This window comes from Anas platyrhynchos, chromosome 2 (genome assembly GCF_047663525.1).
Source record: "Anas platyrhynchos isolate ZD024472 breed Pekin duck chromosome 2, IASCAAS_PekinDuck_T2T, whole genome shotgun sequence".
Taxonomy (NCBI): Eukaryota; Metazoa; Chordata; class Aves; order Anseriformes; family Anatidae; genus Anas; species Anas platyrhynchos.
In genome coordinates this window covers 95442627-95730984 of record NC_092588.1, presented here as the reverse complement: position 1 = coordinate 95730984, position 288358 = coordinate 95442627, and the positions used below count along the sequence as shown (strand labels likewise).

Below are 288358 nucleotides of genomic sequence, written 5' to 3'. Positions count from 1 at the left end.
TGCCCCCAAAGGAAGCCTTGGGTACAACTGAACTCCCCAGGGTAGCCTTTATGCAGCCCCACATGCAACTGGACCCTCCGCGTTCACTCTTTCTATGCAAGACTAAATATTGCCCTAGCCTCAAAGGGAGAAGACCGAAAAAGCGGGCCTCAGAATACGCATTGCGATTCCCCTTGGACCATCCAAAAGTGCCCCCAAAGGAAGGCTTTGGGTACAACTGAACTCCCCAGGGGAGCCTTTACGCAGCCCCACATGCAACTGGACCCTCCGGGTTCGCTGTTTCCGAGGAATACTAAACATAGCCCTAGCCGGCATGGGAGACGACTGAAAACTCGGGCCTCAGAAAACGCCTTACAAGCCCCATTCGCCCATCCAGAAGTGCCCCCAAAGGAAGGCTTTGGGTACAACTGAACTCCCCAAGGGGGGCCTTTATGCAGCCCCACATGCAACTGGACCGTTCGGGTTCACTCTTTCACCGTAAGCCTAAATATAGCCCTAGCCGCAATGGGAGAAGACTGAAAAACCGGGCCTCAGAAAAAGCGTTACAAGCCCCATTCGCCCATCCATAAGTGCCCCCAAAGGAAGGCTTTGGGTACAAGTGAACTCCCCAGGGGAGCCTTTAGGCAGCCCCACATGCAACTGGACCCTCCGCGTTCACTCTTTCACCGCAAGCCTAAATATAGCCCTAGCCTCAAAGGGAGAAGACCGAAAAAGCGGGCCTCAGAATACGCATTGCGATTCCCCTTGGACCATCCAAAAGTGCCCCCAAAGGAAGGCTTTGGGTACAAGTGAACTCCCCAGGGGAGCCTTTAGGCAGCCCCACATGCAACTGGACCCTCCGGGTTCGCTGTTTCCGAGGAACACTAAACATAGCCCTAGCCGGCATGGGAGACGACTGAAAACTCGGGCCCCAGAAAATGCTTTCCGAGCCCTATTCGCCCATCCAAAATTGCCCCCAAAGGAAGGCTTTGGGTATAACTGAACTCCGCAGGAGAGCCTTTACGCAGCCCCACATGCAACTGGACCCTCCGGGTTCCCTGTTTCCAAGCAACATAAATATAGCCCTAGCTGGCATTGGAGAGAACTGAAAACTCGGGCCCCAGAAAACGCTTTCCGAGCCCCTTTCGCCCATCCAGAAGTGCCCCCAAAGGAAGGCTTTGGGTACAAGTGAACTCCCCAGGGGAGCCTTTAGGCAGCCCCACATGCAACTGGACCCTCCGCGTTCACTCTTTCTATGCAAGACTAAATATTGCCCTAGCCTCAAAGGGAGAAGACCGAAAAAGCGGGCCTCAGAATACGCATTGCGATTCCCCTTGGACCATCCAAAAGTGCCCCCAAAGGAAGGCTTTGGGTACAAGTGAACTACCCAGGGGAGCCTTTACGCAGCCCCACATGCAACTGGACCCTCCGGGTTCGCTGTTTCCGAGGAATACTAAACATAGCCTTAGCCGGCATGGGAGACGACTGAAATCTCGGGCCTCAGAAAACGCCTTACAAGCCACATTTGCCCATCCAGAAGTGCCCCCAAAGGAAGGCTTTGGGTACAACTGAACTCCCCAAGGGGGGCCTTTATGCAGCCCCACATGCAACTGGACCCTCCGGGTTCGCTCTTTCACCGCAAGCCTAAATATAGCCCTAGCCGCAATGGGAGAAGACTGAAAAACCGGGCCTCAGAAAAAGCGTTACAAGCCCCATTCGCCCATCCAAAAGTGCCCCCAGAGGAAGTCTTTGGGTACAAGTGAACTCCCCAGGGGAGCCTTTAGGCAGCCCCACATGCAACTGGACCCTCCGCGTTCACTCTTTCACCGCAAGCCTAAATATAACCCTAGCCTCAAAGGGAGAAGACCGAAAAAGCGGGCCTCAGAATACGCATTGCGATTCCCCTTGGACCATCCAAAAGTGCCCCCAAAGGAAGGCTTTGGGTACAAGTGAACTCCCCAGGGGAGCCTTTATGCAGCCCCACATGCAACTGGACCCTCCGGGTTCGCTGTTTCCGAGGAACACTAAACATAGCCCTAGCCGGCATGGGAGACGACTGAAAACTCGGGCCCCAGAAAATGCTTTCCGAGCCCTATTCGCCCATCCAAAATTGCCCCCAAAGGAAGGCTTTGGGTACAACTGAACTCCCCAAGGGGGGCCTTTATGCAGCCCCACATGCAACTGGACCGTTCGGGTTCACTCTTTCACCGTAAGCCTAAATATAGCCCTAGCCGCAATGGGAGAAGACTGAAAAATCGGGCCTCAGAAATCGCATTCCGAGCCCTATTCGCCCATTCAAAAGTGCCCCCAAAGGAAGGCTTTGGGTATAACTGAACTCCCCAGGAGAGCCTTTACGCAGCCCCACATGCAACTGGACCCTCCGGGTTCGCTCTTTCCGAGCAACACTAAATATAGCCCTAGGTGGCATTGGAGAGAACTGAAAACTCGGGCCTCAGAAATCGCATTCCGAGCCCTATTCGCCCATCCAAAAGTGCCCCCAAAGGAAGGCTTTGGGTACAAGTGAACTCCCCAGGGGAGCCTTTATGCAGCCCCACATGCAACTGGACCCTCCGGGTTCACTCTTTCCGAGCAACACTAAATATATCCCTAGCTGGCATTGGAGAGAACTGAAAACTCAGGCCTCAGAAATCGCATTCCGAGCCGAATTCGCCCATCCAAAAGTACCGCCAGAGGAAGGCTTTGGGTACAAGTGAACTCCCCAGGGGAGCCTTTAGGCAACCCCACATGTAACTGGACCTTCCGGGTTCGCTCTTTCCGAGCAACACTAAATATAACCCTAGCCGGCATGGGAGACCACTGAAAAATCGGGCCCCAGAAAACACCTTACAAGACACTTTCGCACATCCAAAAGTGCCCCCAAAGGAAGCCTTGGGTACAACTGAACTCCCCAGGGTAGCCTTTAGGCAGCCCCACATGCAACTGGAGCCTCATTATTCGCTCTTTCACAGCAACCCTAAATATAACCCTGGCCCGCATGGCAGACGACTGAAAAATCGGGCCCCCGAAAATGCGTTACAAGCCCCATTCGCCCATCCAGAAATGCCCACAAAGGAAGGCTTTGGGTACAACTGAACTCCCCAGGGGAGCCTTTACGCAGCCCCACATGCAACTGGACCCTCCGGGTTCACTCTTTCACCGCAACCCTAAATATAGCCCTAGCCGCAAAGGGAGAAGACTGAAAAATCGGGCCTCAGAAATTGCATTCCGAGCCCTATTCGCCCATCCAGAAGTGCCCCCAAAGGAAGGCTTTGGGTACAACTGAACTCCCCAGGAGAGCCTTTACGCAGCCCCACATGCAACTGGACCCTCCGGGTTCGCTGTTTCCAAGCAACATAAATATAGCCCTAGCTGGCATTGGAGAGAACTGAAAACTCGGGCCTCAGAAATCGCATTCCGAGCCCTATTCGCCCATCCAGCAGTTCCCCCAAAGGAAGGCTTTGGGTAGAACTGAACTCCCCAGGAGAGCCTTTACGCAGCCCCACATGCAACTGGACCCTCCGGGTTCGCTCTTTCTGAGCAACACTAAGTATATGCCTAGCCGGCTTGGGATACGACTGAAAACTCGGGCCCCAGAAAACGCTTTCCGAGCCCCTTTCGCCCATCCAAAAGTGCCCCCAAAGGAAGGCTTTGGGTACAAGTGAACTGCCCAGGGGAGCCTTTATGCAGCCCCACATGCAACTGGACCGTTCGGGTTCACTCTTTCACCGCAAGCCTAAATATACCCCTAGCCGCAAAGGGAGAAGACTGAAAAATCGGGCCTCAGAAATCGCATTCCGAGCCCTATTCGCCCATTGAAAAGTGCCCCCAAAGGAAGGCTTTGGGTATAACTGAACTCCCCAGGAGAGCCTTTACGCAGCCCCACATGCAACTGGACCCTCCGGGTTCGCTGTTTCCGAGCAACATAAATATAGTCCTAGCTGGCATTGGAGAGAACTGAAAACTCGGGCCCCAGAAAACCCTTTCCGAGCCCCTTTCGCCCATCCAGAAGTGCACCCAAAGGAAGGCTTTGGGTACAACTGAACTCCCCAGGGGAGCCTTTACGCAGCCCCACATGCAACTGGACCCTCCGGGTTCGCTCTTACCGAGCAACACTAAGTAAAGTCTTAGCCGGCTTGGGATACGACGGAAAACTCGGGCCACAGAAAACGCTTTCCAAGCCCCTTTCGCCCATCCAAAAATGCCCGCAAAGGAAGGCTTTGGGTACAAGTGAACTCCCCAGGGGAGCCTTTATGCAGCCCCACATGCAACTGGACCCTCCGGGTTCGCTGTTTCCGAGCAACACTAAATATAGCCCTAGCTGGCATTGGAGAGAACTGAAAACTCGGGCCTCAGAAATCGCATTCGGAGCCCTATTCGCCCATCCAAAAGTGCCCCCAAAGGAAGGCTTTGGGTACAACTGAACTCCCCAGGGGAGCCTTTATGCAGCCCCACATGCAACTGGACCCTCCGCGTTCACTCTTTCTATGCAAGACTAAATATTGCCCTAGCCTCAAAGGGAGAAGACCGAAAAAGCGGGCCTCAGAATACGCATTGCGATTCCCCTTGGACCATCCAAAAGTGCCCCCAAAGGAAGGCTTTGGGTACAAGTGAACTCCCCAGGGGAGCCTTTACGCAGCCCCACATGCAACTGGACCCTCCGGGTTCGCTGTTTCCGAGGAATACTAAAATAGCCCTAGCCGGCATGGGAGACGACTGAAATCTCGGGCCTCAGAAAACGCCTTACAAGCCCCATTCGCCCATCCAGAAGTGCCCCCAAAGGAAGGCTTTGGGTACAACTGAACTCCCCAAGGGGGGCCTTTATGCAGCCCCACATGCAACTGGACCGTTCGGGTTCACTCTTTCACCGCAAGCCTAAATATAGCCCTAGCCGCAATGGGAGAAGACTGAAAAACCGGGCCTCAGAAAAAGCGTTACAAGCCCCATTCGCCCATCCAAAAGTGCCCCCAGAGGAAGGCTTTGGGTACAAGTGAACTCCCCAGGGGAGCCTTTAGGCAGCCCCACATGCAACTGGACCCTCCGCGTTCACTCTTTCACCGCAAGCCTAAATATAGCCCTAGCCTCAAAGGGAGAAGACCGAAAAAGCGGGCCTCAGAATACGCATTGCGATTCCCCTTGGACCATCCAAAAGTGCCCCCAAAGGAAGGCTTTGGGTACAAGTGAACTCCCCAGGGGAGCCTTTATGCAGCCCCACATGCAACTGGACCCTCCGGGTTCGCTGTTTCCGAGGAACACTAAACATAGCCCTAGCCGGCATGGGAGACGACTGAAAACTCGGGCCCCAGAAAATGCTTTCCGAGCCCTATTCGCCCATCCAAAATTGCCCCCAAAGGAAGGCTTTGGGTACAACTGAACTCCCCAAGGGGGGCCTTTATGCAGCCCCACATGCAACTGGACCGTTCGGGTTCACTCTTTCACCGTAAGCCTAAATATAGCCCTAGCCGCAATGGGAGAAGACTGAAAAACCGGGCCTCAGAAAAAGCGTTACAAGCCCCATTCGCCCATCCAAAAGTGCCCCCAAAGGAAGGCTTTGGGTACAAGTGAACTCCCCAGGGGAGCCTTTAGGCAGCCCCACATGCAACTGGACCCTCCGCGTTCACTCTTTCACCGCAAGCCTAAATATAGCCCTAGCCTCAAAGGGAGAAGACCGAAAAAGCGGGCCTCAGAATACGCATTGCGATTCCCCTTGGACCATCCAAAAGTGCCCCCAAAGGAAGGCTTTGGGTACAAGTGAACTCCCCAGGGGAGCCTTTATGCAGCCCCACATGCAACTGGACCCTCCGGGTTCGCTGTTTCCGAGGAACACTAAACATAGCCCTAGCTGGCATGGGAGACGATTGAAAACTCGGGCCCCAGAAAATGCTTTCCGAGCCCTATTCGCCCATCCAAAATTGCCCCCAAAGGAAGGCTTTGGGTATAACTGAACTCCGCAGGAGAGCCTTTACGCAGCCCCACATGCAACTGGACCCTCCGGGTTCCCTGTTTCCGAGCAACATAAATATAGCCCTAGCTGGCATTGGAGAGAACTGAAAACTCGGGCCCCAGAAAACGCTTTCCGAGCCCCTTTCGCCCATCCAGAAGTGCCCCCAAACGAAGGCTTTGGGTACAAGTGAACTCCGCAGGGGAGCCTTTATGCAGCCCCACATGCAATTGGACCCTCCGCGTTCACTCTTTCACAGCAAGCCTAAATATATTCCTCGGCGCAATGGGAGAAGACTGAAAAAGCGGGCCTCAGAAAACGCATTGCGAGTCTCTTTCGCCCATCCAAAAGTGCCCCCAAAGGAAGGCTTTGGGTACAAGTGAACTCCCCAGGGGAGCCTTTATGCAGCCCCACATGCAACTGGACCCTCCGGGTTCACTCTTTCACCGCAAGCCTAAATATAGCCCTAGCCTCAAAGGGAGAAGACTGAAAAATCGGGACTCAGAAATTGCATTCCGAGCCCTATTCGCCCATCCAGAAGTGCCCCCAAAGGAAGGCTTTGGGTACAACTGAACTCCCCAGGAGAGCCTTTAGGCAGCCCCACATGCAACTGGACCCTCCGGGTTCGCTGTTTCCAAGCAACAATAAACATAGCCCTAGCCGGCATGGGAGGCGACTGAAAACTTGGGCCCCAGAAAATGCTTTCCGAGCCCCTTTCGCCCATCCAGAAGTGCCCCCAAAGGAAGGCTTTGGGTACAACTGAACTCCCCAGGGGAGCGTTTACGCAGCCCCACATGCAACTGGACCCTCCGGGTTCGCTGTTTCCGAGCAACATAAATATAGCCCTAGCTGGCATTGGAGAGAACTGAAAACTCAGGCCTCAGAAATCGCATTCCGAGCCCTATTCGCCCATCCAGAAGTGCCCCCAAAGGAAGGCTTTGGGTACAAGTGAACTCCCCAGGGGAGCCTTTATGCAGCCCCACATGTAACTGGACCTTCCGGGTTCGCTCTTTCCGAGCAACACTAAATATAAACCTAGCCGGCATGGGAGACCACTGAAAAATCGGGCCCCAGAAAACGCCTTACAAGACACTTTCGCACATCCAAAAGTGCCCCCAAAGGAAGCCTTGGGTACAACTGAACTCCCCAGGGTAGCCTTTAGGCAGCCCCACATGCAACTGGACCCTCATTATTCGCTCTTTCACAGCAACCCTAAATATAACCCTGGCCCGCATGGCAGACGACTGAAAAATCGGGCCCCCGAAAATGCGTTACAAGCCCCATTCGCCCATCCAGAAGTGCCCCCAAAGGAAGGCTTTGGGTACAACTGAACTCCCCAGGGGAGCCTTTATGCAGCCCCACATGCAACTGGACCCTCCGGGTTCACTCTTTCACCGCAAGCCTAAATATAGCCCTAGCCGCAAAGGGAGAAGACTGAAAAATCGGGCCTCAGAAATTGCATTCCGAGCCCTATTCGCCCATCCAGAAGTGCCCCCAAAGGAAGGCTTTGAGTACAAGTGAACTCCCCAGGGGAGCCTTTAGGCAGCCCCACATGCAACTGGACCCTCCGGGTTCGCTGTTTCCAAGCAACACTAAACATAGCCCTAGCCGGCATGGGAGGCGACTGAAAACTCGGGCCTCAGAAAACGCCTTACAAGCCCCATTCGCCCATCCAGAAGTGCCCCCAAAGGAAGGCTTTGGGTACAACTGAACTCCCCAGGAGAGCCTTTACGCAGCCCCACATTCAACTGGACCCTCCGGGTTCGCTCTTTCCGAGCAACATAAATATAGCCCTAGCTGGCATTGGAGAGAACTGAAAACTCGGGCCTCAGAAATCGCATTCCGAGCCCTATTCGCCCATCCAGAAGTTCCCCCAAAGGAAGGCTTTGGGTAGAACTGAACTCCCCAGGGTAGCCTTTACGCAGCCCCACATGCAACTGGACCCTCCGGGTTCGCTCTTCCTGAGCAACACTAAGTAAAGGCTTAGCCGGCTTGGGATACGACTGAAAACTCGGGCCCCAGAAAACGATTTCCGACCCCTTTCGCCCATCCAAAAGTGCCCCCAAAGGAAGGCTTTGGGTACAAGTGAACTCCCCAGGGGAGCCTTTATGCAGCCCCACATGTAACTGGACCTTCCGGGTTCACTCTTTCCGAGCAACACTAAATATAATCCTAGCCGGCATGGGAGACCACTGAAAAATCGGGCCCCAGAAAACACCTTACAAGACACTTTCGCACATCCAAAAGTGCCCCCAAAGGAAGCCTTGGGTACAACTGAACTCCCCAGGGGAGCCTTTAGGCAGCCCCACATGCAACTGGACCCTCATTATTCGCCCTTTCACAGCAACCCTAAATATAACCCTGGCCCGCATGGCAGACGACTGAAAAATCGGGCCCCCGAAAATGCGTTACAAGCCCCATTCGCCCATCCAGAAGTGCCCCCAAAGGAAGGCTTTGGGTACAACTGAACTCCCCAGGGGAGCCTTTAGGCAGCCCCACATGCAACTGGACCCTCCGGGTTCGCTCTTTCCGAGCAACACTAAGTATACGCCTAGCCGGCTTGGGAGACGACTGAAAACTTGGGCCCCACAAAACGCAGTCCGCGCCCATTTTGCCCATCCAGAAGTGCCCCCAAAGGAAGGCTTTGGGTACAACTAAACTCCCCAGGGGCGCATTTAGGCAGTCCCACATACAACTGGACCCTCCGCGTTCACTCTTTCTACGCAAGACTAAATATTGCCCTAGCCTCAAAGGGAGAAGACCGAAAAAGCGGGCCTCAGAATACGCATTGCGATTCCCCTTGGACCATCCAAAAGTGCCCCCAAAGGAAGGCTTTGGGTACAAGTGAACTCCCCAGGGGAGCCCTTAGGCAGCCCCACATGCAACTGGACCCTCCGGGTTCGCTGTTTCCGAGGAACACTAAACATAGCCCTAGCCGGCATGGGAGGCGACTGAAAACTCGGGCCCCAGAAAATGCTTTCCGAGCCCCTTTCGCCCATCCAGAAGTGCCCCCAAAGGAAGGCTTTGGGTACAAGTGAACTCCCCAGGGGAGCCTTTAGGCAACCCCACATGTAACTGGACCTTCCGGGTTCGCTCTTTCCGAGCAACACTAAATATAAACCTAGCCGGCATGGGAGACCACTGAAAAATCGGGCCCCAGAAAACGCCTTACAAGACACTTTCGCACATCCAAAAGTGCCCCCAAAGGAAGCCTTGGGTACAACTGAACTCCCCAGGGTAGCCTTTTGGCAGCCCCACATGCAACTGGACCCTCATTATTCTCTCTTTCACAGCAACCCTAAATATAACCTTGACCCGCATGGCAGACGACTGAAAAATCGGGCCCCCGAAAATGCGTTACAAGCCCCATTCGCCGATCCAGAAGTGCCCCCAAAGGAAGGCTTTGGGTACAACTGAACTCCCCAGGGGAGCCTTTAGGCAGCCCCACATGCAACTGGACCCTCCGGGTTCGCTGTTTCCGAGCAACTTAAATATAGCCCTATTTGGCATTGGAGAGAACTGAAAACTCGGGCCTCAGAAATCGCATTCCGAGCCCTATTCGCCCATCCAAAAGTGCCCCCAAAGGAAGGCTTTGGGTAGAACTGAACTCCCCAGGAGAGCCTTTATGCAGCCCCACATGCAATTGGACCCTCCGCGTTCACTCTTTCACAGCAAGCCTAAATATATTCCTCGGCGCAATGGGAGAAGACTGAAAAAGCGGGCCTCAGAAAACGCATTGCGAGTCTCTTTCGCCCATCCAAAACTGCCCCCAAACGAAGGCTTTGGGTACAACTGAACTCCCCAGGGGAGCCTTTACGCAGCCCCACATGTAACTGGACCTTCCGGGTTCGCTCTTTCCGAGCAACACTATATATAACCCTAGCCGGCATGGGACACCACTGAAAAATCGGGCCCCAGAAAACGCCTTACAAGACACTTTCGCCCATCCAAAAGTGCCCCCAAAGGAAGCCTTGGGTACAACTGAACTCCCCAGGGGAGCCTTTAGGCAGCCCCACATGCAACTGGACCCTCATTATTCGCTCTTTCACAGCAACCCTAAATATAACCCTGGCCCGCATGGCAGACGACTGAAAAATCGGGCCCCCGAAAATGCGTTACAAGCCCCATTCGCACATCCAGAAGTGCCCCCAAAGGAAGGCTTTGGGTACAACTGAACTTCCCAGGGGAGCCTTTATGCAGCCCCACATGCAACTGGACCCTCCGGGTTCACTCTTTCACCGCAAGCCTAAATATAGCCCTAGCAGCAAAGGGAGAAGACTGAAAAATCGGGCCTCAGAAATCGCATTCCGAGCCCTATTCGCCCATCCAAAAGTGCCCCCAGAGGAAGGCTTTGGGTACAAGTGAACTCCGCAGGGGAGCCTTTACGCAGCCCCACATGCAACTGGACGCTCCGTGTTCGCTCTTTCCGAGCAACATAAATATAGCCCTAGCTGGCATTGGAGAGAACTGAAAACTCGGGCCTCAGAAATCGCATTCCGAGCCCAATTCGCCCATCCAAAAATGCCCCCAAAGGAAGGCTTTGGGTACAAGTGAACTCCCCAGGGGAGCCTTTACGCAGCCCCACATGCAACTGGACCCTCCGGGTTCGCTCTTTCCGAGCAACACTAAGTATAGGTCTAGCTGGCATGGGAAACGACTGAAAACTCGGGCCCCAGAAAACACTCTCCGAGTTCCTTTCGCCCATCCAAAAGTGCCCCCAGAGGAAGGCTTTGGGTACAAGTGAACTCCCCAGAGGAGCCTTTATGCAGCCCCACATGCAACTGGACCCTCCGGGTTCACTCTTTCACAGCAAGACTAAATGCATCCCTAGCCGCAAAGGGAGAAAGCTGAAAAACCGGGCCTCAGAAAACGCGTTACAAGCCCAATTCGCCCATCCAGAAGTGCCCCCAAAGGAAGGCTTTGGGTACAACTGAACTCCCCAGGAGAGCCTTTACGCAGCCCCACATGCAACTGGACCCTCCGGGTTCGCTGTTTCCGAGCAACACTAAATATAGCCCTAGCTGGCATTGGAGAGAACTGAAAACTCGGGCCTCAGAAATCGCATTCCGAGCCCTATTCGCCCATCCAAAAGTGCCCCCAAAGGAAGGCTTTGGGTACAAGTGAACTCCCCAGGGGAGCCTTTAGGCAGCCCCACATGCAACTGGACCCTCCGGGTTCGCTGTTTCCGAGCAACACTAAGTATACGCCTAGCCGTCTTGGGAGACGACTGAAAACTCGGGCCCCAGAAAACGCTGTCCGAGCCCCATTTGCCCATCCAGAAGTGCCCCCAAAGGAAGGCTTTGGGTACAACTGAACTCCCCAGGGGAGCCTTTACGCAGCCCCACATGCAACTGGACCCTCCGCGTTCACTCTTTAACCGCAAGCCTATATATATCCCACGGCGCAATGGGAGAAGACTGAAAAAGCGGGCCTCAGAAAACGCATTGCGAGTCTCTTTCGACCATCCAAAAGTGCCCCCAAAGGAAGGCTTTGGGTACAACTGAACTCCCCAGGGGAGCCTTTACGCAGCCCCACATGTAACTGGACCTTCCGGGTTCGCTCTTTCCGAGCAACACTATATATAACCCTAGCCGGCATGGGAGACCACTGAAAAATCGGGCCCCAGAAAACGCCTTACAAGACACTTTCGCACATCCAAAAGTGCCCCCAAAGGAAGGCTTTGGGTACAACTGAACTCCCCAGGGGAGCCTTAAGGCAGCCCCATATGCAACTGGACCCTCATTATTCGCTCTTTCACAGAAACCCTAAATATAACCCTGGCCCGCATGGCAGACGACTGAAATATCGGGCCCCAGAAAACGCCTTACAAGCCCCATTCGCCCATCCAAAAGTGCCCCCAAAGGAAGGCTTTGGGTACAACTGAACTCCCCAGGGGAGACTTTAGCAGCCCCACATGCAACTGGACCCTCCGGGTTCGCTCTTTCAAAGCAAGCCCAAATATTACCCTAGCCGCAAAGTGAGAAGACTGAAAACTCGCGCCACAGAAAATGAGTTTCAAGCCCCATATGCCCATCCAAAATTGCCCCCAAAGGAAGGCTTTGGGTACAAGTGAACTCCCCAGGGGAGCCTTTAGGCAGCCCCACATGCAACTGGACCCTCCGGGTTCGCTCTTTCCGAGCAACATAAATATAGCCCTAGCTGGCATTGGAGAGAACTGAAAACTCGTGCCTCAGAAATCGCATTCCGAGCCCAATCGCCCATCCAAAAGTACCCCCAAACGAAGGCTTTGGGTACAAGTGAACTCCCCAGGGGAGCCTTTAGGCAGCCCCACATGCAACTGGACCCTCCGGGTTCGCTGTTTCCGAGCAACACTAAGTATACGCCTAGCCGTCTTGGGAGACGACTGAAAACTCGGGCCCCAGAAAACGCTGTCCGAGCCCCATTTGCCCATCCAGAAGTGCCCCCAAAGGAAGGCTTTGGGTACAACTGAACTCCCCAGGGGAGCCTTTACGCAGCCCCACATGCAACTGGACCCTCCGCGTTCACTCTTTAACCGCAAGCCTATATATATCCCACGGCGCAATGGGAGAAGACTGAAAAAGCGGGCCTCAGAAAACGCATTGCGAGTCTCTTTCGACCATCCAAAAGTGCCCCCAAAGGAAGGCTTTGGGTACAACTGAACTCCCCAGGGGAGCCTTTACGCAGCCCCACATGTAACTGGACCTTCCGGGTTCGCTCTTTCCGAGCAACACTATATATAACCCTAGCCGGCATGGGAGACCACTGAAAAATCGGGCCCCAGAAAACGCCTTACAAGACACTTTCGCACATCCAAAAGTGCCCCCAAAGGAAGGCTTTGGGTACAACTGAACTCCCCAGGGGAGCCTTAAGGCAGCCCCATATGCAACTGGACCCTCATTATTCGCTCTTTCACAGCAACCCTAAATATAACCCTGGCCCGCATGGCAGACGACTGAAAAATCGGGCCCCAGAAAACGCCTTACAAGCCCCATTCGCCCATCCAGAAGTGCCCCCAAAGGAAGGCTTTGGGTACAACTGAACTCCCCAGGGGAGACTTAAGCAGCCCCACATGCAACTGGACCCTCCGTGTTCACTCTTTCAAAGCAAGCCTAAATAAAGCCCTAGCCGCAAAATGGAGAAGACTGAAAACTCGGGCCACAGAAAATGCGTTACAAGCCCCATTCGCCCATCCATAAGTGCCCCCAAAGGAAGGCTTTGGGTACAAGTGAACTGCCCAGGGGAGCCTTTATGCAGCCCCACATGCAACTGGACCCTCCGGGTTTGCTCTTTCCGAGCAACCGTAAGTATAGGCCTAGCTGGCATTGGAGAGAACTGAAAACTGGGGCCTCAGAAATCGCATTCCGAGCCCTATTCGCCCATCCAAAAGTGCCCCCAAAGGAAGGCTTTGGGTACAACTGAACTCCCCAGGGGAGCCTTTAGGCAGCCCCACATGCAATTGGACCCTCTGCGTTCACTCTTTCACAGCAAGCCTAAATATATCCCTCGGCGCAATGGGAGAAGACTGAAAAAGCGGGCCTCAGAAAACGCATTGCGAGTCTCTTTCGCCCATCCAAAAGTGCCCCCAAAGGAAGGCTTTGGGTACAAGTGAACTCCCCAGGGGAGCCTTTATGCAGCCCCTCATGCAACTGGACCCTCCGGGTTCAATCTTTTACCGCAAGCCTAAATATAGCCCTAGCCGCAAAGGGAGAAGACTGAAAAAGCGGGCCTCAGAAATCGCATTCCGAGCCCAATTCGCCCATCCAGAAGTGCCCCCAAAGGAAGGCTTTGGGTACAAGTGAACTCCCCAGGGGAGCCTTTAGGCAGCCCCACATGCAACTGGACCCTCATTATTCGCTTTTTCACAGCAACCCTAAATATAACCCTGACCCGCACGGAAGACGACTGAAAAATCGGGCCCCAGAAAACGCTCTCCGAGCCCCTTTCGCCCATCCAAAAGTGCCCCCAGAGGAAGGCTTTGGGTACAACTGAACTCCCCAGGGGAGCCTTAAGGCAGCCCCATATGCAACTGGACCCTCCGTGTTCACTGTTTACGAGCAACCATAAATATAACCCAAGCCAGCAAGGCAGAAGAATGAAAACTCGGGCCACAGAAATCGCTTTACAAGCCCCATTCGCCCATCCAGAAGTGCCCCCAAAGGAAGGCTTTGGGTACAACTGAACTCCCCAGGAGAGCCTTTACGCAGCCCCACATGCAACTGGACCCTCATTATTCGCCCTTTCACAGCAACCCTAAATATAACCCTGGCCCGCATGGCAGACGACTGAAAAATCGGGCCCCAGAAAATGCGTTACTAGCCCCATTCGCCCATCCAAAAGTGCCCCCAAAGGAAGGCTTTGGGTACAACTGAACTCCCCAGGGGAGACTTAAGCAGCCCCACATGCAACTGGACCCTCCGGGTTCACTCTTTCAAAGCAAGCCTAAATAAAGCCCTAGCCGCAAATGGAGAAGACTGAAAAGTCGGGCCCCAGAAAATGCGTTACAAGCCCCATATGCCCATCCAAAAGTGCCCCCAAAGGAAGGCTTTGGGTACAAGTGAACTGCCCAGGGGAGCCTTTATGCAGCCCCACATGCAACTGGACCCTCCGGGTTCAATCTTTCACCGCAAGCCTAAATATAGCCCTAGCCGCAAAGGGAGAAGACTGAAAAAGCGGGCCTCAGAAATCGCATTCCGAGCCCTATTCGCCGATCCATAAGTGCCCCCAGAGGAAGGCTTTGGGTACAACTGAACTCCCCAGGAGAGCCTTTACGCAGCCCCACATGCAACTGGACCCTCCGGGTTCGCTGTTTCCAAGCAACATAAATATAGCCCTAGCAGGCATTGGAGAGAACTGAAAACTGGGGCCTCAGAAATCGCATTCCGAGCCCTATTCGCCCATCCAAAAGTGCCCCCAAAGGAAGGCTTTGGGTACAAGTGAACTCCCCAGGGGAGCCTTTAGGCAGCCCCACATGTAAGTGGACCATCCGGGTTCGCTTTTTCCGAGCAAAATAAATATAGCCCTAGCTGGCATTGGAGAGAACTGAAAACTCGGGCCTCAGAAATCGCATTCCCAGCCCTATTCGCCCATCCAAAAGTGCCCCCAAAGGAAGGCTTTGGGTAGAACTGAACTCCCCAGGGGAGCCTTTATGCAGACCCACATGCCACTGGACTCTCCGCGTTCACTCTTTCACAGCAAGTCTAAATATAGCCCTAGCCGCAATGGGTGAAGACTGAAAAAGCGGGCCTCAGAAATCGCATTCCGAGCCCTATTCGCCCATACAGAAGTGCCCCCAAAGGAAGGCTTTGGGTACAACTGAACTCCCCAGGAGAGCGTTTACGCAGCTCCACATGCAACTGGACCCTCCGGGTTCGCTGTTTCCGAGCAACATAAATATAGCCCTAGCAGGCATTGGAGAGAACTGAAAACTGGGGCCTCAGAAATCGCATTCCGAGCCCTATTCGCCCATCCAAAAGTGCCCCCAAAGGAAGGCTTTGGGTACAAGTGAACTCCCCAGGGGAGCCTTTATGCAGCCCCACATGCAACTGGACCCTCCGGGTTCACACTTTCACCGCAAGCCTAAATATAGCCCTAGCTGCAATGGGAGAAGACTGAAAACTCGGGCCTCAGAAAATGCGTTACAAGCCCCATTCGCCCATCCAAAAGTGCCCCCAAAGGAAGGCTTTGGGTACAAGTGAACTCCCCAGGGGAGCCTTTAGGCAGCCCCACATGCAACTGGACCCTCCGGGTTCGCTGTTTCCGAGCAACACTAAGTATAACCCTAGCCGGCATGGGAGAAGACTGAAAACTCGGGCCCCAGAAAACGACTTACAAGACACTTTCGCACATCCAAAAGTGCCCCAAAAGGAAGCCTTGGGTAGAACTGAATTCCCCAGGGGAGACTTAAGGCAGCCCCACATGCAACTGGACCCTCATTATTCGCTCTTTCACAGCAACCCTAAATATAACCCTGGCCCGCATGGCAGACGACTGAAAAATCGGGCCCCCGAAAATGCGTTACAAGCCCCATTCGCCCATCCAGAAGTGCCCCCAAAGGAAGGCTTTGGGTACAACTGAACTCCCCAGGGGATACTTAAGCAGCACCACATGCAACTGGACCCTCCGTGTTCACTCTTTCAAAGCAAGCCTAAATAAAGCCCTAGCCGCAAACGGAGAAGACTGAAAACTCGGGCCACAGAAAATGCGTTTCAAGCCCCATTCGCCCATCCAAAAGTGCCCCCAAAGAAAGGCTTTGGGTACAAGTGAACTCCCCAGGTTAGCCTTTAGGCAGCCCCACATGCAACTGGACCCTCCGGGTTCGCTCTTTCCGAGCAACACTAAGTATAGCCCTAGCCGGCATGGGAGACGACTGAAAATTCGGGCCCCAGAAAACGCTTTCCGAGCCCCTTTCGCCCATCCAAAAGTGCCCCCAAAGGAAGGCTTTGGGTACAAGTGAACTCCCCAGGGGAGCCTTTAGGCAGCCCCACATGCAACTGGACCCTCCGGGTTCGCTCTTTCCGAGCAACACTAAGTATAGGCCTAGCCGGCTGGGGAGACTTCTGAAAAATCGGGCCCCAGAAAACGCTTTCCGAGCCCCTTTCGCCCATCCAAAAGTGCCCCCAAAGGAAGGCTTTGGGTACAACTGAACTCCGCAGGGGAGCCTTTACGCAGCCCCACATGCAACTGGACCCTCCGGGTTCGCTGGTTCCGAGCAACATAAATAAAGTCCTAGCTGGCATTGGAGAGAACTGAAAACTCGGGCCTCAGAAATCGCATTCCGAGCCCTATTCGCCCATCCAAAAGTGTCCCCAAAGGAAGGCTTTGGGTACAACTGAACTCCCCAGGGGAGCCTTTAGGCAGCCCCACATGCAATTGGACCCTCCGCGTTCACTCTTTCACAGCAAGCCTAAATATATCCCTCGGCGCAATGGGAGAAGACTGAAAAAGCGGGCCACAGAAAACGCATTTCGAGTCTCTTTCGCCCATCCAAAAGTGCCCCCAAAGGAAGGCTTTGGGTACAAGTGAACTCCCCAGGGGAGCCTTTATGCAGCCCCACATGCAACTGGACCCTCCGGGTTCAATCTTGCACCGCAAGCCTAAATATAGACCTAGCTGCAATGGGAGAAGATTAAAAAACGGGCCTCAGAAATCGCATTCTGAGCCCTATTCGCCCATCCAGAAGTGCCCCCAAAGGAAGGCTTTGGGTACAAATGAACTCCCCAGGAGAGCGTTTACGCAGCCCCACATGCAACTGGACCCTCCGGGTTCGCTCTTTCCGAGCAACTTAAATATAGCCCTAGCCGCAATGGGAGAAGACTGAAAACACGGGCCCCAGAAAATGCGTTACAAGCCCCATTCGCCCATCTAAAAGTGCCCCCAAAGGAAGGCTTTGGGTACAAGTGAACTCCCCAGGGGAGCCTTTAGGCAGCCCCACATGCAACTGGACCCTCCGGGTTCGCTGTTTCCGAGCAACTTAAATATAGCCCTAGCCGCAATGGGAGAAGACTGAAAACACGGGCCCCAGAAAATGCGTTACAAGCCCCATTCGCCCATCCAAAAGTGCCCCCAGAGGAAGGCTTTGGGTACAAGTGAACTCCCCAGGGGAGCCTTTAGGCAGCCCCACATTCAACTGGACCCTCCGGGTTCGCTGTTTCCGAGCAACATAAATATAGCCCTAGCTGGCATTGGAGAGAACTGAAAACTCGGGCCTCAGAAATCGCATTCGGAGCCCTATTCGCCCATCCAAAAGTGCCCCCAAAGGAAGGCTTTGGGTACAAGTGAACTCCCCAGGGGGGCCTTTAGGCAGCCCCACAAGCAACTGGACCTTCCGTGTTCGCTCTTTCCGAGCAACACTAAATATAGCCCTAGCTGGCATTGGAGAGAACTGAAAACTCGGGCCTCAGAAATCGCATTCCGAGCCCTATTCGCCCATCCAAAAGTGCCCCCAAAGGAAGGCTTTGTGTACAACTGAACACCCCAGGGGAGCCTTTAGGCAGCCCCACATGCAACTGGACCCTCCGGGTTCGCTCTTTCTGAGCAACACTAAGTATTGGCCTAGCCGGCTTGGGAGACGACTAAAAACTCGGGCCCCAGAAAACGCTTTCCGAGCCCTATTCGCCCATCGAAAAGTGCCCCCAAAGGAAGGCTTTGGGTACAACTGAACTCCCCAGGACAGCCTTTACGCAGCCCCACATGCAACTGGACCCTCCGGGTTCGCTCTTTCCGAGCAACACTAAATATAGCCCTAGCTGGCATTGGAGAGAACTGAAAACTCGGGCCCCAGAACACGCTTTCCGAGCCCCTTTCGCCCATCCAAATCTGCCCCCAAAGGAAGTCTTTGGGTGCAAGTGAACTCCCCAGGGGAGCCTTTATGCAGCCCCACATGCAATTGGACCCTCCGCGTTCACTCTTTCACTGCAAGCCTAAATATATTCCTCGGCGCAGTGGGAGAAGAGTGAAAAAGCGGGCCTCACAAAACGCATTGCGAGTCTCTTTCGACCATCCAAAAGTGCCCCCAAAGGAAGGCTTTGGGTACAAGTGAACTGCCCAGGGGAGCCTTTACGCAGCCCCACATGTAACTGGACCTTCCGGGTTCGCTCTTTCCGAGCAACTCTAAATATAACCCTAGCCGGCATGGGAGACCACTGAAAAATCGGGCCCAGAAAACGCCTTACAAGACACTTTCGCACATCCAAAAGTGCCCCCAGAGGAAGCCTTGGGTACAACTGAACTCCCCAGGGGAGCCTTTAGGCAGCCCCACATGCAACTGGACCCTCATTATTCGCTCTTTCACAGCAACCCTAAATATAACCCTGGCCAGCATAGCAGACGACTGAAAAATCGGGCCCCCGAAAATGTGTTACAAGCCCCATTCGCCCATCCAGAAGTGCCCCCAAAGGAAGGCTTTGGGTACAAGTGAACTCCCCAGGGGAGCCTTTATGCAGCCCCACATGCAACTGGACCCTCCGGGTTCGCTGTTTCCGAGCAACTTAAATATAGCCCTTGCCGGCAGGGGTGAGAACTGGAAACTCGGGCCCCAGAAAACGCTTTCCGAGCCCTATTCGCCCATCCAAAAGTTACCCAGAGGAAGGATTTGCGTACAACTGAACTCCCCAGGGGAGTCTTTAGGCAGCCCCACATGCAACTGGACCCTCCGGGTTCACTCTTTCACCACAAGCCTAAATATAGCCCTCGGCGCAAAGGGGGAAGACTGAAAAAGCGGGCCTCAGAAAACGCATTGCGAGTCTCTTTCGACCATGCAAAAGTGCCCCGAAAGGAAGGCTTTGGGTACAACTGAACTCCCCAGGGGAGCCTTTATGCAGCCCCACATGCAACTGGACCGTCCCTATTCGCTCTTTCACCGCAAGCCTAAATATAGCCCTAGGCGCAATAGGAGAAGACTGAAAATGCGGGCCTCAGAAAACGCATTGTGATTCCCCTTGGACCATCCAAAAGTGCCCCCAGAGGAAGGCTTTGGGTACAAGTGAACTCCCCAGGGGAGCCATTGCGCAGCCCCACATGCAACTGGACCCTCCGTATTCGCTGTTTCCGAGCAACCATAAATATAACACTAGCCAACATGGCAGAAGACTGAAAACTCGGGCCACAGAAAAAGCGTTTCAAGCCCCATTCGCCCATCCAAAAGTGCCCCCAAACGAAGGCTTTGGGTACAAGTGAACTCCCCAGGGGAGCCTTTATGCAGCCCCACATGCAACTGGACCCTCCGGTTTCACTCTTTCACCGCAAGCCTAAATATAGCCCTAGCTGCAATGGGAGAAGACTGAAAAATCGGGCCTCAGAAAACGCCTTACAAGACCCTTTCGCCCACTCAAAAGTGCCCCCAAAGGAAGGCTTTGGGTACAACTGAACTCCCCAGGGGAGCCTTTACGCAGCCCCACATGCAACTTGACCCTCCGTATTCGCTCTTTCACAGCAACCCTAAATTTAGCCCTGGCCCTCATGGAAGTCGACTGAAAAGTCGGTCCCCAGAAAACGCGTTACAAGCCCCATTCGCCCATCCAAAAGTGCCCCCAGAGGAAGGCTTTGGGTACAACTGAACTCCCCAGGGGAGCCTTTACGCAGCCCCACATGCAACTTGACCCTCCGTATTCGCTGTTTACAAGGAACCCGAAATATAACCCTAGCCAGTATGGCAGAAGACTGAAAACTCAGGCCACAGAAAAATCATTTCGAGCCCTATTCGCCCATCCAGAAGTGCCCCCAAAGGAAGGCTATGGGTACAAGTGAACTCCGCAGGGGAGCCTTTATGCAGCCCCACATGCAACTGGACCCTCCGTATTCGCTGTTTACAAGCAACCCTAAATATAACCCTAGCCAGCATGGCAGAAACTGAAAACTCGGACCCCAGAAAATGCCTTACAAGACCCTTTCGCCCATCCAAAAATGCCCCCAAAGGAAGGCTTTGGGTACAGTTGAACTCCCCAGGGGAGCCTTTATGCAGCCCCACATTAAACTGGACCCTCCGGGTTCACTCTTTCATCACAAGCCTAAATATAACCCTCGGCGCAACGGTGGAAGACTGAAAAAGCGGGACTCAAAAAACGCATTGCGAGTCTCTTTCGACCATGCAAAAGTGCCCCCAAAGGAAGGCTTTGGGTACAAGTGAACTCCCCAGGGGAGCCTTTATGCCGCCCCACATGCAACTGGACCCACCGGGTTCGCTCTTTCCGAGCAACACTAAATATACACCTAGCCGGCATGGGAGACGACTGAAAACTCGGGCCACAGAAAACGCTTTCCGAGCCCCTTTCGCCCATCCAAAAGTGCCCCAGAGGAAGGCATTGAGTACAACTAAACTCCCCAAGGGAGCCTTTACGCAGCCACACATACAACTTGACCCTTTGTGTTCGCTGTTACAAGAAACCCTAAATATATCCCTGGCCCGCATGGAAGTCGACTGAAAAGTCGGGCCCCAGAAAACGCGTTACAAGCCCCATTCGCCCATCCAAAAGTGCCCCCAGAGGAAGGCTTTGGGTACAAGTGAACTCCCCAGGGGAGCCTTTATGCAGCTCCACATGCAACTGGACCCTCTGGGTTCGCTCTTTCCGAGCAACACTAAACATAGCCCTAGCCGGCATGCTAGACGACCGAAAACTCGGGTCCCAGAAAACTCATTCCAAGCCCCATTCGCCCATCCAGAAGAGCCCCCAAAGGAAGACTTTGGGTACAAGTGTATTCCCCAGGGGAGCCTTTAGGCAGCCCCACATGCAACTGGACTCTCCGGGTTCGCTCTTTCACAGCAAGCCTAAATATAGCCCTAGCCGGCATCGGAGATGACTGAAAAATAGGGCCAAAGAAAACGCCTTACAAGACCATTTCGCCCATTTAAAAGTGCCCCCAAAGGAACGCTTACGGTACATCTTAACTCCCCAGGGGAGCCTTTATGCAGCCCCACATGCAACTGTACAGTCCGGGTTCACTCTTTCACCGCAAGCCTAAATATAACCCACGGCGCTATGGGAGAAGACTGAAAAAGCGGGCCTTAGAAAACGCATTGCGAGTCTCTTTCGCCCATTCAAAAGTGCCCCCAAAGGAAGACTTTGGGTACAACTGAACTCCCCAGGGGAGCCTTTACGCAGCCCCACATGCAACTAGACCGTCCGTATTCGCTCTTTCACAGCAACCCTAATATAGCCCTGGCCCGCATTGCAGTCCACTGAAAACTCGGGCATCAGAAAATGCGTTACAAGCCCCATTCGCCCATCCAAATGTGCCCACAAAGGAAGGCTTTGTGAACAACTGAACTCCCTAGGGGAGCCTTTACGCAGCCCCACATGCAACTGAACCCTCCACGTTCACTCTTTCTACGCAAGCCTAAATACAGCCCTACCCGCAAAGGGAGAAGACTGAAAAAGCGGGCCTCAGAATACGCATAGCGAGTCTCTTTTGCCCATCCAAAAGTGCCCCCAAAGGAAGGCTTTGGGTACAAGTGAACTTCCCAGGAGAGCCTTTATGCAGCCCCACATGCAACTGGACCCTCCGGGTTAGCACTTTCCGAGCAACACTAAACATATCCCTAACCGGCATGGGAGACGACTGAAAACTCGGGCCCCAGAAAACGCTTTCCGAGCCCCTTTCGCCCATCCAGAATTGCCCCCAAAGGAAGGCTTTGGGTACAACTGAACTCCCCAGGGGAGACTTTAGCAGCCCCACATGCAACTGGACCCTCCGGGTTCACTCTTTCAAAGCAAGCCTAAATATTACCCTAGCCGCAAAGTGAGAAGACTGAAAACTCGCGCCACAGAAAATGCGTTTCAAGCCCCTTTCGCCCATCCAAAATTGCCCCCAAAGGAAGGCTTTGGGTACAAGTGAACTCCCCAGGGGAGCCTTTATGCAGCCCCACATGCAACTGGACCCTCCGGGTTCGCTCTTTCCGAGCAAGACTTAACATATCTTTAGCCGGCATGGGAGACGACTGAAAACTCGGGCCCCAGAAAACGCGTTACAAGCCCCGTTCGCACATCCAAAAGTGCCCCCAGAGGAAGGCTTTGGGTATAAGTGAACTCCCCAGGGGAGCATTTACGCAGCCTCACATGCAACTGGACCCTCCGGGTTCACTCTTTCACCGCAAGCCTAAATATAGCCCTTGGCGCAATGGGAGAAGACTGAAAAACAGGCCTCAGAATACGCATTGCGATTCCCCTTGGACCATCCAAAAGATGTACCCAAAGCCTTCCTCCGGGGGCACTTTTGGATGGGCCAATGGGGCTTGTAACGCATTTTTTGGGGCCCGAGTTTTCAGTCGACTGCCAGGCGGTCCAGGAATATATTTAGGGTTGCTGTGAAAGACCGAATACGGAGGGTCCAATTGCATGTGGGGCTGCGTTAAGGCTCCCCTAGGGAGTTCAGTTGTATCCAAAGCCTTCCTCTGGGAGCACTTTTGGATGGGCGAAAGGGTCTTGTAACGCGTTGTCTTTGGCCCGATTTTTCAGTCTTCTCCGATGCCAGCTAGGGATTTATTTAGGCTTGCTGTGAAAGAGCGAACCCGGAGGGTCCAGTTGCATGTGGGGCTGCATAAAGGCTCCCCTGGGGAGTCCGCTTGTACCCAAAGCCTTCCTTTGCGGGCACTTTTGGACGGACAAGGGGAATTGCAATGCGTATTCTGAGGTCCGCTTTTTCAGTATTCTCCCATAGCGCTGAGTGTGGAGGAATCGTTAAGTGAGGCAGGACATGTGAATGTTGAGCAGTTGGGAGACAATGGGCTGGTGAAGCACCGTACTCAACTCACATGAGCCTTGGCACGTATGCAGCTGGCTGAGGGCCAATCAGGCTCAAGGACACGATGCCCTTGGGCCATCGGGAAAGTCCCTAAGGTGGGACAGGTAGCCAAAAGAAGGAGGACCAGACGAAAAAGCCCGGGAAGTGTTAACCAATCCTGAGCTTAGTTTCTGCAATATGTATGAGTTGATTATGTTCAAACTAGATAAAAGGCGACTGAGCTATCCATTAAAGTTGAAGTTCACTGATCACTCATATTGAGCGTCTGGGTCTTCCTTCCGTTGGCAACAAATTGGCGCCCGAACAGGGACAAGTCTGAACAGGATTTGGACACTGCTGGCAGTGATCCAGGGCCACGGGATTTGGACACTGCTGGCAGTGATCCAGGGCCACGGTTGGACGGAATAAAGGAGAAGCCGGTCCTGCAACGCAGCCCAGGAGGTGAAAAGGACAAGAATCCCCGCACCCGCGCCGGGAAGGTGAAAAGGACGTGGAGTCCCCCGCACCCGGGAGTGGATCCCGCCGGTCGCGCGTCGCCGAGATCTGCAGCTCGGAAGGTGAAAGGGAGTCCCCGCACCCGGGATGAGCCTATTTAGGGTCCCGCCGGAAAAGCGCCGCCGAGGTCTTTGCAAAGGCTGCAATCGACGTATATAAAGGTATGAAAAGATAAGCGGCGTATTATTTGCTCAAATGCTTTTTAGAAAAGCGGAGCATTTTAGATACAGATTGTAGAAAAAGATTTGCCAGGGTTATTAGTATATGGGCTAGCTAAAGGTTGTTTTACAAGTCCTGATACAGTTTTTGAACAAACAGAGTGACGTAAATTTGGAAATAAATTGTTTGATGATGTTAGGAACGATGTTAAGTTTACTGGGAGATTTGATGAGGCCATGGAGAATAGTGGCTAATGCATTAGCCACACATAAAGATGCACAAACAGTTGCCGCTGCTGCAACAGAGTGGTCAGGACCACCAAGAAGGGTTAGTAATGTTAATCCACAGCAAATAAATATGGAAGGAACAGATTGCCCGTTGCCACCTTCCGTTAGAACTTCTACTATTACACAGGGGGCCTCGGGAATTTCGGGGGTGCCTGTGACAATGTCCTCTGTAGCAGAGGAGGAGCTCTCACTACCAACAGCTCCAACTGCTCCAATAGAAAGTGAGAAAGGAGCAAGTGAAAGGACCAGTGCTAACTCATTTCTATCAAATATAAATCCCTTCACAAAAGGGGCGCAGGGAAGAGAAGGTCTGCAGCCATCGAAGGCCTTTGCTGTTACGCCCCCTGTTGACCTGAACGTGCCTTTTGACCCAGGCCCTATTGGCCTTGGAAAGGAGCGATGGAGGCAAATAGCAAATGAGGCACTGCGTGAAGGGAATTATGAAACGGCAGCACAGTTAACACAAGCTTTTCCGGTAGTATACTCACCAACAGATGCACAGGGTAATGTGACCGTTAATATGACAAATTTATACTGGAAACTATTAACTCAATTACGATCTACAGTAAATGATTCTGGTTTAAAGGGGGAACCTACTCGGCAAATGTTAGATTATATTTGGGGAACTAATATATTGCTCCCCGGGGACATACGTGGTATAATTAAGCTGATCCTAACACAACATCAACAGCTTCTTTTTAATGCGCATTGGCAAAGTGTTTGTCAAGAGGCAGTTTTCAGTCGTCTCCTATGCCGGCTAGGGGTATGTTTATTGTTGCTCGGAAGCAGTGAACCCGGAGGGTCCAGTTGCCTGTGGGGCTGCAAAAAGGCTCCCCTGGGGAGTTCAGTTGTACCCAAAGCCTTCCTCTGGGGGCACTTCTGGATAAGTGAATGGGGCTTGAAACGCTTTTTCTGTGGCCCGAGGTTTCAGTCTTCTGCCATGCTGGAGAGTGTCATATTTAGGGTTGCTCGTAAACAGCGAACACGGAGGGTCCATTTGCATGTGGGGCTGCATAAAGGCTCCCCTGTGGAGTTCAGTTGTACCCAAAGCCTTCCTTTGGGGGCACTTTTGCATGGTCCAAGGGGAATCGCAATGAGTTTTCTGAGGCCCGCTTTTTCAGTCTTCTCCCATTGCGCCGAGGGATATATTTAAGGTTGCTGTGAAAGAGCGAATAAGGACGGTCCAGTTGCATGTGGGGCTGCATAAAGGGTCCTCTGGGGAGTTTAGTTGTACCAAAAGCCTTCCTCTAGAGGCACTTTTGGATGGGTGAATGGGGCTTGTAAGGCGTTTTCTGGGGCCCGAGTTTTCAGTCGTCTGCCATGCGGGACAGGGTAATACTTAGGGTTGCTGTGAAAGAGCGAACCCGGAGGGTCCAGTTGCATGTGGGGCTGCATAAAGGCTCCCCTGCGGAAATTTACTTGTACCCAAAGCCTTCCTTTGGGGGCACTTCTGGATGGGCGAAAGGGTCTTGTAAGTCGTTTTGTTTGGCCAAATTTTTCAGGCATCTCCGATGCCAGCTAGGGCTATATTTAGGGTTGCTGTGAAGGAGCGAAAACGGAGGGTCAAGTTGCATGTGGGGCTGCGTAAAGGCTCCCCGGGGGAGTTCAGTTGTACCCAAAGCCTTCCTTTGGGGGCACTTTTGGTTGGGTGAAAGGGGCTCGGAATGCGTTTTCTGGGGCCCGAGTTTTCAGTCTTCTCCCATTGCGCCAAGGGTTATATTTAGGCTTGCGTAGAAAGAGCGAATACGGAGGGTCCAGTTGCCTGTGGGGCTGCAAAAAGGCTCCCCTGGGGAGTTCAGTTGTACCCAAAGCCTTCCTTTGGGGGCACTTTTGCATGGTCCAAGGGGAATCGATATGAGTTTTCTGAGGTCCGCTTTTTCAGTCTTCTCCCATTGCGCCGAGGGATATATTTAGGGTTGCTGTGAAAGTGCGAACCAGGAGGGTCCAGTTGCATGTGGGGCTGCGTAAAGGCTCCCCTGGGGAGTTCACTTGTACCCAAAGCCTTCCTTTGGGGGCACTTTTGGATGGGCGAAAGTGTTTTGTAAGGCGTTTTCTTTGGACCGATTTTTCAGTCATCTCTGATGCCGGCTACGGCTATATTTAGGGTTGCTGTGAAAGAGCGAATACGGAGGGTCCAGTTGCATGTGGGGCTGCGTAACGGCTCCCCTTGGGAGTTCAGTTGTACCCAAAGCCTTCCTCTGGGGGCACTTTTGGATGGGCGAAAGGGGCTCGGAAAGCATTTTCTGGGGCCCGAGTTTTCAGTCATCTCCCATGCCGGCTAGGTGTATATTTAGTGTTGCTCGGAAAGAGCGAACCCGGTGGGTCCAGTTGTATGTGGGGCTGCATAAAGGCTCCCCTGGGGTGTTCACTTGTACCCAAAGCCTTCCTTTGGGGGCTATTTTGGATGGTCCAAGGAGAAAGAGTGAACCCGGAGGGTCCAGTTGCATGTGGGGCTGCAAAAAGGCTCTCCTGGGGAGTTCAGTTGTACTCAAAGCCTTCCTTTGGGGGCACTTTTGGATGGGCGAATGGGGTTTGTAACCCGTTTTCGGGGGCCCGATTTTTCAGTCGTCTGCCATGCGGGACAGGGTAATACTTAGGGTTGCTATGAAAGAGTGAACCCAAAGGGTCCAGTTGCATGCGGGGCTGCATAAAGGCTCCCCTGGGGAGTTCAGTTGTTCCGAAAGCCTTCCTTTGGGGGCACTTTTGGATGGGCGAATGGGTCTTGTAAGGGGTATTCTTTGGCCCGATTTTTCAGTCATCTCCCATGCCGGCTAGGGCTATATTTAGGGTTGCTTTGAAAGAGCGAATACGGAGGGTCCAGTTGCATGTGGGGCTGCGTAAAGGCTCCCCTGGGGAGTTCCGTTGTACCCAAAGCCTTCCTTTGGGGGCACTTTTGGATGGGCGAAAGGGGCTCGGAAAGCGTTTTCTGGGGCCCGAGTTTTCAGTCGTCTCCTATGCCGGCTGGGGGTATGTTTATTGTTGCTCGGAAGCAGTGAACCCGGAGGGTCCAGTTGCATGTGGGGCTGCATAAAGGCTCCCCTGGGGAGTTCAGATGTACCCAAAGCCTTCCTTTGGGTGCACTTTTCGTTGGGCGAAAGGGGCTCAGAATGAGTTTTCTGAGGCCCGCTTTTTCAGTCTTCTCCCATTGCGCCGAGGGTTATATTTAGGCTTGCGTAGAAAGAGCGAATACGGAGGGTCCAGTTGCCTGTGGGGCTGCAAAAAGGCTCCCCTGGGGAGTTCAGTTGTACCCAAAGCCTTCCTCTGGGGGCACTTCTGGATAAGTGAATGGGGCTTGAAACGCTTTTTCTGTGGCCCGAGGTTTCAGTCTTCTGCCATGCTGGAGAGTGTCATATTTAGGGTTGCTCGTAAACAGCGAACAAGGAGGGTCCATTTGCATGTGGAGCTGCATAAAGGCTCCCCTGTGGAGTTCAGTTGTACCCAAAGCCTTCCTTTGGGGGCACTTTTGCATGGTCCAAGGGGAATCGCAATGAGTTTTCTGAGGCCCGCTTTTTCAGTCTTCTCCCATTGCGCCGAGGGATATATTTAAGGTTGCTGTGAAAGAGCGAATAAGGACGGTCCAGTTGCATGTGGGGCTGCATAAAGGGTCCTCTGGGGAGTTCAGTTGTACCAAAAGCCTTCCTCTGGAGGCACTTTTGGATGGGTGAATGGGGCTTGTAAGGCGTTTTCTGGGGCCCGAGTTTTCAGTCGTCTGCCATGCGGGACAGGGTAATACTTAGGGTTGCTGTGAAAGAGCGAACCCGGAGGGTCCAGTTGCATGTGGGGCTGCATAAAGGCTGCCCTGGGGAGTTCAGTTGTACCCAAAGCCTTCCTTTGGGGGCACATCTGGATGGGCGAAAGGGTCTTGTAAGTCGTTTTGTTTGGCCAAATTTTTCAGGCATCTCCGATGCCACCTAGGGCTATATTTAGGGTTGCTGTGAAGGAGCGAAAACGGAGGGTCAAGTTGCATGTGGGGCTGCGTAAAGGCCCCCCGGCGGGAGTTCAGTTGTACCCAAAGCCTTCCTTTGGGGGCACTTTTGGTTGGGTGAAAGGGGCTCGGAATGCGTTTTCTGGGGCCCGAGTTTTCAGTCGTCTCCCATGCCGGCTAGGTGTATATTTAGTGTTGCTCGGAAAGAGCGAACCCGGTGGGTCCAGTTGCATGTGGGGCTGCATAAAGGCTCCCCTGGGGTGTTCACTTGTACCCAAAGCCTTCCTTTGGGGGCTATTTTGGATGGTCCAAGGAGAAAGAGTGAACCGGGAGGGTCCAGTTGCATGTGGGGCTGCAAAAAGGCTCTCCTGGGGAGTTCAGTTGTACTCAAAGCCTTCCTTTGGGGGCACTTTTGGATGGTCCAAGGGGAATCGCAATGAGTTTTCTGAGGTCCGCTTTTTCAGTCTTCTCCCATTGCGCCAAGGGCTATATTTAGTCTTGCGGTGAAAGAGTGAACCCGGAGGGTACACTTGCCTGTGGGGCTGCAAAAAGGCTCCCCTGGGGAGTTCAGATGTACCCAAAGCCTTCCTTTGGGGGCACTTTTCGTTGGGCGAAAGGGGCTCAGAATGCGTTTTCTGAGGCCCGCTTTTTCAGTCTTCTCCCATTGCGCCGAGGGTTATATTTAGGCTTGCGTAGAAAGAGCGAATACGGAGGGTCCAGTTGCCTGTGGGGCTGCAAAAAGGCTCCCCTGGGGAGTTCAGTTGTACCCAAAGCCTTCCTCTGGGGGCACTTCTGGATGGTCCAAGGGGAATCGCAATGAGTTTTCTGAGGTCCGCTTTTTCAGTCTTCTCCCATTACGCCGAGGGATATATTTAGGGTTGCTGTGAAAGTGCGAAACAGGAGGGTCCAGTTGCATGTGGGGCTGCGTATAGGCTCCCCTGGGGAGTTCACTTGTACCCAAAGCCTTCCTTTGGGGGCACTTTTGGATGGGCGAAAGTGTTTTGTAAGGCGTTTTCTTTGGACCGATTTTTCAGTCATCTCCGATGCCGGCTACGGCTATATTTAGGGTTGCTGTGAAAGAGCGAATACGGAGGGTCCAGTTGCATGTGGGGCTGCATAAAGGCTCCCCTGGGGAGTTCACTTGTACCAAAAGCCTTCCTCTGGGGGCACTTTTGGATGGGCGAAAGGGGCTCGGAAAGCATTTTCTGGGGCCCGAGTTTTCAGTCGTCTCCCATGCCGGCTAGGTGTATATTTAGTGTTGCTCGGAAAGAGCGAACCCGGTGGGTCCAGTTGCATGTGGGGCTGCATAAAGGCTCCCCTGGGGTGTTCACTTGTACCCAAAGCCTTCCTTTGGGGGCTATTTTGGATGGTCCAAGGAGAAAGAGTGAACCGGGAGGGTCCAGTTGCATGTCGGGCTGCAAAAAGGCTCGTCTGGGGAGTTCAGTTGTACTCAAAGCCTTCCTTTGGGGGCACTTTTGGATGGTCCAAGGGGAATCGCAATGAGTTTTCTGAGGTCCGCTTTTTCAGTCTTCTCCCATTGCGCCAAGGGCTATATTTAGTCTTGCGGTGAAAGAGGGAACCCGGAGGGTACACTTGCCTGTGGGGCTGCAAAAAGGCTCCCCTGGGGAGTTCAGATGTACCCAAAGCCTTCCTTTGGGGGCACTTTTCGTTGGGCGAAAGGGGCTCAGAATGCGTTTTCTGAGGCCCGCTTTTTCAGTCTTCTCCCATTGCGCCGAGGGTTATATTTAGGCTTGCGTAGAAAGAGCGAATACGGAGGGTCCAGTTGCCTGTGGGGCTGCAAAAAGGCTCCCCTGGGGAGTTCAGTTGTACCCAAAGCCTTCCTCTGGGGGCACTTCTGGATAAGTGAATGGGGCTTGAAACGCTTTTTCTGTGGCCCGAGGTTTCAGTCTTCTGCCATGCTGGAGAGTGTCATATTTAGGGTTGCTCGTAAACAGCGAACACGGAGGGTCCATTTGCATGTGGGGCTGCATAAAGGCTTCCCTGTGGAGTTCAGTTGTACCCAAAGCCTTCCTTTGGGGGCACTTTTGCATGGTCCAAGGGGAATCGCAATGAGTTTTCTGAGGCCCGCTTTTTCAGTCTTCTCCCATTGCGCCGAGGGATATATTTAGGGTTGCTGAGAAAGAGTGAATAAGGACGGTCCAGTTGCATGTGGGGCTGCATAAAGGCTCCCCTGGGGAGTTCAGTTGTACCAATAGCCTTCCTCTGGAAACACTTTTGGATGGGCGAATGGGGCTTGTAAGGCGTTTTCTGGGCCCGAGTTTTCAGTCGTCTGCCATGCGGGACAGGGTAATACTTAGGGTTGCTGTGAAAGAGCGAACCCGGAGGGCCAGTTGCATGTGGGGCTGCATAAAGGCTGCCCTGGGGAGTTCAGTTGTACCCAAAGCCTTCCTTTGGGGGCACATCTGGATGGGCGAAAGGGTCTTGTAAGTCGTTTTGTTTGGCCAAATTTTTCAGGCATCTCCGATGCCAGCTAGGGCTATATTTAGGGTTGCTGTGAAGGAGCGAAAACGGAGGGTCAAGTTGCATGTGGGGCTGCGTAAAGGCTCCCCGGGGGAGTTCAGTTGTACCGAAAGCCTTCCTTTGGGGGCACTTTTGGTTGGGTGAAAGGGGCTCGGAATGCGTTTTCTGGGGCCCGAGTTTTCAGTCGTCTCCCATGCCGGCTAGGGGTATGTTTATTGTTGCTCGGAAGCAGTGAACCTGGAGGGTCCAGTTGCATGTGGGGCTGCCTAAAGGCTCCCCTGGGGAGTTCAGATGTACCCAAAGCCTTCCTTTGGGGGCACTTTTCGTTGGGCGAAAGGGGCTCAGAATGCGTTTTCTGGGGCCCGTTTTTCAGTCTTCTCCCATTGCGCCAAGGGTTATATTTACGCTTGCGTAGAAGGAGGAATACGGAGGGTCCAGTTGCCTGTGGGGCTGCAAAAAGGCTCCCCTGGGGAGTTCAGTTGTACCCAAAGCCTTCCTTTGGGGGCACTTTTGGATGGGCGAAAGAGTTTTGTAAGGCGTTTTCTTTGGACTGATTTTTCAGTCATCTCCAATGCCGGCTACGGCTATATTTAGGGTTGCTGTGAAAGAGCTAATACGGAGGGTCCAGTTGCATGTGGGGCTGCGTAATGGCTCCCCTTGGGAGTTCAGTTGTACCCAAAGCCTTCCTCTGGGGGAACTTTTGGATGGGCGAAAGGGGCTCGGAAAGCGTTTTCTGGGGCCCGAGTTTTCAGTCGTCTCCCATTCCGGCTAGGTGTATATTTAGTGTTGCTCGGAAAGAGCGAACCCGGTGGGTCCAGTTGCATGTGGGGCTGCCTAAAGGCTCCCCTGGGGAGTTCACTTGTACCCAAAGCCTTCCTTTGGGGGCAATTTGGATGGTCCAAGGAGAAAGAGTGAACCCGGAGGGTCCAGTTGCATGTGAGGCTGCAAAAAGGCTCCCCTGGGGAGTTCAGTTGTACCCAAAATCTTCCTTTGGGGGCACTTTTGGAGAGGCGAATGGGGCTCGGAAAGCGTTTTCTGGGGCCCGAGTTTTCAGTCGTCTGCCATGCGGGCCAAGGATATATTTAGGGTTGCTGTGAAAGAGGAAATACGGAGGTCCAGTTGCATGTGGGGCTGCAAAAAGGCTCCCCTGGGGAGTTCAGTTGTTCCCAAAGTCTTCCTTTGGGGGCTCTTTTGGATGGGCGAATGGGGCTTATAACGCGTTTTCTCGGGCCCGAGTTTTCAGTCGTCTGCCATGCGGGCCAGAGCTATATTTAGTGTTGCTCGCAAACAGCGAACCCGGAAGGTCCAGATTCATGTGGGGCTGCATAAAGGCTCCCTGGGGAGTTCAGTTGTTCCGAAAGCCTTCCTTTGGGGGCACTTTTGGATGGGCGAATGGGGCTTGTAACGCGTATTCTGGGGCCCGAGTTTTCAGTCGTCTGCCATGCGGGCCAGGGATATATTTAGGGTTGCTGTGAAAGAGCGAACCGGGAGGGTCCAGTTGCATGTGGGGCTGCATAAAGGCTCCCCTGGGGATTTCACTTGTTCTCAAAGCCTTCCTCTGGGGGCACTTTTGGATGGGCGAAAGGGGCTCGGAATGAGTTTTCTGGGGCCCAATTCTTCAGTCGTCTCCCATGCCGGCTAGGCATATACTTAGTGTTGCTCGGAAAGAGCGAACCCGGAAGGTTCAGTTGCATGTGGGTCTTCATAAAGGCTCCCCTGGGGAGTTCAGATGTACCCAAAGCCTTCCCTTGGGGGAACTTTCGAATGGTCCAAGGGGAATCGCAATGCGTTTTGTCGGGCACAATTTTTCAGTCGTCTGCCATGCGGACCAGGGTTATATTTAGGGTTGCTATGAAAGAGCAAATACGGAGGGTCCAGTTGCACGTGGGGCTGCCTAAAGGCTCCCCTGGGGAGTTCACTTGTACCCAAAGCCTTCCTTTGGGGGCACTTCTGGATGGGTGAATGGGGCTTGAAACGCTTTTTATGGGGTACGAGTTTTCAGTCTTCTCCCTTTGCAGCTAGGGCTATATTTAGGCTTGCGTAGAAAGAGTGAACGCGGAGGGTCCATTTGCATATGGGGCTGCCTAAAGGCTCCCCTGGGGAGTTCAGTTGTTCCCAAAGCCTTCCTTTGGGGGCACTTCTGGATGTGCGAAAGAGTCTTGTAATGCGTTTTCTTTGGCCTGATTTTTCAATCATCTCCGATGCCGGCTAGGGATATATTTAGGCTTGCTGTGAAAGAGCGAATAAGGAGGGTCCAGTTGCATGTGGGGCGGCATAAAGGCTCCCCTGGGGAGTTAAATTGTACTCAAAGCCTCCGTCTGGGGGCACTTTTGGATGGGCGAAAGGGGCTCGGAATGCGTTTTCTGGGTCTCGAGTTTTCAGTCGACTCCAATGCCGACTAGGTTTATATTTAGTGTTGCTCGGAAACAGTGAACCCGGAAGGTCCAGTTACATGTGGGGCTGCATAAATGCTTCCCTGTGGAGTTCACTTGTACCCAAAGCCTTCCCTTGTGGGCACTTTCGGATGGTCCAAGGGGAATCGCAATGCGTTTTCTGGGGCCTGCTTTTTCAGTCTTCTCCCATTGCGCCGAGGCCTATATTTAGGCTTGCGGTGAAAGAGTGAACCCGGAGGGTCCAGTTGCATGTGGGGCTGCATAAAGGCTCCCCTGGGGAGTTCAGTTGTACCCAAAGCCTTCCTTTGGGGGCACTTTTGGATGGGCGAAAGGAGCCTGTAGCGCGTTTTCTGGGGCCCGAATTTTCAGTCTTTCCGAGCAACACTAAATATAGCCCTAGCCGCAAAGGGAGAAGACTGAAAAATCAGACCCCAGAAAACGCTTTCCGAGCCCCTTTCGCCCATCCAAAAGTGTCCCCAAAGGAAGGCTTTGGGTACAACTGAACTCCCCAGGGGAGCCTTTATGCAGCCCCACATGCAACTGGACCCTCCGGGTTCGCTGTTTCCAAGCAACACTAAACATAGCCCTAGCAGGCATGGGAGACGACTGAAAACTCAAGCCCCAGAAAATGCTTTCCGAGCCCCTTTTGCCCATCCAGAAGTGCCCCCAAAGGAAGGCTTTGGGTACAACTGAAAACCCCAGGACAGCCTTTACGCAGCCCCACATTCAACTGGACCCTCCGGGTTCGCTGTTTCCGAGCAACATAAATATAGCCCTAGCTGGCATTGGAGAGAACTGAAAACTCGGGCCTCAGAAATCGCATTCGGAGCCCTATTCGCCCATCCAAAAGTGCCCCCAAAGGAAGGCTTTGGGTACAAGTGAACTCCCCAGGGGAGCCTTTAGGCAGCCCCACAAGCAACTGGACCTTCCGGGTTCGCTCTTTCCGAGCAACACTAAATATAGCCCTAGCTGGCATTGGAGAGAACTGAAAACTCGGGCCTCAGAAATCGCATTCCGAGCCCTATTCGCCCATCCAAAAGTGCCCCCAAAGGAAGGCTTTGTGTACAACTGAACACCCCAGGGGAGCCTTTAGGCAGCCCCACATGCAACTGGACCCTCCGGGTTCGCTCTTTCTGAGCAACACTAAGTATTGGCCTAGCCGGCTTGGGAGACGACTAAAAACTCGGGCCCCAGAAAACGCTTTCCGAGCCCTATTCGCCCATCGAAAAGTGCCCCCAAAGGAAGGCTTTGGGTACAACTGAACTCCCCAGGACAGCCTTTACGCAGCCCCACATGCAACTGGACCCTCCGGGTTCGCTCTTTCCGAGCAACACTAAATATAGCCCTAGCTGGCATTGGAGAGAACTGAAAACTCGGGCCCCAGAACACGCTTTCCGAGCCCCTTTCGCCCATCCAAATCTGCCCCCAAAGGAAGTCTTTGGGTGCAAGTGAACTCCCCAGGGGAGCCTTTATGCAGCCCCACATGCAATTGGACCCTCCGCGTTCACTCTTTCACTGCAAGCCTAAATATATTCCTCGGCGCAGTGGGAGAAGAGTGAAAAAGCGGGCCTCACAAAACGCATTGCGAGTCTCTTTCGACCATCAAAAAGTGCCCCCAAAGGAAGGCTTTGGGTACAAGTGAACTCCCCAGGGAAGCCTTTACGCAGCCCCACATGTAACTGGACCTTCCGGGTTCGCTCTTTCCGAGCAACTCTAAATATAACCCTAGCCGGCATGGGAGACCACTGAAAAATCGGGCCCAGAAAACGCCTTACAAGACACTTTCGCCCATCCAAAAGTGCCCCCAGAGGAAGCCTTGGGTACAACTGAACTCCCCAGGGGAGCCTTTAGGCAGCCCCACATGCAACTGGACCCTCATTATTCGCTCTTTCACAGCAACCCTAAATATAACCCTGGCCAGCATAGCAGACGACTGAAAAATCGGGCCCCCGAAAATGTGTTACAAGCCCCATTCGCCCATCCAGAAGTGCCCCCAAAGGAAGGCTTTGGGTACAACTGAACTCCCCAGGGGAGCCTTTATGCAGCCCCACATGCAACTGGACCCTCCGGGTTCGCTGTTTCCGAGCAACTTAAATATAGCCCTTGCCGGCAGGGGTGAGAACTGAAAACTCGGGCCCCAGAAAACGCTTTCCGAGCCCTATTCGCCCATCCAAAAGTTACCCAGAGGAAGGATTTGCGTACAACTGAACTCCCCAGGGGAGTCTTTAGGCAGCCCCACATGCAACTGGACCCTCCGGGTTCACTCTTTCACCACAAGCCTAAATATAGCCCTCGGCGCAAAGGGGGAAGACTGAAAAAGCGGGCCTCAGAAAACGCATTGCGAGTCTCTTTCGACCATGCAAAAGTGCCCCGAAAGGAAGGCTTTGGGTACAACTGAACTCCCCAGGGGAGCCTTTATGCAGCCCCACATGCAACTGGACCGTCCCTATTCGCTCTTTCACCGCAAGCCTAAATATAGCCCTAGGCGCAATAGGAGAAGACTGAAAATGCGGGCCTCAGAAAACGCATTGCGATTCCCCTTGGACCATCCAAAAGTGCCCCCAGAGGAAGGCTTTGGGTACAAGTGAACTCCCCAGGGGAGCCATTGCGCAGCCCCACATGCAACTGGACCCTCCGTATTCGCTGTTTCCGAGCAACCATAAATATAACACTAGCCAACATGGCAGAAGACTGAAAACTCGGGCCACAGAAAAAGCGTTTCAAGCCCCATTCGCCCATCCAAAAGTGCCCCCAAACGAAGGCTTTGGGTACAAGTGAACTCCCCAGGGGAGCCTTTATGCAGCCCCACATGCAACTGGACCCTCCGGTTTCACTCTTTCACCGCAAGCCTAAATATAGCCCTAGCTGCAATGGGAGAAGACTGAAAAATCGGGCCTCAGAAAACGCCTTACAAGACCCTTTCGCCCACTCAAAAGTGCCCCCAAAGGAAGGCTTTGGGTACAACTGAACTCCCCAGGGGAGCCTTTACGCAGCCCCACATGCAACTTGACCCTCCGTATTCGCTCTTTCACAGCAACCCTAAATTTAGCCCTGGCCCTCATGGAAGTCGACTGAAAAGTCGGGCCCCAGAAAACGCGTTACAAGCCCCATTCGCCCATCCAAAAGTGCCCCCAGAGGAAGGCTTTGGGTACAACTGAACTCCCCAGGGGAGCCTTTACGCAGCCCCACATGCAACTTGACCCTCCGTATTCGCTGTTTACAAGGAACCCGAAATATAACCCTAGCCAGTATGGCAGAAGACTGAAAACTCAGGCCACAGAAAAATCATTTCGAGCCCTATTCGCCCATCCAGAAGTGCCCCCAAAGGAAGGCTATGGGTACAAGTGAACTCCGCAGGGGAGCCTTTATGCAGCCCCACATGCAACTGGACCCTCCGTATTCGCTGTTTACAAGCAACCCTAAATATAACCCTAGCCAGCATGGCAGAAACTGAAAACTCGGACCCCAGAAAATGCCTTACAAGACCCTTTCGCCCATCCAAAAATGCCCCCAAAGGAAGGCTTTGGGTACAGGTGAACTCCCCAGGGGAGCCTTTATGCAGCCCCACATTAAACTGGACCCTCCGGGTTCACTCTTTCATCACAAGCCTAAATATAACCCTCGGCGCAATGGTGGAAGACTGAAAAAGCGGGACTCAAAAAACGCATTGCGAGTCTCTTTCGACCATGCAAAAGTGCCCCCAAAGGAAGGCTTTGGGTACAAGTGAACTCCCCAGGGGAGCCTTTATGCCGCCCCACATGCAACTGGACCCACCGGGTTCGCTCTTTCCGAGCAACACTAAATATACACCTAGCCGGCATGGGAGACGACTGAAAACTCGGGCCACAGAAAACGCTTTCCGAGCCCCTTTCGCCCATCCAAAAGTGCCCCAGAGGAAGGCTTTGAGTACAACTAAACTCCCCAGGGGAGCCTTTACGCAGCCACACATACAACTTGACCCTTTGTGTTCTCTGTTACAAGAAACCCTAAATATATCCCTGGCCCGCATGGAAGTCGACTGAAAAGTCGGGCCCCAGAAAACGCGTTACAAGCCCCATTCGCCCATCCAAAAGTGCCCCCAGAGGAAGGCTTTGGGTACAAGTGAACTCCCCAGGGGAGCCTTTATGCAGCTCCACATGCAACTGGACCCTCTGGGTTCGCTCTTTCCGAGCAACACTAAACATAGCCCTAGCCGGCATGCTAGACGACCGAAAACTCGGGTCCCAGAAAACTCATTCCAAGCCCCATTCGCCCATCCAGAAGAGCCCCCAAAGGAAGACTTTGGGTACAAGTGTATTCCCCAGGGGAGCCTTTAGGCAGCCCCACATGCAACTGGACTCTCCGGGTTCGCTCTTTCACAGCAAGCCTAAATATAGCCCTAGCCGGCATCGGAGATGACTGAAAAATAGGGCCAAAGAAAACGCCTTACAAGACCATTTCGCCCATTTAAAAGTGCCCCCAAAGGAACGCTTACGGTACATCTTAACTCCCCAGGGGAGCCTTTATGCAGCCCCACATGCAACTGTACAGTCCGGGTTCACTCTTTCACCGCAAGCCTAAATATAACCCACGGCGCTATGGGAGAAGACTGAAAAAGCGGGCCTTAGAAAACGCATTGCGAGTCTCTTTCGCCCATTCAAAAGTGCCCCCAAAGGAAGACTTTGGGTACAACTGAACTCCCCAGGGGAGCCTTTACGCAGCCCCACATGCAACTAGACCGTCCGTATTCGCTCTTTCACAGCAACCCTAATATAGCCCTGTCCCGCATTGCAGTCCACTGAAAACTCGGGCATCAGAAAATGCGTTACAAGCCCCATTCGCCCATCCAAATGTGCCCACAAAGGAAGGCTTTGTGAACAACTGAACTCCCTAGGGGAGCCTTTACGCAGCCCCACATGCAACTGAACCCTCCACGTTCACTCTTTCTACGCAAGCCTAAATACAGCCCTACCCGCAAAGGGAGAAGACTGAAAAAGCGGGCCTCAGAATACGCATAGCGAGTCTCTTTTGCCCATCCAAAAGTGCCCCCAAAGGAAGGCTTTGGGTACAAGTGAACTTCCCAGGAGAGCCTTTATGCAGCCCCACATGCAACTGGACCCTCCGGGTTAGCACTTTCCGAGCAACACTAAACATATCCCTAACCGGCATGGGAGACGACTGAAAACTCGGGCCCCAGAAAACGCTTTCCGAGCCCCTTTCGCCCATCCAGAATTGCCCCCAAAGGAAGGCTTTGGGTACAAGTGAACTCCCCAGGGGAGCCTTTAGGCAGCCCCACATGCAACTGGACCCTCCGGGTTCGCTCTTTCCGAGCAAGACTTAACATATCTTTAGCCGGCATGGGAGACGACTGAAAACTCGGGCCCCAGAAAACGCGTTACAAGCCCCGTTCGCACATCCAAAAGTGCCCCCAGAGGAAGGCTTTGGGTATAAGTGAACTCCCCAGGGGAGCATTTACGCAGCCTCACATGCAACTGGACCCTCCGGGTTCACTCTTTCACCGCAAGCCTAAATATAGCCCTTGGCGCAATGGGAGAAGACTGAAAAACAGGCCTCAGAATACGCATTGCGATTCCCCTTGGACCATCCAAAAGATGTACCCAAAGCCTTCCTCCGGGGGCACTTTTGGATGGGCCAATGGGGCTTGTAACGCATTTTTTGGGGCCCGAGTTTTCAGTCGACTGCCAGGCGGTCCAGGAATATATTTAGGGTTGCTGTGAAAGACCGAATACGGAGGGTCCAATTGCATGTGGGGCTGCGTTAAGGCTCCCCTAGGGAGTTCAGTTGTATCCAAAGCCTTCCTCTGGGAGCACTTTTGGATGGGCGAAAGGGTCTTGTAACGCGTTGTCTTTGGCCCGATTTTTCAGTCTTCTCCGATGCCAGCTAGGGATTTATTTAGGCTTGCTGTGAAAGAGCGAACCCGGAGGGTCAAGTTGCATGTGGGGCTGCATAAAGGCTCCCCTGGGGAGTCCGCTTGTACCCAAAGCCTTCCTTTGCGGGTACTTTTGGACGGACAAGGGGAATTGCAATGCGTATTCTGAGGTCCGCTTTTTCAGTATTCTCCCATAGCGCTGAGTGTGGAGGAATCGTTAAGTGAGGCAGGACATGTGAATGTTGAGCAGTTGGGAGACAATGGGCTGGTGAAGCACCGTACTCAACTCACATGAGCCTTGGCACGTATGCAGCTGGCTGAGGGCCAATCAGGCTCAAGGACACGATGCCCTTGGGCCATCGGGAAAGTCCCTAAGGTGGGACAGGTAGCCAAAAGAAGGAGGACCAGACGAAAAAGCCCGGGAAGTGTTAACCAATCCTGAGCTTAGTTTCTGCAATATGTATGAGTTGATTATGTTCAAACTAGATAAAAGGCGACTGAGCTATCCATTAAAGTTGAAGTTCACTGATCACTCATATTGAGCGTCTGGGTCTTCCTTCCGTTGGCAACAAATTGGCGCCCGAACAGGGACAAGTCTGAACAGGATTTGGACACTGCTGGCAGTGATCCAGGGCCACGGGATTTGGACACTGCTGGCAGTGATCCAGGGCCACGGTTGGACGGAATAAAGGAGAAGCCGGTCCTGCAACGCAGCCCAGGAGGTGAAAAGGACAAGAATCCCCGCACCCGCGCCGGGAAGGTGAAAAGGACGTGGAGTCCCCCGCACCCGGGAGTGGATCCCGCCGGTCGCGCGTCGCCGAGATCTGCAGCTCGGAAGGTGAAAGGGAGTCCCCGCACCCGGGATGAGCCTATTTAGGGTCCCGCCGGAAAAGCGCCGCCGAGGTCTTTGCAAAGGCTGCAATCGACGTATATAAAGGTATGAAAAGATAAGCGGCGTATTATTTGCTCAAATGCTTTTTAGAAAAGCGGAGCATTTTAGATACAGATTGTAGAAAAAGATTTGCCAGGGTTATTAGTATATGGGCTAGCTAAAGGTTGTTTTACAAGTCCTGATACAGTTTTTGAACAAACAGAGTGACGTAAATTTGGAAATAAATTGTTTGATGATGTTAGGAACGATGTTAAGTTTACTGGGAGATTTGATGAGGCCATGGAGAATAGTGGCTAATGCATTAGCCACACATAAAGATGCACAAACAGTTGCCGCTGCTGCAACAGAGTGGTCAGGACCACCAAGAAGGGTTAGTAATGTTAATCCACAGCAAATAAATATGGAAGGAACAGATTGCCCGTTGCCACCTTCCGTTAGAACTTCTACTATTACACAGGGGGCCTCGGGAATTTCGGGGGTGCCTGTGACAATGTCCTCTGTAGCAGAGGAGGAGCTCTCACTACCAACAGCTCCAACTGCTCCAATAGAAAGTGAGAAAGGAGCAAGTGAAAGGACCAGTGCTAACTCATTTCTATCAAATATAAATCCCTTCACAAAAGGGGCGCAGGGAAGAGAAGGTCTGCAGCCATCGAAGGCCTTTGCTGTTACGCCCCCTGTTGACCTGAACGTGCCTTTTGACCCAGGCCCTATTGGCCTTGGAAAGGAGCGATGGAGGCAAATAGCAAATGAGGCACTGCGTGAAGGGAATTATGAAACGGCAGCACAGTTAACACAAGCTTTTCCGGTAGTATACTCACCAACAGATGCACAGGGTAATGTGACCGTTAATATGACAAATTTATACTGGAAACTATTAACTCAATTACGATCTACAGTAAATGATTCTGGTTTAAAGGGGGAACCTACTCGGCAAATGTTAGATTATATTTGGGGAACTAATATATTGCTCCCCGGGGACATACGTGGTATAATTAAGCTGATCCTAACACAACATCAACAGCTTCTTTTTAATGCGCATTGGCAAAGTGTTTGTCAAGAGGCAGTTTTCAGTCGTCTCCTATGCCGGCTAGGGGTATGTTTATTGTTGCTCGGAAGCAGTGAACCCGGAGGGTCCAGTTGCCTGTGGGGCTGCAAAAAGGCTCCCCTGGGGAGTTCAGTTGTACCCAAAGCCTTCCTCTGGGGGCACTTCTGGATAAGTGAATGGGGCTTGAAACGCTTTTTCTGTGGCCCGAGGTTTCAGTCTTCTGCCATGCTGGAGAGTGTCATATTTAGGGTTGCTCGTAAACAGCGAACACGGAGGGTCCATTTGCATGTGGGGCTGCATAAAGGCTTCCCTGTGGAGTTCAGTTGTACCCAAAGCCTTCCTTTGGGGGCACTTTTGCATGGTCCAAGGGGAATCGCAATGAGTTTTCTGAGGCCCGCTTTTTCAGTCTTCTCCCATTGCGCCGAGGGATATATTTAAGGTTGCTGTGAAAGAGCGAATAAGGACGGTCCAGTTGCATGTGGGGCTGCATAAAGGGTCCTCTGGGGAGTTTAGTTGTACCAAAAGCCTTCCTCTAGAGGCACTTTTGGATGGGTGAATGGGGCTTGTAAGGCGTTTTCTGGGGCCCGAGTTTTCAGTCGTCTGCCATGCGGGACAGGGTAATACTTAGGGTTGCTGTGAAAGAGCGAACCCGGAGGGTCCAGTTGCATGTGGGGCTGCATAAAGGCTCCCCTGCGGAAATTTACTTGTACCCAAAGCCTTCCTTTGGGGGCACTTCTGGATGGGCGAAAGGGTCTTGTAAGTCGTTTTGTTTGGCCAAATTTTTCAGGCATCTCCGATGCCAGCTAGGGCTATATTTAGGGTTGCTGTGAAGGAGCGAAAACGGAGGGTCAAGTTGCATGTGGGGCTGCGTAACGGCTCCCCTTGGGAGTTCAGTTGTACCCAAAGCCTTCCTTTGGGGGCACTTTTGGTTGGGTGAAAGGGGCTCGGAATGCGTTTTCTGGGGCCCGAGTTTTCAGTCTTCTCCCATTGCGCCAAGGGTTATATTTAGGCTTGCGTAGAAAGAGCGAATACGGAGGGTCCAGTTGCCTGTGGGGCTGCAAAAAGGCTCCCCTGGGGAGTTCAGTTGTACCCAAAGCCTTCCTTTGGGGGCACTTTTGGATGGTCCAAGGGGAATCGATATGAGTTTTCTGAGGTCCGCTTTTTCAGTCTTCTCCCATTGCGCCGAGGGATATATTTAGGGTTGCTGTGAAAGTGCGAACCAGGAGGGTCCAGTTGCATGTGGGGCTGCGTAAAGGCTCCCCTGGGGAGTTCACTTGTACCCAAAGCCTTCCTTTGGGGGCACTTTTGGATGGGCGAAAGTGTTTTGTAAGGCGTTTTCTTTGGACCGATTTTTCAGTCATCTCTGATGCCGGCTACGGCTATATTTAGGGTTGCTGTGAAAGAGCGAATACGGAGGGTCCAGTTGCATGTGGGGCTGCGTAACGGCTCCCCTTGGGAGTTCAGTTGTACCCAAAGCCTTCCTCTGGGGGCACTTTTGGATGGGTGAAAGGGGCTCGGAAAGCGTTTTCTGGGGCCCGAGTTTTCAGTCGTCTCCTATGCCGGCTAGGGGTATGTTTATTGTTGCTCAGAAGCAGTGAACCCGGAGGGTCCAGTTGCCTGTGGGGCTGCAAAAAGGCTCCCCTGGGGAGTTCAGTTGTACCCAAAGCCTTCCTCTGGGGGCACTTCTGGATAAGTGAATGGGGCTTGAAACGCTTTTTCTGTGGCCCGAGGTTTCAGTCTTCTGCCATGCTGGAGAGTGTCATATTTAGGGTTGCTCGTAAACAGCGAACACGGAGGGTCCATTTGCATGTGGGGCTGCATAAAGGCTCCCCTGTGGAGTTCAGTTGTACCCAAAGCCTTCCTTTGGGGGCACTTTTGCATGGTCCAAGGGGAATCGCAATGAGTTTTCTGAGGCCCGCTTTTTCAGTCTTCTCCCATTGCGCCGAGGGATATATTTAAGGTTGCTGTGAAAGAGCGAATAAGGACGGTCCAGTTGCATGTGGGGCTGCATAAAGGCTCCCCTGGGGAGTTTAGTTGTACCAAAAGCCTTCCTCTAGAGGCACTTTTGGATGGGTGAATGGGGCTTGTAAGGCGTTTTCTGGGGCCCGAGTTTTCAGTCGTCTGCCATGCGGGACAGGGTAATACTTAGGGTTGCTGTGAAAGAGCGAACCCGGAGGGTCCAGTTGCATGTGGGGCTGCATAAAGGCTCCCCTGCGGAAATTTACTTGTACCCAAAGCCTTCCTTTGGGGGCACTTCTGGATGGGCGAAAGGGTCTTGTAAGTCGTTTTGTTTGGCCAAATTTTTCAGGCATCTCCGATGCCAGCTAGGGCTATATTTAGGGTTGCTGTGAAGGAGCGAAAACGGAGGGTCAAGTTGCATGTGGGGCTGCGTAACGGCTCCCCTTGGGAGTTCAGATGTACCCAAAGCCTTCCTTTGGGGGCACTTTTGGTTGGGTGAAAGGGGCTCGGAATGCGTTTTCTGGGGCCCGAGTTTTCAGTCTTCTCCCATTGCGCCAAGGGTTATATTTAGGCTTGCGTAGAAAGAGCGAATACGGAGGGTCCAGTTGCCTGTGGGGCTGCAAAAAGGCTCCCCTGGGGAGTTCAGTTGTACCCAAAGCCTTCCTTTGGGGGCACTTTTGGATGGTCCAAGGGGAATCGATATGAGTTTTCTGAGGTCCGCTTTTTCAGTCTTCTCCCATTGCGCCGAGGGATATATTTAGGGTTGCTGTGAAAGTGCGAACCAGGAGGGTCCAGTTGCATGTGGGGCTGCGTAAAGGCTCCCCTGGGGAGTTCACTTGTACCCAAAGCCTTCCTTTGGGGGCACTTTTGGATGGGCGAAAGTGTTTTGTAAGGCGTTTTCTTTGGACCGATTTTTCAGTCATCTCTGATGCCGGCTACGGCTATATTTAGGGTTGCTGTGAAAGAGCGAATACGGAGGGTCCAGTTGCATGTGGGGCTGCGTAACGGCTCCCCTTGGGAGTTCAGTTGTACCCAAAGCCTTCCTCTGGGGGCACTTTTGGATGGGCGAAAGGGGCTCGGAAAGCGTTTTCTGGGGCCCGAGTTTTCAGTCGTCTCCTATGCCGGCTAGGGGTATGTTTATTGTTGCTCGGAAGCAGTGAACCCGGAGGGTCCAGTTGCATGTGGGGCTGCATAAAGGCTCCCCTGGGGAGTTCAGATGTACCCAAAGCCTTCCTTTGGGTGCACTTTTCGTTGGGCGAAAGGGGCTCAGAATGAGTTTTCTGAGGCCCGCTTTTTCAGTCTTCTCCCATTGCGCCGAGGGTTATATTTAGGCTTGCGTAGAAAGAGCGAATACGGAGGGTCCAGTTGCCTGTGGGGCTGCAAAAAGGCTCCCCTGGGGAGTTCAGTTGTACCCAAAGCCTTCCTCTGGGGGCACTTCTGGATAAGTGAATGGGGCTTGAAACGCTTTTTCTGTGGCCCGAGGTTTCAGTCTTCTGCCATGCTGGAGAGTGTCATATTTAGGGTTGCTCGTAAACAGCGAACAAGGAGGGTCCATTTGCATGTGGGGCTGCATAAAGGCTCCCCTGTGGAGTTCAGTTGTACCCAAAGCCTTCCTTTGGGGGCACTTTTGCATGGTCCAAGGGGAATCGCAATGAGTTTTCTGAGGCCCGCTTTTTCAGTCTTCTCCCATTGCGCCGAGGGATATATTTAAGGTTGCTGTGAAAGAGCGAATAAGGACGGTCCAGTTGCATGTGGGGCTGCATAAAGGGTCCTCTGGGGAGTTTAGTTGTACCAAAAGCCTTCCTCTGGAGGCACTTTTGGATGGGTGAATGGGGCTTGTAAGGCGTTTTCTGGGGCCCGAGTTTTCAGTCGTCTGCCATGCGGGACAGGGTAATACTTAGGGTTGCTGTGAAAGAGCGAACCCGGAGGGTCCAGTTGCATGTGGGGCTGCATAAAGGCTGCCCTGGGGAGTTCAGTTGTACCCAAAGCCTTCCTTTGGGGGCACATCTGGATGGGCGAAAGGGTCTTGTAAGTCGTTTTGTTTGGCCAAATTTTTCAGGCATCTCCGATGCCAGCTAGGGCTATATTTAGGGTTGCTGTGAAGGAGCGAAAACGGAGGGTCAAGTTGCATGTGGGGCTGCGTAAAGGCCCCCCGGCGGGAGTTCAGTTGTACCGAAAGCCTTCCTTTGGGGGCACTTTTGGTTGGGTGAAAGGGGCTCGGAATGCGTTTTCTGGGGCCCGAGTTTTCAGTCGTCTCCCATGCCGGCTAGGGGTATGTATATTGTTGCTCGGAAGCAGTGAACCTGGAGGGTCCAGTTGCATGTTGGGCTGCCTAAAGGCTCCCCTGGGGAGTTCAGATGTACCCAAAGCCTTCCTTTGGGGGCACTTTTCGTTGGGCGAAAGGGGCTCAGAATGCGTTTTCTAGGGCCCGCTTTTTCAGTCTTCTCCCATTGCGCCAAGGGTTATATTTAGGCTTGCGTAGAAAGAGCGAATACGGAGGGTCCAGTTGCCTGTGGGGCTGCAAAAAGGCTCCCCTGGGGAGTTCAGTTGTACCCAAAGCCTTCCTTTGGGGGCACTTTTGGATGGTCCAAGGGGAATCGCAATGAGTTTTCTGAGGTCCGCTTTTTCAGTCTTCTCCCATTACGCCGAGGGATATATTTAGGGTTGCTGTGAAAGTGCGAAACAGGAGGGTCCAGTTGCATGTGGGGCTGCGTATAGGCTCCCCTGGGGAGTTCACTTGTACCCAAAGCCTTCCTTTGGGGGCACTTTTGGATGGGCGAAAGTGTTTTGTAAGGCCTTTTCTTTGGACCGATTTTTCAGTCATCTCCGATGCCGGCTACGGCTATATTTAGGGTTGCTGTGAAAGAGCGAATACGGAGGGTCCAGTTGCATGTGGGGCTGCGTAACGGCTCGCCTTGGGAGTTCAGTTGTACCCAAAGCCTTCCTCTGGGGGCACTTTTGAATGGGCGAAAGGGGCTCGGAAAGCATTTTCTGGGGCCCGAGTTTTCAGTCGTCTCCCATGCCGGCTAGGTGTATATTTAGTGTTGCTCGGAAAGAGCGAACCCGGTGGGTCCAGTTGCATGTGGGGCTGCATAAAGGCTCCCCTGGGGTGTTCACTTGTACCCAAAGCCTTCCTTTGGGGGCTATTTTGGATGGTCCAAGGAGAAAGAGTGAACCGGGAGGGTCCAGTTGCATGTGGGGCTGCAAAAAGGCTCTCCTGGGGAGTTCAGTTGTACTCAAAGCCTTCCTTTGGGGGCACTTTTGGATGGTCCAAGGGGAATCGCAATGAGTTTTCTGAGGTCCGCTTTTTCAGTCTTCTCCCATTGCGCCAAGGGCTATATTTAGTCTTGCGGTGAAAGAGTGAACCCGGAGGGTACACTTGCCTGTGGGGCTGCAAAAAGGCTCCCCTGGGGAGTTCAGATGTACCCAAAGCCTTCCTTTGGGGGCACTTTTCGTTGGGCGAAAGGGGCTCAGAATGCGTTTTCTGAGGCCCGCTTTTTCAGTCTTCTCCCATTGCGCCGAGGGTTATATTTAGGCTTGCGTAGAAAGAGCGAATACGGAGGGTCCAGTTGCCTGTGGGGCTGCAAAAAGGCTCCCCTGGGGAGTTCAGTTGTACCCAAAGCCTTCCTTTGGGGGCACTTTTGGATGGTCCAAGGGGAATCGCAATGAGTTTTCTGAGGTCCGCTTTTTCAGTCTTCTCCCATTACGCCGAGGGATATATTTAGGGTTGCTGTGAAAGTGTGAAACAGGAGGGTCCAGTTGCATGTGGGGCTGCGTATAGGCTCCCCTGGGGAGTTCACTTGTACCCAAAGCCTTCCTTTGGGGGCACTTTTGGATGGGCGAAAGTGTTTTGTAAGGCCTTTTCTTTGGACCGATTTTTCAGTCATCTCCGATGCCGGCTACGGCTATATTTAGGGTTGCTGTGAAAGAGCGAATACGGAGGGTCCAGTTGCATGTGGGGCTGCGTAACGGCTCGCCTTGGGAGTTCAGTTGTACCCAAAGCCTTCCTCTGGGGGCACTTTTGGATGGGCGAAAGGGGCTCGGAAAGCGTTTTCTGGGGCCCGAGTTTTCAGTCGTCTCCCATGCCGGCTAGGTGTATATTTAGTGTTGCTCGGAAAGAGCGAACCCGGTGGGTCCAGTTGCATGTGGGGCTGCATAAAGGCTCCCCTGGGGTGTTCACTTGTACCCAAAGCCTTCCTTTGGGGGCTATTTTGGATGGTCCAAGGAGAAAGAGTGAACCGGGAGGGTCCAGTTGCATGTGGGGCTGCAAAAAGGCTCTCCTGGGGAGTTCAGTTGTACTCAAAGCCTTCCTTTGGGGGCACTTTTGGATGGTCCAAGGGGAATCGCAATGAGTTTTCTGAGGTCCGCTTTTTCAGTCTTCTCCCATTGCGCCAAGGGCTATATTTAGTCTTGCGGTGAAAGAGTGAACCCGGAGGGTACACTTGCCTGTGGGGCTGCAAAAAGGCTCCCCTGGGGAGTTCAGATGTACCCAAAGCCTTCCTTTGGGGGCACTTTTCGTTGGGCGAAAGGGGCTCAGAATGCGTTTTCTGAGGCCCGCTTTTTCAGTCTTCTCCCATTGCGCCGAGGGTTATATTTAGGCTTGCGTAGAAAGAGCGAATACGGAGGGTCCAGTTGCCTGTGGGGCTGCAAAAAGGCTCCCCTGGGGAGTTCAGTTGTACCCAAAGCCTTCCTTTGGGGGCACTTCTGGATAAGTGAATGGGGCTTGAAACGCTTTTTCTGTGGCCCGAGGTTTCAGTCTTCTGCCATGCTGGAGAGTGTCATATGTAGGGTTGCTCGTAAACAGCGAACACGGAGGGTCCATTTGCATGTGGGGCTGCATAAAGGCTCCCCTGTGGAGTTCAGTTGTACCCAAAGCCTTCCTTTGGGGGCACTTTTGGATGGTCCAAGGGGAATCGCAATGAGTTTTCTGAGGCCCGCTTTTTCAGTCTTCTCCCATTGCGCCGAGGGATATATTTAGGGTTGCTGAGAAAGAGTGAATAAGGACGGTCCAGTTGCATGTGGGGCTGCATAAAGGCTCCCCTGGGGAGTTCAGTTGTACCAATAGCCTTCCTCTGGAAACACTTTTGGATGGGCGAATGGGGCTTGTAAGGCGTTTTCTGGGCCCGAGTTTTCAGTCGTCTGCCATGCGGGACAGGGTAATACTTAGGGTTGCTGTGAAAGAGCGAACCCGGAGGGCCAGTTGCATGTGGGGCTGCATAAAGGCTGCCCTGGGGAGTTCAGTTGTACCCAAAGCCTTCCTTTGGGGGCACATCTGGATGGGCGAAAGGGTCTTGTAAGTCGTTTTGTTTGGCCAAATTTTTCAGGCATCTCCGATGCCACCTAGGGCTATATTTAGGGTTGCTGTGAAGGAGCGAAAACGGAGGGTCAAGTTGCATGTGGGGCTGCGTAAAGGCTCCCCGGGGGAGTTCAGTTGTACCCAAAGCCTTCCTTTGGGGGCACTTTTGGTTGGGTGAAAGGGGCTCGGAATGCGTTTTCTGGGGCCCGAGTTTTCAGTCGTCTCCCATGCCGGCTAGGGATATGTTTATTGTTGCTCGGAAGCAGTGAACCTGGAGGGTCCAGTTGCATGTGGGGCTGCCTAAAGGCTCCCCTGGGGAGTTCAGATGTACCCAAAGCCTTCCTTTGGGGGCACTTTTCGTTGGGCGAAAGGGGCTCAGAATGCGTTTTCTGGGGCCCGTTTTTCAGTCTTCTCCCATTGCGCCAAGGGTTATATTTAGGCTTGCGTAGAAGGAGGAATACGGAGGGTCCAGTTGCCTGTGGGGCTGCAAAAAGGCTCCCCTGGGGAGTTCAGTTGTACCCAAAGCCTTCCTTTGGGGGCACTTTTGGATGGGCGAAAGAGTTTTGTAAGGCGTTTTCTTTGGACCGATTTTTCAGTCATCTCCAATGCCGGCTACACCTATATTTAGGGTTGCTGTGAAAGAGCTAATACGGAGGGTCCAGTTGCATGTGGGGCTGCGTAATGGCTCCCCTTGGGAGTTCAGTTGTACCCAAAGCCTTCCTCTGGGGGAACTTTTGGATGGGCGAAAGGGGCTCGGAAAGCGTTTTCTGGGGCCCGAGTTTTCAGTCGTCTCCCATTCCGGCTAGGTGTATATTTAGTGTTGCTCGGAAAGAGCGAACCCGGTGGGTCCAGTTGCATGTGGGGCTGCCTAAATGCTCCCCTGGGGAGTTCACTTGTACCCAAAGCCTTCCTTTGGGGGCAATTTGGATGGTCCAAGGAGAAAGAGTGAACCCGGAGGGTCCAGTTGCATGTGAGGCTGCAAAAAGGCTCCCCTGGGGAGTTCAGTTGTACCCAAAATCTTCCTTTGGGGGCACTTTTGGAGAGGCGAATGGGGCTCGGAAAGCGTTTTCTGGGGCCCGAGTTTTCAGTCGTCTGCCATGCGGGCCAAGGATATATTTAGGGTTGCTGTGAAAGAGGAAATACGGAGGTCCAGTTGCATGTGGGGCTGCAAAAAGGCTCCCCTGGGGAGTTCAGTTGTTCCCAAAGTCTTCCTTTGGGGGCTCTTTTGGATGGGCGAATGGGGCTTATAACGCGTTTTCTCGGGCCCGAGTTTTCAGTCGTCTGCCATGCGGGCCAGAGCTATATTTAGTGTTGCTCGCAAACAGCGAACCCGGAAGGTCCAGATTCATGTGGGGCTGCATAAAGGCTCCCTGGGGAGTTCAGTTGTTCCGAAAGCCTTCCTTTGGGGGCACTTTTGGATGGGCGAATGGGGCTTGTAACGCGTATTCTGGGGCCCGAGTTTTCAGTCGTCTGCCATGCGGGCCAGGGATATATTTAGGGTTGCTGTGAAAGAGCGAACCGGGAGGGTCCAGTTGCATGTGGGGCTGCATAAAGGCTCCCCTGGGGATTTCACTTGTTCTCAAAGCCTTCCTCTGGGGGCACTTTTGGATGGGCGAAAGGGGCTCGGAATGAGTTTTCTGGGGCCCAATTCTTCAGTCGTCTCCCATGCCGGCTAGGCATATACTTAGTGTTGCTCGGAAAGAGCGAACCCGGAAGGTTCAGTTGCATGTGGGTCTTCATAAAGGCTCCCCTGGGGAGTTCAGATGTACCCAAAGCCTTCCCTTGGGGGAACTTTCGAATGGTCCAAGGGGAATCGCAATGCGTTTTGTCGGGCACAATTTTTCAGTCGTCTGCCATGCGGGCCAGGGTTATATTTAGGGTTGCTATGAAAGAGCAAATACGGAGGGTCCAGTTGCATGTGGGGCTGCCTAAAGGCTCCCCTGGGGAGTTCACTTGTACCCAAAGCCTTCCTTTGGGGGCACTTCTGGATGGGTGAATGGGGCTTGAAACGCTTTTTATGGGGTACGAGTTTTCAGTCTTCTCCCTTTGCAGCTAGGGCTATATTTAGGCTTGCGTAGAAAGAGTGAACGCGGAGGGTCCATTTGCATATGGGGCTGCCTAAAGGCTCCCCTGGGGAGTTCAGTTGTTCCCAAAGCCTTCCCTTGTGGGCACTTTCGGATGGTCCAAGGGGAATCGCAATGCGTTTTCTGGGGCCTGCTTTTTCAGTCTTCTCCCTTTGCGCCGAGGCCTATATTTAGGCTTGCGGTGAAAGAGTGAACCCGGAGGGTCCAGTTGCATGTGGGGCTGCATAAAGGCTCCCCTGGGGAGTTCAGTTGTACCCAAAGCCTTCCTTTGGGGGCACTTTTGGATGGGCGAAAGGAGCTTGTAGCGCGTTTTCTGGGGCCCGAGTTTTCAGTCTTTCCGAGCAACACTAAATATAGCCCTAGCCGCAAAGGGAGAAGACTGAAAAATCAGACCCCAGAAAACGCTTTCCGAGCCCCTTTCGCCCATCCAAAAGTGTCCCCAAAGGAAGGCTTTGGGTACAACTGAACTCCCCAGGACAGCCTTTACGCAGCCCCACATGCAACTGGACCCTCCGGGTTTGCTCTTTCTGAGCAACACTAAGTAAAGGCTTAGCCGGCTTGGGATACGACGGAAAACTCGGGCCCCAGAAAACGCTTTCCAAGCCCATTTCGCACATCCAAAAATGCCCCCAAAGGAAGGCTTTGGGTACAAGTGAACTCCCCAGGGGAGCCTTTATGCAGCCCCACATGCAACTGGACCCTCCGGGTTCGCTGTTTCCGAGCAACATAAATATAGACCTAGCTGGCATTGGAGAGAACTGAAAACTCGGGCCTCAGAAATCGCATTCCGAGCCCTATTCGCCCATCCAAAAGTGCCCCCAAAGGAAGGCTTTGGGTAGAACTGAACTCCCCAGGACAGCCTTTACGCAGCCCCACATGCAACTGGACCTTCCGGGTTCACTCTTTCCGAGCAACACTAAATATATCCCTAGCTGGCATTGGAGAGAACTGAAAACTCAGGCCTCAGAAATCGCATTCCGAGCCGAATTCGCCCATCCAAAAGTACCGCCAGAAGAAGGCTTTGGGTACAAGTGAACTCCCCAGGGGAGCCTTTAGGCAACCCCACATGTAACTGGACCTTCCGGGTTCGCTCTTTCCGAGCAACACTAAATATAACCCTAGCCGGCATGGGAGACCACTGAAAAATCGGGCCCCAGAAAACACCTTACAAGACACTTTCGCACATCCAAAAGTGCCCCCAAAGGAAGCCTTGGGTAGAACTGAACTCCCCAGGGTAGCCTTTAGGCAGCCCCACATGCAACTGGACCCTCATTATTCGCTCTTTCACAGCAACCCTAAATATAGCCCTGGCCCGCATGGAAGACGACTGAAAAATCGGGCCCCCGAAAATGCGTTACAAGCCCCATTCGCCCATCCAGAAGTGCCCCCAAAGGAAGGCTTTGGGTACAACTGAACTCCCCAGGGGAGCCTTTAAGCAGCCCCACATGCAACTGGACCCTCCGGGTTCACTCTTTCACCGCAAGCCTAAATATAGCCCTAGCCGCAAAGGGAGAAGACTGAAAAATCGGGCCTCAGAAATTGCATTCCGAGCCCTATTCGCCCATCCAGAAGTGCCCCCAAAGGAAGGCTTTGGGTACAACTGAACTCCCCAGGAGAGCCTTTACGCAGCCCCACATGCAACTGGACCCTCCGGGTTCACTCTTTCACCGCAAGCCTAAATATAGCCCTAGCCTCAAAGGGAGAAGACCGAAAAAGCGGGCCTCAGAATACGCATTGCGATTCCCCTTGGACCATCCAAAAGTGCCCCCAAAGGAAGGCTTTGGGTACAACTGAACTCCCCAGGAGAGCCTTTACGCAGCCCCACATTCAACTGGACCCTCCGGGTTCGCTGTTTCCGAGCAACATAAATATAGCCCTTGCTGGCATTGGAGAGAACTGAAAACTCGGGCCTCAGAAATCGCATTCCGAGCCCTATTCGCCCATCCAGAAGTGCCCCCAAAGGAAGGCTTTGGGTAGAACTGAACTCCCCAGGAGAGCCTTTACGTAGCCCCACATGCAACTGGACCCTCCGGGTTCGCTCTTTCTGAGAAACACTAAGTATAGTCCTAGCCGGCTTGGGATACGACTGAAAACTCGGGCCCCAGAAAATGCTTTCCGAGCCCCTTTCGCCCATCCAAAAGTGCCCCCAAAGGAAGGCTTTGGGTACAACTGAACTCCCCAGGACAGCCTTTATGCAGCCCCACATGCAACTGGACCCTCCGGGTTCACTCTTTCCGAGCAACACTAAATATATCCCTAGCTGGCATTGGAGAGAACTGAAAACTCAGGCCTCAGAAATCGCATTCCGAGCCGAATTCGCCCATCCAAAAGTACCGCCAGAGGAAGGCTTTGGGTACAAGTGAACTCCCCAGGGGAGCCTTTAGGCAACCCCACATGTAACTGGACCTTCCGGGTTCGCTCTTTCCGAGCAACACTAAATATAACCCTAGCCGGCATGGGAGACCACTGAAAAATCGGGCCCCAGAAAACACCTTACAAGACACTTTCGCACATCCAAAAGTGCCCCCAAAGGAAGCCTTGGGTAGAACTGAACTCCCCAGGGTAGCCTTTAGGCAGCCCCACATGCAACTGGACCCTCATTATTCGCTCTTTCACAGCAACCCTAAATATAACCCTGGCCCGCATGGCAGACGACTGAAAAATCGGGCCCCCGAAAATGCATTACAAGCCCCATTCGCCCATCCAGAAGTGCACCCAAAGGAAGGCTTTGGGTACAACTGAACTCCCCAGGAGAGCCTTTATGCAGCCCCACATGCAACTGGACCCTCCGGGTTCACTCTTTCACCGCAAGCCTAAATATAGCCCTAGCCGCAAAGGGAGAAGACTGAAAAATCGGGCCTCAGAAATTGCATTCCGAGCCCTATTCGCCGATCCAGAAGTGCCCCCAAAGGAAGGCTTTGGGTACAACTGAACTCCCCAGGAGAGCCTTTACGCAGCCCCACATGCAACTGGACCCTCCGGGTTCACTCTTTCACCGCAAGCCTAAATATAGCCCTAGCCTCAATGGGAGAAGACTGAAAAAGCGGGCCTCAGAATACGCATTGCGATTCCCCTTGGACCATCCAAAAGTGCCCCCAAAGGAAGGCTTTGGGTACAAGTGAACTCCCCAGGGGAGCCTTTAGGCAGCCCCACATGCAACTGGACCCTCCGGGTTCGCTGTTTCCGAGCAACATAAATATAGCCCTAGCTGGCATTGGAGAGAACTGAAAACTCGGGCCTCAGAAATCGCATTCCGAGCCCTATTCGCCCATCCAGAAGTTCCCCCAAAGGAAGGCTTTGGGTAGAACTGAACTCCCCAGGAGAGCCTTTACGCAGCCCCACATGCAACTGGACCCTCCGGGTTCGCTCTTTCTGAGCAACACTAAGTATAGGCCTAGCCGGCTTGGGATACGACTGAAAACTCGGGCCCCAGAAAACGCTTTCCGAGCCCCTTTCGCCCATCCAAAAGTGCCCCCAGAGGAAGGCTTTGGGTACAAGTGATCTGCCCAGGGGAGCCTTTATGCAGCCCCACATGCAACTGGACCGTTCGGGTTCAGTCTTTCACAGCAAGCCTAAATATATCCCTAGCCGCAAAGGGAGAAGACTGAAAAATCGGGCCTCAGAAATCGCATTCCGAGCCCCTTTCGCCCATCCAAAAGTGCCCCCAAAGGAAGGCTTTGGGTACAACTGAACTCCCCAGGAGAGCCTTTACGCAGCCCCACATGCAACTGGACCCTCCGGGTTCGCTGTTTCCGAGCAACTTAAATATAGCCCTACCTGGCTTTGGAGAGAACTGAAAACTCGGGCCTCAGAAAACGCATTCCGTGCCCTATTCGCCCATCCAAAAGTGCCCCCAAAGGAAGGCTTTGGGTACAAGTGAACTCCCCAGGGGAGCCTTTATGCAGCCCCACATGCAACTGGACCCTCCGGGTTCGCTCTTTCCGAGCAACACTAAATATAGCCCTAGGTGGCATTGGAGAGAACTGAAAACTCAGGCCTCAGAAATCGCATTCCGAGCCCTATTCGCCCATCCAAAAGTGCCCCCAAAGGAAGGCTTTGGGTACAACTGAACTCCCCAGGGGAGCCTTTATGCAGCCCCACATGCAACTGGACCCTCCGGGTTCGCTGTTTCCGAGCAACATAAATATAGACCTAGCTGGCATTGGAGAGAACTGAAAACTCGGGCCTCAGAAATCGCATTCCGAGCCCTATTCGCCCATCCAAAAGTGCCCCCAAAGGAAGGCTTTGGGTACAAGGGAACTCCCCAGGGGAGCCTTTATGCAGCCCCACATGCAACTGGACCTTCCGGGTTCACTCTTTCCGAGCAACACTAAATATATCCCTAGCTGGCATTGGAGAGAACTGAAAACTCAGGCCTCAGAAATCGCATTCCGAGCCGAATTCGCCCATCCAAAAGTACAGCCAGAAGAAGGCTTTGGGTACAAGTGAACTCCCCAGGGGAGCCTTTAGGCAACCCCACATGTAACTGGACCTTCCGGGTTCGCTCTTTCCGAGCAACACTAAATATTACCCTAGCCGGCATGGGAGACCACTGAAAAATCGGACCCCAGAAAACACCTTACAAGACACTTTCGCACATCCAAAAGTGCCCCCAAAGGAAGCCTTGGGTAGAACTGAACTCCCCAGGGTAGCCTTTAGGCAGCCCCACATGCAACTGGACCCTCATTATTCGCTCTTTCACAGCAACCCTAAATATAACCCTGGCCCGCATGGCAGACGACTGAAACATCGGGCCCCCGAAAATGCGTTACAAGCCCCATTCGCCCATCCAGAAGTGCACCCAAAGGAAGGCTTTGGGTACAACTGAACTCCCCAGGGGAGCCTTTATGCAGCCCCACATGCAACTGGACCCTCCGGGTTCACTCTTTCACCGCAAGCCTAAATATAGCCCTAGCCGCAAAGGGAGAAGACTGAAAAATCGGGCCTCAGAAATTGCATTCCGAGCCCTATTCGCCGATCCAGAAGTGCCCCCAAAGGAAGGCTTTGGGTACAACTGAACTCCCCAGGAGAGCCTTTACGCAGCCCCACATGCAACTGGACTCTCCGGGTTCACTCTTTCACCGCAAGCCTAAATATAGCCCTAGCCTCAAAGGGAGAAGACCGAAAAAGCGGGCCTCAGAATACGCATTGCGATTCCCCTTGGACCATCCAGAAGTGCCCCCAAAGGAAGGCTTTGGGTACAAGTGAACTCCCCAGGGGAGCCTTTAGGCAGCCCCACATGCAACTGGACCCTCCGGGTTCGCTGTTTCCAAGCAACACTACACATAGCCCTAGCCGGCATGGGAGGCGACTGAAAACTCGGGCCCCAGAAAATGCTTTCCGAGCCCCTTTCGCCCATCCAGAAGTGCCCCCAAAGGAAGGCTTTGGGTACAACTGAACTCCCCAGGAGAGCCTTTACGCAGTACCACATTCAACTGGACCCTCCGGGTTCGCTCTTTCCGAGCAACATAAATATAGCCCTTGCTGGCATTGGAGAGAACTGAAAACTCGGGCCTCAGAAATCGCATTCCGAGCCCTATTCGCCCATCCAGAAGTGCCCCCAAAGGAAGGCTTTGGGTAGAACTGAACTCCCCAGGAGAGCCTTTACGCAGCCCCACATGCAACTGGACCCTCCGGGTTCGCTCTTTCTGAGCAACACTAAGTATAGGCCTAGCCGGCTTGGGATACGACTGAAAACTCGGGCCCCAGAAAACGCTTTCCGAGCCCCTTTCGCCCATCCAAAAGTGCCCCCAAAGGAAGGCTTTGGGTACAACTGAACTCCCCAGGGTAGCCTTTAGGCAGCCCCACATGCAACTGGACCCTCCGGGTTCGCTGTTTCCGAGCAACTTAAATATAGCCCTACCTGGCTTTGGAGAGAACTGAAAACTCGGGCCTCAGAAAACGCATTCCGTGCCCTATTCGCCCATCCAAAAGTGCCCCCAAAGGAAGGCTTTGGGTACAAGTGAACTCCCCAGGGGAGCCTTTATGCAGCCCCACATGCAACTGGACCCTCCGGGTTCGCTGTTTCCGAGCAACAATATGTATAGCCCTAGCCGGCATGGGAGAAGACTGAAAACTCGGGCCCCAGAAAACGCTTTCCGAGCCCCTTTTGCCCATCAAGAAGTGCCCCCAAAGGAAGGCTTTGGGTACAACTGAACTCCCCAGGGGAGACTTTAGCAGCCCCACATGCAACTGGACCCTCCGGGTTCACTCTTTCAAAGCACGCCTAAATATTTCCCTAGCCGCAAAGTGAGAAGACTGAAAACTCGCGCCACAGAAAATGCGTTTCAAGCCCCATATGCCCATCCAAAATTGCCCCCAAAGGAAGGCTTTGGGTACAAGTGAACTCCCCAGGGGAGCCTTTAGGCAGCCCCACATGCAACTGGACCCTCCGGGTTCGCTCTTTCCGAGCAACATAAATATAGGCCTAGCTGGCATTGGAGAGAACTTAAAACTCGGGCCTCAGAAATCGCATTCCGAGCCCTATTCGCCCATCCAGAAGTGCCCCCAAAGGAAGGCTTTGGGTACAACTGAAATCCCTAGGAGAGCCTTTATGCAGCCCCACATGCAACTGGACGCTCCGGGTTCGCTGTTTCCGAGCAACATAAATATAGCCCTAGCTGGCATTGGAGAGAACTGAAAACTCGGGCCTCAGAAATCGCATTCCGAGCCCAATTTGCCCATCCAGAAGTGCCCCCAAAGGAAGGCTTTGGGTACAAGTGAACTCCCCAGGGGAGCCTTTAGGCAGCCCCACATGCAAGTGGACCCTCATTATTCGCTCTTTCACAGCAACCCTAAATATAACCCTGGCCCGCACGGAAGATGACTGAAAAATCCAGCCTCAGAAAACGCGTTACAAGCCCCATTCGCCAATCCAGAAGTGCCCCCAAAGGAAGGCTTTGGGTACAAGTGAACTCCCCAGGGGAGCCTTTAGGCAGCCCCACATGCAACTGGACCCTCCGGGTTCGCTCTTTCCGAGCAACATAAATATAGCCCTAGCCACAAAGGGAGAAGACTGAAAAATCGGGCCAAGGAAAACGCTCTCCGAGCCCCTTTCGCCCATCCAAAAGTGCCCCCAGAGGAAGGCTTTGAGTACAAGTGAACTCCCCAGGGGAGCCTTTATGCCGCCCCACATGCAACTGGACCCTCCGGGTTCGCTCTTTCCGAGCAACACTAAGTATACGCCTAGCCGGCTTGGGAGACGACTGAAAACTCGGGCCACAGAAAACGCTTTCCGAACCCCATTCGCCCATCCAGAAGTGCCCCAAAGGAAGGCTTTAGGTACAACTGAACTCCCCAGGGGAGACTTTACGCAGCCCCACATGCAACTGGACCCTCCGGGTTCGCTCTTTACGAGCAACATAAATATAGCCCTAGCTGGCATTGGAGAGAACTGAAAACTCGGGCCTCAGAAATCGCATTCCGAGCCCTATTCGCCCATCCAAAAGTGCCCCCAAAGGAAGGCTTTGGGTACAAGTGAACTCCGCAGGGGAGCCTTTACGCAGCCCCACATGCAACTGGACCCTCCGGGTTCGCTGTTTCCGAGCAACATAAATATAGCCCTAGCTGGCATTGGAGAGAACTGAAAACTCGGGCCTCAGAAATCGCATTCCGAGCCCAATTCGCCCATCCAGAAGTGCCCCCAAAGGAAGGCTTTGGGTATAAGTGAACTCCCCAGGGGAGCCTTTAGGCAGCCCCACATGCAAGTGGACCCTCATTATTCGCTCTTTCACAGCAACCCTAAATATAACCTGGCCCGCACGGAAGACGACTGAAAAATCGGGCCTCAGAAAACGCGTTACAAGCCCCATTCGCCAATCCAGAAGTGCCCCCAAAGGAAGGCTTTGGGTACAAGTGAACTCCCCAGGGGAGCCTTTATGCAGCCCCACATGCAACTGGACCGTTCGGGTTCACTCTTTCACCGCAAGCCTAAATATATCCCTAGCCGCAAAGGGAGAAGACTGAAAAATCGGGCCAAGGAAAACGCTCTCCGAGCCCCTTTCGCCCATCCAAAAGTGCCCCCAGAGGAAGGCTTTGAGTACAAGTGAACTCCCCAGGGGAGCCTTTATGCAGCCCCACATGCAACTGGACCCTCCGGGTTCGCTCTTTCCGAGCAACACTAAGTATACGCCTAGCCGGCTTGGGAGACGACTGAAAACTCGGGCCACAGAAAACGCTTTCCGAACCCCATTCGCCCATCCAGAAGTGCCCCCAAAGGAAGGCTTTGGGTACAATTGAACTCCCCAGGGGAGCCTTTACGCAGCCCCACACGCAACTGGACCCTCCGTGTTCGCTCTTTCCGAGCAACACTAAGTATAGGTCTAGCTGGCATGGGAGAAGACTGAAAACTCGGGCCACAGAAAACACTCTCCGAGTCCCTTTCGCCCATCCAAAAGTGCCCCCAAAGGAAGGCTTTGGGTACAAGTGAACTCCCCAGAGGAGCCTTTATGCAGCCCCACATGCAACTGGACCCTCCGCGTTCACTCTTTCACAGCAAGACTAAATACATCCCTAGCCGCAAATGGAGAAGACTGAAAAATCGGGCCAAGGAAAACGCTCTCCGAGCCCCTTTTGCCCATCCAAAAGTGCCCCCAGAGGAAGGCTTTGAGTACAAGTGAACTCCCCAGGGGAGCCTTTATGCAGCCCCACATGCAACTGGACCCTCCGGGTTCGCTCTTTCCGAGCAACACTAAGTATACGCCTAGCCGGCTTGGGAGACGACTGAAAACTCGGGCCTCAGAAAACGCCTTACAAGCCCCATTCGCCCATCCAGAAGTGCCCCCAAAGGAAGGCTTTAGGTACAACTGAACTCCCCAGGGGAGCCTTTACGCAGCCCCACATGCAACTGGACCCTCCGGGTTCGCTCTTTCACCGCAAGACTAAATATATCCCGCGGCGCTATAGGAGAGAACTGATAAAGCGGGCCTCAGAATACGCAATGCGATTCCCCTTGGACCATCAAAAAGTGCCCCCAAAGGAAGGCTTTGGGTACATCTGAACTCCCCAGGAGAGCCTTTATGCAGCCCCACATGCAACTGGACCGTCCGTATTCGCTGTTTCACAGCAACCCTAAATATAGCCCTGGCTTGCCTGGCAGTCGACTGAAAACTCGGGCCCCAGAAAATGCGTTACAAGGCCCATTCGCCCATCCAGAAGTTACCCCAAAGGAAGGCTTTGGGTACAACTGAACTCCCCAGGGGAGCCTTTACGCAGCCCCACATGCAACTGGACCCTCCGCGTTCACTCTTTCTACGCAAGCCTAAATATAGCCCTCGGCGAATGGGAGAAGACTGAAAAAGCCGGCCTCAGAAAACGCAATGCGATTCCCCTTGGACGATCCAAAAGTGCCCCCAAAGGAAGGCTTTGGGTATAGGTGAACTCCCAAGGGGAGCCTTTATGCAGCCCCATATGCAACTGGACCTTACAGGTTCGCTCTTTCCGAGCAACACTAAATATATTCTTAGCCAGCATTGGAGAAGACTGAAAAAGCGGGCCTCAGAAAAAGCATTCCGAGCCCCTTTCGCCCACTCAAAAGTGCCCCCAGAGGAAGGCTTTGAGTACAAGTGAACTCCCCAGGGGAGCCTTTATGCAGCCCCACATGCAACTGGACCCTCCTTATTCGCTCTTTCATCGCAAGCCTAAATTTAGCCCTGGCCCGCATGGAAGTCGACTGAAAAGTCGGGCCCCAGAAAACGCATTACAAGCCCCATTCGCCCATCCAAAAGTGCCCCCAAAAAAAGGCTTTGGGTACAACTGAACTCCCCAGGGGAGCCTTTATACAGCCCCACATGCAACTGGAACCTCCGGTTTCACTCTTTCAGCGCAAGCCTAAATATATCCCTAGCCGCAATGGGAGAAGACTGAAAAAGCGGGCCTCAGAAAACGCATTGCGAGTCTCTTTCGCCCATCCAAAAGGCCCCCAAAGGAAGGCTTTGGGTACAAGTGAACTCCCCAGGAGAGCCTTTATGCAGCCTCACATGCAACTGGACCCTCCGGGTTCGCTGTTTCCGAGCAACACTAAACATAGCCCTAGCCAGCATGGCAGAAGACTGAAATCTCGGGCCACAGAAAAAGCGTTTCAAGCCCCATTCGCCCATCCAAAAGTGCCCCCAAAGGAAGGCTTTGAGTACAAGTGAACTCCCCAGGGGAGCCTTTATGCAGCCCCACATGCAACTGGACCCTCCGGGTTCGCTGTTTCCGAGCAACCCTAAATATATCCCTAGCCAGCATGGCAGTCGACTGAAAACTCCGGCTCCAGAAAATGCCATACAAGGCCCATTCGCCCATCCAAAAGTGCCCCCAAAGGAAAGCTTTGGGTACAAGTGAACTCCCCAGGAGAGCCTTTATGCAGCCCCACATGCAACTGGACCCTCCGGGTGCGCTCTTTCCGAGCAACACTAAACATAGCCCTAGCCGGCATGGGAGACGACTGAAAACTCGGATCCAGAAAACGCATTCCGAGCCCCATTCGCCCATCCAAAAGTGCCCCCAGAGGAAGGCTTTGGGTACAAGTGAACTCCCAAGGGGAGCCTTTACGCAGCCCCACATGCAACTGGACCCTCCGTATTCGCCCCTAGGATCCGGACCTGCACGACGTGTGTGCTAGCCGCAGTAGGACCCGGTCGAACCTCTGTCGGCTCCGCTATTTCGATCGCAGGCAACGTGTGTCGCTCTACGGACTGCGTGGGTCCGGCTTCCCGAGCCCCTAGGCTCCGGACCTGCGCGACGTGTGTGCTAGCCGCACCGGGCTCCGGGTCCCGCCTTGTGCAGCTCGACGAAAGGGAACGCAAGACACGGTTGTCCGGCCACAAGCGCTGTGGCTGCCAGCCTTGCCGCGAAGCAGGAGGCTGTCCTCCGCCGGCTCGGGGGCTGGCAGTCGCGGGGACATGGGGATCTCTCCTCTCCGGAGCAGCAGCCGTCCGTCCCGAACAGCCACGCTCCTATCCTGGGCGACGTGTGTGCTAGCCGCACTGGGGTCCGGGTGGGACCTCGGTCGGCTCCGCTATTTTGATCGCAGGACACGAGTGTCCCTCCACGGGCAGCGTGGGTCCGGCTTCCCGAGCCCTTTGGCTCCATCCTGGGTGTCGTGTTTCCTCGCCGCACCGGGGTCCGGATCCCATTTCGGGCGCCTCGGGGAAGGAGATCCTACGACACGGTTGTCCGGCCACAAGCGCTGTGGCTGCCAGCCGTGTCGACAAGTGGAGGCTGTCGTTCAGCGGCTCGGACTTACGCAGTGCCGGGGACAGGGGATTCAGACAGTCCAGAGCGGCAGGCGTCCGGATGTGGACCCTGGGCTCCGGTCCTGGGCGACGTGTGTGCTAGCTGCACGGGGGTCCGGGTTCTGTCTTGGGCGGCTCGGGGAACGAGATCCCACGACACAGAGGTCCGGCCACGAGCTGCACGCGTAGCAGCCGTGTCGTGAAACAGGAGGCTGTCATCCGCTGGCTCGGGGGCTGGCTGTCCCCGAGAAGAAAGCTTCTGTCCTGTCCGGAGCGCCGGCCGTCCTTCCCGAACAGCCACGCTCCGGTCCTGGGCGATGTGTGTGCTAGCCGCACCGGGGTCCGGGTCCCGCCTTGGGCGGCTGGACGAAAGAGATCGCAAGACGCGGGTGACCGGCCACAAGCGGTGTGGGTGCCAGCCCTGCCGCGAAGCAGGAGGCTGTCCTCCGCCGGCTCGGGGGCTGGCACTCGCGGGGACATAGGGTTCTCTCCTCTCCCGAGCAGCAGCCGTCCGTCCCGAACAGCCACGCTCCGGTCCTGGGCGATGTGTGTGCTAGCCGCACTAGGACCCGGTCGAACCTCTGTCGGCTCCGCTATTTCGATCGCAGGCAACGTGTGTCGCTCTACGGACTGCGTGGGTCCGGCTTCCCGAGCCCCTAGGCTCCGGACCTGCGCGACGTGTGTGCTAGCCGCACCGGGCTCCGGGTCCCGCCTTGTGCAGCTCGACGAAAGGGAACGCAAGACACGGTTGTCCGGCCACAAGCGCTGTGGCTGCCAGCCTTGCCGCGAAGCAGGAGGCTGTCCTCCGCCGGCTCGGGGGCTGGCAGTCGCGGGGACATGGGGATCTCTCCTCTCCGGAGCAGCAGCCGTCCGTCCCGAACAGCCACGCTCCTATCCTGGGCGACGTGTGTGCTAGCCGCACTGGGGTCCGGGTGGGACCTCGGTCGGCTCCGCTAGTTTGATCGCAGGACACGAGTGTCCCTCCACGGGCAGCGTGGGTCCGGCTTCCCGAGCCCTTTGGCTCCATCCTGGGTGTCGTGTTTCCTCGCCGCACCGGGGTGCGGATCCCATTTCGGGCGCCTCGGGGAAGGAGATCCTACGACACGGTGGTCCGGCCACAAGCGCTGTGGCTGCCAGCCGTGTCGACAAGTGGAGGCTGTCGTTCAGCGGCTCGGAGTTACGCAGTGCCGGGGACCGGGGATTCAGACAGTCCAGAGCGGCAGGCGTCCGGATGTGGACCCTGGGCTCCGGTCCTGGGCGACGTGTGTGCTAGCTGCACGGGGGTCCGGGTTCTGTCTTGGGCGGCTCGGGGAACGAGATCCCACGACACAGAGGTCCGGCCACGAGCTGCACGCGTAGCAGCCGTGTCGTGAAACAGGAGGCTGTCATCCGCTGGCTCGGGGGCTGGCTGTCCCCGAGAAGAAAGCTTCTGTCCTGTCCGGAGCGCCGGCCGTCCTTCCCGAACAGCCACGCTCCGGTCCTGGGCGATGTGTGTGCTAGCCGCACCGGGGTCCGGGTCCCGCCTTGGGCGGCTGGACAAAAGTGATCGCAAGACACGGGTGACCGGCCACAAGCGGTGTGGGTGCCAGACTTGCCGCGAAGCAGGAGGCTGTGTTCCGTTCGCTCGGCAACAGTCCGTCCCGGGGCGGCCGCCGTCCTTCCCGAACGCCAAGACTCCGGTCCTGGGAGACGTGTATGCTAGCCGCGCAAGGGTAGGAATCCCGTTTCGGGCGGATTCGGGACAACGATCCCATGACACGGTTATCCGGCCACGAGCGGCATGGGAGCCAGACTTGCCGCGAAGCGTGTAGCTGTCCTCCGCCGGCTCGGGGGCTGGCAGTCGCGGGGACATGGGGATCTCTCCTCTCCGGAGAGGAAGCCGTCTGTCCCGAACAGCCACGCTCCTATCCTGGGCGATGTGTGTGCTAGCCGCACTGGGGTCCGGGTGGGACCTCGGTCGGCTCCGCTATTTTGATCGCAGGATACCAGTGTCCCTCCACGGGCAGCGTGGGTCCGGCTTCCCGAGCCCATTGGCTCCATCCTGGGTGTCGTGTTTCCTCGCCGCACCGGGGTGCGGATCCCATTTCGGGCGCCTCGGGGAAGGAGATCCTACGACACGGTTGTCCGGCCACAAGCGCTGTGGCTGCCAGCCGTGTCGACAAGTGGAGGCTGTCGTTCAGCGGCTCGGACTTACGCAGTGCCGGGGACAGGGGATTCAGACAGTCCAGAGCGGCAGGTGTCCGGATGTGGACCCTGGGCTCCGGTCCTGGGCGACGTGTGTGCTAGCTGCACGGGGGTCCGGGTTCTGTCTTGGGCGGCTCGGGGAACGAGATCCCACGACACAGAGGTCCGGCCACGAGCTGCACGCGTAGCAGCCGTGTCGTGAAACAGGAGGCTGTCATCCGCAGGCTCGGGGGCTGGCTGTCCCCGAGAAGAAAGCTTCTGTCCTGTCCGGAGCGCCGGCCGTCCTTCCCGAACAGCCACGCTCCGGTCCTGGGCGATGTGTGTGCTAGCCGCACTAGGACCCGGTCGAACCTCTGTCGGCTCCGCTATTTCGATCGCAGGCAACGTGTGTCGCTCTACGGACTGCGTGGGTCCGGCTTCCCGAGCCCCTAGGCTCCGGACCTGCGCGACGTGTGTGCTAGCCGCACCAGGCGCCGGGTCCCGCCTTGTGCAGCTCGACGAAAGGGAACGCAAGACACGGTTGTCCGGCCACAAGCGCTGTGGCTGCCAGCCTTGCCGCGAAGCAGGAGGCTGTCCTCCGCCGGCTCGGGGGCTGGCAGTCGCGGGGACATGGGGATCTCTCCTCTCCGGAGCAGCAGCCGTCCGTCCGGAACAGCCACGCTCCTATCCTGGGCGACGTGTGTGCTAGCCGCACTGGGGTCCGGGTGGGACCTCGGTCGGCTCCGCTAGTTTGATCGCAGGACACGAGTGTCCCTCCACGGGCAGCGTGGGTCCGGCTTCCCGAGCCCTTTGGCTCCATCCTGGGTGTCGTGTTTCCTCGCCGCACCGGGGTCCGGATCCCATTTCGGGCGCCTCGGGGAAGGAGATCCTACGACACGGTTGTCCGGCCACAAGCGCTGTGGCTGCCAGCCGTGTCGACAAGTGGAGGCTGTCGTTCAGCGGCTCGGAGTTACGCAGTGCCGGGGACAGGGGATTCAGACAGTCCAGAGCGGCAGGCGTCCGGATGTGGACCCTGGGCTCCGGTCCTGGGCGACGTGTGTGCTAGCTGCACGGGGGTCCGGGTTCTGTCTTGGGCGGCTCGGGGAACGAGATCCCACGACACAGAGGTCCGGCCACGAGCTGCACGCGTAGCAGCCGTGTCGTGAAACAGGAGGCTGTCATCCGCTGGCTCGGGGGCTGGCTGTCCCCGAGAAGAAAGCTTCTGTCCTGTCCGGAGCGCCGGCCGTCCTTCCCGAACAGCCACGCTCCGGTCCTGGGCGATGTGTGTGCTAGCCGCACCGGGGTCCGGGTCCCGCCTTGGGCGGCTGGACAAAAGTGATCGCAAGACACGGGTGACCGGCCACAAGCGGTGTGGGTGCCAGACTTGCCGCGAAGCAGGAGGCTGTGTTCCGTTCGCTCGGCAACTGTCCGTCCCGGAGCGGCCGCCGTCCTTCCCGAACGCCAAGACTCCGGTCCTGGGAGACGTGTATGCTAGCCGCGCAAGGGTAGGAATCCCGTTTCGGGCGGATTCGGGACAACGATCCCATGACACGGTTATCCGGCCACGAGCGGCATGGGAGCCAGACTTGCCGCGAAGCGTGTAGCTGTCCTCCGCCGGCTCGGGGGCTGGCAGTCGCGGGGACATGGGGATCTCTCCTCTCCGGAGAGGAAGCCGTCTGTCCCGAACAGCCACGCTCCTATCCTGGGCGACGTGTGTGCTAGCCGCACTGGGGTCCGGGTGGGACCTCGGTCGGCTCCGCTATTTTGATCGCAGGACACGAGTGTCCCTCCACGGGCAGCGTGGGTCCGGCTTCCCGAGCCCTTTGGCTCCATCCTGGGTGTCGTGTTTCCTCGCCGCACCGGGGTCCGGATCCCATTTCGGGCGCCTCGGGGAAGGAGATCCTACGACACGGTTGTCCGGCCACAAGCGCTGTGGCTGCCAGCCGTGTCGACAAGTGGAGGCTGTCGTTCAGCGGCTCGGAGTTACGCAGTGCCGGGGACCGGGGATTCAGACAGTCCAGAGCGGCAGGTGTCCGGATGTGGACCCTGGGCTCCGGTCCTGGGCGACGTGTGTGCTAGCTGCACGGGGGTCCGGGTTCTGTCTTGGGCGGCTCGGGGAACGAGATCCCACGACACAGAGGTCCGGCCACGAGCTGCACGCGTAGCAGCCGTGTTGTGAAACAGGAGGCTGTCATCCGCTGGCTCGGGGGCTGGCTGTCCCCGAGAAGAAAGCTTCTGTCCTGTCCGGAGCGCCGGCCGTCCTTCCCGAACAGCCACGCTCCGGTCCTGGGCGATGTGTGTGCTAGCCGCACCGGGGTCCGGGTCCCGCCTTGGGCGGCTGGACAAAAGTGATCGCAAGACACGGGTGACCGGCCACAAGCGGTGTGGGTGCCAGACTTGCCGCGAAGCAGGAGGCTGTGTTCCGTTCGCTCGGCAACTGTCCGTCCCGGAGCGGCCGCCGTCCTTCCCGAACGCCAAGACTCCGGTCCTGGGAGACGTGTATGCTAGCCGCGCAAGGGTAGGAATCCCGTTTCGGGCGGATTCGGGACAACGATCCCATGACACGGTTATCCGGCCACGAGCGGCATGGGAGCCAGACTTGCCGCGAAGCGTGTAGCTGTCCTCCGCCGGCTCGGGGGCTGGCAGTCGCGGGGACATGGGGATCTCTCCTCTCCGGAGAGGAAGCCGTCTGTCCCGAACAGCCACGCTCCTATCCTGGGCGACGTGTGTGCTAGCCGCACTGGGGTCCGGGTGGGACCTCGGTCGGCTCCGCTATTTTGATCGCAGGATACCAGTGTCCCTCCACGGGCAGCGTGGGTCCGGCTTCCCGAGCCCTTTGGCTCCATCCTGGGTGTCGTGTTTCCTCGCCGCACCGGGGTCCGGATCCCATTTCGGGAGCCTCGGGGAAGGAGATCCTACGACACGGTTGTCCGGCCACAAGCGCTGTGGCTGCCAGCCGTGTCGACAAGTGGAGGCTGTCGTTCAGCGGCTCGGACTTACGCAGTGCCGGGGACCGGGGATTCAGACAGTCCAGAGCGGCAGGCGTCCGGATGTGGACCCTGGGCTCCGGTCCTGGGCGACGTGTGTGCTAGCTGCACGGGGGTCCGGGTTCTGTCTTGGGCGGCTCGGGGAACGAGATCCCACGACACAGAGGTCCGGCCACGAGCTGCACGCGTAGCAGCCGTGTCGTGAAACAGGAGGCTGTCAACCGCTGGCTCGGGGGCTGGCTGTCCCCGAGAAGAAAGCTTCTGTCCTGTCCGGAGCGGCGGCCGTCCTTCCCGAACAGCCACGCTCCGGTCCTGGGCGATGTGTGTGCTAGCCGCACTAGGACCCGGTCGAACCTCTGTCGGCTCCGCTATTTCGATCGCAGGCAACGTGTGTCGCTCTACGGACTGCGTGGGTCCGGCTTCCCGAGCCCCTAGGCTCCGGACCTGCGCGACGTGTGTGCTAGCCGCACCGGGCTCCGGGTCCCGCCTTGTGCAGCTTGACGAAAGGGAACGCAAGACACGGGTGACCGGCCACAAGCGCTGTGGCTGCCAGCCTTGCCGCGAAGCAGGAGGCTGTCCTCCGCCGGCTCGGGGGCTGGCAGTCGCGGGGACATGGGGATCTCTCCTCTCCGGAGCAGCAGCCGTCCGTACCGAACAGCCACGCTCCTATCCTGGGCGACGTGTGTGCTAGCCGCACTGGGGTCCGGGTGGGACCTCGGTCGGCTCCGCTAGTTTGATCGCAGGACACGAGTGTCCCTCCACGGGCAGCGTGGGTCCGGCTTCCCGAGCCCTTTGGCTCCATCCTGGGTGTCGTGTTTCCTCGCCGCACCGGGGTCCGGATCCCATTTCGGGCGCCTCGGGGAAGGAGATCCTACGACACGGTTGTCCGGCCACAAGCGCTGTGGCTGCCAGCCGTGTCGACAAGTGGAGGCTGTCGTTCAGCGGCTCGGAGTTACGCAGTGCCGGGGACAGGGGATTCAGACAGTCCAGAGCGGCAGGCGTCCGGATGTGGACCCTGGGCTCCGGTCCTGGGCGACGTGTGTGCTAGCTGCACGGGGGTCCGGGTTCTGTCTTGGGCGGCTCGGGGAACGAGATCCCACGACACAGAGGTCCGGCCACGAGCTGCACGCGTAGCAGCCGTGTTGTGAAACAGGAGGCTGTCATCCGCTGGCTCGGGGGCTGGCTGTCCCCGAGAAGAAAGCTTCTGTCCTGTCCGGAGCGCCGGCCGTCCTTCCCGAACAGCCACGCTCCGGTCCTGGGCGATGTGTGTGCTAGCCGCACCGGGGTCCGGGTCCCGCCTTGGGCGGCTGGACAAAAGTGATCGCAAGACACGGGTGACCGGCCACAAGCGGTGTGGGTGCCAGACTTGCCGCGAAGCAGGAGGCTGTGTTCCGTTCGCTCGGCAACTGTCCGTCCCGGAGCGGCCGCCGTCCTTCCCGAACGCCAAGACTCCGGTCCTGGGAGACGTGTATGCTAGCCGCGCAAGGGTAGGAATCCCGTTTCGGGCGGATTCGGGACAACGATCCCATGACACGGTTATCCGGCCACGAGCGGCATGGGAGCCAGACTTGCCGCGAAGCGTGTAGCTGTCCTCCGCCGGCTCGGGGGCTGGTAGTCGCGGGGACATGGGGATCTCTCCTCTCCGGAGAGGAAGCCGTCTGTCCCGAACAGCCACGCTCCTATCCTGGGCGACGTGTGTGCTAGCCGCACTGGGGTCCGGGTGGGACCTCGGTCGGCTCCGCTATTTTGATCGCAGGACACGAGTGTCCCTCCACGGGCAGCGTGGGTCCGGCTTCCCGAGCCCTTTGGCTCCATCCTGGGTGTCGTGTTTCCTCGCCGCACCGGGGTCCGGATCCCATTTCGGGCGCCTCGGGGAAGGAGATCCTACGACACGGTTGTCCGGCCACAAGCGCTGTGGCTGCCAGCCGTGTCGACAAGTGGAGGCTGTCGTTCAGCGGCTCGGAGTTACGCAGTGCCGGGGACCGGGGATTCAGACAGTCCAGAGCGGCAGGTGTCCGGATGTGGACCCTGGGCTCCGGTCCTGGGCGACGTGTGTGCTAGCTGCACGGGGGTCCGGGTTCTGTCTTGGGCGGCTCGGGGAACGAGATCCCACGACACAGAGGTCCGGCCACGAGCTGCACGCGTAGCAGCCGTGTTGTGAAACAGGAGGCTGTCATCCGCTGGCTCGGGGGCTGGCTGTCCCCGAGAAGAAAGCTTCTGTCCTGTCCGGAGCGCCGGCCGTCCTTCCCGAACAGCCACGCTCCGGTCCTGGGCGATGTGTGTGCTAGCCGCACCGGGGTCCGGGTCCCGCCTTGGGCGGCTGGACAAAAGTGATCGCAAGACACGGGTGACCGGCCACAAGCGGTGTGGGTGCCAGACTTGCCGCGAAGCAGGAGGCTGTGTTCCGTTCGCTCGGCAACTGTCCGTCCCGGAGCGGCCGCCGTCCTTCCCGAACGCCAAGACTCCGGTCCTGGGAGACGTGTATGCTAGCCGCGCAAGGGTAGGAATCCCGTTTCGGGCGGATTCGGGACAACGATCCCATGACACGGTTATCCGGCCACGAGCGGCATGGGAGCCAGACTTGCCGCGAAGCGTGTAGCTGTCCTCCGCCGGCTCGGGGGCTGGCAGTCGCGGGGACATGGGGATCTCTCCTCTCCGGAGAGGAAGCCGTCTGTCCCGAACAGCCACGCTCCTATCCTGGGCGACGTGTGTGCTAGCCGCACTGGGGTCCGGGTGGGACCTCGGTCGGCTCCGCTATTTTGATCGCAGGATACCAGTGTCCCTCCACGGGCAGCGTGGGTCCGGCTTCCCGAGCCCTTTGGCTCCATCCTGGGTGTCGTGTTTCCTCGCCGCACCGGGGTCCGGATCCCATTTCGGGAGCCTCGGGGAAGGAGATCCTACGACACGGTTGTCCGGCCACAAGCGCTGTGGCTGCCAGCCGTGTCGACAAGTGGAGGCTGTCGTTCAGCGGCTCGGAGTTACGCAGTGCCGGGGACCGGGGATTCAGACAGTCCAGAGCGGCAGGCGTCCGGATGTGGACCCTGGGCTCCGGTCCTGGGCGACGTGTGTGCTAGCTGCACGGGGGTCCGGGTTCTGTCTTGGGCGGCTCGGGGAACGAGATCCCACGACACAGAGGTCCGGCCACGAGCTGCACGCGTAGCAGCCGTGTCGTGAAACAGGAGGCTGTCAACCGCTGGCTCGGGGGCTGGCTGTCCCCGAGAAGAAAGCTTCTGTCCTGTCCGGAGCGGCGGCCGTCCTTCCCGAACAGCCACGCTCCGGTCCTGGGCGATGTGTGTGCTAGCCGCACTAGGACCCGGTCGAACCTCTGTCGGCTCCGCTATTTCGATCGCAGGCAACGTGTGTCGCTCTACGGACTGCGTGGGTCCGGCTTCCCGAGCCCCTAGGCTCCGGACCTGCGCGACGTGTGTGCTAGCCGCACCGGGCTCCGGGTCCCGCCTTGTGCAGCTTGACGAAAGGGAACGCAAGACACGGTTGTCCGGCCACAAGCGCTGTGGCTGCCAGCCTTGCCGCGAAGCAGGAGGCTGTCCTCCGCCGGCTCGGGGGCTGGCAGTCGCGGGGACATGGGGATCTCTCCTCTCCGGAGCAGCAGCCGTCCGTCCGGAACAGCCACGCTCCTATCCTGGGCGACGTGTGTACTAGCCGCACTGGGGTCCGGGTGGGACCTCGGTCGGCTCCGCTAGTTTGATCGCAGGACACGAGTGTCCCTCCACGGGCAGCGTGGGTCCGGCTTCCCGAGCCCTTTGGCTCCATCCTGGGTGTCGTGTTTCCTCGCCGCACCGGGGTCCGGATCCCATTTCGGGCGCCTCGGGGAAGGAGATCCTACGACACGGTTGTCCGGCCACAAGCGCTGTGGCTGCCAGCCGTGTCGACAAGTGGAGGCTGTCGTTCAGCGGCTCGGAGTTACGCAGTGCCGGGGACAGGGGATTCAGACAGTCCAGAGCGGCAGGCGTCCGGATGTGGACCCTGGGCTCCGGTCCTGGGCGACGTGTGTGCTAGCTGCACGGGGGTCCGGGTTCTGTCTTGGGCGGCTCGGGGAACGAGATCCCACGACACAGAGGTCCGGCCACGAGCTGCACGCGTAGCAGCCGTGTCGTGAAACAGGAGGCTGTCATCCGCTGGCTCGGGGGCTGGCTGTCCCCGAGAAGAAAGCTTCTGTCCTGTCCGGAGCGCCGGCCGTCCTTCCCGAACAGCCACGCTCCGGTCCTGGGCGATGTGTGTGCTAGCCGCACCGGGGTCCGGGTCCCGCCTTGGGCGGCTGGACAAAAGTGATCGCAAGACACGGGTGACCGGCCACAAGCGGTGTGGGTGCCAGACTTGCCGCGAAGCAGGAGGCTGTGTTCCGTTCGCTCGGCAACTGTCCGTCCCGGAGCGGCCGCCGTCCTTCCCGAACGCCAAGACTCCGGTCCTGGGAGACGTGTATGCTAGCCGCGCAAGGGTAGGAATCCCGTTTCGGGCGGATTCGGGACAACGATCCCATGACACGGTTATCCGGCCACGAGCGGCATGGGAGCCAGACTTGCCGCGAAGCGTGTAGCTGTCCTCCGCCGGCTCGGGGGCTGGCAGTCGCGGGGACATGGGGATCTCTCCTCTCCGGAGAGGAAGCCGTCTGTCCCGAACAGCCACGCTCCTATCCTGGGCGACGTGTGTGCTAGCCGCACTGGGGTCCGGGTGGGACCTCGGTCGGCTCCGCTATTTTGATCGCAGGACACGAGTGTCCCTCCACGGGCAGCGTGGGTCCGGCTTCCCGAGCCCTTTGGCTCCATCCTGGGTGTCGTGTTTCCTCGCCGCACCGGGGTGCGGATCCCATTTCGGGCGCCTCGGGGAAGGAGATCCTACGACACGGTTGTCCGGCCACAAGCGCTGTGGCTGCCAGCCGTGTCGACAAGTGGAGGCTGTCGTTCAGCGGCTCGGAGTTACGCAGTGCCGGGGACCGGGGATTCAGACAGTCCAGAGCGGCAGGTGTCCGGATGTGGACCCTGGGCTCCGGTCCTGGGCGACGTGTGTGCTAGCTGCACGGGGGTCCGGGTTCTGTCTTGGGCGGCTCGGGGAACGAGATCCCACGACACAGAGGTCCGGCCACGAGCTGCACGCGTAGCAGCCGTGTTGTGAAACAGGAGGCTGTCATCCGCTGGCTCGGGGGCTGGCTGTCCCCGAGAAGAAAGCTTCTGTCCTGTCCGGAGCGCCGGCCGTCCTTCCCGAACAGCCACGCTCCGGTCCTGGGCGATGTGTGTGCTAGCCGCACCGGGGTCCGGGTCCCGCCTTGGGCGGCTGGACAAAAGTGATCGCAAGACACGGGTGACCGGCCACAAGCGGTGTGGGTGCCAGACTTGCCGCGAAGCAGGAGGCTGTGTTCCGTTCGCTCGGCAACTGTCCGTCCCGGAGCGGCCGCCGTCCTTCCCGAACGCCAAGACTCCGGTCCTGGGAGACGTGTATGCTAGCCGCGCAAGGGTAGGAATCCCGTTTCGGGCGGATTCGGGACAACGATCCCATGACACGGTTATCCGGCCACGAGCGGCATGGGAGCCAGACTTGCCGCGAAGCGTGTAGCTGTCCTCCGCCGGCTCGGGGGCTGGCAGTCGCGGGGACATGGGGATCTCTCCTCTCCGGAGAGGAAGCCGTCTGTCCCGAACAGCCACGCTCCTATCCTGGGCGACGTGTGTGCTAGCCGCACTGGGGTCCGGGTGGGACCTCGGTCGGCTCCGCTATTTTGATCGCAGGATACCAGTGTCCCTCCACGGGCAGCGTGGGTCCGGCTTCCCGAGCCCTTTGGCTCCATCCTGGGTGTCGTGTTTCCTCGCCGCACCGGGGTCCGGATCCCATTTCGGGAGCCTCGGGGAAGGAGATCCTACGACACGGTTGTCCGGCCACAAGCGCTGTGGCTGCCAGCCGTGTCGACAAGTGGAGGCTGTCGTTCAGCGGCTCGGACTTACGCAGTGCCGGGGACCGGGGATTCAGACAGTCCAGAGCGGCAGGCGTCCGGATGTGGACCCTGGGCTCCGGTCCTGGGCGACGTGTGTGCTAGCTGCACGGGGGTCCGGGTTCTGTCTTGGGCGGCTCGGGGAACGAGATCCCACGACACAGAGGTCCGGCCACGAGCTGCACGCGTAGCAGCCGTGTCGTGAAACAGGAGGCTGTCAACCGCTGGCTCGGGGGCTGGCTGTCCCCGAGAAGAAAGCTTCTGTCCTGTCCGGAGCGGCGGCCGTCCTTCCCGAACAGCCACGCTCCGGTCCTGGGCGATGTGTGTGCTAGCCGCACTAGGACCCGGTCGAACCTCTGTCGGCTCCGCTATTTCGATCGCAGGCAACGTGTGTCGCTCTACGGACTGCGTGGGTCCGGCTTCCCGAGCCCCTAGGCTCCGGACCTGCGCGACGTGTGTGCTAGCCGCACCGGGCTCCGGGTCCCGCCTTGTGCAGCTTGACGAAAGGGAACGCAAGACACGGTTGTCCGGCCACAAGCGCTGTGGCTGCCAGCCTTGCCGCGAAGCAGGAGGCTGTCCTCCGCCGGCTCGGGGGCTGGCAGTCGCGGGGACATGGGGATCTCTCCTCTCCGGAGCAGCAGCCGTCCGTCCGGAACAGCCACGCTCCTATCCTGGGCGACGTGTGTACTAGCCGCACTGGGGTCCGGGTGGGACCTCGGTCGGCTCCGCTAGTTTGATCGCAGGACACGAGTGTCCCTCCACGGGCAGCGTGGGTCCGGCTTCCCGAGCCCTTTGGCTCCATCCTGGGTGTCGTGTTTCCTCGCCGCACCGGGGTCCGGATCCCATTTCGGGCGCCTCGGGGAAGGAGATCCTACGACACGGTTGTCCGGCCACAAGCGCTGTGGCTGCCAGCCGTGTCGACAAGTGGAGGCTGTCGTTCAGCGGCTCGGACTTACGCAGTGCCGGGGACCGGGGATTCAGACAGTCCAGAGCGGCAGGCGTCCGGATGTGGACCCTGGGCTCCGGTCCTGGGCGACGTGTGTGCTAGCTGCACGGGGGTCCGGGTTCTGTCTTGGGCGGCTCGGGGAACGAGATCCCACGACACAGAGGTCCGGCCACGAGCTGCACGCGTAGCAGCCGTGTCGTGAAACAGGAGGCTGTCATCCGCTGGCTCGGGGGCTGGCTGTCCCCGAGAAGAAAGCTTCTGTCCTGTCCGGAGCGCCGGCCGTCCTTCCCGAACAGCCACGCTCCGGTCCTGGGCGATGTGTGTGCTAGCCGCACCGGGGTCCGGGTCCCGCCTTGGGCGGCTGGACAAAAGTGATCGCAAGACACGGGTGACCGGCCACAAGCGGTGTGGGTGCCAGACTTGCCGCGAAGCAGGAGGCTGTGTTCCGTTCGCTCGGCAACTGTCCGTCCCGGAGCGGCCGCCGTCCTTCCCGAACGCCAAGACTCCGGTCCTGGGAGACGTGTATGCTAGCCGCGCAAGGGTAGGAATCCCGTTTCGGGCGGATTCGGGACAACGATCCCATGACACGGTTATCCGGCCACGAGCGGCATGGGAGCCAGACTTGCCGCGAAGCGTGTAGCTGTCCTCCGCCGGCTCGGGGGCTGGCAGTCGCGGGGACATGGGGATCTCTCCTCTCCGGAGAGGAAGCCGTCTGTCCCGAACAGCCACGCTCCTATCCTGGGCGACGTGTGTGCTAGCCGCACTGGGGTCCGGGTGGGACCTCGGTCGGCTCCGCTATTTTGATCGCAGGATACCAGTGTCCCTCCACGGGCAGCGTGGGTCCGGCTTCCCGAGCCCTTTGGCTCCATCCTGGGTGTCGTGTTTCCTCGCCGCACCGGGGTCCGGATCCCATTTCGGGCGCCTCGGGGAAGGAGATCCTACGACACGGTTGTCCGGCCACAAGCGCTGTGGCTGCCAGCCGTGTCGACAAGTGGAGGCTGTCGTTCAGCGGCTCGGACTTACGCAGTGCCGGGGACCGGGGATTCAGACAGTCCAGAGCGGCAGGCGTCCGGATGTGGACCCTGGGCTCCGGTCCTGGGCGACGTGTGTGCTAGCTGCACGGGGGTCCGGGTTCTGTCTTGGGCGGCTCGGGGAACGAGATCCCACGACACAGAGGTCCGGCCACGAGCTGCACGCGTAGCAGCCGTGTCGTGAAACAGGAGGCTGTCAACCGCTGGCTCGGGGGCTGGCTGTCCCCGAGAAGAAAGCTTCTGTCCTGTCCGGAGCGGCGGCCGTCCTTCCCGAACAGCCACGCTCCGGTCCTGGGCGATGTGTGTGCTAGCCGCACTAGGACCCGGTCGAACCTCTGTCGGCTCCGCTATTTCGATCGCAGGCAACGTGTGTTGCTCTACGGACTGCGTGGGTCCGGCTTCCCGAGCCCCTAGGCTCCGGACCTGCGCGACGTGTGTGCTAGCCGCACCGGGCTCCGGGTCCCGCCTTGTGCAGCTTGACGAAAGGGAACGCAAGACACGGTTGTCCGGCCACAAGCGCTGTGGCTGCCAGCCTTGCCGCGAAGCAGGAGGCTGTCCTCCGCCGGCTCGGGGGCTGGCAGTCGCGGGGACATGGGGATCTCTCCTCTCCGGAGCAGCAGCCGTCCGTCCGGAACAGCCACGCTCCTATCCTGGGCGACGTGTGTACTAGCCGCACTGGGGTCCGGGTGGGACCTCGGTCGGCTCCGCTAGTTTGATCGCAGGACACGAGTGTCCCTCCACGGGCAGCGTGGGTCCGGCTTCCCGAGCCCTTTGGCTCCATCCTGGGTGTCGTGTTTCCTCGCCGCACCGGGGTCCGGATCCCATTTCGGGCGCCTCGGGGAAGGAGATCCTACGACACGGTTGTCCGGCCACAAGCGCTGTGGCTGCCAGCCGTGTCGACAAGTGGAGGCTGTCGTTCAGCGGCTCGGACTTACGCAGTGCCGGGGACAGGGGATTCAGACAGTCCAGAGCGGCAGGCGTCCGGATGTGGACCCTGGGCTCCGGTCCTGGGCGACGTGTGTGCTAGCTGCACGGGGGTCCGGGTTCTGTCTTGGGCGGCTCGGGGAACGAGATCCCACGACACAGAGGTCCGGCCACGAGCTGCACGCGTAGCAGCCGTGTCGTGAAACAGGAGGCTGTCATCCGCTGGCTCGGGGGCTGGCTGTCCCCGAGAAGAAAGCTTCTGTCCTGTCCGGAGCGCCGGCCGTCCTTCCCGAACAGCCACGCTCCGGTCCTGGGCGATGTGTGTGCTAGCCGCACCGGGGTCCGGGTCCCGCCTTGGGCGGCTGGACAAAAGTGATCGCAAGACACGGGTGACCGGCCACAAGCGGTGTGGGTGCCAGACTTGCCGCGAAGCAGGAGGCTGTGTTCCGTTCGCTCGGCAACTGTCCGTCCCGGAGCGGCCGCCGTCCTTCCCGAACGCCAAGACTCCGGTCCTGGGAGACGTGTATGCTAGCCGCGCAAGGGTAGGAATCCCGTTTCGGGCGGATTCGGGACAATGATCCCATGACACGGTTATCCGGCCACGAGCGGCATGGGAGCCAGACTTGCCGCGAAGCGTGTAGCTGTCCTCCGCCGGCTCGGGGGCTGGCAGTCGCGGGGACATGGGGATCTCTCCTCTCCGGAGAGGAAGCCGTCTGTCCCGAACAGCCACGCTCCTATCCTGGGCGACGTGTGTGCTAGCCGCACTGGGGTCCGGGTGGGACCTCGGTCGGCTCCGCTAGTTTGATCGCAGGATACCAGTGTCCCTCCACGGGCAGCGTGGGTCCGGCTTCCCGAGCCCATTGGCTCCATCCTGGGTGTCGTGTTTCCTCGCCGCACCGGGGTGCGGATCCCATTTCGGGCGCCTCGGGGAAGGAGATCCTACGACACGGTTGTCCGGCCACAAGCGCTGTGGCTGCCAGCCGTGTCGACAAGTGGAGGCTGTCGTTCAGCGGCTCGGACTTACGCAGTGCCGGGGACCGGGGATTCAGACAGTCCAGAGCGGCAGGCGTCCGGATGTGGACCCTGGGCTCCGGTCCTGGGCGACGTGTGTGCTAGCTGCACGGGGGTCCGGGTTCTGTCTTGGGCGGCTCGGGGAACGAGATCCCACGACACAGAGGTCCGGCCACGAGCTGCACGCGTAGCAGCCGTGTCGTGAAACAGGAGGCTGTCATCCGCTGGCTCGGGGGCTGGCTGTCCCCGAGAAGAAAGCTTCTGTCCTGTCCGGAGCGCCGGCCGTCCTTCCCGAACAGCCACGCTCCGGTCCTGGGCGATGTGTGTGCTAGCCGCACTAGGACCCGGTCGAACCTCTGTCGGCTCCGCTATTTCGATCGCAGGCAACGTGTGTCGCTCTACGGACTGCGTGGGTCCGGCTTCCCGAGCCCCTAGGCTCCGGACCTGCGCGACGTGTGTGCTAGCCGCACCGGGCTCCGGGTCCCGCCTTGTGCAGCTCGACGAAAGGGAACGCAAGACACGGTTGTCCGGCCACAAGCGCTGTGGCTGCCAGCCTTGCCGCGAAGCAGGAGGCTGTCCTCCGCCGGCTCGGGGGCTGGCAGTCGCGGGGACATGGGGATCTCTCCTCTCCGGAGCAGCAGCCGTCCGTCCCGAACAGCCACGCTCCTATCCTGGGCGACGTGTGTGCTAGCCGCACTGGGGTCCGGGTGGGACCTCGGTCGGCTCCGCTAGTTTGATCGCAGGACACGAGTGTCCCTCCACGGGCAGCGTGGGTCCGGCTTCCCGAGCCCTTTGGCTCCATCCTGGGTGTCGTGTTTCCTCGCCGCACCGGGGTCCGGATCCCATTTCGGGCGCCTCGGGGAAGGAGATCCTACGACACGGTTGTCCGGCCACAAGCGCTGTGGCTGCCAGCCGTGTCGACAAGTGGAGGCTGTCGTTCAGCGGCTCGGACTTACGCAGTGCCGGGGACAGGGGATTCAGACAGTCCAGAGCGGCAGGCGTCCGGATGTGGACCCTGGGCTCCGGTCCTGGGCGACGTGTGTGCTAGCTGCACGGGGGTCCGGGTTCTGTCTTGGGCGGCTCGGGGAACGAGATCCCACGACACAGAGGTCCGGCCACGAGCTGCACGCGTAGCAGCCGTGTCGTGAAACAGGAGGCTGTCATCCGCTGGCTCGGGGGCTGGCTGTCCCCGAGAAGAAAGCTTCTGTCCTGTCCGGAGCGCCGGCCGTCCTTCCCGAACAGCCACGCTCCGGTCCTGGGCGATGTGTGTGCTAGCCGCACTAGGACCCGGTCGAACCTCTGTCGGCTCCGCTATTTCGATCGCAGGCAACGTGTGTCGCTCTACGGACTGCGTGGGTCCGGCTTCCCGAGCCCCTAGGCTCCGGACCTGCGCGACGTGTGTGCTAGCCGCACCGGGCTCCGGGTCCCGCCTTGTGCAGCTCGACGAAAGGGAACGCAAGACACGGTTGTCCGGCCACAAGCGCTGTGGCTGCCAGCCTTGCCGCGAAGCAGGAGGCTGTCCTCCGCCGGCTCGGGGGCTGGCAGTCGCGGGGACATGGGGATCTCTCCTCTCCGGAGCAGCAGCCGTCCGTCCCGAACAGCCACGCTCCTATCCTGGGCGACGTGTGTGCTAGCCGCACTGGGGTCCGGGTGGGACCTCGGTCGGCTCCGCTATTTTGATCGCAGGACACGAGTGTCCCTCCACGGGCAGCGTGGGTCCGGCTTCCCGAGCCCTTTGGCTCCATCCTGGGTGTCGTGTTTCCTCGCCGCACCGGGGTCCGGATCCCATTTCGGGCGCCTCGGGGAAGGAGATCCTACGACACGGTTGTCCGGCCACAAGCGCTGTGGCTGCCAGCCGTGTCGACAAGTGGAGGCTGTCGTTCAGCGGCTCGGAGTTACGCAGTGCCGGGGACAGGGGATTCAGACAGTCCAGAGCGGCAGGCGTCCGGATGTGGACCCTGGGCTCCGGTCCTGGGCGACGTGTGTGCTAGCTGCACGGGGGTCCGGGTTCTGTCTTGGGCGGCTCGGGGAACGAGATCCCACGACACAGAGGTCCGGCCACGAGCTGCACGCGTAGCAGCCGTGTCGTGAAACAGGAGGCTGTCATCCGCTGGCTCGGGGGCAGGCTGTCCCCGAGAAGAAAGCTTCTGTCCTGTCCGGAGCGCCGGCCGTCCTTCCCGAACAGCCACGCTCCGGTCCTGGGCGATGTGTGTGCTAGCCGCACTAGGACCCGGTCGAACCTCTGTCGGCTCCGCTATTTCGATCGCAGGCAACGTGTGTCGCTCTACGGACTGCGTGGGTCCGGCTTCTCGAGCCCCTAGGCTCCGGACCTGCGCGACGTGTGTGCTAGCCGCACCGGGCTCCGGGTCCCGCCTTGAGCAGCTCGACGAAAGGGAACGCAAGACACGGTTGTCCGGCCACAAGCGCTGTGGCTGCCAGCCGTGTCGAGGTGTGCATCGCCCATCCTGGGCGATGTGTGTGCTAGCCGCACCGGGGTCCGGGTCCCGCCTTGGGCGGCTGGACGAAAGAGATCGCAAGACACGGGTGACCGGCCACAAGCGCTGTGGCTGCCAGCCCTGCCGCGAAGCAGGAGGCTGTCCTCCGCCGGCTCGGGGGCTGGCAGTCGCGGGGACATGGGGTTCTCTCCTTTCCGGAGCAGCAGCCGTCCGTCCCGAACACCCACGCTCCGGTCCTGGGCGATGTTTGTGCTAGCCGCACTAGGACCCGGTCGAACCTCTGTCGGCTCCGCTATTTCGATCGCAGGAAACGTGTGTCCGTCTACGGGCTGCGTGGGTCCGGCTTCCCGAGCCCCTAGGCTCCGGACCTGCGCGACGTGTGTGCTAGCCGCACCGGGCTCCGGGTCCCGTCTCGGGCGGACTGGGGACAACGATCCCAAGACACGGTTGTCCGGCCACAAGCGCTGTGGCTGCCAGCCGTGTCGACAAGTGGAGGCTGTCGTTCAGCGGCTCGGAGTTACGCAGTGCCGGGGACCGGGGATTCAGACAGTCCAGAGCGGCAGGCGTCCGGATGTGGACCCTGGGCTCCGGTCCTGGGCGATGTGTGTGCTAGCCGCGCCGGGGTCCGGGTCCCGCCTTGGGCGGCTGGACAAAAGTGATCGCAAGACACGGGTGACCGGCCACAAGCGGTGTGGGTGCCAGACTTGCCGCGAAGCAGGAGGCTGTGTTCCGTTCGCTCGGCAACTGTCCGTCCCGGAGCGGCCGCCGTCCTTACCGAACGCCAAGACTCCGGTCCTGGGAGACGTGTATGCTAGCCGCGCAAGGGTAGGAATCCCGTTTCGGGCGGATTCGGGACAACGATCCCATGACACGGTTATCCGGCCACGAGCGGCATGGGAGCCAGACTTGCCGCGAAGCGTGTAGCTGTCCTCCGCCGGCTCGGGGGCTGGCAGTCGCGGGGACATGGGGTTCGCTCCTCTCCGGAGCAGCAGCCGTCCGTCCCGAACAGCCACGCTCCTATCCTGGGCGACGTGTGTGCTAGCCGCACTGGGGTCCGGGTGGGACCTCGGTCGGCTCCGCTATTTTGATCGCAGGACACGAGTGTCCCTCCACGGGCAGCGTGGGTCCGGCTTCCCGAGCCCTTTGGCTCCATCCTGGGTGTCGTGTTTCCTCGCCGCACCGGGGTGCGGATCCCATTTCGGGCGCCTCGGGGAAGGAGATCCTACGACACGGTTGTCCGGCCACAAGCGCTGTGGCTGCCAGCCGTGTCGACAAGTGGAGGCTGTCGTTCAGCGGCTCGGAGTTACGCAGTGCCGGGGACCGGGGATTCAGACAGTCCAGAGCGGCAGGCGTCCGGATGTGGACCCTGGTCTCCGGTCCTGGGCGATGGGTGTGCTAGCCGCGCCGGGGTCCGGGTCCCGCCTTGGGCGGCTGGACGAAAGTGATCGCAAGACACGGGTGACCGGCCACAAGCGTTGTGGGTGCCAGCCCTGCCGCGAAGCAGGAGGCTGTCCTCCGCCGGCTCGGGGGCTGGCAGTCGCGGGGACATGGGGTTCTCTCCTTTCCGGAGCAGCAGCCGTCCGTCCCGAACAGCCACGCTCCTATCCTGGGCGACGTGTGTGCTAGCCGCACTGGGGTCCGGGTGGGACCTCTGTCGGCTCCGCTATTTCGATCGCAGGAAACGTGTGTCCGTCTACGGGCTGCGTGGGTCCGGCTTCCCGAGCCCCTAGGCTCCGGACCTGCGCGACGTGTGTGCTAGCCGCACCGGGGTCCGGGTCCCGTCTCGGGCGGACTGGGGACAACGATCCCAAGACACGGTTGTCCGGCCACAAGCGCTGTGGCTGCCAGCCGTGTCGACAAGTGGAGGCTGTCGTTCAGCGGCTCGGAGTTACGCAGTGCCGGGGACCGGGGATTCAGACAGTCCAGAGCGGCAGGCGTCCGGATGTGGACCCTGGGCTCCGGTCCTGGGCGATGTGTGTGCTAGCCGCGCCGGGGTCCGGGTCCCGCCTTGGGCGGCTGGACAAAAGTGATCGCAAGACACGGGTGACCGGCCACAAGCGGTGTGGGTGCCAGACTTGCCGCGAAGCAGGAGGCTGTGTTCCGTTCGCTCGGCAACTGTCCGTCCCGGAGCGGCCGCCGTCCTTCCCGAACGCCAAGACTCCGGTCCTGGGAGACGTGTATGCTAGCCGCGCAAGGGTAGGAATCCCGTTTCGGGCGGATTCGGGACAACGATCCCATGACACGGTTATCCGGCCACGAGCGGCATGGGAGCCAGACTTGCCGCGAAGCGTGTAGCTGTCCTCCGCCGGCTCGGGGGCTGGCAGTCGCGGGGACATGGGGTTCGCTCCTCTCCGGAGCAGCAGCCGTCCGTCCCGAACAGCCACGCTCCTATCCTGGGCGACGTGTGTGCTAGCCGCACTGGGGTCCGGGTGGGACCTCGGTCGGCTCCGCTATTTTGATCGCAGGACACGAGTGTCCCTCCACGGGCAGCGTGGGTCCGGCTTCCCGAGCCCTTTGGCTCCATCCTGGGTGTCGTGTTTCCTCGACGCACCGGGGTGCGGATCCCATTTCAGGCGCCTCGGGGAAGGAGATCCTACGACACGGTTGTCCGGCCACAAGCGCTGTGGCTGCCAGCCGTGTCGACAAGTGGAGGCTGTCGTTCAGCGGCTCGGAGTTACGCAGTGCCGGGGACCGGGGATTCAGACAGTCCAGAGCGGCAGGCGTCCGGATGTGGACCCTGGGCTCCGGTCCTGGGCGATGTGTGTGCTAGCCGCGCCGGGGTCCGGGTCCCGCCTTGGGCGGCTGGACGAAAGTGATCACAAGACACGGGTGACCGGCCACAAGCGTTGTGGGTGCCAGCCCTGCCGCGAAGCAGGAGGCTGTCCTCCGCCGGCTCGGGGGCTGGCAGTCGCGGGGACATGGGGTTCTCTCCTTTCCGGAGCAGCAGCCGTCCGTCCCGAACACCCACGCTCCGGTCCTGGGCGATGTTTGTGCTAGCCGCACTAGGACCCGGTCGAACCTCTGTCGGCTCCGCTATTTCGATCGCAGGAAACGTGTGTCCGTCTACGGGCTGCGTGGGTCCGGCTTCCCGAGCCCCTAGGCTCCGGACCTGCGCGACGTGTGTGCTAGCCGCACCGGGGTCCGGGTCCCGTCTCGGGCGGACTGGGGACAACGATCCCAAGACACGGTTGTCCGGCCACAAGCGCTGTGGCTGCCAGCCGTGTCGACAAGTGGAGGCTGTCGTTCAGCGGCTCGGACTTACGCAGTGCCGGGGACCGGGGATTCAGACAGTCCAGAGCGGCAGGCGTCCGGATGTGGACCCTGGGCTCTGGTCCTGGGCCACGTGTGTGCTAACTGCACGGGGGTCCGGGTTCTGTCTTGGGCGGCTCGGGGAACGAGATCCCACGACACAGAGGTCCGGCCACGAGCTGCATGCTTAGCAGCCGTGTCGTGAAACAGGAGGCTGTCATCGGCTGGCTCGGGGGCTGGCTGTCCCCGAGACGAAAGCTTCTGTCCTGTCCGGAGCGGCGGCCGTCCTTCCCGAACAACCACGCTCCGGTCCTGGGCGATGTGTGTGCTAGCCGCGCCGGGGTCCGGGTCCCGCCTTGGGCGGCTGGACGAAAGTGATCGCAAGACACGGGTGACCGGCCACAAGCGTTGTGGGTGCCCGCCCTGCCGCGAAGCAGGAGGCTGTCCTCCGCCGGCTCGGGGGCTGGCAGTCGCGGGGACATGGGGTTCTCTCCTTTCCGGAGCAGCAGCCGTCCGTCCCGAACACCCACGCTCCGGTCCTGGGCGATGTTTGTGCTAGCCGCACTAGGACCCGGTCGAACCTCTGTCGGCTCCGCTATTTCGATCGCAGGAAACGTGTGTCCGTCTACGGGCTGCGTGGGTCCGGCTTCCCGAGCCCCTAGGCTCCGGACCTGCGCGACGTGTGTGCTAGCCGCACCGGGGTCCGGGTCCCGTCTCGGGCGGACTGGGGACAACGATCCCAAGACACGGTTTTCCGGCCACAAGCGCTGTGGCTGCCAGCCGTGTCGACAAGTGGAGGCTGTCGTTCAGCGGCTCGGAGTTACGCAGTGCCGGGGACCGGGGATTCAGACAGTCCAGAGCGGCAGGCGTCCGGATGTGGACCCTGGGCTCCGGTCCTGGGCGATGTGTGTGCTAGCCGCGCCGGGGTCCGGGTCCCGCCTTGGGCGGCTGGACAAAAGTGATCGCAAGACACGGGTGACCGGCCACAAGCGGTGTGGGTGCCAGACTTGCCGCGAAGCAGGAGGCTGTGTTCCGTTCGCTCGGCAACTGTCCGTCCCGGAGCGGCCGCCGTCCTTCCCGAACGCCAAGACTCCGGTCCTGGGAGACGTGTATGCTAGCCGCGCAAGGGTAGGAATCCCGTTTCGGGCGGATTCGGGACAACGATCCCATGACACGGTTATCCGGCCACGAGCGGCATGGGAGCCAGACTTGCCGCGAAGCGTGTAGCTGTCCTCCCCCGGCTCGCTGGTTGGCAGTCGCGGGGACATGGGGTTCGCTCCTCTCCGGAGCAGCAGCCGTCCGTCCCGAACAGCCACGCTCCTATCCTGGGCGACGTGTGTGCTAGCCGCACTGGGGTCCGGGTGGGACCTCGGTCGGCTCCGCTATTTTGATCGCAGGACACGAGTGTCCCTCCACGGGCAGCGTGGGTCCGGCTTCCCGAGCCCTTTGGCTCCATCCTGGGTGTCGTGTTTCCTCGCCGCACCGGGGTGCGGATCCCATTTCGGGCGCCTCGGGGAAGGAGATCCTACGACACGGTTGTCCGGCCACAAGCGCTGTGGCTGCCAGCCGTGTCGACAAGTGGAGGCTGTCGTTCAGCGGCTCGGAGTTACGCAGTGCCGGGGACCGGGGATTCAGACAGTCCAGAGCGGCAGGCGTCCGGATGTGGACCCTGGTCTCCGGTCCTGGGCGATGGGTGTGCTAGCCGCGCCGGGGTCCGGGTCCCGCCTTGGGCGGCTGGACGAAAGTGATCGCAAGACACGGGTGACCGGCCACAAGCGTTGTGGGTGCCAGCCCTGCCGCGAAGCAGGAGGCTGTCCTCCGCCGGCTCGGGGGCTGGCAGTCGCGGGGACATGGGGTTCTCTCCTTTCCGGAGCAGCAGCCGTCCGTCCCGAACACCCACGCTCCGGTCCTGGGCGATGTTTGTGCTAGCCGCACTAGGACCCGGTCGAACCTCTGTCGGCTCCGCTATTTCGATCGCAGGAAACGTGTGTCCGTCTACGGGCTGCGTGGGTCCGGCTTCCCGAGCCCCTAGGCTCCGGACCTGCGCGACGTGTGTGCTAGCCGCACCGGGGTCCGGGTCCCGTCTCGGGCGGACTGGGGACAACGATCCCAAGACACGGTTGTCCGGCCACAAGCGCTGTGGCTGCCAGCCGTGTCGAGAAGTGGAGGCTGTCGTTCAGCGGCTCGGACTTACGCAGTGCCGGGGACCGGGGATTCAGACAGTCCAGAGCGGCAGGCGTCCGGATGTGGACCCTGGGCTCCGGTCCTGGGCGACGTGTGTGCTAACTGCACGGGGGTCCGGGTTCTGTCTTGGGCGGCTCGGGGAACGAGATCCCACGACACAGAGGTCCGGCCACGAGCTGCACGCGTAGCAGCCGTGTCGTGAAACAGGAGGCTGTCATCCGCTGGCTCGGGGGCTGGCTGTCCCCGAGAAGAAAGCTTCTGTCCTGTCCGGAGCGCCGGCCGTCCTTCCCGAACAGCCACGCTCCGGTCCTGGGCGATGTGTGTGCTAGCCGCACCGGGGTCCGGGTCCCGCCTTGGGCGGCTGGACAAAAGTGATCGCAAGACACGGGTGACCGGCCACAAGCGGTGTGGGTGCCAGACTTGCCGCGAAGCAGGAGGCTGTGTTCCGTTCGCTCGGCAACTGTCCGTCCCGGAGCGGCCGCCGTCCTTCCCGAACGCCAAGACTCCGGTCCTGGGAGACGTGTATGCTAGCCGCGCAAGGGTAGGAATCCCGTTTCGGGCGGATTCGGGACAACGATCCCATGACACGGTTATCCGGCCACGAGCGGCATGGGAGCCAGACTTGCCGCGAAGCGTGTAGCTGTCCTCCGCCGGCTCGGGGGCTGGCAGTCGCGGGGACATGGGGATATCTCCTCTCCGGAGAGGAAGCCGTCTGTCCCGAATAGCCACGCTCCTATCCTGGGCGACGTGTGTGCTAGCCGCACAGGGGTCCGGGTGGGACCTCGGTCGGCTCCGCTATTTTGATCGCAGGATACCAGTGTCCCTCCACGGGCAGCGTGGGTCCGGCTTCCCGAGCCCTTTGGCTCCATCCTGGGTGTCGTGTTTCCTCGCCGCACCGGGGTGCGGATCCCATTTCGGGCGCCTCGGGGAAGGAGATCCTACGACACGGTTGTCCGGCCACAAGCGCTGTGGCTGCCAGCCTTGCCGCGAAGCAGGAGGCTGTCCTCCGCCGGTTCGGGGGCTGGCAGTCGCGGGGACATGGGGATCTCTCCTCTCCAGAGCAGCAGCCGTCCGTCCCGAACAGCCACGCTCCTATCCTGGGCGACGTGTGTGCTAGCCGCACTGGGGTCCGGGTGGGACCTCGGTCGGCTCCGCTATTTTGATCGCAGGACACGAGTGTCCCTCCACGGGCAGCGTGGGTCCGGCTTCCCGAGCCCTTTGGCTCCATCCTGGGTGTCGTGTTTCCTCGCCGCACCGGGGTCCGGATCCCATTTCGGGCGCCTCGGGGAAGGAGATCCTACGACACGGTTGTCCGGCCACAAGCGCTGTGGCTGCCAGCCGTGTCGACAAGTGGAGGCTGTCGTTCAGCGGCTCGGAGTTACGCAGTGCCGGGGACCGGGGATTCAGACAGTCCAGAGCGGCAGGCGTCCGGATGTGGACCCTGGGCTCTGGTCCTGGGCCACGTGTGTGCTAACTGCACGGGGGTCCGGGTTCTGTCTTGGGCGGCTCGGGGAACGAGATCCCACGACACAGAGGTCCGGCCACGAGCTGCATGCTTAGCAGCCGTGTCGTGAAACAGGAGGCTGTCATCGGCTGGCTCGGGGGCTGGCTGTCCCCGAGACGAAAGCTTCTGTCCTGTCCGGAGCGGCGGCCGTCCTTCCCGAACAACCACGCTCCGGTCCTGGGCGATGTGTGTGCTAGCCGCGCCGGGGTCCGGGTCCCGCCTTGGGCGGCTGGACGAAAGAGATCGCAAGACACGGGTGACCGGCCACAAGCGTTGTGGGTGCCAGCCCTGCCGCGAAGCAGGAGGCTGTCCTCCGCCGGCTCGGGGGCTGGCAGTCGCGGGGACATGGGGTTCTCTCCTTTCCGGAGCAGCAGCCGTCCGTCCCGAACACCCACGCTCCGGTCCTGGGCGATGTTTGTGCTAGCCGCACTAGGACCCGGTCGAACCTCTGTCGGCTCCGCTATTTCGATCGCAGGAAACGTGTGTCCGTCTACGGGCTGCGTGGGTCCGGCTTCCCGAGCCCCTAGGCTCCGGACCTGCGCGACGTGTGTGCTAGCCGCACCGGGCTCCGGGTCCCGTCTCGGGCGGACTGGGGACAACGATCCCAAGACACGGTTGTCCGGCCACAAGCGCTGTGGCTGCCAGCCGTGTCGACAAGTGGAGGCTGTCGTTCAGCGGCTCGGAGTTACGCAGTGCCGGGGACCGGGGATTCAGACAGTCCAGAGCGGCAGGCGTCCGGATGTGGACCCTGGGCTCCGGTCCTGGGCGATGTGTGTGCTAGCCGCGCCGGGGTCCGGGTCCCGCCTTGGGCGGCTGGACAAAAGTGATCGCAAGACACGGGTGACCGGCCACAAGCGGTGTGGGTGCCAGACTTGCCGCGAAGCAGGAGGCTGTGTTCCGTTCGCTCGGCAACTGTCCGTCCCGGAGCGGCCGCCGTCCTTCCCGAACGCCAAGACTCCGGTCCTGGGAGACGTGTATGCTAGCCGCGCAAGGGTAGGAATCCCGTTTCGGGCGGATTCGGGACAACGATCCCATGACACGGTTATCCGGCCACGAGCGGCATGGGAGCCAGACTTGCCGCGAAGCGTGTAGCTGTCCTCCGCCGGCTCGGGGGCTGGCAGTCGCGGGGACATGGGGTTCGCTCCTCTCCGGAGCAGCAGCCGTCCGTCCCGAACAGCCACGCTCCTATCCTGGGCGACGTGTGTGCTAGCCGCACTGGGGTCCGGGTGGGACCTCGGTCGGCTCCGCTATTTTGATCGCAGGACACGAGTGTCCCTCCACGGGCAGCGTGGGTCCGGCTTCCCGAGCCCTTTGGCTCCATCCTGGGTGTCGTGTTTCCTCGCCGCACCGGGGTGCGGATCCCATTTCGGGCGCCTCGGGGAAGGAGATCCTACGACACGGTTGTCCGGCCACAAGCGCTGTGGCTGCCAGCCGTGTCGACAAGTGGAGGCTGTCGTTCAGCGGCTCGGAGTTACGCAGTGCCGGGGACCGGGGATTCAGACAGTCCAGAGCGGCAGGCGTCCGGATGTGGACCCTGGGCTCCGGTCCTGGGCGATGTGTGTGCTAGCCGCGCCGGGGTCCGGGTCCCGCCTTGGGCGGCTGGACGAAAGTGATCGCAAGACACGGGTGACCGGCCACAAGCGTTGTGGGTGCCAGCCCTGCCGCGAAGCAGGAGGCTGTCCTCCGCCGGCTCGGGGGCTGGCAGTCGCGGGGACATGGGGTTCTCTCCTTTCCGGAGCAGCAGCCGTCCGTCCCGAACACCCACGCTCCGGTCCTGGGCGATGTTTGTGCTAGCCGCACTAGGACCCGGTCGAACCTCTGTCGGCTCCGCTATTTCGATCGCAGGAAACGTGTGTCCGTCTACGGGCTGCGTGGGTCCGGCTTCCCGAGCCCCTAGGCTCCGGACCTGCGCGACGTGTGTGCTAGCCGCACCGGGGTCCGGGTCCCGTCTCGGGCGGACTGGGGACAACGATCCCAAGACACGGTTGTCCGGCCACAAGCGCTGTGGCTGCCAGCCGTGTCGACAAGTGGAGGCTGTCGTTCAGCGGCTCGGAGTTACGCAGTGCCGGGGACCGGGGATTCAGACAGTCCAGAGCGGCAGGCGTCCGGATGTGGACCCTGGGCTCCGGTCCTGGGCGATGTGTGTGCTAGCCGCGCCGGGGTCCGGGTCCCGCCTTGGGCGGCTGGACAAAAGTGATCGCAAGACACGGGTGACCGGCCACAAGCGGTGTGGGTGCCAGACTTGCCGCGAAGCAGGAGGCTGTGTTCCGTTCGCTCGGCAACTGTCCGTCCCGGAGCGGCCGCCGTCCTTCCCGAACGCCAAGACTCCGGTCCTGGGAGACGTGTATGCTAGCCGCGCAAGGGTAGGAATCCCGTTTCGGGCGGATTCGGGACAACGATCCCATGACACGGTTATCCGGCCACGAGCGGCATGGGAGCCAGACTTGCCGCGAAGCGTGTAGCTGTCCTCCGCCGGCTCGGGGGCTGGCAGTCGCGGGGACATGGGGTTCGCTCCTCTCCGGAGCAGCAGCCGTCCGTCCCGAACAGCCACGCTCCTATCCTGGGCGACGTGTGTGCTAGCCGCACTGGGGTCCGGGTGGGACCTCGGTCGGCTCCGCTATTTTGATCGCAGGACACGAGTGTCCCTCCACGGGCAGCGTGGGTCCGGCTTCCCGAGCCCTTTGGCTCCATCCTGGGTGTCGTGTTTCCTCGCCGCACCGGGGTGCGGATCCCATTTCGGGCGCCTCGGGGAAGGAGATCCTACGACACGGTTGTCCGGCCACAAGCGCTGTGGCTGCCAGCCGTGTCGACAAGTGGAGGCTGTCGTTCAGCGGCTCGGAGTTACGCAGTGCCGGGGACCGGGGATTCAGACAGTCCAGAGCGGCAGGCGTCCGGATGTGGACCCTGGGCTCCGGTCCTGGGCGATGTGTGTGCTAGCCGCGCCGGGGTCCGGGTCCCGCCTTGGGCGGCTGGACGAAAGTGATCGCAAGACACGGGTGACCGGCCACAAGCGTTGTGGGTGCCAGCCCTGCCGCGAAGCAGGAGGCTGTCCTCCGCCGGCTCGGGGGCTGGCAGTCGCGGGGACATGGGGTTCTCTCCTTTCCGGAGCAGCAGCCGTCCGTCCCGAACACCCACGCTCCGGTCCTGGGCGATGTTTGTGCTAGCCGCACTAGGACCCGGTCGAACCTCTGTCGGCTCCGCTATTTCGATCGCAGGAAACGTGTGTCCGTCTACGGGCTGCGTGGGTCCGGCTTCCCGAGCCCCTAGGCTCCGGACCTGCGCGACGTGTGTGCTAGCCGCGCCGGTGTCCGGGTCCCGTCTCGGGCGGACTGGGGACAACGATCCCATGACACGGCTGTCCGGCCAGGAGTGCCGTGGGAGCCAGACTTGCCGCGAAGCCTGAGGCTGTCATCTGCCGGCTCGTGGGCTGGCAGTGAAAGAGCGAATAAGGAGACTCCATTGGCATGTGGGGCTGCGTGAAGGCTCCCCTGGGGAGTTCACTTGTACCCAAAGCCTTCCTTTGGGGGCACTTTTGGATGGGCAAAAGGGGCTCGGAATACGTTTTCTGGGGCCAGCTGTTTTAATCTTCTCCCTTTGCGGCTAGTGCTATATTTAGTGTTGCTCGGAAAGAGCGAACCCGGAGGGTCCAGTTGCATGTGGGTCTTCAAAAAGGCTCCCCTGGGGAGTTCAGTTGTTTCCAAAGCCTTCCTTTTGGGGGCACTTTTGGATGGGCGAAAGGGGCTTGTAACGCGTTTTCTGGGGCCAGCTTTTTCAATCGTCTCCCTTTGCGGCTAGGGCTATATTTAGGCTTGCGTAGAAAGAGTGAACCCAGAGGGTCCAGTTGCATGTGGGTCTGCAAAAAGACTCCCCTGGGGAGTTCAGTTGTACCCAAAGCCTTCCTTTGGGGGCACTTTTGGATGGGCGAAAGGGGCTTGTAACCCGTTTTCTGGGGCCCGATTTTTCAGTCGTCTTCAATGCGGGCCAGGGCTATATTTAGGGTTGCTGTGAAAGAGTGAATACGGAGTGTTATAAATGGCTCAGGATTCAAATTAGGATTAAGTAAAAAAAATAGGATTTATTAAAAGAATATAAAGGAATAGAGGTAAGCAAACAGCGCTGGGTGCACCGGGAGTCTTCGCTCCACCAGGACGCACACCAGTTACATCAAGCAGCTTATTTTTATGCACCTAGACTAATACATATTCATTACTAGTTCTAAAAAATATAGATTATTATAATTAGCTTCCGGGGTCCAGTTCCTCCTACTAGAGCATGCGCATCAGTCTCCTCTGGGGGTCTCTAGGGGTCTTTCATGCTGAAGGCTCGTAGTCTTCCTCCTCACCCTTTGTACTTACTCGGCACTATTCCAAGTTTATGGAACACTCTCTGTACACTCTCCACAGGTCTTGTCTCCCAACCGTCCTTCAGCTTCTTTTTTCTTCCTCTTAATCTCTTGGCCCCCCTGGCCAGATACCAAGGATCCACATAGTATCTCATAACAGTCACTAGTTGTTATCAGTTGTTCTGAAACTCCCAGACATCAAACACAAACAGCTTTCTTATTTGACGCTTCACGAGTAATTAAAACATTCTTCTCCAGCCATTCACAGACACATCTATAGCAGTGTTAAGTTAATCTCGAAGAAGACAGGAAAAAAGGCTGTAACTGTTAGAACTAGAAGTCAGGAATAACAAAAGCAAACAGGTTCATAAATTTAAGGAGTGTTTTCTGAAGACGTGATAAATTGACTAGAATGAGGGGGAGACTGGGACACACTGCATCTGTGGTTCAAGAATTAAATTGCCAGTGCAGGGCCCAGAGGCAGACAGGATTCAAACAGAATTGTTCTTTATGGACACAAATTTATGGACACGAATTGGAATTGTTAAAACATTCCTCACAATGGGAGAATGGGGCGTCCTAATGTTTGGGTTAGGGGTTTGAGTGTCGTACTTTTTTGGGTTGGGGCTTTGGATGTTAAGCACACTAATTTTAGAGTTTGGGTGTTGTGTGTCTTAATGTTTTCAGTTTGTGTTTTGAGCGTCCTAAAGTTTTGCATTTCGGTTTGGGTTTTGAGCATCCTAAGTGTTTGGGTTAGGGCTTTTAGGCATAGATCTTCAGGGGTTTCGTGTGGTAAATGGTTTGGCTTAGGCCTGTAGGGGTTTGGAGGTTTTTTAGTGGCTTGAAGCTTTTTTGTAAGGGCGGTAAGGGCTAGGGTTGCAGTGAGTGCTGGTAAATGTAATTCTCGAACACTCGGCCTGTGATTGGCCATGCCGGCTGTCTGGGGAATGCTGGCAGGTGTAGTTTTCCGGCACCGGGCTTCTGGGAGGCCATGTTTGGTGCCCAAAGTATGCCGGGAGATGTAGTTCTTGGGTTTTGGGCTTCTTCTTGGGTTTTTGAGTTCTTTGGGTTTTGCCCCCGTGCCGCCCGAGACCAGACCACAGATTGCGGGACCGCTGGTCCCCAAACTTCCCGGCAGCAGCACCACGGTTCAAGGCACAGATTTCCGCGCATTATGTGGCCCGATCCTCTGCCATTCCATCGCCGTCCACGAGCCGACCGAGGTCAACAACGGACCCAAGGGTGTATAGCATTTGTTTTTCCGAAACCGGAGCCCAGGGGCTGGGGACCGTCGGCTCCCGCGACTCCGGATGGAGGCACACGGTGTTCGGGATGGCTGGCCGCCACTCCTCACAGGAACGAACCCCGGTCTCCGGGACGGCCGGTCCCCGAGCCAGCAGACGCCAGTCTCCCTCTTCACGGCACGGCCGGCCCCCATGCCGATCGAGGCTGGTCCCCCGGGATAGGGGGTAGCGTGTCTCCGTGACGCCCGAGGCAAGCCCGCATATTGCTGGACTGCCGGTTCCCGAACCGTCCCGATAGCACCATCCCGATTCAGGGCACAGCCAGCCCCGCGCCTTACATGGCAAAATCCAACTGCTTCCATCACATCAGGGACACAGACGTTGGACCTGACAGCACTTACAGTCCAGATTCTTTGCGCCAGTGCAACAGTGTAAAAGAGTGGCAAGTGAACTAGGAAACTATTATTTTTTTCCTCACCCATTTGTTTAAAGCATTGACTAACAAAACCTTTCAAACACACCTCCTCAGTTTTCAAATTCTCCTCATACTTTTGATTATAATCTCCTTTATCTTTTAAAAAACACAGCTCAAACTAGAAGAAAATATTAATTCACACTCTTAATGCTCTGAGTGAAGTTAACACCTAGACATATTTTTCTTATTTTTTATCTCCATCTTCTTATTTTCTTATTTTTTATCTCCATCTGCATGACTTTGGAAGTGATTGATAATTTTCATGCGGCTCCATTTTTACAGAGGACGTAGCCCTTCGGGCAGAGTAAGCAGAAATGCTTTTGAGACCATGACTTTTCCCCATACAGTCAAATGTCCAATAAACTTTTTAGCTGAGAAAAATGATAAGCAACTTCAAAGATGTGCATATGGAATTTCAGACGCTTTCAACTAGTTAAATTTCCACTTAAAAACAAAAATTCCAGGCTAACTGGCTAGCTGGATAAAAGGACCATCCTTAAAGGTAATATACAAACAAGTAATACTAAATAAATAAATAAATACATACATCATCCAGGTAGAAGACAAAGTGGAAGATAAACAATTGTTTACATCTCAATGTGGTTTTGGCAATTACCAATCGGTACCATCTACTTAAAGGCACTGTGAAAAGCTGTAATACTTTGACAGGAATAATGGGATAATACTAGTACTGTATCTTGAAAAAGATAAATGAAATGTTGTTATGAGACAGAAGAATTGTCACAAGTGAGAGAGAAATTACTGTGGAGACTTAATACCAGCACTCATATTTTCTTGAATCCAGGAATGCACCACACTGAGGTCTGTGAATATTCCTGGTGATTCTCTTTCATAATATTTCTTCTTCTCATTACCTATCCAACCACGAGCACATCCCATCCCTCAGAAGATCATACCAGCGAGAATCCAGGCACCATGCTTACGTCAGCACAAAAGAGGGCCCCCTGAGTCTCCCTGTGTAAGAACCCCCAAAACCCACAGCTTACAGAAGTGCACGCATACCAACCACTGAGCAAGCCTTTAAGAGTTTATTGAGTTGCCTTTTTTATTATATTAATAAACCTGCCACAAAACAAAAAAATCATTTCAAAAAAAAAAAAAAGGCAAAAAAAGAAAAAAAGACATAGTAGTCAGGATTAAGAAGAGAGGGAGAGATTAATTCACTGCGAAGCACATAACTGCTTTTTTTTTATTTATTTTACACAACAAACAACAATCAATTTTATCCCACTTCCTTCCAAGGCAAAACTTTCTAACTTCCTCCATACTATGTTAGCAGCATTCACTAATCAATGTTTATCCAGTTTACTAAAGTTAGAAAGCTCTATGCATTACTGCACTGGGGTACACTGAAATTGCTGTCAGATCATGCAATTCACACAATAATTAAAATAGAATAATGTAATTAATTGCATTCCTCCATACAGAACTTTTCCAAGAATTCACACGTCAAAAGAAATACACTCCAAGTATCACAATGAGCAAATAAGTACAAATATGTTTAAGACTGGAAGAATGATGAACATTATATAAATAATGTTCATCATCGGAACCTTCCAGAATGGTTGCTCAGTTCTTCTGGTCTAGGGGTGGTTGGGGCTGGTAGGAGGGAATGCAGTCTGCTGTTCAGTCAAGGTCAGTGGACCACTGACACAACTAGACTGAAAAATGTAAATGCATAAATAAATTTCAGACATGATTCTATTCTGACTAGAAAAGTTGTTTCATGTTATGCCATCCATCCAAGAAGAAAGGTGGAAAATAACAGTAACGTGAAGTTTAAAAGAAGAGATAAGGAGTGAAGGATGTAGGATGAAGATCATAACATAAGCAGCAAATGCTGGTTAGTAATTAACCTCTTAGAAGATCACTAGAAAAGAGATATTTAAATAGGAAATTTGTTTTGTTTTGAAAACACTGGCTTGTGCTTTTAAGGGTCACCGATTATCTGAACTGTTTGCAAGGTCACTGCTTGAAAACTGGAAAACTTGTTCGATAAAATTAACAATTCTGTATTTTGAAAATACGGTTTAAATATTAAACTTCATAAATGTTATGATTCATGTATTACATTTATGAATCCAGTGGTTCTTAACCGAAAAGAGAACCAGATGTTTTAATGAAGATTTAATAGGAAATAAATGTATTTCAACTTTCCAAACTAATTTTTCAGCAATTTTAGCCTACTGTAATTCCAATTACTTGATTCAAATCATGCTTCAGTCTGATGTAACAAAAAAATCAATTTTAACTTTCATTATTCCATTATTGCCTAACATTTTTCCAAAGTAATTCAGATACATATAAAAGACACCGCATATAACCAGCACAAAAACAGTCACTTCATTTTTAATGAGCATAAAAACAAACCACGCACAAACCTGCACACATGAATGTTTAACTTTTCGTTCACTATTTTTTCAGACAAAACCTTCATCTTACTTCAGAGAGCAATGTATTGAAAAGCTGAAGGAGTTCCCTTCTTGAAATCATCCATTCCTAGATTCATAATGTTTAATAATTCATCTACTCACAAACATTTTCTCCTCTGCCTCCACAAATTATGTCTCATCTCAGAGCAGAACTATATGTATGTTACTCTGCCTTACTATTATACCTTCAGCTGGGGTTTACATAGCTGGGATTCGTGTATTTTTAGACCAGCAGAGATAATTCAATAAATTTGTTTGACCTCCTGCATACTACAAACCACAGAGTTTCATCTCAACATTCCCACATCAATCCTGCAGCTCCTAGTTCAGCTATTTTATGGTTTATGATTATGCTTGGCAAACATTGCTGAAAAGATCTACAAACTGAAATTTTGCTAAATAATGCTCTTAATGCTATCAACTCATTTTCCAGAAAGATTCATATCCATTTTTAGGAAGCTAGATTTTTACTGAAAATTAAGAAAATAAATATTTATAAAAAATGGCCAGAGATAAGTGTTCAGGAAGGACCACCCTGACCATTCTGAATCTTTTAACAAAAACAGTGCTGATGATGGATTGCTACTCTACAAAGGACAAACTGTTAAAAACACACAACGCAAATTCTTCACAAGTGATAAGTATGTTCCCATTGTGCTTGTAGGTTCACAGTTGCTTTAAACCAATCCAAGTTCAGGCTGCTACCAAAAAGACAGCTGTGCCAATCTCCAAAAAAAGCCCCTGTTGCTACTATTCCCCTTGTGCTAGCCCCAGTTCAGGTCAGGCTATGAGGAGAGCTGAACATTCTTCTTCTCCTTTTTTTTTTTTTTTTTTTTTTTTTAAATGTAGCTGGATTTGATTTCATAGCTGGATTAGCTTCTTGATTAAAGCTGTTACTCAAAAATTGAATGCTTGTGCCAACGCAAAGGAGGAGAAATGAATGCATACATTAAACAGATCAGTTCATTCTTTTTGATTGCAACCTCCATAATTAAGAATACCTAAACCAACCATGAAACTGAAGCCAGACTGGACTTTAGACATGATATTGTCCTAAAACCAGACTTAGTGTTTTCAGTTCTATTCTAAGCTTTGCCACAACATCCTATCTGGTTCTGGTTAGCAAATACATCTGAGTTGAACATTTTGTGATATTTAACTCTCAACTACCACACTCTGGGAATTAGAAAGTTCTTTTTCTTAGAGCACGAAGATCCCTGAAAGGACAAAGCATCCTAATACATTTTTAGCAGCATAACAAAAGTTAAAGGGCACGGTCACCCTATATCTCCATAGCTTCAACAGGATAGTTGCTACCACCCCTGCACAGCTTACACCCACTCCTCATCCTCCCAAATATTAGTCAGCCCAATATAACAAATTCCCTTAGATACAGATTACTTTCTAAGACTTTGTTTTCATCATTTCCTCCTCTGTTACCACTGTGCTCCCAATACAGCTTTAAGCACAACTGAAAGGGCCAGTGTTCTTCCCTCACAGAGAGACATTCAGTTATTGTTTCTAATTAACTAAGGCAAGGACTCAGAGGGAGCAGTAAAACAAGAAAGGTTGGCTCTTGACAGTGTTTTTACTTTATCTTGCTGTACCTTTCTAAATTCTTAAGTTGACTCGTCAAGGCACAAAACAAAGCACACAATAGCAAGAATGTTCAGAAGAGTACTTGGTAGAATAAAAACCCACAGAAGTGACCCACAACTTTATTTCCCCAGAACATTTAGTCTTTATTTCAAACTTCTGGATATGCATCAAAATCTATTTGAGTTTCCTGTGCAAAGAAAAAGTGCAACTTCAAAAGAAATTGCATTAAGGTCTTTTTCATTATGCAAAGCAAAGTGGAATAATTGCTACGCTAGCTGAATGTGACTGAAAGCCAAAAGAAACAACACCTGCTAGCATTTTCCCACTTTTCACAGTAGCTCTGTTATTCCTGCTCCCAGAACTCAGCAGTATATGAGTATCATAGATGTACATGTATGCTCAGTTGTATCTGTAATGGATAATGCCGTGAAATACTTTTTCCCTCTGTAACTAAGCCTTCTAACTGGTGATGATTTTATCCTTCAGAGTAAACAAGATCAAAACCAATCAAGATGAATGATGTCAACAAATGCAAAAAACACTGCAGACTATAAAAAGCATGACATGTTAAGAAAGAGGCCAAGTCCCCCTTCCTCTCCCTGAATACTACTGACTTAGCTGCACCTCTAAAATTCATATTGCTACCTAATTTGTGCTGTTTAATAGCAGGAGCCAAATTCTGGATGGTTCACCGTGACTGATTTGCCTTTCTGTGTTTTCTGTATTTTCAAAGCCATTCAGCATTTTCCACTGGAATGGGGAAAGAGGACCCATAACATCCAGTAACAGATATAACTTGAAAAGTCAGCTTGCAGCAAAAGCACTTCAGAGCTTATGAAATGAGGGAATATCTGTGCTTGCAACAGTTAATTTTTGCCCTTTAAAGAATTTTTGCCATATACATATATGTGCAAAATCATTCAGATTCTGTGTGAGGAAGAAGTATATCAAAGACCAACTAATCACTGAAGAAGAACAAGTTTCATCTCACATCGATTACTTGCAGCTAAGCTTATAACAAATTAGCCAGTGAGTTAATTACTGGCAATGTGGATGATAATGCAAATTGAATGTTTGCTTTGCAGACACTGTGGTACTTCCCCACATGATCAAAAGGGCAGAGAATGGCTCTGCAGAGTTTAGGCTCTGTACTCACAATCTCTCTAGCTTCTAGAGCCCTAGAAGATTCTCAGAAGGACTGAAAGAAGGGTTTGTTTGTTTGGCAAAGATCAGCTAAAGGTCAGAACTCACTTGTTCTCTTAGAGGTCTTGAGGAGGACACAACATACTGGAGAGGAGCTAGATGAACTCGAGTCATAAACTTGAATCACTGAAGTGTTGTTTTACCAGTGGTATTTCCATGATAGACCAAGGAAGAGGATCCTTAGATTCCAGCTCTGCTCTTCAAAGGGAAATGGGTGACTACTACTATTGATGCAAGTCACGAGTGAAGGGATAACACAAAACAGCTCATGGGACATTATCTCAGAGACACCCTTAGAACAGAAGAGAAAGACACGAGATGGACTTCTGCTTGCCCTTCTCAAATGGTCAGGATATACTTGTTGTCTACACAGCATGCTCTGCCATACTTTCCTTAGTTTCTGGATGTGCTGTCTTTCACTTGGTTTGTAGAAAGCTTCAAATGCTTGTGAGTGGAGGGACTGTACCTGCTGTGGGTGCCCAGAGATAAACCATTTTGTTCTTTCAGATACTGAGAGATGGGACAGCCCCAGAGTAAGAGGACAGCCCTCCAAGGAGAGATCCTCAACACGCAGTTCTCAGTCCTTTTTGCTGCTGACAGCCACAGTGGAAGGTTTCTGTGTGATTTATTCAGTGACTGCAATTTAGATTGACCAAAATTACTGAGAGCACCCTCAGAGCACTTCTCTCTCTTGCAAAGCACTGCATTGCTTTCCTTTTACCTCAGGGGACTTTGGAGAGCTTGTGGCTTGCTCTCTTGATTGAGGGTCCCCCCAATTCTGTCAGTCACTCAAGGATTTCCCTAAGAAAGTTTAGCAAGTTTTTCACTCATTATTTTCACCACTTCAGGAAGAGAAAAGCTAATCATTCAACAGTTCAAGGAAACAATAAGGACGCCAAGTTTTAAGATTTCTTTCTCGATGCCAAATCTAAGCAATTTATAACAGATAGTAAATTTGCATGAGAAAAGCCGAAGAAACGAGAGCACAGAGTACAGGTTTCATCCCATTCAACAGGATCAGTAATTTGTTCATAAGAAGTTATGGCTTGACATATCTCTGTTTTGTTCAAAGGGTTTTATCATGAATAAATTTGAGTACAGCTCTAGTGAAAACACAGCCGTACGTCAGTGTGGTGGTTCACAGCGCCGGGGCAGAATTTAAAATTGAAATGTGTATCTTGCACTGTAAATTCAATACAGACTATAAACTCTTTCAGGTTAGAGCCTGGCACCACATATCCCTGATCATGTTACAGACCAGGACTGCACAGCAGACATTATAAAAAAAAGGTAAAATTATAAAAAGAAATTGTTTGTAACAAAATGCCTCTGTAACACAAGGAAGACTAAAAATAGCCTGAAAATGTTGCAACATAGCAATGGACTATGACAAATTGCTTATGTTTGTGATCATTTATGATTGTACAATGATTCACACAATTTTATCATGGGGCAAGAGATGGTTGCTTTTTTCAGTATTTCCCCTTGCAAGAGTTTTAAGAGGGAAGATCTTCTGTGCATGGGTCTCTGGGAAGGGAATGCTGTAAGGAAATCATTTTAGGCAGGATGATGGAGATGCTGCGGGAGGTACCCTTTTCCAGATTTCTTTACTTAGAAGGCAGGATCTAGCTGACTTCTTTCCTATAAACATCCTGCTGGCTCTTCACCAGGCCAATCGAAACATGGCTTGAATCATTTATACTCTGAAAGGACTGAAAAAAAAGTTTATTTTGGCAAAGTTATCCCTATGAGCAAGTGCAACAATCTGAGTGATTTGTCTACTTACGTTCTGTGATTCTGTGATCTTTCCTTGGATAAAGTCCAGCCTTCAACCTAGAGCATAACTGATTAATTGGTAAAGGACAAATGAAGAAAGAGAAAGGGAACAAAATTTGGCTTAGCTTAAGTATTTGGTCAGAGTATCTCAAAATGCTTTGTAAGAAAAGATCAATACTACCCTTTTTTAGCTAAGGACAGACTGCCATATGTACTAAGGAAATCAGTGCTGGTCAGAAGTACCCTAGTTGCTTAGCTCCCAGACGTATAGCATCCCCTCAGGAATGTATTGTCACTAATGAAATACATAGTCCAAGAACAGTGGACGCTCCTCAGTAAACATAAAACAAATGTAGGAACGCTAAAGCATTAGTTTCACACAACTGTACTACCATATGCTGAGCTAACATGCTAGCTTTTACTGTTTTTTGTTTTCCTCCTCCGCAGGCATCTAGAACTTATACTTGGCACCCTCTCACATCCAGAAGAGCAAAGCCTGAAATTCAATGAACCTGAGCTCACAAGGCCTTGTACCACAGTTACTACGAGCACAAAGGGCACAGGGCATCTCCCCCCTCAGCAGGCATGTCAACTACAAGAGATAAATGATTGACACTGAAGAAACAGGCCCTTCACTCCCACCAGCTGTCTCAGTCTGCAGTTTTGCACACATACAGCAGAGGGAGTCCTAGAAGGAGAACATCTCTCATTAAATTGCACATCTCTTATTAAATGACATGACACATCATCCAAAATAAAGCCAACAAATAACTTGATTTTCAGAGAACATAGTGAACACACATTCTAATGTCTGATTTTAACAATTGGGAAAAAGAGTTCCTGCATTACAGTGCTAAGAAATATGCTCAAAATACATGACTGTCCCATCTCAGTCAAACAGCAATTAGATAAATTCTTGCATATTTTTTTCAGAAACATACTAAATATAAATGTGTAGCACATTAGAGTGTATATCCTGCCAGTGTGATGTCTGTACTTCACATCACATCGACATGAGGACACAAAAGGACCACAGTTCATGATCCCATTAAGTCTAACATATAAAGTCTAAAACTCCGGCCCTGGTCTTGGAGGGGCTTCTATTGTCCGCGGCGGGGTGGCCTCTTCTTGGGTGGTGCAGAGGCCTGGGAGGAGTTGGTCTTCCTCTTGGGGGCTCGCCGGGGACCCCCAGGTGGGCAGCCCCTGCCCCGCCTGGCGGTGGAGGGCCCTGCTGTGGCTCCTCTTCAGGTGCTGCCTGCTCCATGGGGAGCGCAGCTGGCGGGGAGTGAGGGCGGCTGGCATTCCCTCGAAGGGCATCTCTTGATGTGCCGGGCACCTCATCCCTGCTGGAGCTGGCAGGATGGAGAGAGGGCACAGGTGCAGGAGTCACTCCGTCGGGGCCGGATGGGCCGGCTTCTGGCCCGGGGCTGGCCTGCCTAGCTCGGCTGCAGGGGGAACGTTGAGGCCCAGCAGGCGGTGGGCCTCCCTGCTGCACCGCTGCACGGCGACGTCCAGGAGGTGACGCACAAACGGCGCGGCGTTCTCGCCGAGGTCGTCCTCCACCAGCTGGAGCAGCATCTCTTCCTCCAGTCCGACCAGGCGCAGGGTCTCCCTGACGGTGTTCTCAAAGTGGAGCGCCGCCGAACGCCGTGTCTGGCAGATGCGCCGCAGCTCCCGGCGCACCCAGGAGAGCAGGGGCCGGAGCAGAGCAGGGTGCTCCCGGAAGAGGTGGCCCCAGGTGTCCGCGGGGAGGCCGCCCACCAGAGGGCTGGGTGCCACCCATGCAGCCCACGGCCACGCTGCCTGGGCCTCAGAGGAGCTGACGGCGTCGATGGATGCCGCTGCCGACGGGCTGATGACCAGCTCCTCAAACTTGTCATCAGCCTGCACCGAGTGCACGATCGCCGTCAGCCTCCGCTTGCACTCGGGCTTGGTGACAGCCCACCGCTGGATGCACGGCAAGCAACATTGGTGGCAGCGCGGCACGGTGAACGCGGGGCTGCCCCAGGTGTCCAGGCATATGGGGCAGCGAGTGTCCAGTGCCGCGGCCATGCTTGCCACCAGCTGCGGTGGGCTGTGGGGAGCAGCAGGTGACGATGCGCTCCCTGGTCCAGACGCTGCAGCAGCGGGTGTCGCTCTGGAAGAGGAAGAGAGGGGCCACTGTCATTCTCTGGCCTGGGAGGGTCCCTCAAGGAGGATCCCTCCGCGGGCAGATAGAGGAGTCCCTGTGCTGCCTACCTCTGCTGCTGCAGCTGCTCCTCCTGGATGTCCCAGCTGCCTGGTGGGACCAGGGCTGGGAGAAAAGCAAAGGTGGCTCTGAGAGCTACACGAAGCAGCTGTGAGACCGCGACCCAGCACCAAGGCACGCCTAAGACCGCACTCCAGTCCTCGCACAACCGCTCGGCTGGAGGGGAGGCACAGGCCACGGGGCTGAGCTGCCGTGCCCACATTTAAGCAGTGAGGGCCACGCAGTCACAAAGCGTCACCTGGAGGCAGCCCAGCGCATCAGCGGGATGTCACAGACAGTTGCCGGGCACATCGCCGCCCACCAGCTGGGGACATCACCACCGGGTTGTCCCAGTCCATCGCTGTGCCATCACAGTAGACCTCCTCACCTGCAGCACGTTCTCCAGCCCCAGCACACCTTTCTGGGGTTTCCACAGTGCCACTGCCTGCTCCATCCACCGCGTCTTGTGGGCTTGGCACTGGTGTTTCCTATCAGCCCCTGAGAGCTTGGCCGTGTCTTCCTAGGGCCCCTTTGCCACAGGCACGCACAGCAAGAGGGTTTCTGCCAAAAAACCCCACGCTTCCCTCGGAGGCCGCAGGACAACGCCGTACAGGCTCTCCCCATCTCCAGCACTGCTGGCCAGCCCTCCGGGATTACTAGGTCCCACCCAAAGGAGGTCACAAGGAGTCCCTGGCTGGCTCTCGGGGATCTTCTCCTCCTTGCAGGGCAAGAAGAACGATCGAAAGGTGTTAGAGAGCATCCAAAGGAGTGCAACAAAGATGCTAAAGGGTCTAGAGGGGAACGTATGAGGAGCGGCTGAAGTCACTTGGATTGTTTCAGCCCGGAGAAGAGGAGAGCGAGGGGACACCTCACGGTGGTCTACAGCTTCCTCATGAGGGAGAGCAGAGAGGCAGGCGCTGATCTCTTCTCTCTGGTAGCCAGCAACAGGATCCAAAGGATTGGCTTGTAGCTGGGACAGGGGAGGTTCAGGCTGGACATCAGGAAAAGGTTCTTCACCAAGACGGTGGTCGGGCACTGGAACAGGCTCCCCAGGGAAGTAAGTGGCCAAGGCACCAAGCCTGCTAGTGCCTGCTGAAGAAGTGTTTGGACAACACTCTTGGACAGACAACATGGTCTGATACTCTTGTTTTGGGGTGGTCCTTGGAGGGAGTGAAGCAGTGCTTGCTGGTGTTCAGAGGGAACCTCCTATGTTCCTGCTGGTGCCCGCTGCCTCTTGTGCTGGCACTGGGTACCACTGGAGAGAGCCTGGCTCTGTCCCCTCTGCAGCCTCCCTGCAGGTGCTGACAGACATTGATGGCCTCCTCCTGAGCTTCTCCAGCTCCCTCAGCCTCTCCTCGCAGCAGAGCTGCTCCAGTCCCTCCCGCGTCTTGGTGGCCTTCCACCGGTCTCACTGCAGTGTGCCCAGGTCTGTCTCGGACTGGGGAGCCCAGCACGGTCCCAGCGCTGCAGCTGCGGCCTCGCCAGAGCTGAGCAGAGCAGATCACCTCTCTGGAGCTGCCGGCGACACCGTGCCCAATGCAGCCCAGGCCAGCATTTGCCTGCTGTGCAGCCAGGTCTCGTTACAGCTCCCGGTCAAGTTGGTGTGCGGCAGGACTCCTGGGGCCTTTCCTGGTGCTGGGCTTGCTCCTCCCCAGGTGCAGCACTCTGCTCTGCTCCTCGGTGAAGCCCACCAGGTTCCTACCAGCCCATTTCTCCGGCCTGGCCTGGTCCCTCTGGGGGGTGTTCCTCTGGTGACTCAGCCACTGCCCAGGTTTTGGGTCATCCCCGCATTGATTGAGGCTGCACTCCCCCATCACCCAGACCGTTCATGAAGCTGTTAAATGGAACTGGAGCCAGCACTGACCCTGGAGCATTCTGCTCGTTGATGGCCTCCAAGTGGACTCCATGTCGCTGACCTCCAGCCCACAAGCCCGGTCGATCAGCTCACTTCTCAGCCCGCTCCCTGCCTGCCCGTGGGGATGGGCTGCAGGTGGCACCAGGCCAGGGAGAGGCACTGGTACCCGCAGTGGGACAGGGACTGGGATGGGCACAGGACAGGGTCCTTTCCAGGCGCGTGCCCCCAGCCCGTCCCAGTGCTGGGCTTGTTCCTCCCCAGGTGCAGCAATTTGCCCTTCCCGTCGTTGAGCAACTTGGGGTTCGTGCCTGGGCAGGACACAGCCCCAGATGCCCACGAGAGCAGCAGCACCAGGCCGTGACTGCACAGGAGCCATCTGGGTGCCACCATGGCTGGACCACAGCAGCAGTGCAGGCTGGCAGGAGAGCAGAGCCCCAGCCGCGGGCTCAGAGGCTGCGGTGAGGAGGAGGCCAGGCTGGGGTGATGGAATCGGGGAGTGGGCTGGGCTGGAGACCCCAGGCTGGAAACCCCTTCCTGGGAGTGGCTGTGGAGACGCAGGCTGGAGCGGGGCAGTGGGTGCTGTCAGGGCAGCAACGCAACAGGGCAAAGAGTGGGCACGGCGTGGGGAAAGGGAGGAGAAAACAGCAGGGGTGGGGATGGCAATGACCCAGTGACCACTCTGCTGTTTGCGCCACTGACAGGTTTCCTGTGATTTTTTTTTTTTTTTTTCTGTGTGGTGGAATCGAACCCTGATGACCTTCGGGTCCTTTGGGGCCGGCGTGTGTCCGGCCCTGGTCTTGGAGGGGCTTCTATTGTCCGCGGCGGGGTGGCCTCTTCTTGGGTGGTGCAGAGGCCTGGGAGGAGTTGGTCTTCCTCTTGGGGGCTCGCCGGGGACCCCCAGGTGGGCAGCCCCTGCCCCGCCTGGCGGTGGAGGGCCCTGCTGTGGCTCCTCTTCAGGTGCTGCCTGCTCCATGGGGAGCGCAGCTGGCGGGGAGTGAGGGCGGCTGGCATTCCCTCGAAGGGCATCTCTTGATGTGCCGGGCACCTCATCCCTGCTGGAGCTGGCAGGATGGAGAGAGGGCACAGGTGCAGGAGTCACTCTGTCGGGGCCGGATGGGCCGGCTTCTGGCCCGGGGCTGGCCTGCCTAGCTCGGCTGCAGGGGGAACGTTGAGGCCCAGCAGGCGGTGGGCCTCCCTGCTGCACCGCTGCACGGCGACGTCCAGGAGGTGACGCACAAACGGCGCGGCGTTCTCGCCGAGGTCGTCCTCCACCAGCTGGAGCAGCATCTCTTCCTCCAGTCCGACCAGGCGCAGGGTCTCCCTGACGGCGTTCTCAAAGTGGAGCGCCGCCGAACGCCGTGTCTGGCAGATGACTATCTAAATTAATATAAAATAAATAGAAAACATACTTCTTTATGCTCTTGTCAAAATCTGACACCCATTTGGATATACTGATACTGTTTTTATGCTTTGTTTGAGCTTTACCACAAATTTCCTATGGCTGTAACGGGAAATAGTACCATGTAATCACCATGGTTTTCATTGTTCAGTTACATTAAGTAGCTGGTTATAGTGTCTTTTATACCCTGCTTCATAGCCACATGCTAACATTCACTGTTAAATTTGGTCCCTGAGTCAGATCCACAGTTCATGTCTTATCATTGTAGACTTATGTTTCCTCTTGCTGTTCTGTACTTTGCCAGCTCTGTGCTTGCTGGCAGTTAGTGTATGCATACCAAAATAAATGTTGGAGAATGGGCGCTTTTTATTTAAAAAAATATATATATATTCGTCTTAGGAAATCGTCATTTTTTATGTGGCAAGGACTCTGTGTGGATCCTGCATGTCACTGCACCCTCTGTAAAGAAATCCCTACTTACAGTTAAAAAGGAGTATTTTAGAAACATATGTCCTCCAGAATTGGGTGTGAAAACAGGACAGGACATAGTCAGCTGGAGGACGGCTGCTGGTCAGGTCAGGCATCCCCAAGAGGTTTTTGGTGGAAAGTGCCTCCTATGAAGCAGTACTGTTGGGACATTCCTTGGTGCTGTTCTGGTGGCTTTGGAATTGCTTCTCATTCTCCTTTCCTTGCTTCCATGTTGCTTGCAATGAATGCAGCCCTGCACTGTCGCACTGGAACCTTGTTCACCAGCCAAGATAAGAGCTAGAGGAGCTGGGAAAAGAGAGCACTGTTCACTTCTAGGGTTACATATTACAGTTTTTTTTCTTAAGTTAATAATAATTAATCAGTTACTGTAATGTCTTTATTTTTCAGGCTTTTTATTTTTGCTTTGCTTTTCTATAGAATTTTACCGGTCTGTTTCAAGCCCTTTTTTTTCTATTTATGCCAAGACACAGTACAAAATCCTGGCCTTACTATTCGTATTGCTGACTTCAGGGGAAGTGGAGCTGCCTATTTTAATTAAAACAAGTTATTCTGTGGTCTGGGGAAACAATTATTTCTGGAGACCATCAATTTCACAGCTTTTATCTACCACTTGCTTAAAATTTAATGATGACTCTGCTTAAAATTTAATGATGACTCTGCTGTCCGTCTTCCCACCCATCTTTCAACATCCTCCTCTCCCAGTGAGTCATTTCAGAAAATCCCACTGCAATTTTCTGGTGAACTGAGATATGTCTACCTGAGGGAGCAGCTTCCTGGGCTACTGCTGTCTGTCAGGCAAGCATAGTACACAAAGTTGACTGTACACCTAGATTTGCATCTGGTGTCTAAAAAGAAAAATAACAATTTGCTACACTATATTTGGAGATGAGAGAGGACAAGAAGAAGTTGATGCTGAGAAACAACGATTGTTTTGCAAGTGAACAACTAAACACATCCTACACATAGCCTGAAGATGTTAGTCCTGGGCCTAAAAGCAGAATCCAGGGAACACAACTTTTTCTTTGTATGTACATTCTTGTAAAAGCAAACTTCGGTAAAATAGAATGGGATTTTTTTTTCAAGATCCAGCCAACTTCCAATTATATTTTATTTTTACATTTACCTTGTTAGTAGAAGTCCTTCAGACAGGTGAAAAAATATTCATCCTCTGTAGCCTAAGAAGGATTTGTGCCAACCTGCCACTCCTGGTTAGAAAATTTCTTGAAAGTATGGAGATACATGTACTCTCCTGGCACTACAGCTCTGCAGGAGCTTCACCATCCATGGGAACATTCAGGTTCTTTAAAGTTCTTCAAGGCTTTAGGCATACCCAGAAGGAAAAAACTTGTCTCTCTCTTCAAGAATGCTCAAATGCCCTTCCACTTACCCTCTTCTGTGACGGAAACTTAGCAATTGCTTCTTGATAGCACACAAATAAACACAAAATAATATAATTTTTCTAGAGCTGACAGCTGTGCATCTCTACTTTTGACTCCTTCACCACTCAGTCACACGATTGGTTTCCTGTTGTTGAGGCTATAGCAATTGAGAGACTGTATTAAGCCTCAGCCTGCTCTACAGTCTTTGTCAGACTGTGTCTCAGATAAGATGTCTCAGACTCCTACTGCCTAACCCATGACTTGGAGCCCTAGCCCTCCTTCTGGACAGCAGCCCAGCATCTGTATTACCAGGAGCACCACTGTTGCATACTGCACAGGCTGATGATGGAGTCATCTTCTTGTCTAGACATCCTTTGTGGGTACCCGCAGAAAGCTGTCTGAAAACACCAGCCCTCTAACTATGAGCCCCCAGCAAGGTGGTATGGTATGTTCTGATTTCTTCACTTTTTCCACATCACTACCTAAATTATTTTAATGAATTTGGGGGTTCTGACCACCAATGATGCCCACCAAGTTTTATCTCTAGTTGAGATATTTTCATTTGGGACTGTGGTCCTTTAATAGACACATGCTGCATCTACATGTATATTATTTGCAACACCAACTTGCCATTCTTATGTTATTAACATGTTATTAACACTTTTTTAAGCCTTTCTAATCAAACACAATCTAGTTGTCATTCATACGCTAGAAATGATTCCAAAGGTTGTCTTAACTAGGGATAGCTCAGCTACAGCAACTATGGAGAATACTGTAGTTTTATTTAACTGGAGACTAAAGCTCTGTCAAATTTCAGAGGTAGATTGCCATCATGAGACAATCATGGATGGCGTAACACACATTTGAGAATCTGCCAAAACTTAAAAAAACCTATCTGATAAATGCAGTCATTGCCTTGGAAAAGTGTCCTTAGTCTTCAGCCAAAATATGCAAATATTTGCATGACTGTCACTTACATTTTATTATTATAAGCACATCTATCCAGAAAAGAGCAGCTGAATGAAAGGTCTGGTGTGCTTTATCTCTCATACAACCAACTCAGCATGAGGAGATGTCCTTAACTGGGCCACAATGGAAGACATCTGCATTGAGAGTGTTTTACGTAGTGTCAGCATGTTGGCTAGCTAATAACTAACTTGTAATAACTATCCTCTTCTTCCCACAGGATGTGCAGCTTCCTAATTTTTGTGGGGTAAATGATCAGCTATCTGAGGATGGGTATTTCTGTGGATTGGATTCTGTTTTGCTGAAGTATGCCCATGTGAAGAAAAACTCAGTCCTTTCCCAGGCTTGAGATTTACATTGAACAGGAAAGACAATGTTCACTCTTCCGAGGCTAATGACCAAGTGAATTTTCCTTCCCTCGGGCTGTTATTTACCCAAGACTATCAGACTTTCGTCACACTCAGTCCTAGCACTTCTTTGCATGCCTCTTTAGGGGAATCAATGTTCATATCACTTCAAACATAGCTTTATAGGGGGAATGCATATTTCAAATATTATCTGTATATAGTGACCACAATATATTGTGAATGTAGAATATGTTGTGAATATTGTGAATTAATACACCCTAAAGTAAACAACAGAAAGAACACATGGAAAAGATTTTTAAAGTCTTTGTAAGAAATCCCAAGTAATTTCCAGAAATTATGTCAAAGTTAGCGTAACAATAATTGCACCCAGTTGTTCCTTCTAGAAAGACTTGATATTGTATGTATAGGTCTTGTATTGCATTTCAACAGCTTTTAAAGTCACATTCAGAGTTTGGAAAGTGAAGCTATTGGAAACTTGGCTTTTCTCTCCTAGCTGAGGGCCAACCAAAACACTGGATATGTCTTGTCAGATGTAAATGATAGGATACTATGTTGTGATTTGTGTATTTTAGAGACCAAATCACTGTTTGTAGAGGTTTTATGTTGACATGGGAATCATGCGCCACTTCATCAGTAATTTCATTCTCAAACCAGTGTAATTATAATAAAACCAAGCCACAACTGAAGCATCAGCTTTCTATCCTGTCCCATCACTTGTGAATGAAATGTGAAAAGTTCAGGCTTACCGTAACTCTGCACCAGTGCTCAATACACAGGATTTCGTTCAGTAAAAATAAATATTTTCAAGTCCTTACTGCTTCTCTTTTTAGGTTGCAAGCAAAACAGTCTAAAAACATACCGCCATAATTCTATCAACACATGGCCCGCTTAGCTTAGTCTGCTTTGATAGTGGATACCACTAATACACTAATAGAAGACAATTTTCTGACTTGACCATTTCTTCTAAAGCTTCCTCTCCTCATTTTTATTCTTTTTTTTTTTTTTTCTTTTTGTATGGCACCTATCTGATGAAAAATGTTAAGTTGAATTCCTCTTCATTAAGGTACCTATTAAATAGAACATTTTCTTAAAGATTTCCATTTACTCATACTATCATTTTCTCTTTCTCTTTTTATTTTTTATTTATTTTTTTTCTATCTGTATATCTGGCAACCTTGCAATCCTTAAACAGTCACCCAGATGAATTTGTTAACTTTGTGAAATTAGGGTACAGATAGCAGATTTTGCTATGATGCTGTGATGCTTTAATTTTTAATATCAGAGTGATCCCAAGAATAAACTCTGGGAGATCTACACGCAAGTCAGAGAGCAGTAAGGTATGCATGAACTAACTGACTTTGAGGAATTGGTTTAGTATCCCACTGTTGTAGTAGCAACAGCCTTTGGAGACTCATCCTCTTCTCTGTTCTTTCACCTGCACTCTCACGGTCACTGTTCTCGTCTTCCACATGCGTTACCTCATGCCTGAGGCAGTCTGGTTCCCCTTCAGAAAGCAACAGCATTGCTGTGGTCATGCTGAGTGAGCTGCTCTCAGTGACTTTCAGAATTAGATAACATAATTCAAAATGCAAGGGAACTAGTTCACACTTCACCACAGGTTCAAGAAACTAAACTACTTCTCTAATTAGCCCAAATGTATTATAAGTTCTGTCTTGAAAAACTGGAAAAGGTCTTGGTTACACTTATGGCCTAGATTACAAGGACATTAAGCCCTGTTTTAGTGTTTGTTACTGTTTGCCTCATTTGACGTCTCTTTCTAAAAGCAAACACTAGCTTTAAAGAGAGTAGAACTGCCCTCATTCTTTGTACAATGCAAAATTAATAATAATAATGATTCTAGGCTTAGATCCCAAAGGCTGGGAGGAAAACCAACCCTGGTCCTTCTTCACAGAAGCTCGGGCAGCTAATACTTTTAAAATAAACATTTGTTTAAGAAAGACTTTTTCCCTTGGAAGGTGAGATCTTCCCTTTGAAGGCTGTACCCTAGTGCTTGGGACTCAACCTCATGCTTCCTACTGCAGCCATGGGAGCGCTTTGCCACCTTCTGAATGGTACCACGTGCGTACAGACGTGTATGAAAGCATTTACCAACAGAGGTGTATGTATGTCTCCGCACCTCTCTAGTCACAGATGAGCTCAGCTGTTACAGCACTGCTTTCCTCATCATGATGGTATGGAAATCAATTTCTGCTTTCCATACTTGAAATGAGTCATCTCACGTTCCTGAGCAGATGTTTCTGCAAGACATTTCCCCAGGACATTTTCCTTTTCCTTGACTTGCTTCTGGCTCTGCCACCCAGGAACACAAGCCCAACAAGGTGGGTCATTTCCCAAGGGTATTCCTGCATCTTGCCTAGGCTAGAACAGAGTTCCTCTTTCTTGATAACTCTGGGGTTTGAGGATGCTGGGTGAAGGGAGGGCAGGAGAAGAGAAACATTGCATAAGATAATGGAAATGTAAGAGTTACAGGTAGTAACTGGACTGTAGACTATTTCAGACCACCTTTGAAAACTGCTTTGGACAACATGAACCGTTATGTTTGTCTTCTGAAAAAAGTGTCTTACACATTTCTGGCATGCTTGCCTTGCTCTTTTAGCTCTGAAAATGCCACAGGGCGTGAACCACAAAGGAAATCTGATTCTAGGCCTCCTTTACTCTGATCTCTGTTAAAGTAGATACATGCTGCACCTGATGTAATGTTTTATGGTGGTTTTGTTTTGTTTTGTCTCAAAAACTGAGATAGTATATTGGTATTTTAATAAGTATAAAGTACCTGTATAGTATCGATACTATTACCACAATAGCATTAGAAAGTGTCATACTACATCATGGATTTTTTATTCGCTGTAGGTGAAAGGACTGAGAACAGGGCTTGCAGAAAGTGGAGGCCCACAAGAACTGAACAAAAAGTGAGAGAAGGCAACAGGTCTTTCACTCTGAAGAGACAATGTAAACACAGAAAATCAGGATTTGCACTTTATCAATAATTCAAATGAAATATCCTAAATCACTGCCTGAGCTGTCTCTAAATACTCAGCAGTTAAGAATACAAAAATAAAAAATATTATAGAATCATAGAATGGTTTGGGTTGGAAGGGACTTTAAAGACCATATAATTCCAACCCCCTTGCCATGGACAGGGACATCTCCTACTAGACTAGATTGCCCAAAGCCCCATCTAGCCTTGTCCTTTAACACCTTCAAGGATGGAGCATCCACAGCTTCTCTGGGCAACCTGTTCTACTGCCTCACCACCTCCATAGTAAAGAATTCCCTCCTCACATCTAATCTAAATCTACCCTCTTTTAATTTAAAGCCATTACTCCTTGTCCTATCGCTACACTCCCTAACAAAGAATCCCTCCCCACCATTTCTGTAGGCCCCCTTTAGGTACTGGAATGCCACTATGAGGTCTCCCTGGAGCCTTCTCTTCTCCAGGCTGAACGATCCCTGCTCCCTAAGTCTGTCTTCATAGGAAAGGTGCTCCATCCCCTTGATCATCTTTGTGGCCCTCCTTTGGACTCGTTCCAATACATCCATGTTCTTCTTGTGCTGAACGCAGCACTCCAGGTGGGGTCTCAGGAAGGCAGAGAAGAGAGGGAGAATCACCTCTCTCCACCTGCTGGCCATGCTTCTTTTGATGTAGCCCAGGACACAGTTCAACTTTCTGGGCTGCAAGCACATGTTGCCAGCTCATGTTGAGCTTCTCATCAACAAATACTCGCAGATCCTTCTCTTCAGGCCGCTCTCAATCCATTCTTTGTCCAGCCTGTCTTTGACTTGGGATTGCCTCGGCCCAGGTGCAGGACCTTGCACTTGGCCTTGTTGAACCTCATGAGGTTTGCGTAGGCCCACCTTTCAAGCCTGTCCAGGTCCCTCTGGATGGGTTCCCTTCCCTCCAGCGAGTTGAACTCACCACAAGGTGTGGTGCTCACGTGTTAATTTTGTCTGCACCTTTAGGCTCAACAAGCTTTTAAGTCCTGTGTCCCTGAAGAAGCTCCTAGGAGTGTTTACTGCCAACACAGTGATTAACAAAACAGAGGTGAAGATGGTTTCCAGAACTTCCCAAGGTCTGAAATTAGCATTGGATTAATGCCCTTCACATCCCTTCCCTGGCCAATGCATCTCCAGAATCCTGAAGGCTTTGTGGTAACATGGTCCCAGAGCCAAGTGTGCTGGCAGACAGCACCTGCTGCCACATGAAGTCAGATATCAGGTTCTGGCAGTCACTGCTCACTGTGGGAAAGGCTCACGCTGCAAATGTCATTGTGCAGAAGCAGGTGCCAGATTTGAGCTGAATAATCCCCCATTAACTGCACGCATGGTTCTCTCCCTTGTGAGCAATCAAAGAAGGAGAACGAGACAATATTTCCCAGCAAGGAAACAACAACACAACTGTGAACTCACTTGGGAAATACGTTATAATTGCAGCGCAGCCCTACTTGCAGCAAGAGGAAAGAAGTCAGCAGAGGCAGGAGGAAGGGATCTTTTCCATCATCTCTCACTCTGGGAGCCACGCACCCACCAGGTCTCCCCTGGTCCCCTCGTGTGCAGCAAGACGCAATGCTGCCCGGGTAGGAAGGTTACAAGGAAAAGTTTGATGAGGTATTCCTGAGCACACAAGCCTTGTGCAAATGAAGTCACAACCCTGGCATCAACACCATTAGTTAATAAGATACAAACACAAATTCAAAGCCTGTCCCTTCAGTGGACACAGTGGTGACGATTCAAGAATTTTTCCTGTGTGCTGGAAATGCTATTCTCTGTGTTACCTAAGTTATTTGCCAGTCAAAACATATCTCAAAAATCAAATTCAGCTCCCATGGAGTCAGTGACGGATGTTGCAGCCCACAGCTGCTTGCACCACTCTGCTCTCAGCATGACAGGGGATTTCCCACCATAACAAAGGATGGCCATAGGCTTGCTTATCACAGACTGGGAAAAAAAAGAAAAGATATTTTTTTTCCCCATTTTCTGCCCCACTGCAGGGCAGAGTTTAACACAGCATTAGAATGGCAGCCACTTCCCATTTTTAATCATCTCGACACAGCACACTGATTTGCAATGTGCTACATATTGTATAATAATATAATTAGCTTTATATGTAAATATAATGAGCTTTTACATGAGGTTTCTCAAACCGTCAACACTTTATGCTTACAGTCACTTCAAACTAAGTAGTTTCTCTTAGGAACTTTGTTGATCAGCTTTAATAATACTTAGTAAAAACACGAGTTGCTGCTATCAAGATTTTTCTAAGCTTTTGAAATATTTCATTTGAAATATTTCATTTTCCAAAGCTAAGGTTATATTTCTGAAGATGATAAGATTGATTACCTCTTCTTTAACTGGTATTTATATACTGTCTTATGTATAACTGGTATTTATATACTGGCATTTATATACTGTCTCTATAAATGGTTTTCTCTTGCCAGAACAAGATTATGCAAAATATATCACTATAAAAATCTGAAAGACGTTTAAGTTTGCAGTATATTTTGTCACAAATCACTGCTGAATGCAACTCAGCATAAAAGAGAAATAAATTTGCTCTCTGCTCTTATGTATGAAGAATCTTTCATGTGCATTAAAAAGAAAAAAAAAAAAAAGATAACGCCCTCAACAGCTGCTGCGTTAGTTGCTTTATCCAAGCAACCTACACGGGTAGGACTTTGCATGACATGCGGCATGTTTCAGGCGTGCTACTCGCTGCCTAACCGCGTTTCTCCCGAGGCAGAGCCGATGAGTGCGAGAGAGGAGTCGCCTCCATCCACCAGCCAGGAGCCGCGGGTTGCAGAGCGCCGGCTGTCCAGGAGAGGGGGACGGCTGCACGCCCCAAAGAGCTCCTGGCCGGCGGGGGAAAAGGAGAAGGGAGCAGGGGACCCATCCATCCACTAGCCCTGGTCTCTGTTCTGCACTTGCCAGAAACCAGCAAAAAAAGTTGCGTGGTGGGGCTGGGAGGTTTGCTACTGCAACAGACTTGGCTGTACCACCACACGGTTAGAGGCCACCAAGCTCCATCTTACAAGACCCTCCCTGTGCACCCCAAGCACTGCTCCGGTAGGCTTTATGTCCACCTCTAGCCAAAAGTGGCTTTGCAGGCGACCTGCCAGCATCAGTCCTGAGCAGTAACCTTAGAAACAGAATCTCAGCTTGGAGTGTCTTGTCTCTCTGCATCCCATCGGAAATGAATCTGACACCTTGCACGAGGCCTATATGTGCTGTTTTAGAAAATAAGCCCAAACCATGCAGGAATTTCACATGAAGCTGCTGTTGTGAGGATGGTGAAAGAGATAGAAAGGAGTATATGACATCCTTCAGCAGGAGTGAGTTAAAAGAATAGAATATACAAGCTTCCTTAAATTTGGTCAGAGACAATTAAAAAGTGGATTCTGGAGTTTATTCTGCTGTTTTCCAGTGTTGTTTTGTACAGAAGGACTGCAGATATTTTAAAATCTGATATCTGCTTCTGTGACCATATGCTTTAGAATGGAGAAAAAAGAAAAATAAAATACAAGATTTAGTGATTTGAATTTTCCAGGTTTGCTTGTCACCTGCTTAATTCTGCTTCTCTCCTTTGTTTATTTGCATGATTTAGTACTTCTTTTCCAATTACCCAGAATCACCCCCCAAACATTTTCTTCAGAAAAATGTTTGTCACTCAGAGAGGAACAACATGTTTCACATTAGTGTTGTTCCCACTAGAATTTCTTAGAGCAAAATGGAGAGGAGAAAAAGGGAGGAAACAAGGGCAAGAGGGCCCTACTCACTCTGTTCAAGAACTAAAAAATGTACTGCAGCTACTTCAGCACTCCTTTCAAATGGTGTGAACAGCTTTTGCCAAAACACCATTTTCAAGTAACCCCCTTGCTGAAACAACACCAGCATTTTCAGCCTATCTAGAACTGACAGCACTCCGAGTATCAATCATTTCCTTAGTAGAGTTTTGAATTTTTACATTCAGAAAATGTTATCCAACATAATTCGGGGCCAAAATACTTTGATGCACATATGCAAACTACGCAGGAAATGGTTACTATCTTGTTAGTACCACATTGTTAACATTACATTGTTAACCATGTCAGATTAAAAACAGGGGGGCATTGACTGTCTATGGAGGTGATGGCAGTCATACTGATAATACCATATCTGTAAATTTGTTTATTGAAGGTTGCAAGTGTACTTAACTCTGTTGGTCTGCTGTCTCAGGGTTTGGATGATTAGCATGATAAATTTTTGGGTAATGTCTAGTTTGGTGAAACACCTGTCTTGTTTACAGGACAGTTTCTGTACCGTAATCTGGTTGTATTTCCTCTTTTAGCAGAATAAAATATACGAAAGGGTCATACTTAAAACCTCAGGCCTAGGATTAATATTTCTAGTTTTTAGTTTTTCTCATTTCTAGTTCTCATTTTTTCATGTAAACGTTTTAGTTTCACCAAGTCTGGTCACAAGAATGAGAAATATTACGCCTTTCTTTTTAAACATCATGCAACTGCCAAAGCTTTATTTGGTCCTACGCACAAGTGTGCATATTCATAAGAATAACATTACTAGATATATTTCTATGTATAAATGAATTTGTTTAAGTGTAATCAATGGACAGTTAAATCCAGAAACACATAAAACCAGGTAAAAGAGAACAAGCAGGTTCAGAATATTGCAGTCTATGCACCAAAGCACAGCTGAAAATGGGGTAATGATTGAAGTGTACATGGATTGTATAAAGAAGCTTTTAGATAAAGATAGCAAGATAGTTTTGGGTACAGATGAAGGTTTAAAGCTTATTTCTGCTTATCATGAGTTTCTAGGAAAAGAAATTGTAAGAACTTAAATGCTTGAAACTGCTCATTTTTAGTCTTGCTAAAAGCTTCCAGTTAGCAACTCTAACTGTGGGTGAAGAACTTTTAATAGGGCAGGGAAATTTGATATGAAGGATAAAGGGAACAATCTGAAAAATCACATACAGAAACGGGGTCTCTGTAGATGCAATGGGGAGGAGTCGGGGGGGGGGGGAGGAGAATAGAAAATAATAATATATTTGTTACAAAGATAAGGAAGAAGGAGTAGAAAAGACAAAGAGTTTGCAGAGAGAGAGAAAATGAGTGTGCATGGCCAAAAATGACAAACTGGCTGTGAAATTGCCCCTTAGCATTCTGCCCGCTCAAAGCACTTTCCAAAAGCTAACAGAAATTCAAAGTGGTCTTTTGTCTGAAAGTAAAGAACAAGCATTTCTTTCTTCCTCCTAAGTGAATAAGCTCTTATCTTTAAGATGGGATTTGTCTCATTTTGATGATGGACCAGAGAAGATAGATCAGAGAAGAGCATTGCTGTCACAGAGCTGACTAGCAAACTGCTGTGCATTTTGGTCAAATAAAGCTCCCATTAACATCAGAGTGGGGTTTGGGGGTTGTTTGCTTTCCAGGGAAAGAGATGTTCTCTTTAGAGCCAAGGGCTGCAAAGTTTGATTAATGAGCATATTAGAAATTTGGGGACTGTTATCATTTGAGACAACAAATATGTGCAACAAACACATCTAATTTCATGGTGTGCCAAAAGGTGCCTGCCAAAGTGGCATCAGACTTTTAAATGAGGCACTGTTATGAAATATGCTGAACAGTATTGCTTAGCTAGTGCATTGAATATTAAGCAACAATTATTGCTTGCACAAATCATATAGCATCATTTTAAACACAGATTTAGAAAAGAATGTGTTTTATATAAATGTCTGACAAATGGTTGGACTTTGGCTCTCAGTTTTGCTTAGTTACTTTTCTTGCCACAGGGTGAGTTTACATTTCCTACACTGGGAATTCATTCACTTAAATTGAACAACATCACAGAAGAAAGCATTAACATCATCTATAATATTGAAGTGTGATAGGTATGTTATCTTAATTCAGGTTATATAACAATCCTAACTCTACATTCTCTACTAGTACTAATCTTTTAGCCTAGAGATTTTTTTCTTTCTGCCATATTGCAGAAGTATTTGATTGCCTCCCAAACACGTAATAAATTTAGACTGCTATCTGATCACCAGGTGCAACTTATTTCACTTTTCTTGAAGGAGTAATAGACATTAGGAGGTTGCCAGCAAGAGAAACAGAGGTGTTCACTCAGAGTTAGCCAGGGATGTCTTTGGTCGTGGGTTTGCAGCTTTAGGTTTGAGAATCAGTTATGCACAGGAAAATAAGCCTTTCACCACGTCCTTAAATGCCTTTAAGCAGATAAATTCCTTTAAATGCAAATGAGATTTGGGGGTGTAGTGACTTTGCACATCTTTGTGTTTCTCTTTAGAAGCTACATTGAATTACAGGATTATTTGTGGACATTCTGTTACAGAAACTGACCAACACATTCTGGCTGTTTACCACAGCATGAAAGAGCATGAAGGAACACTGAAGGACCTTACATCAGAGAGTGGCTCATCTGACATCTATCTGCTTGATGCAATGAGGCACCTTAGAGATGAGATAACCACTGCAGTGCCCATCCTTCATGTTAGAACATCAGCTGGTGTGAGAACAATTAACTGATGCCCCAAAGCCAACATTGACAGCAAAGGGCAGTGTCATGCCTTATGTGTGGAACCTTGCCTTTAGACCTGATGATTGCCCAGGGTGAAGTATCACACCGAAATGTTGCAGGTTCATCACTGGCCTGGGAAGCTCTACAGCACAGCACCTGATAAAGCCTTCTTACTCCCTTCCCAGTCTTCCCTCCACTGTTACTGCAGACTGATGGATCCTCTTTCTAAGGGGCAGTATTAAGGACAGCCCAGGTTTATTTGCCTCTGTTTTGTGTCCTTCCTGCCCTACTCTTCATACAGCCTAAGGCTGAGGAATCCTGCTTGTATGTGAGAGATCTTTAGAAAGCAATTTACAATCAGTGTCTTTAATTAGATCTCACCTACTTTCTGTCAAGTATCCATAGCACTTCTGAATACAAAATCTGAATTCCTTCATCCCTCAGAGAAGTACTGTCTTCCCACAGAAAGAATATAAAATTGACAATAAATATGTAAAGAATAACATACAAATATTAACCTGTCCTGGTTGCTGGCTACTTATTCTTACAAGGAAACTATTACTGCCATAAAATTTTTACTGGGGAAGCAAACCTAAGGACTGAAAATTAGAACGTAAATAGAAGCATAGGGAAACTAAAGGAGGAAGGTTTCAGGATGTAAATGATGAGTCCTGACTTCGTGCTTCTCTCTCGATTTTTATTGCTCCAGAAGATTGCAGACACTCCTTCCTTAATGCCCAGTAATAAGCAAACATGAACACAATCCAAGGTGACAATTTAAGTGGAATGTTGTCTGAGAAATAGGTACAACCTGATTTACGCCTCTGGAAGGAGGGGCAGGCACTTCGTTATCTGCATACATGCATGCCTCTATTAGCAAAGTACTATTAAGAAACTGCATAATTCTTTACATGATCTAATGTTGTCTGTCCCTCCCTGCACTGAGATCCCCCAAAGGCTAGGAAAATACCTCTGCACAACCTGGAAAAAACTAGCCATTAGCCTATACTCAGCTCATTTGCTCCAAATCTACACTGCTATATGTCCTCTCTCTGGACAGCACTGCAATCACGAGATTGATCAGTTATACCTATTCATAAATAAAGACTTTCAAAGCCAACTTCTACATAATTTATTCTTTCAAAGTTTACCAGAGTGGTTACTGAATGTAAAACCATAAATCTCTCAAGTTCTTATCCAGGAGCAGAAGTTGATTATAAGCTCCCCAAATGTAGGTGTCATTTAGCACACTGTGATCTGAAATGAAGGCGCACAGGAATAATACTGTGTGAGATGCAAAAGAAGATATTTTTTTCTCAGAATGTCAGCAGATCTGAAAACATAGCCTTGGTATATTGTGTTAAGCACTTTAATAACTCAGTATTTTTAGAAAAGCTTAGTAAAGCCTTCTCAAAAACAAACAAACAAACAACAATCAAACAAAAAAACACTTTATTGGATTTCCTTGAATAATTTGAAAAGTGATGTGTTTGAATCCATACAGTAGGAACTGAAAGAGTTCTTCACTCATCTGGACCCCCTCTGTGGACCCTGAAGAGCAGGAAAAGCAAAACAAATACTGTTTTCTCCCAGCCAAGATTCTCTAAGGAAGTATTGTGACAAAGCTAGCAGAAGAGAGGAGATAGGCCACCCAGAAGGAGGCAGAGACACCAACATTAATCTCACAGGTCTTCAGACATTGACTTGTTACCTTAATACAGAGATTCCCCCCACCATCTTCTGATCAAAGATACCCTTTTCCCCTCCCTTCCTGCCTTCTATACTTGCCTCATGCCTTTCTCTGAAAGCCAACCACCACCCCAGCTCTCCACCTCTTTATAATTTAATCTCTCCCAGATATCACTAGTACTCTAGAAGAGCTTTCAACATGACTAGGGAGAGCATGTCAACAAGAAACTTGAGGACAGAGACAAGTTGTACTACATGCTATGAATAGCTTAAAGAAACTTGATTAATTTTGGTGAGACTTTACATTACTTTTACTTTTTTTTTTTCCCTTTTTTTTTTTCTTTCTGTTTTTCTCATTCTACATCTATCATAACTACAAAATAGAATAACCAGTCTGTGGCTATAATCTGGTGTCCTCCTATATAGTCCTTTCCTTGCTGCCAGAATGCCTTTTGACCATTACCTGAGTAGATGACTGGTTCTGTGAACATAGGCCTGAGTCTCATCTGGTTATAATTATTACATTTATTTATTTTATACCAATTTATTCCCTTAGAAAATTTGGTCAGGTGTGTGTAGGAATATTGTGAGTTCTTCTTCACTTGTAATGTTAATGGTTACACACAGCCTACACAGGCTTTAGCTAGCTGAAGGCTATGTTGTATTTATTTGGCATAGTTATATTTTCAAGATGTAGAACTGGGCTTTCTTCTAGTTTGATAACCGCTCATGAGGCCCGATTAACAGTGTCTTTCACATGTTTTCATAAATTATGCTACTGATCTGTTCAGCTAAATGTCAACCACACTTTATTCAAATGTGCTTTTATTTCAGTGTATGCAATGACAGAGGGCTGCTGGTTTTGCTTTTGTAACGTGTTAAACAACTTGCATCAAAATGCTTTGGAGAACTGTAATTCAAATACAGGCTGCTACTGAGATTCAGAAGCCTTTTTCTTTGCATTTGCATTACAAGTAATGATAATTCATAAATGCAACTACCTGCCTGAAAGCCTGAAGTGATCATCAATACAATAACTGAAATAAAAACTACAGGAAGATAATCAAAGTAAACTCACATAAAAGAAACATAAAAGTGCACAACTTGTTTACAGACTTTGATTAAGAAAAAACAAAGAACACCACAAAGTTCATGTAAAATTCTCCTCCAAGCTAAATTAATTCCTCTCCATTTTTGTCAGTGATAAGCACTAGTGAACAGGCTGTTTTGTTGCAAGCTCCAAGTTTGTGCAACATGGGCGAAGTGGTTCACCTCAACCTCATCCACCATAAGTTTTTTTATTATTTTTATTTTTTATTGTAAGTGCTTAGGGTACTTGCTTTCAACTCTGTTCCAACTCTGGGTTGAACACTGCAGCCCTCACACTGCTGCAGGTGCTGCATATGGATCACCCTGAAGATGTGTGGTGCCTTGCTGAGCCAGGGAGAGGTGAGCAGGGTGACGACCATGAGGAAAGCCTATTTTTCCCTTTTTGGCAAATGGATAGTTGCAGATATGTACAGCACATCAGATTTTCACTCTACATTTCTTTTCAGAAATTTTATTGCAGACAAACCCTACATTTATATGCATTTGACAAGCTTTGGGCTTCAAGAAGGATGGAAACTATGTCACCCCAAATGAGGAGATAGTTTTCTTAACTGCCTTGTGGGTTGAGTTTCTGTCATTTCCACAAGAACTCCAGTCCTGCTTTTTTTTTTTTTTTGCTTTTTTTTTTTTCTTTTCCCTCATCTGTGTAGATACAAGGACTCTGCTATAACAAGACATATACATATAGCATGATACATAAAACATGAGCTTAAGCAGAATTGCAGAATTTAGGCCAATGACAGATAATCTGCTTTACTGTGTGTTTTGATTGTTTCATTAACATTTAGGGGTGTTCACCTGTAAATAAAGCTATCTCTGAAATGCACAAGCTGAAGCAAGATCATAGGCAATTTGTTATCTTGAACTATAGTACATCTTCTAATAAAAACGTGGGTAAGATAGTGTCTCAATGCAGTTTTTGACTCTTACCTGTATCATTGTATGTTGACACCTAATTGCCTAAAGACTGCAGAGATACATGACTCTTAGGCGATGAGGAATTAGCACGGAAATCCTGCTATAAATGCATAGTCTGTAACATGGAATCAGCATGAGTAGTAGTTATTACAGGGTGACTATCAGCTCCTGCAGTGAGGTGTCTGAAATTCTCCTAAGGCCAGCGTGAGTTTTGTATTGTTATTTCCAACACAACTGGGCAACAGGCAATGTTGTCTATGGAGGAAAACCTCACTTGGAATACTGCATAAGAGATGAAATCAAAGCGGTACTGTGAGAAACACTCCGTAGCCAATAACTTAGGCTCAGGCGAGGATCTCAGTGAAGTAGTAATTTATTCGCGATTGCAATGGCGGGCGCCCCACAAGCAGGAGAGAGCGCATCTACTAGTTCCAAAACACAGTTTATATACCTTTTGATGGCAGGACCCTCCCCTGTTTCCCCACTGAGTGGGTAATCCAGGTTCACAAGCTATCTGATGCTTCACAAACAATGCATAGTCTTCAGTTGCCGGCCTGTTAAATTTCAAATTTCTTTTGACATTTTTACTGCTTGAAGTGGTAATGTTTCTTCACTTATCTGACTTGACTTGACACCGTGACTTTCACCTAATTGTCCTAAGGAGACTGGTTGTCTGCATTTTACTAGGTCGCCTGCTAAACTTTCTTATCACTGTAAGCATATCTCAGTACCACATTCCCTCCTTCTAAACAATGTAACTCTGCAAAAACAACATTTCTATTCCCACAATTCCCCCCTTTTATTTTTTTTTATAAACTGTTGATTTTTGCAAAACCTTTCTCTAAGGTGTAATTTGATAGACTTCTTCTTCTTTGCTTTCTTTGCTTTCCATCTCCTCATTATCTCCTTATCTGAGTAAGGCGGTAGCTCCATGGTCATTTGTTTCAATAGTGCGATTTCAGTTAACCACTGTACTGGTCCTCTTACACAGAGGATAATGCAGCAACCAATAGCTGTCAAAACTCCTACAACTACGATCAATGTTGCAAATATGCCTTTTTTTTTTTTTTTTTTTTTCTGCCAATTCACTGGCAAGGGTGGTAAGCCCTTGCAATGCTCTTGTTACTGAGCCATCTGGGACACTATTGTTGGGTATAAGAGTGCAACAATGGTTGCTCAGTATTACACACACAAACACACCTCCTTCCTCTGCGAGCATCACATCTAATGCTATCCTGTTTTCCCAAGCCATTTTGCTGATGGCATCTAGTTGTTCATCAATTCCTCTCATCAGATCCTTGGTATAATTGATGAATCTCTGCTTATTATAATAGAAATAATTAATCCAATCCGCATTTTTATTGATTGTTACCCACCAGAACAGTGACTCAAACCCTGCAGCAATTTGATTTCTGGCTTTATGTTCATCTGCAACTCCTCTAGGTACCCCAATAGAATCTATGTATACTCTATCATCAAATGATATTCCTAAGCCTCTTTTACTTCCTCTGGGTATTTGTGATGTTTCTCTTTCAAATGCCAGGGTGAAGGGTATAGCTAATTGAACAAGTGCACAAGTGCCTTCCCAATTAGATGGTAGGGTGGACCGTAAGATCTTCCCTCCACCGTACCACCAGAGATCTGCCCTGGGGATCTCTAGTCTTGAGCAGTTTCCCATCAAGTCCTTGGTAGCACAAGGCAAATTCTCCCAGATGCCAGGTAGCACTCACACCCTGCCGTGAGAGGCAAGCTGTATGGTTACCTATAGCTGTAGAGAATGCAGGGGGAACAGTGATACTGTTATCATGCAAGGAACAGCAAAGAGAGACTTACAGGCCTCATTTCCCCAGGCAGTCTTTTCTTGGTACAATGCAATCATACATCGCACCCCTTGGGAGTCTTTGGTCCACCACCATGGGAAGGGCACTATCTGGGCAATCAGTCATCCCGAGGCACAAGCATAGCAGTAGCTACGGTTGAGACTCTGGACAGTATATTTGACCCATTCTATCCAGGCATTCACATCCCCATACCCTGTTTGAATCTCAAATGTTTGAACTGCCACATTTCAGAGGGCCTCCTGTTTTCTCTCCTGTTTTCTCCTGGAGTTTCTCCCTTTCTCTGATGGCAATAGAGGATTGTTTCCATACAGCTATTCTCAATCTGGCTGTTGGGTCTCTCCCAGTTATTTGTTCTCTCTGCTCAATTGTCGTTGGGCATTTAAATCTCCACAAGCTAACACCTCACAAACATCAAACGTGACAGATTGTGGTATATAACCCTCTGTCACAGTCACCCATATTTTGATGGGGTATCCCGTTTTTGCTATTATCTGGTCATGCCTTTTCCAAGTTGCCAATTGACCGAGGCCTTCTCTGAGGCCTAGAATCACTAAAAACAAAATTAGTAATCTATTTTTCCCTGTCATTATTTTTAAACCTTAGGTTTCCAAATAATTATCGATACAAAAAAAAAAAATAAGATGTACACTACTACTATAACAACCCCCCCTTGGGAGCACTGCAATTCGCTATAGGTCTGTTCTTTCTCTCAATCACAAGTCACAGACGTTAGTTACCTGTGAAAATAAAAGGTTAGTTTACAATTGTAAGCTCTTATCCTGCTCAGAGTCCACTATGAGATTTTTCTCTTCAATTTCAACTTCCAACAAGTCTTTTGTAGGAACAGCATCCCAGGTACTAGCGTCGACGGATGCCTTCACTCGACTATAGTGAGTCCAACCTTTTTCTGCAGTTCTTACGGCTGTTTCAGTGCTTAGTAATTGTCCTTCCCATTCAGGCCAGAGTTGACTCTTTCCAGGTCCAAATCAGGACCCGGTTTCCTGGGTGATGGTGGTGAATGGGAAATTCCAAAGGTGGGGTTTGAGCCAACAACCCACAGGTCCTGAGAAATGACAAAGAAGAGGACAACCCCAGAATACAGTTCTTAAGAAAACTCTCTTGTTTTGAATTGTGGTATCTCATCCCTTCTGCCCAGATAGGGCAATCTGAACAGCATCTCATATGGTAAAATTCCTATATCATTTTTTTGGTGCTGTTTAAACCTGTAGGAGTAAGCATTTTACCCAAGGAAGTTGGGTTTCTAACACTAGTTTAGTTAATTGCTTCTTTAATGTCTGATTCATTCGTTCCACCTTCCCAGAAGAGGAGGGGTGCCAGGGGCTGTGAAAATACCACTCAATCTCTAAGGCCTGCTTTAACCCTTGCAGTAAAGCTTCTAGTCACATGGTCAGTTAGGACAAACAAGTAACTCAGTAAAGTCTACCTGTATACTTTGGAAAGGTCAAACCCCTGGCTCCCGTCCTCTTCTAGATGGATTACAGAAGACCTTTTTATTTACCTTTTGACATATGGTACATCCTCTACATATGTGCTTCCCTAAAGTGTATATTCCTACACAGAGATACTTTCTTATCACATATTGCTTGCACCTCCCAATGACTCTTCTGATGTAAAACAGTTAATATTTGCCTCATTATCACTTTATTCAGCATTTCTCTCCCATCAGGGAGTATCGATTTTCCTTCAGACTTCATGGCTCCTGATTCCTTAAAAAAAATCTTTCTTTTAAAACTTTTTAGTTCTTTCTTAATTTTCAACAATTCCCTGAATCCTCTCTGCATTTATTCTGTTTTCCTTCAGACATTAGATGCCGTAAATACCTGACTTCTCTTTCTCCATATTGTAATTTATTTTTCAATACTCCCAAGCCCTGCTTTCCCAGAAAGTTGAATAGCTTGTTAGTAGCTTTCTTCACAACTCTTTTCTCCTGTCCTGACAATAGAAAACGATCCACATATTTGTTAACATTAATACCTCCTTGGGAGGTTGTAATTGCTCCAAAATCTTTTTTTTTTTTTTTTTTTTAGAACTTACCCAAATAGATAGGTGGCCCTGTAAACCCCTGAGGTAAAATTGTCCATCTATATTGTTGCTTCCACCCCCATTTCAGGGTCTTTCCAGTCAGAGGTGAATATACATGTTTGTTTGCTCTCAGGGCCTGAGAGCACTCCATTAATAACACTGTTATTCCAGTCTAACAATTTACTATTTGAATGCCCAATTTAATCATCAAATCCCTTCTCAACAAGTTAGTCCCTGCCTTGGGTACATACAATAATTACCCAGTGATCATTTTATCCCCTGGTCTCAGCTTGGTGTCCCCCAAAAGTGGCACTGTTATCCCAGCCCCTTCTGCCCCCATCACTTTTTAGGGTTTCATTAGTTAATTTAATCCCTGATACTTTACAAGTCAGTAATGACCTAGCTGTTCCCCAGTGTATTGGGTTTGATGGCAAGGTTCGGGGGGTGTGAGAGGTGTGGGGGTGGGAAACTGCAGTGGCAGCCCCCATGAGAAAAACCCAGAAGCCTCCCCGTGGCAGGTAAGGGACAATTTCATCCGGCCCCTAAGGGGCCCACTGCTGCCCAGAGCCAAGCCATGAGCAATACAGTCCGTGCCTCTGTGAGAGCACATCCACGAAAACAAACAAACAAAGAAACAAACAAAAACCTGCTGCTCAACAGCAGTTGGGAGAGCGAGAAACCCCCCCGCAGACACCTAAGTCAGTGCAGAAGGAGGGAGAGGAGGCGCTCCAGGCGCTGGAGCCGAAGCCCCCCTGTGGCCGCTGGAGAGGCCCCTGGTGGAGCAGGCTGTTCCCCCCTCCCCGATGCTTGGGAAACTGACCAAACACCACAGCAAATATGCAAATATACCAAAACTTCTAGACTGTTACTTAGATAATGCCTACATCACCTTTCCCTGCTCATTCAATTTCAAACAGCTCTGTTAAATACTACATGCCACTCCTTTAACACCTTCAGCAACACTTTTAACACTTCCTTTATCTTTCTCCAGCCTGTACTTTTCTAATACCAGCACCAAAGGCTCAGTCAGGGTCCAACTTAATTCCATACCTTTTCCCTCCAAGATAAACAACATATCAATATAGCATATTTCATCCCATTTTCCTTCTTTCCTCCTTCTTCCACTCTGGATATTCCTATTCGAAGTGGCCAGCCTGGCCACACTTAAAACATCTTATCAAAGCCTGTCCCTGCTAGGACTCAGGCCACAACACAGGCAGCCTTCTTTGCCTGCCATTCCTTCATCTCTCTTCCTCTCCTTTCCATCCTGGCCCTAACTCCCCCTGAAGATTTTCTTCCTCTTTCTCCGACCCTCTGCCTCACTACCCGCTGCACTGTCAATACCATTAGTTTCACTCTTTTTTTTTTTTTTTTTTCCTTCTTATCTCCCCTCTGGACACACACCTCCAGGGCCTCCCACAGGAGGGTCCCCCAGTGACTGTTCACTACATCCCCCCACCTTCTGAAGCATTTTCTGCGTATTTTGCCAGGCTTTAATCACACAATGAACTTTCAAGAGCGCTTGGGATACTGGGTTCTCAGGTCTCATCCCCAAGTACTTTCTCATTCTGCCCCAAGTCTCTCATATGATTTCTGTGTTGCACACTATTATTATTCCAGCCAGGATTGGCAAGTGGGTATTTCTGCCCTGCCGGTATTACCCCTGGTCCTGGAGGATGAGCTCTTTCCCATTCTTGTATAGCAGCTCTCCTCCTGATCATTCCCATTTCTTTCCCTGTAAACAACATACTTACAGACATAATTCCCTCCCCCAAGAGTATAAATCAGGTCGTAGGAACTGGTCTAATTGTTCAACTAGGCTGTTGGGGTCCTCAAATAAAGACTTCCTCTCCTTAAAAGTCCTAACCTCTCTGCTGGTAAGGAGGAGGGGGTAGTTCACCTAAGAGGATACACTGTTAGTGTTAGTACTGTTAGTATCAGGGAAGGCAAAATTCTCAATATCTCTTCTACCTTGTTCTAATTCTTGCCAGAGCCTAGAGTATGATCCTTCTTTAGGGACAGTGTTAATTACAGTCCCTGTCTCCCTTCCTGGAGTGACTGCTGCTGCCACCAGTTCAATATTAAGTTTATAGGGAGCATAACTTGGCTCCTTCTCTAAAAAAAGGAATCTTCTTGTTTACACATAAATTTAAAGCCTGAATTTTCATCAGACCCGTATTTTGGCCAAAATACTTCTGTTTCCTTAATTGGTTCTTTTGTCCAGACTGATACACAATATTTAACCTTTTTAAAATTATTTTTCTTTTACAATCCCTCTAATTTTTGGGATTATGTTTCCAATTTCTTATCATTCTTCAGGAAGAACTATTAGTAGGCACTCCCCCAGGGATATCTCCCTGTCCCCTGGAACTCATATTTTCCCATTTTTCCTAACCCTCGCCAGTATGTGCTACAGAAATTTCCCTTCTGCAGTGTACCACACACCAACGTACTGAAAGATGGGGGTGTACCGCCAAGCACTTCCCCGTGCCAGCGTTACCGCACACCTGAGTTTACCAGATTCCCTGGTGTAGTGCCAGCACTTCCCCGTGCAAGGGCTTACCATACACCAGATACCCGACCCCCAAGGCAATACTTAATATTTCTTACCTTGGTCTGTGCACAGAGTTACCGGATCAATTCTTAAAAACCCGGAGTGCCTATCTTCTTCCTTTCCCCACTACTTCACGGATCCTGCCTCTTTAACCAGTCTCGGGCCCTCTGTCAGCTTTCCGCAGAACCGCCACCGTCGATGCACAGGACCGCTGAAATCAGCGGGGCATGCCTTCCTGCTGCTGCGGCGGTGGGGCCCCCCAGTAGGTGACTGGATCCCGGACGAGCCCCCAAATTGTGAGAAACACTCTGTAGCCAATAACTTAGGCTCAGGCGAGGATCTCAGTGAAGTAGTAATTTATTCGCGATTGCAATGGCGGGCGCCCCACAAGCAGGAGAGAGCGCATCTACTAGTTCCAAAACACAGTTTATATACCTTTTGATGGCAGGACCCTCCCCTGTTTCCCCACTGAGTGGGTAATCCAGGTTCACAAGCTATCTGATGCTTCACAAACAATGCATAGTCTTCAGTTGCCGGCCTGTTAAATTTCAAATTTCTTTTGACATTTTTACTGCTTGAAGTGGTAATGTTTCTTCACTTATCTGACTTGACTTGACACCGTGACTTTCACCTAATTGTCCTAAGGAGACTGGTTGTCTGCATTTTACTAGGTCGCCTGCTAAACTTTCTTATCACTGTAAGCATATCTCAGTACCACATTCCCTCCTTCTAAACAATGTAACTCTGCAAAAACAACATTTCTATTCCCACAGTACTGATGAGGAAAAAGGCTGCTTGGAGGGTGGAAGCTGCCTTGAGCAGTGACACAAGCAACACCACTACAAACACCTTTTTTTTTGTTGTAGAGGAGTTCTCTTGTGTTGAGGATACGCATTGGGGAACTGATAGGATGGGAGGGGGTGGCCTCAGGTTATGCCAGGGGGGTCGGGTGGGAAGAGAGGAGACATTCCTGCTCAGAAAGCAGTCAGGTGTTGGAAGGGGTTGCCCAGGGAGGTGGTGGCATCACCGTCCCTGGTGATGCACACGTGAGGGTGTGCAAGGAAACGTTGGACGCGGTGCTTATGTACATGGTCAGTGGGTGACAGTGGTGGGAGGGGTACGGTTGGACCGAGTGATCTTGGAGGTTCTCTCCCAATCTCCACGAAGCCACGGCTCCCACAGAACAAGATGGCGCCCCCCGGCCTCCCCTCAGACGCTCCCCTCCGAGGGGGCGGGGCTCCAGACGGCCCAGCCCCGCCCCCGCCCCCGCCCCTGACCCCGCCCCCTGGCGCTAACCCAACCCCCCGCGCCCTACCCCCGCCCCTCCCGGCCGGGCCGGGCCTGCGGCGCTGGGTGCCTGCGGCCGGGGCCCTGCGCGCGGGGTAGGAGCAGCAGGGCGCCGGGGGGCGGGGGGGCAGCACGCGCGGCGGTCTTTGGTGCCAACGGCCACGGTAACGGCTGGGCGGGGGGGGGAAGATGAAGGAGGAGAGGGAAAAGGTGGTGGTGGTGGTGGTACTGGTGGTGCAGCAGCAGCAGCAGCAGCAGCAGCAGCAGGGCGGGGTTTTCTTCCTGTATTATATATGTAATTTTTTATATTTACAATTTTTTTCCCTCTTCCCGGGGGCCAGGAGGGACTAAGAGGGGTCACAGGGCGTTGTGGTTGCAGTTTTACGTAGGCCAGATGCAGGGTGCATTCTCTGTTTTGCTCACCTGTTATTTTTCTTGGTGAGGGTTCAGCGCCAGACACTTTGGATAAAACCAGTGGCCCGTCTTAAGAATCTCTGTAATAACTCACGTGTGTTTCTGTCCATCTGTTTGTTTATTTCAGGGGGGATGTGCTGTATAGACTTGGTGTTTGGAGAAAGAAATGCTCAACCTTTCTAATGATACTGAAATTTGGGGCTTTCTTCACTCTTGGATGCATTAGGCTTTCTTTTTGGTGCATTTAGACGAGAATGCGTTCTAATTTTCTTGAATTCTCAAAGAATTGTTTAGCCACAACCATTTCCAAACTAACTCTGCAGTTATTCTAGGCTTCGATATGCTTGAAAGAATGTATTTAGATTTCCCCATTTGAAACTTCATTGGGTCATCATAGCTAAACGTATGTTTTAATAGCATCATTTACTGAAATATTTTATAGGCCCAAATAATTACTACAATATTTTATAGGCCCTCTTGAGGCTGGCTCCCCAAATTTCTCATAAGCAAGATTAATGGATTTCATCCAAAAATCAAGTCAACAAGTTAAATGCTATCAGTGCTTTTGCAGAAGGGTCTGGTGAAGTAATGATAAATGACACTTGTGGCAGCAGCAGACTGTGATTTCAGATGGTTAGCCAGCACCATCCAACAGCTTAATGCTTAAAGGATTGCAGGTGTGTTGCTTGTCAAATATTCTCTGATCTTACTATCAGATAAAAATCTGTTTTTTAATTTGAAATTCTTAGTGATCATGTTAAAAGGCAATTTTTTTGTCCCACCTCTCCACCTCGCTGGGTTAAATTCAGCTAGGTATGAGATTAGAAATAAAGGTTGGAAAAAAAGATCTGAGTAGATAACCAAGTATCTTATAATTACATTGTGCTTCACATATTAAGATTAGCTATTCAGTCATCATCCAAAGTCCTGAAATCATGTCACCTCAGATAGCAGGAGTTAAATTCTGTCTAGCACTGAGAGAAAAACTAGACAAATTATGCAGAAGTTTGCTGGGAGAAATATTCTATGCTGAAGGCTCAGGTGTAGATCTCTGCTAGAGTTTGCTGCAGCTTGGACTAGGTAATATTTTCTTCCAGTGTCTTATAAGGAGAAAAGTTGAGGTAACATAAAATGTGATGCTTTCTTTTGCTTTGAAATGTGTTCATGACCTATAAAATCAGAGTTAAAACTGAAAAATCTTACAAAAGTTTTTGTATTTTAACACGGTTATTAGGTTCTTAAAATACTGTGTTTCTTAAGAGCTCTGAGGAATTTCCAGGGATCAAATTCACATTGAGAAAACTTACGCACCATTTTGTTGAATAGCTCTTGAGAGTGTGAAGGAATCCTGGCGGTTTCTCACTGGTATATAAAATGCCTGAGCTTTTCTTGTTCCAGTAGTACCTAGATTGCAGCCTTGGGGCATATGTTTGTTGTTCAGTTAGGACACTTACTAATATTTGCTTGTTTTCTCTATGTGGTAAACCAGTATTATGTTTGATACCTCAGTAAGATGTTTGGCCTCTCTAAAGATTTGTGTTTTATATTTATAGAGAAATGCTGACAGGATAAATTATATGTGGTATTGATAACTCAGAAGTAGGTTTATTCGGCCTACAGTTGTTATAAGACTGGTAAACTGGACGTATTATAAACTCTTGTTGCTTATTATTTAATGCTTAATGTGGTAAAGTGTGCAGTGAAATCTTTATTTTTGAGAGCTGATGTTGGGTGGGCTACAACATCAGCTTCAGAGAGCAGGATAATGTTGAGAAGAAGAGTTAAGATGTGGTGGAGGTTAATTGTCTTTGCTCTATCCTTGTACTACTTTCCTTTTTTGGTCAGTTTTCCCTCCTTCCTCCCTCCCTCCTTTTCCAAGAAATCAGATGCTTTTTTTAATTTTTTTTTTTGAGTTTTCTGTTGCCAACAGCTATTGTATGTTACCGGCATATGGTATGTATATAGTACCTTTTGTATGTTTTATATATATGTAATTAATATAACTGTGAGCTGATTGCATTTAACATACAGTGAAATAGTTTCATGTCTTTGGTAAAAACTAGTCCAAAGCATCTAAACCAAGAAAGAGGTGATTTTTTTCTTTAAAAGAAAGCAACAATTTAGCTTTGCTAATTAGTTAATTAAATAAATGAATGTATTGGTTTCAAACAGAATACATCAACAATTCTGTAACTGAAGTGCTTTTTCATTGTATGTTCTGAGGACTTAACTCTAACAGGGATAAAATGCATGCAGGTCAGGCCTGTAGTTTGAAGTGGTTAAATGTCAAGTGAAGGTGAGATCTGAGCCACAACTTCAGTGTATGTTACAGTGCAGCTTCCCTACATGTCAGATTTTTCTATTTTTCTTAAAATAGAATAGAGTTGCCAATTCAAAGACACACTCTTGATTAAACAAATAAACAGATTTGCTTTGGTTTAACTCTGAGGAACTGTTCCTTCATGTGACATTTCCCATGTCTTGTTTGAGCACGCTCGTGTAAAGGCACAAAGCTGTTCTTGGTCATTTTAGATGTAAAATGCTTGGGATGTACTGTTAGGAAGGATCCTGGAGGTTAAAATGGCAATGGGGATAAAAGCAAAGCATCACCAATACCAAATTTACAGGCTGTTTGCAATTTTTTCAGCTCTTGTAGGGCAAGAAGTGAAGTGGTAGTGCAGGACAGCGCTTACTAGCAGGGGAAAAATTAGCCCATGCTTGGAGCACTTTGATTTGACTTTCTGTATCAGTTAGAATTGCTCCTGGGACAGGGGAAGATGACTTTGCTGTTTCCTCAGATGTCCTAATGACCCCATATTTTGACTTACTTTTTTTTGTCCCCATTTCTCCTTTTAGCTTGTAAACTGTCCTGCACTCTTCCACACTTTGTCCAGTGTTCTGAGAAAAATACTGCTCAGTATGACTGTGGGATGTGTGTGGCTGCACTGTTAGTTTTGTTAGGTCACCATTAGAGCATAAGAAATTGGGAAGCATTTTTCAACCAAAACAACCATCGCTCTTCTTGTTTTGTCTTTTGTCTGACATCTAATTATCTGCTTGGTAATGTATCTTTCCAAACCTTGGCAATAAGTTATTTCAAGGTTCATCAGTATGAAACCAGATATGCATTATAAGTACAAGAATAATTTGTATGCTGTACAGGCTGCACTCAAATAGTTTGTGCTTATTCATTTTGTACGTTGAATGAGAAACTTCCTTATGACTTGGGTAGGTAAGAGCTTCTACCTCAGGGTCACGCAGAACCACTCTAGTTCTTAATGCTCAGACACAGCCGAGCCCTTCTTAAGGAGTTTTCCTGTATGCTGAAAAGTACTGTCCTCCACCTCCTACTCGAAGACGTCCCGGTTTCTAAATGTATTGTATATTTGTAACTTGTGATTCCTGCTGTATTGCTTCATTGGGCATGCAGGGTAATGCCAAAAAGTTATATGCAGTATCTTGTACTTATATTTGGGAATTTTGTGAGCATGCAGCATTGAGCATGGGCATTGGAATTTTTCTGTCTTATGTTGATTAAAGTGTTTGGCCTAGGTAGAATAGGTAGAACACAACAGTATCTAAAAGCTTTTGTTATTTTTTTTCCTTCACTAAGGAACTGGATAGGATAGAGGATAGATTGCAAGATAAAGTACATCTGTAAGTGTAAGTACACAAAATCTCTGACGGAGTAGGAGAACACTGCAGTAGTTGCTGTGGAGCTGATTTACCCTATCCTACAGAGAAGGGAGGTGTGCTTTCCTATAGATAGAATACTGTCCTTGGGCTGAACAGTTCCTAGAATTGGCATCTGTGGTCCTATCTTTTTAGCATTAGACTCGATGTGGTTTTTGATATGTTTATGTTGGTCAGTACTAATTGTTTTCACTTTTTAGAGCCTGAGTTTCTTGGTGCACTGTGCAGCCATGCATTTTAAGTATTGCTTCACCTTCAATACAACCCACTTAATATCGATTTGAAGCAACTGTTTTTAATTCTGTAAATGATGGTTCTGCCTTTGGACCTTTTGATGATATCATATGACCTGCATGCTAACTAGAATGTCACATGTCAATGAAAATTGTGTATGTTTTTTATTTCAGTCTCCTTTCCAAATGTTAACCACTGTTTTTTTAGCTTATATTTGGTTATTTTGTAGTTCTGTATTACTAAGTGGGTTTTAGTTTTGAATAGACATGTCCAGTATTAGGGTGTACCTACTTTCATAGCTTAACAACTTCTGCCTCCATCCCTATTTTAAAACCAGAGCTTGTAAAAACAAGTGTGTATTTCTGTGAACTTTATTCTTTAAATGGAATAAGAAATCTGTGGAGAAAGGAAGAAAAAGTCTTAATTCTCAAATGCACTGTGAAGTAATTAATGGCAAAACAGATGTGATTTTTCATGCTGACCCAGATTAAGTTTTTTTTTCATCTGTCTCACAGTTCAGATGATGTGTCTTGGATTTATCATGTCAAGAAGTAAGCAGTCTTATAAACTACATGATAAATCACTTGGGCAACTTCTCATCACCCTAAAGGCTACTACTGTATTAAGGGCAGATACCTTCAGGTTGTCATTCAAACCCTTTGGAAATAAGCATCTTTGGGAATCAGAGTTATGCCAGTAAGGTTACCCAACAAGTGTTAGCTAATTTTCTGAAACTGAAAGTCCAGAAAAGGCTGGAATCACCATAAAATATCTGCTATTTAATTTTTGCTGTGTCAAATCTGTTTTTTTTTTTTTTTTTTTTTTTTTTTTTTTCCTCTTTATGGCGTCCTTTTATGCTTGGATTTTGTCTAACTAATACATGCAGCTACACATGAGGCTTAAAGCAGTGGCTGATAGAGCTGAACTCATTTCAGGAGCCAAAACAAGGGGCAACATCAACAAACTATGCCTCGGGAGGCTTGGGATGAACATAGGAAAACCTTTGGAAAATTGAAATATCTCCTGATGCGGATTCATCTTGCAAATTTGGAGTTTAGCTAAACAAGAACAGATATTATAAAGCCCTGGAATTTCAATTCCACAAGACTTCTCTAGAGAGTTGGTGTGGTACTGGTAAATGTTACCCAGAGAAACATAAAAGTTTTCAAGTCTCAGTAAAACAGAGCCTCAACTGACCAAATGTTGATGGTAGTCCAATGCTAGTCCTGCTAGAGGTCCCTTGCAACCAACATTTCTGTGATTCTGTGGCTACACAAGTGTTGTTTTTTTTTCCATTCTCTCCATTTTCTGTAGCTATGTGTCTGCTTCATGTCAGCCAGACTTTATACAAATCTGTCTTTTTATTCTGCTTATGTGATTCAACTCAATGTGAAGGAGGTAATATACTGCTGTTGACCAGTCTAATGAAGTCTTGTGGTATTGAAATACTATCTGCTCTTGTTTAGCTAAACTCCAGATTTCCTGAAGGGAATCACATCTGGAAATATTTCCATTTTCCAAATTTTGTGCTTCAAAGATCAGGATGTAATATCTATTAACTGAATCAATTTTAAAATTAAGTTGGTGTATTTCACTAAAGGTCTATGCTAATTATTTTTTAAATATGTTTTCATGCCTAGTAAGAAATACTTACCAGGGACATTACTTCAGGCTGAGACATTTTCAAAGATACTGAATCCTTAAGATGCTTCTAGGGCAGTGATGTGTTACAGATAAAAATAGAATGAGTGCAGCTTGAAAAGGTTCCAAGTGCTCATTCAGAAAAGGGGAAATGGCTACCAGGAGGTCCCTAGCAATGTGTCTGCTATAAGCCCACTTCACAAAAATGAGTTCTTTCACTTAAATACAAAATAGAGGGAGAACCTGTCAACAGGATGGGTTTGGTTTGTTTCTATCAGAGAATGGTGTAAAAAAGTGTCTGGGTAAACTTTGGAAGCAATCTCTGTCTCTTTGGGATTTTTTAATTTAATTTTTAGTTGGCATTACCTGTTCTTCAGAGCAGTTAGCTTTATCTGGGGTAGCTCTTAACTGGGTTGATGTTGGAGCTGTCAGAAGACAGCTTCAGAGATTTCTGCTGATACTCCTGGAGGATAAAACAGATTTATCCTTATATTCCTCGTTTATTAGCCTTTGTATATTATGGGAATGCATTCTTTACAATTAATTGCTTATTCTGTCTGAGATGTTGGCTAAAGTAACATTTCTCCATGTGCAGAAAAAGAATAATGTTGGAGATGTTTGTGATGGTAGGAGAGCAAATAGGGATGACAGTTAAGTCTCAGGCCCTGAGGTCCCTTATTCCTTCTGGAGAATTTATTTAGAGAACTCAAGCCTGGCACAGTTTGTTGTGCTGAATCATTGAATCCTAGAGTGCCCCAGTGGGAATGTTCATTATCTGTGGTGGATGCTGCCTGCGTGGGGCCTAGGGTTGGACCTTTGGAAAGATCCCCAGGGTCTGGTTCCTTTGGAAAGCTGCCAGCTCGGGATGTGCTGGCTTCAAGACCATTTACTGCAGGTAATAGGTTGGCTGTTGGCTGACACTTCATCATTGTTTGAGGTTACACAAATGTGTGTTACAATTACCCAAGATTGTCTTGAGGTGTCACTTAAAGATAAATGCTTTAGTGTTACGATTATAATGCTGGTTACTGTATTGCTCTGGTATTGCAAGGAATTTTGTTTTTGATGTCACAAACTGTTCTTAGAGACAAACAGGGACTGTAAGTAACATGAGGTTTGATAAGGAGATGGAGAGGTAAAGAACTGGTATGTTTTTTTCTTATTGGTATATGAGAAAACTTGTTGGCAAATAAGTACTTCTTGTTTGTTTGTTTATGAATGAGTATTACTACTGTTGCAGTCTCAGCTTTCTCATCAAGAAAGGGAAAAACTTTAATTTACTAATGAAAGCCCTGTATTTTTTGTGCTACTTTGGCATCCTGACCATTGTGTTGGCGATGTCATCTTGTTTTACTTATTGAAAAGAAATAATTTTCAGTTTTTTTTAACCTTCACAGGAAAGCTATTAAAGATGGGAATTCTTGGGAGTGTTCACTGTTGTCAGAGACATAGATAGAAAATACTATAGTTTTTTATAGGTTTCAATGGCAGTCATAACACATTACTTGATGTGCATAGTTTCTTTTATGCTAACGTAGTTTTTTCCTGTAGTTTCTCTGATATTTTTAGCTAGTATTTCTTTTCCTAAAATCACTTACACATGATACTTTCACTTTCAGTTCTGATGAGCTGCTAATTGCCTTTTGAGTGAGCTATTTTCTATTTTTTTTTTGCTTTCAATTCTGGTTATCTCAGTTAAGTTTTGCTATGTGTTTTTTTTTTTTTTTTTTTACTTGTAAAGAAAAAAGGTAACAAATTACGTTGTAGCTTATGAATAATAAATTAGTATAGTAATCATAAAAATAAATTAAAACAAGGATGGTAGAATGGAAGAATAAGGATAGTATAGTGGTAAAAAAAAAAAGAAGTACTATCCTGATCTTCCATCTCTAATATGCATGCAAAACTAGCAGATGTATAATATGTGCCATCTGCTTATATTAAAGGGAAAATAATGGTATTAATTGTAAATGTAGCCTTAAAATCAAGGGGTAGTTCTCATCATGTGTTATGAAAATGTTCATTAGACTTGAGGGCAGTGAAGGAGTACAGTTCTTAGCAGTTAACCTGGCTTATTTTAACAAAAACCTTTACTTTTCACTCATACTAGTTAATACTATTAATCAAGTAAAATATTCAGTTCTCCAGGATAAATTTGGGTGTTTAGTTATCTGTTTGGAAGCTTAAGTTACAGCCATAACTGTGAAGTGTTTAAAAAAAAAAAAAATTTAAATCTTGGCTACTTTTCAGGAAAAAATAAAAGTGTTTAACTTTTAATGGGTCTGTATAAAAAATTGACTTAGCTAAGTTTTTACTTTAGCAGTAGGAGTTGGGTGAATGTAAATGTATTGGTTAAGAAGCCAAAAACAAACAAAAACCTTTTTACTTCTTATAGAGTCAGAAGGCATGAGGAGAAAGTGTATCACAAATTTACTAATGTGGATTCTTATCTCAGAAAAAAATATTTCCCTATGAAAAGTTTCAACCTTTCAGTAAACTTACAATAAGAGGATTGTGAGTCTAGTGTCACGGAGGAAATTCATGGCAATGAGTATTGTTTCTGTTCAAGGGAAGAGACGACAGAACAGATGGCAGAGCTTTTTGCAGAGTTTTTACTTGGTTTCAAAATCTTGTTCCTTTCTGTAAAGGAGCAAAACGAACCCTTGGGTACAGAGCACGGGCTTTACTGGAGGCTGTTATGAGAGAACCTGGTTTCCTCTTGCCTTTGCTATGTTCCTATACTGAAATGTTTCCTTGTATAGAGTGGCTAAATGAAATGTTTTGTTTTAGTAGGCAGATGTTTTAGAAAATAAGTGGCTATTATCAAGCTAACTGATATATGTGACTTGTAGAAGGTTTAGTGGCTGGTATTTGAAGCAGAGGTATAGAAGTAATTGCAAATCATTTTCTGGCTGAAAATGTTCATCAGTACAGTAGAGCTGGGGAGAAGCGGGTTCATCCATGATTCTTACTGTGAAAGAATTCCACGTTTGTGTTCTTAACCTAAAGCTTCCTAGTGCTTTCAGTACTTCATTGTAAGTGTTTTGCACAGAAATGTGTTGCAAGTTTGTTTAACTTCCAAGTTTGTTCACTTGCTAAAGTGTTTATAATTTCTAATTTGGGGGTGACTTAGAGGGGAGGGAGCTGTGTTCCAGAGCTGAGGCTGGTACTGACTGGGGAGAGTCATTGCAGTAACTCATACAAAAAGATGGACAAACAGGAGGGGGAGTTAAGGACAGTGAAGATGCACTGTGCTAAATCTGCTTGGAACCATCCCTTCAACCATCCCTCTTGTATCTGTCTTTTCCTCAGCAGTGATGTGTTTGCACTGGAGACTCCCTTTCCCACCTTTCCTTTTCCTACATCTGTGTATCCTTTGGTTTGTCTAGTGCTGTGTTACAAATCACGTATGCTTTTCCTCTTGTGCCATGCCTGTTTTCTTGCCTAGTGGAGTTGAAACGCTGTTGTTACTTGGGATAGAAGAGTGGGAAGCGTTTGTTTCCATTTTGTGGTTTACTGAAAGACAGCCCACACAGGAAGAGACAAATTTGTGTTCTTGAATTTCAAGAAGTTACTACTCCAGAGTTACAGATGCTTGACTGATATGATTTGTATTGTGGGATGTATAGCTTAATCTTCTGAGTGTTTGCATAAAATTAACATTTCTATGCATTTCCTTGAAACTTGTAACCTTCATCAGCTCCTTCTAGGAGCTTCATTTGGGGGGGGGGAGTTTCTAATCGAGCATATCAGTCTGTTCCAGTTTTATAAGAAATTGAACCTGAGAATCTTTTTTTTCAAAAGTCTTATAGTCAGTAGAGGCATTGCAGATGAATTAATCTGTAGAACAGATAGCTGTATACTTGCTTTGTAGAATATTTACTACAGTATTCAGGGGTTTTAATGGATTTTTAACCTTTTGGTAATGCTAGTTTGGGATGTGCTGATAGCATGTCCAATGAGGATTCCTCCCTCTCCCATGAGGAAAGGCTGAGGACACTTGGTTGTGTAGCCTGGAGAAGAGGAGGCCAGGAGGCAACCTCCTAACCTCCTTGCTCTTTTCTCATTGCTTCCCAAGGAGGGGAAGTGCAGAGGGAGGACAAGCGCCTGTCTCTTGTCCTTGTCACCAATGCCAGGGCATGTGGGAATGGCGCAAAGCTGTGTGGAACTTCCTTAAGCTGGGTTACTTTTGAGTGTTTAAGTCAGAAATCTTAAAGATGTACATCATGATTTCTATTTATGCCTGTTTGATGTCAATACAGCAGCACAGAGAATGGAGTCTTCTACATCTAGACAGTGCTCTCTTATTCCCACCTGTCTATATGAAAGTTTATTTCTCTTGTTTCACAAATCTTAGCGAATGAAGAGGGCATAGGTGTATCTTTTTTCTTTTTGAAACATTTTTTAGAATCTACTTACCAAATGTTCCTAGATGTCAGTTTATGGTGAAACAAAAAACTGACTGGGTAAGCAAAAATTGTGTAGTGAATTTTGGTGCTTTAGTGACTAATTAGATATCTTTGTTTACTTAGAAATTCTTCCTATATGGATCATCCTTCAAGTGATGGTGAGCCTGGAAGAAGACTACTTTAAGCAAACCCAGGATGAATAGGGTGCCAAATGATGCAGAAAATGCTCACAGCAGCAGCGTGGAATCCTGTCCATCCTTGCGAGATGTCCACTCTATCAACCCGGCACAGCTGATGGCAAGGATTGAGTCCTACGATGGACGAGAGAAGAAAGGCATATCAGATGTCAGAAGGACTTTCTGTTTGTTCGTTACATTTGATCTCTTATTCATAACCTTGCTGTGGATAATAGAATTAAATGTGAGTTGTCTTTTCAGTACCCCTAGACTTCAGGAGTGGTTAACAAGCTTTCTATCCCAACTGTATGCTATTCGTATCATTGAAACTAAGGCAGTTTCTCATTTTCAGTGTTTTGTGGACTTGATCATAAACTACTTTTATCATTAGAATATATCGTTTTTATTCATATAATTAAACCTTTGGATGTTCCTCTAGTCTATGAACAGTGCTGAGGAAACCACTGGAAGTCCAGTGAACTTCGCAGGCAGCAAGAAAACAGAAGTATTACTATAGTTGTTTGAATGTGGCAAATAGGGTGAATTTTATCAGTATTAAGAGTGTTCATTCTCCTGAGTAGTTCAGTGACTGAAGTGTTAAAAAGACTTAAATGGCAAAAACCTTTCTTATGTAGTGCTATATTTTCTGAGAAATCTAGTATAAGTATGTTGTTTGTGGTAGGATACATTGAAACAATATAAACTGCTGCAGTTGCTACCTTTTAACTGCAGCATTTGTAATTTGAAAGACAAACTAGTTCTTAGGAAATTTCTGGAAAGAAGTAGGGTAGAAGGTTTGTTAGTGTTTGATCACTAACAGTTTTGGAGTTGAGTTTTAAGCTATAACCTAAAAATTCATTTATGAAAGGGCACAAATGAAAAAATAGGAGGAATCCCTTTTCTAGATAATAAAGTTCTCGAGTTAACATTTGTCATCATTTGGTTACAAATAAATAACCTTAGTCTGACATTATGAAGTTTTAGGAATCATCTGTTCAAATAGTTTGATATACTGAAAAATCTATTTCCTGATTTAATTTGAGAAAGCAAACTTTGCCTGCCTGAATGCTGTAATTTTGTGACTTTGACTTCTGTTATCTCCTTAGGTGGAAAGCCTGTTGTATCTGGTGCATTATTTCAGCTGGCTCAAAAGAAAACCTAGAATTCCGATACTTCATTTTGGCTAGTTTTAGGCTAGTTTCTTAACAGCACGTTTGACTAAGAGGAGCAGAATCTGGTTTTGTAATTCTTGTTGGGGATTTAGAACACAAATTTTCGTATTATTGCTCTCAGTATATTTAAGACTATAGAAAATGCCATAAACTCCTGGTATTTTGAATGCTGCAGCATAAAGGATCTCAAGATCTTAGCAGTTCTTCATGAAAAGCCTTGCTTTAGGGGAAATTTATGAACCCTAAGCCTTGTAGTGTCAAATGTCATCGAGAATGAAAAATGACGTTTTGCTTTCATAAATTATAATATTCAGAGCTATCTACAATCTTGACACACAGTTTGTTGTGCTGTGTTTTTTTAAACTGAGTTTTGTTTGTTGGGAAGCTAAATAGCATTGTGTTAGGATTGTCCTTCACTGGTACATAACTAATAGGACTTCAGAATTGCTGCCAGAGTGCCTGTATGTATGGTTTTCCTATTGTCCCTGTTATCCAATGCGCTTAAGCAAAACCTTTTTTTTTTTATGCACTTCAGGGAGTAGCTTCCTTGGTAGTTTGAGCAAACCCTGCATCAAGACTGTCATGGTTCTCTGTTCATCCTTGTGCTCATGCAACCATACGTTGAACAGTTTGCTGAATTGTCTCAGAACTCAGTCATCAGCTGGTGCTGATGTATTGTGTTCTTTTATTCTGTGGTGTATTTTGTTTTATGTTATAGGAGGAGAGGGCTGAGACAGCATGTCTGTGACTGGAGAGAATAGGGACTGCCTAGTCTTTTCTTTTAAATTGACCTCAAGTGCCATGCAACAGTGTTCTGTGTGTTACTTTGCATGTATCTTTCCTTCCATTTCCTCCTAAGTGCTTTCCAAAGGCTTATGAGTCTACAGACAGCTTCCATCACTCTAGAAATCACTCTAGAATCTTCCTTATTTATGGTGGAAATAAATGACCATACCAGCTGCAGCTGAGTAAACAATGGGAAGCTATATTTAAAAAGCTGTCTGCTAGTTATAGAGGAGAGGGGGAGAAAGAGGAAAAAAAAAAGGAATAAATTTGGAGTTGGCTTGTATAGTCACAGCAAAAAAAAAAAAAAAATCTAAAATATCCAGCAATGTAGTTGGGAAAAGAATGTGCAAGTATCTACACTGTTCTGATTTGAGATGGTGAGCATATATTGGGATGCTTTAGTGTACCTCCTTTCTTTGAAAAGATAACAGAAGTCAAACTTAAGATTAAAGCTTTTTGTTGATGTTATTTTCCACTGTTTTATGTAACTATTTCATGCAGTCCTTAATTATCTAATTTAATATTAAAATCAAACAGCCTTTGGAATCTGATATGAACGCTATGATTCTTCACTCTCAACTAAGACACTCTTGTTTTCTGAGCCAATGCATCCTAAATTATTCTCTTAGTAACCCATTTTGGACAGGAAAGTGATGAGTGCTTCCATGTGAAATGAACATGGTGGCTAAGGAAGATGTAATTATGAATCTCCTCAAGCAAATGAAAGAATTAAGACTGGATCTTAAACCATTCTCTGACAAATAAGTAATGATCACAGCTTCTGTGTTCTTTACATTGTATTTCTTTGGTTTTGCTCAGTTCTCTGGAAACAAATAGCATATATGCTGTGAAGGAAAAGGTCTGGAGTGTTAATTCAGTTGTTTGAATTCAAGTGCTAAAGCATCAGAGATTTTTAGTATTTCCTATTTGCTAGCATGTTACTAATGAGCTAATTTCTGGGTGCCTTTCTGATCAGCTGTTTAGATTCTTCTGAGACATAAAATGCTTAGTAAATCTGTGTAGGAGAAGTTATATTTAATTTCTTTTTCCCTCAGCAACTTATTTGCTTTTATTATAGGACAGTCTGAAACATAGCTTTTGTAGGTCAGGTTATTAACAGTGATAATCCTAAATGTTTTGATTTTGTAAAGCATTCTCATTGTATTTCATGATTATAATCTTTAAAATTATATTTTCAGCATACTATCTCCTCTGTTTAATTTCACGATTGTTTGTACATCCATCAGAAACTATTAATTTACACTTCACATTTGTGTGTTTTCTGGCTTCAGTATCTTCTGTTCTAAAGCTGTGTGTGGTGTTGTTCCCTTGTAGGTGAAGGGAGGTATTGAAACTACATTAGAGAAAGAAGTTCTACAATATGACTACTCTTCTTCATATTTTGATATATTTGTAAGTATCCTTAAAAAAGGGGGGGGGAGGGGGGAGAGAAAAGCAAATTAGAGTTTTCCCAGTTTCTTCCTTACCCAGTTGTTCCCAAGTTTGAGTCCTGTGAAAGGGTCGATCTCTTCTTGATAATTAAAACCAGAAAGGCTTGTGCCAAATTTCACCTGTGTTGGGGTTTCTTGGTTCTTCTTTGGCAGCAAGTTTTCATGGAGCGTGTTGATAAAGGTACTTTGGCATGCTTCTGCTTTGGGGAGGAGGGGGAAGTGAAAAACTAAGTCACGTGAGACTAATCTAATATCACAGAATCACAGAATTAGGTTGGAAGAGACCTCAAGATCGAGTCCAACCTCTAACCTAACACAAACAGTCCCCACTAAACCATATCCCTAAGGTCTACATCTAAATGTCTTTTAAAGACTTCCAGGGATGGTGACAGTAGACAGTAGTCCTTCAGCTGTAAAATAATTTTGTTTAAACTGACATTTTTGTCCTTTCACATAAATAAGTCTGAAGTGAAGAGGGAGACTGTTACCAGGTTGGCCTGTATAGGTCAGGTTTCTTTCAGACTTCTCTGTTTTAGCTCAAGGTTTTAACGTTGTACTAAAAACAGGTGACATGAAGTATGGTGTTCTCCTTTCCTATGTATAAGTTTCTTAGGTGCATGGAAAAAGCTCTTCTGCCTCAGTAAGTTTTTCTCTCTTTCAGCAAGGTTGTAGTTCTGTAGCTGCAAAGTGTTTTGCACTGCATAGACCAAGTTACTGATCTCTAAGTGAAAGTTATCTCTTTACGCTTCTTGTAAAGTGCCCCATTCCCTTTGCGTGATTAACTCTACCAGATCTTGTTTCCCTGGTAGAGATAAATTGTTTTAGTTACTTAATACTGATTACTATATCTAGAATATCTCTTTGAAACTGTTTTCTGATGCAGAAGCAAGTTTTTTACCGTTTGCCATGTCAAATGTAATGAGATACTGGATACAAAAATGTCATAAGCTAGCAAACTATACTGCCTCTCTTTTTCTCTCATCATTATTTTGCTGGCTGCTTTCCATGATGTTTACCTTACTGTAGAAATGAAAAAAAAAAACAAAATTATCTGTAAATCTCGATTCTCTGAAGATTATTTTGTCCTGTAGTTGAACCAAGGGTTAAAAACTTCAAGGAGAAATAACAGATTTCTGTTGCCTGGGAAAGGACTGGGTCATTGAATTCTGCAAAATGAGTTGTGGATTTATACAGGATTTCTTCTGTTTCTGCTACAAATGTCTGAAACATATTTGCATAATGTTAAATGTATTCATTGTAACTCTGGCACTATCTGTCCCTGACCTCTCTTCATTTTTTAGTGTTTGTTTTCACATTTTTAAAATTGGATGCAATCTAATATTAAAGAATAAACAGGGAAACTGAAGGTTAGGGTCAGTAATCTCATCTGTCTGCTATTGATTTCATTTTTTTCTGGCTGAGAAATTGCATAATTTATCTTCACCTTAAAAATATTTGTAGCTGCTTGTTTCTGCAGGCATCTCCATAAAGAATAATTGATCATTGCAATATTGATATTTCAGTAAATATCTAAACATTAAGTAAGCAGAAAATTGTTTTTTTTTTGTTTTTTTTTTTAAATCCCATCTTCCCGTTGCATTTTTTAAATCTTTACAGTTCTTAATGATACTATTGGCACAGCAGTGCACTGGTAAGATTAGTGAGAGGTGCAGTGACGTTCAAGGTATTTGCTGGATTAACTGCATCCAGATTTAACTGTTTAGATTCCAGTCAGGTAAAATAATCATAAACATGTTTTGTGTAGCTTTCTTATGTTTCTAACTTATATTTGTAGAATTGCACATGCTTTTATATTTGAATCTATGGAGGCATGTGAGTAGCATCAGCTGTGTGCTTTAAAAATGGGAAATGATATTCTTTTTCTGTTTTAATAAGCAAAGCCACCTCCAAATTTGTTTCTCAATAGCAGAACTTGGATTGCCCTGTTATAATTTATTTTGTGAGCAGTTGTGTTTTCAGTCAGCTGAGAATCTTGTGGTTCTTCTGTGTTCCTGAATTAACCAACTTTTTTTTTTTCCTTTCTCTATAGCTACTGGCAGTCTTTCGATTTAAGGTGTTAATACTTGCATATGCAATGTGCAGACTGCGCCATTGGTGGGCGATAGCTGTGAGTAGTAGCCAAGCATAATGGAGTTTTAACTAAAATGGATCAAACACATTTTTAGATGCCTCTTAATGTTTGTATGTTAAGAAACATCTTGATTCTGTATATAAAAATTCATTTTACAGTAACAGACTAAAACTTCTGGAAGATTTTAAGCCTAAAGACAAGAATTTAATAGTATAATGAGTGTGTTCCTTATTAGATATCATGTTAACACAAATTGAAAATTAACTGAATCCAACATGAAAGGCTGGTCATAACCATTTGATATGTCTGACTTACTGCTTGAGCTATGTTTGAACCAGAAGTATTGAACTGTATTTCAAAAAGAACTGACATTTATGGTACCAGAAATCCAGCAATCTCGGACTTTTTTCCATTACACTGTAGTAGGTCCATGTGGAATGTATTCATGTATAACCTTCTTCAAGTGAGTAGCATGCAGTTTCTTTAGTAATCTGAGATTGTCATGATATTTTTGAAATTGTGGTATTAGCATGATACAAATAACAGTTACTGGTGCTCTGATTGTGATTTTTTTTTTTTAATTAAGCGCATGTATCCAAAAATCCTTTGTCCGTAGTTGTGTAGCTTTAGAGTATTTCTTCCAATTATATCCTCCAACGTGATACAGTTGGTTGTGAGGTGATGAGGGCAAAAATGACATGGTGGTAAACAATGAATATAGCTATTGCTTCAGTGAAGGTTTTGAAGAAGATGGTAGTCTTTAAAATTCTGCTCGTGCTTACCAGACCCTGGTTAGGTTCTGCTATTATTTAAAGAATCACTGCACTCAAACACATTAATAGAGTTCAAAAGCTTGTCACCTGCTATTTTTCAATCATGTCAGGGAATATCAAGTCTTCAAAGTGATTTCATTTTTTCATAATATCAGAATGTGAATTAAAATATTAGTTCAAGCTCCCTCACGCAAATATATATTTGAAATGGATCTTTTGATTTGGATGGTTGTGGAAAAAACCATTTGGAGCAATTGCTATTCACTTTTCCCCAAATAGTTGGATTTACTGTTTTTTATTTTTTTTTAAGGGAGTTGATGAATAAAATACTGTTTTTTCATTATAGAGTAAGGTCACAATTTATACAATGCATCATCTGTGTAGCATCTAAACTGCCTGTCTGCTATCTAGAAGTCAGAAACGTATTTGGAGCTGTCTGTATTAAAAAATCCATATTAATGAGGCTATTTTAATAAAACTTAAAAAACATATCAAGTATAATATAATTAATTTATAATCTTGCTGTTAGTAAATTATTTAAAGCTGCAACTGATACAATGGCAGAAATGAGAAGTAAATCCAATTACTAATCTTAACTTTTCTTACCCTGTCTCTTTCAGTTTACAACAGCAGTGACCAGTGCCTTTTTATTAGCAAAAGTAATTATTTCACAGGTATATATTCTAATCAAATGTTTGCTTTACTTTGCTAGTTTTTGAAAGCAAATTTCTTCAGGTAAATTTCTATAATGCTGCTTGGTTTTGTTTCCTTCAAGCTGTTCTCACAGGGTGCTTTTGGCTATGTGCTGCCCATCATATCCTTCATACTTGCCTGGATTGAAACCTGGTTCTTAGACTTTAAAGTGTTACCACAAGAAGCTGAAGAAGAAAACAGTAAGCTTTTGTTATTTCTCCATCAGTTACTGAAGTTGGCAGCATTTAGTTCCATATTGTCTGGCAGAAGAATGCTTCTTTCAGTTTCTCAAAAAAATTGAAGAGCTGTGGAAAAATTAAATCATATGGCATATTTTTTCCTTTTCTGTAAAGGAAAATATGTCCTCAAAGAAGTATGGGTTTTATTAACTTAAGGAGGCAAAGTTACAAGGGACAGATCAGTTAGTTGACAAACACTTCAAGAGCATATCTAATTCTGTATGTTTAAGACATGAAAATTTAATTGGCTTGGGCTTGTAAAATTTTGCTTTCTGAGTAATGCATAGAATAGTTGGCCCCTCTTCTGCAGAGGGTAGGCACAATAATTAACTCTGTGTCACTGACTCTTCCTTTGAGGTGGAAAAGGGAAAGCAAAGTATTATGGAGAGTCTGCTTCATGCACAGAATGAGACCAGAGCAAGTATGAATTCAAGATGAGGCAGCAGATCATCTGACACTGAATGTATTCAAATAAATGGAGGAAACCCACTGGTTTAGTTAAAAGAGAATGTTTCTTGGTTGGTGCAGAAAAGAAAGCATAGATTTCTGCCTCAAATGCTTTGTTAGTTTCAGCAGCAGGCAAGTAATTGTATAGCAAACCTCTTACTTGTACATCGCTATCCGAAATACAGTCTGTAATGCCACTGAAAGGATGTTAATCTATTAGGTAAAATCAAAACCTTTACACGGGTCTGGATGCTGTCATTCCTTAGTTCACTGAAATGCAGTCTTTCTACTTCAGTCTTTTTCTTCCTCTTTTCTACAACTCCGAGGTAGAAATTGGTTGAATTGAGTACATTCAGTTTTGCCTAGAGAAAGGGAAACTTAGGATATTGTTTATTTGTGTTTTTTAATTTTTTTGAGGAGGTGAGGAAATACAGCTACATTACACTGAAATAAGAAATCTAACCACCTCAGAGTGCATGTTTTGCATGTTTTATACTAAATATTCATAGACAAAGAAAATGACTCATGTAAATACTTGATATTCATAATCCTGTGGGAAATCAGTGATATTTTCTTTCTTCATTCTTACTAAGCTTCAAACAGATGGTATTTACTTAGACATGTGTTGTATTTGAACTCTGTTTTTAAAAAAAAGAAAGGGTTTCACTGGAAAATTCAGGTTTTAGGGAATTAAGTCAGACGTGATGAGCAGCATAGGCAGATTGTGGTGGATGATGGTATTTATGTAGGGCCTTACTTGCTCTTAAGTTGGTCTGAGGCAGGTAAGGAAGCAAGATTTTAAGTTTCTGCTTTTTAACCAGGTACTTTTCTCAACTGTCTTTGGGGATGGAAGTTGAAATTTTGCCATCTTTCATGTTTGTTTTTAAAAAAGAAAAAAAGAAAACAGCAAACCTAATGCTAGTGTTCACAATTTGGAGATATTATGTCTGTGCCTTTGAAGGAAAAAAAATAATAAACAAACAAAAAAACCCACACCTGTCTTTCCATTGATAAAGATTTCCAGTTCTAAAAATTACCTTCTGAGCAGGGTTTAAAGATAAAACCCTCCCAGAGTGTCTTCCATTGTCTTGTGACTTGTTAAGTATGGAGACTGTTCTCCCTCTTTTGGACAGAATGGAAATATAAGTAAAAGAAGTATCTACTTTGGAGACTTCCAACTGGTTAGTAAGATAAATTTATATGTAAAAATAGTTGATTGACTAAAAATAAATCTTTCCAACATAATTGCTTGCCACCTCAGATAACTCTCAGTTAAACATCAAACTTCTTTGTTTTTCTCCAATCAGTCTTTACATGACTGAGAGTAAACAATAGAAGTTCAATAGCTTTATGTTGGTCTAAAACGCCATCTTTGCCCCGTTACTTATCAGAAGACCTGCTGATGGCAGTAAGGATGAGATGAATTCCATTCTTTCCCGATCCCTTTTTTGTCCTGTATTATACGCACTAGAATAGCCCTGGGATCTATTGTGTTTTCCTGATTAGGGGCGAAATCGAGCCAAAGGATTTGGAGTTACTAGGTGTGTTGAGACAAATAAATGGAACCAAGCTGTAAATGACGAACTTTATTTGGTTATGCATAGCAGCTCACTGAGCATTAAAAAATGTATTTCAGAATTTTACTTAGCCAGTGAATATTGATGAATTTAAATTTACATAATGCATCCTAATGCACACAGTGGAAAGAAGGATTCCTTAACTTGTGTACAGTACCCATGTTTTGCTGTAGTGTGTTTCTTTAGATGCATAAAGGTACAGAAGGCATGTTAAACGAACAGTTTTCATTTTTCTCAGCAATTTATAGAAATACATGTAACTTATTAGGAGTGGTAATAGAATACATCAGTCTTTAAGGTGCTTGATCTTGATCAAGACTTGATCGTTAAGATGCTATCTAATAACATGGATTTTTTTCTTCCTTTTAGGGTTTTTGATAGCGCAGGATGCCTCTGAACGAGCAGCTCTTCTTCACCCAGGAGTCCTCTCTGATGGGCAGTTCTATTCTCCTCCTGAATCTGTAGCAGGTAGTTATGTCTGTATAATGAATGGTTGTTCTTACTGGCATTAAACTTCTGCATATTCCCTCCTCCCCCCACCCCTCTTTTGGAGTGTAAGGTGGTGGGGGATGAAGGGGGAAACAATTTTCCTTTTTAAATGGAAAGTGTACTTTACAATCCTAAAACATAAGCTTCTTAGTAATTCAGTTTAGTAATGACCTATCAGATGAATTACAATGTAGGTAGTTGGTGGGTCTTCTGACATGCCCCAGAGTCATTACAAAAAAGATATTCTGAAATAAAATGGCACAGCAACTGAATGGAGGTGAGCATAAAATAAATTGAAATACTTCAAGATTTAAGAATGTGCTTGCAGGCATTTCAAGGAAATGAGTAGTTCCTTTGAATTAAGTGGACCCAGAATGAACCCCACGATTCCATGTCAGTCTTTTTACCTTAAAATGTAAATTTGTTTTGGTAAAGCTCTGCTGTGCTATGCAATATATTTAAAATACAAATATCCAATAATAGCTACAGAGACTTCTGCCAGTCTTGCATGATAGAGATACAAATGTTGGCGATACCGCGCAGTTTAGTGGCAGCCTCTATAGCTGCTGAATGTCTTGGTGTTATCAGGGTCTTAGAGCTCCATCTAGGGATGAGAAAGCATTAAGACAACATTGAGTATAACGCTGTGCTGTACCAGCATACTATGTAAATCAAGAACCATTTCAGTGATTCCACATAAACGTGCAATCTCTTCCACATGGAAATTGTTAAATCCTTATTCAGTAGCACGATCACAGGGAGTAAAATGGCTTGAAAATAGTAACTAATGATTGAAACGTAAAATGTATTTTAGTTAAAGCTGTGAGTATATCCTCAGGATTATTGGTGGAAGCATTATACTAGCTCAGCCTGAGAGCTTTTTGACAATAGAATATACAGTGTGAGAGGAAGTAAAAGTGGAGTTAACATATTTTCCTTGGCAATTTGGTTGGGTCAGTGTTGCATGTGCAACCAGCTATTACGCATCAGGCTGCATGTGGTGACTACAGGCATAGGACTATGCCTTTGCTTTCAGCTTATCTAATGCCCACTTGGTCACCTGGGTTTCAGTAACAGCTCACGTGCTGCCTTAACTGCCAAGTGAAATTGTGTTGGTTTAAATACCCTTTACGGGCACAAGAAACAAAGGAAATAGTCAAATGAATACATTTGAACTAAAATACAGATTTTGGTAGTCAGAAAGTATTCTGAAACAGATAGAGATGTACAGTAAAAATAAACCAAAAGTATTTTCTTCAAAATTCTATGGTGTTTTTTTATATAAGACAAACTTTTGATTTTTTAAGAACAATTTTTAGACAATTTACTCTGCGTATTGGTTGGAAAAGTATGTAGAGGTAAACTATTCCTCATGATCATGCAGGCTAAATAAACCCTTCCACTTGCGCGGTGATACATCTAAAAACAGATCTTTGCTGTCAGGAGGTGACGTTTACAACAGGCTCTGTTAAGAGTTTGCAGTGTATGCTTCCTTTGAAGGTATACATCTTCAAGCACCCTTTTCTATCCACTTGGTTGTATGGGTTGACCCTTCATCTTCAATGTAACACTTCGTTGCCAAGTAATCATTCCAGGTGTAGCATGTGGAAAGTCAGCCTGAAAACAGCTACTCCTTTGAACTGCTCAAGACATGCATGTTCAATGCAAAGAGTGAGAATTCCCTCTACCGTCCTAGATGGCGCTGACTGCCACCTCAGGTGTGGACAGAGACATCTGCAGTCTGGACTGTAGCTTAAACTGCAGCTCAGCACTGCTCACTGCACTTGCTTAGTACTTTCTTGCTCTCCCTGAAATGACTGATCTGTCTAATCACTGTCCAGCAAAGCCCTGCCACCTGCAGGGGCCATCTTTGTGCATGTGGTGTTGTGGTCAGCTAAATTTTCTTTCTGGGGCCCTCTAGCACTTTGTCACAGCAAAGAGCTGGGATCATGAAGGGGAGAGAAGACAAATGGTAAAGGAGTGAGCTTAGAGTGAGACATTTTCTTGCAAGAACACTAGTTACAGAAATTATTAATTTTGTAAAGCAGAGTATTTTGGTGTTTCAAACATGTTTTCCAGAGCTGTCTTTTGAAGGGCAGGAAACATCAAGTGAGAAAAATCTGCTTCCCAGTGAGCTCCTATTTAGGAGTTGATTGTCCTGATTGTGTTGTAGAGAAAACTTGAAGCACATGCTAATCGAATCCCTTGACAAGGATAGGTATTTCAGGAATGATCCCACTGCTGGTTTTGGGGTTCAGTAACTGGAGGGGAGGAAGCCTTCAAGGTGAAACATCTGAAAACAAAATAAGCAATCTAAAATTAAATATTTTGGAGAAATAGTTACTTTGAATTACCTTTTGATGAGCCATTACTGGTAGTTCTCTCAAATAACATTCCTTTCTTCCTGTTCAGGATCTGATGAAGACTCTGAAGAAAAACAAGACAGTGAAAAACCAGTTGTATAGCAAATATGGAAAAGCAGGTAAGTTCCTCTGCATAGAACCAGAATAATCTTGAAGATATTTATTTCTTCTTAGCTCCTTCCCAAATAATTTGAATGGTGAGCTAATTCTTAGGAGTTTATCTTTGAGGCTCTTCTGCCTTTGACTTCTGAGTTGGGTTAAGCCCCAGTCCCAGAGGGCCAAGGTACCTGTTCCAACATACAGTGAAAAAGGGATGAAAGGTTTTGTGGAATGAAAATCCTCCAACGTTTCTTCTCTTGCTTCCTGGAAGGAAAGTGATGGACTGGAAGTGTAAAAGGTCCTTGTTTGGAAGAAATGAGAGGAATTTCTTTGGAGATGAGAATGCAGGAGGTGTAGGAAGTGTTTAGGTCTAGGACAGATACATGAATCTGGAAGATCGCACGGACAGAACGACTTGATATTTCTCTTCCGCAGTCTGTTTAAAAATACAAGTGGGTTGCGTAATACCAGCTGTGTCTTCAGATTTGTGCAGTGCACTTTGGTTAAATGAGAAATGACTTCTCTATTTTAGAAATTAATTTTATTTCAGAATTATTTTCCTGTATGCTTTCATTTTGCCACAAATGGCAATGCTCAAGCTAAAGATATTTAATATTCTTGAGCAGCTGAAGCTTCTGATTTGGAATTGTCTAGTGCCCTTTTGGAGTAGCAGGCAGCTTCTTCTTTTGAGCCTCCCTGTCTTCAGTAACTGTTGTCTTGACTCATCTTAATCTTGATTTGTATCATCTGTTACAGAAAGAAAATTCCTGAGAAAAGTTGATGGGATTTGGAAGCTGTGGCAGCAGTCTGTAGTTGGCTAGCTGGTGGAGCTGCTGAAGGAGAATTTATTCCTTAGAAAGCAAAGGGAATGGTTCCCATGTACTGTAATACCTCACAAAGATGTACCTTGTGACATATGTATATTAGATTGCCTCCTGGGTGGTATGAAAATATTTGTCCATGATGTATTATTCAGTGATTCCTGAAGTAGATCTTCTAATAACTAGATAATTTACTGGAAAGTGTTGTCTTTGTGTACCTAATCAAGAGACTGGTAATATAATGAAGTAAAACTTCTCTATGGTGGAAGTATATTTAACAGTTGGGACTCACTAGGTAAAATTATTTTATGTTTTTGAGAATTTGTCATTAGTCTTATGTTTACTTTTTTTTTTAAACTCTGTGCATTTTCTTTTTAATGGTATGTTCACTTTCTAAAATAAAAATGTGAAACACAGGTAATGCACTGATGTTTTGTTGCTTTATCAGCAGATAAATCAGCATATACCACTCCTTTGTTTCTTGAGGGCTAATGGGGATTCTGGGTTGCCTAGTTTTTGTACAGAATGTGTTCATAGCTGCCTGTAGGGATGTAGCCTTAGTGCTTAGCAGAACAGCATTTCTTTGACAGTTGCGTATGTGGTATCAAAACGACGCAGGGAGCTTTCTGAAATAATTTAGTTCCTGCTCCTGTCTGGTGGTGGTTGTTATGCCAGTTCAGGGAGGGAGGTGGGTTGAGCCTTTGTGAACTGTAGAAAAGGGAAGCTTTAATCAATTGTTACATATAGGTGTGTAGGAATGTGTTTGTTTTTTTTTCAGATACAAATTTTAAGTGTTAATCAATCAAATTTTTTGTTGATCAAAAAAAATGTTGGTTAACACCTAATTTCTCCCAAAAGGGGATTATAAGTTTTGTCACTTTCTTTGTAAAGCCATTAGTTCTTATGATACTATAAGCATGCAGATAGCGATCTGCACAGCAAATAGCAGGTACCACAGTGTTCCTCGCATGTTTACCACAGATGAACGCACTTCACTGCTCTGTAATACTTTGGTAGCTACCTTTAAACACATTATTTGAGAATATCTTCACACCTATCTTATTTCACTTTAGGTTGCTACCAAGCTTTAACAATTAAAAACATTACCTTTTTTTTTCCCCAAATAACGGTTCTGCGACTGTGTATGACTAAAAAATGATGTATCCCATCTTCCTTCACATGGGAGATCATTATGCCTTGAAGGCATTAGGTAGTTAAATTAGCTTCAGTGTGCTGTTTCTCAAATTCTCCAATGTGACTGTTGAATTAGTCCCAAATTTTTTAATTCTCTTGGCTGCATGATTTCAGAATGTTCAAGATCTGTTTGAAAGGACACAGGTAGTAACTCATTAGAAGAAACAAGCAGAAGTTGTCACTTGAAAGTGTTGGAATGTTCCTAATCAAATATTAATCTCAATAAGAATGCAGCTGGGCTAGCTGGCAGTTCCAACATTATAAATAACCTAGATGTGACTTTAATAACTTCCTCAATTGCAGTATGTCATTTTATACCAGCTGTCCCCAGAAAATGCTACTTGCTTTTATTTGTAGCACAAATGAAATTATTCAGGGACAGTATGATACTGGCTGTCAGGGTAGATTTCTCAAAAGTTGACATTTTTGCTGATGTGAGCTGTGCTCAGAAAAGCAATGAGCTAATAAGCAGAATACAGAGTTGTGTGATGTATTTTAACTAACCTAATGAAGAAGTGTTTTCAGGTTAGTTTTTAACTAACCTGAAGAAGTGTTTTTGTATGATTGTTGTTTTTCTGCAAGTTGATCTGAGCAATAAACAGCAAGCAAGAAAGATCACGCTGACCTTTTCTAATTTGAAAAGGTGAATCTGAACTGTTGTAAAGGCAGCAAATGTGGCTGTGTGCTGTTTGTAATTTATTTAATTTTTTGGGGGGAAGGCCTGAAAACAAAGTTTGGACTGGGTGTTGTTTCAAGAGGCAGTTGTCAACAAAGAATCTAAAAGGAAGAAAATAAGAACCCCAACAAACTATTAACAGAATTGGTACTGTTATTTGGTTGTCAATTTCTACTCCATAACAGGCTTTGGAATGTTTTGCATTATTGCAAGCAGCACTGCAAAATACATCCTGCATTTTTCTCCTGTTTAGAAGACAAGGTGGCTTTAGGTAATATAGTTTTGTAAAGCTCTGAACTATAGAAAAAGAGCAGTTTCAACCATAATGCAGTTTAGATGTTAGGGAGCTCGTGGATTTAGGGGAAAAAATTGCTCTTCCTCTTTGAGAAATGCTACTGGAAGTAACAAATCCTCCTACTTTAAACTCAAGATCACTTAACTTGATTCATCTTGATTATATTCTATTGCTGGACTGTTTAATATTGACACTCAAACCATAAGTGAGGATTTAACTGAAACATTTTAGTGAAAATATTTCTTTATTCTTTGATAAGTTGAAGGAAAATGTTTGCTATCATTTGTATGATATTAAACACCTTCCTCAGCTGAGATTTTATCTGTTAAATAAAATAAAACATGTACAAGTCTATACAAATAACTACTTGTTCAGCATCTCTCAAAAACTTTATACAGGTCAGGCAAGTTAGCAAGCTGCAAGATGTTGCCATCATCTGTGAAGTGTTTAGGAGGTAAAAGGTAAGTCCTAAAAGCTTTGTAAACAACGTGTTCCACAGTCCATTTCCATGGTGGTGAAACAGAATCAGACTCCTCATTCTGAAATACAGAAAAAGTAGAAACAAGCTGAAGCTTTTACTGAAGGAGAGCATTTCAACTTTATCAGACTACAGAGACTAAAATTCCACTAGTGTTAAATTCCACTAGTGTTAAAGTTAACTGTACAGCATGAACTCTTAGTTCTGAAAAGTCTATTTGAGTCATGCCACTTGCAGAATGAGCTAGCTGAACTGAATGATGAAGCAGGTACTTAAAATAGTCTGCTTATGTTTATATGAATCCCTCTATAGAAAACTATTGCAGCTGAACAAGATAAAAAGACATCCTAAACTCTGAGGCCAAGGCCTGCTGCAATATTAAGTACAGTGCACAGCCTGCCTGCTGTTAAAAGGTTCTGACAGGAGACGTAGTTCAGAAAACCTCAAGCCCCACTCTTTCATTCAGATTCTTGCTGCACTGCTACTTGATTTACTTTGTTGAAAGGAGAGTTGGCATTACAAGTCTATAGTTAAGGGAATTCATGTCTTAACTCTGTTCGTTTAAGTAGTTACATACTACAGTACCTGGGAGAGGGTCAGAGTGGCTTCCTCTATTAAATACTGCTTTCTAATGGAGTAAAACAGAGAGAGTTCTTTACTCAGGCTTTCAAAGCACTCCTTTTCCTCATCCCAGTTTACCTGTTTCAAGAAAGAGAAATTATTTAATAGAGCCTGAATAAGCAGCCAGAGACCTAACAAAAATTCCTAAGGTGGAAAAGTCATAATATTTTGACCATTTTTGTGCTGCTAAGGTGGAGGCACTGAACAAAAAGGGGTAGAACTGGAGGCATTCAATTAACAGATACAAATACAGAGGTGCAGTACAATTAATCAATAACCATAGCAAAAGTGTCTGGAGTATGTAACAGTGCAGTTAATCAACTCTAGGCTCTCCTTTGCAGCTTCTGATAAGGACTTTGATTCATTCCAGTGTTTCTTAAGTGGAAAAAGTCATTTGTGAATGAATTGTTGAATATTTACCTCTGTGGCCAGACGAAGGATAAACATAGGTAGTCCTTCCAAAAGGGGAATATAGTTATCTATCAGAAGTGGCAAGCCAATCAGATTTCCTTCCTGCAAGGCAATATTGCTGCTTCAGTAAGAAAAATAACTGTTCTTTCTTGCAGTTAATGAACCCAAACTGTTACATGTTGGAGGACTGCTGAGCCTTAACAGCAGCTGAAGTTAAAAAGTTTTAAAGCCTAGGTTCTGCCTAAGTTATAGGCAGAAGGTCAGTGGTGGCATTTAACTTACACTGCCTGAATTTAGACCTTTTACCACAGGGAGACTTCAACTCAGCTTTCTCTTCAACCTCTAATCCCTGACTACACCAGTCCCATTTCTGAGAACTCATATGAGGTGCCTGAGTTGTGGCACCTGCTGAAGCTGTTCCGTTTTGTATGGAATAGGAGTACCCAAAACAAGAACCATGAAGAGCAAATGTGATCCTGTAGATTGGAGCTAGTTAAGCCACACACCTTGCTGGACAGGAGACATACAGACTACTTAGTGAGGAGATGACTCATTTGATAACTAATTAATTAAGCTTTGCATAGTCCCCCTCTAAAAGCAGCGTAAGTCCTGAGCCTTTTTTTAAATGAAAGGGGTAAACCACCTAAACCTTAGTGGAGTTGTCTTTCAGCAAGTACAGCAAGCAAACTGTTGTGGTTATCAGTTACCAAACAGTAGCACCATGTAGAACAAAGAGCAATAGTAGCAGTCATATACCTTGTCAATTTCAAGAGAGAAATAGTCTTTCAGCATTTCAGCCTTCTTTTTCAGAAACTCAACTATGTACTCAGCAAGACCTTCTTTTGGGCCATCTTCTTCTGTCCAGCCACTCTCAGGGTCCTCTAAAGCAAGCATTGCAAGCTCATATAAAGGAGCTGCCTCCTAAAAATGGAGGAAGCAGAAGTGTTGTTAGTGATTCCACCAGGAAAGGCTGTAGCTTTTTCCTTCACAAAAAATCTAACTTTATTATACAGCTTATGGGATGCAGAGCAGACAGTTCTGCTAATCAAGCAATTAAGCTGATTTCTGCTACAAGTCTCTGCAGCCCACAATCTTGCCAAGTGTTGATATTTACAGGATAAGCACTAGCATTCTACACTTTCTAATAAAGGTAGATTGAGTATTCTAATTTTGTCCAAATGTAACAAGCAATAGCAAAAAGCCCAGTCAATAGTCAGAAGCAACACTAGCAACAAGCCCCCAGGATCACAAGATACAGCTGTAGCTACAGAATGACTCAAGGTGTTTGCTATTTTGTATTACTGTGACAGCAATGGAGCATCACTCTTACAGGGTGCAAAATTGAACCTATAAACATATACATTACCTGAAAGGGCAGCCTCACTTTAGATAAGCATTTTTTATATAAAATAATATAAAATTATACTTACAGAGAGCCTTAAGACTCCAAAGTTTGCAAAGTCATAAATAAGTATCTGGTAGAAGAGTTCTTGGCTAAATTGAAGTTTAAAAAAAAATTAGTTACACAGACATGATCGAGCATCTCCAAGGTACCATAATTAAACGGGGAAAAGTAAAGGTCATCTTTGAAACAATAAATGACCATATCCTTTCATGTTAATAAAGATCTTACTTTTAACTCAACAGTTTAAGATTCATACCCCCCTCTCTAGATGTTTATAATTGTTTCTTAGTTTCTGACATCACCAACACTGATGCAGAGCTGTTATGTAAGCATGCGGCTGCTATCAGTTTGTTCCCAGATCCCTTATATTTCATGGTCTTTAATCCTTTGCTGTGCTGCAAGAAATACACAGGAACTTGGAAATTGATACAAGTCCATCTTTAATTTTGTAACAAGTAGGAGAATATCCTTGTGTCTGGCCCAGTAAGATCTCAGGTGAAAAGCTTTATGTTATGATCACATCCTGCAGCTTCTCTTAACCCAAGTGATCAAGTCACTGACTTGTCTCAAGCCTCTGCTCACTCATCTTTCCACTGTAGGTAACGAGTAGTTGCTGTAGACAAGCATAAAGCAAGTAAAATTTCTTTCCCTTACTCCAGTCTGTGAGCACAGAGTGCAGTGGCTGGCATTTAAGAGCTTCTCCAGCTTTTCACAGGCAGTCCAGACTTGTTTCTACTGTTTTGAACAGGCTGCTTAATCATGAGCCTCATGGCTTTCTGGATAGGCCATAAGAAAAAAATATTTTCTATCATTTCCTTCTTCCTTCTAATTAGCTTGGTAACAGGTAATCACTTGAACTGCAAGCAAGTGTGAGAGGTTCTTTACCTGAGTTTTGTTGTATTGAGAAGATACAGTTTTGTCTGATATTGCACCAGAGCCCACTGAGGGCTGACACAGCCAACAAATGAGTGATCACGTAGCATTTCCTGAAGACCTGAAACAAGGGGAAAAAGTAAAAAGGAGGTTAATGTTCTGTGTGCAACTCTGCCCTAATTTAGTCAGTTGAGTGATTTGTGACTAAAGTCTGCCTACTGTTCAGCTACTACTGCACTACAGTTCCTAATATACACATACTACCAATTCTAATTTATTTTAAAATCTTAAATCATTCCTTTGTATATGCATATATTCATAATATATTAAAGCACTCATGAGACAGTTTATAAAAATTCACATTTCTAGTTTAACTGTTAAGAAAAATCTCTCAATTTGATTTGAATAACCTGACTTTCTGAAGTTGTTTCCAGCCACAGGAGACTAGAATAGGAGCACAGACTTCTCTTAAAGAAAACTGTATAAGCAAGAGAAATTTGCAATAAAATCTCACAGAGATTATCAGACTAGGTTTGGGCAATGCAGTAGATTAGGCCCATAGTCAGTGTCATCTTCCCTCCATAAGTTTCCAGCCTCTTCTCTCTTATTTGAAAAAAGAAGAGTGCAGAGTCTGGATTCCTTGTTCATTTTACGCACTCTACCAAAAATGTCACTACAGCCCTTCATTATAGGAGCTCTGCACTGCCATCACACCATGTACAAAGCATTACACTAAGCAAATTGCATTGCAATGTTGTATTCTGCTGGAAAAGGTGACAAGAAGAGCATTTCTTACTCTGGTCTCTTGTGTTTCTCACATACATGAAGATGAGAACCTCAAGCAGCTGCACAAGTTGTGCTGTGTACTTCAGGGGATTTTTGAATATTTCATGGCACAGGAATAGCTACGTGATTTCAGTATTTAAACTGCAACAGCCTAATAGGGAATTACCAGCCTACTGCAGAACTTACTCTATAGCACGGGTACTACTTACTAGAAACCTTGATCTTTAAAAAAAAGAAAAACTTCTAAAGATTTTTAATCAGTTATTTATTTCAGAAGTCTGTTAGTCTAGCCATTTTAGCTGTGGAGCTTCTCCCCAGATTCACAATTCAGTGACAAAAAACCACAAGGTTCCTAACATCTAGACCAACTGAATAATACTGGAATATGACTCAATATGACTCTTAAAGCAACTGAAAGAGCAAAGAAACAACCCTAGGAAGAACTGCAAACATTTCACCTTTTCACCAAAAGAAGAGTATTTCACCAGCCTTTTTTTGAACTCCTCCCATAAGTGGGACAGATCCAAATAAAAATGACTAGCAAAAGCAGTAAATAAGAAAATATGACCATCAGGCCCGTCCCATAAAGTTTTCCTTGTGAATATTTCATAATCACACAATTAATCAAAATTTTTAATAACTATAAACAAGTATTTTTTTGAAAATTACAAAATACCATAGCTTTTCAAGCTGTGCCATAACTAATACCAAAAAAGTCACAAGTTAGAGTTTACAAACTATTTAGAATGAAGCATTTGCCTACTAGCAAGGTATGCTAGTTTTTAATAAGTCTTCCCAGTACGTCTCCTGCTTTTAGTAGCAGACTGTTCGGAGTTTGACACTTGACATTTAACAATTTTGTTTGTCAAAAGCTCAGTTAAAAACATGCCCATCAGCTCACTGTGTTGCTAACTATCTTCCCCTCAGTAGTCCAAGCAGGCATACTTAGTTGGTGAAATAAGCCAAAGAATCAAAGCCACCTGCTTACTTTCATGTGCTCGGCTGCTAATTTCCTCCTGAAGAGTCAACACACTGGTCAAATTGATAATCCTTCTTTTAGGGGTGCAGGCAGCAGTCATCTCCTTTCTGGAAACATCTTTTTCCATCTCTATGTCAGTGTCTTCCCGTGGTCTCTTTCTGCAATACAGAAACAAAAAGGAATTATATTCTATCCTCCTGTCACTGAAGCAAAACACAAACAGATGGTCTGCTGCATTCACACATTGTACATTACAAAAAAGGAAATGCAGGAAGTTTCCCAAAGCTTCCACAGTTTTTTGTTTTTTTTTTTTTTTTTGTGTGTTTTTTTTTTTTTTTTTTACTTCCTATGCATAATTTGTTAGAAAAAGATGATTCATAAAGAATTTAAGACTTCAGTATTGGTCACACTGGATGTCTGTTAACCAACAAGCCAATGGGCCCTAAAGGACACATTATAAATGTTGACATTTCTAATGATGTCCCCCCCCCACTTCTCTGGCCTCTCATAACAGCTCCCTGCAGGGGCTGTAGAAGATGACAGTGCTTCTATCTTCACCAGGGTAGTGTCTGCATAATTCAGTGATGTGGTTTCTACCTTTCAGTCATACCACAAAGTGGTGTCCTCCAAACTGAGGAGGACCACTATGATCTTCCTCAAGTAAAGTCAAGGTCATCATTATTTTTATAGGTTCCTGCCTTCCAGCATGCACAGAAATCCAGTTAGAAAATTTATCACGAGCTACATAAGTTACAGTTCACAGGTTAAGTTGGATTTCTCATTGAAATAGCATGAGGAGTTCTCTAGGTAAAGAGAGAATTTCTAGGAAAAGGTTTCTTTCTTGGAAAAAAAAAAAATGTCCTAAGGTATCAGAAAACCCTCGCAAAACCATGAAATAACCAGGTAGGACTGCAAGACCTCAGGAAAGATGAGACTTACCGAGGAAGTGCTTTCTCAGGAAACAAGTGTCTACTCTTACTCAGCTCTTCAGGCATTGCCACGTCCTGCTGAACCTCAGCCGCTTCAAGGACATCAGCTATTTCAAGATCACTGGCATCTTCCATTTCAGCATCCTGCAGCCTGGCAGGACCCACTGGAGGCGCTGCATTAACCCCCACAGTCACTTCAGCAGGGCCTGTGCTTAGGGGGTTGTTCATGTGCTGAAGGAAAGCATCCAGTTTCTGCTCTCGGGAATCAGTGCGGACCATCTGGTGTGCATAGATTTTATCACTGCTTCCTTTTGTGGCTGCAGAAGGGTTTGCTGCTGATTTTACCACCTCACTGGAAGAACACTCAGCCCCTGGAAGCAATGTCTTCATTCAAACATGGGGAAGGAGACATCAACAATAGGTAAGTAAAAGCAGAGACCAACCATGCTCCTCACAGTGCCTTACTGCTCAAAGGTAACTTCCAAACCCCACAGACACCATGTCAGTTGCTTAAACAGGCCACCAGCTTTGCAGCGGTTTTCTGCATAATACGAGTGTCACCATCTTGGCAAGTACTGAAATCATTAGTTTGTATTTGAGACAAGTTTTAAAAACATTTAAAAATCACAAGGAAAACTTTTTAGAAGGTTACAGTTAGCATACTATATGTAAAAAGCAATTAGGAAAGATTTTTCCCGCTATTTTTCTGGTTAGGTTAAATCCAAAATGTCATCCAATACACAGAATAAACAATTTCCTCACACATCTTTCTCATAAAAAAGGGCAGAATAAGAAATTTAGTGCATGTGAAGGGTAATATACTTGTAAAAATCAAGAAGATTGAACAGATACTTGACAGAAAGTTATTTTAAATATTTCCATGCCCTTCTCCAGTAAGTTTACTGCCTCATTGTTAACACTGGTATATTAAAGAAGATCCATCCCTGGAACAGAGCAAAGATCTCACGCTACCAGTGTAACAGTGATGACTATCCACCACTGCCTAGCTTGTACTCCTGAAGAAGGTAAACAGATCCACTACTGTTAAAAGAGCGCAGAGCTGTAGTTACTTGAAACATGTATTCTCACCTGAGTGAAGTACATCCTTGAGGAATTAGAGCCCAGTAACTTGCTCTCTATGTGTTGCTGCACACGCTCTAGAATGCTGTCTTCATGAAGGAAGTGGACCTCATGTTTTGTAGGATGCACATTCACATCTACATTCTTGGGAGCTATTTCCAGGCTGGAAGATTTTAAAGGTAGTTAACCTAAAATTTTCCATGGATGGCAGAGAGCACACATTGGTTCAGTATAGAGACTGTCAGACTTGGGGCAAATTACTACATGCAAAGAAGCTAATAATAGTCCCCAAACCTACTAAAGTTACACTACAGTCAAATCTGGTATATTAAAAGAATAATTACTCTGAAGAACCCTATTCTGAACTCAAAGTCAGCTTGCACAGGCAAACTTAAATCGACGTCTCCACTGCACTACTAAAAACCGTTTCTGGAAATAGCTTTACTCACAGTGTCTCATGAGTTACTTGTTGATGCCCTGTCATTATCAATGACCCCAAACACTGCAATGCAAGAACTTTATTCCTAGAAAGCACCAGATATCATTAAGTTTCACTGGTGAATGACAAGATTTAGTTGACTAGCTCTTAAATCTTTCATACTCTCCAATTTTTAAAAGAGCAGTCTGGTTTTAGCTTTGTTTTTGTAAGTAATTACTTCCAGTAAGCAGCATGTAATTCACTTTTTTGTTACACTAACATACCAAGAAGAACAGTATCTATTAACAAGAGAGATACAAATATAATTCCTAGCAAGAAAAAAGTATGAATGGCATTTGGAAAATTACCTAAGTGGTCTTAAATGCACTGCTGTATTCCTAGTATAACTCATTTTCCTAAGCAAAGAGCATAATGTCAAAGGACTTAAGCTTAGTTAAGTTCACTGCTTATGAAAATTAAAGCCTGTCTTTAATTGTTTGTGCTGACTTTTTTTGGTAACATTGAAGATGCATGGTGAATTACCTCCTATCTAGCAATAACCTACCTCAGTACAATACTTAGCACTACCATCGGGAACACAAATGACCTAAACCTACTCACCCTAGCTCCATCCTGTAAGATAGTAGCAAAAGGCTACTTTTTCCCCATTACTTTACCTTAAGTACAGGAATGGATGCATACTTTTTGGCAGGTAAGCAGCATACACAGTCTCTATGGCTTTCCGCAAAGCTGTTGACTCTACCAGTCGATCTGAAAGAGAACAAAATGCTGTTTTCCAAAAATGCTAGTGAATAACTAAACCTTCAGAGCAATATCTTTATGCTTTGTATCTTTAAAAGGCACACATTTTATCCCTCTTTTTCCCTAGACCTCTCCAAGAGAAATACAGGTTTAGGCAGTATCATCTTAGTATTTGCTTTGTAATTAGAAGTATTTTTCACAAATACGAAAATAACCAGACTACCCTTTCAGTATTTCATACAGTCAAGGTTCACTGCATCCTGCGCTCATGTTGCTACAGAAGGAAGAGACCACTCTGTGTTAATGCGCAAGACACCCTCATTACCTTGGTATTTCACAGCCTTCAATATAGACCCAGTCTTACCTGCTCTCCAGTACTTACAGAGCAAAACCGGACCCACATTACACATAGAAAAACACCTTAAAATCTACAGTTAACTGTAATATTTATTCTTCAACATTTTCAAGAATTTTTATACTCAAAAGATTTTTGCAATTCTTCAGAAAATTTTGTTCTGATTAATACATAAGAAGCAATATGATTGTAAAACTTTTTTTAACTTACGGTTTATGAAGAGTAAAAATACAGATTTCTTCACAGAATAATTTGCATTTGTGATGTAGCCTTTCATTTTAAAGGCCAGATTTGCATCTTCACAGCCCACTTCTATCAATTCCCTATTGACAGTTTGACAGAAACACACACAAAGTTTCTCCTGTTAATGGAAGTTTCAAAGGGTACTCACAAGTAGCAGCACACTGTCCTATGCTCTACTTATGCCACAGTTACAGCAAGCTACAGTATGATTTGAGGGCTCCAACATTCTTTGCTGAGACACGAAATTATTTAACCACAAAAAAATAATGAAGTGCCAACTGCATTTTCTTTCTTTCTTTTATTGGTTTCTTTCTGCACCCTCGTATCTCTCCCTAAGAGAATGTAAAACAGTAATCCAGTTTGATTGGAGCCTGTAAAACTACCTAGACTACCTTTTTAATACCTATCACAATATCATAGCCATGTATTGACACTGCATTAACAATTTTCATAACAGATTTTATACTTTTCATGGTACGTTAGTTCGGGAAATCCAATTACATTTCAGTAGCTTCTAGCAGCATATTGTGCAAGCTGCTGAAGCTCATGTTAAGAAAGGCTTATGGGCTTTTTATTTCCCATTCAGACACCCTGTATACACAAGTGCCAATTTAATGCATGTAAACGCAATCTGAAATTGGGTAAAATAGGTTTCACTTGAAAAAGTAAGATCAAAACATGTTGAAATTGGCAACTTATTCAGGACTGTACAAAGAAAAAACTGTATCAAACAAGCATTTGTAAGTAGACAAAAAATGCATGGCAGAGAAATACTGTCTATCTTACTACTAAGCAGCCTCTCTAATGTGCTGTGTTTCCATGTATTACAAGTTAAATTCCTTAAATGTGAATTGTGATTTTAGTAACCAAATCAAACTGACACCTCGGTATTCATGGGAAGACCTCAGAGAAACTCATTCTACATGTCTGCACAATGAGTTCTTCTCAGCTGAAGATTTAATAAAGAGAATTTTTCCCAAAGTGGCAGATAAATTTTGAATAGATGCCCAGTTTTGTTTCCAACTTCTCTGACTGCTTTACTTAGCATCAACTGATACAGCTTTTGTCAAAACGTTAAACCTTAAGATTTTAGAAAAAAATGAGAAGACAAATGTATCAAAGAGACTGCAGTATGAAGAGATAAGATTTTCATGGTGTAGCAAGAAGATAGGAACTCGTAAATAACACAAGTACAGTTTGCTTTTTTAGATTAGCACACAAAATTACAACTAGGTTGTTCCCTTTCAGCACACTGAAGGAGTAACTTTACAGCTTCCCTATTTCCTTTGATATACTTAAAAAAAAAAAAAAAGTCACTGTCCGCAGTACAAAGGAGAGCTTTTTATTACTGCAGTCACACTTCCTTGTAATTCACTTTGAAGGCAGAAGTTTGCACAGCCTGTGTTCTTTACAAGAGAAGGCGGGAGGAGATTTGCTAGAAAGTCAAAACAGAACTCAACACCAACATACCTGCTAACAGCATTTCCAAAGATGGACCTAATGTTGTCCACTGTTGAGGCATTTGTTAAAGTTCTAACATCCGACACGGTATCACCTTGCTAATAGATCAGAAATAAGTATCAATCAGTTCACAGTTCTGTTTGAATAGAATAGCAATAACAATTCTAACAAAAAGGTACAATGTAATTATCATGTTTTCTATTATTTCCTTATTAATGTTCAGAAAAGTAACATGTTAAATGGCACAGGATCGCAGGATTTGTTAGCCTCAGACCTATACAGGCTAATACTCCATCTTTGAAAGTGAAGAATGTATGCAGCTCTGTACAAAAGTTCTGTTGCTTTAAAAAACTTGACCAGGTGTATATATGGTGAAGGTAAGGACTTTTTTTCACATACCTTTTTAACTGAAAAGCTGATACCTGAGTTATGGATGGCGTACCTGAAAAACAGGTAAGCATAAGACTGTGGTATGTGAAAAAGAATAAAATGTCACTACATGAATGCTGAAAAGCAGCTAGTAACATGGGCAAACAAAGTATTTCCTGCTATACAGTAATGTGATTTGAGCCAAAATAAGCTTTTGTAGACTTAACAGCTATAAAAACTGTTCTGTTTAACCCACCTGTGGTCACTTAAAAAAAAAACAAACATGATAAACTTAAATTATTTCTCAAAAAAAAAGTTGAAAAACAACCCAGACCTAATCCAGCTTTTATTGACTGTCTTGCTTAGTTCAGTTTCATTACATAGGTTTAACTAGAAGAACAGCAAAGCTCACTCAATATAGCAGAATTAACTCTAAATTCATACAGAGAAAGATCTGAGAAGTGGCTGGCCCATCTGGCCTCCCCTACCTGGAAAGTTCAGCTGCATATGAGTCCAAGTTTTGATACACTACAGCTGCATAACCTTGGCTTAAGCTTCTAGAGAAATCATTAAGTCATGAGAAAGAACCTTGCAAGATGAAAACGGTAAAAACGCAGAGGTTAGATTGCTGTAACCAGGACAGCTAGTAACTTCAGATCAGCCAATTCCAGAGTACTGGCACCTGATGCTTTACCTCCTGGCTGAAGTCTTCCTGGGCAGTAAAGATACTCTAAGTAGCTCATTCAGGGAGCACACTAGCACTTTTGCTACTCCTTACCATCTTTTGTCTTTCTCACTGGAAATGCAAAGCATTTTTTTTTTTTTTGTTAAATTGACTAAATTCTACTTGCAAAGCTTCTACATATGGCAAAAGATGCAAAAAAAAAAAAAAATGGGGACCTAGTAAGGGAATGTTATATCTAGTAGCATTTTTTTTGTTGTTGTTTTCTGTTAAAAAAAAAAAAGTGAAATTGCCATTCAGCCTTTTCTTTTTCAGCCAAACCTCAATACTCTTACATGTTTTTTACATTGATTCTTTTCATCCCAAGTTCATTGAGAGTTCACTCGTTTCAGTCTATCATCAATTGTTTGCTGGGATTCTTGGTAATAAGAGGCATGGAGTGAATATACTATTTTTCCTGTTTTTTTCTTTATCAAAGTGGACTGTTAACTGTTATCCAACACCATACGCTTAAAAAAAAGTGGAAAAACAACAACAAAAAATACCATACATGCATATACCAATACCTCTGAAAACAAGCAAGCAAAACAGTGCTCTCCACATCACTAGAAACTGGAGTTTCTTATTTCAGTTTACCTGCCAACAACTTCTAGTATTTTTGCATACTCTTCACTTGGATTTTTTAAAGCTTTCCTCCGTGTATTTATATTGTAAAAGAGATCTTCAACCTACAGAGAAGATTATCACAATTAAAAAACATTGAAGAAGTCTCCTCTCACTATATAATTAAGATAATTTTCGAATATATACTACAAAATTTTCTAAGAACATTTAAGTTTTTGAAGAATCCGCATTTGATTTTTTTCCTTACCTGCTTAGGTTTACCTAACAAGTTTAAACTCTAGAGAAATACATAGCTTTATATATTTTAGTACATTCGTTTTTTGTTTTGTTTTTAAAAAAAAACACCACCACCTGTACAAGTATTCACTTTTCAGTGAAAATTATATTCCTTCCATTGCTGACAACAATGGATTCCCTAATTAAATTGTTATCATGAACCACAAATAAACTTTAAAACAGCTGTTGCAATCAGGGCTATTAATGTTATTAAAACAACAACTTAAGTTGTTAATTTTCACTATTTATTGAAACAGCATGCAAGTTATTTTTCTTTTCTGTAGTGAGAAAAGCAGAATTTTGAAGTTTACTCTATGTTATCCTGTATAAAAACACAAACGTAAATCTACAGCTGATTCACACGCAAAGCCTGGAGGGCGCGTATTCCCACTGCAAGGCAAGCACACACCTGCAGACCCTTTGGCCGGGCTGGCTTCTACCTCCCACCCTAAACCTTGCAACACACATTGCTCTTTCTATTTTGAGCTCCCTGCTTTTCTTTATCACAGCCTTCTGTCTCATCCTGATCACATGCTAACATCTGCAGTCACATCATCTCACCACAAGACCAACTGAGGATCTGCCTGCCTGTCTCTCCCCAACTTTCCACTTTTGTGCAATATGCCCCACTTCTTCCCTTGCAATGCAACACATACCAGTAAGTGGTACAAACAAAGACCAGGGAACAGCAGGATAACATACAAAAAAACCTTACCATGATCTGTGTCCCTTGGTTTCCAGCACAGGGTTTTGGAGGGGCTTTAATTTTTCCATCACTGTAAGAAGCTCTAGGCAGAAAATAAAAATAAGTTGTCAGACAGTTGCCAGGATTGGGTGGAAGACAACAGAAACCAATCACCACACTTCTCCCAGAAAGAACTTGGATTGCTGTGAATTGGCTGCAGCTTCTTCCTTTCTGCTAGCAGAAAACTGGCTGTATTGACCTCAGGGCCCATCAAGGCCGCAGGAGAGTGGGAGTAACAGCAGAGAATGTGTAGTAGATAACAGAATAAGTACTTTGAGATTGTACTACTCAAGCTGTTCCTGTAATTGTAGGATTATTATATTGTAATAGTAGGATAATTGCAGCTTTCTTTAATAACTAGACCTGCATTAATAATAATTCTTCCACTAGACTTCACACTTCAGTTATACTAATAATAAATTACTGACTTTATACATAAGATGTGTTTCCTTTTGGGCCAATAACAGGATTTTGACCATAAAAGATTTCTGATCCATTTAGCTCTTTCTGAAATTCTGCATCTGCGTGACTTCCTAAGGACACATTTCTTTTGACCTCTTACATACCCTACATAATTAATAAAAGAAAGACCATCATCATACAGTCTTTTGAAAAAAAAGTCAAGATGTAAACTTTTTTCCTTCTTTTTCATAAAAATAGCTGAGACACTAATAAGCTTATTTTTGCTTATGTTTAGAGCTCAAGTCTTCAGGAGGATATTCAAAACCCTTTTTGGATAGCATCATGAAACAAAATGTTTCTGTGTTCAGAGACCTATGAAATTTGCAAGACTTGCAGGCTGTGTACATACATTTTATCCTGAAATGTGAAAGATAAAAGTTAACCCTACACTGCCTGCTGAAGTAGAATTCCTTTTAAAACTTCCCCCATGCACGTTTAAATTATATTGTTTAGGTAAAGCCTACCCTTACAGTCTGCAATAAAAATCATTCAAACTGTGTTTTCTTATATTCTGGGCCCTGTTTGGAACTGTCCTAGAAACAAAGCATTCAGTGTCCCCATTCCCACCAATAAGAGCACTGAAAAGAACATGAAACACATCTGTTTGTTATTATCTACAGCAGAAGTTACCTGGATCATAACTAGCATACCTGTATGCACACTTTGCATCAGCTGTTTTAGTTGTTACCGTAACATGGGCAACATGACTGATGCTAGCCAATGCCTAGAGAAAGAAAAAGCATCTTTGTAAACCTTGCTCTAGATGTCACTGATAGCTGAAGAAGCATACAAGCTCCAAAGAGCACCACAAAATTCTCATATACCATCTGCAAATAATTAATAAAAGCCCCTGTAAAAAAGTCACTGGGGTCAGTAAAGCCTTTATGACTTTCAGTACCTATAAAACCAGACTTTATCCAGAACTTTCTTTTGGCCTTAAGTACTGCATTTAGCAAAAAGTCTGTCATCATTGATTTACCATCCAGTCAAAACTTCCATTGCCTTTCACCTATACGTTCCTGAAGCAACGCTTGAAAAGACAGGTATTGTTTTACTTAAATAACCTCTTACTCCAGAAAGCAAAAAAGAATATATACCTCTCACTAGGAATCCATATATTCTTAAAAGACACATAAATATATTTTGAACTACATTCAGAAGGCAGATTCTCAGAAATCAGCATAGTTTTGTGAATGAGCAATTATGTGAATTCTGCACTACAGAAAGGCATCAATAAACAATTTCAAAACCTTGCTGAAGAGCTTACCTCACCCCTGAAACCGTATGTAGAAATACTAGACAAGTCTTCAAATTTTTGTAGTTTACTCGTAGTAAATCTCTCACATACAACGTTGAGATCTTCTTTCTATATAACAGGGATAAGAAAATAATAACAGCTATATTCTGTTCCCACTCTTTTCAAGATCAGAAACATTTATAGATCTACGTAAGTGTTAAGAGGTTATACAAGACATCAGCACAGAGCTGTTGGTACTCACTCTGATACCACAGCCGTTATCTTGGACTTGGATGAGCTTCAGACCACCTTCTTTAACTACTACCTGGATATTCGTAGATTTAGCATCCAAGCTGTGGAAAGCGAGAAAGCACAGTATAGAACAGCCATTCTAGAGAATAAATAGCTATCGAAAGTGGAATTTTAAATTGTTTTTATATAACTGATGTTTCTACTCTAGTTTTCAGACACATTGGAACTTCTGTTCCAAAGATGCGCTTGCCGCCTTCTTCCTTTTTCTTCTAGCAGCCATATGAACGATTCTAACCCACTATTCACAGCTCAGACACGGTTTCAGAAAGCCCAGAGAGCCAGGAGGGTGTCCAGCCCCGGAACGACCCCTTCTCCCACCGCTCAGCTGCTGCCCTCCACACGCCCGGCTCCTTCGACTAGCCTCAGCGCCCGGGCTGCAGCCCGAACCCGGAGAGTCCGCCCCTTCTGAGACACCGCAAGCGCCTCACCAGTTCTCTATCATCTCCTTGATGGCATTCGCCGGCCTCTGGATGACCTCGCCGGCCGCGATGCGGTTCACCACAGCTTCATCCAGCCGCCGGATCACGCCGGCCATCGCCGCCGCGACAGGAGCGGAGCCCGGCCCGCCACGAGAGGGGGAGGCAAGAAAATGGCGGCCGCCTCAGGGGCTTGGGACGTTGGAGGGAAACAGTCGCCCCCACGCCCGTTTGCGCCAATAGGCGGCGCGCCCCACAATTGGGTGAGGCAAGTGTCCATCACTCGGCCGCCCTCCCGCCCCGCGCGGCGATTGGCGGAGGGCTGGGGGACGGCCTCGTGGTGGCGGGGAGGGGAGGTCCGTCCTCACCTGTCTTCCTGTCTGGGATCATCGTTAATTGTAACGTGCTAACAGCGATCTGTAAAACAGTTTTCACTTTACAGAAAGAAAAAAATAAAAAATAAAAAAACATCCAGAGGAGTAAACTGAGACCAGTCCCCCCCTGCTCCTGACACCTGGCAATATGGTTGGCATAACCAACGCCATTTCATCACAGAATCATCTAGGTTGGAAGAGACCTCAAGATCACACAGTCCAACCTCTGACCTAACACTAACCAGTCCTCCACTAAACCATATCCCTAAGCTCTACATCTAAATGTCTTTTAAAGACCTCCAGGGATGGTGACTCCACCACTTCCCTGGGCAGCCCATTCCAATGCCTAACAACCCTCTCAGTAAAGAAGTTCTTCCTAACATCCAACCTAAACCTCCTCTGGTGCAACTCTAGCCCATTCCCCCTCGTCCTGTCATCAGGCATGTGGGAGAATAGCCCAACCTCCACCTCGCTTCGCTACAGCCTCCTCTAAGGTACCTGTAGAGAGCAATAAGGTCACCCCTGAGCCTCCTTTTCTCCAGACTGAACAATCCCAGCTCCTTCAGCCGCTCCTCATAGGACTTGTTCTCCAGACCCCTCACCAGCTTCATCGCCCTTTTCTAGACTCGCTCAAGCACCTCGATGTCCTTCTTGTAGCGAGGGGCCCAAAACAGAACACAGTAGTCGAGGTGCGGCCTCATCAGAGCCGAGTACAGGGGGACAATCACTTCCCTAGCCCTGCTGGCCACACTGTTTCTTATACAAGCCAGGATGCTGTTGGCCTTCTTGGCCACCTGAGCACACTGCTGGCTCATATTCAGCCAACTATCAACCAATACTCCCAAGTCCTTCTCTGCCAGGCAGCTTTCTAATCACTCATCTCCCAGCCTGTAGCTCTGCTTGGGGTTGTTGTGCCCCAGGTGCAGGACCCGGCACTTAGCCTCGTTGAACTTCATACAGTTAAATTCATGAAGCATGCAGCTGCTATCTGCCGGCAGGCTGATCACAAGTCACCCCTTCCACCTCTCTGCATGATTTTTGGAAGCACATGTGCCCACCAGCACTGTGAAAGCCCTGGGCATGGAGTCTCTAAGATATGGTGACACCCGTTACAAAGCAAGGGAGCAAAGCAGCATTTGAGATACCACCCGTCAAACCCAGCAGCTATCAGTGGAACTTAGGTCAGAATTGCTGCTGGGCAGCAAAACCTGTGACCCCCATGGCCAGGGGCACTGCCAACATCATCTTGTTTCCTCTGAGGATTGAGTAACTCATGTAATTTTATATGTATTCTGAATTTAGATCATGATTATTAAGAATTTGACCCAAGTGGCAGAGTGTCTAGGTGATCAAAAATCTTACGTAATAAAAAAGCCATGGTGATTGCTAAAAAATCTATCTAATAATGTAGGTCTAATTATAACCGCAACTAAGTGGCGTCCACATTCTACTCAGTATCCCTAAAGAACCTGCTTTAATTCTTTTAGTCCCCATAGCACAGGTGATGGTACACCATCACAGGTGTCACTTCAAACAAGGGGTTTTACAAGGTACCACATGCCTTGGCCAAAGGCATGAAGAAGACACAGTTCCTGCAAGAAACATGTGAAGCATGAAGCAAAGCCATTTTTTCTGGGTGTTGAGGGTTAAGAGTGTGAAACATGGAGTGGCTGTCTCTTGCTGTAAGGTGTCTTGCCTTGCAAGGAGGCCGGTAGTCCTGGGAATGGGATGGAAATATCTGGAGAGAGTCAACAGACTCCAAGATTGAATTTGAGCCAGATTCAGAAAGCAGGGAGGTGGTAGAAGCCCAGCCCCTCGCAGAAATTCAGGAGCAGCAGCAGCTGGCAGGCAGAGGGGTGCATATCACACGCATCTGTATTCCAAAAGAATACAAGGAAACAGATGTGGAATGATATTGTGTGTCGGTGTCCCACAATCAGATGGGAACACAACATCAGAACTGTTTCGCCAATGGCAAAAGTTAGCACCTATAAAATAAAATAAAATAAAATAAAATAAAATAAAATAAAATAAAATAAAATAAAATAAAATTCCCCTCCACCCGATCTCAAGGCAAGGCACTACCTGGCAAGTGCCAAAACAGCAGAAAGGAAGGTCTGGTGGTTCCTCCCAAATTATCTACACTGTAGTCTCTTACCACAAGGAGGACCAACACCTCTGTGTTCCTTCAACTATAAAGTGTCAGTCTGGAGGGATTTTACCTGTGTTAGCTCTGGTGGATAATACTGGAGCTGAAGTTACTGTATTACATAGAGATTTTAATGGTAAAGAAGCCGCACCACAGAGCACAGAAATTCCCGCCCTCCTCCCCTCAGCCCCCAAGCTAAGGTTACTTTAACAGAAGGAAATACCACCCCATTTACCACAATTGTGTTAATTACAACAGTTGAAGAATATATTTTGGGTATTGATGTGTTAGCAGGATGAATTGTTGAAACAGTAAACGGTCACTTTTGCTTCGGGACATCGCAAGCGGGATTTACTATTCACTCTGTAACTGCTTTGTGTGAATTCCCAAAGTGGGATCCAGTTGTGCTGCCCGCACCTGCCAAGATAGCGACTATAAAAGTTCAGGCACTTTGACAAGTAGAAATTGTTAAAGAAACCGTGAATGCTTTTAGCAGAATTTAGATTGTAGAGAGCTGACCAAAGTCACACCCCCACTTGTAGTTATAGTACCAGACATGGTTACTCTCAGAAAAAATTACCAAAAATTCACAGCCCTGGAAGATGATGCTCTGGTTCCAGGAATTAGGTTATAGCAAACAGGTGTACAGGCATCTAGTCACTGGGTCTTGAATAGCATATGGATTACATTGGCCCCCAACCATCAAGGAACACACTTTAGTGGACACAATGTCCTAGACGGGGCTCAATGGCTAGATGGAGATTGGATATTCCAATTTACCTACCATCCCCAAGCTGATGGGTTGATTGAAAGAATGAATGGGATGCTGAGGTGCGGCATGGGTCAGGTTGGAGGATGGAAGCAGTTACCTCTGCATGGACCATAAGGCCAACGTTGTCATCCAGGGCAGTGCCTGACAGCAACTGTTGTGGAGAGACCTGCCTGTTTTTGGTGGTACAAACTGGAGTTTCAAGTTGAGCCACAGCTCTCCTTGGTCTCTCAGAAACCAGAAAGCAACAGGCAGTCCCTGGGCAGCATTCTCCTTACTGGCCCCATTGAGCGGCATCTCTACAGGACAGAGATTTCCCTTGCAGTAGGACACTCATCGATACTGGGAGCCCGGGAGGGAACAACAATACTAGCATTGCTCGAGTTTGCTGCTTGCCACATGTCTGTGTGCAAGCCCTAGCTTAGTTTCTTTCTTTCCATAGACAGGACCTTTCCTGAGTTTTCCAAGTTTTCCTTCTTTCCAGAGACAGGACCACAGGTGCTGTGGTTTTCTAGCTTCCCAGTGCAAATTCTAGCCCAATTAGCATTCCCTTCTTTCTGGAGACAGGGCCACAGGTGCACAGCAAAGGAGATGATACACTTCCAAAACTACTTCTGCTTTCAAACAGCATTATCGAATTGCAGTGCGGTAAGAATTTCAAAGCCCTCAACTTTGCCCAGGTTAGGAATGGTGCAGCATGTGCGAGCCTTGTTCTCACCAGGCTTGGGCTCAATGTGCATTCTGCTGGTTTTGCGGACAGCCCAGCTGGGCCACCCCACAAGGAAAGAACACACTGCTGTGTACAAGGGACCCCTGAGTTGTGTTTCGCCAGCTAGCCCAAAACGGCGAAGGCAAGTTCTTCTGTGCTGAGCTGCTCCTGAGGCACATGGCTCAGCAGAATCAGGTGTTTGGCAATAATTGGTCATTTTAGTTCACCTAGTTTATCTCCCACTAAAGCATGTGAGTAACGGAGGACCAGCAGTGGGGTAGGCTAGTCCCACAATTCCGTGTTTCCTTTTTGATGAGTGTGGTTTTTAATGTGTTTTAGCTTTAAAGAGCAAAGGGTTACTATGGGTCAGCCTGGAATCTTCCTTCAGCTCTTTTCCTCATTCTTGCTTTCATCCCTTATCTCCTTTGATTTTGCTTGTTTGAGGCTACCAGTCTTCTTGTTTTCTTCAGCTCAAGAAGGAACTCAGATATGCATCCAAAGACGCTCCTAGACAACCAGGGAGCACAGCAGGTCAGGAAAACAACCTTTTGCACTTCAGATGGCTCTCACCTCCAGGACACATCAAGAGGCACTTGGAGGGCCATAGTACAAGGGAGAAGTTACTCACGGATCATTTTGTTATCTCAGTGTCTTTAGAACTGCAAAAGTAAACAATGATTGAAAACAGGCACATTTCTGACTAGAAACTTTGCTTCTATCAAGCACTTAAATTGTCTGTTCTACTAGAACAAATAAAACACTTATGGTCTCTTTTGGTTTTGTTTTCCTGAAAAGGAGATTTTATTTTCACAGCAGTGTGTACATACAACATTTCTCAAAATACACAGATCTGAAAACAAGAGACTACATACACATCATTGATCAGTTTGCTGTGGCTTACTAATAGCTATAAGTTTTTTTTTCCAGTAAGTGGCGATACTGCATCATAGACTTCCTATGAATTGGACTGTTTGGTATAATTATGCAGTATAGTGTAGCTCATTAAAAAAAAAAAAAAGATGTACAATTTACTATTACTGTCACCTGAAGATTTTGAAGTATACATATATTTCCTGAAGTATTTTAAATAGAAAAAACACTATTTAAAGCAAGCATGGCAAATCATGAACCTCCGGGAAATACTTCAAAATACCTAACAACATCCTAATTTGACTGTTTTTAAACACATCTCTGAATTAAGTTTCCTGAACTAATCCCAACAGAAGCAACATAGCAGCATCTTTGTAAGTGAGGAAGCCAACTTCTCCCTTTTATTTAGAAGCAGAGCAGAGACTAAGAACAATAAAAGTTGCTTACATTTCGGTTATGTTTAAAAGTAAAATAGCATTACCATTTCTTGCTTCACCACAGATTAACAGGTGTCAGAATATGCTATATATAAATATCCTAATCCATGCAGCATTTATTAATCCACTACAGAAATATTCTCAACATAAATCTGTTGAAAATATAATTTAAATATAATGTTTTAGTAAAAAAAAAAAAAACAAAAAAAAAAACAGAACACCTCACCAGAAGATTCAGTTTGCTGATTGTTTGCAATGTACTAGAGCTCTTAATGAAGCCGCTCCAATTACATCAAATAATGTCGCACATTTTGCCCCCTGCCCCAAGAATCACAAAACAAAAACAAAACAAACAAACAAACAAACAAACGAAGAAAACAGGTTAAGAATAAATGGTGATCACTTCACGCCCACTGCCTCGGACTAGGAGAACTCTGTCCAGACCTTCTGTCAGTACTTCCAAAAACTCCATGTCTGAAGTATTGTTAAGTCAAAAGATCACAGAAAAGAAGCAAAACAGCTACTAATGACCCAAGATATCTGATGTACAATTAAAAAACAAGTTCATCAGGAAGCTTTCCTGTGTATCTCCCTTTATTGCCCAATTACGCTTGGGCACTTCCACCTGCTTACTCAGGAAGAAGAAGTGAAGACTATTTCTGGGGATTTCTACAAGAAAATGTGTTTTTCTGCCCTACTGACCTACAGAAAAGAGAAAATAGAAAGTTAAAAGAAAACTCAGCATTGAGGAATGTCTTGCATCAATTCAACTGACAAAATTTCTGTGGTTGACAGTGGTAGCACTATCAACACTTGATTTTTTTCTGTGAAATCGAAAGTAGAGAGTGGTACAACCAAAAAAATCAAACTTCCAATTTCAGAAGCTATAGAAGCAATATAGCAGAGGATACAGTTTTCATCCCCTTTTCTGTTTTTAGGAGGTCCAGGCATATTCAGGAGAACTAGTTGAGCATGTTGTGATTTATTAAGCACCACTCCATTGAGCTTCACAGCGGTGTGCATTCTTCTTACATTTGACTGATTCCTGTACACAAACAAATCTTTTTAGGTATTGCCACAATACTTACATATCTGTGCTTATAAATTAAAATGTACACATCTTATGCATTTGAATTTATAAGCATAATCTGTATGCATGTATAACAAGCTATTTTCTTGGACTTCACTTGTACATATTCAATATAAATTTGAGAAAATGAAATGCCTATGTTTTAAAGATTCTTTTTCTTCAAAAATAAAACCTAAAATTGCCTGAATATCATAATTAAGTGAATTGCCAAAATGCACAACTCTTTCAGTTGTCAGGTATCATTTACAAAGATGAATCAAAAGCTTAATTTCAGTGGAAATGAAATTTAGTCAAATAGACTTTCTCCTGTGGCAGGCACAGAGGCCTGTTTGCTGAAGTTGTGCCCAGATGGAGGCCTCCTGCAGCAGGTAGCGAAACTGCTGTCGGAAGTGAGAATCTGACTGCACAACATCAGGGAACCTGAGGAGTTGGGTGGTTCCATGTGCAGTCTGCATCAGAGCCACAATCAGAAACTGCCCCTGCAGGAATACACAGGAGGAAACAATGCTCAAAACAGAAAAATGAAGCTTGTTATGGTAAGGACCATCAGAAGGAAGAGACTTCCCCCACTGCCTGATATGCCCTTGCAGAACCAGTTTACTGCTCTGGGGACTACAGAGGAAGGACCTGTCATGTCAGGGTAGACACTGGTGTGGACTGAGCCAGTTCAGTCTATTCCCAACATAACGACCAGTCTAACCAAGAAAGAACAATGGGTGATAGTCATAGGCAACCCTCTTCTGCAGGGAATGGAAACACCCATTTGCCAACCTGACTTAACCTCAAGAGAGGTTTGTTGCATATGAGAGACTCATGCTGGGGATGTCACCAAGAGACTACCGAGCCTTGTACAGCCCACAGACTATCCACTGCTTTTATTTCATGTGGGTATCAGTGACTCTGTCGAGAGCAGTCCAAGGTGTATTATGAAAGATTACAGAGCCCTTGGAGCAGCTGTAGAGGTTCTTGGAGCACAGGTGGTTGTCTCTTCAATCCTTCTGCTGAGAGGAAAAGGTTTTGAAAGCAGCTGGTGCTACAGACGGGGATTTGTCTGTTTAGACCATGGGACTCTTTGAGAAACCTGGTCTAGGGATCACTGGGGACTGATGGGGCCCATCTGTCAGAGAAAGCAAAAAGTATCTTTGGTTACAGGCTTGTCAAGCTGGTGAAGAGAGCTTTAAGGTTGCTGGGAGAGAGGAACATTAGTCCTCTTCTATTGGTCAGCATCAGCAATGAACATTCAGAGATGGGAAACGGAACAGGTGTCAGTGGGAGAGCACCTGAAGGGGAGCACAAAGGAATTCCAATCACTTCATCCAATAAAACAGTTTCATCAGCCCAGTTTAAGTGCTTCTATTTCCCATGCTGCGTTTACTTACACAAGGTAAACTTGAATTTTTCTTAAGTCTCAGGACTTTCATGTCTGGAGTGCTGTGATAGATGGTTACAGACTCTACAGGAGAGATATGTAGAGAAAGAGAGGAGGTAGGGTAGCCGTTTGCAGTAGGGAATGCTTTGACTGCATGGAGCTGAGTGATGGTGATGAAAGGGTTCAGTGTCTCTGGGTAAGAGCCAGGGAAAGGCCAATAAGGCTGATGTTATGGTGGGAGTCCATTACAGCGCACCCAATCAGGATGAAGAGGTAGATCAAAAATTCTATAAGCAACTAGAAGTCTCACAATCACTAGATCTTGCTCTAATGGAGATCTTCCCCAAAGTCTGCTGAAAATACAATACAGCAAAAGGGAGACAGTCTAAGATATTGCTGAAGTGTGTGGAGGATAAATCCCTGACAGAGGTGGTGAGGAAGTGAACTAGGGAAGGTGTCCCACTTGAGCTGCTGTTTGCAATCACAAAGGACTTTTGTGTGAGGTAGTGGTTGGAGGCCATCTTAGGCAAGCAGTCACAAAACAATAGAGCTTTTGATCCTTGGTGAAGTAAAGGAAGTGATTATCAAAACTTCTGCCCTGGATCTCCAGAGGGCAAACTCTGGCCTATTTTGATATCTGGTTGACAGAGTCCCTTATGGAGACAATTCTGAAAGGCAAAGGACCCAGGAAGACCTTCTTCAATAACAAAGTCTTAAAAGCACAGGAGCAGGCTGTCCCAATGCACCAGAAGTCAAGCCAGTGGTGGAGAAGATCAGTTTGGTTGGACAGGGAGCTTCTTCACTCAGGAAGAAAAAGAGAGTTCATGAGATCTGTAAGAAGGAGCAGGCAACTCAAAACTGCTGTCAAGATGTGCAGGCAGAAAATTAGAAGGGCCTAAGCCTAACTAGAACTCAAATGGGCTAGTGCAGTAAAAGAAAAATGTTTTTATAAATACATCGGCAGGAAAAAGGGAACTAAGGAGAAACTCCATCCTTTGTTGGATGTGAGGGGAAACATAGTGATGGAAGATGGAAGATAAAGCTGAGGTACTCAATGGTCTTTTTGCCTCAGTCTTTACTTAGTAAGACCTATTGTTCTCAGTGTACTCAGCCCCCTGAGTTGGAAGATGGTGACAGGGAGTGACTTGAAGCCCCTATAATCCAATGAGAAGCTGTACATGACCTCCCCCATGTTTTAAATGCTCATAAGTCTACAGGGCTGGACAGGATCCATCAAAGAGTACTGAAGAAGCAAGAAGACGTCCTCACCAAGCCGCTTTCAATAATTTACCAGCACTTCTGGCTAACCAGGAAGGTCCCAGATGACTTGAGATTAGCCAATGTAACTGTAATTCACAACAAGGACAGGAAGGAGAATCCAGGGAATTACAGACCTGTCAGTCTGACCTCAGTACCAGGAAGGTTATGTCATCCTGAATGTCATCACACATTCTGTGATCAGATCCAGCCAGCAGGTCCTGCTGCCTGACTAACTTGATCTCCTTCCGACAAGACGACCTGCTTATTACATGAGGGAAAGGCTGTGGATGCTGTCTACATGGATTTTAGTGAAGCATGTGACACTTGCCCACAATATCCTCCTGGAAAATCCAGCTGCTTATGGCTTGGACAAGTATATGGCTCAATGACTGAAGAACTGTCTGGATGTCAGGCTCAGAGTCACAGTGAATGGAGTTCAATTCACCTGACAGCTGGTCACCAGCTGTGTTCCCCAGGGCTCAGTACTGGGGCCAGTTTTGTTTAACATTTTGCTAAAAAAGATCTGGATGAGATCAAGTGGACCTTCAGTATGTTTGTTGACAGTACCAAGTAAGGCGGGACTGTTAATCTGCTTGAGAGTAGGAAGGCTCTGCAGGAGGATCTAGATAGGGTAGATCGACAGACAGAGTCTAATTGCATAATATTCAGCAAGGTTAAATGCCAGGTACTGCACTTAGGTCGTAATAATCCCTTTCTACAGTACAGGGTTGGGGAAGAGTAGCTGGAAAGTTGCCCAGTTGAAAAGGACTTAAAAGTGCTGCAACAACTAGCTGAACATTATCTGACAGTGTGCCCAAGTGGTCAACGAGGCCAATTGGCATCCTGCCCTGTATCAGAAACAGTGTGACCAGAAGGACTAGCGAAGTGGCTGTCCCTTTGTATGCGGCACAGATGAGACTGCACTTTGAATGCTGTGCTCATTTGCTCTCACCACAAGAGAAATATTGAGTTGCTCACGTGTGCAGAGATGAACAACGAAACTGGTGAAGGGACTAGAAGACATGGCTTAAGAGGAGTGGCTGTGGGAACTGGGATTGTTTAGGCTAGAGGACAAGAGGTTGAGGGAAGACATCATCACTCTTTAAAACCACCTGAAAGTAGGTTGTCAGTCTCTTCTCAGGCGGCAGTGACAGGGTGTAAGGAAACTGTCTCAAATTGAACCAGGGGAGGTTTAGATTGGATTTTAGGAAGAATTTCTTCACAGAGAGGATGGTCAAGTGTTGGAATGAACTGAGCCTAGGGAAGTGGTGGTTTTTCCATCCCTGGAGGTATTTAAGAGACGTGTGGATCTGGCACTAAGAAAGATGGTTTATCAATGGAACTCAGTAGGCCAGGCTGACAGTTTCACTTGATGATATCAAAAGTCTTTGCCAATGTAAATGATACTTTGATTCTACTCTATGATTTTTATATGCTAGTGCCATACCCAATTTATTATCTGAACTCACTATAGTTCTGTATGTGGATTGTGGAAGTGAGGCAGAACTGGCATTTCATGGACTGTGAAAGTTCTTTGTGATATAAATACTTGGACAAAAAGAATGGAACTTATCACACTGGGGGCTATTTTTCCAGACCAAATTTATATTCACTTTTTTTTTATTTTTTAATTTTAATCTTGTGGAGAAGAGTACTGTCAGATTTTGCATTCTTCTAGAAACTAAAGTACTTGCTGTGACTTACCTTGAAGGGAAAGTTGATGATATTTAGAAGAAAACATTAACAGATAATGAAGAAAACTATTTTTCAGTGATAAATGCTAAAACACAACATAAAAAACGATGAACAAAACAACATGCAAACTGCAAATCATGATTTAGGAACACGCAGACAGTATACACCACCACAAGAACTACGGAACGCAACCAAAATTGCTTAAGTGAAATGAAATTTAGAGACTTACAGATTTCCCCATTCTCTACATGGAAGGGAAGCAAACGTATAAAAAATTATTTTTATGCTATCAGGTACACGTTAATTCAATAATAGCAATGCATTGTGCTGGCACACCAAGTTCAAACCATAATTTCCACCCCAATCTTATACAGTAGTTTTTAAATAATACTACCTGAAGTCTACACCTTGTACAATTCTAAAGAAACAGGAAATCTTTCCAACATTTAAAAGAAAAAAAAAAAAAGTCTAAGAATTAGAGCACCTGTTTTTTTGTTCTGAGCTCCAGAAAGTGAGCAAGATGTTTGGAATTTGCAGAAGGCAAATTCTTTCGACAAAGCCTAGAGCAAATCCACAAAACAGTTTAGGATTTTAAGAAAGTACACCTAGAATTAGTGCCTAAATCTGTCTCTAAGTCCTAGATTTAGATTAGATGTCTCTAAGTCCTATGTTTTCTCTAGACATTAAATTTCCCTTGTGTCCTGGTTTCAGTTAGCACAGAATTAATTTTCTTCCTAGTAGCTGGTGGAATGCTGTGTTTTGGCTTAGGATGAGAAGAGTGCTGATAACACCCCGATGCTTTAATTGTTGCAGAGCAGTGCTTATACTAAGCCAAGGACATCTCAGCCTTTTGCTCTGTCCTGCCAACGGGCAGGCTGGGGGTGCAGTAAGAGCTGGGAGGGGACAGACCCAGGACAGGTGACCCAAACTAGCCAAAGGGGTATTCCATACCATCTGACGTCATGCTAAACAATATATAGGGGTGGCTAGCTGGGGGGAAGGGGCCGGACTGCTCGGGGTTAGGCTGGGCATCGGTCAGCGAGTGGTGAGCAATTGCATTGTGCATCACTTGTTTGTACATACTATTATTACTTTCCTATTATCACCATTGTATTATTATTGTTATTATTTTTATTATTATTTTGTTATTATTATTTTCCTGTCTTATTAAACTGTCTTTATCTCAACTCACGGGCTTCACTTTCCATTTCTCTCCCCCGTCCCAGAGAGGGAGGGGGGAGGGTGAGCGAACGGCTGCGTGGTGTTTAGCTGCCAGCCGGGTTAAACCACGACACCTTGCCATTAACATTTTTGATTTGAGCATGGGCAAAGAATAGACCAGACCATGCTTAGAATTCCTTTCCTTACAGAACTCAGAAAAGATGTGTGTATGCACTTGAATCACAAAACAAGAAGGAAGCAAATAAGCTGATATCCTTCTTTCATCAGTTTCGTGGGTCTACTACCTCAGGCCTGACAGTAGCTCTTACTGAGTAAGTGACTTATATTTTAACAGACATTTAGAGATAAAGCATAATTTCACCAGGAAATACTGAATATATCAAGACATACGTATAAAACAATATAGAACTTGTGCTTATATACTCATTTTAGAGGAAGAAGACCTAACAATTTTTTTCAAAAAAATCATGTAAATCTCTTTCAAGATTTTTAGTTTATCTGATTCTTTATACTTCTACCACCCCAGCAAAAAACAGTAAATTTAAGGGAAATGATATCCAGATGAAGAGAGGAAAATGAAAGTTACCATTAAGCATTAAACATCTGTGCTTTTTAGTACAATCCATAAGCTGAAAGTCTTAAAGTCTGTCATACTTGAGATTCATGCACAACATTATGAATATTTTTATATGTATATTAACAATGTCCATTACAGACATTCCACCCAGCCTGTCTCACAAAGATGGCATTTAAGTGAAGTGCATGGAAAGACCGTGTTTGTACTCAACTTTAAATAAACATGAATCTCTTAAATACAAACAAACAAACAAAACTATACAGCAGCAACAAACCAAACCAACCAACCAAAGTCCACCGAACAAACAAGAAAACCCTATACCCAAAACACAGAATCGAATAAAATCTCCAACTATCACACATGTACTTACGGCTTCATGTTGAAAATATCTTTGAAACCAGACACATTTGTGTCTTTGTTTTTATGCTTTTCAGCTACAAACTTTTCTTTGGTCCAGGTCATTTGCACTTTTTCTGGCACAGAAGCAGCCACACTTGCTTTGACAGCTGGAGTTGAGTGCGAGGCTGTGTTTCTGTCATGGATCAGTTGAGCCTGGAGACAGACAGGCAGACAGATAGACACACACACAAAAGAAACCAAACCAAAATTCAGCCAAATGATCATTTGTAGATTATAGATTATTAATACCTTGAAATTGAATTTTGCTGAAGTATAGCAAAAGAAAAATCAGAAAAAGACCCCTTATTTTGTGAACAAATATCAGAAAGTGTTTTGACATTGTCATGAAATGAAACTGCTTGTAAAAATCTAGTTATTTGTTTATATTTGTAGGACTACTTTTGGGCTGGGACATGATTCTTGTAGTGAACTAAAGTGAGTTAGAATCCAACCTGAGTTTAATCTTTATTAATACCAGGTTCTTAAGACAGTGAACAACATGTAGGACAGTGTATTCATTCTTCCTCAGGTTTCTATCAGATAAATTGCTATTTTTAATTTGCTCTGACAATGTTGTAAGCACTGCACTTGAAAGATTTTATGTGCCTTTATCTGAATTAGCAGCATGACCATTACACTTCTAAAACCACAACAGTGGATTTTAGAGTTTCCATGGTTGAAGTGAAGGCCAGCTATGTTCCATTTTGATGGAAGGAGCATAGATTATTTCTGCACACAAATGCATTTTACATAACAAAAGCCAATCACAGTCTTACCATGGAAGAGCCTTGTCTTCTGTTCTAATAGCAGTAACTCAGTAAATCAAACCATTAAGAATATAATGTTATTCCCTCATGTATAAACGCTTCTGAGATCTCCATTTCCCACTCCCCTTTGTCTTCTTGAGGAAAAAAAATAGAATATTTAATTCTTGTTTACTTTCCATCATAATACATTGTCCATAGGCTTTTGTATTTCCATCAAAAGTATCCCAAGTACAGTACCTTAGACTCTTATGATTGTAAATAAATAGGTATTGGTGGAAGGATGATTGTTTTTGTGGTTTTTGTTTGCTTGCTTCCTTGTTTTTAAAGTTTTAACAGTTAGGAACCACCTTCAGATACTTGTTAAATTGTGAATTGGATCCCCTATTCCATTCAAGAACCTCGATTATTCATGCTAGTGAGGGGCATTGCCCCTCTATACATGTGGTGATTCAGAAGAATTGATTTCACAGAATCACAGAATCACAGAATTTCTAGGTTGGAAGAGACCTCAAGATCATCGAGTCCAACCTCTAACCTAACACTAACAGTCCCCACTAAACCATATCCCTAAGCTCTACATCTAAACGTCTTTTGAAGACTTCCAGGGATGGTGACTCCACCACCTCCCTGGGCAGCCTGTTCCAATGCCTCACAACCCTTTCGGTAAAGAAGTTCTTCCTAACATCTAACCTAAAACTCCCCTGGCGCAACTTTAGCCCATTCCCCCTCGTCCTGTCACCAGGCACGTAGGAGAACAGGCCAACCCCATTTCATTTAGTCACAATCAGAGACATTAATAAAATTGAAGCAGATAAGAAAACCGCATTCATTCTCAGAACACTGATTCCCCCCAGTGGTTCACAGACTGTAGCTGTAGCTGTTTTAACTGCCTAAGTGCTCCTGTGTTTTTCCTAAATTATTTCTCCCATCCCTAGCCTAACCTTGAGGATTCTCAAATCCTGGAGCTCATTTTTCTGGTTCACATCTCTCTGTATGATGGTGTTCATATCTCCCCCAAAAAAGTAAATAATGAGTCAAGAGTATAAATCAGAAGTTACTGTGAATACAGTAGCTATTATGAATACGGAAGAAGTTAACAAAATACATGCAGCTACTATACCTGCTATACTGCAGTGTCCAATAAACTAAAACTTCAAACTAACGAATGTAAGATGAATTAATTTCAGTTATGCTTTAGGGGAAGCTAGTTCTCAATTTTTAGAAAGACAGTGAGGCCAAAACAAATTCTGAACCTATAGTATATTTTGATAAAAATGCAGAGACAAAAAGGTACATTTTTGTTATTGCTACTTTGATAACAAATTAAATCCATGTAATAAAAGGCATGATTCCATACTTCAAGAAAAAAGGGAAACACAAAGGAATACTGCACTTCTACAAACTAGGCTATGCATCTTTACAGATAAGCAACACTTCAAGTGCACACTAACAGCACTGATAACACCAGTCAACTTCCTTTCAAGCTCAGTAAGCAGAAAAATAGTAATGACTTACAAAAGCCCTATCTATAGTTTTTGAGAAGCTTCAGCACTTCAGTAAGGGAACTAAAAAGGAAAAGCAATGCTTTGAAAGCATGAAACGTTCTTATTAATCAAACATCCACTATAAAAATGTATAAGAGAGAGAAGGCAAATAAATATTGTTGCTTCTAACTCTTAAGAAAACCAATTGCTCCCAGATAATACATGCAATTTTTTAATCGAAACTGTGACAAAATAGGATGCAATTCATGTCACAAACATCATCTAGAGAAAAAAAAAACATAGCATGATTAAGACTATACTAAAATTAAAATTTATGAAATGCTGTTTTGGTAACAATCAAGATGTTCGTTTCTAGTTCAGTTTGCAATAGTGGCACTAAGTGTTGCAATGGGAAAGACCTATACAGCCAGTACTATGTCCAGCTACCTCCTCCTCTCCATAGTCATTAGTCATCAGTGCCTGTACATCTTGGCCAATGGACTGTAGACTAGAGTAGCTTTTTCTTCTGATTGAGCCTCGAGACTCATCAGTGATGCTCTGAATCTGGGACAAAAAGGTTACCAATGACAAAAATAGTCTAAAGAAAAAGAACAGACAATTGTATTATTCAAAATAAAAAATGTCCTCATTTAAACAGATGAGATATGGTCTCATCGGTTATTATACACTTGGTTTGTTTTCACAGATGTGGCACTTGTTTATATATGTATATATTGTGGAGGTCTGTACCTAACTGCTAACTGTTTCAAAAAAAGTCTCTTTACAGAGATTTGTTAAATCATGAATTGAAACATTATGGGAACCTCAAATACTCACGTGTTCATGAGGGTCATGTCCCTTCCTATGTGTGTTGGCTCATATGAATTGATTTCATGCAGTCATAATCGCAAGTATGGACAACTGTAGATTAATTCCCCAGGGATTTACAAACTATAGCTGTGCTCCTCATCTACATGTGTCCACATTTCTGTCAATCTTACAATCTATACAAGAGTACTTATGTGGAACAACCCAACACCAAGTAGTGTTGGGATGAACGACTGCCATATCAAAACTTGAACAAAATTGCTGCCTGCCCCAACAGTTAGAACTAACCAGAGGAAAAAGCCAACTACAATCAAGCAGATCAGCAAGGAAGTGAATCTATCTCTACATTTCTTTTCCATATCACAGAATCACAGAATGTTAGGGATTGGAAGGGATCTTGAAAGATCATCTAGTCCAATCCCCTGAAATTTGCAGCATTATTGACAAAGTCAAGTAAATAAGCATTTAGCAGATGCATCTAAATCTGCAGAAAAAAGAAGAATCTAATGTCTCCTGTGCACCATTTCTGCAAGAAAACCCAGCCATCACATGGTTAAGATCAAGCAAATTTCACTTAAAAAAAAGTGAGAGAAGAAGGGAGGACAATTCCTTAGGTATATGAGCAGGCTTATGAAGGAAAAATGAAAAGAACAATGTACAAAAACAAATTATCTCGATGAAGGTTTGAAGAAGTACAAGCACAGAAGAGGTTTTTTTGTTTTGTTTTGCTTTTTACTAAAAAGATTTTAGGTAGATTCAGACCAAAAGGAAACTGCTATGACACAGATGAAAAAGAAATTAAAATGTACAGCTGCACATTTTTATAGCAATACAGTGTAACTTCAGGAAATCCTACAAAAATGAAAAGGATAACTAAGGACAAAAACAAAGGAACTACACAGGCATGAAAGATTAATGTCAAAAAAGCTTAGGTGTAAAATGAGTTACAATTCTCGTTAGACAAAATACACCAAGACAAATATTCTAGTTATTTCATGAATGAGCAGTTAAACACTGTAGAGATCTCTCATTTGGCATGGGAGGGAAATCACTGCAAATGATAGAACAGCCAAATTAATAACTTTTACAGCACTAAAATGTGTTGGTAATAATAGGATAGTTAACAGAATAAATGAGTGGAGAGAAACACTAACCAAAAGTGAAAAAGATCATTTTAAATAAATTTACAAATATTCAGGAAAACATAGCTGCATAAAATTTGTTATTACAATGTACAAAATACCATGGAGGACTAACAAGAGTAGGGGAGCAGCAAATAGCATCCTCATGTGGAAGAAAATACGGGCTCAGAGGATTACAAGCTAGTCAGCCTAATTTTGTCTTTTGGTGCCACAAAAAACACAAAATATAAAAAGAAAAAAAAATACACACACAGACAAAAACCCACAAAAACAAACAAAGCTACCAGGAAAACTACATGTATACTTATTCAAATACATAGGGATTTTTTTTTCCTCAGATTATTTTATTCAAGTAAGTGAAACCTGCTGCAGAGAAAGTAACACACAGTACAGTTATAAAAGTTTTTGACAAGTCAGAAACTGATAAGAAATCACAATTAAGAAACACGATTTTCAGATTTTTGAAAGAGTATCTTACCAAGCTGAAATTCCTACCTCTCTTTCCCTTTCATTCTTTGATAGTTGCATCTGTTTTAGCATCTGGGATCGCTGTTCCATCATAAGTGTCTTTTCATATGTAAATGCAGAAATGTCATTTTCAAACTGCAAAAATGATTGGCATTAGAAACATCAGAAGAGGAGTACCACTCAAAAAATGACCAACATTTAGACACTTGTACCCCATTTATTATTGCATTCATTGAGCCCTAGATTCATTTATGGCATTAGAGAAATCCCAAACGTATATCTTATTGACAATTTCTGCTGTTTGAAGATGAAGTGTTAAGAATAAAGACAATCTCCTACTATAAACTGCCATACTATATCAACAGCAATGTAATATTAGCTAAATTTTAGGTACTTGGGACAGACTTTCCATTGTTCTGTTCCAACAAGGCTGCAAAAGTGAGGAAAGGTCAAAGGCATTTGTTCAAACTGTCTGCATTGCTAACCCCTGAGCATGTGAGGGTTATTATTATCTAAAGACACTCCGTGTCTTTAGAAACAGTCTAGAGTCACAACATAACACATTACCCTTTCTCCAGTGAGAACTGTTCACTATAAAAGCACTTATGAAGAAACTCTAGTATATATTCTCACATGAGCTCAAAGCTAAAATAAACTCATACAACCCCAACCACTTATCTGTGCTGCCACTGGTATTTAAACTATCTCAACATTTGGGAGATTCTCAGGCTTAAATATGGCCCACATAAGAAATGAATAAACTGTGCTTCCTATGCTGACTTCGGCTTTCAATGCAACCAAGGCCTTTCTTATGGTATGCTGTCCATCTTCTTTCACCTGTGTATGGCACAGCATTTTTTTTTCTAAGTTATTTATGCTAATTTAAGTGATTCTTAAAACAGTCTAAATCTGCTTTATGTCATGACAAATATTGAGAGGTCAGCTATTTCAAAAGATTCTAAGAATACAAGATCTTGAAAGGAACAACCCATTCCTATGCTCCTTCGTACCACTTCAGAATGAGTGGAGAAGAGATTTCTGGTCTTAGGTCTGAAAGTGAAATTATGCTTTTCCTTAGTTGCCAGATGGGTATGTACAGTTTTATCCCTTTCTTTTTAGCAGTTTACACTGGTGTTTAAAAAAGAACAAAATACAAAATTTACTTTGTCTGAATTTGAATCATGAATTTGTAGCTACATTGTCTTGCTGTTCAGTGCCAAAGAGACTGACAATGCCAAAAACAACAGACAGTTTCATGGGGGGCTGAAGATTCCTTATTCCAGAGACATATTTTTACAACAGTTAGAGAGATGGACATATTAGTCATTTCTCATGCTGGATGCCAGGGATTATTAGACTAAGCACAGTTGGTCTTTTTTACCAGTGATCACTCCCTAAAAATCTTTTCAGTGTTGTATTTATGTTAACACGTTAGTTTCAAAAAGACTAAATCCAGTTTCCTAAGTTTAGTCTCAATTTCAGTGAAAAAAAAATGCAGTAACATACCATTTCAACAACTTCCACTTCAGCATTCAGGCGAAGATGGTACAAGAACATCTGAAGATCCTTCTTCATTTGAATGCTATTATCATCCATTTGAGCAACAGTGAAGATACGCATTTTACATTTTCTCCAAACCTATCCAAAAATGCATTATTTATAAGTATTCGTAATACAGTGATTGCTATCTCCAAGTATAATTCTTTCACAGCGAACAGTATTTCATTAGAAACATTTAGAACTATTTATTACAAAATGAAATCCCAGCCATTGTCCTTGCCTTGTGCTGTCGAAGGAGAAAAGGCAGTAACATCAGCATACCACCATCATGAACAATCCACCACACATCTATGTTTCCTTCAGTAAAACGTTCTTGATTTGTTGGAAACAAATCGATGTTCTTTGCCACCAATAAAGCCTGCTGAGCTGCTGTTGTTTCTCGTACAGTGTCTGCAAGGGAAAATAAGACATTTGATCAAGAACTTCTAGCTTTCGTTCCCAATGTTTTATATGTATTTTTTTTTTTATTGTCGTTGTTGATGTTTGTTTTAAATTTAAGAGCTTAAATCCTCTCAGATTCTGCCTTGGTGAAAGAGGACATTCTGGGTTTAGTGAATAATCTGCCTAAGAGGACAAGAGAAGCCATGGTTGAAGAGACTGAGTATTGAGAGTACCCACTCCACATGAAGTTAGAAGTGGGGAAATACCAAGTGTCCACTGGATATTCAGCCTCACATTTTTCCCCACACAGCAAATACAACAGCTATATAGTTGTATTACAACTACAGTAAGAGTCAATAAACACATACCAACAAAATTTTTCCAAGAGAAATGATTTTCTGTCCGCTTCCATGACTGTGGCCATGCCATCAAGACTGTATTGTGTTTCATTCCTCCTAGACCAGCTGACTGAATCAAATGTGATATTCCATCTCTGAAACTAGGAGATACCACAATCTGGCAAAATCCTTTAGTCTTTTCTACTCCCATTAAGGCCTTAACATTCTGTGTGAAAGGAAGATTACACATGAAGTACAGTCAACAACACTGATAATAAATACTATAAGGAATAACAGTACTACATAAGAGAAAAACATTAGACACAATGTACAACCAACATCAAGGAGCCACTCCAATTCCCCAATAGTGATTTCCAACCTAAATATGATTTCATGGTGCTACAATTCTATGGTAACTAAATCCCAAAATAACCCCTGAAAAGACACCAGAGGTTTTTCATTTGTTTAGTTATTCAGCCTTTTACTTCCAAAGAAGAATCAACATGATATGAGTAAAATCGCATTAAGTAAAGATAATAAAAGCTACTCCAAGTGAAGTCAAAACTTTATTCACTGAGAAAACACTGTCTCTATGGAATGGCAAGTCCTTCTTTTGGAATTGGAAGGGTATGGAAAATGGGATGACAAAGATTTTAGAACTCATTAAGAAAGAGGCACATTCTCTATTTATCTGCTCCAAACATGGTAAAACACACAGTCAGAATCACTGGCTGCGTAATGATAAAATAAGCAGACTAGATTCAGTTCCCACACTCCTCAATTTCAATATGGCTCCCCTTTATTTAAACATCAGCATAAAGTCACATAACCTAATAATTTAAAAGTAGCATCCCACATGGCATCAAGGTTTTCCAGACAACACCAAGTTGGGGGAAGTGTCAATCCGCCAGAGGGTAGGAATGCCCTGCAGAGGGACATGGACAGGATGGGTCCATGGGCAGAGGCCAATGGGATGAGGTTCAACATGGCTAAGTGCTGGGTCCTGCACTTTGGCCACAACAAACCCATGCAGCACTACAGGCAGAGTGGCTGGAAAGCTGTGCGGAGGAAAAGGATCTGGGGGTGTTGGTCAATGCTCACCTGAACACAAGCCAGCCGTGTGCCCAGGTGGCCAAGAAAGACAACAGCATGCTGGCTTGTATCAGGAACAGCTTAGCCAGCAGGAACAGGAAGGTGATCGTCCCCCTGTACTCTGCTCTGGTGAGGCCGCACCTCGAGTACTGTGTTCAGTTTGGGGCCTTTCAGTACAAGGACATGGAGGCCCTGGAGCATGTCCAGAGAAGGGCTATGAAGCTGGTGAAGGGTCTGGAACACAAGTCCTATGAGGAGTGGCTGAGGGAACTGGGGTTGTTTAGTCTGGAGAAGAGGAGGCTCAGGGGAGACCTCATTGCTCTCTACAACTACCTGAAAGGAAGCTGTGGGGAGCTGGGGGTCAGCCTCTTCTCACAGGTAGCTAGTGATAGGACTAGAGGGAATGGCCTCAAGTTGCCCCAGGGGAGGTTTAGGTTGGAAATTAGGAGACATTTCTTCTCAGAACAAGCAGTCAGGCATTGGAACACGTTGCCTAGGGAGGTGGTGGAGTCACCATCCCTGGCGGTGTTTAAGGAAAGGTTGGACCTGGTGCTTAGGGAGGGACATAGTTTAGTGGGTGACATTGGTACTAAAGGGGTGTTTGGACCAGATGATCCTGGAGGTGTTTTCCAACCTTAATGATTCAATGATTCTAAGGTTGACAAGGGAACATCAGATTTGGCATTTCCTATGTTTTGATAGCATGACTTTGAAAATCCTATCATCACCAATCACCTACGTGGGAGATAAACATTGTTTCTAATAAAAGCACCAATGCACCAAAATAAGTATTGACGGAAAGCACCAAAATATATATATATATATATTTTGTAATTTTTTGTTTGTTTTAGAAGAAAATTGTTTGGAATTTCAGAGGAATAGATGGTTTTGGACTCACAAAATAACCTTCAATAGCACATACAATAGCATTAATGCATTCCTGTTTTCTTCCGGATGAAGCAGCTTCTAACCGTGGACAGAGTCACTAGGTTTGCTCTTTGGCTTCATAGTTGTGTCAGAAACAAAGAAGGCTGAGGACTGAAGAACTGTAAATTATTCTCTGCATTTGGCCAGACAGTTTCAGAGGAGGTTTCTGGACAGTTCATGCTGCCCACAGTGTCCTTCAAAATGTTATCCCTACCTTGGTAGCATCTTGTTTCTACTTTCCTCTCAACAGAAGAGAATCCTCTGAATTCCTGCCCACTTTTTATTCCTTATAGTTGCAAGGTCATATCTCTGTCTCACTGTACATAAGTTCTCACTAGGTGCTCTTGTCTGCTGTTCCTTAAGCACATCTCCATCTCCCTCCTCATGATAACTGGAGGCCAGACAAAGAACTGTTGCATAAAAAGTAACACAATTCTCTGCTCTTAGGTTCTGTTACTGACCACACAACGACTTCCAATCAAAAAGTACTGTTGTAAGAGAAGCTCTATAAAACACCAGTAAGGAGACATTTGATTACAAAATGATTGCTACTAGCTTAGTGTGGTTTCACATAAGAAATTCTGTTCAGTATACCAGTATAGAAAAAAAAAAAAAAAAGTCTTCTGAGAACTTGGTATCAAAACTGACAAGTCCGTGTGTACAAACAATATCTGCAAGGGTGTGTGTGTGTATATATATATATATATATATATATATATATATATATATATATATATATCATTTTCAAGAGAAAAAGAAGAAATTTTAATTTTCCACAAATCTTCTAGAAAATGTATTTTCTAGCTGATGTTTTCCAAAACCACTGAGCCATTCAGACACTGTTTTAAAATTTGTCTTCATTTATGTTTTAAAAGCAACAGTATCCTTGATCTTGACAGTAGAGGGTCTGACTTGAGAACATAGAGATTAGGTCTCCCGTAAATTAATTCCCAGATCCATCTCTCAGAAATTCTTATCTATGCTAGAGGTGTCAGGTCCAAATAATTTAGTGGTTTAGGAGTCTTTACACAGATTTCAAGACGCCTTGGATCAAAACAGTAGACAGTTCAACTGTTGCTCATTTCAGTAATACTGCAGATATTACCCATTTTTGAAAGAGATAAAAGACTACATGGGGTTTTCTAAAAATATTTTGTTTCTCTGTAAAGTTAGTAGTAACACAGCTTTAGAACTCTATAAGCAACTGTGTATCTATACTACCACCATATACCAATACTGGAGCTACTGCAGTATACAAAGAAGTACACAGTTTGTTTAAGATGAAACAAAAATGTAAAATTGCTTTGCTTTGAAAATCAAATTTTTATGAACAGATATTCAGAACAAATAAGTCTATTAACTTGCATTTTTCATTCAGGGGACAGATTTAAAATTTAGAGTTCAGATATTTTCAAGTGCTTCCCACAAAAACATCTCCGTGTAAATCCAAATAGGTAGCACAGTCAAATACAGGTTGTCAGAAAACAAACAAACAAACAACAACAACAACAAAAATTCAAATTAAATTAAATTGCATTTGTAAATACAGTTAGATGTCATCATAAACTATATGACAACTTGCTATTTTTTTCCACCTCATCCCACCATCATTGGGCATATGGGGCAAATAGTAAAGAGAAAAAGAATGATGTTGCTTTATATTTAAGCAACCAACTAAGGTGCAGAAAAAGGTTGTTCCTAACTTTAGCTCTTCTAAGTATTTCTAGGACAATGTAGAAAGCAGTATAAGGTATACATCTAGAGGATGAAATTACGCCAAAATTGTGCTGACAGTCAGAACATTTTTTAAAACATTTTTTACAGCAGTTTCATTCAAAATATCAGATTCAACATTTAAATACTAATACAAGAGTTTGTAATACATCTTTTACATACCTCTTCAGCTTTCTGAGTTTCTGTACATTTATCCAAATAGGTTCCTTGAAGCACAGATCCCACAATAGTCAGCCCTTTACCAGCCTTCAACTGGGAGGTGAAAGAAAGCAATCTTGGATGTTTCACCAACTGTTCACAATCCAAATTTAACAAGACCAAAAGTTGAGGTCTGCCAAAAAAAATTACATAAGAGGACACACATACACATACATAAAAAGCAGGGAAGAACCGGAAAAATAGAATTAATAAGCAATAAAATGCAGATTCAATGGCAGACATTCAAACATTAAGCACAGAAATCATAATTAGCAGTAGCTACACCATTTCAGGTACATGTGCCACCATCCTCAACACCTTACCCTAAGAGAATAGGTTTACTAAGAAAATTGTTGAAACAGAACTATCACCCTTTGGAGGTTATATAGTCCAACCTGCAGCTTGAAGCAGTTAAATGTTGAATTGCACACCAGATTGTTTAGGCTTCAGTCCAGTTAGATCTTGAAAACCTCCAGGGACAGAAATTCTACCACCTCTGGGCAACACCTACCAATGCTTAACTGTCATAATTTTTATTTTTTTTCCTTTCCGTTTTAGCATTTTCTCTCATTCTCCCATCATATATTGCTGTAAAGAGTCTGTCTTTTCAACAGTCTCCTCTTAGGGACCGGATGTTTACTAGGTAGTTATACTAGCTTTTAGGTTCCCCTTAAGCCTTCTCCAAGCTGAATAAACCTCGCTCCCTCAGCCTTTCCCCACAGGAGACATGCTCCAGTGCCCCAGGCATCCTGGTGGTCCTCTGCTGAATGCACTGCTGCTTACTGATGTCTGTCTGGTAGTGGGGTGCCTAAAACTGAATTAAATACTCCGAAGATATTCTAATGAATGTTGTGTAAAGAGGAATATTTACTTCCCCTCAATAGGCTAGCTATGCTCCTGTTGCTGCAGTCCAGCAATGCCAAGGCCTACTGCTGGCTTACTATCCACTCAGAACAACAGGTTCTTTTCACTATCCTTATCCGCTACCATTGTACTGTGCTAGTTGTGGGGGGAGGACTGGGAGGGACCGTGGGTGGATGGCAACACTAGTCTGTCCCATGGAGTAGACTTTGCCTTTGTCCATGATGTTCATGTTGACTCATACCTCTACCTCTTTAGGTCCTTCCTAGAGAGTCATACTCTTGACTGCATTGACAGCACGAGTTTGGTTTCATCTGCATACTTAATGAGGTTGTACTCTGCTTCATTCAATACTCAATTTGCTTACTGTCCCCAAACAAAAGTTCTATAATTTTCCCGTCATTACTAAAAATTCAAAAGAACTACAAGAGAACTGGAGTGTATTTCCCTCCTCAGCACCAGCATAGCTTAAGATGGAACAAGAAGGTCTAGTTCTACAATTATGTTGACACAATAGCAGGATAAGTCATCTGTAGCTGGCTGCAGACATTTAACATTTACATTAAGTTATTTTAGTTGACATTTAAGTTAACGTTTACACTAACGTTTACAATAGATGTCAAGCTCATACACAATATAAAGGCTAGGAACAAGCAATGGCTCATGGATTCTTTAGTAACTGCTTGGGTTCTTCAGCCCCATAAGAAAAGGTAAAATAATGCAAATAATGCTGTCACACAGAAGAGCAGCAGAACATTGGTTGTACGTGTACCCAGGGATACAATCACATCTGTGATAAGTGGCAGTTTCTTTTTTGTATCTTTCACTGATCTCTGAGTTATTTTAATTTGCACTGCGTATATCAGAAGTGACAACATGTGAAAATACTTTTGTTTTGAAATATTTTTTTGTGTTGGCTTTGAAAAATTGATAGTTTACCAAGTAAAAGGAATAGACTATAAAAACAGTAATGGACACTTATCCCCATTTCAAACAAAGTACTCCAAAATGTGAGATTTTAATAAGATTTAAGCACTTTCAAAGACGTTGCTATTAAATTACATCTACCTTAATGTAACATAAGTATAAAAAACAAAAACAAAAACAAAAGCATATGTCCACAAATAAGGACTCCTCTGTGTATTTTTAAATAGAAATCTTACAGAGTTGCAGCACGTTTCTTTCGTTAGAGACAGTGGGACCAAAGCAAACTGTTCCTTTGAATCTGAAAATCTTGATAAAAAAACATTAAAACCCTTCTGCATTTTAGAAAACCACGTCATGGATTTCAGTTCAAATTTACACATTTCCCTACCAAGCTGATTACATGCTGACCACAAAAAACAATAGTAAATAGTAATACTGACCACAGTAAAACAATAGAATTGCAAAGCCATCATTTCCATGACCAAGTAAAAACTTTATTTTAAAGATGAATATCACTTTGGCCATTAGCTTTACCAGTAGTATTCCCAATCAATCTACATATTTCTAGAATGATGTGAACTTAGATGGCATAGACTTTTACCTCCAGTTCTTGGTGTGAGGAGGACCATCTTCAACACGAAGCAAAGCATAGCGAGCTGCATTCAAAGACAGTCCGCGTATTCCATCACCCCACTCTTTTTCTGCTCTTTGTGTTGCAGAAGACATTTAATTAAACAGGATGCAGTTTATTTACACAAATTAAGTACATTTTCTCAAGTGAGGGATAAAGAACATAAACAATCAAACTTGCCTTTTTTTTTTTACATGAATGCTTGAAAAAGACTTATCTCACAGACTTAAATCATGAATGAAGACTAACCAATAATCAATAATGAAGCAGTCTCAGGTTCTTTCAAGAGTTCTATTTATTAAGTATTTATTACTATTTATTGTGCTCTCTTTTATACTTCAAGATTTTTGTTTTAATCATGAGAACCTGTTAAATTGCTTGTAAGTGGTAGAACAAAAAAACAAAATTTCATTTCCTATGTATTAGGGTTACACCTCCACCCTACCCTCCTAAAGCTGTCTCTACTTTCTTTTCTTCCCAGCTTCTCACAGATGAACATGAAGCTTTATGCTTCTTCCCAGGGAGAGAGATTTGTCCGGACAGAAGTTTTTAGACTGTTTCAGAATGGGTTCTTGCTCACTCCTCAGACCAAATCTGCCTTTGCTTTTGTAGTGGGAGTGACTGAGTTTCTGCAAAAAAAGAATCTTTCTACAAGGTAGATGCAAGAGCTTATGGTCCAATGTTTGGAGAATCTGTATATGAATTTGGATATATACACACATATACATATATATACATCCAAAATATTTTATGTATGTATATACATACATATACGCACAAGCAGAATTCCTTTCATCTGATCTGACTTATTGGCTAAAACAAGCAAAAGAATTTCCTTGTAATGAAACCAATAGCAAGAGCTGTTATAATCCAGGAAGACTATATCCAAGAAAGCGTCTATCCTGGAAATGGAGGCATTAAAAGATGGAGAATCCGCAACATGGAACAATCTATATCTGTTGATCTACTGAACACTTGTGCTTAACTACTCATCAGAATAACTAGACTCATTTCAATTTTCTGGTCTTGCTCTTTTTTTTTTTTTTTTTTTTTTTTTTTTGAGATAGAATTGCATTGGATCTTTCCTTAGAAATGGAAAATGCACACACCAAAATCATAAATACAGAAATAAATACAAATAAATACAGAAATAAATACTAGAAGAGATTATTTAATGAACTGAGTATGCTCTTCAACTCTCTGTAGAGCATTTCTTACAGGTGTGGCTCTTAAAGTATATTGCAAATTAAATTCTAGCCTTCAGAAAATGGATCAGTGGGCACTCTGGATTTGTGCAATTGATTCTAAAAAGTGCTAAGTTTACATAAAAGAGTAGAGGTTTATGGCTTTGGCACAAGATAATATAATATTTTTGTAGTAGTTCCTGTTTGGTGTAAAAAGACAATATACCTGAAGTATCAAATATGACACCATATTTTTTGTTCAAATGAAAACTTCCTAGCCATATTAGTTCTTATTTTGATTAGTTATGCCTGCTGAGGACTTTGGAACAGAGCTTCCAGAGAAATTAGAACCGGCAAACTTGTAACCCTTAACAGAGATGGCTCTCACCTTGTTTCAGGGAACACTTCCTTCTGTTGCTTCAGTTGTATCTACTTTGTATAAAAAAGCTTTTTGCTGAATGTTAAATACATTAAATATAGAATACATAAGATATATGGTCTTACCCTCTATATTCTATGTATTTGTATATACATCCTGCAATTAACATGGCAACCAAAGCATAGTACCAGGAGCAAATGAACATCAAGGCAAGACATAAACTCATCCCCAGGAACGAAAGAGTCCTAGAAGAAACCATTTTTTCAATTATTAAATAGACATGCATATGTTCTACAAAGTAAATTTCTTACTTAAGTCAACTCCCAGAACGACCTCTCTATACCTTCAAAAAATTTCATAGCTAAATATATAAAATACATTGTCATAGCTTTAGTTTATAAAAATTACATTCTGAAGCCTATGTGAAATAAATGTAATTGAAGAACTAGATATAATAGAGTTACCAGTACTGCCAGTTCTGTAATTCTACCATTATTTCTAAGTAGGATCTGTTTCAAAACGTGCCATTGCTTACTGTTGATTTGAAGTTAAGCTTTAAGATTTCTCAAACAATACTGAAGAACATTATGCTAATTTCAGAAAAAAATAATTTAAATTAAATTTTACTAATGAATTGTATGTTCTACTTACAATGTGGCATGTCTCAGGTAAGGACACACACACATAGGAGAACAGATTACTGAAAACAATCTTTCAAAGGCTTTAAAGAGACTGAGCTGAAAAAGTCACAGAAACATTTCCAGATTAAAGTTTATATGCCTGTTTTGTACCTAATATCACACAGACAGATGTAGGTCACCTCAGAACAGGACCGTTTTGTGTCTATATTTAGTCAGATAATACACCATGAATTTCTTCACACCTGCCTTTCAACTCAGAGCTAGCTTTTACTAGATTGACAAAGAACATATAAAGAGACAACTTTTGTTTGGCTCATTTAGTTTACTTTTTTATTACCATGCAAGTATTGAGTACAAACACATCTGTTCAAAGAAATGCTTTCTAGCTGTTCTATCAGCCTAAATGTAGCCTGTCTACAAAAGCAACAGATGGTCTTTCATGCTTAATTTCACCTAAGAGTCTGCTTTTACACAAAAAAATTTTCCCAACCCAATTCTGACCAAGCATTTTGACACTCAGTTTGCCTGGCAGAAGCGATTATATAGACACACAGTGAGTCAATTGGCTCACTGGTTTCTCTGAGGGAGGGCACAGGTTGTAGAAGTGTTGTCGAATTATTACAAACTTTGCAGCTGCCATGTCAAAACTCTTTGCTTTTTATTCCTTACCATGGACCATCCTCCTCTTGCTACCCTTTATCTTATTCATCTGCTTTAGCTTTTTTTCTTTGGACCTCCTACTATTTCTTCCATAACCACATTATTTGGGAGAAGAGGGGCTTTGAAAGACAAAACAAAACAAACAAACAACCTCAACAAGACACAACACCCACATTTTCTTCTTGATGTTGCAAACAATATTTGCAATGATAAACTCCAGATACAGGCACTGAAATATTTGGAGGTTTAAGTGCCAAACTAATAAGTACCTACTGAGCATATTCGAAAAGATGTGTCAGGGATTTAATTGTGGCATTTCATTTCCACTCTAGCTTCTAAAGGAGAAAAAATAAACAACTCTTACATCCTAGAATCAGTCAAGTTTATCTCCTGAAGGATCTACTTTTTAAAGAATTTTGGCAGTAAAATTTCTCAGTAAAATTTCTCAATCAAATCACTGTGAATAAAAAATTATATGCATTTTTAACATCAACTCAAAATCAAAGAAAATCTTATTCTGAACTTGTTCTAAGTCACTTAAGAAAAATACTTTGTGTTCAACCTCACTGACTGTCAAGTATCCACTTTTCTTCAGTTTCTGAAGCAATGGCTAAAGCATAACATTATTAAAAAATACTGATTGGTTACATAGCAAACTGATACATATTATTCTTTTTTTCTGTACAAGTTTTTTTTTTTTTTGTATATGCGGATTATTTCTCTTTTTGCATAACAAAAATGAAAGTCAGCACTCCTGAAGATTTTCACCATTTCTTTATCTATATGTGAAAGATGATACTCCATTACATCTTCATTCTTGCATACTAACTTATTGAAGTCAGAAAGGATATTTTGCTTAATTACAGCAATGCAATTAACAAATCAAGGCTGTATAAGCAGTTTTAATTCTTCTGAATGAAAGAATATCTCCTACCAATGGTAATACTTGAAACGAGGTCTCCAGTTGGGAGTCCGTAAAAGCGTCTGAACTGCACAAGCCAGATTTACAAACATATAGCACATCAGGAAAAACCTGTTAAGGTAAAACAAACAAACAAAACTATTTTCCAACAAGAATGAACTAGACAGACTTGTGTTAAAAGGCTAAGTCTAAACACAGTCCAAAGAAAGTGCAGAAACTTCTCTACTGTGTTCACAATAGCCACACAAGATGTAGATTAAATTAATGCTTTGTCTGTGTTTTGGTGGGGTAGAGTTAATATTCTTCCTAGTAGCTGTTATGGTGCTATGTTTTGAATTTAGGATGAGAATAATGTTGACAGCACACCCATGTTTTAGCTGCTGTAGAGCAGTGTTTACAGTAAGTCAAGGACTTTTCAGCTTTTTATAGTGCTCTGCCAGCAAGGAAGCTGCAGGTGCACAAGAGGCTGGGAGGGGACAGAACAAAGACAGCTGACCCAAACTGGCCAAAGGGATATTCCATACAATTGACATCATGCTGAACAATGAAACTGGGAGAATTGGCTAACTGGGGGGGAAAGAAGCACTGTTGCTTGGGCACTGGCTGGGCATTAGTCATTGGGTGCTGAGCAACTGCACTGTGCATCACATGCTTTGTTTGTTCTTCCCACCCGACCCTCCACCCCCCATTAAACTGTCCTATCTCCTGCTGTATATCTTATATCTTAGCTCTTGTGTTTTTCAATTTACTTTCTCATCCCACTGGGTGGGACAGGGAGGAAATGGCTGTGTGGTGTTCAGCTGCCTGCTGGGTTAAACACCAACATGCTGGTAGAATGTCATGTCTCAAAACGTGATGTTAGATTAATTTTCAGTCTCAAACAAAGATTTCACAGAAAACACAGCTAACATCTGGCAATAATGGTGTATTGGTTTTGGCTGGGATAGGGTGATGGTTGGACCAGATGATCTTGGAGGTCTTTTCCAACCCTCATGACTCTGTGATTCAGTATTAATTTTTTTTCATATTAATTTGTATGGTGTTATGTTTTGGATTTGTAACCAAAACAGCACTTATAACACACTGACGTTTTAGCTATCACTGAGCAGTGCTTGTACAGCATCAAGTCCTTCCCTGTTTCTCACACTGCCCTGCCAGCAAGTAAGCTGGATGTGTGCAAAAATTTCGGAGGGACGCATCTGGGATAGTGGTCCCCAGAGGATCAAAGGGATATTTCATTCCATATGAAGTCATGCTTAGCAATAAAAGCTGAGGGAAAGGAGGAGGAAGGGGAGGTTGTCTAGAGTTACAGCATTTGTATTCTCAAGTAACTGTTATGAGTGACAAAGCCTTGACTTTTCTCAAAATGGCTAAATCTTTGCTTACTGATAGGAAGCAGTGAATTCCTTATTTTGCTTTGCTTGCCCATGCAGCTTTTGCTTTAGCTATTAAGCTGTTTTTATTTCAACACATTATTTTTCTCACTTTTACCCTTCTGATTCTCTTCCCTCATCTCACTGTGAGGGGAGTGCACAAGTGGCTGTGCAGTGCTTAGCTGCCTACTGAGGTCAACCCAAAACACATGGAATAAACTTCCAAGACAATGTCAGTAAAATAAATTTCAGTTCATACCCTAAAACGCAAAACTGTTTAAATAGGGAGAATTTTTATTTAACTTCTTTTTTAACATGTTTGTTTGTTTTTTAAGTTAAATGCTTTTGCTAGCATTCAGGAACTCTGGTCAAGAAAAGTTTCTTGTGCCTTGAAATTAATTCTAACCAAAACATTTTTTTAATTTCAGATTACCTCAAGGATCAAATAGAAATGTAACTTGTTGGAAGACAAAGTCTAGAATGCATTATTTCAAGGAGAAGAAAAAAAAAAAAAAAAAAAAAAACACATTATCTAGTTAATTTAAAAGTAAAGTACTATTTAACTTAAAAGAACATGAAATAACAAATTCATACTTACATTGAAAGAATTGGTGCTACACTGTCCAAAGAGGCTATCAGAATTCCTATTTCACAAATACCAGCAGTGAGGAGCAGAGCCCACGTTGGTTCTCCGTTTGCTTTTCCATGACCAAATACCTAGTTCAATTCAAGTATACAGTAAAACTGGGGAAAGGTGTGTTTTATACTGTTGTGAAACATATTGCAGATTGTGATCTAACTAACTTGAACCTAAAACAGTAATTAGTTACAAAGGAAAACAAGAAAATCTATACCATAAAACAAAACAAAAATGTATGCTTTCCAATGTTGCAATCTTTACTAAAATAAATAACGACTACATTACATTAAAGTGCTACTGCAGCTGCTGTTGAAATAAACTTAACTAACTTGAAATCTGAATGCATCAGAGAGTAATGCTTAGTCTATAAAAAGCTAACAGTTGAAAGCATTATTTTCTGTAATATACAAAATAGACATCAAGTCTGTATTTACAAACATAAATATTGATCCTTATTATTGATTATTCCTAGGACTTAGGAAAGCCCAGGATTCTGCACAAAGCCCTACGAAAAATCATCTAGCACATGGTAATTTCCTTTGTTGTGAGAGCCATCCAGCTATACTGGATAATAGATGGTGAAATGCCTCACCTAAAGTTAGAGCTACCTTCAGTCTCCTCCATACTCCCCCCTGCAATTATAAGCATTAAAGCCTCACTCTCATTTTCCATAACTGCTTCCTTTCCAAATGTGTAGGTGCTTCACCTCATTCCTTCTTCATCCTGACTTCTCCTCTTTCCTTAGCTTCCTCCCATTGATCAGTCTACGTTCCTTTATATTATGAAATGTCATTTTTTCTGCTCATGTTTTAAAAGAAGTTTTTTTGCTTCTTTCTTAAACATCATGGTCTTGCTCCTGTATTCATCTCCTCTCATTTCTCTTACTGTCCATGAAAAGGCTGTATGACTCCAAAACTGTAAGTGCCTTCCAAGTCTAAAATCTCTCTTCAAACATTTTTTTTAATTTGTATTTTAAAAAATGCATGACATATGGAGTCATAGAATGGAATTAGATTCTTACATCTTTCTTGACTTCAGCCTACAAAAATGAATAAAAATGAGAACTGTATCTCTATGACATTATAAGTTAAGTATCATGCATCTCAATCATAAAATTTAATTAACTTATTTCAAATTACAAATTGTCAGCACAATCTGGACTCAAAAAAAGTTTAGTTGCATCTTAGCTTTTTCATTTCCATTAATAAAAATATTTTTAATTTTGACTCTCTAACACTTATATGTGAGGACAAAAAGAATTCAATTGCACAGAAAAAGACACGTTCAAACTTTGGCCTGAAAAAACAATGTATTACTGCACAAGAGTACAAATGAGCTCCAAAACGTTTCCTCACAGTTCTGGAGGAATAACAAAAATAATGCCTCATATTTTGTTAACAAAAGATAAACCACATTTGAAATATAAAGAAAAAATATTATCTCACTTGGATAAATGGTACAATGCCATCTCTTGCAATGGCCTGCAACAGACGGGGTGCACCAGTGAGACTCTGTAGACCAGCACCGCATGTTGAAAAGAATGAACCGATCACAATAACCCATGGAGAAGGCCAGGCCAGTGTACCAACCACTAGATTTCCATTAACTGCTTCTCCAAACCTTAGGGAAGCGAAGAACAAAACAAAACAGTGAACAAATACACACATAAACCATAAAACTCTACAAGAATTTATTCTGTAGCTTCTAAACTCATAGCTTAATCTTCGTCGGACAACATCATTTTTCAGCAATAAACACCACATCACATCATGCACTATAGGATTTCCCAAACAACCAATTTATCGTGCTGAATTTAAAAAAAAAAAAAAAAAAGATTGATTTTAGGTACTGCCTTTTAAGCAGACAAGTGACAACTATCAGATATCTTGGCAAACTTTAAAGAATTAACAACAGAAAAAGTATTTACATATGCATCCTTTAGATCCTTGTGAATACCAGGAACTAGATTTCAGAAGTCTGCATTATACATGTGTGTGATATAGGTGTACCGCAGGGCATAAAGAGATTTGTTAAAATAACGTATTAGCCTTTCTAATATATAGCATGACACTGACATATGGACAACGAAATACAGAGGAACTGTTTACATTGTCATGCTAACTAATGCAAGTTCAATGAACAACTATGACAAACAAGGCTGGGAGGGCATAGAAATAAAAGAAAGAAGTGCTTTCATAACACAGCACTGAGTATCCAATCCAAACATAATTGACTTTATGTTCATTTATGGACTTCTTAGATAAAGCATGAAAAAGTACTCTTTCCTCCCCCCATGGTAGTATATAATTTCTTTATATTTTCATTTTCTAAAAAACACCAGAGAAAATAAAAGGGTACAGGCTAAGAAAAATTATATGCTTCATCTCTTTTTGGACTGGCTATTGACAACGCCAAGGTAAATCAGATTAATATAACAAGCCAGTGTTCAAGTTCTTGCGTATGCTTAAGCTTGAATGCTAATACTAGAATAGAAGTACTATCTTCATTACAGGAGAAGACAGAGGAAAAAAACACTACTTATGTAGGAGGAAAATCAAACAAAAAACAAAAACACACTATGCTTCTCTGATGACATATATCTGCTTCTTAATGCTGGCATTGGAGTTTGGCTTCCATTAAAGCAAAGAGTAGGTACAACTTGAAAAGATTAAAGACAAACACTAGAAATGTACAAGCTTTTTTTTTTTTTCCCCATGGCAGATATTATGGCAATCCATGATGAAAACAAAACAAAAAACAGACAAATCCCCCTATGTTTTACTATTATGTTAACTTATTGTATTAGCTTTGATTGGAATCCAGATTTTAACTTACACTTTTCCTTCTAGACTAAAAGAAATAAATAGTCTAAGCATTATCTCTTTCAGCATCAAAATGATATCCCAATGCCCCTGTTTTGTCAACCAAAGCAAATCTGTGCATTGGCCAGTATAAAAAGAGACTCAAACAGGAAGGGAAAAGTCTGCTAGCACATTCCCCACAGCATCTTCTTCAACTCAATCTCTCACCAGAGAAATTTATCAAGACCTGGAGGTGCTCATCTCTATTAATTTCATGCCATTCATGCTTCAAAAAGTGAACTTCAGAAAATAACACGGATGACAACTAATCTGCATAAGAATCATGCAGCCAGTAGAAACTATAGGCCTGATGGTGCATTGCAGTCTTTCTGATGAACTCTGCTTGTCATGCAACTGTCAAAAATTTTTCTGCCTGCATTCTTCAGGAACGTATTACCTCTCACTAAGTAATATCATTCTGGAGTAAGGGGAATGATATTACTTAGTGAGAGGTAATACGTTCCTGAAGAACTTACTCCACCTCAATAAAAATACTAACTATGCTTTTTCTCTCAAGACCATTTTATTAGGAACAGTTCCACTTCACAAACATTTATCTCAGATTCTTCTTCTACTTTTTTGCAGTGATACAGTCCATTAACATTTCCAGTTTTTGCAGCCATCTCAGCTCAAGAGATAGTCTTTCCCTACAGTTTTACCTAAGTGTAAGAAAAATATTCCACATGGATGTTTCCCAGAAGAGCCATTAGTGAAAATAAGTCTGATTAACATAACCCGTTTTCATACGTGCTCCTGATAAAAGTACAAGTTGAATGCAACTTACTTATCTCTTAATATCACACCTTCTATACAAGCACCAAACAGCACTATGCAAGAGAGATCTGTTATTGAGACTGAAGGAAGATTATACTGTAAATGAAATAATTATAGAGAGAAAATGATTTCCTACCCAGGGATGAAATTAAAATGTCTATGACAAACTTTTTTTTTTATTATTCTCCCATACTACAACTTTTTAGTTTATGTTCCCTACAACTGCATTTGATCCACAATTGATTTGGAAAATATTTTAAGCAAGCAGTTCATGCATCATGCAACAAGATATTTTCTCATACAAAGATATTTGTGTCTTCTAGTTATTGAACAACTAACAATTTGTTTTGCTGTTAGTTTGCCTTAAGACTTTCAGTAGTTATGCTGGGTATAATGACAAAGCAATCTGCCAACTGAAATATGCTAAAATGTCTATGTCACTTAACTGAAACCATAAATTGTAACTTGGAGCTTAAAACGTTAGTAGAAGATAGGAGATACATACATACACATACATATATGTATACATCTACATACACATACACACAATATATATATTTGTGTGTGAATAGATATTTAAAATTTCAGTTTAGATTTCATTATTTTTATATTCAGGCAACTCAAATGAATTTTTATTGAAATTCTATAATGTACCATACCTATAGAAAGTCCACTAGAAAAAAAAAAAAAAACACAGTACAAAGGATACAAATAAAAGAAGTAGTTGAAATAGCTAAAATAGTTCCAGTAGGAATAGATTTCTGAGCATCCTTAAGATCGCCAGATCTGTTTGAACCTGCCATAATACCTGGAGAAAAAAAAAAAAGGTCACAAAAACATGGAATATTAATTTCATTTAAATAACCAATACCTGCCTGACCTGGACAGGATGGGTTGATGGGCAGATGCCAATGGGATGAGGTTCAACATGACTAAATGCTGGGTCCTGCACTCTGGCCACAACAAACCCATGCAGCACTACAGGCAGAGTGGCTGGAAAGCTGTGCGGAGGAAAAGGATCTGGAGGTGTTGGTCAATGCTTGCCTGAACACGAGCCAGCTGTGTGCCCAGGGTACAACAGAAGGACAACAGCATGCTGGCTTGTATCAGGAACAGCGTAGCCAGCAGGAACAGGAAGGTGATCATCCCCCTGTACTCTGCCCTGGTGAGGCTGCACCCCAAGTGCTGTGTTCAGTTTTGGACCCCTCACTACAAGAAGGACATGGAGGCCCTGGAACATGTCCAGAGAAGGGCTACAAAGCTGGTGAAGGGTCTGGAGCACAGGTCTTAAGAGGAGTGGCTAAGGGAACTGGGGGTGTTCAGTCTGGAGAAGAGGAGGCTCAGGGGAGACCTTATCGATCCCTACAGCTACCTGAAAGGAAGCTGTGGGGAGCTGGGGGTTGGCCTCTTCTCACAGGTAACTTAGTGATAGGACTAGAGGGAATGGCCTCAAGTTGCACCAGGGGAGGTTTAGGTTGGAAATTAGAAGACCTGCACTTCATTCAGAAATTTGTGTTACCACCCATCATGAAATTCCAGAAAGCTCAGAAAAAAGTCAATCATTTTTAGAATGGGGAAATATACAAGAGTAGCAAAATGTAGGGGATGGATGTTTTAAACTAATAAGGGTTTAGAAATTTGAACCAGCATGACCAAATGTAATAACTTTCTACTAAACAGACTACACATTAACATATGTAAGCAAATCAATTAATAATAAAAACAGAAACAAAAGGAAAGGAGCAGGCATGAAGTACAGAGGAATGGTCAGGGGATCACAAGCATACATTAGTGTTTGAACCTAAATACAGAACAAAAATCACTTTCCAAAACACTGTAAAAGAGTGGAAAAAAATCATGCACTATTTCTGCCATCATTCCTAGAATTGCCCTGATCACTGTTAGAGGCAAAAATCAGATGCTAAGGTCAAGAATCCAGTGCAAAAGCACCGACAAACACTACACAGTGAAATCATAAGCACAGGCTGGCATACAGTAAGATTTTGATCTTACTTTTTTAAGATTAAAGAGACAAGGGTGAAGAAGAGGGATGGGAAACAGGAAAGAACCTGAAGTATAGAAATAAGAACAGTAAGAGGACAAGCATATGAAGGGACATCTCCATTTGGTATTCTTCTAGCAAATAATGTTGCAACTTTGCATCAGAATTCTGTTCTCTTAGTTGATATTAAGTTGCTTGAGCTAGGATTTTTCAATAAAAATTATTTAGTTATTTCAGTCAAACAAGACCTGAGGGAAATGATATAAAACTAACCTAACTTTTAATCTTGATAAACAAAAAAGTCTCTGCTAGTTACAGTTGAAAAAAAAAATTGGAAGTTTAAACAAAGCTCATGCAGTTCATGGCTTGAATACCTGAAACACCTTAATACCCAACTGTTCTCTCTCATGCATATGAAGATAAACACATTATGAAGGTAAGAAATTTTCAACTCAGCTGCAGCTTACTCTGAATAAACATTTAGTAACACATGGAGCTTTCTTTTTATTTCCAGGTATAGAAATAAAAAAGTATATTTATTTTTTATTTCCAGGTACATAAACAGCACTTGAACTGATCCATTAAGTTCTATAAACTCCTAAAATAACCAGTAGCCAGCTATGTCTTTCCAGCACCAGAAAATCTGCTACTTAAAACTTGGACAGAGACTAGGAATATCGTGTCAGCAATAAACATTCACACAAAAATATTTTTTCAACTATGAAAACACGTCTTTACTCAAGGAAAATAGGTATATCTACCTGTTACAGACGGAAAATAAATCCCTACAAGCATTGTGAAGTAGGTCATGATGTCTGTAAAAACATAAGGGCGTCCACCAATTTTTACGTCTTCTGATCCAGAAACTGATGGCTGATTTTTTTTCTCAACTATTGATCCTTTTTCTGAATAGGCACTCCACAAATTATCTACAAGGGGAAAAACAATAGCAATTGTCAACTCTGTTTCATAATATGAAATACTGAGAATGAAATACTGTTATAAATTAGATGGCTTTTCTTACTCAAAAGTCATGATGCTTCCCAAAACTTCCTTATGAAATGAAGAACGCAGAATCAATAACATCAATATCCATTGTAACTTGTAGACATTTCCACTGTATGCCAGCAGTGGTGTATGGGATGTGCCATACAAGATTTTCTCTTCCATTAAAGAAAGATTTAGTTATAGAATTAAATTCTAATACTCTTCTAGAACATACACTTACATTGCACAAAAATATGGGTGTATTATCAATTATAGTAGTCAAAAAAAAAAGAAAAGTATAGCAGTGAAAAAAGAAATATTTGCAGATTCAGGCAATCTTAGCATACATTTCCATTTCTTGTTCTTAATTTTTGAGGAACAGGTAAAAAAATGCTTCTTGGCAGCATCTTGAGTTGAGACCTGCTATACAGTATAGTCTGGACAATAGTTCAAGACTTGGCTGCTCATGATTAAGGTATTCCAAATGGTCACTAACCAGACCCCAGAAGACAACAGACGATCAAAGGTGGTTTACTTTGTTGTTGTTTTTTTAAACAAAACCAAAACAATCCCCACTGCAACCCACCCCCTTAAAAATAAAAAATAAACAAGAACCACAGCTTTTGAGAGCTTACATTAGTAGAAATTCTAGTTATGCCACTTAAAATGATGGTAAGGACACCTAAACCTGACTCTTACTTTAAAATAAGATAGCGTTTCCTATCATATGCTAGGAGACAAAACAGATACTCTCTCTCCCTGTTAAAGAGAGATTGTATACAAAGGATTTTCCACCATGGAAATAAATACTTCCTATAGACTGCCAGGACAATAGATCTGGTGGCCAATTTTCAGTCATCCAGTGCAACTTTCAGGAGCTGAGCATAGCACTCTGAGCCTCCACAATAGCAACATGTTACTTTGAGCACAATACGAAGATTCAGAGTCAGAGTCAGAGGTAATCTCCTAAGTGGCCAAAGATAGAGTGGCTGTATGCAGATTTGGCAAATATTACAGAATCATGGAATTTCTAGGTTGGAAGAGACCTCCAAGATCATCGAGTCCAACCTCTGACCTAACGCTAACAGTCCCCACTAAACCATATCCCTAAGCTCTACATCTAAACTTCTTTTAAAGATTTCCAAGGATGGTGATCCACCATTTCCCTGGGCAGCCTGTTCCAACGTCTAACAACACTTTTGGTAAAAAAGTTCTTCCTAAGATCCAACCTAAAACTCCCCTGGTGCAACTTAAGCCCATTCCCCCTCGTCCTGTCACCAGGCACGTGGAAGAATAGACCAACCCCTCACTACAGCCTCCTCTAAGGTACCTGTAGAGAGCAATAAGGTTTCCACTGAGCCTCCTTTTCTCCAGGCTGAACAGCCCAGCTCCCTCAGCCGCTCCTCGTAGGACTTGTTCTCCAGGCCCCTCACCAGCTTTGTTGCCCTTCTCTGGACTCGCTCAAGCACCTCGATGTCCTTCTTGTAGCAAGGGGCCCAAAACTGAACACAGCATCACAGAATCACAGAATTTCTAGGTTGGAAGAGACCTCAAGATCATCGAGTCCAACCTCTGACCTAACGCTAACAGTCCCCACTAAACCATATCCCTAAGCTCTACATCTAAACGTCTTTTAAAGACTTCCAGGGATGGTGACTCCACCACTTCCCTGGGCAGCCTGTTCCAGTGTCTAACAACCCTTTCGGTAAAGAAGTTCTTCCTAACATCTAACCTAAAACTCCCCTGGCGCAACTCTAGCCCATTCCCCCTCGTCCTGTCACCAGGCACATGGGAGAATAGGCCAACCCCCACCTCGCTACAGCCTCCTCTAAGGTATCTGTAGAGAGCAATAAGGTCGCCCCTGAGCCTCCTCTTCTCCAGGCTGAACAAGCCTAGCTCCTTCAGCCACTCCTCGTAGGACTTGTTCTCCAGGCCCCTCACCAGCTTCGTCACCCTTCTCTGGACCCGCTCAAGCACCTCGATGTCCTTCTTGTAGCGAGGGGCCCAAAACTGAACACAGTACTCGAGGTGCGGCCTCACCAGAGCCGAGTACAGGGGGACGATCACCTCGCTAGCCCTGCTGGCCACACTGTTTCTTATACAAGCCAGGATGCTGTTGGCCTTCTTGGCCACCTGAGCACACTGCTGGCTCATATTCAGCTGACTGTCCACCATCACTCCCAGGTCCTTCTCTGCCAGGCAGCTCTCCAACCACTCATCTCCCAGTCTGTAGCTCTGCTTGGGGTTATTGCGCCCCAGGTGCAGGACCCGGCACTTGGCCTTGTTGAACTTCAGTCCATCAGTCCCGCCTATCCAGGTCCTCCTGCAGAGCCTTCCTACCCTCGAGCAGATCAACACACGCACCTAACTTGGTGTCATCTGCGAACTTACTGAGGGTGCACTCAATGCCCTCATCCAGATCATTGATGAAGATATTAAAGAGGACCGGCCCTAGCACCGAGCCCTGGGGAATGCCACTAGTGACTGGCCTCCAACTGAATTTGACTCCATTCACCACGACTCTTTGGGCCCGGCTATCCAGCCAATTTCTAACCCAATGAATCGTGCGCCAGTCCAAGCCACGAGCATCCAGTTTCTTGAGGAGAATGCTGTGGGAAACGGTGTCAAAAGCCTTGCTGGTAGACCAAGATAGACCACATCCACAGCCTTTCTCATCCACCAAGCGTGTCACTTTGTCATAGAAGGAGATCAGGTTTGTCAAGCAGGACCTGCCTTTCATAGACCCATGCTGACTGGACCTGATCGCCTGCTTGTCCTGCAAGTGCTGTGTGATGACTCTCAAGATAATCTGCTCCATGAGCTTCCCTGGCACTGAGGTCAAACTGACAGGCCTGTAGTTCCCCAGGTCTGCCCTCCGGCCCTTCTTGTAGATGGGCGTCGTGTTTGCTAGCCGCCAGTCAACTGGGACCTCCCCCGATAGCCAGGACTGCTGATAAATGATGGTAAGCGGCTTGGCCAGCTCCTCTGCCAGTTCTCTCAGTACCCTTGGGTGGATCCCATCTGGCCCCATCGACTTGTGCACATCCAAGTGCCGTATCAGGTCATCAACCAGATAGTGAGGGCCACATCCCGCTCCCCATCCCCTTCCACCAGCTCAGGGTACTGGGTATCCAGAGAACAACCGGTATTGCCGCTAAAGACTGAGGCAAAGAAGGCATTGAGCACCTCCGCCTTTTCCTCATCTCTTGTAACTAAGTTTCCCCCCGCATCCAGTAAAGGATGGAGATTCTCCTTAGTCCTCCTTTTTGTGTTGATGTATTTATAAAAACGTTTTTTGTTCTCTTTAATGGCAGTAGCCAGATTGAGCTCCAGATGAGCTTTGGCCTTTCTAATTTTGTCCCTGCACTGCCTCGCAACATCCTTACAGTCCTCCCTAGCGGCCTGCCCACTTTTCCAAAGATCATAAACCCTCTTTTTTCTCCTAAGCTCAAGCCACAATTCTCTGTTCAGCCAGGCCGGTCTTCTTCCCCACCAGCTCGTCTTTGGGCATGTGGGGACAGACCGCTCCTGCGCCATTAAGATTTCCCTCTTGAAGAGCGCCCAGCCTTCCTGGACTCCTCTGCCCTTCAGAACCGCCTCCCAAGGGACTCTACTAACCAGTGTCCTCAGCAGGTCAAAGTCAGCCCTCCAGAAGTCCAATACAGCGGTTTTACTGGTCCCCTTCCTGGCCTCGCCAAGAATAGAGAACTCCACCATTTCGTGGTCACTCTCCCCAAGACAGGTCCCAACAACCACATCCTCCACCAGTCCTTCTCTGTTTGTGAAGAGAAGGTCTAGCGGGGCGCCACCCCTGGTAGGCTCACTAACCAGCTGCGTCAGGAAGCTATCTTCCACGCTCTCCAGAAACCTCATAGGTTTCTCGAGAAACCTCGTAGGTTTCTGGAGAAAACCATTAGAACCATTAGAAAACTATTAGAACTATATTAGAATCATAAACAGAAGCATGCATGAGAGAACAATGAAAGAGTAGAATAAAGGTTAAAAAGAAAGGTAAATATGAATTGCTACAGTACAGCTATGTGTTCTTTCATTCAAATGAAGAAGAACAAATTGATGTAAAGATGAAGACTGAAGCCACAAAAGCAAAAGTTAAGGAAAACAAGAGAATTGTAAAATTCAGGAATTTCATCAAGTACTCGAACAGTGACATAAAATGAGACAAGATCTCTAAATTAATATCTACTCCCTCTGAAGTGTATAAAGGAAGTCCAGAAATCACTTTGTCATTGCCAATCAAAAGCACTAAACACTTAGATGACTCAACAGCAAGTTTCCTTTGTTCAGTGTGACACAGACATGACACTAGCCTGACCAGTCCAACAAACAGATTTGTATTTGTGGATGTGGACATGAGAGCACAAACAGGAAAAAAAAGCTTAGAGATTTTTAATGTATAAATCATTTTCTCCTTTCGTGAGATGTCTCACTGAGCTTTGTTACATTAAGTTCCTATACTCACTGTCCCCAAATTGATAAACCAAGTGGATTTGAAATTCTGGGTGAAGAAAAAGGGTTACTTTCTGAAAGATGTAAACTTACTGTATACAGATGTCCTGTAAATTGTGGGAGGACTTAGCACACACTTCCTGAGACATCCATCTACGATATCTGAGTATTCCCAGCTACAGCCATAGACACATGGGTATTATTGTCTTTGAATTTGGGTAATTATTCATTCACACTGCCTTTTTTTTTTTTTTCTCGAGTTTTAGGAACGGGGGAAGTAACAGCTTTTTAGAAAGAAAATTATATATTATGCAGGAAAGTCACCAGTGAATTTCCACAAGAAATCATACCACAATGTAACCCGTGCTTTGCAATGTACTGGACTAGAAAAATGAGTTAGTTGCAAGATGAGAAAGCTTACCAGTAACACTCAGTTATTCAAGGTGGTGGAAGCAAAAGCCAACTGCGAAGAACTACAGAAAAACCATACCACACTCAATGACAGAGCAGAAATAGGTGAGTTTCATCAACAGGTTAGCAATGAACATTGTTAAGTGTTTCTCTAACATTGAGCTTTCAGCAGACTCTGAATGGTTGTTAGAAGACTCGGCATTATATGACACTGGAAATATGAAATACACTTTTATATGGCAGTGCTGGTTCAAAAAAAAAAAGTAAACTACAAATGGATGAACAGAAGGAAGGAAAGAAAGAAGGCAGAAAAGAAGGATGGAAGGGAAGAAGGAAAGAAAGAAAGAAGGAAAGAGAAACAGACTGCTACAAAAGAGAAACAGTAGTTTGAAGTCCAAATTGTAGCAGAAGTTAGAACACAGGACTGTATCCTGAGCATGCAGGGGGAAGGTAAAGCAGCATCAGAAGAAATACTTCTTTAAATATTCAGGGGAAAAAAATGTATGTGGTAAATTATAAAATGCGCAGAATAATAAATCTCAAGTAACATTTCTTGTAACAGTCAAAAAAAGATTTACATTTTTGATTCTGAAGAAGTTGAATGATTTTATATACAAATACATTTACATACAAATGTCTCTTTTCCAAGTGTTATATTGAAAGCTAAAAAGACTTTTTTTTTAAAAAAAAACACAGAACTGACTTGCCATACAATGTTAGACAAACAGCAGACTTCAATTCTCAATTTAGCACTTGTAAATTGGAAAAAGTTCTTCCTCAGAAGAGTTTGAAATAACTATATCTGGTGTTAAAAAAAGAGTTAAACATTTCATTATTTTTTTTTTTAATGTAATAAACACTTTACTATTTTTTTGGATAGAACAACAGTTTTTGAAATATAAAACCTCAGTGATCCCAAATCAAAGCATTTGATACTAAGGTTCCAACACCAAATGGAAACGTTAAAGGAAGCAACACTCCAGGAAGCAGTCTTTCATGGAAACAGATTAGAGCAAAAGACTAGTGACAGGTAAGACCCCTACATTACTAAAAAGCTACAGGCGAAATCAGTATTCACTAAAAATTCAGTGCTTTCTGACTTACCAATTAAAACTCCACTCATTATTCCCGGAATCCCTTGAATTTCTGTAACATTATTGAGACTAAAGTAGTCATCACACGTAGCATTATGTAAAGAGCTATTGCAGAAGAGGCGCCACAAGGTTGTTGTCTTTGTTTCATTATTGCTTTCAGTAAATTTGGCACAGACATCAAAGCTGCGTTTTGACAATGTACGGTTTCCAAGAAGACAGATGCTACCAAAAACAAACAAACAAAAAAACCCACAGTGATCCTTCAGCATAGTGTTGTGCAATAAAATACATTTGTCCATAAAATTGCCTCAGAAACCCATTATTTACAATACCCGTCTAATGGGCTACACAACTTCTACTAAAGCAGTATATAGTCTCTGCATGTAAACCCATCATCAATAATCTTTAAAACACGAAGCAAACATTTCAACTTTAAGGCAGCTATTTTACTTTCTGATTTTTTCTTTGGAGAACAGAATCAATTTAAGCAGTTTTGCCACTAAACAGCAGGAGTGAACAAATCATGATCTCTATAAGAAACAAGAGAAATTTAGCAATTGGATTTTAAGAAAATGACAAGCCTGACAAAGAAAAACTAGAAGAAAGATTAAGCAAGTGACATGCATTTTCCAGCAAATAAATATTTTATGTTAAAAGTTAGTAAATGAGACAGGATGATCAATCAGCAAGATCTAAGGACTCTGAACTCCTACTTCAAATGCAAGTATCATACATGTTCTTCACAGAAAGCAATTAAAGAATTCAGAAAACTCAGAATGGTTTGCAAGAAGCAAATTCCTAACAAAGAACATCAAACATCTAGGAACAACCTGTTGATAAGTCTTTGTTAAGCTACACGAAAAAATGTTCTGGAAATATCTCCTCCATGCTTGTTTAATAAAGTGATACATAAAAATACAGAGAAATTGTCAGAACAGCCAGGAATCAGGTTAGGAAAGCTGAAGCCCTATTAGAATTAAATTTGCACAGGGACATCAAGGGCAACAAGAACGGAATACCAGAGATAAAAGGAAGATTAGGGAAAATGTGGGCCATCTCCAGAAGGAAATAGAAGAACTGGTTACCCTGAATACAGAGAAGGCTGAGGCATTCAACAGCTTTTTTGCCTCCGTCTTCACCAGCAAGAGCTCTAGCCATATAGCCCAAGTCCCAGAAGGCAAAGACAGGCACTGGGAGAATGAAGAACCACCCACTGTTGCAGAAGATCAGGCTCAAGACCATCTAAGGAACCTGAAGGTGCACAAGTCCATGGGACTTAATGTGATGCATCCAAGGGAACTGGTGGATGAAGCTGCTAAGCCACTGCCATCATATTCGAGAAGTTGTGGCACTCTGGTGAAGTTCCTGGTGACCGGAAGACAGGAAACAGCCCCCATTTCAAAAAACAGATAAAAGAAAGATCTGAGGAACTACAGGACAGTCAGTCTCACTTCTGTGCCTGCCAAGACCATGGGGGCAGATCCTCCTGGAAACTATGCTAAGGCACGAGGAAAACAAGGAGGTGACTGATGACAGCCAACATGGCTTCACTAAGGGCAGATCACGCCTTACAAATTTGGTGGCCTTCTATGACAGGGTTACAGCACCGGTGGATAAGGGAAGAGCAACTGATACCATCTAGCTGGACTCATGCAAAACATTTGACGCTGTCTGCCATGATATTCTTGTATCCGAACTGGAGAGACATGCATTTGACAGACAGACCACTCATTGATTAAGGAATTGGCTGGATGGTTGCACTCAACTAGCCAGTGAATAGCTCAATGTCCAAGTGGAGATAGTAACCAGTGGTGTTTCTCAGGGGTCGGTATTGGGACTGGCTCTTTTCAACAACTTTGTCCCTGACATGGACAGTGCGATTGAGTGCACCATCAGCAGATCACCAAGTTGTGTGGTGCGGTCACCATGCTGGAGGGAAGCAATGCCATCCAGAGGGACAAGTTTGACAGATGGGCCCATGGGAACATCAGAAGTTCATCAAGGCTGAGTGTAAGAGCCTGCATCTGGGTCAGGGTAATCCCCAGCACAAATGCAAGCTGGGTAGAGAATGGATTGAGAACAGCTCTGAGGGAGAAGGACCTGGGGGTGTTGGCTGATGAGAAGACAATGTGCACTTGCAGGTCAGAAATCTCACCTGCATCAAAAAGCCTGGGCTGCATCAAAATACGCATGGCCAGCAGATTGAGGGAAGTGATTCTCCTCTTCTCTGCTCTTGTGAGACCCTACTTGAGTACTGCATTCAGCTCTGGGGCCCCCAGTATAAGGACATGGATGTATTAGATCAAGTTGAGAGGAGGGCAACAAGCATGATCAAAGGGCTAGAACACCTCTTCTATGAGGACAGGCTGATGGAGTTGGGGTTGTCAGAATGCTCTGGGGAGGTCTTCCAGTACCTAAAAGGGGCCTAGAAGAAAGCAGGAAATTGTACCAAGGATTAATAGGAAAAAAAAAATAATGGTTTTAAACTAAAACAGTGTAGATTTAGATTAGATATTAGGAATAAATTATTTACTCAGGGAGTACAACAGGTTATCCAGAAAAGTTGTGGATGCCCCATCCCTGGAAATGTTGAAGGCCAGGTTGGATGGGGCTTGGAGCAACCTGGTCTAGTGGAAGGTGTCCCTGCTTGTGGCAGAGGGCTTGGAACTAGATGATTTTTAGGGTCCCTTCCAAACCAAACTATTCTATGATTTTATAACATCTGTAAAGATGGAAAAAGGAGCATCAAGTGAAGCATTCACGTCAGTCAGATAAGCAAAATTACACAGGTAGTACACATTGAGTATTTTTGAAGGAGCTCGGGAAGCTGGTAACAAACAGTAAAAACATTACATTTGCCATTAGAACAAGCAAAAAGCATATTGACAGAAAATATTTACTTAGTGTAACATCTTGTTTCTGATAGCAGTCAAGAGTAGATGCCTTGTGAAGGGTACAAGAACAAGGGAAGCTTACAGGACACTAGTACAGCTTCAAGGTATGGCATCACTTGGAAGTCAAGCAGATTTCATAGAGAACCTGCTGCTAAAAAGGATGATCTTGCCATTTTCCTCTTTTTGCTTGCTATGGTGTTTGATGAACTATTTATCCTATGGAAACTTCCTCCAGTTTGATTTAGCTGGAAGATCATGATGTAAATTAATGACATATACTATTTCAGCATCTGCACAATGGCTAAACCTAACAGAGACGAAGTGAGGTGATGGATAGCTAAGTGAAAGAGGAATCTGGTAAGCTAGCTGTCCAAATGTTAACAAGAGAAGCTAGACTTATTTTTTTTTTCCAGACCAACGCTAACTTGCTGCATGATGGTGAGTTTGGTGACCTGCTCACCATGAGATCAGCTTTAACATAATATGAAACCATGCTTGAATTTCTTATTTTAAGGCAGACTCACCAAAATGTGAACAATTGCATTTATAGGAAGATATAAACTTTTTTTTTTTTTTTTAACAGTAATATATCACAGTAGCAGTTCCGAGAAAAACAGGAACAGGTTTTACCTGTTACAAAGACCTGTTCCCAGCTCTTTTCAATGCTACGTATCTATATGATCCCTCTTTTACCTATACGGAGGAATAAAAGATTTAAATACTTTCCTACTGGAAGTTCCAGTTTCTTAGAAATCCATGTTCACTTCAGAAAAGTGTCAATTTTGAACATACCTTTATTTTTCAGTAGAAAAGTTAGTATAATTTTACAGTACAAAAATACTGCTTTAACATTCAGTTTATGAAGCAACCATCAACACCTCAGAGTACTACAGAATCCAGAACAATCACATAGCACAGGATCAGTTCTACATAATAGATGGCAAGTCACTACAGTAGTTCCCAGGCTCTTCCACTAATTTCTTAAGTGGTACTATTGTTTACCCTCCATGCAGGAACAGATGCACAAAAATGTAACTTGCATACTGATAACTGGACACCAGAAAAAATTCTTAGCAAGCTGGCGACGTACAAAAAGATGTTGAGGAGCAATATGCCATGTGTGACAACAAAGCTAGATTTTAGTAACAAAAAGGTAGAAAAGTCTTCATATAAAGCAAATTAATTTAACACTGTAAACCTTCTATTTTGAATAGGGTAAAATGGAAGCTTTGAAAATTTCATCATCGTGACAAAGTTTGAAAGTATGTTACCTATGGTTCATAGTTACCTTTCTTTGAAGGTTTTACTTTATCCTATAGATTTAAGTTTTTCATTGATTAGATAAAACAGCTATATTTACTGTCAGCAAGACCACCTTCATGTTTAAGTGTGAATGGAATAATGGCCAGTAATATTAAGTACCAAAGAACCTTTTCCAGAGTATCAAGTCTGGTGAACAAAGATTCAAATATATAGTTCAGACAAGCAAACATATAAGTGCCTAATAAACATAATAATAATAATAATAATAAGATTATGAACATAAACATAAGAAACCTACGACTGAGGTCAATTGACATATACATATGTTTTAAATAATAACCTATACTACTTAATAACGTCACTTACGGAAAGTCAGGTGGGTCAAAAGCAGTCTTAATAACTCCAGCATATATGGCAATGATGGATAAAATCACACAGGCAAGGAAGACCAGTGCAAGCTTGTTAACATACTTGACTCCCACAAAAACTACTACAGCCATCAGAATGATAATACATGTTCCATAAACTCTCATGTTATTCAGCATAGCCTCTGTTTCTTCACCACCATCTTCTGCTTTAAATATAGCAGCACTTGGAGAAATGTAAGTCTGTAGGAAATATGGCAAATTATCATATATATTTTATTACTTCACAAACAAGTTCTATCAGATGACAAAAGTGTTTATCAAAGAGCAGAAACAAATATCTCACTTGATCTGGTATAATGAAATTGCAAAAAATTATTTTCAAGATTTTTACTGGTACAGAGACATTGTAGCAGACTCAATTTTAATATACAATGAGTTTTTAACTATATGCCCCTCCTCTTTTCTAACCCTATCTATTATGTAGATTACTTTGAAGAGCTGCATGCACTCAAAGTGACATTATCAGCAAACTGTAAAGTTGAATAATCAGTGATCTATGTAAGGGAAAAAGCAATGAGAGTAAGGGTGACAGAAGAGGATAAAACAGAGTGTATATGCTGAGAAAGAGGCACTGCTTTTGATCCAGCTTTTCTGCTAAGAACTTCTGCCTCTCATAAATTTGTGTCTCTGCCAGACAAGAAAACACGAAAAGGAATGGAGGAGGAGGAGCAGCATAACAAACATGTTTCAATACAATGGGTATGGATTCCATACAGAACCCATACTGTAGCCTAGCCTGACGGCTTTTCTTTCTCTTCTAATACCTTTACTTTGGATTTTTTTTTCTAAGTCTTACCACAATTAGCACAGTTTTCTTGCAGCTATATATGTGTACAGCACAGACACAGTTTGTGCGACCATTTTTATTTAGAATGCGTTAAGAAAAGGTGGCAACAAATATTGTATCTGGTACCTTTACTAAAAGGTCAGTTACTGAACTGTTTTGTTCCTAATTAAATGGGAAATAACTATCATCAGTCTTTAACATGTTTATGCATTGCTGATCAAAGTTTGTTGAACTTCTTCAAATAATCACAAGTATAGTAAGAATACTAACATACCAGATATATAGTATCAAAGCATTCAAAAACAAACTAGAATACAGTTTAGGCTTTATTATAACTTATTTATGATTACTGAATAATGTCTAAATACAGTAATCTCCCACAGTAGCCTGAATACAGCCTTACAAGACTTAATAGTACTTACCAATAAAATTTCAATGGTACCAAGAATGTACATCGCTCCTGCAAAGGTCGTACCCAAGTAGAAACAAAGTCCCACTGCTCCACCAAACTCTGGTCCTAAAGATCTTGAAATCATGTAGTAAGAACCTCCAGCTGTGAATTTAACCAAAAAGTTTCCAACCTTTCAGATTAGTGATGGCAATAGAGAACAAAAAAAAAAAGAGTAATTCAATCAACCTAGATACATATTTGGGAAAACTGCATGAACCTCCATTGAAGTATCCATACCAAACCTGTATTTAAAAACAAAAAAAAAAGCTAAAACTGGCAAATGCAGATGCTCATACTTTTTTCCTTTATTACACAAACAATTCAACATATATCAAATAGCAGCAATGGAAGTCTTACTGCATTTTACTATTTTCTTCACTGATCCCTATTGATACTCGGTTGTCATGATGATAGCTCTGGTGCTGGCTCAGCCCACAGTGCAGTGGTTGATCACAACAGTCAGAGCTGTATAACCACCAGCACAACCAAGAAAAGGCAACAGGTAATATCTTCCGAGGAATCTTCTGAGAGGTACAGAGGCACCCATTTAATGACCTGACACACGCTTAAGACATTTGTTGCCTACCAGGGGGTCACATTAGAGATGTTGTTGAGAGATTGCCAACCCTTGTGTAGCCTGCAGACTACTATCCTCTGCTGTCATTCAATGTAGGCATCAGTGACACTGTCAAGAGCATCCAGAGTGTTTCACGAAGGACTACAGAATCCTTGGAGCACCTGTAAGAGTCTCTGGAACAAAGGTGGCTTTCTCTTCAACCCTACCTGTCAAATGTAAAAAACTTACCACAGTTGCAGGACTGATGTTGTGGTCTAAAAGGCCAAATTTTGGTCATGTGACCCTTGGGACCCTTGGAAACACCTGATCTACTGGAGACTGGTGGGGTCCAACTGTTGGAGAGTTTCAAAAATATATCAGTATAAAGTATATTTAAAGCTTATCAGTGATAAAAGGAAGACTAGGGAAAATGTGGGCCATCTCCAGAAGGAAATAGAAGAACTGGTTACCCTGAATACAGAGAAGGCTGAGGCATTCAACAGCTTTTTTGCCTCCGTCTTCACCAGCAAGAGCTCTAGCCATATAGCCCAAGTCCCAGAAGGCAAAGACAGGCACTGGGAGAATGAAGAACCACCCACTGTTGCAGAAGATCAGGCTCAAGACCATCTAAGGAACCTGAAGGTGCACAAGTCCATGGGACTTAATGTGATGCATCCAAGGGTCCTGAGGGAACTGGTGGATGAAGCTGCTAAGCCACTGCCATCATATTCGAGAAGTTGTGGCACTCTGGTGAAGTTCCTGGTGACCGGAAGACAGGAAACAGCCCCCATTTCAAAAAACAGATAAAAGAAAGATCTGAGGAACTACAGGACAGTCAGTCTCACTTCTGTGCCTGCCAAGACCATGGGGGCAGATCCTCCTGGAAACTATGCTAAGGCACGAGGAAAACAAGGAGGTGACTGATGACAGCCAACATGGCTTCACTAAGGGCAGATCACGCCTTACAAATTTGGTGGCCTTCTATGACAGGGTTACAGCACCGGTGGATAAGGGAAGAGCAACTGATACCATCTAGCTGGACTCATGCAAAACATTTGACGCTGTCTGCCATGATATTCTTGTATCCGAACTGGAGAGACATGCATTTGACAGACAGACCACTCATTGATTATGGAATTGGCTGGATGGTTGCACTCAAAAGAGTTGCAGTCAATAGTTCTACGTCCAGGTTGGGACCAGTGATGATGGTGGTGGCAGCAAGGGGTTGGCAACAGGGATTTAATAGATGTATGCTGCTGTTGCACCAGGTGGCCAGGCACCTGTACAGCAAGGATAAAGGTGGTATTCTGCAGCATCTGGATAGGACTGTCTTGAGCGGCTGCAGCGATCATCTTGAGGTCCCAGGGAGAAGGATATCTACAACAAGGTTTATGATGCTGACTGTTACAACAGCTTTCTTCTGGAGCTGCAAAAATATCTTCCAAAGTAATTCCATATCTGGTCACCACCTACTGCACCAAATGATACGTATCTAAAACCAGAAGTTATGATGTATAAGTTTTACAAGCCTTGCATAATGGATGTAAAAATAGGGCAGAAAAATTATGATTTATATGCTTCAGCTGAGAAGATACAGCAGCAGGTCTGCAAGTACTCACTGATGGAAGAGCTTGGATTTTTGGTAGTGGACATGAGGGTTTACCACATCTGACAGCTATGAGACAGAAAATCAGCACTATGGAATGAGCTTGGCAAACGAAACAGTAAAGGATGGCATTTCAAAGTTTTTCTACAATTGGTATTGCTTGAAAAAGATGTGATCACTGCCAGCATTCAGAAGATCGACAAAATTTTGAGGTGATTTGAGGACCAGAAACAACTCAACTTGTTTTGCTCGTTACCAGTTGTTTACAAAGTTTCATGTCAGGCAACAACCATGCACTTCAGTAATGACACCTTGGCAGAAAAAAGGGGAGTGCCCAAAGGACTGTTATCAGGTGGAGACATACTTTAGTATAATAATATTCATAAGTAATTAATTCTACATAGAATTGAAAAATTGAGGTCTCTGTAAGGAAGGGCTTTTCCAAATTTTATGCACTTCATAAAAAGGCGTACTCTAAGAGGCAACACAGTCAGATCTCAATAAAAGTAGAAAACGTGGAGCAGGACAATTTATGGAAAAGCAGCACTTGCACAAACACAGGAGCACCTGAACTGAAGTGTTATACCCCAACTGGAAAAAGTTCTGTCCCATGCCAGCAGAGATCAAGGAAAGTACAAATATAGAAGTCCAAACAATAGATTTTGCTCACATGTCTCCTAGCAACAAAAAGGATGAGGGCTACATTTTTGATGTGTAAAATTTGATTACTGTACTTCAAAAATTTTTGGATAACTAAATTATTTGTTATGGTTTTTACTGAGGGCCAAAGATAACCAAGAGCAACAACATGATAAATTTCTGCACTTGTAATGCTGCATAGCTGGGTTTGTATTGTTCTACTATATTTTATTTGTCTTTGTACTTTTGGTAGAAGAGTTTAACTTTTTATAGTCTCACTCAGGAAAATAACTGGTTGTTAATTGGCGAGTACAAAAGGGTGAAGATCCCTGAGATAAGCAGGACAGGTAAATTAGTAGGATGAAGTGTATATGGTTGGCTTAAATCCAAGGAGTACTGTTGTACAATAAGCAGGGGTTGTGTTACTACCCATAACAACTTTAGATTAGAGAACATTTGCTCACTTAGCCTTGATACTGGGCCATATCTCCATTAAGAGGTTTTTAGAAAAGAGACTGAAAACTGTGAAGTACAGGACTGATGTCTTCAGTACGCTGCCTTCTTGCATTTACTGTATTTGAATAACTGGAGTTAACCTTACTTTGAGAGAAATCTCATTTAGATTCAGACATCTAACCTGGGAACCAGCATATCAAGAAGTGCTTCTCCATATAATGGGGTGATGTCATTGTTCTTCTAACACATTGGTGTGGGTGCTTCCCCTCTTGGTGGTTGTCCATAGCCAGATGTTCATTGCAGACAAGCTGCAATGTAATTTGTATTGAGATGCTACAAAAATGCTAGACTAAAATGTGGTAACAGGTTTTAACTGTACAACTGCTACAGAAACTATTTGCTTCTGAGAAAGAGTGAAAAAAAAACTTAGATGTTCTAGGAACTAATTCAGTATAGGAGATTAAGTCAATCTGTTAATGGAGTTTATAATGTTGCGACTAAGGGAAATGTTTCACTCCTTTGTTCTGAAGGCCATTCTCCAAAAAAAACAATGCTTTTAAAAGCAAGCTAACTGAATGGGGAGACAAAGAATTTTGAGTAAGCATACTGAGATTTCCTCAAGCTGCTTACAACTGGAATTTCTGCAAGAAGCATTTCAGATTTCCACTGTCATGGAGCACCAACTGGCAGCAAAGAGCAACACAGATGAAGGACCCTTTGCCGCAAAGATGTAGTTCAATCCAGCAGCAACCAGACACACCTCCAAGGATTCAGGGTCTGTGAACCTGGGATAAAGCTTTTTTTTTTTTTTTTTAATTAACACACTGGCAAGGTATATGATTTGAAAATTGTCACAGGCAAAATAAAGATTTTCATACGGAATACTTGAGATTGGGATGATGGTGTTGCTCCTCTGTATGTTGTATATGTGGCTTTCTTAATGTACATATATGTTGTGACTTTTGTATAGCTGACTAGAGTGAGATATATAAAGTAAGCTTTTAATGCTTTAAGCAAGCCCTATAAATAAAACTTTTCAGAATGGATTTGTTCATTAGAAATATACATCTTCTAAGTATAGACTTAATGTGACATTGTGGCCTTCCTCCTTTCTCTGTGTGATGTTAGAATCACAGAATCATTTAGGTTGGAAGAGACCTCCAAGATCACCTAGTCCAACCCCTGACCTAACACTAACAGTCCTCCACTAAACCATATCCCTAAGCTCTACATCTAAACGTCTTTTAAAGACCTCCAGGGATGGTGACTCCACCATGGGCAGCTCATTCCAACACCTCACAACCCTCTCAGTAAAGAAGTTCTTCCTAACATCCAACCTAAACCTCCCCTGGTGCAACTCTAGCCCATTCCCCCTCATCCTGTCACCAGGCACGTGGGAGAACAGACTAATCCCCATCTCGCTACAGCCTCCTCTAAGGTACCTGTAAAGAGCAATAAGGTCGCCCCTGAGCCTCCTTTTCTCTAGGCTGAACAAACCCAGCTCCCTCAGCCGCTCCTCGTAGGACTTGTTCTCCAGACCCCTCACCAGCTTTGTCGCCCTTCTCTGGACATGCTCAAGCACCTCGATGTCTTTCTCATAGTGAGGGCTCCAAAACTGAACACAGTAGTCGAGGTGCGGCCTCATCAGAGCTGAGTACAGGGGGACAATCACTTCCCTAGCCCTGCTGGCCACACTGCTTCTTATACAAGCCAGGATGCTGTTGGCCTTCTTGGCCACCTGAGCACACTGCTGGCTCATATTCAGCTGACTATCAACCAATACTCCCAGGTCCTTCTCTGCCAGGCAGCTTTCCAACCACTCATCTCCCAGCCTGTAGCTCTGCTTGGGGTTGTTGTGCCTGTAGTGTCTGTTTTCCCCTTAGAGACAGGTGGAACCCATCTGCAGTTGTCAGGCTGGGTGCTGAGTAAAATGCCCTGTGGTCAAAATAAAAAACACATTTCTGTGTCAGCGCCAGCCTCTGAGCCATGTGTTTAACAGGTGGGCTTTCCATATCCTCTCTGTACCCCTCCCTGCCACCGTAGGGATAAACGAAAACACCACCTGTACTCCCCCTCCATCCACTAACGGTCCCAGTCCCCTAAAGTCCCGTTTGATAGTCTTCAGGCTTCTCTCTTCAATGTCATCACTGCCAGCCTGGACTATTAAAAGAGGATAATAGTCAGAGGGGTGAACCAGGTTGGGAAGCTTTCTGGCAATGTCCCTAAGCCTGGCCCCAGGGCGGCAGCAGACTTCCCTACGGGTAGGGTCAGGCCGAAAAAATAGGTCCCTCTGTTCCCCTGAGAAGGGAGTTGCCTGAAATGATCACCCTTCCTTCTTTCTTAGTGGAAACAGTCTTGAGCCATGGAATTGACTTCCTCGCCCCAGGCATCCTCCTGGGTGGACTTTTGACCACATCCTCACCCACCGGTCTCAAGCTCCAGGCCATCAAACCTGTTGTGTATGGGTACCTGGGAAGGAGAGGCTGGTAGGAAGGGGGTTGCCTGTGATGTCGAGCAGGGACCTGTTTCCATTCCTCTTCTCCTAGGTCCCCTCCCTCTGCTCAACAGGGACAGGGCAAAGAGTCCACCACCATTTGGGGTGTCTCACCCTGGTGCCTTTCCTTCCGGCCCTGCAGGGAGTCGCTCCACAAGTCTATCTCCCGCTCACACTCCCTGATATCTCTCAATCTCTTGACCTCCTCCTTGAGCTCTCCCACCAGGCTCACCAGGCCATCCACTTGCTCGCACCTCACACACACGGTGTCTCTGCCGCCCTCAGATGGCAGCAACAGGCTCAGGTACTCCCTGCATCCAAAGACCTGAACTGCCACATTTTTGAGCGGGCACTCCATCTGGGTCACCACAGACCTTCTGGAAAGAGCTTTCTGCCTAGTGCAGACCATGGCAGTTTAGCTATAGGTAGAGAGCTGGTAGATGAGCTGTTCTTCTGAGCGGGGAGGGATGCTCCGCCCCACCTGAGCGAACTGCTGTGCCACACCCTGACTGATCCGCCATGCCCTTTTTGCCCATCCTGGTCACCGTGCTCCTTAGGGGCTGCCTTTGTACATCAGGGGAGCATGCGCTGCTGGCTCTGCTCACACTTCATCAGCCTCCCTCATGAGGGCTGCCGGGTCCTGGCAGATCCCTCGGCTGCCTCAAGTGGCCTCGATGCCAAAAAAAAGCCCTGCCCACCTCAATCCCCCTCTCCGCTGCAGAACGTGTCTGCCCCAGAGCCAATTGCCTCGGAGAGAGAGGCAGACGTGTTCTGCACACCATCTGTATATACATCTTTGCAAGTTCTCAATTTAGCATCTGTTTCCTATGTCAACAGAAAAACAGTATTTGTTCAAGAAGTGTTTGAAATAAAAGCTGAAATTTTAATTAAAAAGTTTACCTACTAGTCAAACTGAGGTGCAAAAACGAATTGCACAGGCAGTAGAAGCAGGTACATGTGGCTTGAGAAGATGCTGTCCAGATGTGCAGAGATGGGATCAGGAAACCCAAGGCACAAACGGGGCTTGGCAAGGGACACAAATTAAAACGAGAAGGGATTCTATAGGTGTGATGGTCAGAAAAGAAAGGCCATGAAGAATGTACCACTTCTTGACAAATGAGAAGGGAGACCTAGTAACAACAAATACGGAGAAGGCTGAGACAAAGAAGCTGTTGAGTACCTCAGTCCTCACTGCCAGTCAGGCTTCCCACATCTCTTGAATCCTGACTCTCTAGACAATGGCTATGTGAGCAAAGTCCCTCCCACCACAAGCAAAGTGCAGATTCAAGGCTACCTGATAAAACTGAACAGGTTTAAGTCCATGGGGTCCAATGACATGCCTCCCAGGATCCTGAGGGAATTGGCTGATATAGTTGTCAGGACACTCTCCAACTTATTTGAAAAGTCCTGGCAGTCAGGCAAAGTCCCTGGTGATTGGAAAAAAAGAATCATTGCTCCCATTTTTATAAAGGTTCAAAAAGAGGACCTGTGGAATTACAGACCAGTAAGCCCCACCTCTGTGCCTGGCAAGATCATGGTGCAGATCCTGCTGGAAGCAGCATCGAGGCACATCCAAGACAAGGAGGTGATCTGAGACAGACAGCCTGGCTTCACCAAGGGCAAATTGTGCCTGACCAGTCTGGTGCCTTTTACGAGGGAGTGACTGCTTCAGCTGACAAGGGAAGACCAACCAATGTCATCTACCTGGACTTACATAAGGCCTTCAACACATGACATCCTGATCTCCAAATTGGAAAGAGATGGATTTGAAGGGTAGACCATTCAGTGGATAAGGAATTGCCTCGATGGACACACACACACAGTGGTGGTCAACGGCTCTATTTCCAGGTGGAGGCTGGTGATGAATGCTGTCCCTCAGGGGTCTGTCTTGGGACTGGTACTGTTTAGTATCCTTATCAATGACACAGACAGTGGGATCAAGTACACCCTCAGCAAGTTTGCAGATGACACAAAGCTGAGCCACAGTTGATACAACAGGAGGAAGGAATGCCATCCAAATGGACCTCACAAGCTTGAGAATTGGGCCCATGTGAAACTAATGGGGTTCAACAAGTCCAAGTGCAAGGTGCTGCACCTGGGTTGGGGCAATCCCAGACAGGAGTACAGACTGGGTGAAGAGCAGCCTTGCAGAGAGAGACTTCGGGGTTCTGGCGGACAAAATGCTTGGCATGAGCCAGCAATGTGCACTTGCAGCCCAGAAGGCCAACTGCATCCTGGGCTGCATCTAAAGAGGAGTGGCCAGCAGCTTGAGGGGAGGGGGGGGGGTGATTGTTCCCCTCTACTCTGTCCTTCTGAGGCCCCACTTGGAGTACTTAAACCAGGTCTAGGGCCCACAGCCCAAGAAAGTTGTATATCTGTTACAGTGGGTCCAGATGAGGGCTACAAAGTTGATCAGAAGTTTGGAGTACCTCCCCTACAAAGAAAGGATTGAGGTGGGGATGTTCAGCCTGGAGAAGAGAAGACTCCAGGGAGACCTTGTTGCAGCCTTTCAATAGGTAAATGGAGCTTATAAAAAAGGTTACGTGAGCTTTTTACTCAGGCAGATAATGATAGAACAAGGAGGAATAATTTTAAACTAAAAGAGGAGAGATTTACATATTAAGGAGAAATTCTTCACTAAGAGGGTGGTGAAGCAGTGGAACAGGTTGCCCAGAGAAGCTGTGGATGCTCCATCCCTGGAAGTGCCAGGTTAGATGGGGCTTTGAGCAACCTGGTCTAGCGGGAGGTGTCCCTGCCCATGTCAGGAGGGTTGGAAGTAGATGATCTTTAAGGTCCCTTCTGACCCAAGCCATTCTACAATTCTATTTTATGATTGTGTTCTTCGTGGATCAGTACTGGGACTGGTACCATTTAACATTTTTGTCAGTGACACAGACAGTAGGATTGTGTGCACCCTCAGCAAATTTGCAGATGACACCAAGCTGTGTGGTGTGGTCGCCATGCTGAAAGGAAGAGGTGCCATCCAGATGGACCTAGCTTTGACAGGTGGCCCAAGACCAAGTGCAAGAACCTGCACCTGAGTCAGGGCAATCCCACACATAAATACAGGCTAGGTGGAGAATGAATTGAGAGCAGCTCTGAGGAGAAGGATTTGTGGTGTTGGTTAAGCTGGCTTTGTGTACTTACAGCCCAGAAAGCCAACCCTATGGCTACACTACATGAAGAAAAATATGACCAGCCAGTTGAGGGAGCTGATTTGTCCTCTCTGCTCTACAATTCTATGATTCTTGTAAGACCCTACCTAGAGTACTGAGTTCAGCTCCGGGGCCCCAACATAGGAAGGACATGGACCTGTGCAGCCCTTCTGCTGTGAAATCAGGCTGAGGGAGTTGGGGTTGTTTAGAATGTTCTCCAGTCTGACAGGTCTGGGGAGAACTTACAGCAGCCTTCAAGTACTTAAAAGGGGCCTACAAGAAGATGGGAAAAGACTTTATCAGGGATTGTAATGATAGGACAAGGAGTAATGGTTTTAAACTAAAAGAGGGTAGATTCACATTAGATATTAGGAATTCTTCATTATGAGGGTGGTGAGGCAGTGACACAGGTTATCCAGAGAAATTGTGGATGCCCCATCCCTGGAATTAAGGCCACATTGGATAGGGCTTTGAGCAACCTGGTCTTGTGGGAGGTGTCCCTGCCCACTGAAAGTAATAAGGAAAAAACATTTGCAAAGCAACATATTGATTTGCAATATTAAACAATTCTTTACCTGCGAGATCTCTCTTAAAAACAACCAACCAACCAAAAAAAACCCTCAAGCTTCAAAGAATTAGGAAAAAAATGGTAAAAGTTGACAGGACACTTTAAAAAAGGTTTACGCAACTAGGCTTTTGAAATTGAGTGCTAACATACCTCATCCCTGCTTCCTTCCGTTAGCCCCCGTTTCCATTCTTTCCCTAAAGAAGGAGTGTACCTATAGAGATAACTATATCTTTGGCTGGTTAAAGACCAACAAGATATTAGAAGTGGAGGCCTAGATCTATTAACCTTAGAAAACTTTGTAAAAGGTCTCTCCTCTGATATAGATGTCATCCTAGCATCAAGTTTTTGGTGAACACTCAGACAAGCTTAGGAAAAAGTTACAAACAACCCTGTATTTTAATCAAATTTCTCCTTATGAGGAGAAATTAATTCTCGTACATCAGAATCCAATGAGCAGTTTTGCTAAAAATGCATACATTTAGGGAAGCAAGACTGGTATCCCAAAAAATATAGAAAAAAGAAAATGCTCAATGGGAATAGCAGTACTTCTTCATGGCAGATAACATTTTAAAACAAACATAAGATGGAGAATTTATTCATTTTAAAAAGCAGATTCTTTGTTTACAGTTTTCAAACATTTCCATCCATAATGTTTTTAAAGCAAGATTCCTTACCACCTAAGATTTTGTATTCTAAAACATTTACCAATGAAGTAAGATTACTGGAAGTCTGGTACAACCACTGGAGAATAACATTGGAAGTTCATAAGTTAGTTTACCAATGAATGCTCAATAAAACCAGAAGGGATAGTGTGGCAACTATCTAATCAACCCTACAATACACTTCAGACTATCCTTGAATGAAGCAGGATACTTTATTCCAGAGTTAGAGCTCTTCCAAAGGGAAGAAAAGAGAAAGCTGAATATTAACGATGCTTACCAAGAACAAACCTTTCTCCTCCTCCCCCCAGAAGTGAATAATACATTAATTTTTGTGGAGGAATGGTTAAGTGAAGTAGGACATGTGGATGTTGAGCAGTTAGGAGGCAATGGGCTAGTGAAGTACCGTACTCAACTCATATGAGTCTGGGCATGCACGCAGCTGGCTGAGAGCCAATCAGGCTCAAGGACACGATGCCCTTGTGTGATTGGGAAAGTCCCTAAGGCGGGACGGTAGCTAAAAGAAGGAGGAACTAACTGAAAAGACTGGGAAGTGTTAGCCAATCCTGAGCTTAGTTTTTGCAATATGTATGAGTTGATTATGTTCGAACTAGATAAAAGGCGACTGAGCTATCCATTAAAGTTGAAGTTCACTGTTCACTCATATTGAGCGTCTGTGTCTTCCTTCCGTCGACAACAAATTTTTAGTTACATATGCACTGATACAGATATTAAGATAGATGCATTGCTAATAAAATTTTTGCTTTTTGATTTACAAACCAACAAAATCACTAAAACTGAAGAGAAAAAAAAACAGATGAAAACAAGTCTAGTGTAAGAACTATGAACACTCAGAAATGAAACAATCTTTTCAATAAACATTAGAAATACATGGGAAAGGGCAGAAGTTTTACTTACCTGGAAGGTGATTAGGATAACTACATTATAAAATATAAGTCCTTTAAAAAACTTACTGCATTTATATTTTACATACTATAGTGCATCTGAGAAATACAATTATTCTAGATTCTGCACAAATTGGAGTGTTTAATTTTGCCCAATAATTTATTCATCAGTTCTGGAACCCCTCACTAAACCAGAGAATCTCTGCAAGTGAGGATTAATTTATTTAAAATATGTACATAAAGCTTAAAACATAACTTTTGTTAGGTATACTGTTTAGAGTTCATAATGTTAATTGAAAATACCAGTATTCAGACATGTTGATAACTGAGAAGGATTAGAAGAGTTATAAAAGCTAACTTTGTGTCTAAATGTCTTTTTCATAATTGAAGAGGAACAAGCTTGTCTATTAAATTTATCCTGAAAAGGCTGAAGGTGACGACCATAACCCAGAATGCCTAGAAAAAGATTTCTGCCTGTAGACTGGCTGTTAGGCTGCTGTGCTTGCAGAAAACAATATAAGTAGTTCCAACATATAGAAAATTAATCATTTAGAGAAGTAATCAAGCAATGTAGGCAACTTCAGGCCAAAAAAGAGAGAAGCCTTATTTTTAAGGAGATCTGCTTTACCTTTATACAAGTCTCCTTTAGCTCAAATCATATCTTGTATTTTATTCAAACAATCTAATAATTGATGACAAAAATTCCATCTCGCCTTAAGTCATATAAATCATTACAAGAAAATAAATACTTGATGCAAAGCTCCAAACATTACTTCTCATTCCAGCTTTGACTACTCCTCCGACCATTCATTATTTAAGATAAAACTGTTGATTACCTGGAACGACACCGTTTGTTGCTATTGCACTCATTGAAATTGCAGTTAGCATAGTCTGTGGATAATGAAATAGAGAAAAAAAAATAACTTGAAAGTTTTTGAAAGACAAGACAAAATGATTTAAGTGTAATTAAGAATGTATTTATTTTTTTAATAAAACGTTACAACAACCAAAAGCAGTCATACCTTTAGTTAGGGATTTCCATGTAAATTGAATACTAAATTAACTACATCTTCCAGTAGAAGATTTAGATGCTTCAGACAGACTTCAAATATACTGGAAGAGTACAGCCACTGAATATACTTAAAATAAGAGATGTTTTCATTCCAATTAAATATAATTAAATTAAAATTCAATATTATTAACCAACTGGTCAAGGATCATTGCTACAACAATGTAATCTACTAGTGGCTTTACATCCCACAAAATGAATTTATGAACATGATACTAGTAGTTTATGTTTCAGTTGTTCTTAAGTAGTGAAAAATGAAACCATTCAGGACTCAATCTATATCATTAAACATTTGCTAAAGGCCGATTCAATAAAAATTCCTAAAATACCTCTAGCTAAAACTGAATGTGCTTGGCTCAAAGAAAACCCCATACAGGCTGAAATGGCATGACATTCAGTGCATATATTTAAATATAATAGAAAATAGTGTCATCTCAACTCATTCCATATCTCTCAATTGCACTGATATTTAAATCTCACAGAGATATTTAACTTCTATGGGGAAATCTTGCTCTGCTTACTTATGCAAAAGAAGGCAGCAGCATTCTGGTAACAGAATAAGTAAACCAATAATAAAGAAAAAAGGTTATCTTACACAAGCACAACACATGAACACGATGATGAAAGACTCGAGAACTCCAGCTGTTCCAACAATCCATGTCAAACGTAGGAACAGAATGACTCCTAAGATGTTTTGCAAGCAGGGCAGGTACACACCAATAAAAGTGCCCATTCGTGGAACCTGGAAACAGAGACCATAAATCCCTTTGCACTAAATAAAGTCCATAAGTACTTTCTCCTTCAAACACTTAACACAAGTGCTCCATGAACAAACACCAAATGAGATTGAGTGGTAGCTTCAGAATTTCCAGCTTCACAAACATTCACAGACTACTTGTTCAGAAAGATTCCTGAAAAAACAGAATTATTTGTGATAGCAAAACCTGCTTTTCCTCCAGAATTAGGATGAAATCTTCATAAGGGCAGATCTCCCTCTATCTCTTGATTACCAAACTTCACACAACTTCTTCCAAAATACCAGTTACAGGCTACTGGTGAGAGAATTTACTGGCATTATCAAGATACTGAATATACTCAGTAAAAAGTTGATCACTAATTGGCCTGCATCTAGCCCACAAAATTTTAGCTGTTCATTTTTTGTAAGTTGAAAACACAAAAAAAAAAAAAAAGGAGAGAAAGGAGAGAAGATGATACAACAAAACCAGAAGAAATACAGACCTAACTACACTTTATTTTTGCAAAAGCGTTTAAGAACTGCTGTTACATACACACTTCATGAAAGTCAGGCCTTTTCTGTTGAAGCACTCAACTTTGAAACAGTACACAGTAGGTCTCCAGGTAAAGAAGTTACTCTTAAATCAAATCTCAGGCTGTGGTAAAAGCAGTCAATTTAGATTAGCAAGCAAGCATTGCAGTAAGTTTCCAAGTACTTAAAAGGACACAATGTCACTCAGACTATAACCAATGCAATTAAAAAAAGTTAATGTCTTTGTGCAAAATCAGTATTACTATCTCAATTATCATGGAATGATAGAATAGCTAATGTTGAAAGAGACCTCCAAAGGTCATCTGATCGAATGTCACCTAAGACAGGTTGCCTGGGACCACTTAGAGACAGCTTTTCAAGATCTGCCAAGAGGGACACCCCACAACCACTCTGGGAGACCTGTGCCAGTGCTCTACCACCTGCACAGTAAAGAAGTGCTTCTTGACGTTAAGATAAAACCTCTTGTGTTCTAGTTTGTGACCACCACTGCTTCTTTTCCTGGCACTGAACATCACTGAAAATAGCATGGCTCTATCTTCATTGAGTCCTCCCTTCAGGTTTTTATATATGTTGATGAGATCCCTCCTAAGCTTCCTCTTCTCCAAGCTGAACACTTCCAACTCTCACTGTCCCTCCTCATGGGAGAGGTGCTTCAATCCCCTATCATGCTGTTCTTACTACTTAACTATCATGTAATTTCAAATACTAAAGTGGGAAAAAAAATAAAAAACACCACTCGTACAAATCACACTTTCAAGCCACTATTTGGTGGAATACAAGTAAGTACACTGTTCATTTGGCCAGTCACTTCCAGATGGACTAATATTGTGCTGCATTAACAAAAACTCTGCAGCAGTGGGCTGGAGGACCGGGATCACACTGAGAACAGTGTGAATTACCAGTATTGGTTCTCATGTATCAAACTACACAGCTTTAACTGTTCAGATATGTAACCTTGTTCTGCAAAATGTATATATCACCTTTCCTCAAAACAAAGTTGCCATTGAGCCACTTAGCTCAACTTTCCCAAGTTATTCTTTCCCCCTCTTTTAGGCATTGATGCTTCAGGGATATTTGTTGGGGGTGGGGGGAGTAGTCATGATGGAGTCATGCAGTCAACAGCTCTTGTTCTTACGGGGGACTTCAACTTTCCAGACATATGCTGGAAATACAATACAGCCCTGAGGAAGCAGTCCAGGAGGCTACCGGAGTGTGTGGCAGACAGCTTCCTGAATCAGCTGGTCAGTGAGCCTACTGGGGGGTGTCCCGCTAGACCTGCTGTTCACAGAGAAGGACTGGTGGGAGATGTGGTAGCTGGGAGCTGTCTTCGGCAGAGTGACCACGCACTGGTAGTCTATTCTTGGTCAAGTTGGGAGATGAGGGGGAACATTTGTCAATAAAACTTCTACCTTGGACTTCCAGAGGGCAGACTTTGAATTGTTCAGGACACTGGTAGGGAGGGTCCCTCGGGAGTCAGTCCTGATGGGCAAAGGTGTCCAGGAAGGATGGATGGTCCTCAAGAAGGAAGTCTTCAAGGTACAAGAGCAGGCTGCTCCCTCTGTGCCGAGCTGACGAGCTGACAGGAAAGATGACTGGCTTGGCTGAGCAGGGAACTTTTACTGAGTGTCTGGGAGAAAAACAGAGTTTGTGTCCAGTGGAAGAAGGGACAGGCAGCTCAGGGAGACTAGAAGAAAGTTGCCAGCATATGCAGAGAGAAAAATCAGGAAGGCTAAAGCTCAGCACAAGCTCAGCCTGGCCATTATGGTTAAGGATAACAACAAATGTTTTTATAAATATATTAATGGCAAGAGGAGGGCCAAGAGAGAATCTCCATCCTTTACAGGATGCATGGGGGGGGAACATGACTGGTGAGGATAAGCAAAGGGCTGAGGTTCTTAATGCCTTCTTTACATCTGCCTTTATTAGTCAGACCAGTCAGGGTACTCAGCGTCCTGAACTGGAAGCTTGGGACAGGGAGCAGAAGAAACCCCCTGCAGTTCAGGTGCAAACAGACCTGTTGCTCCACTGGGACTGTCACAAGTCCATGGGGCCAGATGGGATCCACCTGAGGGTGCTGAGGAAGTTGGCAGATGTGATTGCTGGGCTACTTTTCATCATCTATCGGTGGTCGTGGTCATCTAGAGAGATGCCAGATGACTGGAGAATTGCTAATGTGACACCCATCTTTAAGAAGGGTCATAAGGAGGACCTGGGGAACTACAGGCCTATCAGCCTGACCGCAGTGCCAGGAAAGGCGGTGGAACAGGTCATCTTGAATGCACACAGCATGTGCAGGACAACCAAGGGATCAGGCCCAGTCAGCATGGGTTCGTGAAAGGCAAGTCCTGCCCGACCAACCTCATTTGCCTCTATGACCGGGTGACCTGCCTGGTGTATGAGGGAAAGGCTGTTGATGTAGTCTGCCTGACTTCAGCAAGGCCTTTGACATGGTCTCCCACAGTATTCTCCTGGAGAAGCTGGCAGCCCATGGCCTGGATTGGTACACTCTTTACTGGGTTAAAAACTGGTTGGACAGCTGGGCCCAGGGAGTAGTAGTGAATGGAGTGAAATCCAGCTGGTGACCAGTCACAGGTGGTGTTCCCCAGGGGTCAATGTTGGGGCCCACCCTCTTCAATATCTTTATTGATGATTTGGTTGAGGGAATTGAGTGCACCCTCAGTAAGTTTGCAGACGACACCAAGTTGGGGAGGAAGTGTCAATTCACTGGAGGGTAGGGAGGCCCTGCTAGAGGGACTTGGACAGGATGGGTCGATGGGCAGAGGCCAATGGGATGAGGTTCAACATGGCTGAGTGCCGGGTCCTGCACTTTGGCCACAACTACCCCATGCAGCACTACAGGCTTGGGGCAGAGTGGCTGGAAAGCTGTGCAGAGGAAAAGGATCCGGGGGTGTTGGTCAACGCTCGCCTGAACAAGCCAACCATGTGCCCAGGTGTCCAAGAAAGACAACAGCATGCTGGCTTGTATCAGGAACAGCATAGCCAGCAGGAACAGGAAGGTGATCGTCCCCCCTGTACTCTGCTCTGGTGAGGCCGCACCTTGAGTACTGTGTTCAGCTTTGGGCCCCTCACTAGAAGGAAAACATCAAGGTCCTGGAGCATGCCCAGACAAGGGCTACGAAGCTGGTGAAGGGTCTGGAATGCAAGTCCTGTGAAGAACAGCTGAGGGAACTTGGGTTGTTTAGTCTGGAGAAGAGGAGGCTCAGGGGAGGCATTAGTGCTCTTTACAACTACCTGAAAGGAAGCTGTGGGGAGCTGGGGGTCGGCCTCTTCTTGCAGATAACTAGAGACAGGACTAGAGGGAATGGCCTCAAGTTGCACCAGGGGAGGTTTAGTTTGGAAATTAGTAGACATTTCTCCACAGAAAGAGTAGTCTGGTATTGGAATGGGTTGTCCAGGGAGGTGGGGAGTCACCGTCCCTGGGAGTATTCAAGGAAAGATTGGATGTGTTGCTTTGGAACATGGTTTAGTGGGTGACATTGGTACTAAGGGGATGGTTGGACCAGATGATCTTCGAGGTCTTTTCCAACTTAATGATTCTATAATTATATGATTCTATTCATTCTTATCCACTTTTACTTCTTCCTCCATAGCTCTGAATAAAAAACAAAGACAAAAAAAAAAACAACTCACTAGCAGTCCCCCCCAGTCATACTGAAATACAAGTAACTCAGTACTCTCCTTTTGCCGAGGTGATCGGCTCCGGGGCAGACGTGTTCTGCAGCGGAGCAGGGGATCGGGCCAGGCAGGGCTAATTTTTCCGGCATCGAGCCTACTTGAGGGAGCCGCCAGGACCCGGCAGCCCTCGTGAGGGAGGCTGATGAGGCGAAGGCGGAGCCAGCAGCGCCCCCTCCCCAGCCGTTCAAAAGCAGCCCCTAGGGAGCGCAGCGAACAGGACAGGCAAACAGGGCGTGGCGCGTTAGAAGGGAGTGGCGCGGCAGTTCGCGCAGGCAGGGCGCGCAGGAAGGGCAGAGCGCTCCCCCCGCCCATACGAACACCTCCTTAACGACAGCCGTTAGCTAGGTGATAATGGTCTCCACCAGGCACGGCGCGCTCTCCAGGAAGTCGGTACACACCCAGACCGACTACCCGTTAAAAAATGCAGCAGTTCAGGTCACCGGATGCAAGGAGTGTCAGAGCCTGTTGCTGCCATCGGCGGGAGGCAGAGAAACTGCATGCAGAGAAACTGCATGCGTGAGGTGCGAGCAGGTGGATGACCTGGTCCGCATGGTGGCGGAGCTCAAGGAGGAGGTGGAGAGGGTGAGGGATATCAGGGAGTGCGAGCGGGAGATAGACGTGTGGAGTAACTCCCTGCAGGGCCTCAAGGAGAGGTACCGGGGTGAGACACCCCAAATGGAGGTGGACCCCCTGCCCTGTTGCTGTCGGGCAGAGGGAGGGGATCTGGGAGTTGAGGAGGAATGGAAACAGGTCCCTGCTGGACATTGCAGGCAATGCCCTCCCCTTCTGGCCCCACCTTCCCAGGTGCCCTTACGCAACAGGTTTGAGGCCCTGGAGCTTGACAGACCAGTAGCTGAGGAAGAGGTAGCAAGTGTTCCCAGGAGGATGCCTAGGGCGAGGAGGTCGACTCCACGCCTCAAGACTGCCTCCATCAAGGAGGGTGATTGTTGTGGGAGACTCTATTCTTAGGGGAACAGAGGGCCCTATTTGTCAGCCTGACCCTACCCATAGTGAAGTCTGCTGCCGCCCTGGGGCCAGGGTCAGGGACGTTGCCAGGAAGCTTCCCAACCTGGTTTGCCCCTCTGATTATTATCTTCTTTTGATAGTCCAGGCAGGCAGTGACAACATTGAAGAGAGAAGCCTGAAGGCTATCAAAAGAGACTTTAGGGGGCTGAGACAGTTAGTGGATGGAGCGGGAGTGCAGGTGGTGTTTTCATCCATCCCTCTGGTGGCAGGGAGGGGTACAGAGAGGACACGGAAAGCCCACCTGTTAAACACGTGGCTCAGGGGCTGGTGCCAACGCAGAGATCTTGGGTTTTTCGACCATAGGGCACTTTACTCAGCACCTGGCCCGATGGCTGCAGACGGGTCCCTATCTTTTAGGGGAAAAAGGATTCTGGGCCAGGAGCTGGCATGGCTCATTGAGAGGGCTTTAAACTAGGTAAGAAGGGGGATGGGGCTGAAGCAAGGATTGTTAGAGCTGTGCCAGGGGGAACAATGGCAAGGCCGGAGGATAAGGTAATGGCCCAGCTGAAGTGCATCTACACCAATGCACGCAGCATGGGTAACAAACAGGAGGAGCTGGAAGCCATCGTGCAGCAGGCAGGCTACGACTTGGTTGCCATCACGGAGACGTGGTGGGACCAGTCTCATGACTGGAGTGCTGCAATGCCTGGCTATAAGCTCTTCAGAAGGGACAGGCAGCACAGAAGGGATGGTGGTGTGGCTCTCTATATTAGAGAGTCTTCCGATGTTGTAGAACTTGAGGCTGGGAATGACAAGGCCGAGTCCCTTTGGGTTAGGATCGGCTGGGACAAGAAGGCTAGTGTCCTGGTTGGGAACTGCTATAGACCGCCGAACCAGGATGAGGACACGGATGAGTTCTACAGGCAGCTGACAGAAGTTGTGAAATCTTCAGTGCTTGTACTCGTGGGTGACTTCAACTTCCCTGACATATCCTGGAAGCACAACACAGGCCAGAGAAAGCAGTCTAGGAGGTTTCTGGAGAGCGTGGAAGATAGCTTCCTGACGCAGCTGGTTAGCGAGCCTACCAGGGGTGGCGCCCCGCTAGACCTTCTCTTCACAAACAGAGAAGGACTGGTGGAGGATGTGGTTGTTGGGACCTGTCTTGGGCAGAGTGACCACGAAACGGTGGAGTTCACTATTTTTGGCGAGGCCAGGAAGGGGACCAGTAAAACCGTTGTATTGGACTTTCAGAGGGCTGACTTTGAGCTGCTAAGGACACTAGTTGGTGGAGTCCCTTGGGAGACGGTTCTGAAGGGCAGAGGAGTCCAGGAAGGCTGGGCGCTCTTCAAGAGGGAAATCTTAATGGCGCAGGAGCGGTCTGTCCCCACGTGCCCAAAGACGAGCTGGTGGGGAAGAAGACCGGCCTGGCTGAATAGAGAATTGTGGCTTGAGCTTAGGAGAAAAAAGAGGGTTTATGATCTTTGGAAAAGTGGGCAGGCCACTAGGGAGGACTGTAAGGATGTTGCGAGGCAGTGCAGGGACAAAATTAGAAAGGCCAAAGCTCATCTGGAGCTCAATCTGGCTACTGCCATTAAAGAGAACAAAAAACATTTTTATAAATACATCAACACAAAAAGGAGGACTAAGGAGAATCTCCATCCTTTACTGGATGCGGGGGGAAACTTAGTTACAAGAGATGAGGAAAAGGCGGAGGTGCTCAATGCCTTCTTTGCCTCAGTCTTTAGCGGCAATACCGGTTGTTCTCTGGATACCCAGTACCCTGAGCTGGTGGAAGGGGATGGGGAGCAGGATGTGGCCCTCACTATCCACGAAGAACTGGTTGGTGACCTGCTACGGCACTTGGATGTGCGCAAATCGATGGGGCCAGATGGGATCCACCCGAGGATACTGAGAGAACTGGTGGAGGAGCTGGCCAAGCCCCTATCCATCATTTATCAGCAGTCCTGGCTATCGGGGGAGGTCCCAGTTGACTGGCGGCTAGCAAACACGACGCCCATCTACAAGAAGGGCCGGAGGGCAGACCTGGGGAACTACAGGCCTGTCAGTTTGACCTCAGTGCCAGGGAGGCTCATGGAGCAGATTATCTTGAGTGTCATCACGCGGCACTTACAGGGCAACCAGGTGATCAGGTCAAGTCAGTATGGGTTTATGAAAGGCAGGTCCTGCTTGACGAACCTGATCTCCTTCTATGACAAAGTGACACGCTTGGTGGATGAGAAAGGCTGTGGATGTGGTCTACCTTGGTCTACCAGCAAGGCTTTTGACACCGTTTCCCACAGCATTCTCCTCAAGAAACTGGATGCTCGTGGCTTGGACTGGCACATGCTTGGTTGGGTTAGAAACTGGCTGGATAGCCGGGCCCAAAGAGTCGTGGTGAATGGAGTCAAATCCAGTTGGAGGCCAGTCACTAGTGGCGTTCCCCAGGGCTCAGTGCTGGGGCTGGTCCTCTTTAATATCTTCATCAATGATCTGGATGAGGGCATTGAGTGCACCCTCAGTAAGTTTGCAGATGACACCAAGCTATGCACATGTGTCGATCTGCTCGAGGGTAGGAAAGCTCTGCAGGAGGATCTGGATAGGCTGCACCGATGGGCTGAGGTCAACTGCATGAAGTTCAACAAGGCCAAGTGCCAGGTCCTCCACCTGGGGCGCAATAACCCCAAGCAGAGCTACAGGCTGGGAGATGAGTGGTTGGAGAGCTGCCTGGCAGAGAAGGACCTGGGAGTGATGGTGGACAGTCAGCTGAATATGAGCCAGCAGTGTGCTCAGGTGGCCAAGAAGGCCAACAGCATCCTGGCTTGCATAAGAAACAGTGTGGCCAGCAGGGCTAGCGAGGTGATCGTCCCCCTGTACTCGGCTCTGATGAGGCCGCACCTCGAGTACTGTGTTCAGTTTTGGAGCCCTCACTACAAGAAGGACACTGAGGTGCTTGAGCAAGTCCAGAGAAGGGCGACGAAGCCAGTGAGGGGTCTGGAGAACAAGTCCTACGAGGAGTGGCTGAAGGAGCTGGGCTTGTTCAGCCTGGAGAAAAGGAGGCTCAGGGGCGACCTTATTGCTCTTTACAGATACCTTAAAGGAGGCTGCAGTGAGGTGGGGTTTGGCCTGTTCTCCCATGTGCCTGGTGACAGGACGAGGGGGAATGGGCTAAAGTTGTGCCAGGGGAGTTTTAGGTTAGATGTTAGGAAGAACTTCTTTACCGAAAGGGTTGTTAGACGCTGGAACAGGCTGCCCAGGGAAGTGGTGGAGTCACCATCCCTGGAAGTCTTTAAAAGACGTTTAGATGTAGAGCTTAGGGATATGGTTTAGTGGGGACTGTTAGCGTTAGGTCAGAGGTTGGACTTGATGATCTTGAGGTCTCTTCCAACCTAGAAATTCTGTGTGATTCTTTTTCCTATACCTAGTTTTCATTCTGTGGTTCATTCTCCAAGCCCTGCTAATTCCACCTCATCATTCCTGCTTGAATAGAAGTTTGTGATTTGTCAGGCTGCATGTTTTTTATCCAGGCTTTCTCCTTCTGAACTGCTTCCAACCTTTCACAGAGGGATCAATCTAACTTTTTATTGCAGATTGACTAGGTTGCATATACTGCTTTCCTAGAGGTCTAGATAGGAATTTTGGGCATCCAGACAACCCTCAGAGATTTTAGCTGTCACTTTCAAGCAAATATGTTTAGAAATGTGTTAAAGAGAGCCTTTCCCTCCTCTGAACACAGATAATATAGAGCTACTCAAAAAACAAAACTGCTACCATATTAACAGAATTAAAAAGTGACTTTTTCCAAGTGTTCCTTCAATTTCAACCTGAGATAAAAAATAAATACATCATTAAACCAACAAAAAGGTGAAAAAATTCACATTGCATCCCCACCAAAGGTAGATAAAAATACTTATGTTCATGTAAGGATGGAAGGAAGAAGAAAAGAAGGGAAGAGGAAACAGGAATGCTTGCAGTGCTTGCTTTGAGTCCTAGTTTTACACATTTCATCTGGGACTTTTACAGCAAGTTCTTGCTAAAATATGATGCCAAGAACAACAAATTAAGGTGAGTCCTATTGTGAACAATTCAGTTTTAAGTACAGTATTATAAGTGTCCTATTTTCAGGCATCCTTTGTTGTTGTTTTTTTAAACATCGAAAAATATTCATGATAATCTAGCCACAAAAAGAGAAGTTTAAATACCTTGACTTCTTTTCGCTTGGTGTCTTCATCTGCTTCATGTTCCACCACACCTTGCGTCAGATTCGTATAGTTTGCTAGTTTATTAAGAAGAGATGACACCATGGGATTGCTATCCATTTCCTCCTGTAGGAATTTTAAGACAACTGTATTCATTAAAAAGTTTAAGTCACGATTTTATGACGCTACTTCAAACAAACTCAGCGGGCTAGCCCTGACTGACTCAAATCCAGAATCTAGCATGACAAAAGACTAGTCATCTGTCAATCAAAAGAAAGTTCTAAATCTTTTTAGAAGTTCAACGCTACAAGGCTATATTGCTTTTTTTAAAAAAAAATAAATAAGCAAACAATCTTACAATATGCAGCTTGTAAAGCTAGAATACAAGGGAAATCTAGAGAACAGCCATTATTCTAAAAATTATAGGGGACAATATTTATGGGATTGCACTAGCAGCATCAAGTTATTAGACACTAGCTGGATGTTAGAAAAAACACCTGAATAATTGCCTCTGATAATTCTCTCAAGCACCAAATATCTTCAGATTTGAGGACCTCTCAGGAACCACAATTCTTAAGGATCATTCCCAAACCTACAGTTGTAGGCTTTCAGATTTTTTTTTTTTTTTTTTTATCTCAAAACATGCATACTACTTCCAAAGCATGCATTTGTTGAAAATACAGGCACATATATTCTTATGACACGTAATTAAACATACGTAACGTTACTTGACACAGCAGTCAGCCCATCTTTCTTCAGCCAAATATCTGCTACAAAACCAAAGCATGCTAAAAATAAAAATCCCAAAGAAGCACATATAATAAAACTATTCCAGGAAAACAGAACTAGGAAATTCAATCAAACATGCAAGATCAAACACTACAAGGTAGATGAGATTAGGATGGCAAACAGTAAGATATAAAAACTAAGGCATCTTTGCCTGAAGGCATTAAGTCATGATAATCACAGTCAACATACATTAACTTTTTTGTACTTTTGTATGAAAAAACAAGTCAACTGAAAACATGAGGCTAGGAAACATACAACAAAACACATGCTATGAAAAGATTGAACACTACATCAGCAATGGTGATGAAGTCACTAGAATGTTTTCAAGAAGACACTATAACAGCATGATCCATGATCTGAGATATGCAAAAGATAGTTTTCTTTATACCATCAGCTGAGGATTTAACATCAGGCAGTATTGAAAATAACTGATGCAAGCATATATTCAAAGTCGATTAGGGACAATGAAGAAAAAAGCAGCAAGTACAGAGATTTTATCAACACTGAGGAATACAGCGGCTTATTTGAACAGATAATTTGGGATATTAATGAGTTAAGAGTCTGAAGGAGAGAAATTCAGTGACTAAACTTGATCGTGGTTTCTGTCAAAAAACTATTTAAAAATTCTGTAAGTGACAAATAGACATTTAATGACTAACAACACTGATATCTAGCACAATCTTCTCTAAGATTTAGTGAAAAGTAGTAAAATCAAGCATTCTGGTTATACAGAAGAAGGGAACTGAAACATGTCTTCTGTGCAAAGATATTTAGAAGAAAGAAGGGAGGAGCATAAGAGGAAGACAAGAATGGTGGCTTGAATGCAACAGCAAGATGAGCAAGCAACGTAACAAAGACCTTGTTTATCAAAGCACCAAAGCAAGACCAGTAGATGCTACTGAAGTAAAACTTAAGCTAAACTTACTGAAAGTACCATTTCAACGTGAAAACAGCACTTAAGTGTACCATATCAATATACTTTTTTTGCCCTGTAAATGATTGTAATTACTCAGTGAATTAAACAGGCATTAAGCTTGCATTAAAAATCAGATGTTTATATTAGAAAGCATAAATACCTATGGTATGCTATACATTGTAACTGGACAATATATTTAAGTCATGGCCTATTGCAGCTTATAGCTTCGCTTCCTTAAAAAGTCTGTTTTTCCCCAGATCAACATAATATATTTCCCGATTCTTTTAATACTTGATAATGCTTTGTTAAAACTACTAGATTAAAACCTTCAGCAGTTATCAACAACTAATTCATAGACAACCAATTTTAAATGCAAGAAGGCTCATCTCTCCTCTTCATAGCAATGCATACCAACATTTACCAGTTTTGCATATATAAGCTAGAATATAGAAAAAAATGAGTTTTTTTTTTTTATTACAGCATTCCAACCTGTTGAAATGTAATGTTTTTCCCACTAAATTTCCCACAGATTTTCCCCCACTATGCTAAATTTCAGAAAAAAGGGAGAGGGTTTTCCTTGTTTTCTATCTTACTACCACAACCTGAATTGAAGGTAACATATTTTCTTTTGTAATATTTTATAAAAAAAAAAAAAACTTACCTCAAAGAGAGCCATATTCTTTCCTTCATACTTATTTCCTCTGTCCATCTCCGCGTTATTAATAAATGGACTACTTTCCCTGGCAATCCCATCCCCTGCTGTAAAAGAAAACAACACAACAAGGTTTTAGCATAAAAGTGATGTTGAGAAGATACCATTTTAAGAATATTCCAGAAAACAAATGGAACTAGAGTCAAATTGCTGCTTCAAAAAGAGGACAATGACAAATTATCTATCTTGACAAGGAATCATCATTCTGAAAAATCTACAGATCACTTGATGTAGCTATATTGTTTTAAAAAGAAATAATTAGTTTTTGTTGCTGTTGTTTTTGTTTGCCCCCTTCCACTCCCCCCCCTTTTTTTTTCTTTTGAAGTCTTAGATTTCCAAAAATGAAAGGGTTCCCAAGGGTTAGTTCAAGAAGGTCTGAGTCAGTTGCAGAGACTGTGTCCACACCTAAGGAAATAAAATTTAAAACTTAATTTAATAGAGTAACCTTCGTAGAGTATTTTGTCTTTTAAACTTCTACATATTATCACCTCTCTAGTTTACTTAAAATCTCTCTTTAATAGAACTTGACATAAACCTTTGGGGGATGTAGGGGTATATTAAGCTAGCCTAACTTTTCCATACTTTATTGACTCCAATTAAAAAAAAAAAAAAGAAAAGAAAAACACTTCTGTAGTGTTGAGGCAGGAATTTATGCAAAAAGCTACAAAATAATTCTTTTTAGAAAAGCTGCAAAAGTTGTGGGGATCTAGGATTCTTGGGCTCTATATCTATGATTCTTCAATGAGACGCCATACTTATTCATTTCCTTACTGAAATATCAGTCTCACAAAGCTGTAGATCCCCTGACCTGCTCTAAAACACCTTCTTAAAAAAAAAAAAAAAAAAAAAAAAAAAAAAAAAAAAAACCTACAGCATCACTTCCCCTAGTTTCCAGTCCATACAATACAAGAGGAGTTACGTGCTTGTAACTGTCACAACACTGGAATTCAGAAATAGCCTCAAGTCCTTTGCTTGTGCTTTTTGGCCTTATATTTTGTTACAGCAACAACACTTACACAGTCTTTTCACCACATAATTAAAAAAAAAAAAAGCTGGAGAACAAACTGTTCTTTTCTGTGTATTCTCCACTCCATCCTTCCAGCACACTTTTTTTTCCCCACACAAAGTCCCAGAACAATGTTATTACTGAGACACCAGAAGGCAGTCTCAGCACTTCAAGTACTATCCCAGTTGTAATAAGAGAAAAATAGATCTCAGTCCTTCAAGCAGATGAGACAGAATATCCTTCAGGAATGTTGTCAACCAGTCTTCATAGCTCCCTTAGATTTACAGTATCACAATACTTACTAGTATCAAGAGAGATGCAAAAGATAGCTGTTATCCATTAGGCCTCTAGAATTTATTCTATGGTCCAGAGAAGATTCATCCACAATCTACTGTTCTTATCTAGGATTCTACCATGATGTCCAGCTTTTGTTTTTCTGTTTCTCTACTTAAGCTTGTATCATCTATCCCACTGCTTCAAGTCCTACAACCTAAATATTTCCCACTCCACTGACCAGCTACCAAGCTTGTGTGTAGGTTTGTTGTTTGGCTGTTGTTGTTGGGGAGGGGAGAATGAGGGGAGAAGCTTGTTTTGTGTAGTGTGCATTTTGTTGGTTTTTGTTTGCTTGCTTTTTACAGAGCATGGTAGAATGTGCCAGTTTAGTACATGATTATCAGAGAAATTGGCATTTATCAGCTCTGTTGGACTCCTAGAGAACAGTTCAGTTAGTATTGCTATAGCCAATAAAAAGCAACCGTTCCCACTCAGATACATGCTGATTTCTTACATCTTCACACTAAGGCATACAAGTACTAAAACTTCTTAGTTTCTTAACAGAATTACTGGAGCATTATTTTCTTTCAGCTGCATTCCTTGAAATGACTAATGTTATTTATGCTTAAGTTTTTTAAAAAAATATTTCTTCTACAGCCAATTCCCAAATTAAATAAACCTCTTCCATTGAATGAGATTTCTTAATATTTTTCTTGCTAAGCACTTCCATTAACTTTTCTTGTTCGGTAAGAGATGGTATCTGTACTTACTAGCTAAATATTAATACTTCCAAACCCTTTAGGAAGGAATAGTCTTCCAAAAAAAAAAAAAAAAACTGGGGAATTTCAAGTATTTTTTTATCTTCATGCAGTGTGTAAAGTCAGAGTTGCTACTCAGCAGCAATATTATTAGACTATACAAAGTATCAAAAGGGCAAGCTAATAATGTGAATCAGTATTCATAATTCTGTTACTAAGGAATATAGTTTTGTCTTACCAGTTCTGGAGATAAAATGAACACCTCAGCACTGCATTTTGAGTATTTAAAATTGTAGGTAAGTGAATAGTAAAGTCCTCTGTTATATGCTTGGGTTTCTTGGATTTGTTCCAGTAGGAAAGAGCTCATCATAGAGATCATCATCTCTAACAAACAAGTCCTGTCAAATGCACCTAGCAGACTTCAAATGTAAAAACAAAAACCTAGGGTTCATGCTCTTCATATTTTATTTTTTTTTTTAAACATTTCCAGCTGACACTGCAACTCTTTTAAAGCTTTCCAATATTACTCTTTGATATAGTCTGTCACCGCCAGGCTTTATAGAAATCTCGCAGTGTTTTTTTTTTTTTTTTTTTTTTTTTTTTTTTTTAATACCCTGTACTCTCTTTTCATGTTTTGCCAATATTTATTTCATCATTTTCATTCTACTTGACATGGTCTTATTTGATCAGCATTATCTGTTTCAACAGTTTTCGTTGTTGGCTTTTTTTTTTTTTTGACAAAAGACTAACTGCAAAACTTTAACTGCAAAAAAAAAAAAGAGTAACTGCAAAAGTTTTTTTGACAAGTAGTCTCTTATTTCCAGTTTATTCACTATTCCTACGTTTATGAACAGCTTTTTACATGCTTTTCCCTTTGAAATTGCCTCAAACTCCCCTCTGGTGTGTGGAGGCAAGTTTTATATACAATAAAAATGATCGCTTCCAAAGTCTTAGATATTTGTCTAATGCGCGTATCTTCTGGAATCCAGTTAAAGCTTACGCAGTGTGACTAGTACCTCTTGACACTTCCAGTTAAAGCACTCAAAAATCTGCATTTAGCATTGTTTGATTTGTGAATGGAATTCAAATATGATGGTTTCCAGGCATCATCTTAAACCTGGACCAGACTAGCAGTTCATGTGAGGCAGTAATTAATCTTGGAACACCACTGGTATTAGAAGATCCATAAGAAAAGTAAAATAAAAAAAAAAAAAACAAAAAACAAAAAACATTTATCTGTTTCATATGGTTTGACATGTTTCCTGGTTTTTATGACACACCAAAAAATACTGTTGATGTGACACTCTATTCCACCTTACATAAGGTGTGCAACGCCTAAGCTTTAGAAATAACATACCCTCTGCTTCCCCCACCTCAGTTATATACTTTCTAAAAATTATCATCATTAATTTACTATGACAAGTTCACATACCATAGCACAGCTCCATGCTTTCTGATGGACCGGTAGGTAAACAAACTAAAGCCACAACTAATGTACCTTTACTGGAAGTCTACATGGTATTTGTTTGTTTATTTATGGGACATGCAAAGGCTATTCCTCCTAATTTTTACATCCACCTGTAGTGGGTTTACGTGGCAAGGGTTTGGTAACAGGGGGGCCATAGGGGCGGCTTCCGTGAGAAGAATCTAGAAGCTGCCCCCATGTTAGTTAAGGGCCCCACTGCTGACCAGAGCTGAGCCAATAATCACAGAATTTCTAGGTTGGAAGAGACCTCAAGATCATCGAGTCCAACCTCTAACCTAACACTAACAGTCCCCACTAAACCATATCCCTAAGCTCTTCATCTAAACGTCTTTTGAAGACTTCCAGGGATGGTGACTCCACCACCTCCCTGGGCAGCCCGTTCCAGTGCCTCACAACCCTTTCAGTAAAGAAATTCTTCCTAACATCTAACCTAAAACTCCCCTGGCGCAACTTTAGCCCATTCCCCCTCGTCCTGTCACCAGGCACATGGGAGAACAGGCCAACCCCCACCTCTCTACAGCCTCCTTTAATGTACTTATACATAGCAATAAGGTCACCCCTGAGCCTCCTCTTCTCTAGGCTGAACAAGCCCAGCTCCTTCAGCCGCTCCTCATAGGACTTGCTCTCCAGGCCCCTCACCAGCTTCGTCGCCCTTCTTTGGACCCGCTCAAGCACCTCGATGTCCTTCTTGTAGCGAGGGGCCCAAAACTGAACACAGTACTCGAGGTGCGGCCTCACCAGAGCCGAGTACAGGGGGACGATCACCTCCCTAGCCCTGCTGGTCACAGTGTTTCTGATACAAGCCAGGATGCCGTTGGCCTTCTTGGCCACCTGAGCACACTGCTGGCTCATATTCAGCCGACTGTCCACCATCACTCCCAGGTCCTTCTCTGCCTGGCAGCTCTCCAACCATTCCTCTCCCAGCCTGTAGTTCTGCTTGGGGTTATTGCGCCCCAGGTGCAGGACCCGGCACTTGGCCTTGTTGAACTTCATACAGTTGACCTCAGCCCATCGGTGCAGCCTATCCAGATCCTCCTGCAGAGCCTTCCTACCCTCGAGCAGATCGACACACGCACCTAGCTTGGTGTCATCTGCGAACTTACTGAGGGTGCACTCAATGCCGTCATCCAGATCATTGATGAAGATGTTAAAGAGGACCGGCCCCAGCACCGAGCCCTGGGGGACGCCACTAGTGACTGGCCTCCAACTGGACTTGGCTCCATTTACCACAACTCTTTGGGCCCAGCTATCCAGCCAGTTTCTAACCCAACGAAGTGTGCGCCAGTCCAAGCCAAGAGCAGCCAGTTTCTTGAGGAGAATGCTGTGGGAGACGGTGTCAAAAGCCTTGCTGAAGTCAAGGTAGACCACATCCACAGCCTTTCCCTCGTCCACCCAGCGCGTCACTTTGTCGTAGAAGGAGATCAGGTTCGTCAAGCAGGACCTGCCTTCCATAAACCCATGCTGGCTGGGCCTGATCGCCTGCTTGCCCTTCAAGTGCCGCATGATGACTCCCAAGAGGATCTGCTCCATGAGCTTCCCTGGTACTGAGGTCAAACTGACCGGCCTGTAGTTCCCCGGGTCTGCCCTCCGGCCCTTCTTGTAGATGGGCGTCACATTTGCTAGTCGCCAGTCAGCTGGGACCTCCCCCGATAGCCAGGACTGCTGATAAATGATGGATAGGGGCTTGGCCAGCTCCTCTGCCAGTTCTCTCAGTACCCTCGGGTGGTACTAATAAGCGATGCTGTTTGCTCCTCTGTGAAAGCATATTTAAGACAGGGAAAAAAAAACACTGCCACACAGCTGGGAGAGTGAGAGGAGTGAGGAACAGCCTTGCAGGCACCAAGGTCAGTGAAGAAGGAGGGGGAGAGGTGCTCCAGGCGCCGGAGCAGAAGTCCCCCTGCGGCCTGTGGTAAGGACCATGGTGAAGCAGGCTGTCCCCCTGCAGCCCATGGAGTACCACGGTGGAGCAAGGTTCCACGCTGCAGCCCGTGGAGGAGACCACGGTGGAGCAGGTGGCCCTGCACCGACAGAGGCTGCTGCCTGTGGAAGACCCCTGCCGGAGCAGATTCTGGGCTGGACCTGTAGCCCATAGAGAGGAGACCATGCAGGAGCAGGGAGTCTGGGGGGAGCTGCTGCCCACCCATGGGGGACCTGTGCTGGAGCAGTTTTCTCCTGGGGGATGGACCCCGTGGTATGGAGCCGTGTGGGAGCAGTGCTTGAAGAGCTGCTGCCTGTGGGCAGCCCCCGCAGGCTCAGTTCACTATGGACCGCATCCCCTGGGAGGGACCCCACAGCACAAGGGACAAGAGTGATTGAGAAGGAGCAGCGGCGAAGAAGCACTATGGGCTGACCATAACCCCCATTCCGCTGTTCCCCTACGCCACTTGGGGAAGAGGAGGTAGAAAAGGGGGAAGGTGCTTTTGGTTTCTTTCCTTTGTTTCTCACTTCTCTAGCTTGTTAGTAATAGGCAATAAATCTTACTGTCTCCCTATGCTGAGTCTGTTTTGCCTGTCACAATAATTACTGTGCGATCTCCCTGTCCTTATCTCAACCCTTGAGCCCTTTACCATCATATTTTCTCCCCATTCCTCTCTAGTACAATTAATGAGAAGAGCAACTATAGCTATTATAACAACCCAGCCCCCAAACCAATCTATCAGTTTTCCAATTGCAGATGCAATGTAACCCACACAAGTTATTACGAACTTATAATAACTTAGGGTTGTGTTAGCCCGAAGTTCAGAACTGCCAAGGTCATCAAATAATTTCTCGTTAACATTTCCAGGCACCAAACAAAACTTATGTTTGAAATAAGTCTGCATTCAAAGTGCTGGTCGTAAAGCCAAAGCAGCACATTGTTCAAATTCTCATTCCTCAAAAGTTTCGTGAAGAGTAGTGACCCTCACAATCATTGATAGGTAGAATACTTTAAGGTACATTACCAATAAAAAAAAAATCTAAACAAATCCTAACAAGTCGATTTTATGCAGCACAAGATGGAGCTCAACAGTATATATTTACAATCAATGTAAACAGGCAGAGACCACTTTGCCACAAAAAAGGTGTCTCTCGTCTTATAACTTACCCAATCCTGATCTTCACACAAACAGAACTGTAAACTATTCAGCAGGGGTTGGTGGAGTAATACAGAGTTCAAAGAGAACTATTTTGCTTTTATTTTCATTTTTTTTGTTGTAATTTTGAATCCAGTTGAGTTTGTGTTCACTACACAAGTGCTTATGCTGTCACTACAGAGACAAGAATAAGGACAGGAATAAGTGGCCTGAGTAAGCAAAAACACTTCTTTAGCACTGATGACAACCTAACTAAATCATAGAACAATAGCCCTTGCCCTCCTCCTCCACAATTCAAAAGAGTTGGAACATTAAAAAATAGAAGTATTACAGGTATCTTGTCTTAGGGAAAATGACAGACCAGAGCTTGGGAATTGAGAAGGCAGTCATCTAAGTGATCCTAAATTTGCACTAAAATGCCTGTTTAAGAGATTAAGGACAAAAATATTAGACCATCTAATCTTATTTCCTGTCTTTCCACAGGTTACAGAATTTCATTAGGCTCTACAAAATTTGAGAAAACATGCTGAGATTTGACCCTCACGTTTTCAGAATTGAAATAAAAATAAAATGGTAGATATTTTCCTGTTATGATTCAGATTTTTTAATTAGAGGAAAAATCTCAAAGAATTGTTCCTTATTTCTGCATTTGAATTTGGATCTTCACATTCCTATCTGTAACTTCCTAGTATACCTTCCAGATTTAACCACTTGCACTCAGCATTTTCCATCCATGAAGGTTACAATACTTATCAAGTTTCTTAAACTCCTTTTGGAAAAACTAAACCAACTAAGTTCATGAAGCATTCTCCTAATCTCCAGTCATTTTTATGGCAACATCCTTTCCAGTTTTTAAGATATATAAGAAAAATACAAACTCTAAAAATCAAATACAGCCTTCTACAGTCTCATTTGTGCTATTTACAGAAGTATAATAATCACCTTTCTGCTGCAAGGATCATGCTCTTTACCACAGCATTAAACCAAGATCATGCTCTTCTATTCCAGTCTGACCCCTAAATCCTTTCCAGATTCACTGCTTCCTCGCTGTTCCACACCAGACCTGTCACATACTGTTCACATTCAAGAAGTAGTCCCATTTGCCTTTGTATTCAAACAAATTTTGTCCAAACAAGTCCGTATGGCAAGCATCTATGTCTCCTTTTATACTGCAACAAATTAACATTAATCTGAGAAAAAAAAAAGCAGGTTATTTTTTAAATGGCAAAAGAATACAGCTATTTCTCACTTCTCTGAAAACCATCTAAATTGAACCACATGGCCACAAATCAGCTTGGCCTTGATAAGTCCTCTAACAAACTAAGCAACAGGTACATTTAAAAAAAAAAAAAGACACTACATTTTCAAATGGCAACTCTTAATCACAGCCCATGTATGTGCATTGAAGTAGGATCTGGTTAGCAAGGTACAATGATCTTTCTAATAAAAACTATGATAGGCATTTCATGAAGTTAGTATTGGGTTGTATTAAGAACAAACCACTATACAACGAAAACATGAAGGTAAGATCCTGTTTGTAAAAACAGGAAAAAAAAGCATCTATTGTTTATGTAAATAAATGTTTTAGGGTTAAAAAAAAAAAATGAGAAGTCACTTAAATGAAATATCAAAATGTCATGTTGCCTGTGGCAAAAAGCATAAATTCCATCTTCTTCATGATGCATATTTACTTCCTGTATGTCTTTTTTTTTTTTTTTAAATTAGCAGGCAATAAAAGGACTCAGACAATCTTAAAATTAGATTTCTCACCCCTCCTACTCCAAAAACGTATAGAAGTATTCTCTGGAGTGTTAAAGTAAACCCAAATTTTTCAAAAACAATTGCCTTACTTAAATTCCAATTAGGAAAAGACATCAATAACTTTGTTTCAACACAGCTTCACCAGCACAATTTTTTTGTTTGTTATTTTTTTTACATTGAATGGGCTTAGGAAGTCAGTGCAATCTACTTCATTTCAAAGTGATACTTTTAAAATAAGTGTCTACATATTTTTAACAAATCACCTAATTTCTTGCATTATCACCACCAATGACTAGTACAATTTAAGCTTCCTTGAAAAGCAGTACATGACGTACTTAACCTCCTTGTAAACCCCTTCATATAATGGAGGATGCCAGTACTGCATCCCTTCCCTTATCAACATCACTAATTTTTTTCATTTTCCTTTACTTAGGCTATTATAATTAAGCATAGTGTCATTCCAATGAAAGCATACTAGAAAGACATTTTATAAGTTCTTCACAGGACAGCTATAAGTATAGAACCTGATACTTAACTGAAATAACCATTACAACACAATACTGCATATATAGAGACTCACTTGGATTTTGCCCACTTTCTTCATTATCTTGCTCATTCATAATTAAAGTAAATCAAATCATTCTTCTCTGCTGATTCTTCATGCATCAGGAATGGAAACAAACTGACAGTTACCTCTTCCCAGCTTTGCTTAAGACCTCAAATCCTGTTTCTTACTAGTAAGGGATTAATCCTGAAAGAAGTCATTAAGGTTTCATGAACTGTAACCAGGCACATGACAAAGCCAAACTATATGACAGTCACAAACTCTCTGATCAGAATCCAGCTGCAGGATTTCTGTTAGCAATAAACACTGTGCTTAGTGAAATGGGCAGGATCAAGTTAATAAAAAAACATCTCTTTACCTAATAATAGCTACTGCTTAAGGTTTTCTTCACATCAAATAAATTCACCTCGAGAGACTTATAAAAAGATTGGTAAACACTAACAAGTAGTAGTAACCTATTTCACAGATTTATGTAGTATCAAAAAAGTTAGTTTTATGCATTAAGTACATATGAACAGATCTTATGCAAATGTAGTTGCTAAAGAATGGTTTTATGTAGGAAGAGCTCGTAGTTTTGTACTTAAGATGTAACAGATAAATAAAACACTTTAAAATATAATCCTAGCAACTTTGGAAGCACTCTTTATAATTTCAAAATACTTGTCTTAAAAAGGGGTCCCCTTTACAACTTGGGTTAGAAGTTGTATATCTAATTTGAAAGAGTATTAACCATTGTTTTCTGGTTTATGCATTAACTTATTTTACGCATTCTGCACTAGCCTCAAGCAACTTCATACAAACTATTTCAATTCTATTAAACTGATGTTATTGCTTAGAACAGACTATTCTTCCTGTGGTCTAACCTTTGCATCAAAGCTGAAATCTACTTTTCCCTGTGACCTTAACGCTTACACTAAAAAAAAAAAAAAAAAAAAAAGGTCACCTGTGGAAAGGCTAGAAGGCTCCTTCCAGGAACATTTCATAAAGCTCCTCTTGCAAGACCTGCTTTAAGTGAGTGATACTGCAAAAAGCCTGGCTCTTGTCACTCCTCGTTTTGACTCCTACACCTCTCCCATCCCATCAAAAAAAAAAAAAAAACAACAAAAAAACACACAAAAGCAACAACAAAAAAAAAACAGCTTGTGGACCTGAGGAGCACTGTACAAGTTGTGCCAGCAGAGGGAGATAGGACTAATCAATGGCAGCGAGCGATTCGATTGCTCCTGTCCTGGTAAGTTTCTATCAGGCCAATTCTAAGGTAACAAAGCCAAGTTCTTACTTCCATTGAAAATATGACAGCTTCCCATTCTTCAAGATAGAAATAATCTACTAAAAGGTTTTACTCACTTCAAGCAAGCAGGCTTGCAAGAAGAGGCTTTCAGTGTTACAAGGCACAAACGTGTCCCCCTGTTAGAAGGCAAGAAACAGAGTAAGTTTTTCCTTTCTTCTTCCAGAAAGAGTGAGATCTTAATTTGTTCAGATACATACTAATTTTCATAATAAATGTTTTTTAAAGCAGCTGCAGCTATACACATCATAGTATGCACAAAACATCCTCCTTATTGAACTGGTACATCCAATACAGTAAAGTAGGAAAACAAATATTACCCAATTACACAAGCACCACCACATGAACCAGGAAAGGGTTATGAGAACCTATTTGGAGAGTAATTACAAGAATCTATTTTTGAACAATGGAACCATGCTGGGTAAAAGGGGAAAGAAATCCTTAGAAGTTCATTATTTCTACTCAAATCCAGAAAATAAGTTTTTGATAAAACTATAGTTCATCAGTTTAGAGAGCAAATAAAAATAATTTGCATTATTATTAAGGTGGTGATGTGCATTGAGATGGCAGTGGAACAACGCTGCTGTTCTACAGCAAGCTGACTCACGGAAATAAAGCCTATTAAAAAAAACCTTCATGTTCCTATTATAGCCAGTTTCTTGCTGTTTTGACTCCCTAAAACAGTCCACAAACAGTAATACTGGAGACAGACCTAGTTTATTCAGCAGCACCTATTATGATCTGCTATGCTTTAACATCTTGACTACATATCCCTTACCAAAGGCAGCCTTTACAATGCTTGAGATTTTAACACATGGGTAACAATAATCTTAAAAATTATACCATAATAAAACATTACGAGCAAAGTTTTGCTATGAAAAACTAATAAAAAAACAGTTGCACCAGAAAAATTTTGTTCACCATATTCTGATGACTGCAAATATATCATTAAGAAAAGAAAGCCAGATTTCCAACAATAAAATGATCAAGAGATCTCAGTAACAATATTTTCATTACTGGATCAGAGAATTTAACATTATGAGGGTTTTTATCACTATATCTGATAGTCTCAAATTGTTTTAGAACTAGAATTTAGCTCTTGGGCAGTAAGTCCTATATGGGAATGTCAGCATTTAATTTACATGACATCAACAGAATTGAATAAAAATAATAATTTGTAGTCCGTATCAAGCAGTTACTTATGGTTCTCCTTCTGTAGAGGAGAAAACACTGTAACAGTCTAAAAACATTTAAACAGTTACAAAAGTGAAATTATTTAGTTCATTATCCTTAACTCTCTCTCATTCCAACTTACTTCCCTTGTAGCTATTAATAGAGCAGAAACACTTGAATTAAATTGGCTACATACATCATTTTGAAATGGTGAATGGACCAATTAGTCTCTTGGCATAGCTAGGCATACATCTGGAGATGACCTGGACAGCCAATGCCCCTTGCAGCAGAGAAAAATCCTACATGCTTCAACCACACCTGTGGTCAATTGTCAGATGTGCCTTTCTCTGCAAGAGGAACAGCACTCTCCATTCCAAAACTGCATTATTCAGCACGCCAAGAGGCAGGGGGAAAGTAACCAATAACTTCTCTAAAGGGAGACTGCCTCACAAAGCTGAAAGTGCTTGTTGAGAGAATCAATGAGAATGGAAATTGAATTAATGTAGTCTGCCATCAGGATCTCTGACTCAGTCTGCCAAGACATTTGAAATGAAATTCACTGAACACACTTAAAGAAATAAAATGACCATGGACTGAAAGAGAAGATCTCAGATAAGACATCAGTAAATGAGTAAGAAAAAAGACAAGCATGGTCTACTCAGACAAGGGTAATAGTCAGATGGCTCTTTAAGTTGTGCTGAGACACATACTGTTCCATATATTAATAAAATGCAACAACAAAAATAATTAGGTGACCAGAGATATGACAGTTGGAAACTCTTTCAAGTTATTTAGCTTAGTCAAGACACTAGGTAGTTGTGAAGTGCTGCAGAGGACCTTTGAGACTAAATGGACATTAACACAACAGGCAAAATTCAACATAGTACTGTAAAAGTCGGTATTTACATACATGAAGGAAAACAACCCTAGATAGTATGGCTCCGAGCTAGCTGATTCTTATCTTTCATAAATGAGATGCTCTGTTTAAGACTTTCATAAAAAACACCTGTACAATGATTGTTTTTCAAAACACAGCTTGAACATTGGGAATGAAAAACAAGAAGTCCATGTTAGACAAAGGTATAAAAAGCAGAGTCCATTCAAAACATGATTACTGCACACTGTTCTTGAACCTCCACCTTTCTGAAATGAACAGAAGTAGAAAAAGTTCAAGAGAAAGACAGTAACGGGAACAAGTAGTAAGCAATGGTTCCCACATAGAATGACTTACATGTAAAATACTCCGTTTGTAAAGTGAGAGGGTTGAGATGGGAATAGGTTTATAAAATCATGAGTAGTCTAGAAAGGGATTGGCAGGCATTAGCTTGGTTCAGAAACAAACAAAAAAGAGGTAATATGCCACTGAGCAGCAGAATTTACTGCCGGTTTCTGATATACCAAAACCACATTATCGTCCTGACAACATAGGAGAGACATGCTGGGTGTATTTAGAATAAAAATAGAATTAGAATTTGATTCATTTTTCCTTATTTTTGTGTTTACATTTTAAATCAAGTTTTACAGAAGCCTCAGCTATATCTGACCCACAAGTGGTTGGAGTCTGGAAGAACACGGAAACAGTATCACATTCACCAGCCCATGCATATCCCTAGACAACAGCATCAGCCTCTGGCCAGTACTGGAAACACCGTGCACACCGCTGATTCTTTATCCCTTTCTATCCTGCTTACGTATTTAATCTATGGAGATTTAAATAAGTGTGAAGATATGGAGAAACCGCAAGGGGATGAAGCAGAACACAAAAATGTAATGTATTTTTCTGTGCAGCAAGTTATGAACTGTAGACTGGTCCTGTGTTTAAGCAGAAGCAGACAGAAAATCAACTACAAACATCAGTGAGATTAGCCTGTCTTCCCTCCATTGCATATATGCACCCTCAACTATCCCTTTGTTTTCCTGGAATTAGCATTTTTCAGAAATTAACAGAATCCCCACGTAAGTACAAATGCTATGACTTCTTGGGAACCGATCAAGTTTGTCATTGATATTCCTTGTAATTGAGGTTCTTCAATTTAAGTTTTTTTTTTTGTAGGAGTTATTTGTCATATTGGTTTCTAAATAAGACACTGCTGTGGCTAGGTACATAACACTAGAGGATGCTAGTTACGTTCCAAAACATCTGATGTGTTGAACTTGTAATGAAAGACAAATTTGATTGATTTCAAAGTTTTTACAGGTCTATACTGTAGGCAGTTATTACTGACACATGTGAAGAACAAAAAACATAAGTTCTTGTAAAACTTCATCCATTACTCCCCCCACAACAGATCACTCTTTCCTTCTGTTCTTTCACTAATTACTATTTCCTAAGCACTATTCCCTTACAGGGAACTATAAGATCACTGAACAAGATAGGTACACATAAATATATACAAAGTACCAGGAGGAATCTGAGTCAGTAAGGCCCCAAACTTCAGCTGTATCGTTCAATCCAAATGTTAATTTCTGCCCTTCCCCATTACTCTTCATCACAAATCCTACTGAAGCCAGTACTATAATCCAGCCAAGCAGCCACTCATGTAAGCTTCCACCTCCTATGCACGCATATAAGCATCACACAATCAGAAAATACAAGGCTAGAATTTCAAGTGTTTATGGATCGAAGAATGTAGAGAGTAAGAACATCCCAGTTTACTCTTATCACATAGATGAGTATCAGATGAGAATGTATGAAAAAGGGAGACTACACAGAAAAGTTTATAATAAATCAACAGAACTATTTTACTTGCAATACACACTTTGAAAAAAAAAAATGACTAGCATAGTCAAGGCAATTTCAGAACCATTATTTATACGTTAGCCATACAATTCAGTTAAAACTGATAAAATTCTAGATAGCCCAAACAATAAGATTATATGCTGAGCTATATAGGCTAAGGGTGATCTCAAGAAGGTCTTATTCCACCTGTTTTCTTACTCCAACCTCTACTCCCAGCTGTACCCTTCTTCCACCTTTTTACAACAATTTAGCAACAATGAGAATTTTAGCAATTCTCACTTTTTACAGCACTCATTCACTTCAACCCCCAAACCAGAAAACGCATGTTTTTCCCCACTGCACTAGTTCTGTTTTCTGCTAGTTTTAACATAAGCCTTTAGATGGGCTTAACCACAGTATCTTTTAGCTGATGTTAATATTAACAAATCCAATATTTAGGATTTCTTAAAGCTCTCAGAAGACTGAATGAGTTAAGGATAACTGTTTGATTACAGAGCATTAATCTAACGATCTCATGCATTACAGGTTTACATACCACAGATACCTGTATAATACCTAAGGCAACAGTACGTATGCTGTTTATTTCCTCAACCTCTGTATCCAAGTATAGCATCTAATCTCTCTTACTGAACTTAGACCTCTCTGACTGTACCTCATCTACAGGTCGAAAAAGCTTTTTCAGTGCTTTCCTCTCTACTTGCTATTTACAGATCCATTAACAGGAAAAAATATATTTAAATTCATCAGCTCCGGTGATGGATTTCTAGAAGACTATAATCTAAACAATGTGCAAATGTAACTCTCAGGCCCACATAAAATCTCCTTAATTATATGAAAAATTAAGAACCCTTACACCCTGAAAAGATTATAAATAAACCATTACAGAAGCACCAGCTCCACTCTTCCCTTTTCCAACCCTGCAAGATTTCTTTCTGAATGTTCCAGACTTTCCAGATGCTTCATATATATGCACACTCTAACAACACATGTCTAGCCATACTCATATTTATGTTCAGTATTTTGAGATGTGATATGGCCTAACACCACACTCTGTGCCTTTCTAACTACCTTATCACTGTAAGGAAAGCCGCCTAAACAGATTAATTCTGTGTTGCAGTCACTCTTCAGAAACTCACTTTTTTTCTGCCTTTTATCCAGCCAGTATAGGAATCAAACTGCTCTCAAAGTTTATACTGTTTATGACTTCCTATTCAATTTAGTTTAAGAATAACAACAACAAAAACTTTAACAAAAATTGCCAGTTGCTCGTTATTTCAACATACTGAAGGAAATGCAACTACAAATAACATGAGACTTTTTCAGGGAGGTTGGGGGGCGAGGGGAGCAAGTGCTGTGGGAAAACAAATGAACAAGTGCTCAAACACGGATGGTGTTGGACTAGATCATTAAAGTTCCCTTTCAACCAAACCATTCTATAATTCTGTAACAAACAACCCAGTTTTGTCAGCTTGTTTTTCTTGACCACCTTTCCAAGAAATCTTTATTTTCATTCATTTGTGCATAATTAACTTTGTCAAATATTTGTTTTCACATCTTCGTTTTCACATCCTGCATCATATGGTATTAACCTTATTTTATCTGTGACCTATATCACCAGCAGGAGAAACGACCATTATGACAAACTTCCTTTTTACAACTTGTCTTTTCACCTGTAATCATCTAACATCTAAATAAAAAAAAATAAAAAAATAAAAAAATGTATTAGGAACATGTTTTGACTGCGATAGAGCATCCAAAATAATATGCAAGATTCAACCAGCTTTCAGTGCTAGCCTGTTCAGGGACCACTCTCGGCACTGCTGCTGCAACACACTTTGGAAAGAGGAAGTGTTGAGGGCTTTTGAGCCAAAGGAAAAAAGAGTTATTACTTCCCTGGAAGGGCCTTGCTATCCGAGCAACAAAAGCTCTTATTTTCCCACCACTGCTTGCGGACAAGCACCCATTCTGTCACGGAACAGGCTGCCCTGAACAGAGTCCTGCCCTGTCCAAGCTCCACCTCGGGCTCGATCCTCCTCACCTCGATGGCACCGTGAGTGAGGCCTAGTAGAAGCAAACCGTCCCTCACGCACTTCCATCAGGTAAAAAACCTACAGATGCTGATGCACAGGCACACAGCCAGCCAAACACCTGAAACGATCCAGGTACGGTTACGCTCTTCTTCACAGTCAGAAATCTTTCCTCCTCTCTCTCTCTCGAGCTGACCCGGGAGTACTTCCTCGTCGGGACCAGCGTGGAAACAGAGCGAAACAAACTCTCAGCCACCCCAAGGCGCCGGACTTTCGTCCTCTCCCGCACTTCCCCCACCTGAGCAGGGCAGGCGGACCCCGCCGCCCGGCGGGACCAAGAGCCTGGCTCCCCGCACGCAATCACACCAACACCCGGCGCCCAACCCCCCCCCTCCCCTCCATCCCCCCCCTCCTGTCTCTCTCACTGGAGCCCCGCTCCCCGTTGTCCTCTTCCTCCTCCTCCTCCTGCTGCTGCTGCTGCTGCTGCCGCCGCGCATCGCGCTCCGCCGGGTCCCGCTCCTCGCCCTGCGCCTCCACCGGCACCACGGTGAAGTTGGTCGGCATGGCCCCGCCGCCCCCCGCGAAGCTCCCGCAAGGCGCCGGCACCTCCCCGAGGGAGGCAGCGGGCAGGGGCAGGGGCAGGCGGGCGCCACCGCCTCCTCTTCTCACGTGAGGGCCATTTCCTCACGCAGCGGGAGGGGGGGGCCGGCACCAAGCCGCCGCCTCCTCCTCCTCCTCCTCCTCCTCCTCCTCCTGCCAGCGCTGCCAGTTACAGGCGGCCTAGGCGCCGCCAGGGGAGGGGAGACTCCGCTGCGAGGTCGCCTGGTGCGCCCAGGTGGGGAGGGGAGGGCTTGTTTGCGGGTATGCGGCTCCCCAGGTGGGAGCTGAGGCAGCCTGCATGGAGCTGGGTTTGTTCTGCTGCAGAAGTGGGTCCAACTAGTGCCATTGGGTAAACACTACACGCAACACACCTTCTTCTCCTCAAATCTTGCCTCGCACATCTGCCTGCAGCACCAGGACTGCCAGGCTGCTGCTGCTCCTCTGATCCCAGCAGATGGAAACCAACTTCCAAAGGAAACCAGAGCCAGACCATAGTGTACTGAACCTCCAAGGCATGACAGCATCCAGAAGCCCCATGCAGAAGCTCTGCAGGTCACCATTTAGACGAGTAGAAGAGGAAGACCTCTGCGCACACTGGCATTACCAAATGCAGATGGTTCTCAGATACCTGCTCCCCTACACAGCGGCTGTGGGTTGTAGAGGACAGCAGAAGCCTCCACGTTCCTTGCTCGAGTAAACGTGTGAACTCCAACGTAGAGTGAAGCAGATTCCGAGAATCAGTGGATGGCCTGATTAAAAAAAAAATTAATGATGTAGCATTAGTGATGAGCTCTTGATTATCCTAAACATCCTTCCCAGAGTAGGATTGTAGCATCTCCACTCCAAAAGTGGGAAAAAAAGGCTTGGAAACTAAGGTCCTTTTTTTTTTTTTCTTCTCCTGCTCTTCTCCCTTCCCAGCAAAGTGTTAGAATAGAGCAGGACTCTTATCATTTTGGTGCATATCTATGCATTTTTGAAGAAGACTCTGAATGGTCTGCAAGTCCCATACCTCAGTGGGATGGAAGATGTCTACTTAATGCACTGTCTGATGGAGTAGACGCTTCCAAAGAAGGGGGATTCTGGCCATCAGAGATGGCAGGGAAGTGTACCCAGATATGGTGGGATAGATGGCAGGTCAGCAACAAAAGGAGAGGGAGAGAGGCATGGTAACTGATGTCTGGTATGGTCTTGGCAATTTGCCCTCATTCAGTCTGTAATATAACTACAGTAATGAGAAGATGGCTGCATGAGAAAGGACTTTCTTTCTCAGAGATGTGTCTCCTCACCCTTTCCCTGGGTTTTCCAAGCTACAGAAAACTAACTGAAATGGTATCTTTGTTGGCAACACAGGATTTACAATGTTACTGATAGTACTGCAGAGACAAGGATATTTTGGGGCACATTTTACTTTAAATTTAATTTCATCATGGTAAAGGCTACTATCAAAATTAACAGTACTGTGGAACCAGATATAATGATAAACTAGAATGGCAAATGTAATTTTAAAATATATTTGAAAAATGATAATTCTCTCTTCAAAACAGACTGAACAGTCTGCATGGTGTCATGTATAAGCATTGGGAAGAGAATCTGAAATATGGTTATTTTTCAATACCATCCATCCGGTGCTTAAGAATGCCTGAAATAAATTTATGTATGAAGAAGATGAAAACTTCACATCTGTATGCACAGAAGGTGGAATGGGGAGAAATCAGGACTAGAGTGTTCAATTTTGATTCAACATGATACAACTTACACACCTAGAAATGCTAAGAGCAAGAGAAAGCAAAGCTATGGACCAAAAAAACTACTGAATGAAGAGGGAATCATAGAATCATTAAGGTTGGAAAAGACCGCCAAGATATAACCATACCCCTACCACCATTACCAATGACAATCATGTCCCTAAGCACCAGGTCCAACCTTTTAAACACCCCCAGGGACGGTGACTCCCCACCTCCCTGGACAACCCATTCCAATACCAGACTACTCTTTCTGTGGAGAAATGTCTACTAATTTCCAAACTAAACCTCCCCTGGTGCAACTTGAGGCCATTCCCTCTAGTCCTGTCTCTAGTTATCTGCAAGAAGAGGCCGACCCCCAGCTCCCCACAGCTTCCTTTCAGGTAGTTGTAAAGAGCACTAATGCCTCCCCTGAGCCTCCTCTTCTCCAGACTAAACAACCTAAGTTCCCTCAGCTGTTCTTCACAGGACTTGCATTCCAGACCCTTCACCAGCTTCGTAGCCCTTGTCTGGGCATGCTCCAGGACCTTGATGTCTTCCTTCTAGTGAGGGGCCCAAAGCTGAACACAGTACTCAAGGTGCGGCCTCACCAGAGCAGAGTACAGGGGGGACGATCACCTTCCTGTTCCTGCTGGCTATGCTGTTCCTGATACAAGCCAGCATGCTGTTGTCTTTCTTGGACACCTGGGCACATGGTTGGCTTGTTCAGGCGAGCGTTGACCAACACCCCCGGATCCTTTTCCTCTGCACAGCTTTCCAGCCACTCTGCCCCAAGCCTGTAGTGCTGCATGGGGTAGTTGTGGCCAAAGTGCAGGACCCGGCACTCAGCCATGTTGAACCTCATCCCATTGGCCTCTGCCCATCGACCCATCCTGTCCAAGTCCCTCTAGCAGGGCCTCCCTACCCTCCAGTGAATTGACACTTCCTCCCCAACTTGGTGTCGTCTGCAAACTTACTGAGGGTGCACTCAATTCCCTCAACCAAATCATCAATAAAGATATTGAAGAGGGTGGGCCCCAACATTGACCCCTGGGGAACACCACCTGTGACTGGTCACCAGCTGGATTTCACTCCATTCACTACTACTCCCTGGGCCCAGCTGTCCAACCAGTTTTTAACCCAGTAAAGAGTGTACCAATCCAGGCCATGGGCTGCCAGCTTCTCCAGGAGAATACTGTGGGAGACCATGTCAAAGGCCTTGCTGAAGTCAGGCAGACTACATCAACAGCCTTTCCCTCATACACCAGGCAGGTCACCCGGTCATAGAGGCAAATGAGGTTGGTCGGGCAGGACTTGCCTTTCACGAACCCATGCTGACTGGGCCTGATCCCTTGGTTGTCCTGCACATGCTGTGTGCATTCAAGATGACCTGTTCCACCGCCTTTCCTGGCACTGCGGTCAGGCTGATAGGCCTGTAGTTCCCCAGGTCCTCCTTATGACCCTTCTTAAAGATGGGTGTCACATTAGCAATTCTCCAGTCATCTGGCATCTCTCTAGATGACCACGACCACCGATAGATGATGAAAAGTAGCCCAGCAATCACATCTGCCAACTTCCTCAGCACCCTCAGGTGGATCCCATCTGGCCCCATGGACTTGTGACAGTCCCAGTGGAGCAACAGGTCTGTTTGCACCTGAACTGCAGGGGGTTTCTTCTGCTCCCTGTCCCAAGCTTCCAGTTCAGGACGCTGAGTACCCTGACTGGTCTGACTAATAAAGGCAGATGTAAAGAAGGCATTAAGAACCTCAGCCCTTTGCTTATCCTCACCAGTCATGTTCCCCCCCCATGCATCCTGTAAAGGATGGAGATTCTCTCTTGGCCCTCCTCTTGCCATTAATATATTTATAAAAACATTTGTTGTTATCCTTAACCATAATGGCCAGGCTGAGCTTGTGCTGAGCTTTAGCCTTCCTGATTTTTCTCTCTGCATATGCTGGCAACTTTCTTCTAGTCTCCCTGAGCTGCCTGTCCCTTCTTCCACTGGACACAAACTCTGTTTTTCTCCCAGACACTCAGTAAAAGTTCCCTGCTCAGCCAAGCCAGTCATCTTTCCTGTCAGCTCGTCAGCTCGGCACAGAGGGAGCAGCCTGCTCTTGTACCTTGAAGACTTCCTTCTTGAGGACCATCCATCCTTCCTGGACACCTTTGCCCATCAGGACTGACTCCCGAGGGACCCTCCCTACCAGTGTCCTGAACAATTCAAAGTCTGCCCTCTGGAAGTCCAAGGTAGAAGTTTTATTGACAAATGTTCCCCCTCATCTCCCAACTTGACCAAGAATAGACTACCAGTGCGTGGTCACTCTGCCGAAGACAGCTCCCAGCTACCACATCTCCCACCAGTCCTTCTCTGTGAACAGCAGGTCTAGCGGGACACCCCCCAGTAGGCTCACTGACCAGCTGATTCAGGAAGCTGTCTGCCACACACTCCGGTAGCCTCCTGGACTGCTTCCTCAGGGCTGTATTGTATTTCCAGCATATGTCTGGAAAGTTGAAGTCCCCCGTAAGAACAAGAGCTGTTGACTGCATGACTCCATCATGACTACTCCCCCCACCCCCAACAAATATCCCTGAAGCATCAATGCCTAAAAGAGGGGGAAAGAATAACTTGGGAAAGTTGAGCTAAGTGGCTCAATGGCAACTTTGTTTTGAGGAAAGGTGATATATACATTTTGCAGAACAAGGTTACATATCTGAACAGTTAAAGCTGTTCTAGTATTACAGCCCATATGAAAATAGAAAAGGCATTTGGTTTGGTTCTAGTTGAAATTTGGTTGGAAACTTCCACGGAGTTCACTACATATGCCTTCCATATATTTCAAAACAACTTCCTGACAGCGTTAAGAGGCAGAAAGTATCAATACATAAAGCATGGAGTAACACAGATTAGGATTTGCTCTGACAATTTAATTTTCTTAATCATTTAGATTTTTCTAGTAATGTCTGTGGGTGACAATGATTGCAGTAAAAAGTAATGGAGGGAAATGTTTTTATCTGTTCAATTCAGATTAAAGACATACTGCCATAAATAAATCAGAGGATCAAGACTACAGGAAGTGAATATTTATCATGGGAAGAAATATCTCTATCTTTTTTAGAATGTAATCCAAATTTAGCATGACACCTTTCCAGTCTGACATTTGCCTTCTTACAGCCAGATCTTCCCCACTGTTGCCATCTTGTGTCTAAAAATGTAGGCCAGCCACTGTGCTTTTTATTCCTGGGCATTCCCAGAGTCCCATGCACCATGCCAAGTGGAACTGTTCTACAATTCAGTTTGACTACTTGTGTCTCATCAGTGAGAGAAGGAGGAGCCCCATACTCTGCCATCACCTGGGTCCTTAGTCCATTGTCACTGCAATCTAGACTACAGTTCAGTTTAGCACATTACAGTGGATGTCTTGAGAGTCAGAGCTTCCATTGTCCAGGTGGTCATAGCAAGGGCATTTCTGTAGACATGATACAGCACCTTGTTGTGTCTGAAGCGAAGTGTCTGACTGTATGTCTGTCTTGCAGGCAGACCATATCGGAATGGAAGCTTGTGAAACCTGATGCAATTAGTCACTGCCAGCATAGTCAATGCGAGCAGTAAACTGGCATTTTCTAGGCAGCCTGAACAAAACCACAGTGGTGGAATCACACGGTTTTGGGGATACAGAATACTGAGCAGCAGCTCCAGAAATCCTCAGTGACACCTCTGTTACAGAAGAAGTTAGCTATGGTCTCTCATGGTCAGAGCATGCTGATAGAAGAGCACATACCTGTATGAAAATGGAACGCTACTGAAATGTGGCATCTGGCAGCACTCTTTCTAAATAGCAATATCATTGATAGAGACCATTCTGGAGGATCCTTTGTTGGAATTATTTAAGAAGGTGCATTCACCACAGTATGGAGCATGTTAGGATATTGGTACAAAAAAAAAAACAACAACTTATATGTGTGATTATTGAACAGTATCTGCAAAACTAGTCTTTTAGTTTAAGACCATTCCCCCTTGTCCTATCATTATCTACCTGAGTAAAGAGTCCTTCTCCATCTTCTTTGTAAGACCCCTTTAAGTACTGAAAAACTGCAATGAGGTCTTCCTTGAGCCTTCTCTTCTTTAGACTGAACATCTCCAGCTCTCTCAGCCTTTCTAAATAAGAGAGGTGCTTCAGCCCTCTCATCATCTTTGTAGCCGTCCTTTGGACTTGCTCTAACAGGTCCACATCTTTCTTGTGCTAGGGGCCCCTGGATGCAGTAGTGCAGGTGAGGCCTCATGAGGGCAGAGCAGAGGGGGACAATCACCTCCCTTGACCTGCTGGTCACACCTCTTTTGATGCAGCCCAGGATGCAGTTGGCCTTCTGGACTGCTAGTGCATACTGCTGGCTCATGCCAAGCCTTTTGTCCACCAGAACCCCCAAGTCATTCTCCTTAGGGCTCCTCTTAATGAGTTCTTCTCCCAGTCTGTACTCCTGTCTGGGATTGCCCCAACCCAGCTGTAGCACCTTGCGCTTGGACTTGTTGAACCTCATGCGGTTCACATGGGCCCACTTCTTCAGCCTGTCCAGGTCCCTTTGAATGGCATCTCTTCCTTCTTTGCTATCAGCTACACCACTTAGTTTGGTGTCATCTGCAAACTTGCTGAGGGTGCACTGAATCCCATTGTCTATGTCATTGATGAAGATACTGAAAAGCACCGGTCCCGAGACAGACCCCTGAGGGACACTGCTCATCACTGGCCTCCACCTGGACATAGAACCATTCACCACTATTCTCTGGGCGTGGCCATTGGGCCAATTCCTTGTCCACCGGATAGTCCACCCTTCAAATCCATGTCTTTCCAATTTAGAGATTAAGATGTCATGTGGGATCATGTCAAACGCTTTACAGAAGTCTAAGTAGATGGCTTTCCTTTGTTGACTGATGCAGTCACTCCATCATAGAAGACCAGCAAATTGGTCAGACTTGATTTATCCTTGGTGAAGCCATGCTGGCTGTCCCAGATCACCTACTTGTCCTGCAACTTTGCCTCCAGGAGGATTTGTTCCATGATCTTCCCAGGCACAGAGGTGAGGCTCACCGGTCTGTAGTTCCCTGGGTCTTCCCTTTTTAAAAATGGGAATGATGTTTCCCTTTTCCCAGTCTTCCCAGACTTTGCCTGACTGCCATGATTTTTCAATATGTTGGAGAGTGGCTTGGTGATACATCAGTCAGTTCCCTCAGAAGCCTGGGATGCATGGCATCATGTGTCATACAGTGTCAGCATGTGTACTGAATAATGATGTATCAGCGCATGTGGTGGTATCGCAACACAGATTTCTAATAAGACTGGGAATTCCTTTAGTTCATGGACAGGATTTGCACTATAATAAACTTAAGTGGATTCTGTAATAAGAGCAGAACTCAAGAGTTCTGTTGGTTTGTAAAAGCTTTCCAAGGTCTAGAAATCTTCAGATTAAGTTGGATCACTTTGTCCTGTCATTAGTTTACATGGTGATAATTTACTGTGATTTTTAGTCCATGAAGTTGGGTAGACTTCTCTGGTGCCACAACAAATAGTAGTATTTCATAGAATTCTGGCTTCAGGTTACAATAGAAAAAAGATGTGTATTGTGTAATCTGTTGAGAAAAAAACAGTTGGATAAGTAGCAAAGTGCAAAGGTATGTGTTTGCCTGCATTGGCCAGTACAGTGTTTTTTCACACAGAACTCTCTGACATTGGAGCCTCTTATAGGGATTTCACTTTTCTAGACAGTAACTGAGATTGGCCAACACAGAAAGTTTCCAAAATACAAGGCATGTCAGGCAGAGAACAAGAAGCTACCTAAGAAATTCCTCAAATGAGAAATAGATCTAATTGCTGACTGGACTGGTCCTCAGGATCATCAGAAGTTATGGAAGAAACATGGAAAGAAACAACATATTTCCACAGATTTCATATAAAGTTGCTGAATTATTCAGCACTATTGTTGAAAAGGGTATACTAGGCAAATTTCTTTTGAGACTCAGCTAAATTTGTTCCAACCAGCAGAGCTAATGATAGGCAAAATTTTCTGCCATATTCCTGAGTGCAATAATAGGCCTTAATTGCACTGAAACATATTCTGCCCATGGTCCAGGGGCTCCTGGGTTGGAAGAGACCTGAAAGACCATCTACTTCTAACCACCCTTTAATGGACAGGTGCACCTTCCACTAGAACAGGTTACTCAAAGCCCCATCCAACCTGTCCTTAAATACGTCCAGGGATGAGGCATCCACAACTTCTCTGGGCAATCTGTTCCAGTGCCTCACTGCTCTCTGAGTAAGAATTTCTGCCTAACATACAATCTCAATCTATTTTTTTGTTTGTTTGTTTAAAACTATTATTCTTTGTCCTATCACTACACTCCCTGACAGAGTCCCTCTCCTGCTTTCCTGCAGACCACCTTTAGATACTAGAAGACTGCTATGAAGTCTCCCTGGAGCTTTCTCTTCTTCAGGATAAACAACCCCGACTGCCTCAGCCTCTCTTCATAGAAGAGGTGCTCCAGCCTTTTGATGATCCTCACCCTCCTCTGAACTTGCTCCAGTACATGCATGTCCTTCTTATACTGGGGGCCCCAGAGCTGAATGCAGTACTCAAGTAGGGTCTCACAAGAGCAGAGAAGAGGAGAATCACTTCCCTCAATCTGCTGGCCATGCGTATTTTGATGCAGCCCAGGCTTTTTGATGCAGGTGAGATTTCTGACCTGCAAGTGCACATTGTCTTCTCATCAGCCAACACCCCAGGTCCTTCTCCTCAGAGCTGTTCTCAATCCATTCTCTACCCAGCTTGCATTTGTGCTGGGGATTACCCTGACCCAGGCGCAGGCCCTTGCACTCAGCCTTGATGAACTTCTGATGTTCCCATGGGCCCACCTGTCAAACTTGTCCCTCTGGATGGCATTGCTTCCCTCCAGCATGGTGACCGCACCACACAACTTGGTGATCTGCTGATGGTGCACTCAATCGCACTGTCCATGTCAGGGACAAAGTTGTTGAAAAGAGCCAGTCCCAATACCGACCCCTGAGAAACACCACTGGTTACTATCTCCACTTGGACATTGAGCTATTCACTGGCTAGTTGAGTGCAACCATCCAGCCAATTCCTTAATCAATGAGTGGTCTGTCTGTCAAATGCATGTCTCTCCAGTTCGGATACAAGAATATCATGGCAGACAGCGTCAAATGTTTTGCATGTGTCCAGCTAGATGGTATCAGTTGCTCTTCCCTTATCCACCGGTGCTGTAACCCTGTCATAGAAGGCCACCAAATTTGTAAGGCGTGATCTGCCCTTAGTGAAGCCATGTTGGCTGTCATCAGTCACCTCCTTGTTTTCCTCGTGCCTTAGCATAGTTTCCAGGAGGATCTGCCCCCATGGTCTTGGCAGGCACAGAAGTGAGACTGACTGTCCTGTAGTTCCTCAGATCTTTCTTTTATCTGTTTTTTGAAATGGGGGCTGTTTCCTGTCTTCCGGTCACCAGGAACTTCACCAGAGTGCCACAACTTCTCGAATATGATGGCAGTGGCTTAGCAGCTTCATCCACCAGTTCCCTCAGGACCCTTGGATGCATCACATTAGATCCCATGGACTTGTGCACCTTCAGGTTCCTTAGATGGTCTTGAGCCTGATCTTCTGCAACAGTGGGTGGTTCTTCATTCTCCCAGTGCCTGTCTTTGCCTTCTGGGACTTGGGCTATATGGCTAGAGCTCTTGCTGGTGAAGACAGAGGCAAAAAAGTTGTTGAATGCCTCAGCCTTCTCTGTATTCAGGGTAACCAGTTCTATTCCATTCTAGAGATGGCCCACATTTTCCCTAATCTTCCTTTTATCACTGGTATACTTATAGAAACCTTTCTTGTTGCCCTTGATGTCCCTGGGCAAATTTAATTCTAATAGGGCTTCAGCTTTCCTAACCTGATCCCTGGCTGCTCGGACGATTTTTCTGTATTCATCCCAGGCTATCTGTCCTTCTTTAGTCCTCTGTAGGCCTCCTTTTTCTGCTTGATTTTGACCAAGAGCTCTTTGTTCATTCATGCAGGTCTCCTGGTGTTTTTGCCTGACTTCCTCTTTGTTGGGACACCTCACTCCTAAGTTTGGAAGAGGTGATCTTTAAATATTAACCAGCTTTTCAGGGCTCCTCTTCCCTCCAGGGTTTTGCCTCATGGTACTGTACCAAGCAGATCCCTGAGGAGGCTAAAGTCTGCTCTTCTGTAGTCCACGGTAGTGAGCTTGCTGTGCTCCCTCCTCACTGCCCTCAGGATCCTAAACTACACCATTTCACAGTCACTGCAACCAAGGCTGCCCTTGAGTTTCATATTCCCCACTAGTCACTCCTTGTTGGTGAGAATGTGGTCCATCATAGCACCGCTTCTCATTTCCTCCTTTATCACATGGAGAAGGAAGTTACCATCAACGCATTCCAGGAACCTCCTGGACTGCCTGCGCCATGCTGTGCTATGAGTCCAGCAGATACCAGGGTAGTTGAAGTCCTCCATGAGGACCAGGGCTTGTGAACATTAGCCTGCTTCCATCTGTCTATAGAGGGCCTCATCTGTTTGGTCCTCCTGATCAGGTCGCCTGGAGCAGACTCCCATTGTCATGTCCCCTGTCCCTGCCCCACAAGCTCTCTGTCAGCTCCTCATCCATCCCCAGGCAGAACTCCATACACTCTAGCTGCTCACTGACATAGAGGAAGATCTCCCCTCCTTGTCACCCCTGCCTGTCCTTCCTGAAGAGCCTGTATCCTTCCATTGCAACACTCCTTTCATGGGAGCCATCCTACCATCTCTGTAATGCCAATGAGGCACATCAATGCATGCCCTGCAGGCATGCAGACATCTCTCACTCCTCTTGTTTCATGGTTCCCATGGTTTAACTAACCAAAGCCCTGCCTGTGGCACCAGTCTTGTAACAATCTGTTGATTTGCCAGATTCAGCTGGCCCTTTCAATCCCCTTCCCTTTGATTAGGAGCATGGATCAAAGGACTACCTATGCTCCTGAGCCCTTTACTGGTGCTCCCATGGCCCTGTAATCCCTCCTGATGCTCCTCAGACTGCTGTAGGCTGCCTCAGTGGTGTCCATGTGGAACAGCAGCAGTGGATAATAGTCCTTATGCTGCACAAGGCTGGGCAGTCTTTTGGTGACATTCCTGTTACGAGCCCCTCCTGCCCCCCACCAATTGCCTCGGACAGTGATCAAAAAATCTTAGGAAGTGTGGATTCCCAGAAAAGCATTTCATTTCAGTGCTGACACGGGTAGATGGTAGGGTAGATGGTACTGTAATAGTTACATCTGAGCTGCCAAGGTGTGTAGCGATGGTATCAGCAGTGACACACCGGGAGTGCCTCTGTAAGCGTTTCAGTGTTATCAGTGAAAACTAACAGGAGTGGGTACGTTGCCCGTGGTATCAGCAGTGACACACTGGGAGTGCCTTTGTATGCGTTTCAACTTCATCAGTGAAAATTAACAAGACTATGGAGAAAGGGTGAAGAAAATGGAGACTAACGTTGGTAAGGATTCTATTTAAAGTATCACTTTAGAAGTGCAAGCAACGCGGGACTGTGAACACACACCACCGCCACAACCTGCACCCAGCGCGACTCAGGCACCCAGCCCCACGTTACCCCGGGACCTCGCCTCCCCAGGGGCGGCCCCGCCGGCTCTCGCGAGAGGGGCTGAGGGGAGGGGGCGTTGCCAGGGCGACGGCGGCCGCGCCCCCGCCCTCTGCCTAGGAACCGCCTCCGGGAGGGTGGGGCCAGTGGCGCATGCGCACGCCGTGGCTGGCGCTGCCTGGGTTGCTGTGTGGCGTTATCTAGGTGCTCCTGTTCCAGCAGGTCGATTGGACTAAATGAGCTTTCAAGATCCATTCCAATCCCAAACGTTCTGAAATTCTGTCATTCTGTTTAATGAATGATTTTTTAGAAAGTCACACATGTTGCCTACCAATCTCTGTTTAGAACCAGGTTTTAATATGGCTAGTGTGCAAAATGCGACACTGCATAAGCAGTAACAAGACAACGGTCTGCTAGTGGTAGAAGGAAACCCAGCCCCTGTTCAATACTTTTTTTACTTCGTCTTTCATTAAAAATGGGTCTGCTGAATGGTTGGCAAAATTAAACATCTTCACAACTGGTCCAGAATTAGGAAAGAACAGTCTATAGAAGACTTGAATGTTTTCACATTGATGGCACTTAGTGAAATTATCCTTCTTGTATAAAATAACTACATAAAACGTAAAGATATTAATGGGCAACTTTTTTGTTTGTTTGTTTTTTGTTTACTTCTGTTTAAGACTACGACTATACAGTCACTGCCCAGACTGCCTTGCTGTCTCTCCCAGCTCTGAGTATCTTTCCTCAACCAGTCCAACATTTTTCTGTCCGTAAAAGTAAGTGTTATGACCAAGCTGGCACCTCATACAGAAATCTGCTTTTATTTTGAGAAAAATGATGAAAACTGTAATTCTGTCATTAATGTAAGGGGGAAAAGATGTTGTTACTACTTTTCCACTCTTTTCTTTGGTAAAAAAATAAATTAATTGCCTCTCACAACCATCAACATTAACAGGACAGCTTTTTACCATTAAGAATTCTTGCTTGATAGAGTGTGAGACTCATTTAAATGTTTCATAGTTTTATTCAAAAGATGTGTTTTACTTTCATTACATTCTAGTACCTTCTCATACTTACAGTCAGCATATGCTTTCTACTGAATTTGTCTCCAAGCTAAGTTGCTATATTGAAACCCAAAACTGTAAGTATTTAAAATTTTGTGATGATTATGTACATGAGTCCACTTCTCCCAGAAAAACTAGCACACAGCCACTTTGACATCTTTTTCTGGAAAAGTGCTTTGGGGCTGAAAGTGCTGATGGCTCTGAACTGATACTAGTAGGATATAATCCACAAAAAAAAATAGAGGTCTTTACTGAGTGGTAATAGCTAATTTAGAACACTTGATTGTGTATGTTTCTACAAAGTGCTTTACTTTGCAATTGGTAGGCACAGCACTTCTTGCCATTTTACCACCAAGTCACTTAGTTCCATTAGATGGTTGTCATCTACTTCAGTTTTAACAACCATGGAACTAACATATCTCCAACCTACATTTATGTGCAAACTAACTGGAACTAACTTTATCTACATAACAAAAACTGTGAGTTTTGTCACTTTGCTGTATTATTAATAAATTGAATAGCAGAAGTCTTAACACAGGTTCAGCAGTACTGATGAAGTTACAGTTCACTGGCTATTTATTCCTGTGTAGAACAACTGGCACAGTAATTTAGAGGAATAATTACATGAAATTGTGGTAGGCCTTACAAATAAGCTTTTGATGTGGCAGTAATGGAGAAGTCAAAGCAGTGTTGGAATCCAAATTCCAAATGCGGGAATTGAAGTCTGGATATTTAAGTAAGTGCAGAAAAGACCCACATAACTGTTTAGTCCAGAAACTGCATAAAATGGCTCAGAATATAATTGTTAGAATAAATGTTTTCTATTATTAAAGGCATAAAATTATTGTTTTACAGTATTAGATGAGCTTTGCATGTAGATAATACATGGTACTAAAGAGCAGTTAATCTATCATCATTGATTTGATGCTAGAACCAGATAAAGAGCTATCAGCTTAGTAGTGGGGGAAATTAAAGATTTCTGAAGTACATCACTTTGGGCAAAATACTTTAACTTTCTCTATAAGTTAAAACTTCATGGATTTAAAAATCTGTACAGCCATCCCTGGTCCTACTTTTACATCCCTACTTTTCTTGTTCTTTGAAGTCTGCAGCTTTTTTTGAACATAACAAGACACTAAGGTCTTGATCTGTGTTTCCCTCTACATGGTGATCTTTTGTTTGTTTGCTTTGTTTTGCTTGCCAAGAATTTCTTTACCATTTTTTTTTTTTTTAAGTTTTGGAACCAGTCTGACTTTGTTATAGTTGCTGAAGTGAATCAGTACACTTCCATCTTCCTAAACTACTGAAATGTTTGCACCTTTCCCATTCTTCCTTACTGATTGGTCTGTGATGCTTAAAAGATCACTGTATTATAGACTGCCCACAGATTTTAACTTACACTGTTCAGTTGATGTAATGTCACCAGCTTAAGAGTTATAACATGCAGGAGGGCTGTGGCCTAGAACGCTACCAAGAAACCCCACAAGCAACCCCCATCCCAGGCAAAGAGACCAGTCCTGTGAGTCTGCCCAAGAGACATGTGCACCCTGACCCGAACTGCCCAACTTGCTTGGGCAGCATGCAGACTTTGCACTGTACTGCAGGCAGCACTGACCACTGAAATGGAAAAATAGAGCAAAATGCCTATTCAGGAGAATAAGCTGAAGTCCCAAAGGGCTTCTTGAAAAAGGACTGGATGCACTAAAGCCTTGAACTGGAAATTGAACTTCAAGGTAAGTGTCACTCAGAGAATGTGGGTTGTGCAGGAGCACTCTTTACCCACAGCTCTAGGGAGCTTACATCGACTTGTAATACTATTACAGGTTGGAAGCTTGTGTTTCCTTATATCCTTCATCTGATATTACAAATGAAAAGCAAAAGACTAAGAAGGAAACTAGGAAACAGCTCTGCGAACCAGGATTATCCTTGAAAGGAACAGCTGGCCTCTTCGAATTGCAGCTGGGTACCTAAGAACGAGAGACATCCTGAGGATACCATCAATAAGGGCAAAAGCAAGGAACTGTAACAGTAATTTATCATCTGAAAAGGAAAAAAACGGTCTAGGAAAAGTAAAATTCTGTTTGAAAGAACAGGAAACACCACTGCCTATTGGTTTCTCATGTGAAGCAGAAATTAGCAGCATCTATTGCCTGCTCTACAAGGTGGTGTCCTATGCTCTCTTACTGTCTCTGTGACACAGAAATGTCTTGCTTCCTACCAAAAATTGAGAGCTGCTCTCCAATAACTTCATCTGCTGCCCAAGCTTTTGTTTCCTACAGGATTTCCTTAACAAATTGAACTTTCACTGGAGATGCTTGCCCAACTCCAAACTCTGTGATGCAGATGAGCTTCAAACTGAGACTTTGTTCATTATTTATTCAGACTCACTTCTGGGGATTGGGCTCTTCAGTGATCAGTTTTCTTAACTTGACTGTTTTGAGATTGATTTTCTTAATTAGATATTTTTGTGGTTGGTTTGACACACACCACACACACACACACACTTCTGGGATTGGTTTGGTGCACTTTGTACCAGTAATTTTTTTGATGTATATACACGTAATCTGTCATAAGTATGGTCTTGATAAGTATAACCTACGTATAGCCATTGTTACAATATTTATGTTTGTCACATGTAATAATTATATTCACTGACATAATATTGATAAATGTGTTGAACCTATAATGCTAATCTATATTTACTGTTGTATTACTAATTTTTACAACATTTAATTGCCTTTCTACTTCCTCTAATTCTTGCTATTAGTGCTATTCTCTTAAAGCTATTACCAATATTACCAAGAAGCATGTTTATATATATATATATATATATGTATGTATATATATATATATATATGTGCTCTCCCTTTTAATCATAGTATATTTGGTAGTGGTGATTTGTGGTAATTATAATAAATAGAAATTTATGAAAATGAAGACTTGTGTCCTTGTATATTATGAAATCCTACAAACCCATTGCTGTGATCTCTATATCATGACAAAACCCAACACTATTTTTAAGATTTTTAACACCATGACAACAATGTAAAAGTAGCGTATGAGGTCTCTTTTCCCTGTGCTTCCAGTTTGGGTAAATAGCAAGCTGCTATAGCCCTTGTGCTGTATTTGTTCTGAAACCTGACAGGCTCTCTGCAACCAGAGCTCTGAAGAGCCCTTGACAGCAGCTGTCATACTCCAGAACTGAACAAGGCTCTGGAGAAGGTGTACAAGATCTGCATTTTGAAGTGAGTGCTAACAGTATTCTCTCAAATCATATAGAACTATAACTAGCAGAAGCAGGAAGCTTCAGGCTACCCTGTCAATTGCACAGATGCTAACAAGAGTAAATATGCTAAAGATTACAGGCAGAATGAAAACCTGAAAATATAAAGAAGTACATGTATTTGTAACCAGAATATATTAAGAAAAACACCAGACTGACAAACTGTTTTTAAATTCTCACAGGTAAACTTGGACAGAGAGCCAAACTAACAAACATCTCTATTATAAGAAAATTGGAAATTATCTTAAGAATTAATTAAGAATATTTTCTTATTGTCAAGATGCCCATTCCACAGAATCAAGTGATTTTTCTGTAATAAATTTGTGATGATAGAAGCTGTTTGGCTATTAAATGTATGTGCATCATTATGAAATTGAATATCAGGCAACATTCAAAGAATATTTCATTCGCCTCAGAATGAGTGCTCTGTCTTCAAGGATGGCAATAAAAAGTCAATACTGTTCTGAATGATTTAAAATTTAGACATTTTTATGAAAAAAAAATCTTTGAAACACTTTTTTTTTTTTCATTCATTTAAAGTAAAACCTTCATTAAAACTCTGGAAGGTTATCTCCAGAATTTGTATTTGAATATATCTGTAAGAGTCTTTAAATTTGCCAACACTGTAGCACCTGAAGAATTACAGACTTATGATGAGTTACAAAATTGCATATATGGCTTCTGGGGTCCTACCAGATCATAAAAACTATTTTGTTTCATGCGATCTATTCTGTTCTATGAGAAGATGGTCTTCCCATAAATGTGTAAAAACTACTGAATGGTGGACATCAGAAAAATACAAAAGGTGTGTCAGGACTAAAAAATCAATTAACAACTACGTTTTGGAACAAGTGTCAGAAGCTATAAGCATTAAACATTTTCAGTGTGATTGCCAAACTACCTCTTTTACCATTTAATTGATCATGGTCATTTTGAAAAAGAAAAAGGAAACACAGATGTTGGCCTGTTACTGGAATTGTGCATGGCTTCTGAAGCCTGCATGCAATACAACAGTCAGAAAGATGAATACAACTGACTGCTAAAATGATATGGAGAATGAACTATTCAAAAGGAGACTGAAGAGAGGTCAAGACTGCCAAGATGTCCTTGCACAGCAATACTAAGATAGAACCTGATTAACTGATCTCTATAAACACTTTTGATAACTGTTTAACTATGAAAAAAGGAACTGTTAAGGCTCACAGACAATATCACGTCAAGAGCATAGCCTGTTTAAATTGACCCTGAGGTGTGGAATCACATTGGTTAGAAGGCATATCTAGAGGTGATGTTGATAGATTACCTAAAAGCATGCATTATTAAAAGCATGCCCATTTACAACAGGTTGCTCAGGACCTTGTCAGGCTGAGTTTTTAGTGAAGAGTCTAAGACATCTCTGGGCAAACTCTGCCTGTGTTTTACCATCCTTATGGTAAAAATTATTTTGTACATACCTAGTAATTATTTCTTGTGTTTCAGCTCGTGTCCATTTCTTTCCATCTTTCTACACTGGACTCTAGCTCTGTTTTCCCTATACCCTCCGATTAGTTACTTGTGGACAGCAGTAAGATCTCTCTTTCCTTGTCTCTTTTTGAGGCTGAACAAATCCAGTGCTCTTACCTCTCTATGTATGTCTTGTGCTCCCACCTCCTGACCAACTTGGTGGTCCTCTGTTGACTCAGTCCAGCCAGGTCTTTCTACTACTGGACAGCCCACAGCTGGATCCCACGCTAGAAAGACCACAAGTGCTGAAGGTTTGCTCTCAAGGAGAGCAGTCACTTCGCTCGACCTGCTGTCTACGTGATTATCACACAGCACGGTGGGCGGCTGGCTGCCTTTGCCACAGGGGTGCGCTGCTAGCTCATGCTCAGCTTGCTGCCCACCAGGACCATCTTTGCCCCCAGGTCTTTTATACAAGGCTGCTTTCTAGAAAACGGGCCTCAGCTTGCATAGTTGCACGGGATTATTCCATTCCATTCCAGATGCAGGAATGGCATTGCCAATGTTTATGCTGACCACTAGAAATTTCTCATAGTCATAACTGGAAAAAAAAAAAAAAAAAGACAGAATCACGAGGTAAACATTTCATAGATTTCCTATGGGGTTTTATCAGCTATTTTTAAGCTATATTTCTTATTTAATATTTAGATGTCAGCTAACAGGTAAGATATAGCATGCCTTAAATACCTAATAAAGTTACCAGAAATAAATATTTATTAACAAGTTACTTCATTGATATTTCAGTGGCATCAATCTAATACCGATTTAATTACTGCCTACTTCAATTGAAAATAATTAGAGTGGCATAAACTTTTGATAAAGCCCTCCTAAGCAATCACACAGGCATACTTAATTAGAAATGTACCTGGCAGCTATTTATTTGACACCAACATACAGAATTTAAGCACCAACCTAAATCAGTGCTTATACCAGGGGTTACTGCACTGACCTAAGATTTTAATTTAACACTTCCTGAAACAGCATTTATTAATATCTATGAAGAATACCTAGCTTACTGGGTAAGCAGTAAATTCTGAAATTCCCTAAATTACTTGTTAAAGATGACAAACTCTCTAGGTACTTTGAATGGAAAATATTATTGTATTGACTGACAGGCTACCAGAATTAATGATTATTAAAAGATGCTCCCTAACAAAACATGTAACCCTACCCTACATACAGGATTTTGAAACATAGGCATCCCTTTGGTTCCAATCTACTATAGAAAGTGTCTAATTAATACAAGCTTTTCTTTCCAGTGGTTGTTAGTTTTGCTTCTTTCAAGTCCTTACAAATGAAGCCAACTAGAATAAATTTTCAACATTTTCAGATAATTAAATGGGGATACAGCAAAAAGACTGGACTTTGGAATAAGCACACATTAGATCCAGTAGGAAGCTGAATCATTTACTAGGTGGCAATTCCTGGACATGATTTCACAGAAAATAAAGAGGTAAGGGGTAAGCAAAGCAGCTCCCCACACTACACTCTTTTTAAAAACTCGTGAGAAAAATTATGGTAGGATAAAGGTATTTCCCTTCTATCATTACATTAAATGTTAGTGTTTGCATAGTATTTTGAGATCCTCTCCTGCAAGTATTAAGTTGAACTGAGTTTTAGTATTAATACCTAACAAGCATCTTATTTAATTTTCAAAGACGGAGAAAGGATTCAAGATTTTGGAGGTGAGGTTAGGCAGGTGGTTGCTTCTGTTAGCCTTATGGTACAAAAGGTCAACAGCACTCACCAAAAGCACTGGCTCACAATTTCCTTGTTGTGTGGAGTTTTTTCCACTCTATTTCCAGGAAGATCCCCATGCTGGCATGTCCCCATCTGCCTGAGAGGCCAGGCTGACAGCGGGGAGAAAACTGCAGGAACCCCCCTGTGCTTCAGGAGTGCTGAGGTGCAAACACCCTGCTCGGCTGCGCACGTAATCCAGAAGCAAGCAGGGTGTTCCCTGCGTGCCTTTGCAGCCTTCTCTTGTGGGTTGAATGACGATGATGATATCGAATAATGATGATTGATATTGAATGATGATATTGAATGATGATGATGATGTTGAATAATGATGGCGATAATGATGATGACGCCGACGACGATGATGGTAGTGGTGATTATGATAATAACAATAAATTTGTCGCTTTATTTATTTATTTATTTTAATAATTTTTGTTTTCCTGTGTGTGTTGCTGGCTGCTGCCGGCAGAGGGCGGCTGCCACCGCGTTGCTGCTCGGCCAGGCATAGGGACGGGTACGGGTGCGGAGCCCCGAGGAGGGCTCACCTGCTTGTGCCATGGGGTTTATGGTAGCCACGAGGCCTGCACCACCACAATCTCGCCCAGGAGACCCCAACAGCCTGGCCGCCTCCCTGTCAGGTCTGCAGCAAAGGGATGTGAGCATGCTGCCCTTCTCTTCAGGCGAGTTACACAGCCCCGTGCCAGCGCTGGTACGGAGCTCAAAATAACCATGTGAAGAATGAAAATAAAAGCCCTAGCCACCCTTCCTATACCCCCTCCCCGAAGGAAACCGCTTCCTAAGTGTATTTGAAGACCAGCCCAGTCTCTCTCTTGTGCGTGTTTACATCAAGAAACAAAATCTGTGCGTTTGGTCAGCCTGAAGCACAAGCAGAGGGTATTTAGCCACACAGGCCTCCTTCTTCAAGCACTTATTATAAATGTTATCTGCTAAGAAACAGATAAACATTATAGCTTTGCAGTAGTATCCAGGCATGCTGGATATGTCTTTGAAGGTGATGCGCTCACAGCAGTGGTATAGCAGTAGGAAATGGCTTTATCTGCTGTTACCTCAAGGCATCCCATAGGTAGGAGAGTTATTGGATGTGCTGAAATTCCCCAATAAAACCTCACACAAGGGATGGGCCAGGTGTTGCTCCATCAGTATGCAGCACCACAGCCAGCAGGGCAGAAAAACACACACCAGCAGGAGAGAAAATTGATGAAAAGCAATGGGAACAAAGTAAATGCTTTCAGATTCTGTACAGAAATTCCCCTTTGCTGAGGTTGCCTTTAGTCTGTGGGGTCATGACAAGACCTAAAATATTCTGAGGTGAGACTGAGGCTGGTCTGCTTACCCAAGATCTGTTCTTGAAACAGAAATGAAGGCTAAACTGGGAGGGAGAGGAATTATTTGTGATTTACAAACTCAAGAAATGTGACAATGGGCAGAGAGTGGGAACCCTAAAATCTTCCAGATGTTTCATAATCCATAAAGCTGCCATGAAAATGATCTTTCTGGTTCTCCATTTTTTTATGCATCCCTGGTGTTGAGCAGTGTGCTAGATGCTCCACCCTGCAAGCAAGCAAATATTCCCTGTAGTCAGTAGTACAAGGCTGTAGATGTTCTGAGGCAGAGGTGGCAGCAGCCTGCAATTATTCTTGTTTTGCTCAGCTGTTAGCACTGGAGTACCAGCTTCTCTAGGGAGCAGCATGTTACAAGGAGACAGAAAACAGCCATAGATTCTGTGAGATATGTCTGAGTTACAGAAGATACCCCACAGGACTCCCTGCAGGATCTGAACTTAACCTCAGGCATGCTCCTCAGATATGCACATACAGACACTCAGCTTTCCTTAGACAGCATTCTCTGCAAGGTCTGAGAGCAAAAGACCTTCTAAAAGAGGATGTTAAAAGCACTCAAATCCTTCCCTGTCAACCTACATGTGTGTTAGAAGCAGCAGGAAAGGGAAGAATTAGCTATTTAAACAACCACGTTAAGTCAGACCTAATTAGGACCAATCTTGAACAGTAAGTGCACACAGAAAAATAAGAGGTTTTGTGGAAGAAGGGCAAGAGAAGTCAGCCTACTATTAACTGCATCTTGTTTAGCTGTGTTACTGCAACTGACCCCATTCAAATCTTTAATTGGCATCTTGGTTTAAAATCCAAGCTAGCAAATCCACAACAGGTTTATTCTCACTCCTAGTCGTGCATTATTCTCTCCTTCTTTATCAAATGTGCATGAAAATTAAAACCCATCTACGATGAGTTTTACCACCCAGATGTGGCATGGCCCAGCTGTGGAGTAACTCCTGTATTGCCCATTGATGGGTTGCTTCACTTCCACTGTAGCCAGCAGTGTGGTGGAGCAGGCCCTTTGTTTCCATTGAATCTAAGGGGAAATAGGATTGTGCAGCATCACTGGGAGGAAGGAAAAAAAAAAAAAAAAAAAAAAAAGCCAGGTGTTAACATTACAAAAAGGAAGAGTGGAACATCTGAAGTGCTGTGAAGATGTTGGCCTGGAAGAAGATGAAGGTTTCTGAGAAGATTCTCCTCTGACTGGTGCTATGCTGTGCAGGCTGCCCCCTCTGGGTTCCTGCCCTCCTGTCTGGTTTTCAGCTTTTCAACAGATAGATCAGTCAACAACATGAGTTTTGAGGGCTGTGATCAGATGTAAATCTATTTGCAGATCCTGCCAAGAAAACCCTCAGAAATCCAAGTATTTCCCTGCAGAGGAGAACACAAGGAGAAGGTACTTTTTGTTAATTTCTCCTGAGGTTCTCTGACACTTATGGAAGAGGAGAAAAATGAGGCAATGAGCTTTCCTGTAGGTGTCTCTGGAGACACTACAGATTCAGGCTTGGTTTAATCATCATGCCTGGGCAAATTAATATTCACTAACCCATTCAAAATTGCTCTGTAGAAGGGTTGCAGTTACAGAACTGTCTCCTGGCAGACAGGGAGGTCTGAGGCACCTCCACCCAACTGCCACAGTGAGAAGTGTGAACCGGAGCATCCTGGGATCTTGAGTTCTCAGTGTCCCTTTTCTTCTTGGTCAGGAAGCTTTCCTAAACTCCTGGAGTTCCGTCGGTACAGGAAACGATGCTCAATGTGGCTTTGGCTTTTGTATTTGCATAAGGCAAGAGAGACAGGATAGTTCACTTAAAACGTTTAGTCTGAGGTTCCCAACTGCAACTCTACTGCCTGTGCCCATGACAGAGCCATGTGCGTGGTAGCCAGCAGAGGTGGCAGCGCTGGGGTTTGCCCACACAGACTTAAAGAAGGTGCAGAGATGCTTTAAGCACGTTGGCTGCATGTAGCTTGCAGGGGTTGGGGGCGCAGCTGAGAATAACCCAAGTGCTGTCACGCACTGGTTATGCCTTCTCCAGCTCCCCAGTCCGGGGATCAGGCACCAGATGTGTCCTTACTATGGCACAGTTTGTGCAGTTGTGCCACGACCACCCAGCTGCTCACTTTTCTGGAAGAAGATTTGAACTTCCTGTCACCTTCAGCTGAATTTCCCAGAGAAGTAAATGTTTCAGCAGTTTCAGTTCTTTGAGGCTGTTGAAAATCATTAGATGGATAGAGGTGAGAGGGAAAAATCAGCAGAGTCTGTTTGACATCTGCCAACTGCCTGAGCAGTTCCAGCATGTGTAGTCTTGTGATGGAAAGGGAAAAGACACAGAAGGGGCAGAACATTTGGGCAGGATATGGAGGGGATTGTGAGGGCATGGGACTGTATCACACAAGGGGGCAGAGGGAAGGCAAGGAACCAGACTTTGCTAGTCCTTTTGGAAAAAACAGAAAAAAGACCATAGATCTTTTGAAGCTCCTAAGGCAGATGGAGGTGGCAATGGACTGGGTGCTGGTCTTTGCCCTGAGATCTTTCACCCTGCAGAGACCTAAGGGATGGAAATCCCTTCCTGAAGTTTAATTATCCACTGAAAGACTTTGAAATTGCTGTCAGTGTGTTTATTTCCAGATCCAGAGAGGATAAAGTGCAATTTTGGGCCTGGGTGAATCCAGCAGGAAACTTAAGAACTGAGCCGAAAGAATTTGCCATTGAAAAGGGAGTTGTGGTCACGTTGTGGTCAGTAGATGCCTTTGTGCAAGCCTTAACTTTCCTCCGAGGCAGTCTCAGAGTGGGCAATAGGGCTACACAGCATTTATTTACAACACACTGATGTTCATTTCCGATGGTGTTTACCAGAGCTGCTTTAGGTTGAGAAGCTGGCAGAACACCTGAGAGGGACATTTCTAGTCGCATCGATGGAGAGAGTCCTGGCTGGGGACCAACTGGAAAACTGTGCAGCATTAGTACCTTTCCTGGTCCACTGCAAATTCTGCAGCCATGATCATTAAACTTTATTTCCATTATACTGGAGGGGGCTCTGAGGCTGAAAACTTCATCAACACAGCCTACAGAGACTCCTTTTTGGCTGGAGTTAATTCTTTGCAAATGGTAAAATGCTCTAGAAATAGGTCTCGTGATAAAAATCCTGACCCCTCATTGTACCTCATCTCGAAAGCCGTTTTCATATAAACCTTCAGGAAAGTGCACAAGCATCACCAACCCATCTCGGGCAATAAATGAAATCCAGATGACAAAATGAAATACAATTTCTTTCTTCAGAATCATAAGATGCCATGACAGGTGCAGCATGACGGAACCACGGTAACATGCTACAAACTTAAACAAGATGTGATATGGGGAAAAAAAGAGAAGGTGGCTTTGCTCAGGTCATGCACCTAATGAAAAATAAAGAGCAATAAGCCTGCTTTTATCAGGTTTGATCAAATTTTAGACTTCTAGCTGAGTTGTTGCCTGTACATTGCTGCAAAGCCCATGGTGCCCTGCCAAGTCAACAGCTCCTTCCCATCAGAAAGCTGCAGTGCGTCTCCCCATGAGTCATATTTGACAACTTTCTATAAACCATGCTGCACTGATATGCACCTTGGCAATCTATCCAGGATCTACCTGTAACCTTGTTTTCAAAGCATCCCAATTCTTACTGCCGTGCTCCAGTATTCATTTTCTGAACCATCCACCAGTCATTTCTCTTTCCATTTTGCACTCCACACAAATATATAAAAACTACATTAAAAACATATTTTAAAAACATATATAATCATCTTGCCTGTGTGCTTGTGGGGACTGCACTGTGCACAAAACCACCACAAGACTGACTGTTGCAGTTAAAAAACAAACAAACAAACAAAAAGGGCCCCTCACTACAAGAAGGACATCGAGGTGCTTGAGCGGGTCCAGAGAAGGGTCCAGAGAAGGGCGACGAAGCTGGTGAGGGGCCTGGAGAACAAGTCCTACGAGGAGCGGCTGAGGGAGCTGGGCTTGTTCAGCCTGGAGAAAAGGAGGCTCAGGGGTGACCTTATTGCGCTTTACAGATACCCTAAAGGAGGCTGTAGGGAGGTGGGGGTTGGTCTATTCTCCCACGTGCCTGGTGACAGGACGAGGGGGAATGGGCTTAAGTTGTGCCAGGGGAGTTTTAGGTTGGATGTTAGAAGAACTTCTTTACCGAAAGGGTTGTTAGATATTGGAACAGGCTGCCCAGGGAAGTGGTGGAGTCACCATCCCTGGAAGTCTTTAAAAGACGTTTAGATGTAGAGCTTAGGGATATGGTTTAGTGGGGACTGTTAGCGTTAGGTCAGAGGCTGGACTCGATGATCTTGAGGTCTCTTCCAACCTAGAAATTCTGTGATTCTGAAAAAGCAACAACAAAAAAGCGTGTCTCTCATGGCCCCTGGAAAAATAGCACCTGGGTGCACGTTGCCTCTGCCAGAGATCATCCAAGCCAATGAGGGGAGATGAAGAGAATGAGGGATATACAGGGCAGGATGCTGCAGGGGTGAAATTGCTCCAGTCAGCTCCATAAAGTTCCCAAAGCACCCAGAAGCAATGTGGGTTTGTTGCAGTGAGGCTGGCAGTGAACAGGTTGCTAAATGCACCCCACCTTTATTATTCCTTGCTGTTTTGGCTGCTGTTTTGGATGCCTGGTGCAAGTCAAGATGTTCATACTTTGCTCCTCTGCAGTGTTTTTATTACTGAAGCAGCGGGTGTGGGCAGAAAGGGGCTGGTGGCTTGCTTGGGGCTGGGCCACATCCTCGGCAACTGCAAGGCTTTCTGGCAAATCTCCCATGTTTCCACTCATGGAAATAAACCCGTGAAACCCCCTGTTCAGGCCAAGACTTCGTATATTAAGATGTTTGCCAGAGGCTCCTAGGGGAACAGGAATAGATATAGATGCTGGAGCTGCAGCTGCTGGCTCACAAAGAGGACTCTGACCTCAGCATTTTCTGTCTTCTCTGCCATTTGTATTTGCCCTAGCGCTTAATGTGACCATATCGCATGTACAAGGCAATAGGCTGGATTTTAAGGAAATATATCTCTGAGAGTGAAAAAAGCTTTTGCTTTACAAATCATGTCTGTTTCTAGAGTAAATCTCTGATCTGAGGCAAAGAACCCCGTGTATTTAAACTTAATATTATTTTCCTGTGCATAATTGACACAAAACTCTAATGTCTTTTTTATGGTTTCTCCTTGCAACCTGCTTCATAACTCAGAGGGAAATTTCAGTGCTCTCTATTGAACTGTGGCAGAGACAAAGGAAATTTTAGAGGATGAATGAAGGATGTGCTTGAAACCCAGGGATGTTAATTGGTGCTCTGCTCGGTATTGATCTTGCTTTCTGCTTCTGAATTTGGCATGGACTCTGAAATCCTACCACAGGCAGATTGCCATTAAAGAGTTCCATGTTCATGATCCCAGCAGCATTAGACACTCTGCAGTTCTGATATCCACCTTGCAATATCAATCTAGCAGACTTTCTGCCATTCCAGACCCTCACCTAAAATCACAGGAATCTCCCCATCCAAGCAGTCTACTATAAACTGTACATCAATCCCTGAAAAACAAAGCAAAGCAAAGCAAAACATAAGGCTTGCAAAGCATTGCTTAGCCTTTTTGCACTTCCGTGTTTCATTCTGTAGAATTGCTGATCATGTTACAGCTTCAAGTTTCTCCACATTAATTGCAATGATATTTTTCAGTCTTTTCCTGCCAACCAAGCTGCTGGGTTTTGCTCAGAAATCACATGTGTGCTAGGAAGAAGAGGACTGCTGTCAGCTGGCTCTAGTCTGCTTTGCCAGGGAAGTAAGGGTGAGGTGCACAACACCAGGTTCTGCAGCTGGGGAGGAAAAAGGGTGTGCTGAAAAGGAGCTTCAGTGTGACTGCTGAGCAGCCAGAGTCTGGCTGGTTGACTTCTCCTCTGCAGGGAATCCCAAAATTTCCATGACTGTTCCTGTAACTGGAAAAGCTGCTTGCAATGCTCTGAAGAAATGGTGAACCTCTTGTGAGATGAAATTCCTCAAACACTTTGTACCTGGCAAAAACTGTTCTGAGTTTTGCTTCCCACATAGCAAAAAGGGAAAAAATGCCAGCCATAAAGCTCTATTGTGTGGTGCTTGTTTTAATGCCATCTCTTTTT

At 46.1% G+C, this 288358-nt stretch overlaps 3 protein-coding genes, 2 long non-coding RNA genes and 1 pseudogene across 12 annotated transcripts; 3 read left to right on the top strand and 3 right to left on the bottom strand.

Annotated features, from left to right (window-relative positions):
• The first annotated feature begins 128380 nt into the window (after positions 1–128380).
• Positions 128381–151168, top strand: STARD3NL (STARD3 N-terminal like). 3 transcript variants are annotated; one of them, XM_027451460.2, is made up of 8 exons: positions 128381–128495; positions 138915–139211; positions 142261–142338; positions 144427–144504; positions 145862–145915; positions 146017–146134; positions 148567–148665; positions 151099–151168. In XM_027451460.2, exons 2-8 carry the CDS (start codon positions 138987–138989, stop codon positions 151149–151151), a joined length of 705 nt encoding a protein of 234 aa, XP_027307261.1. In that variant the 5' UTR covers positions 128381–128495; positions 138915–138986; the 3' UTR covers positions 151152–151168. The 3 variants fall into 3 exon arrangements, with proteins under 3 accessions (XP_027307261.1, XP_027307263.1, XP_027307262.1); XM_027451461.3 differs by having other exon boundaries at positions 128430–128564; XM_027451462.2 differs by lacking the exon at positions 145862–145915.
• MLH1 (mutL homolog 1) lies at positions 148192–170291 on the bottom strand. Of its 3 annotated transcripts, XR_011806813.1 has the most exons (20): positions 170071–170291; positions 169593–169683; positions 169361–169459; positions 168744–168817; positions 167602–167674; positions 166623–166714; positions 165335–165377; positions 164945–165033; positions 163442–163554; positions 162792–162885; positions 161706–161859; positions 160627–161000; positions 159697–159845; positions 157935–158043; positions 157075–157138; positions 156401–156565; positions 155654–155746; positions 155198–155311; positions 151041–154673; positions 148192–149290 (listed from the first exon to the last, which is right to left on the bottom strand). XR_011806813.1 is itself a non-coding variant. In XM_005030091.6 (19 exons), exons 1-19 carry the CDS (start codon positions 170175–170177, stop codon positions 154506–154508), a joined length of 2265 nt encoding a protein of 754 aa, XP_005030148.1. In that variant the 5' UTR covers positions 170178–170291; the 3' UTR covers positions 148192–154505. The 3 variants fall into 3 exon arrangements, 2 of the variants coding, with proteins under 2 accessions (XP_005030148.1, XP_071889332.1); XM_005030091.6 differs by having other exon boundaries at positions 148192–154673; XM_072033231.1 differs by lacking the exons at positions 168744–168817; positions 169593–169683; positions 170071–170291 and having other exon boundaries at positions 148192–154673; positions 169361–169419.
• Positions 170292–174830: 4539 nt separating this feature from the next.
• Positions 174831–262034, bottom strand: LOC101790697 (solute carrier family 12 member 7). 4 transcript variants are annotated; one of them, XM_072033230.1, is made up of 25 exons: positions 261741–262034; positions 245114–245211; positions 242751–242873; positions 233197–233343; positions 232369–232423; positions 220466–220596; positions 219195–219436; positions 214682–214893; positions 208474–208641; positions 206420–206518; positions 205721–205778; positions 203521–203695; positions 202034–202152; positions 200075–200173; positions 197965–198084; positions 196247–196351; positions 193822–193990; positions 189937–190132; positions 189408–189577; positions 189134–189265; positions 187655–187762; positions 185637–185753; positions 182910–183091; positions 176278–176411; positions 174831–175840 (listed from the first exon to the last, which is right to left on the bottom strand). In XM_072033230.1, exons 1-25 carry the CDS (start codon positions 261877–261879, stop codon positions 175749–175751), a joined length of 3390 nt encoding a protein of 1129 aa, XP_071889331.1. In that variant the 5' UTR covers positions 261880–262034; the 3' UTR covers positions 174831–175748. The 4 variants fall into 4 exon arrangements, with proteins under 4 accessions (XP_071889331.1, XP_038030257.1, XP_071889329.1 ...); XM_038174329.2 differs by lacking the exon at positions 185637–185753 and having other exon boundaries at positions 261741–262033; XM_072033228.1 differs by lacking the exons at positions 185637–185753; positions 261741–262034 and adding an exon at positions 255435–255494.
• Positions 179038–182903, bottom strand: LOC140001540 (uncharacterized). Its single transcript, XR_011806812.1, has 2 exons — positions 182076–182903; positions 179038–181473 (listed from the first exon to the last, which is right to left on the bottom strand). It is a non-coding gene; the product is annotated as an uncharacterized lncRNA (long non-coding RNA).
• LOC101790492 (inositol polyphosphate multikinase pseudogene) lies at positions 221986–223591 on the top strand (annotated as a pseudogene).
• Positions 260566–277211, top strand: LOC119715829 (uncharacterized). The gene is made up of 3 exons (XR_005263260.2): positions 260566–261450; positions 262327–276070; positions 276161–277211. It is a non-coding gene; the product is annotated as an uncharacterized lncRNA (long non-coding RNA).
• Positions 277212–288358: the final 11147 nt, after the last annotated feature.

Coding starts and splice junctions, on each gene's coding strand:
- LOC101790697 (XM_072033230.1), bottom strand. CDS start 261,879: ATGCCGACCAACTTCACCGTGGTGCCGGTGGAGGCGCAGGGCGAGGAG. Junction 214,894..219,194: donor TTTGACCCACCTGACTTTCC/GTAAGTGACGTT, acceptor TGTTTTTGGTAG/CATCTGTCTTCTTGGAAACC. Junction 185,754..187,654: donor AGAATGAAAGGGAAAGAGAG/GTAGGAATTTCA, acceptor TTTTTGTCCCAG/ATTCAGAGCATCACTGATGA.
- STARD3NL (XM_027451460.2), top strand. CDS start 138,987: ATGAATAGGGTGCCAAATGATGCAGAAAATGCTCACAGCAGCAGCGTG. Junction 144,505..145,861: donor GCCATTGGTGGGCGATAGCT/GTGAGTAGTAGC, acceptor TGTCTCTTTCAG/TTTACAACAGCAGTGACCAG. Junction 148,666..151,098: donor TCCTCCTGAATCTGTAGCAG/GTAGTTATGTCT, acceptor CTTCCTGTTCAG/GATCTGATGAAGACTCTGAA.
- MLH1 (XM_005030091.6), bottom strand. CDS start 170,177: ATGGCCGGCGTGATCCGGCGGCTGGATGAAGCTGTGGTGAACCGCATC. Junction 161,860..162,791: donor CATCCATTCCTGTACTTAAG/GTAAAGTAATGG, acceptor AAAATCTTCCAG/CCTGGAAATAGCTCCCAAGA. Junction 158,044..159,696: donor TAGCAGCCGAGCACATGAAA/GTAAGCAGGTGG, acceptor CCCTTGTTTCAG/GTCTTCAGGAAATGCTACGT.